The sequence below is a fragment of the Accipiter gentilis genome, chromosome 6 (assembly GCF_929443795.1).
Source record: "Accipiter gentilis chromosome 6, bAccGen1.1, whole genome shotgun sequence".
In the NCBI taxonomy this organism is placed as follows: Eukaryota; Metazoa; Chordata; class Aves; order Accipitriformes; family Accipitridae; genus Astur; species Astur gentilis.
The window spans coordinates 44,638,586-44,926,943 of NC_064885.1; the positions used below are offsets into that span (position 1 = coordinate 44,638,586).

At 41.5% G+C, this 288,358-nt stretch overlaps 5 protein-coding genes and 2 long non-coding RNA genes across 10 annotated transcripts; 4 read left to right on the forward strand and 3 right to left on the reverse strand.

Moving 5' to 3' along the window:
- Positions 1 to 332: 332 nt before the first annotated feature.
- Positions 333 to 99,783, reverse strand: LOC126039361 (uncharacterized). The gene is made up of 14 exons (XR_007506302.1): positions 99,552 to 99,783; positions 81,469 to 81,610; positions 80,620 to 80,851; positions 78,675 to 78,895; positions 76,172 to 76,409; positions 60,214 to 60,313; positions 35,968 to 36,143; positions 34,743 to 34,884; positions 12,915 to 13,102; positions 10,556 to 10,721; positions 9,854 to 10,007; positions 9,114 to 9,287; positions 5,551 to 6,773; positions 333 to 2,470 (listed from the first exon to the last, which is right to left on the reverse strand). It is a non-coding gene; the product is annotated as an uncharacterized LOC126039361 (long non-coding RNA).
- LOC126039362 (uncharacterized) lies at positions 19,669 to 22,256 on the forward strand. Its single transcript, XR_007506303.1, has 3 exons — positions 19,669 to 20,248; positions 21,100 to 21,318; positions 21,931 to 22,256. It is a non-coding gene; the product is annotated as an uncharacterized LOC126039362 (long non-coding RNA).
- A 135-nt stretch (positions 99,784 to 99,918) lies between the features above and the next one.
- PFN2 (profilin 2) lies at positions 99,919 to 105,821 on the forward strand. Of its 2 annotated transcripts, none has more exons than XM_049802442.1 (3): positions 99,919 to 100,282; positions 101,801 to 101,993; positions 104,076 to 105,821. In XM_049802442.1, exons 1-3 carry the CDS (start codon positions 100,151 to 100,153, stop codon positions 104,171 to 104,173), a joined length of 423 nt encoding a protein of 140 aa, XP_049658399.1. In that variant the 5' UTR covers positions 99,919 to 100,150; the 3' UTR covers positions 104,174 to 105,821. The 2 variants fall into 2 exon arrangements, with proteins under 2 accessions (XP_049658399.1, XP_049658398.1); XM_049802441.1 differs by having other exon boundaries at positions 99,921 to 100,282; positions 103,749 to 105,821.
- A 4,301-nt stretch (positions 105,822 to 110,122) lies between these two features.
- RNF13 (ring finger protein 13) lies at positions 110,123 to 157,049 on the reverse strand. Of its 2 annotated transcripts, XM_049802340.1 has the most exons (11): positions 156,948 to 157,036; positions 151,962 to 152,087; positions 148,990 to 149,117; positions 145,957 to 146,037; positions 140,630 to 140,755; positions 135,628 to 135,715; positions 133,668 to 133,758; positions 132,186 to 132,291; positions 126,766 to 126,859; positions 113,344 to 113,424; positions 110,123 to 111,606 (listed from the first exon to the last, which is right to left on the reverse strand). In XM_049802340.1, exons 3-11 carry the CDS (start codon positions 149,101 to 149,103, stop codon positions 111,242 to 111,244), a joined length of 1,146 nt encoding a protein of 381 aa, XP_049658297.1. In that variant the 5' UTR covers positions 149,104 to 149,117; positions 151,962 to 152,087; positions 156,948 to 157,036; the 3' UTR covers positions 110,123 to 111,241. The 2 variants fall into 2 exon arrangements, with proteins under 2 accessions (XP_049658297.1, XP_049658296.1); XM_049802339.1 differs by lacking the exon at positions 151,962 to 152,087 and having other exon boundaries at positions 156,948 to 157,049.
- Positions 157,050 to 157,301: 252 nt separating this feature from the next.
- COMMD2 (COMM domain containing 2) lies at positions 157,302 to 167,232 on the forward strand. 2 transcript variants are annotated; one of them, XM_049802766.1, is made up of 6 exons: positions 157,302 to 157,627; positions 159,472 to 159,626; positions 164,152 to 164,229; positions 164,851 to 164,933; positions 166,272 to 166,445; positions 166,946 to 167,232. In XM_049802766.1, exons 2-6 carry the CDS (start codon positions 159,578 to 159,580, stop codon positions 167,141 to 167,143), a joined length of 582 nt encoding a protein of 193 aa, XP_049658723.1. In that variant the 5' UTR covers positions 157,302 to 157,627; positions 159,472 to 159,577; the 3' UTR covers positions 167,144 to 167,232. The 2 variants fall into 2 exon arrangements, with proteins under 2 accessions (XP_049658723.1, XP_049658722.1); XM_049802765.1 differs by lacking the exons at positions 157,302 to 157,627; positions 159,472 to 159,626 and adding an exon at positions 163,864 to 163,983.
- Positions 167,233 to 179,225: 11,993 nt separating this feature from the next.
- WWTR1 (WW domain containing transcription regulator 1) lies at positions 179,226 to 259,487 on the forward strand. The gene is made up of 6 exons (XM_049803751.1): positions 179,226 to 179,899; positions 222,387 to 222,523; positions 242,813 to 243,012; positions 253,860 to 253,993; positions 254,544 to 254,656; positions 255,727 to 259,487. The coding sequence occupies exons 1-6, from the start codon at positions 179,493 to 179,495 to the stop codon at positions 255,909 to 255,911; spliced, it is 1,176 nt and encodes a 391-aa protein (XP_049659708.1). The 5' UTR covers positions 179,226 to 179,492; the 3' UTR covers positions 255,912 to 259,487.
- Positions 259,488 to 263,372: 3,885 nt separating this feature from the next.
- TM4SF4 (transmembrane 4 L six family member 4) lies at positions 263,373 to 269,505 on the reverse strand. Its single transcript, XM_049803752.1, has 5 exons — positions 269,097 to 269,505; positions 268,741 to 268,830; positions 266,442 to 266,575; positions 263,881 to 264,070; positions 263,373 to 263,589 (listed from the first exon to the last, which is right to left on the reverse strand). Exons 1-5 carry the CDS (start codon positions 269,268 to 269,270, stop codon positions 263,572 to 263,574), a joined length of 606 nt encoding a protein of 201 aa, XP_049659709.1. The 5' UTR covers positions 269,271 to 269,505; the 3' UTR covers positions 263,373 to 263,571.
- Positions 269,506 to 288,358: the final 18,853 nt, after the last annotated feature.

Here is a 288,358-nt window from a genome sequence, read left to right on the forward strand (position 1 = left end):
CCATTTATATCAACAGAACTTACCTTACATTAATGGTTGCAAAAAGTAAATATTAATGTGCTGAGAACATGGAAAAAATATGGTTTCTGGCTTGCCAAATCTTTGTCACTGAGCATATTTTTTCTTAGTGGTTGCCTTGCTGTAGTAAACAAAATTAAGGGCTAGGCCATTTTATTAGTAGCAATTCTGTGTTGATGTATAAGAAAATTAATTGTTGTCCTTCCTTTTCAAAACAGGAAGTTGCTGTTTTGCTGTAGTATGACATACAAAGCCATAAAAAAAGAAACAAACAAATTTTGGTTAGGAAAAACAAATATGTTTATTGATACTACAAAAAAAAGTAGTTCTGTGATCTAAAAGCGCAGTTCTTATATAGTTGTTTAGTTAGTGACAGAATTAGAAACAACAGTATGGCTTCCTTATTTGTGGATAAATTTACTGAACAGTGCAACTATCACATGGAAATAAGTCTTGAAGTTGTATTGCTCTCTACTGAAAAAGTAAGTTGGGTAACTGAAATTAATACTAGCAGGCATACATGAAATGCAGGAATCAAGCTTGAAATCCTTGTTCAAGCAGAATTTCCATCAAAATCTGATTTGGAACTAGGTGTCAGCAAGCATTTAGCAAGTTTTAGCAATGTCTCAAAAATAACATGTAATAAGAATTGCTGGAACTGCAGTGAGGATAATGGATTCTTATTGCCTTTCCCATACTGCGGCATTGTGCTATGGTTTGGTTTTGGCAGCAGATGACGCAGAGATTAAATATCTCTCTGGGCGCTGCCTGAAGTCGCAGCCATCAAATTGTTATGACTGGTTCTTTTAATACTCTTCCAAATACTAGAAAAGGTGTCAGATGCATTTGTATTAAAAATGAACATGGTTTGGAAAATTAATAGAAAATATATAGGTGAATCCCTCTCTAACTGAATTGCAAGATTTCCTTTTACTTCAACATTGTGGTCACAAACCTGTAAAGATAATATGCATTCATTTGAGAATGAGCCACCCTAATAAAATGAGATAGCTGGCAATTATTAATTGCCATATTACCCAATATCTCCAATTTCTCCCTGAATTAGTAAGTCTTACACTTGTCTATTCACCTCTCTTTTTTTCACCTTTTCTCCCTTCCTCTTTGGAGACAATGAAAATTTCAACTCACATATGCGTGGTTCCCCTGAGAATGGTTCTAAAATGCTTTTGGAGTTATTCTACCACTTGAATAACCCTATTCTGGGTCAACACAAATTTGGCCTGTATTTTTCATTTGTTTCCTTTTTCAGTTTTTATATAATATTTGAAAATGGGAAAAAAAAATCATCTCCTCTACTTAAGTAGTAGACAAGGTTTGATTATTGAAGACCAGGAGTGATGTAGATTTCCCTCCTTAGACAATAGTATTTGGTTGTACTGGCCGATACTTGCACTCTGCAGATAACTCACTTCAACAGCACACAGTAATGTACGTTATGACTAATTCAGCTTGTAAGCAGTTTTATTGTGGCCTCTCCAGTATCGGAGGCTTTGGCTTTTTTTTAGCATTAAGTCATACATAATTTTTAGATGATATAGTCATACAAAAATAAGATCAGTTGAAGGAAAAGGGAAAAGTTTATTTCTGAATTTCCTAGTCTTTCAGCATTAGCACCTCCAGTTTGCGTTATGATGACCATATAACAGCCATTCAGTTTCTTACTTTTTTCCCCTTAGTGAGGTGCTTGGAAGATTGCATATCTTACTATGAATTAGGCACTGTCTAGATCAAAGATCCTCCTTTTTTTTAAGTTTTACGACATATCTCCATCTAATTATCTTGGAGCTGATTTTTTTGTCTCCTCATCTGGTGCCACTAACAAAGGGCAGAGAGGGTAAGTGAGATCAATATTGTTCTCTGTTACAGAATTGCAGGTTGCACAATGCTATACAGTGGATCAAGCAAAATTCTGAAAGAAGGTCTGCAGCAGTCCTCCAGATCTCAAACACCTTGATGGGAAAGTTTGCCTGCAAGTCGCATGGCCCTTACCCGATAGTCCTTCCTATTTAGAGATGCTAACTGAATGCTGGTAAGTGTAAACCAATGCAAAACAAGATGAGCACAAAATGTGAACTATAAATGGAAGTTTTCTGAAGGAAGGGATGTCGGCTATGAGAAAATGTTACTGTCAGAGTGTGGGTGGCCCTTGTGCTGTTTCAGCTTGGAGGCTCGCCTTGCCAGCAATGACAGGGAGATGGTGGGCATGCTCCTCCTCTCTTCTACCTTGGCTGAGGGTGACTATGGCAAGCAGTTCCCTTCAGTGAAAGACGCACAGGGCGTAATTCTTCGTCTGATGGCTATATTGTGCTTCAGTGAAACAGAGTTTCTTCCTGGGTTTCTTCCTAGGGGCAACTGTCCAGTCATAGTCTGCTCCGGTTGAAAGATTATCATATCATCAAGGTCTTGATGAGTACACATAGGTCAGAACAAACTGGAGGAGACAAAGATGATGGTGGAAGTATGATGCTGAAATACAGAACAACAGTGCAGTGGAACTGTATTTTTATTCTATGTAGACCAATATCACGGTTAACCTGTGTAAATATTTCGGTATTTACTCATGTGGTAAAAGACTTCTATAATAGTAAGTAAATATATAGTATGACAGATTTAGCATGTGGGAAAGTTCATGGTGAGTTCTGTAAGAATATGAAGGTTAAGCAATATCAATGTACGTGCAAGTAAGCAGAAAGGGGGTTCAGATTTTTTTAAAGTTAAAATGTGCATGCAGGCATGCTGTTCAAATTAGCATGACAGTATACACATAATAATTTATCTGAAATGACTCTTTTCAAGAATGCTGACATATTCAAATATCTTAGTCTACAGCTTGACACCTAAGAAAATACCCACTTTTCTTCCAGTGTACTTTACAGAACCAGGCCTTCAACACTATCATACACCCAGTTGTTAAAAGAAATATGCCATGTCTTCTGTATCATGTACTGTCTGTTTCTATAGTGTTCCTTCTATGAATGGTATGCAGAGACATTTCAGCTGCTGTTGAAATGTTAATTAACAGGTGGATTTTAGGGGAATTTCCTGGAAGTTCTACAAGGCTTATAAATAATATCTCCCAATTTTTTTCAGGTAATACAACTGAAACCTAAATTGCAAATGATTCACTCAAAGCTGCAGACCAAGTCAGCACCCAAAGTAAAATTAAAATTTAGGACTTCTTGATCTCCTGCCTTCTACTGTGAACACTAAACAGCTCGTTGTGTAAACCATCTTGAGCATATATGTGCCTTGTATAATATATGTTGCACTAGTCTGTTGTTTCTGCATCTGTATTTTTGCAGATGCATTGACACTACATTGGATATGGGAGGAAAAGTGATTTTTGAGTGTTAAATTACTAAAGGATTTTTGAGCTAGACTTCTTGGAGTGTTCTCAGACAAGAAGGGAAACAAGGTTCTGCTCATAACAGAGGTGATGCAGAGCAGAAACTTGGAAAGTGGGAGATAAAGTTGTGCAAGAAGGGAGATGCTTTCAGTTCCCTCCCACATTTTCTGTTTATATCTTTCTCTATCGCATTTGCTTTCTTATTCCTGCTTCCCCCTTTGCATGTGCGGCAGCAGGATGAAATTTGCTAGGTTCACGGTGTAAGATTCCCCACGGAGTCAGTGCTGCTGACTTGCATGGAGCTGCAGTGGCTTCCCAGAGCTGGTGGTCTAGTGCTTGGTCATCAAAGTTCTCAAGCACAGCACTTTGAGGACTGCAAGCCAAAGTCTTCTGTCTTCCTAGCAGATTGCTAGATATTTTACATAAGAATGTGCATTTAGGTCACATCAGCATAACTGAAAACAGTAGTTAGATCTGGGATTTTGCTTTTGCCAGTATTCACAAAGACAAGCTATGGGACGTGAAATAAAGTCAGTAATAGGAACCTGACAGGGACTTGCGTTATGTATAAAGAAACCCCAAGTGACAAGCTTGTATGACTTTACCCTGTAGAATGTGTAACGTGTATTACTTCCTTCCATGACTCATATACAGTTGCACGTAGATAGGAACCCTGTAACCCTGTTTTCGCTTCGTAAATCATTAGACTTAATACCTTTCAGCCTCGTCTTGCTGAAATACTAAAATGAAAAGCCACACCCGCACAGTCCCCACGGGCCCTCATTCCAGCCTGGACAAATTCCTCTCTGCAGTATTTACTGGCACTAGCCCACCCAACTGTAAAAGAAAAAGCTTTATGACAGAGTGTTGATGGTAGGATCATGACTGCAGGACAATTCTTCTTCCTTTATTTTGAAGTTATATTTATAGGAAATAACGTGGTAAATTAAGCCATTCGGGGATCTACAAATACAGAGCAGAAAAGGCTGGGTAACATATAGCATAGTAACGTTCTGGTCTGTAAGGAATCTATCTAGATAGTATGCTAATTCAAATAAAACCAAAAAGTTTTAATGATTAAAGCGCTCAGAATATGATACCACATCTGGGTGGGTTCAGGGGGCAGAGATGGGCATTCTACAGTTTTTTCCCAGATGACACAGAACCTGAATTACAGGCTCACATCACAGCTCTGATAATAAGTAAACTTGAAAGCACTTCTCCGCAGTTTCCTCCATGCTGTGTTGCAAAGTAAAAGTATCAGAACAGCTTGGAAGGCACAGAAGTTAGAGTTTTATGAGCTTATTTTCACAGGTTATAAAACAAGAAGAAAAGAGTAATTCAGCAATGTTTTTCTTCATAAATTTTGTGAGTATTAGTTTTTTAAAAATTTACAATAGTGCATTGTATAGGTGCTTAGAAGAAAACAACAGAAGCAAAGAAATTTGATGTCAAGTTTGCTTCCAAATTCAGTAAATATTATGCAAGAAGAACCTTGTTCTTAATTGCACTGGTATCTATCTATCTGGAACAATTGCACTATCAAGTGGAAGTAATACAGAAATTGTGTGCAGTCTGACTCTGTAAAAATTAACTTCTGGTAAAACAGAGGACCTGAGAAGTACCCGGTGGGTATCCATGAAAATTATTGGATTTGCATATCGGTTGCTTCGATTTCCTATATTTACATTTTCCACCACAATTTTTTTAACCATATGCCAACTACCCACCAAAGATTTGATTACCCACCCTAAAAAAGGCCCAAGAAAGGAAATGTCATAAAAACATCATGGCTGCATATTCTTATTTTATTCTTCTCAGTGGCTTCCTGAAGCTTAAAAGGACTACCAAAACCCAGACTTCTCTATGTAGAATCATCTCTGCATAAATGCGATCCTTGTCTTGAATTTGCATGAGCTTTTGAAGACTGAATTTCAGTCCTTAAAATGCCATGATAGTCTAAGCTAAGTAACAACAGTCCTTATTCAAGCAAAGCCACCCTTCAAACAAGGTATATTCTTTGTGCTTGAAGGATTCCTGTTGCAATAAGCCACAATCTGAATCATTATCACTGGAAAAAATGTGCAGAGCTGCCACTCAGAGATACTGAGGCTGAAGCAATGGCCCTTAAGAAATTCAACAAGAACAAATGCAAAATCCTGTACCTGGAAGGGAAGAAGCCCACCGGCGGTGCAGGCTGGGGACCAACTGCGTGGGGAGAAGCTCCGCTGGAAAGGCCCTGGAGTCTGGTGGACAGCAAGCTGGATGCGAGCCCCCTGCCTGCCCTGGCAGCAAGGGTGCCAGCAGCATCCTGGGCTAGGTTAGCAGCAGCACAGCAGTTGGTCAAGGGAAGTGATTATCCCTCTCTGCTCAGCATTCCTTTTGGCCTCCCCCAGTACAGAAAAGACACCCATAAACTGGAGTGAGTTCAGCAGAAGGCCACCAAGATGGTCATGGGGCTGGAGCACTCGCACTGTGGGGAGAGGCTGAGGGACCTGGAGAAGAGAAAGTTTCAAGGGGACCTAATGACAGCCCTCCAGGACAGACAAGGAGGTTATTGAGAAGATGGCACCAGGTTCTTCAGTGTTGTGTGGTAGGAAGGTGGGACACAACAGGCATAGGCTGAAACAACATCGATTCAGACTGGGTATGAGGGGAAACTTTCAGCTTAGGACAGTCAGAGCAGTAGAGCAGGTGGCCCGTTTGCAGTCACCGCCTGTCCACGTTCTCAAGACCAACCTGGATGAAGACCCGCGTGCCCCCTTCTGACCCCGTAGCTGGCCCTACTTTGAGTAGCAGGTTAGACTAGACACCTCCCAAAGTCCCTTCCAACTGGGGTTATCCTGTGATCCTAGAACAGAGATATCTCTCTCTCTCTCAGGGGAGGTTTGTGCTACGTTCTCCTCACTCTTGTCTGCAGACAGCGATAGCCTTTTGTCAGCACGCCTCAACCCAGGGCCTTACTTTGTGCCACTGCAGTCAGCCAGGTTTTTTCCGTTTCCTATGTCCCTAGGTACAAATCAGAAAAATAATGCCAGGCATTTCTTTGTCTCTAGTGGCTGTGGTGGTGGCAGGAGCAACGGTGGTGGTGGTAATGTCACGCAGAACAAACTGGAGTCTGTGGCTCCTCATAGGTCTGTGAGCCAGAGAAATGCCTTGTATCATGGCTGTGTTGGCTACATGTTCCTCCAAGGGTCAAGAACTGCAAAAATCTGTCATAGCAATGTCACTGCAGGCCTTAACACTTGGTTGGACTCACGGTTCTTCAGGAGGACAGTGAGGGAAGGGAGGGGTAGACCTGTGGAAGGAACTACATGGTGAAAGAGCACACATCGTGGGCTTTTTTCTGCAGCTGCTGAAGTCCTCTTTTTAGTCGTAACAGAGTTTCCTGGAAAAAAAGTGTGAAAAGTGAAGAAGATTTAATGCCTAGTTCTTCGATGCCCTAGTCTGTTGAAACATAGTGAATGGCAATAAGAAGTGGTTTTGGCATTCCTGTGTGGTGGATTACGAATGGCACCAGGAATAAGGAAATGTGTTCTAATCCTTGTATGGATGCTAATTCATTCAATGATATCAAGCAAATTTCTTCATCTCATTACATCACAGTTACTCCATTTTCGAAATAAGGTTGATGAATATCCAACGTTGTTAATTGTCTTGAGATCTGCTGTTATAAAATAACAACAGCGTAGGCAGATTCAGGATGACAAATGACCCACCTGTAGTTTCATGATCCTGGCCTATGGCAAAAGCTGTATGTTGTCATGATAGTTTATTCAATAGTCTGTAGCAGTTGCCAAGTAAGCACTGTAGATTATGAAATAACTAATACCCAGAATTAAAAACTGTGGAAAGATTTATCAAGTTCACCACAAGACCTCTCTAAAGACTTCCTCAATTTCTTGTTTGGAGAGCATCTTAAAGTCATCACTATTTTTATGTTGCTAATTCCCAGAGCCCTATTCAAGTTTTATGCATCGAAAAGAATAATTGTGTTATCCAAGTAAGTCTTCAGAAACTGACTTCTTCATTTGTCTGTTACTCAATATGTATGGTCATTTTGTGCATGTTAGGATCTGGCCATAAATACAAAAAACTGATTATCATGTATTCATCACTGTCTTATCTAGGTACTATCTAGCTTAGCTTTTCACTAGCACTTACAAAACACAATTCCCTAAAAGCTTTTTCTCATGACATGAGAATGTTCATGAATAAGGCTTATTCATAGGAGCAAGATTTACAGGGCTGGGTCCAAAGGTAGCAAGTAAATTGAATTTCTGTAACTTTTGAAAAAAAGAAGTAGGAAACTATCTCTAAGCATGGAGAATAGGTCCTGAACATATAATCAGTGGCAGTCTCTATGAAGGCAATCCTTCGGCAATGAAACATGACCCAAATGGGTGTCAGAGGCATGTCTGCTATTCACCAACATTAATTTCACCTCTCACACGTGGCGTGCTTAAGGAGAGTCCAATGTTTTTGTATTAAATTGGAGGAGAATGGATGCATTCCTTGTTCTAGGATCAAGACCATCCAAGCCTTTAAGACATTGTCCAGTGGCTTTGCATTCCAATAAACATGACAACTCAGTCCTGACAGTGCCGATGTTACAGCCCCTCTTGCCTGTTGCCTACTCTTGCCTCCGACAGACACATGCATATGTTGGCCTTACAGTGTGCTTGCAGCAGAAAAATTTCTCCGTTAGCTATTACAGTGTGGCTGTCCATACAGGTACACACAGCAGAGTCCGCTGCTGGGGACAAGCTCCACGCCAACATCAGCTTGCCAGTTTGCTGCCCGTCAGAGCTGGGTACACCCTGGCCAGACTCAGAGCTAGGTGCAGGGCTGTTTCTACTCTAGGCAGATTATATTGCAGCAAGCTTGCTTACAGAGAGAAAAGGTGTGCTAGATGGAGTCTGATCCTTTGGATATTGCCAAAGTGAATAAAATTGAAAGGTATGCTTTACCCTTACCAATTCTGAGCAATTCCTATCCTTAATGTAAACCTCTGTATGATACAACACTTGTTTCCTTAACCCCGGACATGTCTTTATAACCATAACTTTGTTTTGCACACATATGTATGCCTCTAAAATTGTCTAGTTCTGTCTAAGAAACATATGAAACCCATCAGAATTATATTCATTTTGGGGACATGTAGTTATACCTTGGACCAGACCAAACTTATAAGCCTTAGGGATATATAGTGTAGCTTTCATCCAAGGCCTGATTTTATTTTCAGTTCCGTTGATGGCTAAAATTTCTTCAGAAAGGGGATTGTGTATTTATAAGGATAACAGTAATATTCAGAATGACATCAGTAAGGGTTATAAAAATAATCAAAAGAGTTTAGTTAAGGAATTAATACATTACCACACAGAATAACAAATGAGAAGTGGGAAAATATGATTCCTCTGTGGAGATTTTGCATAGCTGCCTGCCACTATTCTGCTTTCCTCTCCCTTGCTGATCATCAGGGCTGGATACGAGATCGAATACATCACTTTAAAGTGGCCCACCAGATGGGAAAACACCATGCAAATGTGGTCACTAAGATCTTGCAATCCCTCATAAATATGGTATGGTTTTACTAAGGAGCATGAATGACTACGGTAAAACTATAGTAAAGACCAGGGACTTAAGTTTTTTTGGAGGTATATACTGTGAGCTCGGCTGTTTCATGCTATGGAAAAAACAATGTGCTTGTTCTCCACTGCATTCTTACCTTGAGATTGCTTGTGTGTGTTTGTTCCTTCCAGTTTGTTCTTCCAAGTGGTGCAGACAAGCCCTCATTCCCATCCTCCTGGAGCAGGAACAATGCGTCGTCACGTCTTGTGGTGACTTTGTAATGTGGAGAAACTGGCATGGGGATGAGCTCACACTTGTTCTGTTTTCTGACCTGAAGGAATGTAAACCTATTGACCTCATATATATGCAGACATTGGCAGGTGCTCTTATTCACACCACTTTGTAATTCAACAGTATACTTAGCTCTTACACTGCATCATGCAATGCAGAAATTAACAGCAAGTGGTCTTACGAGATGCCACCATTGCATCAAGAATAAAAGCAAGCTCCTCAGGTGGGCTAACTCTGACATGAGAGGTGGCCCAAAGGTGGATCAGAGTCCCTCATTCCCTGGGCAGGCCCATGAGAAGGGACCAAGAAAAGAAAACTTGCCTACCATGTTAGTTACTGCAGAGGACAACTCAGAAGAAAAAGTGTTATGGGCAAGGGAGTCTCTAGTGACTACCACCTGAATCCAGGTGAGCTGTGGGAAAATCCTCTTGAACGTCCAAGATGCCAGTTACCTGCCTCCATAGCTGCCTCTGTGCAGCCATGGGAGCCCCTGTGGAAGGTGCCCTATGAATTTCCTTTGGAATGCATTCATTCCTGGTGTGAATTCCACATGGAAGGCTGCAGTCAGCAGCCTCACGAGTGTGCAAACTGCATGTGCTGTCTTACCTGAAACCAGCCTTCTCCATGCTCTACTGCAGCTCAGGTTGGCCCCAGAGGCAAATTTGTGGCATCCTAGTTGAACAGGGGTTGCTCCTGAAGAAGATGACATAGCCCTTTGTTCTGTTTGGGCAGGGAGTAGTTTTCTGAAGAGGATCCATCTCTGAGAAACACATGGAAGGAACAAGCTGTCCATACAAAATAATTGCTATCACTGTCTAGGACAGTGAGAAGTCAGTATTAACCTCTAATCATATATCCTCATTTTCTCCTATAAAACTGGGTGCTCAGGCAGCATAAACTGGACTTGAAAGGTAGAATTTACTTGACTGTAGCTTGTCTAACTCTAGCTGTCTACAGCATAGGTAGTTGAGAGAAGGGTGCTGAGGTTCCTGTTGTGCTCAAAGGATACCTTCAACAGCATTTAGGGTAGGGGCATTTAGGTGTAGACTCCTTGGTAGCAATCACTTATACTATGTAAGAGTATTATGATCCCTGACTAATCCTATTAATTAATATAATTAATTATATTAATTCTAATGTGCAGAGAGAGCTTCCACCAAGAATGTGCCAGAGCGAGCTCCCTGCTACTGGTGCACAGGGGATGTTCCAGGATTGGGTAAAGCAGGGGAGGCACACAGGAAAGTCAGTTTTGTTGCACCACCTTCTGCATGAGTGAACAGTGGTGAAATGCCATTTGTCTGAGCTGACCTTGCAGAAGGGCTGTGTGCTCCCAGCTGGGGTTGAGCTTGGGTGGAACAGTCTGCCTCAGTATGGGTTGTTACAGCTTGATGATCCTTTTCCAGTTGAAACAATATCTTATTCTGGATTTTCTTTATATCAGTTTCCTTCCTCCGGTGAGGCTGGGTAAAAAGCTCTACAAGCAAATAAATAAATAGAATTATAATATGTACACATTGTGCTTATAAATTATTTATTAGTATTACTTCAGCTACAATAAATAGAATAATCTCTTACAGAAAAATAAAATACATAAAATTGTATGGTATAACTACAGGGAATGAAAAGCTGTTTCTGTTCCAGCAACAGAGTTTCTCTATTTCCATAAGAATCCACTTACTAACCCAGTTGGGTCCTTGCTGACTAGAGAAGTCTAGGGAGTGGAGAGGAGCAGAGATAATTAAATGTTTAAGGAGAAGCTCAGATGAGGATAATTTAGAAAGCAAGCAGCATAATAAAAGACCTGTTCATTACGACTACAGGTTATTATCTCATCCCAAACCAATCTCTCAACCCAAACAATTTTATTTTCAAATGCCTTTGAAACAATGAGAAAACATTATAAGGTACATCCATTTGCATGCTATGGATTCATGAAAGATACTTCTGTATCTTTACAGGATATGTTTGTGCTACGCTATAAATTGTCTAGCTTTACTTTGATTTCGGAAGCTGTAACAAGATGGCTCATAGTTCAAATCTGTATTAGGCTGTAGTAGTGAGCAAAAACATACAACTGTTCCTGCGTTTGATATTTTAAGCACTTTTTAGTGATGTTGAATATCCAGACAAACCAACATTAAAGCTACTGTGAAAAATCATCAATGATAATACGGCCAGAGACAATTATAAACATGTAAAATAAACAAAACTGGCATTTTCTAAATATGCCCCTGAGGTCCGATCATTTGCTCTGCATCACATGCATTTCAAAGGATTCATAGATGTGCTATGAAGAGTAAATTCATATATATAGCAAAGTTAAAAAATAGGTCGTAGTTACATGCAAAAATAACACTTCTCCTTTAAGAATGAATAGCTAAGAGTCATTATACCATGTCGTATGTCCCCATGAGCCGAGTTACTGACTTCAGTGAGGATAGCTGTGGGAGCAGAGGGATGTGAAATCGGGTCCAATTTTTGTTTGCTTACTCTAGCATAGATCCTCCTTAGAAAAGCAAGAAAAAGGCTCTTTATTCCTGCAAAACTTGTGGCATTATCCTCTGTAACCTCCATGAGGGTGGGGAGTTAGTACCAGAACCTTTGCAGAGCTGCTCCCAGGAGTCAGTGCAAACCCGGGCACTCCTTAACGCAGCACTGAGTGGTGCTGACCCCCCCAAAATGCAAAGGGTCATTACTGCGGGAATAAACCCTCTTTCTTAGAAAGAGAGTTGTAGAATTTAGGGGGGAAATTAAAAGGTTTGGTCATGTTCCCATTGAAGCTGCTTGAAATGCCTAAGACTGAATTATCTAGGGAGTATGACAAAAGTCTGACAAAACATGGCAGTTTTAATTAATAGCCTCTGTTCAGCTGTCAGAATCCAAGAGGTCTGCTGACAAGACAGAGAGATGACAGATCAGCCTCTACTAACATCCTGTGTCAATGCCTTTGAGGTAGTAAATATATGTTTAAAAACATAGACTTAGTCACCTGCACAAATCTTGAAGCCTTTCACAGATTCCCAGATGCCCAGATTTGTATCTCAATTACAGATTTCCTTGAACGAGACACTCAATTTAACTCCCTAAAACAAGTCAAACCTGACACAAAATTAATTATTGAACAAAAAGGTATCATCATGACTATCTATGAATAAAAAGAAGGGGGGGGGGGGTTCACCACTGGAAATACAAAATTCACAGTTGTAAGGTCTAATGTGTGTGTGTGAGTTAACAAATAAGTGATTTCAGAATTGCTAAAATGACCAATTAACATGGTTTTGGGTGCTGTTGTTTTGTTTTGCAGTGACAGAGATTTCCGCAGGAGAAAAATGTGGAATCCCAGCCTAAAATCTCACATCGCAGAGGCAATGTCTTCAGCTTCATGTCGTGCCAGGACTGGCCGCCTGCTAGGGAACGTCATTGAAATGCTTGCAGCTGCCAGTGAAAGCACATCAGCCCCTTTCACTAACTGCAGGTATGACAACAGGGATTTCTACGTGGTCTTTTCTGACGGTGAGTGCTCAGCTGCTCAGCAGAGCTCCCTTTTATAAGAAACCACACTATTTCTTGTGAGACACATGCAGTGTCATGTACAAGATAACGATTACATCTGACCAGACTAAACCTCGCAGCGTTAGCATTATCTCAAAGTTAGTAGTTGAATTACCGTGGGTATGTTCCTGCTTCCTAATGGAGCGGTGCGCAGCAGAGCAGCACCCCAGAGCAGCGTCGGGTCACAGGGGGAGCTCAGAGCTGTTGGTGCCTCTCAGGGCATCCTCACTGCAACTGCCTTCTTGCTTTGGAGGAGGTTCTTGTTTGGAGAAGGTCCCCTCAATGTTGGAACCCCTAAAAGAGCTTTTCTTTGTGGGAGAAAGGAGATCTGTGAAAATCCTCAGGCCAGCCTGGGGGATCTCTCATTTCAGGAAGAAGCCGTAGAGCCTTTGGGAAACAGCCTATGCTTGTCTTCTGCAGGCTGTGGAGGAAAGTTTATCTGTCTCCTGACTGTGTACTGAGTGATGTGTACTAACTGTGTTTGTGGGTAAACACAGCAGAGAGTGCCCTTAAAGGAGGTAAGGGCAGCACAGCAGGCTGAGGGAGCAGAGCTGAGCTTTAGCTCACAGCTGAAAAGGTCTGGTCTCCGCTGCTCGCGCACAAGGACGGTGACCACATGTGACTTGCATCACAGCTGAGTATTTAGCCAGTGGGAAGCACGCTCTTGGCAGCAAAGAGAAAGCAAGAAAGTGAAAAGTGACAGAAACAGGCCTTCAGGTTAGTACTTCAGTCTCCATATCATCCCTGCAAGTGAATTCATATACCCTCAGCTTATCAATTTTCTTTCATTTGCATAGCTGTGTTGAGATCCACAGGGTAATACAGGGTCTCCCTGTGCAAACACCTGCCCTGCATGAACACCTCTTCTGTGGCTGCTGGGAGATTTTGGAGGCTGTGAGCCTATGGCAAAAATAGGTGTGTCTGGTTTCCCTAGTCATCATGTTTAGTATTACACATGCCATGATGATGAAGCACTGTAAATCATGAGTCTGCTGGCATTCACTGATAAACCGGTCATGCAAAAGGCTCTTTGGAGTAGGAATTCAGCAGAAGGCATTTTACATCTGTCAGAAATAATTCAAGGGTGTGGAGTGACTCATTGGGAACTGCATGAATAATCAAGACTTCATTTTCAGTAAGACAAAGCCATGAACTTTTGCCTGGCACATCAGCAGGGAACATGTTCCCCATGCTAGGGATTGTGTGCTGGGGACTGATGCTAGCAAAAATACCAGAAGGAGGGATTTTTTCAATGAAAACAGGCTGGCCACTTTTAAAGTGCAGTTTTGTGTATGCCAATAAATATAGCATGGATATAACACTGCAAAGCTCAGAGTAGAAAATAAAACTGGGAAAGCAGGCAAGCCTTGCACTGGTGTGTGGTCAGAAGAGTTTCTGCTGTAATCAGACAAGTGATATCACATCTCAAGGTGTGTCAGCTTCCTTAACCAAAACAGTATTGCAGGGAACCAACAAAAGAAATCCACTGCCTCAAAGCAGGCATGGGTTGGGATCAGTCCCAGAGAAAAGCCCTTTCCCACCACCAGGCCATTCTTCCTTTGGGAAGGCTTGCAGAGCACCTCCCCTGCAGCAGGACTGCAAACCTTCACGTAGACAACAACAGGGGCTTCTCTGCCTGAAGAGCCCCCGACTCCTCTGTGTGTCTCCATCTCTCTTCCCAGGCATCTCTCCTAAATGAAGCTCTTTTGCAAAGGGCCCGAAGTGAATCTGTCAGCAACGTCTTATTTACCATCAACAAGTTCTCAACATATATACCTTAACCTGTCACAACCCTCATATCTAATGGTCAGCAGGACCTGCACATGCAGAAAGGTGACTGGAAGGAAATAAGAGTAAATCAGTGAGACATCTTTCCCACCAAGAGCCCAGGGACACCTTCTCTACCACACAAATTTAACAAACTCTTCTTGAAATATCACTTAGATTTATTTTCCCCAGAACAGGTTTTTTTTAATTTTAATTTTAATTATCATCAGGTAACATGTTAGATAAACAGCTAATAAGTCTAATTAATGGACAGAATGAACAGTTTTAAGAAGCAGCTGTTGCCAGGTAAACCTTAAAAATAAAGGATTAAGCTAAAAATCAAGGCATAAAATTTGTGACTACAACAGAAAAATAGTAAATTAATTCAGACTAAGCTGAGTGTTTTAATATTAGTCAAAGACTCAGATCTTTCCCTTGCCCCGGTAAGAAGCAGAGAGATTGGCGTTTCAAAGGAGTGATAGATTAACTATTATTTCCTTTGGTCTTGGCCAAGGCTAGAAAGTTGCCAACCCCTGCTGGTTCCCACTTGCTGTATGGAAATGAGGAGCTTGTGTTTTTTCTAGATTGCAAATCAAGCAACAATAGGAGTTATGCTGATCTGAGGTTTTGATTTGCTGCACCATGTAAGAAGAATGACGAGAAGGGGGAAGGTGGGATCATTTTTTGGCTGGCCTGTGCCAAGGTCCAGTGTCAAGGTTAACCCTCCGGGGTCAGGTGCTGTGCCCCCCAGATTGATCCATTAGAGCTACCAGGTACTGCCTCCCCTGGAAGACAGAGCTCCCTCTGCCACAGAAACTCTGAGAGCTGGAAATATCAACAGCACTTGGGAAGTGGAGACTTGATAAAAGTAAGCGGTGACAGGAAAAGCTTTATAAACTGAGAAAAGGCTGGGAGAAAGCTTGCAAGTTCTGGTCACAGAACTGACAACAGACAAAAATGCATCAAGAGATGGACATTAGCTGGTGTTACATGTGTAGTAAGGCCCAGAGGTTGTCACTACAGATCATGTATTTCCAGCACTTATTTTCTTTCTGTAAGTTGTAAAATACTTCCCAAAAGTACCGGTTAGACAACAGGATAATCTACCCTTGATCTGTTCTTGCAAGGACAGGGCTAAATTCATTATGACCACAACTTACCAGCACTTCAGAGCACTACTTGATCCCACATGAATAAGACAGACAGGGAATGTGAGCTCTGAGAGCAGAAGTCCATGAAGAAGGCATGTCTTGGAGCAAGGCGAGGAATGCTGAGGCATGTGCTGGAAGGTGTGGCAGGTATGTGTGAGCTGTTAATGACTGTGCTGAAGAAATCCTGGTGATACAAAGGTGAAGGAGTCCAAGAACTGGAGCACAACCCATGCTTATTGGTATCAACTGAAGGACTGATCTGCAGCTGTAGCTGCCGGTGCAGGTTCCTGGCATGGAAATGCTGTTCAGCAGCAGCAATTCTGAATCTCACACACTAGCAAAAGATATGGGCCTGCCTTATTATTATCTTAATTTGCAAAGACTTTATAATGCTTTGCACACCTACCCTGCCTTTCATTTGAGACTTCACTGGACAGGGCACTTCACAGCTGTTCCCACCCTCCTCTTCACAAGGCCTCTCTGAAGCTGACCTCCTTGTCATCCACTTACAAGCAAGGAAAGGCAGCAAAATTAGGGGTTTAATTTACTCTGATGGAAAGTGGATAAAACTGAGAAATCTGACAGATGAAATGTGGCAAAAACACTGTCTAGCATTCAAAAAGCTGAAATACAAAAAGCTTAAGTTCTGCAACTTGAAATGTACGGAGTCTGTCAGATTGTGAGTCAAAGCCATCGCAGGATCTGAACCCACCTTTTCAGCCCTGCAACCGAGTTGCAAGTCTCTCTTTCCTCATTTTATGTGCTTCAGCTGTGGCATGCCAAAGGGACCTACACAATCCATACATGAATGCTGCTCTGCCTGCCCATATTGCCTCGCTGCAAAGAGTGACCGAAGTATGGGTGGTCAACATCGCACCAAAACTGCTTCCCCCCAGAAGTTTGGTGCCATTCACCTTATTTGCTTAATTGGCTTTCACAGTCCCCCTGGGTGGTCCCAGGGCACTGCGAAGGGCTGTAGCACACTCCTGGGAACAGTCACAGCATGGCGGTGGACACGCTGGCTGCAGTCAGTGCTTCACACCTGGGAACAAGGTATGCCTTGCCTGGGAAATGAACCATAGGCGTAAGTGGTCTTTCCTAATGCCTGGCAGTTGTCCCACCCAGGTGTCACCTGCTTCTCCTGCAGCCAGAAGGAGGGACAGGGATCATGCAGCTGGCAGGTGAGTGGCTGTGGGCTTGGCCCCCCATCGGACCAGCAGTACACGATCAGGCTTGCTACCAACAAACACTCCCAGGTATTCCAGGCAGGAGACACACCACGTCCATCTCATCTAGATTTTTGAGATTTTCCATCCCAAAGACTTGGCTAGATGAGTGTTGTTTGGGGTTTTTTTTTGTCTTTCTGTGTGGTAACTTATGATGTTTACTACCAGACAGGATTTTTGGTTCCTTAAGAAAGGCAGCGAGTCTCAGCTACTGAAAGCAGACATCTTCAGTTGGTTGCACTGGGTGTCTGCTGACTTTGGGCCTTGTTCTTTTATCTGTCTTGTCACTGACCCAGGTCTGCCGATGTGGAAGGATTGAATATACAGTGCCAACAGCCTCCTGGGGATGTATTTCCTCCTGCAGTACCCAGAGTCACTGTAAGTGCCTGCCCTGTACTGCACAGTGTGGTGGGAAATGGGGACTTCAGGAGGAAGGGGAAGCACATGCTGTACTTTGTTCTGGGATAATGCAACGAGGGCTTTTTGTTGGAAACATGAGGTATGTGCCAAATGTTATCATTGCCATTCAAAATAAAGGGCTGCTCTGGTACAGTCATCTATGGTTTAATGTCTGGTTATTGTGAAAGCTAAGAAATGCCATCCTGTCCACAATAAGAGGCCATCTCTGAATCATATCCTTCAGCAGATGTGCCAGGAGGAATGCAAAGGAGCTTCTCATCACTATATATGTCAGTAATAAAGTTTCCTGGGAATACGTGAGGGGTCTAGAGGCTCATGGTATTTGTCTCATGAGTTCTTTTGTTTGCATGGGTTGATCCTTGGAAAGCTGCAGTAACTCACTAGGAGGAGAGCGTGTTAGTCATTCCTTTACCGGTGCTTTGCATATTCCTACCCAAGAGGAAAATGGATGTCATCACAGTAGTTGTCTGCCACATCCCTGGCTTTTCTGAGCTGAACAGATTTGTGTCAGCTGAGAATAGTAAAGCTGACCTTCTATGTGGACAGTGCAGTAACACTGCAATTAAACTCAAATTCTTTAAATGTATGCACTTGGGGGTATTCTCTTGGTAAAAGCTAGTACATCCTGTGCTACTGATTTCTTCCAGGTTGACTCATATTTAAATCTAATTGTTGCAAGAGAAGCAGAACAAACCTAGTCAGCCAAAATGGTTATAGGAGGAAGAGAGAAATCAATTTAGGAAATATGAATCACTTGAACTTCACAAAATTCCTGAATGGGGAAGCTGGGGCTCAAAGATAATATAAAAAATCTGTTCAGTACTGGAAACAAGCCAAGTCCTGTGGCTCCTAAGTGGGTGCCTAACCACAAGACTTCCCGTCTTCATCTAACTAAAGATGCTTGCTCATCATTCTTGAAAAAGATGCTACTCTAACCTTTTTTGTTCACATAACAGTGAAAATAACTTAGTTTTTGTCCTGGTTTCGGCTGGGAGAGAGTTAATTTTCTTTCCAGTAGCTGCTATAGTGTTATGTTTTGGATTTAGGATAAGAAGAATGTTGGTGACACAGTGATGTTTTCAGCTGTAGCTAAGTAGTGTTTGTACTAAGTCAAGGACTTTTCAGCTTCTGATGACCAGCCAGCAAGAAGGCAGGAGGGGCACAAGAATTTGGGAGGGGACGCAGCCAGGACAGCTGACCCAAACTGGCCAAAGGGATATTCCTAGTATACACAGTGATTACAAAATCACCTGCTTTGGTGAAAAGGGGGATGATAGTGACTGGTTTAAAATTGGCTACTTGGCCTGGCCAAACAGCTTTATCCACTGCAGAGATCATAAAGATTTTTATCACAGTGGGATTAAGGCATTGATTTACATCTGACAGTAAATTAAACTGGGTAATGCTGTAACCATCTCCAGTTTCCTGCCTTGACTCTCTTCGATGTCGCTAACCCTGGAGGGAAAATGCTGAACAGGACTTCTAGCAGCTCCTGACTCAGCGCAGCTTACAGCCCAGTGCATTAAAGATTACTAGCACTTATTTCCATATATTGCAATGGTAAGAGTTGACTATGATGAAATGCATAAGACCCTAGCAAAACTGACAACAGGGCAATACAACAGCAAATTATATTTAATGTATATAACTGCAAAGTGATGTAACTAGAAAAAACTATAGCTTCACCTATAAAAAATGAGCTGACCATCACTAGGCAGGAGTGAGGCCTCAAGCTTGTGCTAGTTAGTGTGAAAACATCAGCTCACTGCTCTGCAGTGGTCAAAAAAACCCAACGGATTTAACACTGGCAATTATTAGGGGACCAAAAAGGAACCAAAACAAAAGACATAATTAATGGTAGGATACAAATCCAGGCTTCAGACACACATTGAGCACCGTTGGCAGTTCTGGTTGCTTCATCCCCAACAGACACATTAGAACTGGAAAAGATTCAGAGAAAGGCAACATGCTAGAAGCCATCGAGCAGGGTGGATAAAGGTGCCTACAAAGAGCAAAGGATTATAAGAGCCAGGTTGAAAGCAAATCAGAGGAGGTCATTCCTCATATAGCAGCACTAGCCCTGCAGAACATTTTGCAAAGGGCACTTGCAAAAACATGCAAAAATTTCTCAGGGACTCAAGGGGAAAATGGACAAGTACGTGAAATAGAGCCAGTGGGAATTAACAAAGAGACCACAACCAGCTCATAAAATCCCCTGAACTGAAAATATTAAAGGCTGGGAAATTAGCAGGGAGAAAATAGCAGGTATGTTTCAATTTTCTTTCTGTTTTGTAGGTATCTGCTTGCAGCTGTGTTGGAAGAGAGGACACTGGACTAACAGGGCCCTTGGTCTGATGCAGTATGGTCTGTGTTACATCGTACACCAGACTATAGAGTGTGGCTTTGCAGAGGCTGCTGTGTGTCCTACTCGTCTGTTCTTGCTTTAGGACCAGCAACCTCCAAGATAGTGATGTAGAAAGCAGCCTGTGGTCATAAGAGCTTTGGACGTGCAGTTGAATCCACCACTGCACATGAATCATCATCTGACTGCACCATGCTAGATTTACTAAGGAACTGAATACCGTCCTTCACAAGAGTCAGAATGAACAGCCCTGCCTCTGCCTGCACATCTTCAGCACAGGGAATTGGCCAGCAGCAACCCTGAATCCCATTTACCAGCTTCACGCTCTGTAATTATAGAGAAGCCAGGAAAGAAAAACAAGACTGATCTCTAGCACCCAGTGAGGATCAGGCAGCAAAAAATGTCTGTGGGTTGGGTTCAAAGTATGCATGAAGAAAGAAGCAGCATGTTAGAGTGATCCAGCTCTTCACCAAGTGGCCTTGCTGTTACTGTTAGCTACAGTTGTTACCCCAAGACTAAACCTGTAAGTACATAGCCATTGAAACATACCCAGTCTTCAGGCCTCCTGCCTGCAAAAATGTAGCTAAGACTCCGTGAAGAGCATGATAAATCTCTGACATGCAGCTGAAGGTTCAGGGAGTCTGCCCTTTCCACTATGGCTTTCGTCTTTCTAATTCTTTTTTGTGTTGCCATTCCCCTTCTGGTAATTGTTGCTCCTTGCTGAAAAGTCTGGACAAGAGTTTCAAAACACTTCTCTGAAAGAGGGATGTGGTGTTGGTTGTGGATATTTAGAGCCACTGCTCCAAGTGATCACTGACGCTCACGGATGTTAGAGTCTGTGTAAACAAGCAGGGAGACAGATCTGCTTTCATACGCTGGCTCTAACGTCGTGGGTCTCTAGTCTCAGGAATAGCATCAGAAGAGACATCCTGCTGAACAGTGTCCTTATTTAAGCAGTGACTGCCTTACCATGCTGGGTTCACGCCTGCACCTTCACTGGATATTACTGTGTTCTGGTATTCTGTGTATTTTTCATTATAGTTTCGCTAAGTTATAACTAGAGATTCAGCTGTCCTCTAATGGCACAGATTTTAGCCGATGACAGAGTCACACAGTGACTGTTCTCCTGCCTGGTGCAATGTGCACAAAGCTCTGCTGAAAGCTTCTGTGGTGTGCAACGGAAATACCAGATATTTCAATTCGTAATTGTCTCTGCATATTATCTTGGAAATTCACTGACTGGTGTTCAGGCATGAAATGAAGCGATTGTTTGGAAGGTGTCAGGAAAATCCCCACATTTCAGGTGCGAGTTGTCTTTGTGAGTTTTGTCTAGCAAAGAGGCAATGTGGTTCAATGGACTTTTTCTCCCTGCAGCCTGAGGTGATACTGGCATCCCTTCAAACCGTAAGAAGCAAGATAGCTGGGCCATGAACACCTCCGAGCTGTGAGTGCAACCTGTGTAACACAAACCAGCACAGCTCCACACCCATCCAAAACTGGCCCTGATATGCTGCAATAGCCTATGGCTTTTCCAGGTGCAAGGACTGCCCTGACTGAAGATCAGAGGACTTGTGACAATCCTTCATCTCTCTGGTACATGTTACTCTTCTCTCTAAAACCTACCTTTATTCTTATTCCCACCTTATTATTATTTGAATAGATATAATGGTTTTTTCCCTTCCATCTATATTTCTTTCCTAAGTTATCTCAATTGTAATCCTGTAATTGCTCTAAAACAACTCTAAAACCTCTTTAAAAGTTTGCTACCAAAAAGTTTTGCTTACAGTGTATTTTAAATTGTATTCCTAAGGACTTCTTTTACAAGTGTTAAAAAAAGAAAAAAATAAATCTGAAAGCTGACCAAATTCTGCACTTTTTGTGTGCAAGGCAATAGACTGGTATAGGCTAAATGCCAGGCAAGCTCAGCCATCACTCCCGAGTAGCGCAGCTTGTCTTCATTTTGGTGGGAGCTGAACCTCTCGCATCTCCTCTGCGCTGCGGGGAGGTGGTGGGGCTGGGGGTGCAGTGGGGAACTGTGGCACAGGGGCTGTGAGGCAGACGGGCCCATGGCTCTGAGTGACAGGGCGAGCAGGCAGCACTGTCTTGCACAGGTTTCCAGCCGTCCTCAACCACAGTTTCTCATTAAAGCCCTGGGATACCAAAGTAATTTGCCAAAACGGCTCATGAGGCTTTTGTCCTTCGCAGGCGGTATCCTCATCCAGCTGTTCCTCTGCCGGGAACTGGTGCTGGTAGTAGTGCAAGCATCCATAGTAATCCTCCGCTGAGCTTTTTACCCAGGCCTGGCTGTCCCCAGTTTCCTTGGAAAATGGCTTTGAACTTACTGTGCTGTGCTAGCTTCCAGAGGTGCCACCCAGGTATGTTCCCCATCCCTCTTCTGCTCCCAGAGAGCTCACAGCATCCCACAGCGTGAGCCAAAGTCCAAAGACAAAATGGGGATGACACCAAGAGGGGAGCGATACAGAGAAACATTCAGAGACAGGGGGTTCAAGAAGAAGGGGAAAAGCTGGGAGGTGAGGAGGACCTTTGGCATGGAAACATTCCACCAGTGCCACAGTGAAGAAAGCAGCAGCAGGACCTGGCACCTGCCTGGGGGGGGGGCGTGGGGAGGCTGCGGCAGGCCAGGCTATAAGCCTAGGCCGATGGCGAGGCGGCTGGTGCTGAAATGGGTAGGTGCTGTGCACAAGGCAAACCTGCCTCGTACAGGGCGATGCCAGGAGCTTCTTGTGAGGCAGTTGGCATCACCGCTGTCTGACCAGAGGAGCCACAGTGGAGGCAGCATCTCCTCAGCGTCTCCAGCACGGCCAGCAGGACTGAGTGCCGAGAGCAATTACTGATCAAACAGTAACAAAGAGGAAGAAAACATGACTGACTACCATGAACATTAAGAAATTTTATCTAGCTGTTCAGAGAGCCACCAGCTTAATTCAAAAAGGCACAGAGTTTATTTCTAGACCTATTGTACTTCCATGTCATAATATATAACAATTATGTACTGATTTTAGGCATAGCTGTTAATTTTAAGTCACGCTGAAGCCACCCACACGTGGTTAATGGTGGGGTGAGAGAGTTGGGCGCTCGCTCCCAGAGGAGAAGCAGGCTCAGGGCCTGGAGCCAGGCTCAGCGTTATCTCAGCTGTCACCGTGAACTCTTCAACCCTCACAAACATTAAACAGCTTCACATTTGTCCCTCCTGCCACGGACTTTCTCTTTCAAAAATCCTGGCAGCGTAAGGGCCACAGCCAAGCTGGAAGCTGGCTCCTGTGGGCTGAGCCCTGCTTGCCACCTCACTGCCCAGCTGCTGCTGACAAATGCCGGGATGTCACTGCTCCTCCACATCCCCCCAGTGCTTGCTGGCCTCTCTGGCCAGGCGGTGGGCTTGGCAGAGCCGAGCAGGTCCCAGCCCTCTCCGCAGGCCAGACTCCAGGCTGGTGGTACATAACAAGGCGGTCTGGAGCAGGACGGGGTTCTGCTCCGCCTGAAGCACCAAGCTTTACCAGAAGGCTGGAGAGGGCTCCTGCTGTCCAGCCCTACCTCCTGGAGACACGGCTGAGCTGCAGAGCGAGTGTACTGCCGGAGTGGGGACAGTCTTCTGGATCCTCCCAACACTCAGGCACAGCTGGGGGGCCAGGGGCCACTTAAGCCATGTTCCTGGCTCACAGGCGGGTGCCTTTGGTGGAGAGAGAGAGACCCTGTCCAGAGAAAGAAAGTGCATGTCTTCAGGTGCCCCACAGGGTCTTACAGTCGGGGCATTACTCACGAGGGGGTAACTTTGGTGACGAGGCTGCATCCACCCAGCCCCGTCAGCAGGTGCCCACCATCCCCAGGGAGCTCCAGGCTGGTGGCACGGGGCAGCGCTCATGCAGGCAGGGGCTGCCACCGGACTTCAGCAGATATTGAGTGTGTTTGCAAAAGGATTAAGCAAAATAAGCTGTTGGGTTTCTCCATCCCCCCCATTCATGGGGCCTAGTCACTTCTTCATCTTTCTCAATGTGGTATTTAAAGGCCTGTATTTTAAGCCCACTAGTCCCCTCAGTAGTGCATTACAGGCTGGCTAAACATTATGTGGTTGTCTGCAATGCCACAAGGACCTGAGCTGCACTCTCCTCCACTACAAAGCCCCTGTACAATGCTGCTTTTGGTAGTGTGTATGGAGCAGGCACAGCTATTGGCGTCTGGTGTCTGCTCAGCTTTACTTTGAGGTATTTAAACTTAGCAAACTGGCTTTTTTTAGGTCCACATGCATAGATCAGGTGGTCACCTGTGGCAATATGTTTATTCACAGGTTCTAGCTGCTTTCAGGGAACAGCCTTCTCTAAACATAATTAGGGCTATTTAAGTTGCTGCTCACAATTACCTCTCGGTTCACACAAAACACCACATACTCCCCCATTGAGCAATAACTCCTGGAGATACAAGGGTGAAAAGCCACAGGCAACTTGCTGTTGAGTGCCTCAAAGATTTTTATGATCCTGCTGTAAATGGATGTTTACTTTGAATAGCTGCACACCTAGTATACTCTGCCATTATATTAGTTTCCAAACTAGCAGATTTACCTGGCAGTTCAACAGTTGTTAATATCCTTTAACCTCCTTTGCCTTTGCCCATATTAAGTAGGTGGTAGATAGATGAAGAAAAGCCTGCTGAGGGATAGATGTGCATTTAACTGGTGACACAGCACGTCCTTTCAGCTCTGGTAAGTAAGCCCAGGTGGAAGACTAGGACAGCTTCTAGGAGAGGAGGAATGGGAAAGCCTTGGCACAAAGAGGAGGGGTGATGCCTGAAAGATTGGACAACATCAACAGAGGACAGTTTTCAAGTCATGATGACCACATTCCTTTCCTTGGCGCCTCTCCTCGCCCAAGATTACAGTGCTCCTTCTGCCTCTCCTCCTTGCCCTCTCCTCCCCTCTTTCTCCTCCATTGTGCCATTTCTTGCCTTCTTTCTTTGCCCCTTGGCATTCACAGTGGCCTCCAGACTCCATCCATGGTGGCAGCTGCTCCCTCTCCCATGGCTGCCTAGCCCCGCTCATTCCCACTGTGCCCCTCGTGCACACCACCGGCCCTCCCTCCACCTGCCTGGCTTGTTCCTCCTTCGCAGTGGGCCTGGGGCTTGCTGGGATAAAAGGTTGGGGTCCTTCAAAAGGCAACTTCTCGGTACCAAGAGGATGGAGAGTAGACACAAGAATTCACCTCTCCAGGGACATGACTGCTTGCTTTGAATAAAAAAAAAAAAAAGACATCTTCAGATCTGGGGGATTTGCTTAGTGCCTTCTTGTCACCAGACCATTTGGTTTTGCCGAGAAGAACATGTCATCATTTTGGAATGAAGAATCTGCCATGAGAATTTCAGCCAAAGAAGTTTTTGTAGGTCCAGAAGGAATGTGCGATTCATCAACACATGTAATAACACAGGTAAGAACTTCCCTGAGAAACTCTGTAGTAGGATTTTAGGAGTGATGCAAGAATCAGGAGCTTACACATCTTTGGTAGAAACTTTGCATTCCCTTCACATACGTCATCGCTACCTGACCCACCCAGAAATTTGGGTGTCCAGGGAGCAGAGAACCAGTGCCAGCGTGTTAGATCGCACCGTGGAGACCTGCAGCAACCACATTACTCCAACTAGTGCCGTTCCTGCATTCATCTAGCACTGTCACAAATACAATTACTCTAAGACTAACAGGGAAATAACAAACATGAAAGACACAAAAGCTGCTTATAAACAGCTTCCCTCTCTTCCTAAAAATGTTATTAACTATTTCATAATGTAACATTAAGCTGGAAACTCAGTGCCAGTTTCCAGCCCTACAGATGCCACTGAAAAAACAAAGGAAGCTTTCCAAGCAGAAAAAGGGGCCACAAAAAAGTACGAGCCGTGCAGAAACATTCCTTGTACTTCATGTCCCCTCCTGCTCCGGTAGCAATGGTACAAATATGCACTCCAGTCTGCTAAGGCAAAATGCAGACCTTTTCCCTCTTCGTTCTGCCTTTGAGAGGACTGCTCTGAGAGCAACCAGACTGTCCTTTTACCAGCTCCACACTAAAATTTATACACTTCTGAGATCTATTAATAACATTTTTCTGAAACATCACAGGCTAAGTCCTCAAGGAGGATGAAGCTGAGCTGACTCTAAGCAGAATTACAGACAGAGCTATTTACCAGGGTCTTTTCTAACAGGCTGTACCAAACAAATAAAATCCTGTTGACCTTTTTCGCCATGTTACCTGCACGATTTATGTTTCATCGCTTTCCTTCCCAATAACCAGTCTCATCTGCTACCCAGCCATTGCAAACCAGTGCACAACAGAGAGATTTGAAGAACCATACTGCACAGAATTTTTCTGTATGTTGTTGACTTTACCATGCCAGCTGCATGGTGAGGAGAGAGACTACATTAGAGCTCTTAATTGTTTTTCACGGGTATCCCTTGCCCTGCATACCTGCTGTGCAGCAGGAGGGAGGCAGCCCGGCACACTGCTGGCTGCAGGTGTGTGGCTCCGACTGCTCCCACAGGGACTCAGGCTTTGGGACTGGGATGGCTTGGATCCTGTTGCCGTTGCTGCAGCGTTAAAGGGTGCACTGACACGCGGGTTGCACAAATATGACTTGACACAAAAAGAGACATGGGAAGGTTAACTCTGACAGTTTCCTAGTGTTTCACTGGTGTCTGGACTCCCCACTTTTTTTTTCTGCAAGTTGCCTGCATGTGGTTTCAGTGGAGAAGCTCTTCAGCTTTTGTCCTTCCACCAGCCCTAAATAAGTTCATTTCTGGGATTCCAAGAAGGCCATCATACTAAATGGATTATAAAACTTACTTGCTCTTTAGGCTCAGCAGGAACAACGCTGCCCCTAGCTCATGCTAGTTTGAGCGACGTTATGCTGAGTCTATGCAAGTGGCGGTGAGCAGAACTTGGCCCCAGACTTGGCCCCAGCGGGTGCTGAGCTATCAAGTCATCTGGAATGAGTCTCATTTTCAGAGCAGTGCAATTTTCTCCACAACGATGTTATCTTTGTTCCTCGCTTTCTGGCAGCAGAGCTGCTCACACATGCTATTAGCAGATGGCAGAAGACGTACATGGAATTTGCTCTCAGAACATTTCTTCCATTCTTCCTCCCAGAGTGAAGAAGTGCAAATTCAAGCTAAAAGCATGTACTAACTACAGCCCTTTTCCGAACAGGGATACAGATAGTTGAAAGCAGGCCCCAGTAGAAACCTCTCAAATATTTCAGTCTCTCTGCCATAGTTTAACTACTTAGCACATACCCTCTAGTCAGAAATGCAGGGAGTGCATTTCTGTAAAGCCATACTCCTCAGTGCCCTTATGTCAGCTCCTTTTCAGGATCAGCTGTTAACAAGCAGCAGGCATTGCAGGAAGGCAGAAAACTTCCACGCAGTCTGTCCAGTAAGTTGAGGCATCCATCTGTGGCCCACAGCAAACTGCCATAGGCTTGGCAGAGCTTGGTGCACTTGGTGTAGACCAAAATGAACACATAAATTTAAGGATCAGGCAAGCAAATTGCCAGAACATGCATGAATTCGGGAGCACGGATGCGTGCACATTGTTCAGCCTCCAAAAGGAGGAGGCACGAGCCTGATGAACTCCACATCATCCCGTATTTGTGCTGCTATAAGCTGAAACTAAACTGGCCTTCCAGTGGAGCTGCTGTCAGAGGGAGTCTAGGAGCTGTTGTTGTAACCATGTGCTTGAGCACTTTCCTGAATCGCCACTTTTGATCTGGATGTCTTGTCTAGGAAAAGAAATGGCTTTTTGAAAATATCTTTTTATTCAGGGTTCTTCTTATATTTGTAACATATGATTCTTTTCTGCCTGCCTAAGCTGAGACAAATCCTGCTCAGAGTTGCTCCTGAACTGAAGGAAAACAAACGGATGAAAGACGACCACTTTGAGACCACCTCAGCCTTCAGACCATAGATGAGCACTTATTTTTCATCTGTTTTGTTTTGTTCCCAAAGGACAATTTTATTCCAAGTTCATGAGCTCGTGCTGAAAAACAACAGAACATTTCCAAAGTCCCAAAATTCTGTGGAAACATGAGTCTAACACTTTGGGTCCAAAGTTAAACTTGGCATGTTGACCCCACGTAGCACCAAGTGGAACAATCTCATGTCAACAAGAAAGGTGCAATAGTTCCAGCCTTTCAGGGTAGTTGTGCTCAGATACCCGCTCCACAGTTCACCGTGTCCCTGCCCACCTGCCACCATGGACTCCTGCTTCCCATGGAGGCACCATTCACAGCCAAGAACTGCCTCCTGGAGGTGGGGGCCTCAGCCTACAGCCAAACTCCTTTTGCCCACTGACTCGCTAGTTAGATAGAGCTCATCATCGGCAAGCAGGGATCTAATTAAGCCTCTGCCCGAAGGGCCTCAAGCCCCACACCTTGCTCACTCCAGCTATGCCTCAGTGCTAAAGTGAGCGGCTGTGCAGCATGCAGCCCCCGGCTGGAGGTGCTCCACTGAGCACCACAGCATCGCTGGGAACGGCACTGCCACTGGGGCTCGGCGTCAGGGGCAAAGCCACCAGCAGCCCTGTGGCAGCGCCGGGGGTCTTGCTCCTTGCTGCGTCTGGCCCTGTGGACAGCTTTATTATCTGTGCAAAGTGAACAGTGTGCACCGCAGCGATGGTGTCTCCTCCTCTGGGGCATGCAGACCAACCCTGCCCAGAAGACCTTGGCCCTCCCAGCCACAGGAGAAATGGGATCCTGGGTTTTCCCATGCCCTGGCTGAGCGCTGCCAAGTACCAGGTAAACAAACTGCAGCACACCCGCTGTCTTGCCCTGGGAACTTCGAGGGTCTTCACCCAGCAGAGAGATGCAGAGAAGAGCCAGGAGCACGAGTCCCAGGGGGAAGAGGGCTGGGCGATGCAGGGTGTGCCGTGGCAGAGCCATACACCCTGGTGTGTGCTGACTGCCGCAGGAGCCGCGCCAGCGGACACTACAATCACGGGGCACCTTCACCTTTGATTTGGAATTTAGACACCTATCTGCAGTTCCAGGTGCCGATGCCATGCGTTGGAGTATCAGCCCACTCATCCTTAGTAAACCATGGTTAAAATCCTCAAAGAGAAAGATTTCAACTGTAAATCAGATACATGCTGCAGACCACAGTGGGACACAGTCAAAACATGTCTTCAAAGGACTTCTCAGGCAGAACAGGCTATGATGCCCCACGGATACTGGAGGTTACCGCTATTTCGTAACGCAAGACTGAAAGACTGGAGTACTCAAAAATTCTGATTGCTACCTGCCTGGATTTAGAGTTTCAATTTTCAAGCCACTATTTCAAATGTGAAATCCGATTTTTTTTCCCCACAAAGATACTTGATCAAATAATTAAAAGCTGTTTCAGTTTTACAATTATCACATTGATGCTCTTGTCTTTCTACCCTCGCTCAGAGAATTTGTTCCTTTTGTTAGATAATGCAGACAGAAAGGGTACTGACTACTTGCTCTTGTTCACGAAAGTCTTTAAGTTCCAAGATTATTTAAAATAATTTTCTTCCATGCAAATGTACTTCCTATTGCACACTGTGCTCTCTCATCAAAGATGGAAATACAATTCCCCAGTTTCAAGAAGTCTTCAAGTTTTCAGGTGTTGCTGTTTTCACACCATACGAAGGCCCCTCTCTCTGTGCACCCATGCAATTCTGCTGGCAGTTCAGAGCAGAGGGGCAGCACGTAAAATGCTGCTTTGTGTCACTGCCAATACTAAACTATTGAAGGCATACTTTTATGTGCACCTGGTTATACCTTCCACTGAAAAGAGTGCATGGTAGAGGCACTTTTGTGCCAAGCATGGAATTATCTCCTTAAAAAACTATTTTCCCTAAAGCCTAATAGAGATTGCAGCCCTAGATAACTCACTTGCTTTGTTCCAGTGTCAGAAGCATGCAGTGGAAAGAGCTGAAACTCTGCAGAGAGGGCACGGCCAGACACTGGAGTGAACACTGGTGGCCAGACAGCCAAGTGATCTCCTGTGTGCAAGGCAACCAAGGGCAGAAGGAAAGAAAAGGCACTGGGGGAAAAACGGATTTTTGTTATATTTTTGTTGTACTTGGGGAAAAAAAAGAATTTGTCATCTGGCTAAGAAAGCTAAGTATGATGTATTCTACAGTTCCTACCTAACTCCATGAAACAGCTTATCTCGAGTGCTGTTGATACCTCAGATCTCTCATATTTACTTGTTTTTGAAGCTTAAAGCCAAAAACCTACTTTGAGTTGGCTACATTTATTTGCCCTACATTTATTTGCCCTTTCCTTCCCTTGAAGCAAACATAACCAGTAAAATTCCCTGTCATATTTCTCTCCTTCCTGAAGTTTCTCTTCTCATTTGCCCTTCTCCATACAATCAGACCCCTTTTCACACATGAGCGATCCTAGAAAATCATTGCGGGAACCACGTGAACCAGTTCAGTGAACATCAGGTAATTGTGCCTTAGAGGCCTTTTTGAAGGTCAAATATTTCTGGGTAATTTTTCCAGCTACTTTCCTTGTTAAATGAGAGCCCACTGAAACCAGGAAAAGAACAAGGTGGCTTTGTAAAAGTCTCTTAACTCACTGGCTCCATGAATCTACCTGCCCCACATCCCTGCATGATTTCCTTCTACATTTTCTTTCCAAGATGCCCATCTTCACAGGTCACCTGCTTGTGCAAAATTTGTATTACTCACTGTTGCCCTGAGAATGGCTGAGATTTTCAAATACACTCCTCAGCAGATTCTTACACTACTAAGTCACTTCCGAGGTTTTGGGAAAAAAGGCTTACTTTATGTTTGCACCACGGTATAAGAAACAATCGAAACAATCTGACACACAGAGACAGACAGACACACACGGACAAACAGGAGTGCTTGTGAACCTGGCCATCTGTGGTTGCTTTCTGTGTGATTTTTCCTATGTTGAGTGTTATAGGTGAGTTCACACTGCAGCTTTTCCTTTCAGGCATTGTAAATTTGGGTATTACTGCTAACAAATCAATAAAATTTGTGATAATAAATAAGAAACTGAAACATCAATTTAAATGAATTGACACAAGATGGTCACATAATCCCAACTGTCATACAAAACTAGACAAAGAACATCAAACAAAATTAAAGAAACTTTATGTTCTTTAAAATGTGCAATTTCAACTAAAGTAGTAAATAAATTTGTTTTATGCTAAGAATGGAAGCACAGAGGGACTTTTCTAGACAAAATTTCTATTTTAGGAGAGATTTTAATTTAATATACCGGACTTGTTTTCTGAAAAACAACTTGTAATCGAGAACAGAACAATGCCACTTAGGCTGTAAATTCATTAAAGCAAAGGCTTTTTTAAATTGCAAAACCTAGCACAACAAGGCCCTGGTTTGTCCTCTTAGGAATGCAATACCAATAAATAACAATGCAGTGAGTTCCCAACCCCAAATTCTTTACTGTTGCTCCAGACACTACGAAGGTTATGCAGAGTTTGCACTGCACAGGATTCCTTTCCTGCACACAACTGTGAATGTGCACAAAGTATTTCCAGACTCTGGACAACAATCATTACACAAACCCAAATATGACAGCAGTCACGGTCAGATATGCATGTAGAGATGCACGTGAATGGGCAGGTATATGCTGAAATGGGCTCATTTTAATTAAGGAAAACATGAAAACTGACAAATATATTTCAGAAAGTAATTTTAATGTAATGCAAGTGCATTTACTGCTAAACCTCAGTACATCTACATAGGGGAGCACTTTGGCTGCTGCAAGTCACCCGAGAAGAGCCGAGCCCTGTGTGCTGCACCAGAAGCACTCGCTGAGAGCTGAGCTCCACTTTCCACTGCGCACTGGACCCTAATTGGGCACAAATCCTTTTTCCCCTGCGGACTCCACTCCCATGGGCACGAGTTCTGGGGAATGTGGGACCATCCACCCCATTGTCCTCGCTGCTCCTCCAGAAAGCAACAGGTGAGCCCCTCACCTCTCCTGTGCCTGCTGCCATGGGGGGGTCCGTGTCCTCCTCAGGAGGAAAGCCTTGCCCCAGTCAGCCCCAGCGACTGCTTCCGACTCACTGTCCCCGACGTGGTGGTCTGCTCCAGCCAGAGAGTTAAGACTGTTTAAAATACACAAATGCCAGAAAAACTCCGTACCCCATTTAAAGATTTAGCTCAAACTCCTATGCTATTCTGCTCTGTAGAAGAAGGAGAGCTTTTGGAAAAATTAATGAAAAAGAGTTTGCCAAATGTCCTTGCAAGCTAGTAAAGAAAAGGAAAGCAGTCACTGCCTTAGCGCAGCACATCTGGATTAGGCCCAGGCTCTGGATTAGGCTAAGCGATGCTGGGCTCTTGGGGCCCTCATTGATGGCTCACACAAAAGCCCTTCTAAAGCTTTATCCTACAGGAATGCAGTGTCCAGCAAGGACTGATAGGGATCGGGGTGATGAAGTCCCTGCAGGCATGTGCTTCCAGGGAACAATGGCAGTTAACTGCATGCTGGGAAAAAGTCCCTCATCAGTACAGCAAGGGCAGCGCATGGCAAGGCGACAGATACTGTTGGCTTAGAGAGAGAAAAGGAAAGAGTAGATAGAAGGCTGGAAGAAATCTGCTCTTCAGTGGCAACGTGCTATTGCCCGAGAATTAAACTACTCGTTTCACCATGTTTTCTTTGGGGATGCTGCTGAGGGACCTCTGAAGAACATTGACAGCTCTCCTGTGAAGCTTCACCAGGCTTTCTGCATACTTCAGATGACTAATGCTGGCTACATATCCATGTGGCTAAGTGCTGAACAAAAGTTACTTGTTGCCATCCGAACCTATTGTTGCTGCTCTTCCTTGGTGCAGAGTCCTTAAGACATCTTATCAGCTGTACTGGGCAAAGGAGTCATCTGCCACACCTGGGTTTATCCAGATCTGGATAAAACTCATTGGTTTTCAGGGTATTCAGATGCTTGCCAGACCTATTTGTTGCTTTTGGGATAGCTGTCATAGGCAAAATGACTGGAAAAGTTCAAGGATAGCCTTTGGGGGCACATACTAAATAAAAGCAAATCAAGATAAAGTGTAGCAGTGCACTGCTCCTTCCTCCTCTTGCCTATGGCCTTGGACTATTGAGATCTGTCCATTATTTCTAGAGCTTCCATGAAAAGTAACTTTTGCAAACTGTCATTATTGCACAAGGATCTGCACCTCTACTGGGAAAATGCTGCACAAATCAAGATGATGAAAGTGACTCCTCTGTATTGAGCTCTTCTAGAGAACAGAAACTGCCTCAGGCTTTAGACGCTGTCGAAGACACAGGGACATGAAATTTGTCTGAGGTTCATCCAGCCCAACAGTGTCTCCAATAGCTGTCACTATCAGCTCCTCAGGGGAAGGCAGCCGAGGTACTTGGGGCGGACTGTATCACTTGAACCACATTCTTGCAGACTATTTCAAAGATTTCCAGTAGAGGCATCAGACCTCAAAACCACTTCCAATATTCTGGAAAGTATTCGCTGTTCCCAACATTTTGCAGACCATAAAGGAACAGAATAATTACACAAATGCAGTTCCCAAGAGCTTGTTTGGTAAAAAAGCTTGACATTAATCAGTAGATCAATGGATTACCTCTGAAGCCTTTTAAAAGGCTCAGCTATATCTGCCAACTTCCCTTTCTCAGCCATCAGTGTTGACTTACACAGTGAGATCCACATTGCAGTTAGCTGAGCAGTGCCAGTTTCACATTCTTTGAGAACTCTTGAGCTGAAAAATCCTAGTTCTGGAGGTTCGTTATTCAGCTTACTGATTTGCTGCTCCTTGGCTGACAGCTGGAGACAGGTCCTCTTGCTCAGCGTGTGAAGCGTGGTCCTCCTGAGAGGAGGTCCTTCTCAAGTGTCCCCACAGCAGGCGCAGACACTGGGATTTGTGGCATTTCGGACCTGTGCCTCTCCCTGCGCTGCTTTTGCACCACAGCCATCAGCTGGGCTGCTCAGCGGCACACACAGCTAAGCTGCTCCCTGGACATGTGCTGGTTACAGCAGTGAGCATCAGCTCAAAGACAATTTCTGAGAAACCCCATTTAAGACATTTAAGGAACATGACTTAATTAGGTAACTTTCATAGACACAAAAATTTGCATAATGCTATGGATACCAACATATGGTCGACCCAACTTGCCCCACGCAATAGTCACAGTAAGACATGCTGCTGCTGCACAAAACCTACCAGCCAGGAAGCTGTGCACTTTGCGTGGGCTGAGAAGATCCCTGGGTGCCAAAATAGATGGTGGATGAGCTAGAACTGCTGGCCTCCATAAAGGGGCTGCAGGTGAGAGAGCCTGAGACAGAATGAGATGTTTTCAGGGTGTTTTTGTCAACAGGTGGGTTCTAAGGAAAGGGACCGGGTGCTCCTGGGCTGGGGGCCTGTTGAAGATACTTAGCTGTTGGTAGTAGGAGGGCAGCTCAAGGAACGCTAACTGGACCCTTCTTGTTTGTCATTGACATTGGGCTTGCCACACACTGCTGCAGCCAACTTACCTTCTCCCCTCGCTTTTGCTGCCAGGCTCTGGCAGAAGCACAGGCAAAACGGATGCGTGCAGGCTGCACAGCATCTCTTGCAGCTGCAGAAGAATCACCAGCCCTCTCCTGCAGTGAGTGGGATGGGAAAACCCTGGCTGAGCTAGGTTTGTGTGAGATGGAGCATCCCCTGAGTGACAGTAACACATGCCGCAGTGCACTTGCTAGCTGTGAATAGTGCCCTAATAGGTATGGCTACAAGCTACGGGCAGAAGAAATCACCCAGCCATGCACTGCATACTGCTCAGTGTCACTCACAGCATTATCCTGCACTTGTACCATTCCACAGAAATACATGTTCTTTAAGAAATAAGAAAAAGCGTGTTAATTCTAATTATTTCTAATATTCTAACCGTCCATCACATGCACGCACCCACGGTTTTTTCCACTGAAGTGCAAACACAACATCTTTTAATCAGTCCTTTCTGCATGGTTAAAAAACTGCTGTCTGACATACCGTACTCTCTTCCCTTCACGCCTGCTCTGACTTCTTGATGCAAGTCAACATCCACTCCAATGGCATTTATCTTGTACTTGTGTTTGGAATGAAATATTTCATAACATGCACATGGAGATCTAATTTGAGTCAATATGAAATTCTATAATTAGAAAAAAACACAGATCAAACCATTTCAGTATTCTCAGACTACAAACATGTTCTTTGTCCCCATTAATAGCAGTCTAAAACTATAAAATATATGGTATAACATCTGCAATGTTTATATAACATATATACAGCATTTGTTGAAGACATACTGTCCTTTGAAATCAGCTACATTTAATAACTTCTGGTTACTGTGTGCATTTGCAAACTGTAGTAAATCATAAGATTTGAAGAATGCTGGGAATAAAACAACATCTGTGAGTATCAGTGCAACCTATAAGATCATGGCATCTAGACACTGGATCTCAGCTTGTATCCCTCCCTCCCACCCACGAAATATATTTATTTTGTACGTTACTTAGCGGTTTGGGGTTGAAACGCAGCCCAAGCTGGAAGAGGCCCAGTGGCATCTCTCCCAGGCTGTATGGGAGACAAACAAGCACCCTTGGGGCAACCCAGGGGCTGGCATGGTTTTGGCAGGCAGGACACGAGTCTGTATTTAGCAGGGATGGACCTCTCCCTTTCCTTCTCCCTCTAATGACAACCCTGAACTGGCACTGTCTGGCAAGCATGTGTTCCCTGTATAAGTATGATATCTTTAATGAATGATATGTTGATTTCTTATGCTGGGGTGGATGCCAGGAGTTCTTTTTAATATCAGTAATGTTTCATTCATGATTTCAGCTGCTCCTGCATGGAAGGAGCACAAAGGAACAGGCTGCCTGAAGACACAGGGCTCCTGCGGGGAGAGCAGCAGCAGACCCCCCAGAATTACTGCTGACCAGAGAACCTGGCTCAGAGTCGAGAGAGAGAGTATTAATTAGGATTAAAGGGAAGTAACTGGCTTAGTATAATATGACAGCTGTGCCAAAGCAAATGCCACATTTTCTAGCTGCAATCCTTACTGTCAGATCTCTGTGTTATATTTTGGGTATTGGCCAAATCATACTGGCTACAGAATATTCTCCATTACTGTAAGTCACTGCAGAGGGGCAGAATTGTCTATATTTAGGCCACCAAGTCCCCCATGTTAATCTTTATTCCTTCTTTGTTTTAATACTCCGCTTTCTATTTTTACCTTGCATATTCTGCAGCAGGTCTGGACGCTTGAAGAAGGCAGGCCGTCCTTTCCCCAGAAGAATTAATGGCCATGCCTGAAGTTTGTTTTCCATTTACTTCTTTCTGCCTTTCTTCATGTGTGGGTTTTCTTATAATGCAGACTATAAAAAATACTCCAACCAGAAAGCAGCAGACCTGAAACAGAAAGCAAATAATAAATCAAACAGCAGTAGCAGAAAAGAAGGCAGGGGTAACATTTATAGTGCAATTTTGCCTAGAATTTCAGTTGCATCTGTCCTTGTTTAAGATTATGAAAGTACATTTGAAAAAGAAAACAAAGGATTTGTGGGTGACAGATGCAAATCATAACAGCACAGTTGCCAGACTGAGACAGGAGCAATACTCGCTGCATACCTCTGTCCTTCATCAGCCAGGTTCTCAGCCGTATTCACAGTCAATGGTACCACATTCAGCCAGGAAAACAGCTCACTCAGTAAAAAGGGTGGTAAAACTTGGCACTGCATAAATAAGACCGTCATATACTTCTCATTGTAAGCCAATGTTTATTCTGAACATCTGATCTCTACATTATTTGAAACATGGGCTAATGGGAAAATTGGTATTTTCCAAAAATACGACCTTCAAAAGCAGTGGTTTGTATTATTCATCAATCTGAACAAAAGTCCACAGGACCACCTCAAGGTGCTTTCCTTCTGACAGGACTGAGCCTGGCTGGCTGGCTCCTCCTCTAAACAATGAAGCAGCTTAGGTGCATTTGGGGATGGATCATGGCTGCCGCAGAGCACGTGGTGCTTCGCTCCTGCTCTTCATGTTGCTGCTAACCACTCCTGCCCTGGGCCTGACCATTCACTCTGCCTCCTCCAGTTCTCCTCAGAAGGAACCTGATCTGGGCAGAACATTTTTCATTTCCTCCAGCTCTCCTGGTTTGTGAACTCAAACACAGCAGTGACATGCATGCTGCTCTCCCCTGCCACACTTGTGAGCGGCACCAGGAAGATTCCCTTCTGTGTGTCCTGATCCCTTTCTGCTTTCCACTGGGAAAGGGAAAGTAAGGAAATAGGTGAATTCAGAGGAAGAACAGCTGTGAGAGTGGTGCTGGAGCCATCTCCTCTCCCAGACAGCGCAACGGTCTGGATTGTTCCCCCACCTTCCCTAGTGCTGTGCTGGGATGCTCCTCCAACAGCATCTTGTGGGCAGGTTTGCACTGAAGACCTGGAGCAGGCAGCTGCTGCCCATGGGGAGCTGTCTGCCCTGCAGGGACATCCAGTATGGAGTGGTATTTTGTATACTGTCTTCCCTCACCATCTCTTGTCTTCCCAGCTGTTGCTGCCGGATGCACACTGCAGGAAAGGAAAGCCAGCAGAGCACTGCGGAGGGAAAATGCCTAGGAGATTCAGGCCTTGCCAGCTGTGATCAGTAGTTGCAGAGCCCTTTCCCTGCAGGACACGCTTTGGAGCAAACTTTGCGTGGTTTCAAGTAATACAGATCAAAGTGGATTCCCCACTAAAGAGGAATCCACTAGCCAACAGTGATGCTTTCCTCAAAGCAGGACAGGTATGAAGAGGAGCATAGACAAGGAGAAGGGAGGAGAAGGGAAGAAGTATCTTTGGAAAAAAGCTCCAGGGCTGCTGGTGATATGAAATGCACAACCTCAAACCTGGTCAGTGCACAAATAAACGGCACTCTGGAAAGACAAAAAAAAAAAAAAAAAAAAAAATGGGGAGAGAGAAAAGGTTAAGAACCATCTCTGAGCAGTGGTGGAGCCATCCAACCCCTACCAGTAAGTGCCAGCAGCAGCAGGTAGGTAACTCATGTTCTCAGACATCTCAATAGACAAGAAATGAAAAAAAAAAGATCAGAAAAAAATAAGGGAACAAGGCATTTTCCTGGGAGCAAGGAGCAGCAGCATAGCAGGCTTAAGACAACAGAACAGAGAATTTCTCTTTCCTTGCAAAGGTGTTTGCAGGTCCTGAATGTTTTTAACTTCCAGGGGGTTTGCTGGTTGTTGGTGCTCACAGCATGACAGCAACAACAGGTCAATTTGTGCTCCTTGTTCGTGGTCATTGAACTCAACCCTTTACAAAAGTTCTCCTGTATAAAATCCAGCAGGGTGCTGTGGGTGTAAGCTCTTCCTTCTCAGCACTGAAGGGACGTGGGTCCTCCCTGCCTGGCTGTGTCTATAGATAGATTCAGATCGACCTCTGTCATCTGCCTGCACAAGTCACGCATTCCCTCTGAGGATTTATTTAGACACCTGGCACTCCCTCCAGACAGAAGTGAATTACTGCACAGGGCACGCACAGTGGGACAGAAGTAGCAGACACCGAGATGCCCGAGTCCTTTTCAGCCGCCTCGCTCCCTGAGCTTCAGCCGAGAGCGTAGGTGCCTTGACTTGACTCAGGGCTGAGCAGATCATCTGCAGGGGACGTGCAGAGTGGCTCCAGTGCCCATCAGTACCAGACAAAACAAGGCAGTGAGGAGACGTAGTGACATGCAGGACGGAAGGGGGATAGTACGGGGAGGGTGGGGAGAGAAATTATTTCAGAGCTGGAGCTAATTTTGTAGAATCTGGCTGTTAAACAAAGAACCGCAGTGTTTTTAAAATTCTGCTTATTGAATTAAGTCACTCTCCTGCCAACTGGATTACTTCAGCTGGCTGAACAATATGACACCTCTGTTTAGAAAAGAATTTGCTAACATGACCAACTCAGTATGACGGCATACCTAACCATCCCCTTCGCTGCACTCTCAGGGAAAACCAGGCACTACAGCTGAAAACAAAGCCCTTTTATGGGAAACTTCTATAAAATTCAGAAAAGACTTGAAATCAAAATTAAAAGAAAACTCAAATAATTTCTATTTTGAAGCCTAATAGAATAATGGATTGGTCTAGCACTTTTTATACATTTGCATTAATGTATAAAATGTGTACTCTTTTGCATTAAAATTTAAAAAGAAGAAATAATTTTATTATTACATATTAACAGGTGCTTTTGGAGCATGAGGTTTCTCCTTGGCTTCTGAGAATGTTTATAGAAACACTCAGAATCAGGCTCTGAAGTCAGGTAAGTAGCCTCCCTTCGCCCTCTGTGTTAGCGAGTATTGTGTTGCCAGCATGGCTGGATGTTTGTGTTATTCGTATAGCAGCAGCACTCACAGGGCTGAACTGGGATCAGGTCTTTATGGTGCTGGCTGTGATTTTTGTACCCTCAGAAGCAGTCCTTGACCCAAACAAGTCTGCTTAGAAGGGAAGTTTGTGTTTTATATAAGGGAGCAGACGCAGAAGATTATCCATGCTACCTAAGTGAGATTGCTGGAAAGCTTTTTTTGGATGCCAAAGCAGTGGATTAACCTGAAGATACATGTCTGCTAAAAGGAAACAGATAGCTACTAAACTTCACCTTTTCTTAACTTCTTTACTGTTAGAGTTTAATTACCGTGCAGTCTGAACACCTGATATAAGTCACTCTAGCAAAAATCCCCTGCAGACACGCTTCAGCTCTCCTTATAGCCTAGAGTTGTGACAGCGGGACAAATGCAAACACACCGAGTTTTGGAAAGTTATGGGCACCCTCTGGCTTCTTCTATGGTATCTCCAAGACATCATGATTTTTACCTCCAAGACAGCTCTATCAGTCTCTGAGGGCCTTTTCATTCCTCTGAAAGCCAGTCCTGCCTTCTTGCCCACTGCTTTCTTGCTCAGAAATAAAAGCAGGTGTTTTACCCCCAGCTGATACTTTAAGTGTTAAAACACTTGGATGTCACAGGACAGTATTAAAACCAAACCAACATAGCTAGAAAGCGCTGGAATCCTTTGGGACAGATATCCTAACAGCATTTCTTGGGATGCCATCTGTGTGAGAGGCCACTCTTCTGGAGCATTCTTTGGTGACTTTTTTTGTATCTCAGATTCATTGATGGAAATCATCAAAACTTCATTAGATCAAACCATAATATTTTGCTTTGCTCACAGACAGACAGATCATAGACTTTGGCCCCAAGTTGTACCAGTCATTGGTTCTTAAACTAAAACTAAGTATTCAATTGGCATAAAGACTAGCACAGACATATTTAGAGGAGGTCATCATTTTAGCTTAAAGTTATTCTCAGTGAGCATAATCTAATAATCCTGAGACAGCTCCATATTAACTCAGGGCAAGATTTGATGGGGATTTTGAACCACCTTAGTGAAATCAATTTACAAAACATGTCTTTAGTTAAACCAGTTCAACTTTGCACAGTTCTTTAAATAACAAACATTTTTATGGCTAGTGTTCATCTGAAAATAGGCCTGGTGCCACGCAGCATGCTTTACTTGCCCCTTTTCTTTCTGACATTTGCTCAAAGTGCGAGATGGAGCAACAGAGACGCTGTCCTTAACTTCCTTTCACTCCTGGAAAGCTAGATCCCTGAATTCCCCCCAGACGCCACTTTGGTTGCTTGCCTCAGGCACAAAGGAAAGCAGAGCTAAGAACAGAGTCTTCCTGTACGGCTGGCCCAAGGACCCGCAGAATCCACCATATGCCCAGCTGAATGGAGAGAGCAGAGAGGCTTTGGGGACCCTGCGGCTCCATGGTTCCCGTGCTCCTGTGCTGCCAGCCCTTTGTGACCCTGCAGCTGTCACCCTTCTCCTGGAGATGGGGACCCTTCCCAGGAACTGCCCCAGTCCTCCAGGGCCGACGGCACCTTTCCCCCCTTTCCTGCGCAGAGGACGAGCTGCGCCTTTCAGCAGCACGCAGTGCATCGGGACAGCAGCTGTACAACCAGCTGTTTGTTCAAAGGCCACTCACAGGCTTCAACATATTAGGGAGCAGGCCGTGCATGAGGACACCAGTCCTTGGGCTCCTGCAGAGTGTCTAAGACACCAGCCACATTTAGTCGCCACTTCAGGAGGAGATGCAGGCATCCTCTCACTTGTGCTGCAGCTTTAATGCAAAGGAAACCCAGGTATAGAGACACGCCAGCAAGACTAAGGGGCGCACGCATGCGGCCAAAGGCTACGCCAACACTGCAGCAAACACTGGACTGCTGGGGAGTCCGGCTGGATAATGCCTTAACGTCGTCCTCCTGCACCATGAAACCTGGAGCCTTTGGCTGTCGGTTCGTTACTCATTGTAATGTGCTGGTCACAGGGTACACCAGTGAGCTGCGCACCTTCTTTAATACTGTAATTTGAACATATCTGCTTTTTCACTTCATACAGACAACTGTTGTTTCAGTGTCCCCTCAGGACATTATGTTCTCCAGAGAAAAGGCTCAGGGACAAAGAGCATCTTTTGAAGGCTTTCATTACTTCTGTGCCATATTTCTCATATCTGATAAGCCTATCTGTGAAATTCCAAGAAAGCCAAGAGGCTATCTCCTCTTACACAAATAACTTAGGCTAACATTACTTTGATACAAACCTTCTGTGATACATTTCTGTAAGGAAAGAACTACTTAAGTACTACCCTTGAGGAAATGCTATCATAATGTTTCACATCTGTCTCATTTTGACTCTAATGAAGACTATTTTTTGTACCACCTCTGCCCTTATATCATTACAGCATGTTTTTCCTTTCAGTAAGCAGTCATAACTCTATTTACTAGTTACTGCAGTTACCGCTTCGAATGCATTTCTCTTTGGCATCAGCAAAACACCAAGGATATTCTGCGTGAAAGAAACGTTTATGTGATTTTGCCAAACAGTACAAAAGGCATTTTGTGGATTTTTGGATTTGCCTAAGTATTTCTTGATAATACTCCAGAGTATACGAGAAATTAACAACTGTACCTTGGAAACTGTACTAGCCCTTGCAGGCTGGACCCTAGGTCAAGGCCCGTAGCCTTAGGCTGTCAGTCAGCCACACTGACCCTGAAGTGAACCATATTCCCACTGCCACAGAACATTAATTCTGACTTATCCATGAGAATGAACAATTTTCCAATGACAGAATGGACTGAAATTGGTAATCTTGGACACGCAGGCTCTAACTAGGTGAGAGTCGAGTCCTGTTAAGTCTTGCAAACATGAATGAAAGAAGCAGCTGTTCTTCCTACATATGAAAGGCCCATAATGGAGGCTGTGACCAAACAGGCTGGCTTGGTCTACAGTGTTTGCAATCAGTACCAAAAAGGCTCCTGCAAGAGCAGATCTCGTCTGCCGCACCATGGACCTCCCAGCGGGGCTGGGGCACACCTTCGGCCTCTTACATGCTTTTTTCCACAGGCAGAGTCAATCCGGTGCATCAACCTGGTGTGGAAGGGACCCAAGCACATGGTCTCTCTAGGCTCATACCCTGGTGCAGCTTTGCCTTTGGGGCTCACAGGCATGTGTAACTGAGCCTGGCGTGTCAGAGCATCACTGCTGCACCTGCAGCCACTGACCTCACACGCAGTCTGCCAGCAGGACGCTGCACGCCATGCTGGTGGCTGCGACAGGGACAGCCTTTGCAGGGTTGTGTAGCATAGAGTAGAACCAGTGACAGGTTTCTTTGTGTATTGCATTTGCTAGCTGTTGTGGTCCTTACCCTTTTTTTTTTTAACATGCAGATGGAACTGCACGTTAAAGGGCAAAAGAGAAAAAACTCTATGGCGTTGCCAGAAAATATCTATACTTTTCTACAAAACATGTATTAGACCAGTCTAGGCTAAGCTTATCATAAGTCTTAGATCTCTGCATGTTGCTCATTCCAATGCAGAATCTAGGACTAACCACAGTAGAGAGAGAAATAGCTGAGGACACAAAACACAAGAAGAATTTTAAGCATTCACCACTAAAATACAGTATATATTAAAAATCCTGTCAGTGTTTACTGCTAAAGTCAAGAGCATCCCTGGATTTAGGCTTTGTTCTATATTTCATGCTGAGTTCAACAATAAATATTCAATCACAAAAACTTAGTTTGAAAGTTCAGAAATTCTTAAGGCCCCTCAAAAAGAGTTTAAAATGACTCCCTAAAGCAAAGAGCCTTTCACAACATTTAGAACGCATTGAGGTTATTATTGCAAATCAGGGACTCACAGCGTAACTGCAAAGCCTGTTGCACAGAGTACTGCCTTTTAAGAAGTGGTTTAGGAAAGAATGAATCCATTAAGAAACCTAGGTCGAGGGTTTGATGTAGAGCCATCCCTGGCTATTCTCACCCACTGCGGGCCAAGCCCAGCACAGACCAAGCTTTAGCGCACAGGAGCCACAGCTTCTCTGGCTCCTGGCAGGACTTCACCATCAAAAAGACGCAGGGCTCAGACTCACCCAGAAAGACTTTATGTGGCAACATCCAGGAGGACTAGAAACCGCTCCAGCTGTGGGGAGGGCTGGTCTGCTTCTGAAGCACTTCCCAAACCCCTGTTTACAGCTCGGCTGCAATCACTCCCCATAAACCCCAGACGGGGGAAATGGTTGAGTTCAGCAGTTCATGCAGTACTGTCGTCATCAGCTCTGCTCATTAATTAGCACTCCCAAGCCCGAGAACGCAGTTGTGCTTTACTTCCAGGTGGGCCACAGACAGCGGTCACCGCTGCGGGTGGGATGCGGGCACCGTGGCTGGCTCTGCTCTCTGGGACCCTGCAGGGGCAGGCACAGCCCTCCAGGACAGGTCTCTGTGTGTAGATGAAAAGCCTTTCACAAAGGGATCATTCACAAATTGGCCTTCTCTCCTGTTTCGTTTATTTATAAAACAGAACAAAAGTCTGAAATGCTGGGGAACAGGTGAAGGAACAAGTTTGGAGTTTTTTTCTTCCCCTTGTTTAAGAAGTATTTAAGGAATGTTAAGTCTGCCTTGATTTGCTAGAGGTCTCTTGGGGCCTGCAAGGATGTTACTTGTCCCATCACTTCCTCAGTAATTGTGCAGACTTTCAGGACCAGAATTTCTCATCTAGAACACAAACCAGCAAAACCCCACACTTTCCTGCAGTAGTTAAATCTGTTCTTCTTTATTTATCAATGCAATATCCCTCAGAATCAAAAAGCCTAACTCCTTCCTCTCCTCCCTGCAAAGTTCATGCGACACCAGTAAATGTTCACGACCAGTGACTTGGCCTGGCAGCTGCATCACTAACCACCCGCATCGCTGACCGCCCTCCAAGGGGCCCAGTGAAGCCAGCCATGAAGGGTTGAAAAGTGAGTCTTTTAGAAACGTTGTCTGTCAGAAAGGTGAGTAAATCTGCCTCACAGGTTTGCAAAACCCCTGAAAATGCAAGTGCAGGTTGCCAACTGAAGACAGAAGATATGAAACACATTTAACCTATTCAAAGTGAGGAATAAAATAAATGTATTCCAATAAGGAATACTTGCATTTAAAAAAATTGATACATATATTAACAGTCTGAAAGGCTGTCTCTCCAGAATGTACCGCTTCTAACTTGTTGGCTGGTGTAACCACTAACACCTGAGACAGCAAACAACAGCTAATCCTTACACTGTTTAGTGCTAATGACTGAACCAAGATAACTGGAGTCCCTGGCAAGCTTCCCATTTAATTCAATTAACTCCAACCAGGCCTGTGGTGATTGCACCAGTCAGCATAAGAGAAAGCCAGAAGCCAGATCCCTGGATTCAGATGTTAAAACCCAACGAAGTCTGCACCATAACTTTTTGGTATAGTTACCAGCAGTCTACCCTGCTGTTACTGAGCAACCCAGCATCCTCAACAGTTTCTACAAAATAGTGTGGAAAACCATAACTTTTTTCTGAAAATGCTCATCTTTTTGCTGAGAAAATGGAAGCAACTTATTTATTCTGAAACGCTCCGTTATGTCAGTTTAAGCAAACGTTACGCTGCACCTCCTGACTCGTACACTGTGTTAGAGCTGCAGAGCCTCCATGAATATCATGTTTCCCCTAATGCAATGCAGATGTCTTGATGGCCAATCTGCTCAAGCACCCTGGGAGCTGCTGACCTCTCCCTGGGGACCCTGACACTTGGGGAGATTTAGGTTCCTGGGGTATTAGCTGAAAAATGCAGCTTAACAGGGAAAAGACTTCAAGTGGAAATTGACTTTGAAGCCAATTCAACAGACTGAACACTATTGAGTCTGGGAATGTCAAAATGTTTCACTTAAATACAAGACATTCCTGACTCTTGTTTAGAGTTTTATTCCCACAAAAAATAAAAATAAAAAAAAAAGTCTTTGTTTTTAAGATGAAACCAAACAGAAACTATATAAATTTCTCATCAGATACTTGATTTCATTTATCTCTAATTTCATTTCAAGGTAATTTCTTTAGAACACAAACAACAGAAAATCTAAACAGTGTCCAACATACAGTTACAGAACTGCACAGGTATAATACCAGGCCTCTCCTCCCCAAACTCACAAACCATCTGATTCTGCTAACACCACTAGCTGCTTTTTGCAAACAACTGTGAGAGGAGGAGGAAGTCTGCTGCTGCTGCTGCTTGTACAGATGTGGCTCTCTAGCACATTTGGGTAGCAGCGCCAGAACCAGAAGAACTTGAGACCAAATCTGAGGAACGTGCGAACCCAACAACACTGGTGCAGACCTTTGCGAACCTCTGCAAACCCTGTCAGAAAGCACCTAAGGCTATTCAGCTGGTGGGATGACTTGACTGGTGGGACATTCTTGACTGTGCTGTGTGACTGGAGGATGCCTTGTGCTGCACACGGACTTCTGTTACAATAGGCTGATCTACACACAAGAAAGGAAATTAGCAGCCCTGTGGATCTGAACGACGCAAGAAAATACATATGCTTGCCTACAGTAAGCAAGTTACCTTCTTAACACCGGGCTAGCACGAATCAAGTTCACAGTGCAGCTGTATTAGAAAAAAAATATCCTGTTAATACAGACAGTCCCAACGATGGATAGTGAACCCACCAGGTCACTTCCAACATGCAGTATATTTAGCAAGCTGAGACTGTGGGGCACGGCATACCATCGTTCTGCAGATGGAAAATCCTGCCCTTGGCGGGGCTCATCAGGTTACACTCTGTGGCTGCATAGGGGCTGAACTCGGGGGCTGCTTTCGGCAGCCCCCCCTACTGGAGCGGCACCTCCACGACCGGAGGCCATACAGGAGCACAGCCCAAGGCTGTCAGCTCCTCTCACAGAAATCTCATTATACAGTATACTTTTAATACTTAAATGAAAACACTGTGATGTTTTTTGTCAAAGCATTCACCATTCGTTGACAACTAAACTGTCAGTTCAAGCTTAGAGAAACGTTAGGAAGGGTTTTGGTTTGGTAACTCAGAATTCTGATAAACATGAAAAATAAATTAACCACGAAAAATTAAGCTGCAAGAACAATTGGTATACCCCTTCAGTTGATACAATTATCAGGTCTGTGTGACAGTAAAAAAAATACTTTCCAAATATTTTCCTTTTACTTTTGAACAATCTTCTACTGTAAACCCCAACAGGCTGCAACATAATTTGCCCACTCACATTATTTAGTTAAGAAGTTTTGAAATAGAAAGAGATTTGCATAGATGTTTCCTCAGTGGTGCTTTTGAGGTGTTATGTCTGGGCTAACCGGTAAAATCCCTAGAAGTCTGTATGCTGCCAACATAAATAGAAAGTATATTTAAGGATAGGGGATTATCCATTCCTTGACAGGGCTATGCTACATACCACTAGCTGTCATACATAGTCTGCTGTCAGTTCCTAGCAGCGATTTTGTTTGAAGTTCAGTCCAGCACAAATAATGCTCAGATTGGCTTTTCTCCTGGAAAACAAAGTCTTCAGACCTTCAAAAGGAGCTGTAAGGATTCAAATGTGACCACCATCTTGGATGTATCTCAGAAACAGCATGAGCCAGTGGAGATTTTTGAAGCTTCAGAAAGTCTTGTTTTCTTTGTGGAAAACCTGTTATGGCACGCCTGTCATCTTCTGTGTGTGCATCCTCCAGGATGGCTGAGAGTACAACAGGGAAGCCAAACCCAGGGTTATCAGTTACCATGACACTGTGTTCCTACCTGCAAATTCACTGGAGAATAACAATTCTCTGCAAATAAAGCTCAGGTGCTCTATGTCAGCAACCAGCCTTTTTAGTTAGAAAACCTATGCTGTGGGTTCAGCTCATTAACATTAAATAAATGTTTAAATAAGTCTCTACATTCTGTGGACGTTTTTCCCATCCCATGGCTCCGATGAATGGAGATGCTGAGCACTCCTGGCAGGGATGCTGGGGACTTGTCTTCCATGCACTCCTATTTACATATTCAGTATCTTCCAGAAAAGAATAAACCTCCCTGCTGTGCTCTAAAACCTGAACGTGTCCAGGTGTTTTCTAGAGGTCCCAGGTTACCCTGCCAGGCACCACTCTTATGCTAATTTAAGATCCATGAGGGATAACACAGGGGAGAGTACAGCCATACAGAAATACCTGCAAGCAGATGCGATGCCATGAAGCACAGTTACAGTTGAAATTCCCACCCTTAGCAGTGCTGATGGTTCCTTGGCAGGCTGTGCTTGTGTGCTGCTGTGGCCGTGCTGCAATCCAGAGCAGGGCTGCATGGAGCAAAGCCTGTTAACACCCAGAAGAGCACCAGGCTGTGCTGGGACCATGCCAGCAGCAGGACTGGGACAGAGCTGAACCCGCTGCTGTCCTTTGCTCTGACACCCTCCATCCTGGCGTGTCCCAAGGGACACACCGTGGAGAGCCACAGGTGGCTGCTGCCTGAGAGACACTTCTGTCCTTCTCACTGCTCACAGGTACAGGGCCAGAGCAGCACATGTCTAAGGCATCCTAAAATTACCAGCCTCCCCATTTCATATTTGTGAGTTAGTGAGCTCTAATACAACTGTGTTAAGCAAACCTTTATCTTTTGCCAAACAGGGGATTGACCAAGGCGAAATCATGCCTGACCAGGGCTGGTGCCTGCGTGGGTCATGGTGGGGCAGCAGTGGAGTGGTGGCAGGGCGGCAGTGGGGCAGCAGCAGGATGGCAGTAAAAAAAAAACCAGCGTAAAAAACCCAGGGCCTTTTAAAGCATTTCCAAATGCTGTCCTGATACTCCTGCTGGGTGTCAGGTTATAGGAACTAGACAATCCACTTGAAGCAGCTGCAAAGCCATGTCTAAAACTGCATCACCTGCTTCACAGAAAGAGCTGACAATAGTATTAGCATGAAACTAAAATTAGAGGCTTAATTGAGCTCTACAGTCACTGAAATTGATGACAGTTCAGCAGTTCACATCCCCGATTTTTCTTGACTGAAATAATCAGAAAATCAGCTCCCATTCATGCTTCTCCCTGCTCCACAAGGAAAAGCCCTGGTAGCCTAGCACACCTTGTACATGGGGAGCCTGTCTGACCTCTGCCAGAGCTCTTGCCAATCCCAGGAGTCACTGTGGCAAGAACAGACCTGGAAAGACATTGTGTGTCCACAAATCAGCATAGTTTTACAAAAATAGGATGCTATATTCAATGCCAGGGCATAGGAACCATCATTAACCATCACCAGTGCATGAATAAATAAAAGACACAGTACATTAGAAATGGACAAATAAAAACACATGCAGGATAATGACAGAAGATGAGGAGAGAGATGACAGAAACAGAAGGAGAGAGGTCAGGCTGTCAGTTAAACACTGAATCTCCACTGCACTGGAGTTAAGAGGGATGTCATTAGTGCTGAGTGTGCCTTATCATTTGAAATGGAAAGAGCTATTTGTTCATATACATGGGCCATTCAAAAATAAGAATTCAGGAATCAGAGATAAGGACCAGGACGCACAGCCGTGAGCACACACACTAGTTGTGTACTGGAAGAGCCTCATCAGCTGTCCTGCTGCCAAGGCTGAGATGGGATTCCCACTCCCAAGTCCTCTGCTCTGCAGAACAGCTAGCTCAGTGCTACACATTATTCCTCAAGCAGCAACTTGGTTCATGTGCTAGCTCTAGAAGTGACTTCCTTTTCTTGCCTTAATATTTCCGGGATGCAGTTCTGGTCCACTGGAGTTGAGTGAAAACTGAAGAAAAATTTCAGATTTCTGTAGTTCTTGGATAATTTCATGCAATTAATTCTTCATGTGATAACAAAGAGTTAACTAATATATAGTCTGAAAGACAATGAGACTAGATTTACATTAGTATTACTGTCAAGACTACTTCCTTCCCAAGAAGTGGGTCATGCCTAGATCTAAACAAGTTTCCCATTTCGTTGCCACCACTTTCTCATGTGGTGTCCACAGCTGCAGGGAAAGAGAGTAGCACGGACCTGATTGTGAGATGCAATTGCATGGTGTCACTTGGTCCTACATACAAGTAAGTCTGGAAGAGATGTCAGGCTTGTGCTGCTGCTGCTTCTCGCAAAACAGGGAGATGAAAGCACAAGTCCAGGTAGATGATGTCAGTTGGTCTTCCCTTATCCACCAACACTGTAACCCCATTGTAAAAGGCCACCAAATTTGTCAGGCACGATTTGCCTTTAGTGAAGCCATGTTGGCTGTCACCAGTCACCTCCTTATTTTCCATATGCCCTAGCATAACTTCCAGAAGAATCCACTCCATGATCTTGCTAGGCACAGAGGTGAGACTGACTGGCCTGTAGTTCCCCAGGTCTTCCTTTTTTTCCCTTTTCATTATTAATTCTCCCAATTCTGCTGTGACCCATGTGAAAGGAAGGGGCATGGTAAAATACCTGTTCTTCACCTCAACTGTGATAAAGACCTGGGCATGACTGGGCCCCTCCGGTGCTGCTCCTGATACTATGAGCAGCTGTGTAATTCAGTGCAGTCACCACACAGCTCACTGCAGCTGGTCGGTTGTCTCTTCTCCTCCCTTCTTCCTACACTTGCTGCAGGCACAAAATGTTCCCAGGCTCCCACAGTCATCCCCTGGGGTATGCCAAGTCCATATGTTGCTGTCCCCTTTCACATGCGTTTCCAAAGAGCCAAAAAATTTACTCCTTGGAGATACATTGCTTTATGCACAGTCCATCCAGCAGAATGAAGAAACCTAGCCAAGATGGTCACAAAAACATGTCGTTGCTTAGTACAACTTCATGTGACATTCAGAGATATTAAGTATATTATTTTGGGGTAAAGTAATATAACCAGCCCTGTTTCCAACATAACATTCCTAACTTTTTGTTGAGTAAAATCTTTTTATACTCTTTTGCTTTAAAATTCTGTTTGCCAGGAATAGAAATGTCCTTATATATTATACTACAGACATCTGTTCGTTCCACCATTTTTATCAGCATTTAGGGCTATGATCAGAGGACTCTGACTTTACTCTAAAAAATCACCTGTGCATATAACAAGCAATCAGGTATCTGTATTAAAAGTCCACAGTTTATGGCTGTCCTTGGCTACCCTGAGTAGCTAATGCTATCAGAGATGTCTGCTCTGTCCCGGCATCCAGAGGGGAACATGACATTTCACTGTAACTGCTGACAGGCAGACTGGTGCAGGGGCCTGTAACTCTCCCAGTGCCCTACTTCCCTGCTATGGGCTGTGTGGGTGTCCTGGTTTTGGCTGGGAGAGAGTTAATTTTCTTTCTTGTAGCTGCTATAGTGTTATGTTTTGGATTTAGGATGAGAAGAATGTTGATAACACTGATGTTTTCAGTTGTAGCTAAGCAGTGTTAGTACTAAGTCAAGGATTTTTCAGCCTCTGATGCCCAGCCAGCAAGAAGGCTGGAGGGGCACGAGAAGTTGAGAGCAGGGCCAAAGGGATATTCCATACCATGTTAAGTCATGCCCAGTATATAAACTGGGGGGAGTTGGCCTTGGGGGGAGAACTGCTGCTCGGGACCTCACTGGGCATTGGTTGGCAAGTGGTGAGCAACTGCATTGTGCATCACTTGTTTTGTATATTCCAATTCTTTTATTATTATTATTTCCTTTCTGTCCTATTAAACTGTTCTTATCTCAACACACGAGTTTTACTTTTTCCCGATTCCCTCCCCCATCCCACAGGGTGGGGGAGAGTGAGTGGTTGCGTGGTGCTTAGTTGCTGGCTGGGGTTAAACCACGACAGTGGTCTGTCAGCCTCTGAGCCCACCTCTTCAGATGATGTCTCTCTCCCTGAGGAGAGCATCATCAAGTGGACTGAAGCTTAAAAAAAAAAGCTGGCTGCAGAATATAGACCACTGATCAGCATGTATTTTAAATGCCAGACTTTTTTTTGACTAACATTCCCAACTGATGGGTAAGTCATGTTTTAAGGTAAGATCACATTCATCAGTGTCACAAACAATCGCTGCTTTAAACGTCACCAAAATATTTCCCTTCATTAAGTATCATCTGCAGAGTCCCCACATGCAGGAAGATGTCCGACACAACTCTCTAGGACGCCAAGGCATAACCAGTGTAAAGAACTGTGCTTTGAATGAAAGCTTAGACTTTGGGCTGGAAACGTCTTCTCCTGAACAGCAGCAATTGCAGCTCACGTCACAACATTCTTGACAACAACAGCTGAAGATCCCTATTTCAAAAGTGACTGAACATTATAATGCAAAGCTAAATGCTCATATTCATGGCTGTGACAGCCTTGTGGGGCTCATCTCCCTTCCCGTCTCTTAATGTGTATGAATTATACTCCCAAATACTTACTTTTCTATCAACAATATGCACAACATCTTTCCAAAGGCAAAGTGGAAATCCCTGCAAGTATTTCTGGTGCTGCTTCCAGCCAGAAATAACAGTAATCTGATCCACAAGTGAATTCCATTTCTGTTGCTGAATTCCTTTGTACAAATATCTTTGCTTTGAAAAGGTTTGGCAACAGCAAGGCACAGGCTAATTTTACTTATAAGGTGTGAATCAAGGAAGATTTGCAAGTTTCTGAATCACAGAAAGGAAGCGTCTGTGGCCTCTCTTACCACTTCTGCTCCCCAAAAATATCACAGTTCAGCTGTTTTAGATACAACTTCAGACCTACTTGCTGCAGCCCTGCAGATCCTCACCTCCCATCACCCTCACACTCCTCCCAAGCACAGCAACATGGCCAAATCCAGAGTCTTGTCTCAGGACCTGGGAAACTTCCAGCCTTACTCAAACTCTGTCGTTAATGGGCTGCATTATCATGGGCAAAATTTAGTCTGCAGTGTTAGAGAGTTGAGTAAATAATAATTTGGGAGAAACCAGCAGACGCTTTGCAAGAGAAACAGGCGACCAAGGACAGGACAAGCTACTCTCCACACTACACAGCACCAAAAGCCCTAGGAAGCTCAGGGACTAAGCTACAAACACTGCTGCAGCAGCAGCAAACTTCCAAGGACTGAGCAGTGCCTAGGGCCTGACCCAGCCACAATGTAAACGAAGGCCTATGATCAATTAACACCTTTTGTGCTCCTTTGCTGCTGAGAGTGCTCCCATCCAAGGCCAGGTTGTTCTGTGGATGGGGACAGCTCTGCCACACTGGCTGCAGCAGCCTTGGGGAACACGTACAGCCATTTGGCTCCGCTTCCTCCAGTCCCAAAGTTTCCGCAACTTCCGAGATGCCGTTCACGGCCATGTTTAGTCAGCAGCTCAGCTGCAGGGGTCACTGGCAAAACCCAAAACAACGTGAGTTTTTTTCTGTCCAAGCTATGCGGTTGGCCAGCCTGCTTCTGCGGTCCCCAGGAAACAGGCACTGCCACCCCACGCAGTTCACCAGGGTGCTGGGGCCAGAGCTGCTGCGAGCACTCCCCTAACATTTTATATCTTCATTCACTGCTTATGATAGGCTTGATCGCCTCCAGCCCTGCAGGGACAACGCCAAGGACTGGAAGGCTTTGACATGTCTTTCCAGTACCACCACCACTCATTGCTCTCCAGCCTCTAACAGACCATTTCACTGCCCTGCCCCAGTTTATGGGTGAACACCACTATATCTTCGTTCTTAAAACAGGTTCCAAGGGTTTACAGATGACAGGCATGGTATAAAAATTCAACAGCATTGTTTGCAGGAGCGGAGGGTGCTCCATCTCCCAGCAGTCTATGGGGTCTGGCCATTGAATATATGGGTGAACTCTCCCATAAAAATCAGTGTCGGGCATGCTTAATCTTGCTTAATTATTTTTGTACACTGCCGCTCTGCAGCATGACGGTTTGTCTTCTGCACAGCTCCATGGTAGATCACAGCCATTTGTCAAACCAAATTGTTCCCTGACAGTCTGCAGAGACACATATTTGCCATCTGCAATCTATTCCTCGGTTTCTGGCACATATTTTCAGTGCTTTCTTTTGAAATCTGTTTCAGATTTCCATGGGCTTCTTCATAACCTCTACTAGCAAAGCCTCACACAGTTTAACTGTTGACAGCTGTGTCATGAGAAGTATTCTACGTTTCTTTTGTTGTTCCTCTTACTGCATACATATGAGTTGCTACGTTAAGGGCTGCTTGGCTGTGTAACACGTACCAGGATATGGAAAGCAGACAGTGACTTCTGAGAGTGGGTTATTGGGGGAGGTTAATTGTTTGTTACAGTTTTAGATAGTTGCAGCTCCATATACATTAAAACACTGAGAAGTAAAAGGCATGTGAGCAAACAGGTGTGAAGCTCTGAAATTACAGATTATTGATAAGCAAGTACAGAGTTAGTTAGTATAATGACGGTATGTAACGTGCTCAGACAGCTATGTGTCATGTCACAAAGGAAAATCCAACGCTAGTAACACATCCGTCAGAGTTAGGAAAAGTTGCATTTTCCTGCTCAAGCTCTGAGTACCAGCAGGGTCTGTCTCTCTGACAAAGGCACCTGCCACATGCTGTGGCACCCTGGCTATGAACAAGCCAGCAGGCAGGCTCGTTATTAGGGATAGGCTGAGCAAGGCTACAGGACCTCTGTTCACACCTAACTGTAGCGCAGAGAGAAGAAAGGGGCCACAGCCGTATTTACAGCCCAGAAGCAAGAGAGCCTGGTACAGGCAGCATCTGTGCCTCTCTGACCTAAAGCCTGACTATGCCATGACTTGTATTGTCCCTGATGGGCCCTGTATCCACAAGAAGTCTCACTCCAAAGCAGTCAGACAAATACCTAGATACAAACCCCTCCATAATTATAGCAAAGGCCAGCATTACTAAAACATTCAGGTCCTGGCCTCTGTGACTCTTGGGACATTCAAGATCCTCTACCCAGACATTTCACTCAGTGCAGTGTCACGTGAGAAATACTAGGCTGGACAGAAATGAATCTCTCCTTCTCCTTTCGAGGAGTTTGCATTTCAGTTTCATGGTAAAGATAAGTCCAGTAAAAAAAAATAAAAATAATCCCTGATTACTTTTTTTTCCAGGCAGAAAAGGACTGTAAATATCTGCAGAAGATGTGGTATCTGAGAGCATATCTAGGAGACGTTAGGTTGTGGTAATACTATGAAAGATGGAAAATGCTGGGGACTAGACTACTCTCTCTTTTCTGCCAGGCTGAACTCAAATCTGAAACATCTGTTCACATAACTTGAGATGAGGTCCCACAGTCAAGTAACATAAGCACAAACTCTTCCTAACATCAGTGCAGAACAACTATCAGTTAAGGTTTTTGTGGAAATCTAAGAATCCAGACACTGTTCTCCTCAAGTACAGAATAACAATGTGTTTTCACCACCAGCAAATCACTTGCAGAGAAAAATTAGCACTTCTTGCAAGTATTCTAAATCCTGAAATATTTGGTTTTTTCTATAACTAAACTGTACGCATTGTCCTTTAGGAGCTATTCAAACTGGCCAGTAATAGTTGTATTAAGATACAACTCAGGCCAGCACAATTGGCACTTGAATGCTCTTAATTCAGCCTGTTACAAAGATAAAGGTCAGCGGAAAATAATCAGTTTTGAACATGCACTACCACTATTAAAAGCATAATCCAAAGGGCAGAGAGTAAATTTTAGCTGAAAGTATTGAGGACAGAGTTTACTTGCAGAATTCACACCCAGACCTTGGTTCGGGGCTCACATCCCTCACTGCATCCCCAAGCTTGGTAGAAGAGGGATCTACATTTTGTGCAGGGCTCAATTCTCATATAAATGCCTCTGTATACTTACACAAGTGTGTCTAGCTACGCAAGATACATTAAGTTCAGTAATAGTGCAGTGGCAAATCAAGCAAAAAGCCACAGAACTGTGTGCTATCTAGACCTTTTCCCTGCTTCTGCAGCTCTAAAGCAAGTGTTGCCTGCAGCCCTCCAAGAAATCTCTGCATTCAACACATTTTGGAGACTGAACCCCATCCTGTCAAGGAAATGGACTAGAAAGTGGGGTCAGTTTCTGGTTCTGCTCCTGTTTCTACATGTGCATGTAAAAGTCACTTAGTTTCCATGCTGCTGTTCTCAAAGCCTTTGTCTGCCTTGCCTGTTTAGTGATGGCTAAGTAGGGACTGTCCCCAGCTATGTACCTGCACAGGATCCAAGGCAGGAAACTGTATTTGGAGAGCTCTAAAAGACACAGGAAGAAGAAAAAAAAAAACAAAAAACAAACCACCCACCCCCCACCCCCCCAAAAAAAAAGAAAAAAAGAGTAATACATGGTGTCCAGTAGATTCTTGGGGGCGGGGGGAGGGAGGGAGGCCATTCTAGTTATTTTTGCCTTCTCTTCGTACAACAGTAGATGGAGCTCTCCTTTCACCAGCTTCAGGAGTCCATTAATGCCTGCAGTATTACAAATTCGAGCACTGTAATTATTCTGTCAGCACCTGCTAGGGCTGCTACATGTGACATAGCTGTGGTGGTTACAAAGGAGGGATCTCGGGCTCCACGGCTGCCTGCCTGACATCATTCAGCAGCATGAAATTCTCTGAAACTTCTAAATTACAGAAATTTTTGATTAACCACAGTATTGCCTTTCCTTCCAGTTAGGCATTGTGTAATATTCTTCCTTTTTTTTGTACATTGTTACCAGGATTACACGCAATTCAGCACAGTTTGAGAAATGAGAAAGCATGTTTTATTTCTCTTGGAAAATAAGGAATGACATATTTTGCTTGCCACGTTTAGAGAGAATGTATATAAAAATTGTATCATATCCACGAGCACTGAAAACTACATTATCCAGAGGATTTTACAGGAACTAAAGGTCAAGGGATCTGCAGCCAATTTCTCAACCACTGCTTGCAGATCTAACACCTGCAATCTGTATTTAACAGTGGGACAGTGGAGGAGGGATGAGGGGGGAACACCAGCATTTACTTGCATCTCTGCAAGCTGGCAAAAGTGATAAATGCATTATGTTGATTCCCTCCCTACATCTTCGTGTGCTACTGCAAATGACTTCAGTAAGGCCCTGCACAGACACAGGCAGCCTTCCTGGTGTCATGCACCACAGGACCAGAACTACAGGCTGCAGTTTCCTCAAGACATGTCAGCCAGATCTTCAACAACAGCTGACAATTTCAATATTTCAGAGAAGTGAGAGCAAAATTAGGCTGCTCTCTCTTGTTTTTTGTTTGGGTTTTTTTGGGGGTGGTGGGGGGTGGTTGGCTTGATAATACACTATGCACCATCCTGTTACATTCTGCTGCCCATTCAAGTGCAGGCTTGACTTTAAACAAGAGCAATCACATGCTGCTGACTGCCAAGTAAGGCTATCTTCAAAGCCAGTGTACAACTTGTTATTCTCTGGAAGCATGTACTGCTATATAAGCAATATATAAAATGTATTTTTACTTTTTTTAGATTCTCTGAAGAAAGATTTTATGTTATGAAAGCAGGAAGACTGACAATATTGTAGAGCTACACGAGATGCTGGAGATGATATTTGCCAGCAAGGTAATTCAATATACATCTATTCTGGCATTCAATAATTAAAGGGAGGCCCCCAGCAGTGAATTGCTGGGTGATTATCTCACAGCAGCAGCTATCCTCAGCCACCAGAGAAGTGCCAGCACCTGCAGACAGGCACTGGCAACTGCGCACCACATCCTCACAGTCAGGCACTGAAACGCAAGCGGGCAGTACTTTTAGCAGAACTGATTTTTCATTTCTCTGAATAGAAGTTAACAGAAAAGGGAGATTAGACACCCATATCTGAAGATGGTGGTTTTCTACTGATTAGCCTAGTAGTGACTCTCTGGATTTAAGACCTTATCCTGCCTCTGATTCTGCATAGATATAATCGTCTGTTCAGACAGGATCCGTACTTCAGCCCTAACAGAGCAAAAATCTAGGCAAAGACTTTGGCATTTGGTCTTTAATGACTAGAAGCCAACAGCTGACAAATTAAATACTTCAGAGAAGTGAAAATTAAACAGTCCTGCAGTCACGAGTGTTGGCATATGGAAAGCTGCCACTGAGCTAATAATAGAAGTGTCTACCGCAGCAGAGAGGGAGGTCCCAGCATCCTAGAGCAAGCCATACATCTGGGCACTGGGAATACAGCCATTAGGCAATGTATGTTTAAGTAGCACATACTTGCTACCTTCCTGCCAGCTATTCATCTTTTGCAACCACAGGCTGAAGGCAGCAGTCCACAAGCAATAATGTGGCACTGGGGACAAAAATCAGATTGGGCTCTGTCCACCAGGCTCCCATTTTAGCAGATAAGTTTCCTGTAGCCACAGGAATGCAGGAGGGTCTAACACTGCCTGGTTAGATACAACTACTTTACTTAATTCACCAAGAAAATGGACAAATGGTTCATTTGTCACACACCTGCATGTGCATATTCTGGACACCAGCCACTTTCTCTGGTTACTTCAGTTATCTATGAAGAACATAAAACCACCTGGGGACAGTCTTCCTTGCTCACTCCAGACTGACCACTGCATAATTTTCTTGCATGCAGTGGAACCACGCTACTGAGAAACAGGAGGAGAACCAGGGTCATTACGCAGAAGATGAACAAAGCATGCAGATATTACTCACAACCAGACATGGAAAATGATTTACAGAGAGGTGGTTATGAAGCTAATCAGTAGTGCTTGCATAAGGTATTCACCCATTAATGAATGACAGAGGAAAGTGAATCAGGACAGTGGAACTGCAGACAGACCTCAGCCAGGCTACTTACCTTCAGTTGTCTACAAAAAACAACCCAAGCAGAGACAGGAAGACCAAAGTATGTGATATGCTATAGTAGCCAGCAGCGAGATCATGTATATATTCTACTGCCCTAGGAGGAGAAGCACACTCACATGAAACATGCATCACCCACACATGCATAGCAGTCTTGGAGATGACAGACAAGGTTGATTCACAGCACCCTTCCTAAACAGTATCCTACACTCTGTAATGCAGATAGCTGACAAGAGATAATGGGCACTAAAGAGCAGAAGTGAGATAAAGCACTAAAGAGAAGAGGGAGATAAAGTGCTGAAGAGGAGATATGCATGAGTGCATGCACACACAAGAGGAACAAGCTCTAATATAAAGTACAGGCAGGCTCTGCTAGCTTCAGCACTGAATCACCGCTGCTCTTCCTGAAGTATCTGGCCCATGTGCTTTAAGAGACTTCCAAGTGGTACCAAGCTGTAGAAAGCTTTTGGCTGCATCACTACTAAGCAAGCTGGATAAGGCGCAAACAGAGTGAAGACAGAGCAACTCTACTGATGTTAAGGTCCCATCAGTCTTGGGAAGAGCAGCTCCTGGTGGCTGATTGTGGCAGCGAGAAGCTTCTGCTCCCAAGAAAGCAAAAGGAAAGGAAACTCCAAGAAGTCAGAGCTGTTCAGATCAGAAGCCAAGAGACTGTCTGACAGTTCTGTGTCTTTTCTAGCTGCTTCCAGCAAACATAGCTGCTGTCTTCCACATGTGTAAGGCCTCCACAAGCAGAATTTAGTTGACAATTTAATCCTTACAGAGATTTCACCTATCAGTACTGCATCATCTATCAGTAGAATAAGGCTTTTATATCATGTCTGATTGGGAACAAGAGCTTCAAAAAGCTCAGAGCTGCATCAGGTGAGTTTATCACTAGCCTTTTGCTAACATCCCTTTGAGCTTGCCAGAGCAGGAGGTTTGACTCCTGCAGAACTGACTACAGGAGACACACCTGGGATAGATTTCTTCAGGGCTCGCCAGGTTCCTTAACCCATGAGGAGGAAGGGATGGCTCCTTCTCCTTGCTTGATGTATGGGCTACTGCAGCCAGGCCTGTCACCAGCCAGGAATGACAGGGAATGCTTCTGAAGGCCTACTCTTTCCTCAGCACAGCATGCTGACCACGGCCACAAAAACATTTTTGGCACCAAGGATGGTGTCCTGGCCTTCTCTATGTACTGCCCCCACATTTCCCTTCCCTTTGGTCCTTTTACACCCTCCTCTTCTGCCGCCACCTTTGGTCTCTGTGCTCTCCTGCCCCTGCTTTGGCTTGAGCAGCATGCGGTACAGCAAAACATGAAGAGCAGGAGACAGGCAGAGGGAGTACCAGGCAGGCTCATGCCCTCTTACTGCCTTCATGCCACTCCTGGGAAGGTGACACTTGACCATGCATAGCAATGGTGTTGATACCACACAGGGCAGCAGCTCATAAGTTAAAATAGCAGCAACACTGACAGTACTCACAGGTCTCAGAAAAGAAAGGTGATGTGGAATTGGCTTGTTCATCTTTTCCATGACAGGAAACATTTCAACCCCCATTACCAGCACAAACATTGTCTGCTTCAATCATTCTTTGCAACTCTCAATACTCTGCATCAGGACCACACAAGTAAGGAAAAGCACAGTATTCCTTTTGCTTTCTATGGAAAGAGCTCAAAACGCAATAAAACCCAACCTCTCTGTGTTGTTCTTTGCATGCTCCAAGGCGTTCAGCTGCTCACCATTTATCGTGTTACAGTCTACGGATGTACCAACCTTCTAAGTAAAGCAAGCTGGTCACCCAGCAGTCAGCTGCTGCAGTGACTGCAGGACAGGCAGTCTGTCCAGGGGCCAGAAGCTCATGGGCCAGCAGAGGCTGCCAGTGACAGTGCCAAGAGGAGCTGTCAGCCAGCCTGCCTCAGTAAAACAAAAATCTTCCGTTTTCTATCCAAATCCATTAACAGCAGAGTAAAGAGGCAAGAAGGAGAAAGGGTAACCAGCTCTCACAAGTACATATACAGCACTGCCTTAAGCTACCATTTTTCAATTACTTTTCTGCTTTATGGCCCTTAGCACAAGAGGAAAAATGGAGGTGAGATGCAGAAAGCAATCAGTTTCTCTTTCAGCTTCTCATACATTCACACCAAACCAGAGCTTGGATCAGGGAGACCTCCAGGAAGTATGGGAAAACATGTTCAAAGCTTTGTGAAAAATTCTTTTTACAGGACACAGGTCATTTTGGAAATTAAGAACAAGGGGCACTAAAGAGTAACAACTTTTTGAAAGGTACCCTCATCAAAAAATTCCTATAGCATTTCAGATACCCAAAATAAAAGTTTATGACTTCATAATGTTAATCAGGAATACCTTAAAGAAGCCTTACTGGAAGTCACAAGTGAATCCTAAGGACTTTGATCTAAGCTGGAATCTGGCTGTTTCAAATCTTGCTGCAGAAAGGTTCACAGTCCTGAAAATAACAGAAAGGACACAGTGATGAAGTACATGGAAGAATAAGATCCATTGGGGGGATGGGAGGTAGGGAGCAGGGAGTGGAAAATCTGATTTCATAAAACCAGGACAGGATACGATGTTAGCCTTGTCTTAAGTGGTTCTGAGCTGCAAAGTCCCTCCGCTTTTTCCTCTGAGGCGGGCTGCCCACACTGCACTTTGGCCTGCCCTGAAGCACTGTTGACCACAAACCCTGAGAGGGAGGCAAGGTGGACTTCCCCAGTGCTGCCCGAAATCCCCCACCTGCTGCCTCTCAGGAGCCGTGGAGCATGTACAACAGCAGCGCAGCTTTCCTCACCCTTCTAAATTCTCTTGGGGAAAAAATAAAATAAATCAACCAATCAATCTTCTGACCCCAAGTTACACCAGACTCCCAAAGGCTACCACGCTGACCCCAGAGGCCAGGTCTGCGCAGCAGCCTGCCAGCGCCCCGAGGGCCAGGCCACGGGCCTGCTCCCTTCCCAGCGCCTGACCCAGCACAGCACTGCCCTGCTGGCACAGGGGGCGCAGCCCGGCCCCCAGCCCGCACAGAGCCTTCCGCCTGCTCCGTCCCCAGGACTGGGGCCGTGGCTGGGCGTACCTGCAGCCCTTTGCCCTGGTGCCGGTTCTGCACGGCCATTGAGACAGGGACCCTTGGGGAGATGGCTCCCCACCATCGTGCTTGGCTGAGCCCAATCCCCCAACAGCATGAGACCGTCCCCAGTGCACGCTCCCAGGCGTCTGCTCCATGGGCTCAGTTACGAGGAACAAACGCGAACAAGGGGCCTGCTGTAGCAGCAGGGCCATCGCACCAGCCTCAGCTCCCCGAGGGGTCCGACGTTCTGGACTGAGACAGGCCTGGGAGGAAGCAGGGCAGCTTGGATGAACAGGAGGAGGGTCTCGCCTCCAACACGTCCTGCACCATCGCTGCAGCACTTGTCTCCATGACGTGCCCAGAGGCATCACAGGTCACGTCGAGGGAAGGCCGCTGGTGTGCTCAGGCCACCTCCCCCAGGTGCAGCCCACAGCTCTCAGTGGCTCCACAGCAGATCCCAGTGTGGCACGGAGGCAGAACAGCCTTTTGGCTCGCTGCAGTCTTGCCGCATTTGGAGGTGCCTGCAGGCACCGAAAGCCAGAGGGGAGGCTAGAGAGGCTCCAGACATACCAGCCACTGGCCCCGAGGCCAGGCACTTGAGTGCAGATAGCTGGGACACGCTTGGACCAGACCATGCGGGCACCCTCTCACCAGGGGACACCACACGGCCCCCACGCTACCAGGCCAACACATGCTGACGCACCCCATGCCCAAGGCAAGGGAATGGCTTCCCAAAGCCCATGCAGGCACCAAGAAATGCGTAGAGCAGTCCAGGACTGTGCAAAAACACAGCGAGCCAAGCTGGCCAAACTCTCCAAAGCCTGTGCCCAGCTTTGGGGTTCTGCAGCAACCCAATGAGCGCTGGTGTCAGCTCCTCACCTTCCCAGGCCTTCCAGATGAAAGGCCAGGAGGGGACAGACAGCTGAGACAGAGAGCACCTTGCCAGCACCAGGACCCACACATGCAGACCTCCTCTAGAGATCTCTCCCTCAAGCCATACTGCCTGTTACCACAGGCGCGAGCCAGCAGGACCCCAGTGGTGCAAGCACAGTCAGTGGCCTGCTCATCTCCCCCACAGCTGAGCGGGTCATGCTCCAGCTTAAAAAGTCTGTGTTAAGGACTGAAATATCCCATTTTTTCTGGGTGCGTGATGCACACTAAGTCCTAGATGCTATTGGAAATACTAAGCAGCAAAGGCCATTTCCCTCCCCACAAAGAGCTTGAACTTGCTTTTTTGCCTTAGCTTTTGGTTCATTTGTCTGTACTCTAAATTTAGACAGTGAATTAGCTAGATTTTTTTAATGATCGAATTCTTTGTATTTCTCATTAAAAGCTGCCTCAATCAGCATTGTCTTTAGTGACATGGCTTTTGGGGTGTTACATACCTGTGTTTGGCTGAATTGCTATAGGTTGCCTCTCTACTGCAAGTGAGGGTTTGCCAGGGGAAAACAGCATTTGCAGTAACAAGCTGTCCTTAAGCCCCAACAGCACGAACTATAGTTTACTATAACATACCAGCTATTCCAGATTTCTTTCTAACCTACATTATATACCGCATGGAGGTTTTAGCAGCTGTTAATTTTACTTCACACAGAATGTTATTTTCTTTCACGCATCAAACACCAGCTTGCACAATAACCCAGCAGTCCCATAATTGGGCTCCTGATCCTAGAGGTTAAAGTGAGGTCTCCAACCCCGGTCCCAGGGTGTCACAAGTATCAGATATATATGTGTATGAATGTGGCGCACAATTACCCCCAAAGCTGGTATATGCCTGTGCAGCTTGATAAAAACTTGGTCATCAAACATGAAAGCAGGAGAACATATAGGCAAAAATCTAATTTCAAATCACAGTAAATGCGTGTTAGTTTTACATATACTAGTTATATGCATGGGCCTTGAAAAAACACTTGTACAGAATAAAGCAGCGAAGAGGTCCCACGGTTTTCCTTACCGCCCAAAGACAGCATCAAGCAGCAGCTCTGGTGATTTACTTTCCCGAGCTTTAGATTAGTACGTAAGGAGATGAGAGACAACCACAACAGATAACTCACTGCCTGCCTCTTCTCCTCTCTGTACTCTGGCCCTCTCTCAACTGAGCAGTTCCTTTTTCTTTTCTCCTGACTTCATGTTACTGCCAGTCCTGGTTTTTCTCCCAGATGGCAAACATTCATCTCCTGGCTGCATTCACTTGCAAGAAGAAACAAGCCTTCTGCCTTGCTCTGCACAGTATTAAAATGAATGACATGAGACCAAACTTCACTCTTAACCATAACTGCATCTAATCCGCTAAAAAGCCGAGGGACCAAGCTTGCAGGACAAACTACTCTCAGAAGTCTGTCCTGCGGGTGAAATGCAGAGCACCAGTTTTAACAGTATTTTACATGGTAGACAGAGGCCACTCATTCAGTGTACTAGAAGTAAATGAACACAGAACCAGCATTAGCAGCTGGTCACTTCCAGGATGGGAGAGATTTATCCTGTAGCACTAAATATTAAAGTCTTTACATAGTGTGCCACTTGCTCAATAAAACTGAGATCAGAACCAAGATCAGAAAAGACACTGGCACACATGTAGAGTTGATAAAGAAAACCCAATAAAAAGACAGAGATACAAAGACATCTAACTCCCATCACAAGAACTAGACCAAGGATGGAGGCTAGGAAGTGCTCTGTTCAGTGTACGTGCCCAGTCATCACTACGTTCCTTCCTTTGAGGGGTTCTCACCTGGGTAAGCAACACCCACCTAAGTGAAAGTTGGGAGCTCTCTTATAAGAGGCAATGGCAAAAGCCAGCAAAAGAGCATGCAAGTCTAAAGCCATGAGTCTAAAGTTATTTGAAGACAGAAGCATACACAGAAAAAGCCTCTGGTTTAAAACATGGGTTATAAAAGCCAAACAGTTGTGCCCAGTACTGTGATCAAATGCCATCCTTATTCCATCAGAGTTTAAAATAGGTTGAGTAACAAGGCAAACAACTGTAAAAATACCAAGCTTCTGCCAACAGACACACAGCAGGCAGCAGCATCGCACTGTTTCACTTCACTTCCAACGACTGCAGTGTTCGTAGAAGGAAAGTCTCCATTATGATTCAGAAACACACTGAGCTGCCAGACAAGAACTTCATCAGTAAACTACATGCTGCAAAAAGATCCACAGACCACAATGTTAAACCAACCCGGCCCTAGCGTTACATGCAGCGCATGCATGCACAGCATGGCTAGCTTCAAGAGCACCCTTAGCTGCCAGTACACAGGCAGGAGCCCCCTTATTTCATTTACTCAATCTGCAAGGCAAAAACTGGGTACAAGTTCACAATCCATGATCTTCCCAGATCGTCTGAACTCCCTCTGTCAAGTCCAGGTAGTTCTCCTATTTTAGCTATTGACTGCACAGGCTTTGTTAGTGCTGTAGGCTGAGGCTTTGTAATAAGCCCCGGGAGTTCGGTACATTCTGTTCAGAGTGCCAAAGGCACTGAATAACCGCTTACATTTACATTTGCCTAAACATAGCCTAAACATACTGCAAGCAAATAGCAGGAATAGGTTTAGCATTCAAGAGCACAATTAAAAGCAAAAAACATCCATCAATAACTTGGTACTTTTCCAGAACGACCAGAAAAAGCCAATATGAATCAGAATCATTGAAATGGTATTTTTGTACGGCAGAAAAAAACAAAGAATATAAAGTTTGAGGTGTTTGCCAAGAACTTCAGAACCTATTTTTAACCAGTCAGTATGTTTTATGAGCTTATCTGTAGATAAGATAAGCTGCTAAATACTGTTTCTGGGGTTTAGACTTTTTGCTACAGAAATATGCAATCTCTGTTGCTGCCTGAGCCTGACTGCTTTTCTCTGCAGCAGCAGAGAGATTGCAGAGTGGTAGCCAGCCTTACAGCAGAACTGCTGCATTATGAATCAGATCATGCTCACCAGTAAAAGGCAGGCTGTAGTGTTTAGGGTGGGCTACAGAGAGCCAAGAGACTTGGGGTGCTATTCTTGGCGTCACCAATGATTCACAGCATGACCTTGTGAAAGTGACTTAATCATTGCATACATCAGTTTCTCAGCCTCTTCATGTTAAACATCAGTAGTACTGCAAAACACCCCAGAGGCTGCTCGCTTTAAGAAGAAAGGAAAAAAAAGAATTAGACTATCTGAAAAAGAAAGGAAATAGTGTGGCGCATCTGGGTGCAGTCACATTTCTGATTTCAAAGGCAGTTTGGACTGTGTTTGGAACAAAGGCTCTAACCTAAGTAATAAAAGAGAAATTAAGTATTAAAAAAGGAACAGCATCCCCTTACAATTATTTTGTCCCTCTGGGTGTTTGATGAGGCAGACATACTATAATTGAACACCTGTGAGGTGTCTGGATGCTGAGGAAGTAGATGCCTTCGATATACCTGACTAGATTCATCCTCACAGCATCCCTGTGTGAGGGAAGTAGGATGCCAAGCGCTATTTGGTATGGAGATGGTTATAGAAGAATACTCACGTAGTTAAAGATAGCCCTTGTCACTGGATCTGGTGATATATGCCAGTGATTTTTTAAAGAAACTCCGCCTGGTAACAGCACAGGATACAACCTACCAGTGGCGGCGAGAAATTCCCACTCACAACTGATGTCACACCACGCCCCAGGCAGCAGCTCAGGGAGCACACCGGTGCTGACACAGCCCTTGCCAACAGGCGTATCAGCCAGCCCGTGGCACGGTATGATGTCAGCTGAAGTGTCTCATCAACAGGAGTTTCACTGAAACTGGGTTTCAGCCATGCCAGACAGCATGTCATTTGATCCAGCATGCCCCATATCAGCCTGCGGTAATCTGTGCTATAGACACACAACAGCTTCTGGAAGGAAGCTCCAGATGTGTGCTGAAACCTGAAATGTCCTTAGTTCATGCAAGTCTTCAGTGGATAACTGCGGCAGAGGTTTCCTTAGCACAGCTGCAGGAGCAGAGGGGCCTGCTACAATGGTCAAGCCTCTTCCATCCCAAACACCAGCAACAGGGACCTGCAGTCCCACTCATTCCCAGTTTCTGTCCAGTTGCACAGGATAGCTTTGGCTGCTGCCCAAAGCCAAAATCCAGCTCTGTGTGACCTCAGGGAGCCATCAGTTCCGCTGGTGCACCATGGCAGGATTTCATTCCTCTATAACAGCAGGCTCTGATGTGCACAGCTTACTCCAAAACATCCATGCTTCATTATCAGAATACACCACAGACCAAACCTGGAAACTGTTTGTTTGCTGCCCCCCCTCCCCCGCCCAGGGCTGACTCAGGTGAGAAACATCTACTCTTCTCTCCTAGACACACCATGTGCTCTGCTGGCCACTGTCCACCCACATGCCAGAGCCTGGGACTCAGAGAGAAAGGTTGAGAAGGCAGACAGGAGAAGAGGAGATGATTAGAAGACAAACCGGTAAGTAAAAAATAGAATTGGAGCATAAAAGAAGGTAGAAAATGGCAGGGAACACAAGTACAAAACCTCTGTAAAAGTAGAGGTTGCACAGAACTGCGAAGGGACTACTACATAGTCTGTGGAAGAATGAGAAAGTTAAAAGAAAAAGGCTACATACACCATGAGCATCAGAAACCTTCATGTTTACTCTCTTGAGACTTCCACAGCAGCAAATACAAGCAGCAAAGGCCCAGAAATCACCAGAAGAAAATTCTGCTGCAGCTGGGGTAGGCAAGGCAGGGAGGCAGCACTGAGCCCAGGAAAAGGCTCTGCATCAGCATCCCTCAAAGCGCACCAGGCTCTGTGGGAATACTGTCTGAAATGCAAGCCTCAGCCTTTACTGCAAGAAATGGGAGTCTCCACAGAGGAGAAACGAGTCTTAATCTGCTGTGTTCTGGGGGCTTTGGTTCTTTTTTGACTACATTCATGAATACATTATCATCAGATACATATGTCTGTGCCAAAGCCCTTTTCCAAAATACTGGCAGCAGAAAACACGACCACTGTCTGATTACCACATATGATTTCAAAGCTCAGACAGATCCTAGATTGCATCCTACAGACTGAATTCACAGCTCCACCTCAACATGCCACCTCATGGTTTACTGGGACAAGCATCTCCTCTTTCAGCATACCACACAATCTCACACTTATTGTTTTCACTCCTTTACTTCTAGGTTAGCTGTACCTTTGCCGAACAGAAATACTGTGATTCCCAAGAAAGGAATTGTGACAAATCACTTCAGACAGTGACAGCAGCTCGGTGACTGCTAATACAGGGTACAAGTGAGGCTTCTGGACAGGGACTGTCACTCCCATTTTTAAGACAGGAAAATGAGCCCCTCCTGAAGGCAAGGACGCAAAATGGCACTTCCTAAGTGACCAGCAGATCAGCTGCTTTTGAATGCTAATAATCACTTGTTTCGCTCTGCCTTTACCATGTTAAACCCATGGGAACGCAAGAGCACAAGCCATTGGCTTTCTCCCACTCTTTGTTCTGTAACAGTCACAGGTCTTCTCACCTCACCCCTTGCTTAGTCACCAAACACCCTTTTATTGGACATCCTCTCTGACAAATCAATTACGTGCTTAATTCAGATAAACTCAGGGCAATTACTGTACCTACACCCAGCTCAGTCCTCTGCTGCTTCTCCAGAGGGCTTTGTGTGCTTCCTACACTGTTTTTTCCCCCCCGACCTGTATCAGTAGAGCAAACAGAAAACAGCATGCCTGATCAAAGCATCGTTTCAGTGGAGCAGCAATCATGAGTTACAGCAGTCCCATCACCACAGTATTTCTTCATTGCCAAAAAACCCATTTATAAAGTCCCAGAGCTGCACAGATTATACAAAACCTAATGTAAAGAAAACCACTTGTGGCACTGGATTGGTGCACCTGATGGCATCCCCATTCCTGGCAGAGGTCAGGGACACATCAGTGTGGGTCTTGGAGCCAGCCTGCCTGAAGAAGTCAGCGTGCAGTCAGCTACAGCATGAACCTACAGCAGAGAAATTCCTCGCACAGATATCCTCAGCGTGCACTGGGTGCAAGGCAGCTTACCCCACTGTCAGACACTGTCCACATGAAAACTTAGGATAGCTTGTGAACTCCATGTTCATCTTCTGGCATCCTGCACCTGAAGTTCTCACTGTGGAGATAGTCTGAGGATCCTGGCTGTGCTTGCAGAGCTGGCAGAAAGAGATTAGAAAAAAAGAGCACCCCAAAACAAACCAAAAAACACACCATAAGTAAACTCCATCCCCCTAACCCTGCTAAACCTTTCTGCTGTCCCCATATCCATGCCTCACAATGCAACATGGCCTCCACACAGCTGAACTAGCTCCTGTCTTCCTGCGCTCTTCTCCAGTTGCCTGCCCCACCACTGTGCTAACACAGACATGGCAGTCATCAAGTCATCAAAAGGTAATACATCTGGGACTCCACCAGGCCCTCGTAACAAAATGACTTCCCAGAATAGAGCTATGCTTGCTAAAGCCTTGTCAAGATCAATGAGAAAGGGAGAGATTGAAACAAGAACTCAAACCCTTCTGATTTACACTACCTAATTCTGGCCACCACACGCAAACCCCATCTTAGTTTTGCTACTTATCCCATTTAGAGAAGCCTCCTTGACAAGCACACACTGCGGTTTTTCCAAACCCATAGTGACCTCAGCTGTTTGTGAGACAGGAGTTCTCTACCCACAGACGGCTCAAATGTATTCCAACCTCTCCACCACAGCCAGAAGCAGGAATTTTTTCCTAGGATTTCCTAAATCTTTTAATCTTCTACCTCTGAAATCTGTAATTCTACTTTTTAAAGTCCATATTCATGAAGGGAGATTGAAGTGACCAAACTGCTGGTACCAGGGAGAAAAGAAATCCTATTTTTCATTCTTCAGCTGCAGTTCATGACATCTCATTTCACAGTCACCAGCCAGGAAAAGACTTACATAAGAGTTAATACAGAGATTGAAGTGACTTACAGAGCATTCCACTAAAAGAAAAACACAACGCAAAACACCGAGAAGGAACTGTATTTGTGTACATGCTCTTGCTGGGGAACAGAGTAGCAGTTGGGACTGGTGTGATCTCCAGATTTGGTGATATTAAACATCACTTAATACCAGAGAGACATGGACATACCAGAGAGTCCAATGAAGGACCATGAGGATGATGAAGGGATAGAAGCACATGACATACAGGGAGAGGCTGAGAGAGCTGGAAGCATGCAGGCTTGAGAAGAGAAGACTTGGGGGGGGATTTTATCAGTGTGTAAGCACTGATGGGGGGAGTAAAGAGGACAGAGCCAGACTCTTCTCAGTGGTGTCCAGTGACAGAACAACAGGTGACAGGCACAAACTGAAATACAGGAAGATCTGTTCAGGCACAACAGAAAATTTTTTTCCTGTAAGGCTGGTCAAACACTAGGGTAGGTTGCCAGGGAGGCTACACAGTCTCCATGCTCAGGAGATATTCAACACATCTGACAGCACTCTGCACAACCTGCTCTTGTTGCCTCTGCTTTGAAGAGAAGAGTTGGACTAGATGATCTCCAGAGGTCCCTTACAACCTCAGCTGTCCTTCAATTCTGTGAGAAACAGGAAGAATGCGATTTGTTTAGTCTAGAAAGAGAAAGCTGAGGGTGGGCATAACAGATCCTTTTGAAGACAGCAATCCCTGCTGCTTCTTCCTAGTACAGATTAAGTAGTAACAGGCTAGTTTGGGGGAAAGAAGATGTAGGCTGAGCTTCTACAGGTAGGAGTATCCAAGTGCTGGAACAGACCATGGAATGCCATCAGCAGCAGATTTAAAGAGGAAAATGGGTGAACAGCCATCAGGATGGCCTGGGTATTACTAATCTTGCTTCAGAGGGAAGTTGACTTCCTATCATATTTCAGTCATTTAAAAAAAGACATCTACCCCCGGCCCCCTCCAGTCTTCTGCTCCCCCACAACCCCAGACTGCTGTGCTCTAACTTTTTTGTATCTGTAGCATGTGAAAAGCTCTGAAATGGCTTTGTAAAGGCTCGGAAGAACAATGTATCTGTTTAGAAATACTATTCCAGTTGCATTGGTAGATTTCATTATTTCAGAGCTAGAAAAGCTGATTTTTAAAAAAAGTGAAATTCAGAACCTTCTGAAAGCTGGAAACTCACATTTTCCCAATTTATACTCTACAGTCAATGAAGACACAACTTAATCCAGTCTATGAATTCCTAAAAAAATTCTTGGGAGTTTTCAAAAATTCATTTTCAGTTCATTTAGTTAAAACTAGAATCTACAGAAGCATCACTTTGCTATATGCTGTTCAATTATGTGTGGATTATTATAACCTGAGGCAAGCTGTGGTCATCCAAATCATACCTACTAGCTTCTCGCTCTTCAGCACTTAAGATAGTACCTTCCTGTCCGGTTCCACAAAACTGTGCAGATCACTGAACAGAAGCGACAAACCCTCCCATTTGCCACGTGTTTCTGCAAATCAGCCTGTGGGAAGGCTGGCTGCAACAATACTCCTTCCGCATTTGAGCGATACTCGGCCAATAGTCACCAGACTTGGATCACAGGTAGGGGCTGGAGGACGAGCACAGATGTTGCTCACTAGCTTGCCGCCTTCTCTCCAGTCAGCTGGAGAGATCCTACCCGGCATAAGCAGGTTGTGGCATAACATGTATACGGTTAAGGAAAAAGAGAGTCACGGTGAAGCCCTAGTGCATGCTGCCAGATATGCCACCTAAGTAAATGGTAAGCTCTGCCTCCTCTGTCAAGCTCAGACCACTGCCACCTGTGATTTAAGCCCAGCCCTAGATAGCACTAACAGTGAAACAAGTCTCTGCTGCAACCATAACAGGAATCACAGAAAGAGCATAGAAATATTTCCCCAATCTTGTAAGTAAAACACTGTCATGCTTAAAGGCTGCAGTGGCAAACACAGGATAAACATCTAGTAACATGTACCAACAGCCAGTTCACTGACATCTCTGACATGTCACCACTGTTGATACCATTACTGCAGGCTCTCGCACACCTGGTGATTAAGAGCACAAAGGCTTACTTTCATAATTTCCATAGTGTAACAGAAATGCATTACTGTTAGGTACAATCACTTTCTCATTTCATTTGAGAGACCAAGCAGAAACGTTCTGACCCCAAAGATTTGTTTCCTGGCCTCAGTTTCATACAGTAAAAGAAGTGAAAGCAACATTCTCGAAAACCTTAGGTGCAAGCAATTTCTTTTTTGAAGCAAGAGTTCGGGCCCCATTCTCTGCTGAACTAGAGCTCCTCTACTTCTCCTCAGATTTCAGTCCCTGCTTCAATCCTTCCCGTTGCCTCAGGATGAGAAAAGACTACAAAGCTTCCCTAAGTAATCAGCTGAGGATTCCTTTGTAGATGAGACCACCAGCAGTGTCTAGTCACTCTCTGCTCTCCTCCTGGCACATAGAGAGCTCAGGAAAGTGCTGACCATGAACACGTTCAGAGCCCTGCTGCTCCACAGAGCTGTCAGTCCATGCTGACACACAGGAAAGCTCAGTTCAGCCAGGAGCAGACAGTGGCTTCAGTAAAGTTGCCTCTACCATTTGGATGATAGAGCAGAGAATGGGTGGCTATTTAGCCTAGACATCTTCAGGGAGTCCTTGCTCAGGTGGAGCCACCACAGCAAGAAGCTGGTAGTGGGCAAGAAGAAAGATCTGTGGACCCTGGTTCTCAAAGAAGGAAGAGGTACACAGACAGATGGAGAGCTGCGGGAGCCAGAAGGTGTAGTCATTCTGTCTTATCATCAGCAGGCCACAAGCCAAAATGACAATGCTCCTTAAAATGACAGAAAATAAAAATATCCATTAAATTGTGTAACTGGGGAGGAGAAAGCCACCATGACCGCGTTCCTGCCAGCAAACTAGCTGGTTTGAGTCTTTCAGCATGCACTGGTCCTTAGCAGCAAAAAACATCACAACATTTCTTTTGCCATCCCCTGGGAAAAAAAAAAAAAAAAAAAAAAATATCTTTATTCTGTAGGAGGTTTTGCAGTCTTAAAGAAAGGTCAATGGAAGAGACAGGTAAGAAAAGAAATCTGATCTCAAGACTCTGATGAATTTAACTTGCTAGTATAAATGTGCATACTCCACATCTAAGAAGAAATCAAATACCCTAAAAACGCCCCAAATGCAGCCTGAGAACAAAATTGTTACCTAGCCAAATACTAACTTCATTCCAACTAATGCCTGCATTTTTCAGTTAAATTGCAAGTGGTGAATTTGCTTTCAAAAGCTTAGAGCTCTCAAACTCTGAAGTACACTAGCAAAAAATAGTCAGTTTAATTATCTAGAAGCCAAAGCTAGCTAAGTAGGTGGTGCAAAGGGACCACCTACTTGAAGCCCTTCCCTGACACACACTATTCACAGGACACACCTTTGTGTGCTTTTTAATGTTTTTTAAGCGTTCCTTTTTAGTCTACGCCTGTCTTAACAAATTTATCTTCAATATTGGAAGTGGTGTTTCTGATAACACCACTTCTACTGTTGTACTGAAGCCATAGAGAAATTCAGATTAACATCGTGTTGAATGTATTACAAACACTCAGCCTCACCTTGTCCTTTAGAAGGCACCTGACAAGCGACATTAACATTGCTATATGCTCCATCACCTCTGTTTTGCATGAAAGCTGGAATGCTCCATGGACAGTATGGGATGCAATAGGGCAGCAATCACTGGGGAAGGAGCTTAAATTAATATGCAAGCTTGTGTCTGGCTAGCTGGTTGGAGATCCATTTGGGCAAGGTTTTTTGAAAAACAGCAGATATACCCATGGCTACAAATAGAAAACCAGCTTTTGCAGGTAGCAGCTTTTAGGGAACTGGCAATGAGACACAGCCTGTTTCAGTGGCTGACACCTGCTTGTAAATGACTGAAAGGCATGGCCAGATGATATAGCTATTGCAAGAGGAGACCGATCATCCCGGCCTAGTTCTCAGTCAGCAAGCAAATGGACAATGCCCAAACATCTTCTCCCATACCTGCTTGCATTTTTCTTCTGCCTCCTGCTTTGCATTTGTCCAGCATCCATTCCAACAGGCCTAGTCTTTGAGGGAGATCCCACAGCCTCCGGAAACACAGATAACCACCAAAGATCACCACCGTCAGTCTCACTGGCAGGCTGAACATCAGGGCAGCCAGCTGACAAAGTCAGCAGGAGTCTAATTTACTTCCTTGAACTGTGCTTGAAATGGGCAAAGAGCATACACGCAGGGACCTCACAGGTCCTGCCAGTGGGACCATGACTCCCGCTGGGTTGGCGCAGGGCAACAGGAGCATCTCAGGAGCAAGGTGTTTTTGGAAAGCCCTGCGGCAACACAGCAGCACAATAAAGTCTGCTCCACCTAGCAGCAAAGTGGAGCCAAAGCTCATACCTAACATGTGCTTGCTTTCCATTTATACTAAGGTCTTGGGCAATGAAGAGTAAGAAGCCTCAAACAGGCATAATATGACTTCTCTTTACACTACAAACTTTAATCCTTCCTATAAGGCAATAAAAAGTCTGCTACTGTCATCTTGTTTTGTTGTTGCTTACATGCCATCATAAATGTGGAAACCACAGAATTATACATAATATTGTTAGCATTTTTTCAACCAAATCAACTTTTTAAGCAGAGAGCGACTCACATACAAAGCAAACATCCCCCTCCCCCCCTCCCCCCCCATGAATAATGTAAATAATGTATTGGATTTCTTTGCCATTGTAAGATCCTTTACTTTCACCCAGCAGACCAGTAAATTGGGTCTGAAACCACTCAGAGGTAGAAAATAAACAGATGAAGCCAACTAAAAACAAGCTACCCTTTTCTGTTTAAAAGATATGTTGTTTCCAATAATGCAGCTAACAATTGCTATCCTGTCTGTAAGCAAGAACTATCCTCAAGTCTCACCAAGAGCAGCCTGGTGAATCAGGATGTTTCTTGGTTGTGCAAACTGACTCATACTTGAGAGCAAGCAGAGATCTTTAATACCTGTTTCATGGTAGAAATAAAGCAAGTCCTCACCAGGCTTCATTTCATGTTATGGGCCAAAATCCACACTTTAACATTAGCAGGTGAAACTTGTGCCAGCCTGGGAGGAACACTACAATCACACAGCTGAGCCCCAAGGCTCACCTCACTGCTTCTATCCACCTCCCTCTGCCAGCGCAGCACCAACAGTGAAGCAGGACAGCACCCCTTCTGAGGCAGAATAGCAGCACTGAGGCTTTCTACATACCGAGAGGTTAAACAACACTACATAGGTTGGTGTAATGTGTACATATTCACTTCTGTTACAACCCACATTGTCTGAAGACCCAAGTTGTTGCTGAGATGCAGGTTCAAATGAACTCAAAGCAAAAATAAGTTAAAAAATAAAAATCAGTCACTGCTTTACAATTCAAATTCATGTGAAGAAACCAACCTGTGAATGCAAAATTAGATCAGCCCAGATTCACAACCAGATTTTGTATATAAACAGATCAAGCTTGTTCAATCTTGGATTTGTCCCATTTTCGGTATTTTTCTAGTTTTGCCATGTTCTTCCTAAACTGTGGACCCAGGAGTACAATATTTTAGCTGTATTACAATCACACGTGTACTGTGGCATTCGCCTTGTATTTTCTGTTATCTCTCCCTGTACGTACCAGGATACATACTTGCAGACACAGCATTTGGGATAATTCTACCTACTGTCAAGGCTTCACATCACAACTGCTTCCAGGAGTTCATAGCATTGCCAGACTACAACTGTTCTACCTGTATTTTCCATGCCAAAAGTCTGTCTCAGATTGAAGTCTTTGGATTTGCAAAAATCAAATTGGGTGTTTTCAACAACAAGAAGAGGGAACAATATAGTACTTCAGGCATAAAAACATTAACAACTGCAACCTCAGAGGGTCTGACAGGCAGGCAAGAGAGGAACTGGTAGGCCACAGATAAACAAAACAGCTTAACTACTGTACTGCTTAACTACTGTACTTCATACACAATGCAACTTCTTCCCCAAGGAATTATGTCAAAACAAGGTTAAATATTTCACTGGGACTAATACTTTAATTTAATTTATTTTTATAAATCAATCTGCATAATGTAAACTGGCATCCTTCACATTTCAATTTTGCTTACAGTAATAAAACTAACTCTGCAAATCATCCCCAGCTAGATGTTATTTTTATATCTAAGAGCACTGAGTGATAGAAGCTTGGCAGTACAGATCTGACTAAGAGAGAGAAAAATTGTTCTACTTCCCAAACATACCAGAACACGACCATGCTCCATAGCCTGATTTTAAAGCAGTAGGATGAAAATGACTCAGCCTACGTTAAAATTAGAGGTATGACAAGATCGAGACTGCAAGATAAGTACTGAATTAAAGGCATTTTCACTTGAGCTAAAGTAGCTTTTTTGTTAATGCCTGGTAAAGGAAACACTGGATAGCTAGCAACTTCAAAAGTCTGCGAAATAGGCAAACCTACAAGGTGTTTTAAGGAGCTGCGAGTGCCACCTGCCATCATCGCCAGTGCAGGAAAGCTAGAGGTGACAGAGCATGGGAACCGTATGGGGCAGGGACAGTGCTGTGGGTCCCGCTCCCTGCAACGCTGCAGACAGGCACCCCCAGCCTCAAGCTGCTGGCATGGGAGGATGAGGCGAGGACAGGACAAAAACAGACAGTGGTTGCACCATGCCACACACGTGCTTGTTGGCAGCAGCGTCCCAGCAGAAAGGGTTCCTGCCAAAAGCCTCTACAGCCACCTTTGGCTCCTCCAGCCTCCCATTTACCAGGGTCCTCATGGTAGTTTCCCCAAGCCCACCTCTTCCCCCCAGCACCTGCTCCCCCAGTGCAGCAAGGAGATGCTGCAGACAGGCAACCGCTTACCTCCCCACTCCCTGCAGCACTCCAGCAACAACCTGAAATGTGTGGCACCACCACTCACCAACAAAAGCTTTTCTCAAATCAAATACTGACACAACTTACACAGCTGTAAGTCATTTAGCTCACAGTAACCCTGACAAGTTTTTTTTGTATCTTCTATTGCTTCTCTTTGTGCTCAGAGACAGAAGCATAGTGTTTCTAGAGCCTTTTGTAATGAACACTTACTCAACAGTGCCCCATGTACATATACATTTTTAAATATATATAAAAATATAAATGCCTCCAACATTTTGAATGCTAGATGAAAAAACTGTTAACTGGAAGAGTTCACTAGGCCAAATGACCAAACCGAGATATTCCCATTCCTATTCCCCTCCTTCCAGATACAATACTCACAGCCAGGAGGAATGTGTCACAGCTCAGTGTTTCTGCCTGCTGCTTCCCCAGGGTTCTCCTTTCTCTGACAGGAAATCCTCCAGCTGGCCCTGTTTTGTTCTGTAGTGCATTTTAAATTCAGCTTCTTTGCATCAATTGAATTCAGGTGCATGCAGGCGTTTGGTACCTGCACGTGGGTGGTGCTCCTGGTGAGATTTCCTTACTTTCTTCATTGCCTAGGCTTCCATCTAACAAATCCCTAATGAGGAAATTAGAAGCAAAAAAAGAAAAGACTAATTATTTCAACTATTTTCTGCCTTTCTGCAATATATACACGCACACATTCTTTAAAGAAATGTGAGAAACCAACTGCCACCTAACGATTCTGCCTCTCCCAATGTGGATTAACCAAGTCCTGCCTAAGTTCATGTTGAATGGTTTGCACAAATAACTGTTGTTGTTTTCTCCTTAATAGGAGGACACAGAAGACAATACTGCCATAAATTACTATTCCATCCATATGGTCAGTGCTGGCTGCCTCCCTATGTCTCTAGTACAAGCCCAGGGGGTCACTGAGCTGTACTCTGGAGGTCAGGATGACAGGCACAGCCTGGGTGACCAGCTTTTTAGGCACAGGTCATTTTTACTAACCCAGTACTGAATGGTTGTGGTGCATAAGCGAGGATGAGGCTATCAGCATTTTAATGCTAACAATTTAAAAAAAATCAGCAAGACTAAATCACAAAGAATCTGTTAGTGACTGAACAACACAGAGTCTTGTTCATCTGGACTGATGTGCATGAAATAAAGGTATCACTACAAAAATAATTTGCACCAGCCACTTGTGAACTGTCTTCCAGTCTGAATATGCTCTGCTTCAACAATGAGGGCAGTTCATCACCATCACTTCTCACACTGTGTGGCACATTATGACAACGGGGGGATCTAGCTTTGCTCCGTCTGGGGCACTGGAATTTTTTATTTCCCCAAACCTTTATGCTAGAAGCAAAATTATTTACAAGTTGGTGTCATAAAATACCATGGGCAAAATTTTACCCTGGACATTAATTCTGTGGAGACCAAAGCAAATGCATATTGTCTTTCTAAAGTTTTCTTGGGGAATGGTCATGCCCATAATAGGCACTAGGCTCTCAGAGATAAGGGGATGTAGTATGTGAAACCAGGTGTTATGCCATATACCATGGCCTGGGGTGTGTGTAGAAGGGGACATGTGGGTTTGATGCCACTACTGATGTGCAGTTCAGTATCACTTAAAATGTCTGAGCCTTGTGTAACATGAGAAGGGGGCAGATCTTCTCGTAAAATGCTTGGCTGAAAGCATTGCCCACAGGAAAAATAATGGGCTAGAATTTGATAGATTGAGAGACAAAAGGAGTTTTCAGAAAGGAGGAAATTCTCCATTCCTTGGCTGGCTACTGTGTGCCCATTTTTCTGCAGGAAAGTGCTTTTTGTGTTTGATAAGGGAACATTTTATGTATTGGTTTCTATCCATCATCTGCTGGGGATCAAACTCCGTCATTAGTCCTTGCGCTGAGCAATACTTTGCTTTACTGAAATGCATACGTTTGTGCAGTAAAGTACTGTGATGTTTAAAAAACGTACATGGGATACCACCACTGTAACACCCCAGTGTTTGAAAGGGGTGCTCTCCCCATGGCTTGGGAGGGAAATTAGAGACCCGACAGTAATGGAGTGTGCAGAGCTGTAACAAGTTCTGGCACCATGAGGTGTGAGATGGCCTAGAGCCACCAGCCCTGCCAGCACCCGGGCACTCCTGCTGCCATCTGCACCCAGAATTTCTGATTTAGTGGAGTGATATAAAACATACTGAAAACGCAATACAAACGTGAGTTAGCAATTGCAATACACAGTTCAGTTCCCACGCCAGTGTGATTCCCATTACCAATGTCCATAATACACTCACCGCCACAGCACTGGGCGTCCCTGGTCACCAGGAACAGATATGTGGGTTGACGCCAGCTCAAGCCTGTTGCTCTCTTTGAAATTCCTCTGCTAGTAGTTTAGATTTTTACCTTAGGCTGGGCTGAGCCCACCCTGGTCTGGCTAGCTCAGGGAGACATTTATACCCCCAGGTGATCTGCTCAGCTGTTGATAGCTGTTTATCTAAAACACAGGCCATCCCCTGGTCCCATTCACAATGAGATGAAGTCAGCTTCTTTGCATTACTCTCTGAGCGTCCCATCACCCTTGTCCATCTCCAGGGAGCACTCTCCCCTGTGGCATTTATTCAGAAAGCCACCCTCCACCCCGCAGGATTGACTTGGTCACACGCTTTCCAGAAAACCTTTTTTATCTGTTGTATTGACCTGTTGAAGTGGGAGGCTACAAGTCAGGAACGACCTGCAGGGTGCGTGGCGTGGCCTCCCCCAAAGGGATGCTTGTGTAAATCCCAGGTGTGATTTTGTGGCAAAGCTTTACACCCTGACCCCTCGTCCTCCAGAAGGCTAAAGGAGACTGTATTCTTGGCAGTCCCCGTACCCACCTCCTCTGCAGTAGCATGGCGGTGCGACTCTCCCCTCGGTCACGCAGAGCCCAGTCAGAGCTATGTGACGCCACAGAAGGACTGGTGGGTCACCCAGGAGCTTCTGACCCTCCCATCTCCTGCGCCCAGCCCTTCCACCGCCTCTGCTGCGAAGAGCGCAGGGGTCTGCACCTCACCGCTTCAGCCCCCCAGCAAGGCAATGGCAGTTCCTCCAGAAAAGTCTCAGGGAGAAAGAAAATGCAGCTCAATTACTTCATGTGACCTACTCGCACACAGTGAATTTTGAGGGCCAAAGCCCTTTGGGTTCTGCTCATTCAGCCAGTCCTTGCTTTCACAAGGCCGTGCGGGGACTGCAAGAAAGCATGGATTATGCGTGTTTATAAGATATAAGAAAACCAAACCCTAGGAGGCCGGCTGCTGGTATAGCTGGAGGGGGTGAATCACTCTTCTTTCAGAAGCAGTATCCTTAGCCTGGAGCTAAAAGAAGCAAAATAGGGAGTAAGGTAAGGCACTTGCTAGGAAGAATATCCTTGGTTGGGGTTTTTTTGTGGGTTTTTTTGATGCTTGAGAGCTATTACCACTAAATAGCAGAACCTGTGACAATACAGAGAATATAATTGTTTTCTGCTGAAAATACGGAGCAGCATTTTGACCAAACAAGAATGGACGTGTTGGGTTGTTTTAATTCCTGGCATAGCTGGGCATGTCTTATCTCCAGCTTGAAAAAATGGAAATACCTAATGAAGACAGCCAGTTGTCTTGTTAGGTAACTACACACAACTTTCACCACAGGATAGGAATTGTTGGCAAGATGTGGCATCAGTACAGAGAAACAGTATTGCCAGCTGAATAGATCTGTCACATTTCTTTCTGCAACTGTTGTGTCTACTACTACTACAAATAGCACAGCTGAGTGATAAAACTTAAAAAATGTGAAAAAATATTTTCTCTATTTCAAGTCTGTTTGCCTTGTGAATCTGACAGCATTTTGTTTTGCCAAAGTCATGTTTCAGACCCACAGGGCCGGCACTCCTCTGACCTTTACACCCATACTTGTCATTAACAGCAGCAGAGTTTAAACAGACTTTGCAGCAACTCATACGGGACAGAGAAGGCAGTCTTGTTAGGGATCTTTTAACTAGAACGAAATAGGAATAAGATAACCTTATGCAAGAATATTGTCCTTAAAACACTGGAATGTGCTCTTTAATGTCTGCTGGCTAAGGCCTGGCCCTACAGAGATTGAAAGAATTTCACATTGCCAGAACCTTCCTTCCACGAATAGTCACACTGATTTCATGCACTTCTTTAGGATCAGGTCTTAGATGACACTATTTTTAACTACATGAAGAACAAGCAAGTCTAAAACACCTTCACCCTCCAGCTGAGTCTCCATATATTTTAAAGCCATTCTAATATGCACATAATTAATGTGTATATTACTCAGCAAAGAGTAAACAGCAAGTGCTGCAGTAAGTCTCATATCACTAATTTCATTACTGTACAGAAATATGCTACTGTAAATTAACTAGTACGTTATGGTGTGTTATAAATAATTAAAACTAAAACTGCAATTGACAAAATGAATGAAGCAAGAACATTCTGTAACCCAGTGCTCTTCTTACCCTACTTAATAATTTCCTAAGTTGAATAAAACACTAAATCTGAGTCTGTTTAAGCACAGGAAGGAATTCGTTAGTATAATTTATTAATTTGGAAAGCACCTTGGTCGCAAAAAAATAACACATTTTAAAACCTACACACAAGCCACTCTTAGATAAAACATCAATCCGCATGCGATACAAAATAAACCAGTCCTTTATCATCTTTCACAGGGCTCTGAAGTAAAGCCAAAGGGAGCATGTCACAGAAGTGGTGACCCATCCAGGACAAAGCTCTGCTGCTGACTGTGGGACACCAAGACCTAAGAAAGCACCCATCCTACCTGATCTTAGAGGACAAGGGGAAGTGATGGCCTTCTCCAGTCATCCCAGTTGACACCACTTGATGCTCAAGGAGGTGAGTAGGAACTGTGTGTCTTATCAGCCAGGCTCTTCCACAGCAATATCTGCTTTGCAGCACTGCAGGCAAGACTGATAGCTGAGTGCAGGGCACAGAGTCAGGAAAAACAGGTTCTGCTTTGGCATGTGGATTTAGAGCAATTCAGCTTTTGAGACCTAGAGATGAGAAGAGACAGACAGGTGAACAGCATATGAGTAATATCACTGTATCTTTTAGAGGCGTTTTTAAAGCAGACCAAAGACGCTTTTATGCAACTTCTTAGAACTCTACGTGCTCCATTACTTCAATCAATAGCAAGTGTCAAATTGTTTTTGCAGAGGTTTTCTGATTTTTTTTAATTTTTATTCTTTAGTTTCACTGAAATAGCAGGTCTCTTTCTTTAGATAGCATAAAAGAGGCTGACAAAACCTGCTGCTTCATTATCTCCAGGTGAATTCCGTATTCTGCTCCTTCACTCCTCTCAGCTGTCTTCTCTGAAGTACCACAGAGCTTTCCACCTGCCTTTTTTTTTTTTAATTTGTTGGTATTTATTTACAAGACAAAAAGCTTTATCAATTAATCTAGTGTTTATGCTATCTGAGCTAGCCCTGACCTTCATCGGAATGGAGAAAAATCCCTACTGACAAGGTAGGGCCAGACCCTGCACCGCTTCCTTGCAGTGCAGCAGTGTGGAGGCGAGTGTCAGTGCCCAAAGCAGCAGGTGGGATGCTGAGGGATGGTGTCCCCAGGATGAACCTTCAGGGAGAATTCCCTGTGCAGGGAGGGCTCTGACCCTGTTTCTGTAGCCTCCAACGCAGGGGTTCCTACATCTCTGGAGTCCACGATGGCATGAAAGGGTCCTTATTGGTGCTGGCTCACGTGGGTCCACAGGCATCCTTGGGCTGGTGGCTGGATGGTAGGCTGTACCCACCTCCCTGTCAGTGAGAAAGGGGAGAGGTGGAAGGGAAAAGCTGTAAGTATCTGCATGACCTTGACTTGTGCCGTTACACTGAAGCAGATGGAAATCATAACGGACAACAATACTCTTGCTTCACAGTGTAAGGCGGCTTCCACCCAGCAGAGTGGAGGCACGAAGAGCAGGTAAAAATGGCCCAGGGGAAAAGCTCATTTGAAACTGCCCTCTGACAGTGGGAAAAAGGATCCTCCACCCATCTGTTACTGCCCACACTCACTATGGCACCCTTACACAAAGGCTAAGGAGAGGACCCGACAGCCTGTTCTGGTACAAGACACCCCACAGGCTACCCCAGGGAGTCTCTGGACCATATGAGGAGATTCGTCAGGCACTGGGCGATTCTGGGAGAGAACGGGATGCTCCCGCAGGGATGTACTTCCCTAGGAGATCTTACTTCTGGACAAAGGCTTGTAGCTGAGAGCAGAAACCTGTAACACCATCCTTCCATGGATGAGGATGCTGGTGGGTTTGCACTAGGTATAAGCAAGGGCGTTTTTTAATTCTCACTTTTTTATAATAATGACGGATTAATCCTGTCCTTGCTAATCCACTGGGACAGAACAGCTGACATAAGACCCCTCCAAGCTGCAATGGGTGCTCACAGCTGCATGAGCCAGAGATTGTTAAGCACACGGTTAACTCCCACAGACCGACTGTGTCCTTTTTTTATAACCATTTCTTTAGGCAAGTCTCTCCTGGTATTTTAAAAATTCATTTTAATCAATTTAAAATTAATAAAGAAACAGCGAAATCCTTAGGGCCTGAAAGCTCCAATCTCTGCCACGCTGGAAGTGATGAGTCAGCTCCAGCTCGGCCTGCCATGGAGCCTGCTGAGGGACGCCTCCGAAGCGCTGCTGCTGCGCTGAATTAGGTCACTCGGTTTGCTATTTACAGAGAGGCAACCGTCTCCGCGATTGGGTGTTCCCTTCTTTCTGATGTGAAAGAGCTGCTGTACTCTGACGGCACAACCGCCAGCGACACCTCACCGTCGCCGCAGATGCCGTGGCTCTGTCCTGGGCATTTACCAGGCGGGAGTACGGCTGAGCCTCTCCGAGAGGAGGGAAAGGACTGCAGCCATCCACAACAGGACATGGCAACACGTGGGGTCCCGTCCTGCTCCCGCAGTGCCGCGCGGTGTCCCCGCAGGGGGACTCCAGGCTCCTGCCCTGGTTACTAACCCGTGCTCTGCTTGGGCCAGAAATGGAAACCAGCAACCCTGAGAGCCAGTCCTCTGCTCACGCCTCCGCCCAGAGCTGAGACTCACACCCAGGCCCAGCTCCGCTCACTTCACAAGAGAACGCGCGCTCCCTCGGCGCCCGAGCAGAGCTGCAATGCTCCCTCGCTAATCACCCGGGTCTAATTGCTCTGCCACGGCCCTAACAGGCAGCTCCTACGGCAGCTCTCCAGGGAATTAACATTAAGCCTCCGTTCTGTATGCTAAGGCAGCACATGAGGAAAAGCAGTTCCCACCTCGCGTGCCCAGAGCATGTGAGCCGCGCAGGCCGGTCACCTGCATGTCTGTGGGCTGCAGTAGCGCTTGGATGCCAGCACCCCGGCAGGGCCAGCCTGGGGCAGGAGCGGGCCCGACGGCAGCAGGAGGCTGGCGTCCATGGGCTGTAGGCAAGGAGGAACGCTCTGCCCTGTTCCCCAGGCCCGGTGCCAGGGGACGGGGGAGGCTGAGGAGCTCTTCCAGTGCTCTTGCCGCACGGAAGGTCCCAGTCTGTAGCAGGAGAGCAGGAACAGGACTAAGGGAAGGGGAGAAGCCCTCGTAGCCTGCCCACAACTTCCCTGCGTTCGGTCCTCTCTGCCTGCCGACCAGGCTCGGCCCTCCCCAGCACACCCCTTCTTGGGCACCCTAAGGAAGGGCACAGGGATCCCTGACACCGAGGGCCATTCCCTAAAGGCACACGACACGACTGCTGTTCCACTGGGCTGGGAGGAGGAGGACAGGAAAGCTACGCGCCAGCCCTTTCAGGAGCGGCCAGGCTCTGCTGGAAGCAGAAAGGCTGCCCATCGGCTGGCAGCTATGCTGAAAAACAGATCTGAATCACCACCGGCTTACAGCACTTATCTGAAAACATCGGTGACCCGCTTTGGAAAACACAAGCATATAGTGGCCCGTGACAGCCAGCACCACCTCTGCATCCCTGCCCAGCTCCACTCTGGCATGGAAAGAACTGGCCAGACAGGAAGGCAGAGAAGTCGGCTCAACTCCCCTTGCCCCGGCAGCCATCCAAACTCTCCTTTCATGCTGCTCTGTTTCGTTCCTGGGTGCGGTTCGCCTAATGTCAGTTATTCCTCCCCCGTGCTGGAGCACCAAGAGAATCAGGCACAGCGAGGGTCTCCCCTTGGCAAGAGAGGAACACACAGTGCTCAGCTGGGCCGTACAGCGGGGAACAAAACAGTCAAAAAGAACTCCTCGCGCTTTCTCAAAAGCAGTTTCACCTCCCCTACAAGCAGTGGCTCCAAATAACAAGATGCCTTGAGTAATTAACTGAATGTTCCTTGGATAGAGCTTGTAATAGGAGCTTATACATATTAAACAAGAAAGATCTACTGTCTATAACTTGTTCTTTACTAACAAACAAAAGGTTTGGACCAAATCCATTTTAGAGCAAACTTTACAAGGCCCTTATGCTGAAATTATTCAATAGAAAGAACTGAACTGAGTCCAGGGCATTTGTGAGGGTCTGACCACAGAAAGCAAAGTTTGTGGTCAGTTTGCTTGGTTTTTTGTGTTTTTTTTTTAAAGAAAATCAAATACTCTCTCCTTTTTGGCATTAACATGACAGAGCTATAAAGATTTAGCAGTAGCACTGCATTAGCCTCCAAGAAACACACAAAACAACTGCTCCCTTAGCTAGATCAGTTGCTAGAGCAAGTGTTACAGTTGCCATTATTATCAGAGCTGAAAGTGGAAAGGAATTCCTCATTAATGCACTGAAGGACAAATGATTTTCTCCACAAGGGCCTGTGTAGTGCTAGGTGTGGGGACTGCAGTGTCTTACATATGCTTGCCCAACATAGCCTGCTGTTCCATTGGGAGAAGTAACACTTTGGTAGTAAAGTGAAATAATTCTACTCTATGAATTGCTATTTTTCACTTGCAACAAGAACCAAAAGCCTATGTCCTACAGTCAAGATAAGGTAATCACAGCAACATGGAGCTCTTCCAGGTAGAAACACAACAGCTACTCAGCATCACCATTACTATGTAAGACTCAGATGCTCCAATGTATTTGGAATATATTGCAATAGCAGGCAGTTAATACTGCCATGTGGTTTGTGAAAAATGGCATGTAAAGGAAATATGGGGAAAATGTTGTAATTATTTAAATGGGTTTGTTTTGATACCACCAGAAAAAAAACCTGCCTGAGTAAATGCAGTATCTAGACCTTTATCTTTACAAATGGCCTTTAAAGAATAAAAGCTGCTGCTCTCCTGTGCCTCTGCCCTGAATCTGGTATTAAATTCACATGGGAGCAGGCAAAAGCAGCCATGTCATGTAGCAGCAAGAGGCACCAGGAAAGCCTTGCGAGGCTGGCAGAGCTCACCAACTCCCGTGCCCCAAACAACCCAGCCCAAGAAAACCCAAAGGGGACCCCCCCAACTGCATGAGGCCTGACGAGATGACTGCTACAATCCTGCCATTCAGTAGGCTAGCCGAACACACCTAGTTTGGCCAGTAAACTGTTAAAAGCAGCTGCATTCTTCTACTAAGGAAAGAAAGCTTTGATGAGGCAACCGTTCCCAGCTGTTGGTAACTGGCTCAGTACAAAAGGTCAGGTTGGGAGTTATCCACAACACAGGGTTTTCCATATTTCTGGCAGACTGTCTCATGCCAGCTATTCTGGAAACCAGCTCAAGCACAAGTGGTATATGACCTGGGGAGACACAGAGACACATCGCCTGCCACAGAGAGAACAGCAATCAGAGGGTGGAGGACTCGGCTCACTTTTGAGCCCAATTCCTGCTCTGGTAATCGTCCTCTTCCTCACAACAGCCTTCAGAAGGGTCCAGACACTTCAGGGACCCAGAGCTCTAACATTCCTGCTTACCAGCTGCCTAAACTCACAAATGTCTGCGTTTCTGAAATTACAGTCTCCAGAGACCCAGAAAAAGATCTTCTGAATATACTGGGAAGCACATCAGTCTTAACACTGCAGAGCAGCCTAGTGTCTATTTTGTGCCTAAGCCTCTTCTATTCAAGAAGTGGTTTTGTCTCTTCCAGAGATAAGCGATGTGACAAAATTACTTCCTGCTCACCTATTAATATTCAGCTGTGATAGAGAAAAAAGATTTTGGCTTGTGCCCTCATTTGCTCATTGAAGAAAAATAAAGATGAACCAAAATGGTTGAACATGTTTCTTTTTTTAAATTAATAAGTGGGGTTTTTTTAATGATAGAAATTGAAGCTCTGCTTCACCAGAAGGCTGCAGGGTGACTAAGACCCAGCACAATGGTAAATGATAGAATAAACCTGTAAAGTTTGTGTGTGAGATTTCAAAAAGCTTTCCTTGAATGTCACAGACTGAGCATCACAGGCATTCCCGAGATAAGTAACAGAATTATTTAAAGAAACAAACAAAGCTTTCCTTACCTATCAAAAAGAAGGTGAGAAGATAATTTCTTGTGCATTCTTTGCAGGTCATGTCTAACTGCATACTGCAAACAATTGCATGCCTGGCTGAGGACTCCCATGTACTCTACCTGTCCTATTCACATACACTTACTGGTCAAAGCAAAGTCTCTGAAAATTTAGGCCTGTAAGAAGATTGAAATTCAAGGTCAGATTTTGTAGTGAAGCAACAAAAAAATACTCAGTGCTTTAATGACAAAAAATTTGTTATAAGCATCATCATTTTAGCTCCCAACTTCTGTTTTTTTCCTATTACTGAGATTAGGTCAGGGTGAAATAGAAACATCAAAGCACTGTTGTAATCAAAGAACAGTTGTTTTGCTTTCTTTTCTTGGCTAATTAACATAGCTTGCTAGGAGGAAAAAAAACCCACCCTATTAATACTCAAAGAGGAGCAACCTCAGCTTTAGGTCATAAGCTGCTTTCTATGGTTTGGGTTGCCACAGTTACTACGGACCTAATTCTGTTGAACCAGGAATGATTCGGAGATTGGGAGTGATATCATCATAAGGAACAGGACACGATCCAATTCAGGCCCTGGGTGGTATGGAACATGTCTCTGTTCGCCCTTCCACTTTTCATTCACAGTGCGGTCGTCCTGCCAGACTGCCAACACAACGAAAGGAAAGAACTCCATACAATTTTTTTGAAGCAGTATTCGTAGAGCGTGTTGTCCTTAAGCTTCTGAGGAATCCAACCCAAAAAGCATCTGCTACAGAAGGTAAATAAAACATTACAAGAATCAGATTTTAATAATAATTATCAGGAAGGCAGGGCTTCCCTCCCAGAGTATGACAACACATACTGCTCCAGACTCACTCCATTCAAGGTTGTAGTATTACTTTGGGTTTACATCAGTAGAGACAGGAGCATGATTGCTGCTTCCTTGCTTGATTTCATTAGCCTGATCCCTGCAAGTAGTAAGGATCATTCTGAGTAGTTAAGTGATTTATTTTCATTTCCCTCTGTGGCCAGTTTGAATTTATGATATTGCACATTCAGTAGTGCAATAGCAGAAAGTAGTCTTTAAAGGTGAAAAACCCTAAAGAGAACTTCATTAATTACATAGGAATATTTCCCCAGCATGCTGCAGAAGAAAAAGATGGATTTCTCCCCCAATCAACTTTTACATTTCAAATATCCATAACTGTAGATTTAGTCTCTTGCACAAAAGGATGAATACGGATAAAGAAGAAATGGTGTAGCCTAGCTCTTCCAAGCACAATGGATGTGTCTGCGTTAAGTCTCAGTTTGACCTATCGCTCCCCAGCAACTGTTTGTGCTCAAGCAAGGGCAGCGTCCTAAGAAGGAACAAGGAGGTGATTTTAACTCTGCTTGTGGCATTGGCATGAACAACACTGGAACTTTTTCTGCGGTTTTGTATGTCCACATTTAAAGGGGACACTAAAAAATCAGCCATGCAGACAAGAGCATGCTTGCCATGAATTTCTTAAAGCAAGGGCACAAACCACACCTTGGGCAGTAATTAAATGCAGAACAGCAAAGCAAGGGACAACGTACACCTATATAAATATGGTCTTGCTGTCATATCCTGTATAAACTAATCAGTCCCTAGCCACCACAGATTCCTTTGTTCTGCACTCCTTGAACCTGCTTAGTTTACTTGCCAAGATGTTATCCAGACTTCAGGGGTTACAGTTATTTATCTGAACATTTAAATCTAGTCTACAATCTAACCTCCACATTTACGAAGGGGAAACTTTTCCGAATCTTTAGGTCAGAGGAAGCTTTGTGGGTAAATCTTATACCCATCTTTGAAAACAGCATACGCACCTTCTTTTCCACTTGCAAGGAAAAGGTAAGCTGTCCAGCCAGATTAATTGGTATATGGGACAATGAAATAAAGAGCATCTAAAAAAGAAATAGAAGTTGGTTTATGCACTGCGCAGATTTTACGACACATGCTTCTGTAGATATGCTTTCTATATAACAATGGTGGTGCCAAAGGACAGCTTACCAGCTACACCTACCCATTTAATGAAACAGTGTCTGCACGCACAACAGCAGAGGAGCTGCCAAATACAATTGAATGCTCCAGCACGCTTTGATCCTTAGTAACTTTATGATCTACTTTTGTAAAATTAAATTGTAAAGAAATAATGACATTTAACCTTTTTATGCCCTGTATCAGTGAAGCCACCAGGAATTCTAATTTTTCATTGCTCTCCAGATGCATTTGAGGAATTGAGTATCAGTGTATTCATTCCTACTACTTACTTCTGTCTTCAAAGGGTGGCAAACTACCAGCACTAATGAAATTTTACACTCTGAATGCAACTGGTGACTACCTCCTAAGAACAAATTCTTAAAAGATACTGAAGCACCAAAATTCCATTGATTCATATGGAAATTATGACTCTGAATACACTTAATCTGGTCCCAAGTAGCAATTAAAATTTTGCCAGGCCAACTACGAAACACCCTTCTAAAACTACTTTCTTCAGCAGGGTCTTTTTCTGAAAGCTGCTTGTGCTGTTTCCCCACTCAGTATGGCCAATACTGTAATCAGATTGCCACATGCAAACCCCATCGTCTACAACACTGCATGTACTCTTCCGTACATAATATCGTTCCTTAACAGCTTTGTAGTATAGGACTCTTCCAGAAATATAAGATTTTGCTCACACTAGCAATACAGCATTCTGTGAAGTTTTCTACAAAGGTTTTTCCTTCTGTGGTATGCACGGAGTCCCTCAGTCCTGCCAACAGAAGGTGAAAGACACTGAAGGATTAGACCTCAAGAAGGTGACGGGAGTGAGATGCAATACACGATCTTCTTCTTTATCACCTCCAGTGTTCTGAGCACAGCATGCCTTGTGATTTTTTTCCCATGTATACATCTCCTGGTTTCCTATATTAAACCATTTAATAATATAGCAGAGGGGCTGTGAATAGGAACTGATTACATATTTGCTACTTCAGGGTCTGGACAATGGTTCTGACTGAACCAGTCTCTTGCTGATAAGAGCCCAGGCACCCATCTACTTCCAGTTATTTCTGTGGAAGGCAGAGCTGGTCTTAAATTTCTGATATGTGCTGTGCAGCCTGTGAGACATGGCGCTTGCTAAATGAAAAGTATTAAACGCTATGGTTTCAAAGCTGTTTTTCATTTGTTTCTATTTGTTCAATATTTTCAAGGGTAACACATGGAGCAAAAAAAATGAAGTGACTGCTAACAGATGATTCTGAATTGTTGGCTTTGGTAGCCTGAAGTGAAAATGCAAATGCATTATTGGATGAGCAGAGCAAACAGAAGGCATGGTCACCCCCACCCCATCCTGAAATATAAACAGGAACTTTGTTCAGAAAATGGCATTACCTTTATTCAGCACAGCTTAGTTATTAGCTTAAACATGCAGCACATTTTCAGCATATCTAACTTACAGCAACTTCTCCCATGAGCCTGAGAATACATTAAAGGGTGTTAGTAAGAGCGATTATAAAGCACCTACTAGATCAAGGAGATTCTGCTGCAATATTTTAATTTTCATTCAAATTAAATTTAAATTATAATTTACACCACCCTGCTAACAAAAGGGGAAAAGGGCACTGTAAGTGTAGCAGGCAGCACACATATCTTAATTTATTTTTCCCTATTTTTAACTTGTGGTTAAACTTAATAGACTTCTAAGTGCAAGTAGATTAAAGCTCCATCTAGTGCCAGGGTCTTGGAAGTTACTGAAAGATTTGCAGTCCAAAAATAGCAAACCCGCTCACAAAACCATCAAGCAGCAGCAAGCCTAGCATCTCAAAGCTGTCACACACACAGACGACAAGAAGCCTGTTGGAGTTACTTGCAGTGTATAAGGGCTTAATTTTAAAGTTTCTGTATCTTGGACCAACCAGAGAACACGGCACTACCTGGATAGGGACAAAGTGCTCGAAATACACACCTGCAACAGCGAGGGGAGTGCCAGCCTGCGGAGCCATGTGTGTACCCAGCACCTCTCCTCAGCAGTGCTCCGTGATCACCGCCGCAGCACTTTGCACTACTCTTCCTTTTTGTACCCAGGGAGCCGGGGCGCAGGCGGGGAGGGACGGAAGGCATGCGCCCTCCTCCCAAAAGCCAGTTGCTGGGAGCTTGGGCACTCTCAAAAGTGAAGCAGAAAATTTCTAACTTCTCGGGAAAAGAAGGGATTTGAATCATGGGCTTCCCGTTTCTTGCCAAGCGCTCCCAAAGGGCTGCGTGGAAAGGGCGATGGCACCCAGACTGCCCCCAGAACCAGATGCCCCTTCCTTTTACTGGGGGACCCTGGCACTGGTGTTCACGAGCCATTCCCGACGAGCATCCTCCAGATCATGCTCTCTCATGTTTCTCCAAGAAACCAAGCTGGAGGACAGCCGCCTCCTGCTGTCGGTGCTGCGGGGCAGGCATCCCGCACCTCGGCCCCCCAGGCTTTCCCCGCAGCAGCTGCCTGCGGCTCCGAGAGCCGGGGACCTCGCAGCAGGCTCTGTGCCCGCACAGAGGGGTCTGGTCACCTAAAGCTTAGCCAGAAGCAAAGCAGGTTTCAGGGCGATTTCAGGACTGAAACTTTGAATGTAAGCACTTGAATTCCATTTTTTGGATCTATGCCCCAGCTACATTCTCTTTTCTTTCAGCAGAAAATACTTCACGACACCAGATGCCATGCTTGAAGCAGTGTGTCAATAAGACCGCTGTTTTAATTCTGGAAAGGAACTTACTGTAGCGGTATTTAATAGTAGTTGTGCTGCGGCAAGAAAAAGTATTCCTGATTAAAACTGAAGATGCCTGAAGAGTGGATTAAGTTTTCAAAATATAATTTAAAATATGGTTAAGCTACTTGGGACATTTATGTATTTATTTATTTTTACACCCTTCAGAAAAAACTACCTTACAACTACCTGGAAATCAATCAATCAGTACTTTTTCACATACTTCAGAAGATGTTTGTACACACCAGGCTGCTACTCTGAAAGGACAGAGCACGGGGAAGGGCTGTGAGGGAGGGGAAGGGGAGGAGGAAGGAGAGAGGATGGCAGAACAGCTCAACTGATCTTTGCTAAACTCAAAGCACTATTTTGCATGCTGTAAGGTGAGCATGGCTATACTACGGTTATAAACTTAACTCCTTTTGTGGTATTTCTTTTCCTGTTACAGCATATAGTTTCTAAAATAGCAAAGATAGAATAAAAAATATTTAGTTACTTAAAAACAAACCTTTTTTTTTTTTTCTTATAAAGGTTTTTTTTATCTTAGTCTTTAACAATCATTTGAAAGGGATAATTATCGTCTCACACTACTGAATAACAGAAGCTACCACCAAAGCTAGTGCAGTTACAATGCCCGAAGCGTGGAGAGAGAAGCACAATCTTATTTTTCACCACAAACTATTCTTAAAAAAAAAAAATAAAAAAAAATTATTGGAACGACAGAAAAATATGTAAAGAAGAAGGAGAAACAGCTGTGTCCGAAAGAAAGGCATTATAAACAGATAAAGTGGAAAAGTGTATAAACCAGTGTTGAGGAGACGTGCCATTTGCTCTGCTGCAGCCATTATTTGGCTGATGACCAACCCCAGGTCCATGCCAACAGTAGGTTTTGAGAAACAAGCGTGCCCTTGCCTAAATGCTGTCTCCAAGCTGTTCAATTTCCTTCCAATCAAAGAGCACGTATTCCAATCCACTCAACTAACCCATATCTAAAAACAGGTTATAGATGGTTTTGAAAGGCTGATGCCCTTGCTCCAATATGTGGCTTGACCACCTGCCAGCAGTTTATCATTATCTTCTCCACAGACATCTACCAATGACAACACAAGAAAATGGGTGTCTATTAAAACAAACACACAAAAAAGTCTAGCTGGTGTTAATGTTCCCTTCCTCTGTTTTTCTGCATTATTTTTTTTTTGCGATGGCAACTGCTAAAACCGTCCATCTCTAGCTCTGTAACCAAAACCATGCTATATGTCACAACTCCCTTATGCACACTATTCTAACCTAATAACGAGGACAAGGTTTGTATAGCAGAGGACAGTTATTCTGATTGTTCAGTCAAAGCAGTAACATGTTAGACCTTTTTTTTTTTTTTTTTTTTTAAATGTACTGAAGTTGTGTATTTTCATTTAAGAAAAGTGGTCCTCACTCTGCATTTTACATTTGAGTTTCAAAGAAAACTGAAATAGGAGGAATCCTTTCACTCTTCTAAATAAATGTAATACACCCAAGTTATACCTCTTTAAAAAGCAGTTTGCCAATTTGGCGTTTATCTTCACCCGGAGTACAGCACAAGTCCACTCCCAGTTGCTGTAAAGATTGATAATATAAGCGCAGCACCTGCTTCAGAACAGCATATAATCAGAGATTGAGACGCCTGCTTCCATGGGCACTTACTACGTAGGCAACATTAAACCAGCGATGCCGGGGGACACAATCCATCGACGAGACCGGTATACAACCAAAACCACGACCTCCTGAAGCCATCTACCACGTCTCTGCGGATGCCAGCTTACCGCAATGCTGAAGGAGACCTGCCTCAGCTCCACGGCCCTCTGCATCGCTTCTTCCCCGTAATGTTTTAAGCGTGTTTACTTTTCATAATGAAGAGCTGTTTGGTCAAGATACGGTATTACTTGTCTCCTTCAGTGAGGTATTTAAAAAGAAGAGATAATGTTCTAAATGAAATCACATCATTTTTAGGCTGTTTTCCCCTTTACCCACTTCTACTGTTCCCTGTTCCTCCCATTTTTAGATTCTTAATGTTTCCTTTCATCCATATCAGAGTGGCTGCTCTACAGTTCAGCAATATTAGGCTTTCAGACTGAGTACACCTTTTCTAAGCACGTAATTCATGTATTTTAAAACTTTTCTTTGATCTTCTTTTGTGATTATGTAGAGAAATTTGAGCAGAATAATTTTCATATACTTTGTTTCTCAAAAACGTGTGTTTATTTGACTAGATGCAATTGAGAGAAAAGCACTACAGCTATGGCAGAAATAATTCTCTGGGTGCTGAAGCTAAGTACTTCAACTATCAAGAATTTACACAAAAATATTCTAAATATTAAATATACATATACTGGCTCTTCTTTGGTGAGCTGACAGCAGCCAGGTTGACTGCTTCTCACAGCTAGAATCAAGTACTTAGTGGCTAGAGAGAAATTTGATACCAAATTAAAAAAAGAATTACAAAAAAAAGAAAAATGTTTAGCCATTTCTGCTTCATTCAAAAAACAATATATATCTGTAATTTTACAGAGCACTATAAGGTTAGAACTGCATAATTTCTCTGGGAAAATATTGCTTTTTGTACTTCAGAATTATTATTAAATGCTTTTGCAGACAGTGAATGTTTTGGTTAGAAATTATGTAAATTTATGTATCTGTGATCCAAAAATCCCCTGGACTTTTAACAAATAACAAGCACCAACAGCCAAACTACTTGTGATCAGAGGATGAAATATCACCCAGATAAACATATTTAGAGATTTACTGTCAGTGAAAGACAGCTTAGTGAAGGAAATAACGTACTGAACAAAGCTTCAGCATTCCCTGGCTAAACCACGTGGTAGACTGAATAAGCAGCAGAAAGCCATGCAAAAACCATCAGCCAAAGAAACCATGAGCTAGAAAAACATACCTGTCAGTTCAGTTGCCAGAAATGACCATGCACAGGCAGCCAAGAACTGGACACCAACTACAACACATACATGGAGTGCCAGGAGGATGCTGCTGACCTTGGGGTCCTGTTCAGCAGGAAAGGATTCTGGTGTTACCGCAGCACACCCGCAATGCAATATGACATCAGGAAAAGTTTGGGGTTTTTTTCTTAATGCGTGTTAGCACAGTGCAAAAATGCAGATCAGCTAGTAAAAAGGTAAAACTATATACCAGTCAACTTTGACAAAGAACCACCCCCCCAACCCCCCCAAAAAAAAAACCCAAACAGATGAAGCCTGGGAAAAGTTAAATGTTGTTCTTTTTTATCTATCATAATTTCTCAGTGCAGTCAGTGAAGTTTGCACAGAAATCAGAGGTATAGACTTCATGCAGTAATAAGACTGTTAGCTACTCTTGTTTAACCACACTGCACAAATACCCGTAAAAAATGACTGTGTTGAGAGCCCATGCTTGTTCTGCTCTATATTCCACCTTTCTGCTTTCTCTCCCTCTAACTTTGTGCTTCTCCAACTCCCTTACTGCATTTCTTAGCCTTAGTTTTCGCTTTTCAGATTAACTTCTATACAACCTTTCACCCACCGAACTAATCAGTTAACAAAGGCATGTAATGAGTTGCCACTGAGCTTGAATAAAATAAATACAAGAGCTTGGATTGAAGATGCTACCACCTTCCCTCCACTGTGTCAAGCTATCTTACAAACTTACTGAATTTCACAGTACACACCCTTGTTTCATAACTGAAAAGTTAACAGAGGGCTACCTATTTGGGTTCTGTTTGCTTTAGCAAAACAAAATACTGCAGGATCTAACTACACAGAGGAGCCTGACTGTTTGATAAATCTGAATACACAGAAAGCTGGGTCATATAGGCCTAATTCTGCACATCTTGCTCATATCAGGACTGCCACTGAAGACGCTATTATGAACCAGACACTACCTGTCCAAGTAAGAATTTACATATAACACACTTTAATTTCTAGGATTAAAGTTTATTTTTTGTTGGCCACCAGCAAGATCAAGAACTTACCTTAAAAATCCAAAAGCTGAGAAAAGTTCCATGACTTCAGACATCTTTTTTAGTGCTTTGGCCCGTCTATAAATCAGATCCACAAAGAACCATCGTCCTTCCTCAGATTTAAAGCATTTCTGGAAGTCACCGAAACGGAAGCAATCTCATACCCTTACCATCTGACACAGCAATACCCCTAAGCTTGCATCTGATTTTAAAAGTTACCTTTTAGGTTTGTTATGTTTGAATTTGATGGTTTAATAAAGGATAAGGAAGGGAAATTCTTAACTGCTTACCTAATTAATCCTCAGAAAGACAAAGGTTTTGCTGAGCTATCTACACTGGTAAAACCATACTAGGCAAACCTCCCTGATGGAGACGAAATTCTCATCCACTCGTGGAGTTAAACCACCTTTCCAAACAATGCAAGATACACCCGAAAAGCACCTTTTTTTCAGAACTTTCTGGATGGTTTCCAAGAGCTGTCATGCAGGGCTCTTTTGTAGAACAACCAAAACTATGCTAGCACCAGACAGGACCTTTTTCATGCACAGGGGTAGCTATGCAATAAAACTTTGCATTGGGGTCTTAACCTAATGGCTCTTGCATTTTGTATCACCATATTTTTTAAAGCTAGCTTCAAGTTTTCAGCTCATTAATATGTCATTTTTACAATTTATTCCTAGCTAACACTCATCCCAGCCTTCGGTGGCTTCCTCGTTTTTCAGCCAAAGTCACTTCAGTAGCTGTGGAAGGACCCTGCAAAGCCCATTTTCTAGTCATCACCAGGAGGCTGCGAGACAGACTGCTCCCTGCTTCTTGGCTTTTAATCAGCCGAAGTGAACCTGCTAACTTGCAAGACTTCTAAATCAGTTTTACCCTCTGCACTTCCGAAAGCACTTGTGGTAAAGAGAAAGACTGCCACAGAAAATCCAATGTGGTCTGGAGAGGAAGCCCCCAGAGCAGCACCGCAAACCGACATCAGCAGTGGTGACGCTGGAGACGAACGATGCATCCGGCGAGCTTTGGCTCTGCAAAGTTTAATTTTCACAAAGAAGCTGAGCTGTGTTCTGTTGATGGTCACTTGCCCTGGCTGTCTACACATAAATGCTGGTCAAAGTTATCTCCAAATGGGCCAATTCGGTGAAAACCAGGAAGAAACCAGGACATCATGAGAAACCTTACCGTTGGCTGCCCAACCATTTTGAGCACAGCAGCAGCTCTAGCAGTTACAAAGGCCTGACAGAAAACGGCAAGTTATTTTACTAACGAAATATACATGCTCCCTCAAGTTTTTGGCCAATTTCAACTTTTATGTTACTAATATAAAAGCAGTCAAGTTTCTCACAAAGCTATAAATAGTACACTCTGGCTAAGCACAGTTGGTACTTTAAAATTCTTTCAAATTATTATTTTTCTTAGATGTGATCCAACATAAACTTTAGACAAAGTTCTGAACCAAAGCAAAAAAGACTAGTAATTGTTACAAGCTGCATAAAAAAGCCAAACTGTGGCTGTAGTATGCAAATACCTTCCAGAAAGAACAACCACCAGGCAGAATACAGAAAAGAGACTAAAATACAAGAAGCCACGATTTAGCAACTATTTATCATACATGTATAGCTTATGTTCAGACAGCACCATTTCATACATCAGTCCAGGTACTGATGTTAAAATGACCCACTACATCTATTAATTTTAACAGCAACATTTTTGCTTGTATATAAATCCTTCATTTAACAAACGTCTCAGATTCCAGTTGTGACTTGTAACAAAAAAATAAAACTGGAACTCCTCTCTCGTACAGTCTTTAACACACAGAGCACATCCTCGTTTTCTTAAATCACTCAAAGGTCCTGTTGCAGTAGCGCCTATACAAACAGCATTACAATCATCGTATGACATAGAAGGCGACCAAATGAGGCACTTAATAGTGAAAACAGAATTGAAGGATTATGATATTTAGAAAAAAGCACTGGTGACTGCTGAATCTGCAAATTATACAAGCTACCTCGTAGTTTCATAACATTAAATAACAGTAACCCAATTTGGACTTCACTTTCTAAATACATTACTGGAGTTACTTCACAAATAACACGACTAAAAGCTGAGCCACCGAGCAGGTGGCAAATCTTCTACTCTTGTCCATCCATTTATGTTCAGGAGATCCCAGACTTCTGTGCGGTTATTTCCAATTTAGATCATTAAAAGCAGACAACTGTAGTCCCCGTATTGCTAACACAACCTGCTCATGAAAAATAGCACTCACACTACTGATCACCTGGTTTATGCAGCTAGTCAAAAAAGGTGATATTCCCCACAAAGCAGTGGTAATACCAGACCCACTCCTCATTCTTTGACACCCAGTTGAAACGTTTGGTTCATCAAAGAGGCGAAGCACTGAACCCACCGCACATGTAACTTGGAAGGCTCCGGAATCCCAGGGACCGCCACGCAGTGCCTCGCCCAGCGGTTCGGCAGCTGCTAAAGCAGCAGCGTTTGCCTCCAGACGCGGCCCAGCTCCTAGCTGGCCGTGACCGTGGGGTCTCTGCCTCCCGTGAAACAGGACCAGACATCAGGTTGTGAGGGCCCAGAAACGCATGTTTGGTCCTCGGGTAAAAGGGATGGACAGACGCGTGGAAGGGCACATGCAAGAAGGCGAGATACCTCCAGGCAAGAGGTGGCGTAGCCTTTGGCAAAGGCCCTGGAAACCCATGGGTTCTTGCGCAAGATACCTCCACGCTTGCACCAAGCGGCCTGCTATCCATGCGAAGCCCACCTCTCGTTAATCAAAGGGTAATGACACTAGCAAACGGGAAGCTCCTAAATTCCCAAAGCCTGCCCCTGGGTGCAGGGTGATAAGATGTCCACCTCTATATTTATTAAATCCACTTATTACAGTGAAACAATTTGGAATCATTACTGCAGCTTGCAAAAACAATAAAAAAAATCCAAACCCCACATTGACAAAAACCAAATGCATTTTGGTTGAACTCTAAAAATAATGGACCCATCAGCCTCCTGTTCGTTTAAGATGGATGCATTCCATTCTTTGCAAGTAATAAAGCGGGGCCTCCTACAGACGAGCACTGAAAAGAGTAGCGGCCCTCAACGGCAACTTCAGACAGAATAGAACTTTTTTTCCTTCCCATGGAAGGAATCTGCGGAGGGAGGACGATGAAGGCAATCCAAACTTCACAAAAAGCTTTAGCTATTTAAAAAGCCGAAAGCAAATTTAAAGCCTGTAACTCATTGGTAGATACAATGACACAAGGACTTTTTTGGTATACATGGATGGCCAGAAAAGGATAAAGCCAAGTTCTGGTGCTGTCCAAATTCAGAGAGGGAAAGGCGCTGTGAAAATAAAATAGAGAAAATACTTACGGAATTAAGCTAAGAGATGCAAATAAGCTCTTATTTAAGTATCTAGTAATCTAAGAAATCTCTGTTAGTATCTAAACACCACTCAATCCTGTGACAACTGAACTTGGTTCTAAAAGGAGTAAGAACACCCTGAAGTATGCTGTAGGGATATTCATTAGAAATACCTGGTGAATATTCTTCCTGGGGGATATAACGTCAGGAAAAGACAGATTCAACTATTGTATACTATGCCTTGGCATATTCTGGTATAAGATCTAACTTCCTGAATTAAAGCTTCAAAGTTCATTACATGGACAACCACTTCACGTCCCACCTGTCTCCATTTCCCAGAGAATCACAACAGATGCCAAGCAAGGCAAAACCACCCTGCTCAAATGGAAGGTGACCCCCCGCCCTCCCAGTTTCAATGTTAAGCAAGACCGAGCCATTGCTCTAGAGCATGCCCTGAAAGCTGCTGGCAAACATTCCTGCACCGTGTAGTAGAACAGTCTTCCGAGCAGTGATCCTGCCCAGGGCCCAATACCAATGCACCAAAATACCAGTATCGGACCTGCACATCTTGTAAAGGAACATGGAACCTAAATTATTGCAACAGAAACCTGGTGGAACCTGGAGGAATGGAACCTGAAATCGCCACTTGCAAAACCATGCAGAGGTAAAATGTAAGAGACGCTAGCCTGTGGGACGGCGAGCCCACCAGCTCAACACAAGATCAGCGGTTTGACACAGAGATCCTCTTACTGCATTGGCGGGACATCGGTTTGCTTCACCGAGGGACGGAGGGCAGCAGAGTATGGCCAACTACCAGCAGTGTTACCGACAGCGCCTTCCCGAAGGATACTCACAGCTGCCGAGTTCCACAAAAGAAGACACGTAACGTATAGAAATAAAACACAAATGCAACCGGCTGAGCTAAGTAGCGTTGCCTCCAAGAGAGGGACTGGGGGGAGCGGAGCCTCTATGCAGAGCCCTTCGGCCGGAGCAGCGGAGCAGGCCTCCGGGGCATCCTCAGGAGAAGACTGTGCTCTGCTCCAGCCGGCTAAAACTAGGAACCTGCCTGACCGACCCTGACACCCACAGGGTTTACCCACGCCGCGACCACGGCTCCAGAAGGGGAGAAGGGGGCAACTTCTGGGACGCGAGGGCAACCTTCGACTTCTCCAGCCGAGGGCCCGACGGCAGAAGGCGGCACGGCAGCCGGTACTCACCCAGCCCCGGCCGCTGCGGGCGGAGGCCTCAGGTGCTCGGCGGCCGCCGCGGGGCCCGGGGCGGCGGGTCAGGCGGCGGCCGGGCTCCGCCGCGCCTCTTCCCTCAGGCGGCTGCGAGCCGGCGCACGCAGCGCTCCGCTCCGCTCCGCTCTCCTCTCCTCTCCCTCTCGGGCCGGGCCGGGGCGCAGCAGCCCCGGGCCCCGCCGCACCTGCCTGCCGAGGGCTGGGCGGGACCGCCACCGGGAGCGGGACCCCGCCGCCGCCTCTCGGCTCGGCTCCTCCCGGCGGAAGGCGTCCGCGGCCCCGCCGCTCCCCGCCTCGGCCGCGCGGAGCCGGGCGGCGCGGGGGGCGGCGCCGGGCCGCGCCCCTCCTCCCCTCCGCCCCTCGGCGCCGGCAGCGCGGAGGGCTGGGCTGGGCCGCGCCGCGCCGCTCGCTGCAGCGCTCGGCTCCGCTCCGCCGTCGAGGAGGGAGAGGCGAGAGAGAGCGAGGAGAGGAGAGGAGAGGAGAGGGACGGGACCGCCTCGCCCAGCCCCGCCGCCCGCCGCCCGGCCCGCGCCTCGCCGCCCGCCCCGCTCGCCCCCACCGCCGCCCGCGCGAAGATGGCCGGCTGGCAGAGCTACGTGGACAACCTGATGTGCGATGGCTGCTGCCAGGAGGCCGCCATTGTGGGCTACTGCGACGCCAAGTACGTCTGGGCAGCCACGGCCGGCGGCATCTTCCAGAGCATCACGGTGAGGGCGGCGGCGGCGGCGGCGGCGGCGGGGCGGGAGCCGGGGGAGGGAGGGCGAGCCCGCCCGCGGCGCCGGCCCGGCCCCGCGGGAGCGAGGCGGCGGCGCCCGGGGTACGGGGGCACCTTGCGGGGCGGCGGGGGAGGGCGGCGGCGGGGGAGCGAGCCCGAGGGGCCGGGCCGGCCGCGCCGCCTTTTTGTCTGCGGCTGCCGGCGGGAGAGGGGCCCCTTCCCGGGGGCGGGGGCCGGGGGCCGGGGCTGCGGCCCGATGCGGCGCGGGGCCGCCGGTGCCGCCGCGCGGGGGCCGGGGGAGCCGGCGGGGCGGCGGGAGAGGAGAGGAGAGAAGAGGCCGCGCGGGGCGTGCGCGGCGGGGCTTGCGTAGGGCCGCCCGCGCCCGGGCCCGGCGCTGCGGCGAGGCTTACGTGCGCGGCGTAGGAGGCGTTCGTGAATGCCCACCTCGCCGCCGGCTCCATGTTTTTCACCGCCAAGATGGCGCACTGCCATTGATTCCTCCTTCCCCTCCCCCCCCCCCCCCCACACACACCCCGGCCCGTCCTTCTCCCCCGCCGGCCCCGCTCCCGCCGCCCGCCGGTGCGGGCCCCGCGCCGCCGTTACATAAGGGCCGCACTGGGCCGGCGGCGCGCTGCAGCGCGGCCTGCCCCGGCCGACCCGCCGGCCAGCGCCGCGCCGTGCCGCGCCCCGCCCCGGGTGCGGCGGGGCCCGGTGCCGGGGCTGGGGCCGAGCGGGGCCCGTGGCGCCGGCCGCCGCGCGGGGCCGGGGCGGCCGGGCCCGCCGTGACGCTGCACTTTGAGGCCGCCGCGGCGCGGCCGGGCCCGCGCCCCCCCCCCCACCCCCCCGCCTCCTCCCCGCCCGCCCCCCTCGCCGCCGCCCGACCCCCGCGGCCGCGCTCGCCGCTCGCCGGGCCCTTGCGCTCTACCCTCGGGCGGGGATGAATGGCGGCGCGCCCGCCCGCCCTCCGCCACACAGCCGAGGCCCGCCACTGCGGCGCGGGCGGGCGCGGTGCCGCGCCGTGCCGCGCCGCCGCAGAGGGCGGCCGGGCCGCCGGGAGCTGCCCCGGGCCGTGCGGGGGCCGGCGCAGCTGCTGGGCCGGGGCCGGGGCCGGGCTCGTCCCCCGCGGGCGCGGGCGGTACCCGAGCCGGCCCTTGGCGCTGGCAGGGCCTCGGGCTTCGCGCAGGTGGCGTCCGAGCCGGCGCCTCCTGGCAGGCGGGCGCAGCCCGTGCCCGGCCGGCCCCGGGGGTGCCGAGGCTCCCCGAGGGAGAGCCGGGGTGCGAGGAGGGCCGCGGGGAAGCGTGGCGAGGCTGCGGTGCGGCGGGCTGCGGTGTCGAGAAAGCGGTGCGGTAGAAGCTGTGGCTAACAAAGCCCTGCGTTCTGGAGCGGTTCCTGGTGGGAGCAAGGGGACACCTGCCGCCTCGTCCTCTCGGCGCGAGACGGGGACGCTTTCTGAATAGGAGTGGAACGCGAAAATGCCGCCGCACTAACTCTGGGCTTTTTTCTTTGACAGCCAGTAGAAATAGATATGATTGTAGGAAAAGACCGAGAGGGTTTCTTCACCAATGGTCTGACCCTTGGTGCGAAGAAGTGCTCTGTGATCAGAGATAGCCTGTATGTCGATGGCGACTGCACAATGGACATCAGGACAAAGAGTCAAGGTGGTGAGCCGACATACAATGTTGCTGTAGGCAGAGCTGGCCGAGGTAAGCGTGATTTTCTTCGCTTTCAGATCCCTGAATTATGAATGCGGCTCTAAGCATAGACTCCAGCTATTAAGAAAACCAGGCCCCGGTATTTAACGGTTCGTTTCAGGAAGTGACGTAAGGGGGGGTGGATGGCAGCAGTCTGCCTGACAAACTGGGTTTCTGCCTAGGAAACGCACTTGTCCCTGTTCCCACCTGTGATCGCAGCTGGGCCCTGGGCTCTGAAATGGTTAAACAGATCTCTGGCAGGCAGGAAAGAGCAGACCACGCACGGCTTGAAGTAAGCTTACCCAGTATACGACAACTTGGTATCTAAAGCTTACGGTAGGGTTCTGTTAATGATTGGTAGTGAAACTGGCTTTTCGTTGTAAACTTCTCGTCGGAAAGCTTATTCTGTAAAGATGTGAATTCCTTGTATGAGCTACTCCTGCTTGCCTTTTAACAAGTTCTACACTAACTCTTCTTCCACTTCCTATTGAGCGCTCTGAAGTCTCTCTTCAGGCAAAAAAGCCTGTCCAATTTGGTATCATGGAGAAACCTGTTTTATGCTAGTACGCCTACTCCTTGTGCTCCTCATTTAACTTATAGTAAAACATACTACAGGGAAGGCACTAGGGTTGGATATAGAAAACTTGCCTCAAAATACTGGCTACGAGTAGCATGCCTTGTGTTGAAAAATCATCTGGCCTAGCATCTTCTTGGCTGGCCATAGAGCAAATGGGTGAGCAGTGGACTTTTGCTTGTAAGTATAAAACCAAAACTAGAGCAAAATTTGCCTATAGGATAAAGCTGGGTGGCAATGATAGAAGGAAGAATGTTTGCAGCGCTGAAGTGAAACAAGCGGAGTTCTGACTTGGCTGCAGATTGTGAAATGCCAACAAGAACTGTCTGTCTGAAGCTTCTTGTGAGCAAATTGCTAGGGAGATGTACAATCACCTGTAGGCAGGATGACTGCAGTATTTCCAGTTACAGTATTCCTAGCTTGGGAAACAATTGCTGTGCTTGTGGAAGCACAGTGCTTATTGTGTCTGTGTACCTGCTGGTGACATCTGCTGGCAACTCACAAGTGGTGTTTACTGGTGGAAGAGCCTTGGGATGTTCTTGTTCGCAAGACAATTGGGACACTTCACCAAAATCGTGGGATTAGAGAGGGCGTCGGCATTAAAATCTTCCCTGCGTTTTGTCTTACGCAAAAAGCATGTCTTACAGTTGTGTTGTTGCATGAGAAGTCATAGCCCAAGTCGGACTCCATGGGGTTTTTTGCTAGTATCAAGGCAGTCACTCTGGTTCTTACACCAGTAGTGACCACTACAGATAAGAATACAAGAATATTACCTCTTCTGCTCTTCAGAGTCATAGTTCTTCTACATACACTACTACTTTTGTCCCTGACAACACTTTTTTTTTTTTTTCCCCCCCTTTGTTTTTTTTAAGATGCAGCCAGGGTTTCCTTGCTGGGTGATGACGGATGGTGCTGATCGTGGAGAGGCACTGTGATGCTTTTTTGAGATAGTTGGTGGCATTTTTCTTAGCAGTGAACTCTTATGACTTGCATAGTTATGTAATATCCCTGAGGATAACTCGTGCCTTCTCCCAGCTCTGTCTACATCTGTATTTTTGCAAAACTCTTGTTAAACTAGCTTAATACCCAAATACTAAATCTTGAATTTGAGTGTGTTTATTGCACTGCCTAAAACTTGCATTATTTCCTTGTCTAACACACTCTTTTTAAAACTTTTTTCTTTTCTCTTTCAGTCTTGGTCTTTGTAATGGGCAAAGAAGGGGTCCATGGAGGCGGATTGAATAAGAAGGCATACTCAATGGCAAAATACTTGAGAGACTCTGGGTTCTAGTTGCTAGGCAGACTGTTAAGTATTAGGGGAAGATTGCTATTAAACTTTCCTGGCGGTGAGCTTTAAACCTTACATTCTGGAAACTTTATTAGCAATGCAGGGTGATGGGGTATGAACCTGTGTCTCCTTTGTATCCCTTTGTTGGTGGGGAAAGGTGTTGGTTTGGTTTTTGTTTTTTTTTTTTTCTTTAATTCTGTTCATTTCTGTTTTGTTTCCTTGTGTACTCCAGCATTGGTTATAGTCATGGGAAAGGAAGGTGTCCATGGAGGGACACTCAACAAGAAAGCATATGAACTGGCTTTATACCTGAGGAGGTCTGACGTCTAAGCAGCCTCTCCCCATCCAACTAGCAACTGTCTTCACCACCACCCAGTTGTGTTCAGTGCTACCAGACTGTAGATGGTAGTTTTGTGTTTTTTATTTACCCCATTCCCTAATGTCATAATTCCAGTTACCCTTTGTTCATTTATATGTTAACCACTGTATGTAACCAAGTCCCATATCTGGCACCATTACTGCACCACAAAGATGATATGCATGATACCTTGAAAAATTCTTGGGAGGGGAATATGCCAAGTGTAGGCTTTGCTTTGTCTTAGCAATTAGTGTGATATTGACAACTAAAACAACTTAAATACTAAACAAGGTGCCGATTGTACAATCTAATTTGATCAATGCCTCTTCAGCACTTTGAGCAATGACACAGCTCACTAGTCTTCCTTTCATAGAGCATGGTTGGGAGGAAAAAAGTGCATGCATATCTCTACTTCTGTCCCGTTTTGTTTTTTTTTAAATCCACATTTGTTTGCTTACACCCATTTTTATAGTGCCTGGTTTAACCAATTTGCCACTCAAAAGCTATTAATGTTACATTAGTTTTGTCGTTGCACTTCACTGTAGGCTTAAGTCTTTTTTTTTTTTCTTCACGATGTCTGAAGCTTGTACTGCTTAACAAGTGCAATCACAAAACTATGAAAGGGTACAGATGCACTTCCTCCCATGACCTTAAAAACCACCATCCTGAACAAATCCCCAGACATTCCATCATTGCAATAGCTCGGGCACTTTTTTTTTTTTTTTGCCAGCTCCTGTTCTGTAGTTGAATTGTAAAAGGCTGCCATTATGGACATTAGATATCCCAACATAACCATCTGGAGTGTGTCTGGTTTCAGTTTTTCATAGGACCAATTTTAATTTGCAGCTTGGGGGTTGTGGGGGTTTTTTTGTTGTTTTTGTTTTTTAATATGAAACTGCAATGTCATTGTGGAAAACTGCCACCTTCAGCTATACTGGGAGCTCTGACTGACTCCAGTCCTTCTGCCAGATTACTTACTGGTAAAGAGTGTTGCTGCTCTGAAGCCACTGTTTGGATGAAGGTCGGTAGTTTGAATGCTAAACTGTCAAAATGATGCCATTTCAAATTTAAAATCTTCATTTGGCCTGTCACACCCTTGCTGCAGAAATTATGGAGTGAACTGCCTTGTGCACTAGTCATCTGAAATGTCTGTAACCAAACTCTCAGTTCAGGCACGGTACTAACTTGTATGTCCATTTAAAGAGAACTGCAGAACTCTGTATACAAAAGAATAAATGGGAGATGGTATTGGTTGGAATAACTGACTTGGCTGTCTTGTGATGAATTTTTTAATATGTATTCTGTGCCATACTATTGTTAAAAAAAAAAAAATGAACTGTTGCTATTGTGAGATGGATTTTAACTGACTACAAGGGTTTCTTTCGAATGGCACTACTTTAGGGACATTCTAGTATTTGCTTCTATTGTTGGGCCTTGTGGATAATGTACAGATTTAAACAAATTCTTGTTGCTGATTTGTCCATTTCTTTCCCTGCACTTTGTTACATCTGGGATACAGTCTAACTCATCTGATTTAATATGCATTTCAAAAAATGCCATAACTATTAAAAACACCTTGTTTACAGACAGATGAAATAAATTTATTCCAACCAAACGAAATCAGACTGTTTGTAATTTTTTTTTTTTTCCCCCTGACAGGAATCCTCTGAGGCCCTTCTGCATTGCATGGCTGGCTACACTAGTAGTAGCTAGAATTGCGGTTGTAAGTTCTGTAAGACAGCTGTAGTACAGCAATACAACTGTAGTCAAAGGCCAGGCAGTCTTTGGGGGGGTAGATCTCCTTAAATTAAGAGATGATTTCTTGGCACTTAACTGCACATTTATCCAACTCCATGGCGAGGGGGTTCTCTTGCCATGTGAATGCCTAATAGGCAATCCCTGGAACAGAAGCTAGAGGAGACCTTTGCTGCACAATCTGTTCACTCTAGGGTATGGGGTGGTCTAGTCAACCCACTGCAGGGTAAGAACATGCTCTGCTCAAATAGGGAAGGGAGAGATTTAAGGTCTGTTACCCCAAAAGAATTCCACCTGGCTTCTGGTACTTCTACTACCAAAGTACTCTGAAAACATGGGCCCTGCAAACAAAGGTGATTGGGAACTGGGGGGATGGGGAAAGAAAGAAAAGTCCAAGTCAGAGGAGGTTAATCTTTAGCTAAGGCTATGCTTTTCTTGGTCCTGACAATGCCAGTTATGTGCTGCTTGGGCATTAACATTAAAATGCCTTTGTTCTCTCCTCTCTTCCTCTACATCTTAATCTTCAGTGTAAGCTTGTACCCGCTCTGCTCCAGGTCTAACTTAAAACTTTTACATACAAAGTGTTTATCTTCTCCTCCGACTACTTGAGTTGCTTAGTGTCTGTACTGTATCCTGCAGCTCATGGTGCTAAAGTTAGAACAGACTTGAACAAGCCCATAGCACTAAGCAAGTCTACATTTAGTAGTAACTAGTACAGAGTGCAAACCTCTCACTTCCCCCATAAAATTATGTTAGTGTGTGGATCTGTGTTTTGCTCTGTATCTAAACTTTGTCTAAACCCAATTTAAAATTGCATTTACATTCTGAATGGAGGATTTTTTTTGGGGGGGGGGGGGGGGCGGGGCAGTGGTGTCCATCCCTGGAGCTTTTCTGTAATAAGGCCATAGCCAGAATTCACTGTAATTGCAGCTCAGGAATAGCCATTAGCAGTACACACCAAGTACTCTTCATCCTATTCCTTATTTATTTTAATGTCATTCCTTTCTGATCAATTCCCCTCTCATGAGCAGGTGTCTGTATGTATGTCACCTGTATACTTTTTCTTGGCAAGAATTGGGTGTTGCTCAAATTACTTTTTCAAATGCATTTATTTTTGAATTTCCACAGCAGAATGGTGTCTGTGCACCTCATTTGCTAGTGTCTACCTCAGATACCTTTCTTGAATTACCTGGACTCTCAACAAATTTTACATTTAACTCCCATTTCCAGATAAATAAACAATTTAAATACAAAGGGTTATTTTCCATGCTAAAGGTTTGAACACTAAATTGTGACCTAGGTCAGAAATTTGCGGTTTTTTCCTTGCAAAAAGTTGTTAGAAGAGATACAGTGAAACACTCTTAGACATTAAAAAGTTCCACATGAAAAAAAAGCTCTCAGATGGCTCATACGCTTTAGAAGTATTGCATCTTTTCTTACATCAGCAGTTCCCAACCATAAGGAAGCCAAGCTCCTGCCCCACTCTGCCACCCCCCCACCCCCCACTTTTGTTTTTCTTTTGTGGCATATATGTTCTTATTCAAGGCTTGGGTAGAACAGAACTGACATTAGAACAGAACTTGCATGAGTGTTTTAAAAAACAGGTGAGGATAAAGGAGTAGGAAAGAGGTGCAAACTAAGAGCAATACAGAACAGGCAGAATTGCTTCAAAGGGTGGATTTTTAAGGGTAGTTCTCAAGTTGTTCAGCCTCCCCAAACTTGGGAATATCATTCACTATTGACTGAATTGCTTCACTGTCTGAAGGCTCACTTCTATCCCCAATTACTTACACCTCTTAGATTGCATGGCACATGCTGGAAGATGATGAGGGCTGCATTTATGTGCAGAGTATCAGGGCTTTACAAGTTTTTAATGCTGACTTCCAGGCCATTCTAATCAGTCCCTTACTTTCTCTGAAATACATTTCTGAAGTTAATTGTCAGTGTGCTTAGTTTCTGCACCATAATAATTCACAGACAGATTTTAATTATACCAGCCATTATTACTTAGACTTTCAGAGGGTCTTACTTTTATAATGAACATGTTATTTAGAATTGTTAGAATTCAGTAGAAACATTTAACTATCCTGAACTGCTGACACCATTGCATTTTTAGACATTACCCAATCTTTAATATTCATTATATTATTTTGCATGTAGGTACACATTATTACCATTTGATTCAAACCCTGGCCCTGGAACTCCCCCAACATTATGCACTGTCAAGGGGGGATAAGCAGAGTTGTTTGTTTTTCTATTTAAAACTTCTCCATTCCTTGATTACTGACCTGTCAAGGAAAACACTTGTCAGACCCATCACTTTCTTCCGGTTGCTTTTTTACTGGATTATTCCAGCCCTCGAGCCCCCCTCCAACAAATGGAAGCTTAGTTTCCCCATTGAGGGCAAGTTTTAATTCCTGTCCTCTTTTGGCTCCTTTTTTTGAGTAGTTTGTTCTCATTAAGCAATGAAAGGTTTGGTGCAAGCTTGTTTTGCAAGGAGCTATTCGTACTGGTCATACAAATAATATTTTGATAACTGCCAATGATGCCTGAGCTGTTTTATGCAGAGGGATGATATGTCAGAGGTCCCATGAAATACTTTTAACTTCAGACACTAGTTACAACTACTTATTAGAAGAAATTTTTTTCAACTAGGCAATCAAGTATGAACCGCTTTAAAGCACGAACATCCTGTTCTCGAAGACAGGCAGAGACTGAAGTTAGATCAATAGACTTCACATGAGCAAAAAAACCCCGGGAGTCAGCTGTTCATGGTGTATGGTGAGAAAATGGTGCTACTTCATGTGGATAATGTACTAGGTCATAGCCCAAAGAAAAATCCGTATTTTAGCTTTTCCTGTGGGTTTGGAGAGGCCATACCTTTGGAGACAGAAGATTGATCCAGCAAGTTTTAATGAAGTATGCAAGTTCTACTTAGAAATGCTAAGAGACACTTAACCTTCCAAAGTATTTCTAATAATAAAGTGCTATTCCTGCTTTAATCTTCATTTTCATTCTCACTGGCAACAGCAACTGACAAACTGTATCTGTGCCACAAGGGACGTATAGCAAGGGGAGTATCGCTACGATGTTTACTACCAAGGCCTGCTGAAATAAAATTTACATTAATACCATCAGGAAATTTAGAAAATGGAACAGGATTTTTTTTTTAAATGTACAGTGTATTTGTGACGGAAACAGAATACTCTTTGCTCCACACACTTCCTCTGTATAGCACGGAGGATAGCAGGTGAGAAATTGGTAAGAGTGTAATTTTACTTTTTCCCATTGCAGCAAATACTACAACCAGAGTTACATATGGCATAGGTTATAAAATTTACTTCAGTTCATGGTTCTGGATCTCCTCAGGTTTTGGGGTGCCTGAAATACAGTTATGAATAAACACACTCAAAACATACGAACAGCAGGAACCTATTTTAAGAAACATCTTTCAGTTTAGTAAATTTTCAGAAATCAGTTTTCACATTTAGACTTAGACATAAGCAAGCTGAAGTGGAATTTTACATGGTGAAAAAATAGTAATACATTATTTGTTGTAAACGCCATGGATTGCTGGTGGCAGTGGAGATGAAGGTGAATCATTCTTTCATTGTTATCCTTTTACCATGCCTCATTCTGCAAAATAAACTTTCTCTGCTCTTAGCCAGTCCCAGAGAATTGATTTCCATTGCCAGATTGAGGCAAGGAGGGTGTAGCTGCATTGTGTATTAGGTGAGAAATAACAAAAATGGAAACACCTCACCTGTCATCACCTCAGTCCGGGATTTGGTGTTTTCTGACTTCCAGAACACAGGCTCACAGACTGCAGCTCTAAAGGTGTTGGCAGGTAGGCAGGAAATATTAATAGCACTCTGGTCCTCCTTCCCTCTCCCCCATACAAATTACAGGTACAGACCCAGACTGATTCCAACTTCTCAAACTAAAAGTGAACAAAAATTAAGGTTTTCTATGTAACTTAGTTCTCCTGCATATAGTACTGACGAGTGCAGCACTTTGTACTGTGGTACACAGCACAACGTAGGTTAATGTTTACCAAGGGATCTTGACAGTTGCATGTCCTGGATATTTAAAAATACTTTAACCTTAGTAATAAATGTAGAATAGTACACAATGAAGGTAAGTAATGCAAAAGTTCAATAAATTCCTTTTGATACTTAAAGTGGAAAACATGTTTATTAACATACTTTCAAGCTTTCCTTATTCAAGGCCATATAAAAAAAATCTCTGCATTTTGAGTATACGTATGTTTTTACTTTCTACATAGTTACAGAGGTATTATATAGCATTTTTTTCATGATACACTGGTAAGTACTGAGTTCTGTTAAACAGTTATAAGCACTTGTTTTCAAATTCGGTACTTGAAAAGAACAATTTTTTATATACATAGTTTAGCAGACTAATGCAGCATAAAATGCTCTTTAGTAAGAGGTATACGAGTTGAGGATCAATAGAATACTTACCTAAAATTATTTTTCTATGTGGAACAAAACCTCTGTTTTGATCACACGCTCCCCTCGCCCCAACTCCCCCATCATCGCTGGAAACCAGACTACCTCGTAGTAGCAAGTAGGGATAATTAATGTGTTTATGGTGGATCTTACCTTGTGAATTGCTCAAAACTAAACATATGTTCTAAGTTTCCTTATCCTAGGAATTGCTTAGTGGAACTGCTTAAACTCAGATACCGTGGCAAACTCCAAAGGATTATTTGGAATTGCTGCTTTGAGATAAAAGTGGAATTTCTTCTGCTTTGTTCTGATAACCAGCTTATAGAATATTGATCTGTTCTACATTTTTCTTTCAGTAGTGGTGACAGTTTTTAGGAAAACTCTATACACACATGCAAATACATTTTTTGTTGGGCTTGAGGGGTAACACATACCATACATGTAATAAATATTGCTATCAGTATGACCCAGTTGTAGCTACAAAATGGAAAAAAAATTACTTCCAGGTAAATCCCATTTCAGCAAGATACATTTAGAGTCTGTGTGATGTTTCTATTGATATAAACTATTAACATTATTCATTAGCATTGTGAAGTCCAGTTAAACTGTTCATTTTGAGAAGACAGAACGTGTGACAGTACCTGAATCAAAAATAAATCTATCTGTAAAGATTTAACCATAGTACTACTACATGAACTGCTGCTCCTATTGAAGAAACCAAATAGATTACAGATTAAAATATATTCCCTACATAAAGGTTTGTAAAGTATAGCCTTAAGAACTCTTTTGTTCATATACTATTCAGCATTAGTAGTCTCAAACAGTATTTGCCACTCTGTACTCCCTTTCATCATTGGGCTGTAGTTGAACCACTACACTTTCTTCGTTTATTCCATTTTCTGCATCACTGCTATCAATATTGTCATTGTCATCTTCCTCATATTCTGAGGACTCGGTCATGTTCTGATGGGAATGTGATTCTGACAAAGCCCCGAATGACTGAGTACTAACTGAGGCTAACGGTCTAAGCAAAGGAGTATTTTCAGATACTTCATTCTCTTCTTGACTACTGTCTGTTTCAGAGTCAGAGTCCCCCTGAGAAGGGACTACTTTCTGCTTACATACAGGACATGTTTTTTTTGTTTTTGTCAGCCACGGGTCCACACACTTGCAGTGATATGCTGTTAGAAAACAAAATACAAGTATATCATTATCTAAGTGAAAAGTTTAAGAAAACCTGCTAAACTGTATTTATGTTTAGTAACACAGGCAAATTTTACAATTTCACTCATACAGAGAACATCAGTCAGAAGTCTGTTGGCCATGTAGACTGTCCGTCCTTATGTACAAAACACCTAAGAGTTAGGATCTTGGATATATGCAATAAATACCTATTTCCTCTATGAATTAATCTGAGAGCAGTCCTGCAATGGGCCACATTTGACAAAATAAATTTAAAAGCTTCTTGAGGAATTATACCCATCTTGCAGCAGACACGCCCACTACCATTATCCTCATAATGCCTCTAACCTCCAATTTGTATCAAAGCACCTTGTTATTTAATAAAATTACTGCATGATTCTGCAGATTTTAAAGTAGGTCTACAAATGGCACTGCAAATATGCTGGCCTTGTTTAAAAAGATGTGTTTGAAAGTGTCTGTGTAATGGTATTAAAAACTTAGCTCTGCTTATTAGCAGAGACTTCTATCTGGCAAAGAGCTAAGTATTTACAAGGGCAAGCATGTTGTGTTTAGTACCTGTTCAAGCACGTTAGTAGCATGTTCTTCATGAGAACTGACGGTGGTGTTTTGGGGTTTGTTGTTGTTTTTTTACTTGTCAGCAATCTTTGATATTGGTGATCAAGTTTAGTTAACTTTGCAGTCCCTAGCTGGGACAGATGCTATGGATCTGTTCTTTCTCTTCTGAAAACTCTTTGTTTGTCAGCCCATTTTGAAATTGTTTATGACTGAGGGTCTACAAAGCTCAGTGTCATCTGCTGTGTTCACTGTGGACATGAGACTGTAACATCAGTTGCCTCTTTTCTTATATCGTGATGTGGTATTTGCTGTTGCAGTGCCTGGTCAAAGCAGGAATTTAATGAGAAAAAGCTAGGTAAAACTGCACCCAGCTAAAATGTCTGTAATATAGTTAATGGACTGGGAGGTAGAGTCTCAAGCTAGGAAGGATGAATCCTATCTTTCTTGATAGATTTTACACAGCTTTTATAAAAAAAATGTTTCAATTTAGAGAGGCTCTTGGGCCTAGGCCTCTTCCAGATTTCTAGATATAAGCTCTTAAAATGCTTCTTGTACTTGCATGCAGTTAAGAGCAGTCTTGTCTTGTGGACAGGTATATATGTGACTACTAGATAAACCTTTTACAGTGGGCAGTATTTGAGAAAGACTGTTCAGACAGTGCACAACTTGTCACAGTAAAAATATTCCACTAATTTTTTGCACTGAGAACACTGACTTCCAAGTATAGTCAAGGCAGTGGTCTATATAGCTTCAGGCTCCGGGACAGACTATATCCCTTCATCTCTCTATGTCACTAATAGCTGAATTACATTTTATGGTTTAATTGTCTTGGAGAAAGCAAAAGCCTTTTTTTGTGTTTTAAAACGTAAAAACTAACTCTGGAATGTGTTTCCCTATTAAATACCAAGATTAAGGGGACAGCATCAGATTTTCTTTCATGTGGACACCCAAATTAAAATGCAAAGTGGGAATGTTAGCCTTTTTGCTTTTAAAAAGAGAAAAAAGTTTGCTCTTGTCTCAATTTGTATATACGCTCCTGCATATTAGCAAAAATAAATTTTTATAAATCAATCAATAAACATATTCACTGTGGGGTTTAGACATGGTGTTTTAGAGAGCTGTTTTAATACAAATACCAAACCTAAAATACGGCTGCTTACCATGAGAACATGGAAGGATTCTGAGCTTGTCTCCATCCTCATATTCATCCAGACAAATGGCACATACATCATATTCATCTCCTGCAGCACATAATTGAGAATCAGTTTAACTTTAAAAGATTTGCAACAGACCTTCTCAAACACACACATACAGGTTCTCTTGGTTAGTTTCACAGGTTGAAGAAACTATTACTCTTTCTTGTCCATGCAAGGGGCAGGTTCTCTGAAGCTATATAGTTGACTGCTATGTTTCTCTCATGAGGACTACAGCTTATCCACTTTCCCTTCAGGTTAATAAAAATGTGTTAGACTGTGTGAAGTGCTGTCTCTGTAATATTCTATCATTCTTATTAAAAGATAAAAGGATTTAAAATACAGGATTCATGATTATGTAGGTATTAATAAGTTATTGAGAAAACTTAGGCAGAAAAATAGCAACAAAGACAACTGGGTAAAAAAGCAGATTAATAATCAAGAATGATAGTCTAGTCACAGGAGGAAGTTTATGTTATTTTGTAATTCAAACCTCACAAATAAGATATACATTACTGACAGTATTGACATTATGTACACTGTTGTGATACATTATATGACCAAAATATAAACACTTTTTAGAAGTCAATGTATTCTTCTTTCACATGGTCATCAATCCAAATGGTTCTTTCCAATTTCCTGGAAGATGCTGGCCCTCTAAAGTTTGCAGTTAAACCAGCAGCTTATGTCCTTCCTGTGGTTTAACCCCAGCTGGCAGCTCAGCCCCACACAGCCGCTCACTCACTCCCCTCCAGTGGGATGGGGGAGAGAATCAGAAGGGTAAAAGTAAGAAAACTTGTGGGTTGAGATAAAGACAGTTTAATACGTAAAGCAAAAGCCTCGCTTGCAAGCAAAGCAAAACAAGGCATTCACATTCACTCACCACTTCCCATGGGCAGGCAGGTATTCAGCCATCCCCAGGAAAGCAGAGCTCCATCACATGTAACAGTGACTTGGCAAGACAAACACCATCACTCTGAACGTCCCCCCTTGCTCCTTCGTCCCCCAGCTTTTATTGCTGGGCACGACATTGCTGGGATGCCTCTCCGGTTAGTTGGGGCACCTGTCCTGGCTGACCCCCCTCCCAGTTCCTTGTGCAGCCCCAGCTGCTGGCTGGCAGGGCAGGGCGAGGAGCAGAACAGCACTTGGTGCTGTGCGAGCACTGCTCAGCCATAACTAACACATCCCCGTGTTACCAACACTGTTTCCAGCAAACCCGAAAGGTAGCCCCATACCAGCTACTATGAAGAAAATTAACTCTATGCCAACCAAAACCAGTACAGTCCTTTTCACAGATGAAGTTACTGTAAAGTTGTAAAATACCACAATTTTCAGTGTTGACTTTTTCCTCCTAACCTATGCGTCATTGAATATTTATATACAACATTTATATAGACTTCTTGTCCTGTCACTAGACACCACTGGGAAGAGCGTGCCTCCATTTTTTGCACCCTGCCTTAGCTATTTATACGCATTGGAGAGATCCCTGAGCCTTCTCTTCCCCACGCTGAACAGTCCCAGCTCTCTCACCCTCTCCTCATAGGAAATATGCTCCAGTCCACTAATCTTCATGTTCTCTCACTGGACTCTCTCCAGTAGCTCCATGTCTCTGTGTCCAGTTCTGGGCTTCCCAGTACAGGAGAGAGCTGACATTATTCTTATTCCATCTTTTGTTTCCTTAGCTTCAGAAACTTAAGTCCAACAGCCTTCAGCCTTACCAACATCTAGTACAACTGCTGGAGCTAGAAAGCTTCAGGAAATTCAGCAGAACTTATTCTACAAACGTGTATATTCACAATGTGCATGCATGTGTGTTTCTCAAGATAGCTAAAGGCACTTGCTCTTTAGCCTCATTTTTCAAAGGTGGCACGATATCCTGAATAACAACAATTCTTGCAGATCTCTTAGTTTCATACATATGTAATGCTTTTCATGGTTATACAGCAGGTATTTTTGTTGGCAAAGGGGTGGAGAAACCAGTGAAGAGAACAGCCTAGAGATGTTGGCAAAAGACGAAACAGTAGAAAGCAGAACAAAGCAGTGAGAGAACAAATACAAATCCATGGTATGTTTCTTAAATTTAAACCACCTCCCTCAACGCATATGCATTCGAAGACATCTCTCCCTCTGGGTGAAGACAGAAAGTCTTGAACCTTTGGGTGCCTTCCTTGCCCATGTGAATCTAGGATTCTCCTCTGTGAAGCATATACAAGCTCAACAGAAGGGGGAGAGAGAAGGACCCTTCCCAGAGTGGCCCACAACTTAAGTTAGGTCACATAATGAATGATAAGCTATGTAAATAAAGAGAAAACAGGATCAAATATAGCATGGCCCTAGTAAATGTAGACAATGCCTTTGCAAACTGATTTCTAGAAATATGACATCTTATCTATGTGCACTTTGGTATAATATTCAGTGAAGTTCTATGTGTGAAAATGATTGCTCCTTGTCAGTAAGATTAGCAAGGATTAGTAGATGGACCTGAATAAATGGAAGTTGCTACTGGTGGTATTGGAAGAAGTTCATTAGGCTGAAGGAGAGTTAATTGGTATTGTCTTTTTACAACACTGCTTTGGAATAATACTGATACAAAAACAAGGAGTGTATCAATTACACATATACAAGATGATTAAGTAGGCATCATCAGGAAGGTAACTGGGATAGCACAGAAAAATCTGTAAATCTGGAATAATGGTACATGAATGAAATTCAATACTATAGCATGCAAGTGCATCCATTTAGGGATTATGTCCTTGCGGATTTTTAGCTGAGATTTCATCAGTTATAAAAAAAAATTGAGAAGAAACAGAGTATACTGACCACTACAGTGTTCCTAATGTGATACAACTGGGAAAAATAAAAATGCAACAGTAGGAAGCATCAAGAGTAGTCTTCCCAGAAGCAGTAAGTACTGTTCAGTAGTCTGTATCATGGCCACCCGTATCTTCAAAAGATTCATTCAAACAGAAACAAAGTATATTATGAGCACATAACAGAGAAACTATCATGCAAGAAAAAAAAATAGCCTGATAATTTTAATCTAACAATCTGAAGGCTGAAAGGAGATTTAGCTTTCTCTATAAACACCACAAAGGAGCAATACCATGGACAGAGAGAAGTGGGGCAGGGTGGTGGGGCAGAGAAAAAATAGCTGTCATCTGACCAGGAATCATTAGGTTGGAAGTGAAAAGAAAGCTTGACCACTGGAGCAGTGAGATTCTGAACTAGCCTTTCAGGACCATCAGAAGGTCATCACGGTAAAGGGCCAAACCTACCCCTTTCTCCCAAACTAGTTTTAGGTCAAGGCTTTAGATACATGACACAGGAAATCCCTAAGAGAATAGCATCTGGAAGGAGATGGAAACAGACATCTTAATCCTAGAAGACATTGGAGGAAACTGAACCTAGATCCCCCAATTCCTGTCTAAGGCTGTCAATTACTAGGCTCTATTATTAAAGGTGAGTAGTGCAAAGTACATCTTTAAGAAAAAGAAAAAAAGTAGCTCCATTTCATTTTGTAATAAGCCATATTTCATTATATGCCTTGTGAATACTTAACCTGGTCAAGCCCTGAGAGGTACTTAAGCAGTGAAATGGTCCCTGTCACTGCTTGGGTCCCTTGCTTTGACATGAGCTGGGTTGAGTATTTGCTCAGCTCTGTCAAGGCTGGAAAAGTTCTGGCCATGTGCACAAAGCCACTGTATCTGCAAAAGTTAGTGAACTCTTCTTTCATACACCTCTTGCAACTTGGACACATACAGTGCTGCTACTCACTATTTCCAGATGGTACTTCTCCTATTATGCCATTAGCACTTTATTTAGACAGCTGAAACTTACTGTCTTAACACTGTCCAGTACTGCAACATCTCTTCACAAGCAGCTGCTTGCTAGGGCTGCACACTCTCCTGACCACACAGCATTCCTTAGATGCCCAAAACTACAGTGTACCAGAAAAAAATAATTAGTCTGGCCCAGCCTACCTCTCCCCCTATTAAGTCCTCCCCATCACACGGCTAGAAGCACATGTGCCAGCAGACTAAACTGCAAGCTTTCCTATCACTTGACTAACACATGTTTGGTTAAGGGACTGGGTAGTTACAGGGTCAACTGATCCAATGCGTATTTGTACATCCTATCATAAGAGCAGTCATGTGCTCAACATGCGGTGCTAGAGTGCCTGCATCCTGGTTATACAATTTATGATAAGGAAAGGCAACAATGATAGTGCCTCAGGAAAAAAAGACTATATGGCCCACCTTGCCCAAAGGATGGACACCCCAGATACAGCCTGCAATATCCTGGGCGTGGTCGCAAAGAACTATGTCACTCTCTCTGCATATTTTGGCTAAGTATGTGTAATAGCACTCCTAACCCACTAAGTCTGCCTGTTCCCAACCTGTACTGTCTTCACAGCTGCTTCTTAATTTTCCCGTGCTCAGCAGTTTACATTTTCACCATATTCAGGGCTAGGTAAGATCCTAGGTTTTACCATACAGCAGAGGAGCTAGGGAAGTAAGGAGATGTAGATCCCCATCAGAAAGGGTATGTGCAGAGAAGGTTCACTTGTATATCAAAATACAAGCGGGGAAAAAAGCATACAGCAAGGCAGAGACCCCTCTAAGAGAAATGAAGCCCCTGTGATCTTGTCACCTCAAGGTAAAAGAAAGAAGGGTTGAGACAGCGTATCTTGTTCCCAGTGCTCCTCAGGGCAGCTTTCCCCATCTCCTTCCAACCTCTTCCAGCTCCTTCTAAATTCCACCTAACCTGAGCCCCATCCATCCCACAAGTGTTAGCTCATCAGCCATCCTCACAACTCAATTCTCCACTCCTGTTCCCCACAGTGTCAACTTAATCCTCTCCCAGTAAACTTCTACCAAGTCTTTTCTGAACTGCCCACTGCACTAAAACTTCCTTGCTGCACATCACTGAGATTTGACATTGGAGATGTCAGATTTAAGTCCATAAGACTGACAAGTGCTAGAGCTAGAGTTAACAGCCACAAAAATCTCTCACTTAGTTCACCTTTCAACACACACATCACACACAGTAACTTGTGACACAACACTTTTTAGCACAAATTTAGTTTGGGGTTTTTTTCCCCACAGCAATTCCCATGTTACTTCCCAAAGCACTGTCCAGATTACATACATGAGACTGAGATCAACGGGGGACAAATCAGAGGCACAGTTCACACTCAAGCTTGTTCAAAAGAGTTAATACACAAGTTGTCAAAGTGTTGTTTTGGGGCTAAGGTGGAAATAATGGGGCAGATTTCAATAATGTGTAGCTATAGCAGGCCCACATTTGGGTCATGAGCTTATCCTATGTTATCAAGAAACTTGCAAATGAAGGAAGCAGGCAGATTTTGCATTAGTCAGGGATGTCATTTCAACACAAAAGCTCAAGCAGTAGCAGAGCTTTCCCTTTACTGTAATGAAACTACATGGCAGGAGAGAATTTCTGGAAACTCAGCTCAAAATTTCTTTTGATACCATGCTGCTAAACCCAATGGTTTTCTACAGATGGCAAAAGTAGCTACATTGGGTATTTAGAGTCAGTTTTCAAAGAAAAACTTAGTTTTCATATGCAACTCAGCATGGTTGTTCTGTATCTGTTTAGCACATGTAAGGAGACTAAGTACATCACAGTAGGAAAATTGAGAGCTGTGCACCAGCAACAGAAGAGCTGAGCTTTCCAGGGAAGCTGCAGAAAGCTAACAGAAATAACACTGGTGACTCATCAGTGAGGTAGAGGCACAAAAGATTAATCGCTATCATCAGCTCAGATTTCAAGTATTACATGAAAGTCAGTTTTCGGGGAAAGAGAATCAGCAAAACGAAGTTGTTCAGTGACAGAAAAGAGGCAAAGATGTACTTTTTTTTTGTTTATATGTTCAGAATAAGATCATTAATAAAGCACAAATGCTAAAAATTCAATACAAAGTTCTAAAAAGGAACTTGACCAGGATTTTTCATTAACTGTGTAACAATACACTTTGCTGAGAAAAAAAACCCCAACTTTGTAGATGTTAAAAAAAAATCTTAAGCATTTTTAATTCCAAAACGCAGAAACCTGCCAGACAAATAAATGCAGTATAACAGCTTCTCCCTTTTAGTCTGTAAACAATCTTTAACTCGCATGATTAGTCTTGATCATGTTTGAATACTTCCTCATTAAGAAAAAAAAAATCATAAAAAACAAACTGAAGAATTACAGTAGTAGCCTAATACGATTCCTACATTCATATAGAAATAACTGTAGCTTCAACTTTTAAATAAGGACACGGCTTATATTCCACATTACCAGAATAGAAGGCAAGTGCTCCTCTGCCTTGATTCAGGATTTTTGCAAGCCTTCTTTTTTAGATGTTAATAAAAGTTAGCTAATAACTGAGGCAGCTCATTAACAATAGGGCTGTTTAATTTATCTGAATTTGTGGTTAGCTGCATTATTGGCAGGTACCTTTTGCATCATTCCCATGTCAAAATGTCATTGACTATGTATAAAAAAAATCAAAATCATACATGATTGATTTTTGTAGTGCAGGGAATTATTTTACTATAGAATCCTGTATTGTTGTGCACAGAATTCTCTGAAGTCTACAGCAACTAACATTCTGTAGACTTAAAAATTTTCAGTATAAAGCATGTTCATGGAAATAGTTCTATTCTGGGCTTTTCTAAAGGTGCTGTCAATTTTTTTAAAAATACATACAACACCTGGTGTTGTTTATCTAGAATCTCTGTTCTACAGGATGGAAAATATGGAAGAGGATCTTACACAGGATCATGACTGTCATGTGTTGCTGTTCTGCTAAAACGATATTTTTTTTTTTTTCCTTAAGGACTTCAATATTTCAGAAGTACTACACAAAAAAATTGAAACTTGACATCTATTAGAGATGAAAACAGAAGAAACATACAGCATGTGAAGGGCTATCCACTGTGGTACTAACTATATATTTGGAAGGTAGTAAGGGAAGGCTACTTGCATACAATTCTTTTCTTGCCTCATTCACAAGGCTTGCTTTTGTATTCCCTGTGCAACCTAAACTCCCCAAATAAGGAAAGGAATGCAAGATGAGCCCTCTCATTTTTCCAAAATATTGGTTACACTTATTTCTCATATTTTATGGTGACCATGACAGAATTTCTAGCGAATCTATCTTTTACCTGTGCCTAACACTTCCACTTTAAAATAAAAAAAAAACAGAGCAAGAACTTCTAAACTTCCTCCCTTCCAAAGGTATAAAACCAACAAAATATTTTAAATAGTACTCAATTATATAGCAGATACGAAACCAAGGCACATAAGATATCCTTAGGTGAGTTCTTCATGTTATTGAAAGGATTTCTCTATTTGTGGATGTAAGATAGATGCTAAAAACTATCCACACCTATGTAATAATGGACTGACCTCTAATGCAGTAAGGTCTTGTGTTACCTACTACCTGACTTCTGCATTATTATAGATCACACAAAATAAACCAGCCAGCCAGCAGTATGGGTATAATTAACAAAGACACAGCAAATTGTTTAAATTACAGGTTTGCTAAAGCTAGTGGTTTGACAGGGAAAAAAGGAGGGAGGCAAGAGTGCAGAGAAAGTGAAGGAGCACACAATGTGCTTCACTATCAGCAAAGGTAAACTACAGGGATTAGTACCTATGTATGAATTACACTGCTTTCATTACAATTTTTTTTAAAAACCATAAAGGCAATAAAAGGAAGATTAATGAAAAAAAAAAGTATCATAATGTTGCAATGCTCTATCAATACTAAGTACTCAATTTCCACAAGAGCACTGCAAAGTAAATATTCTCAATCCTACTTTATAGGGATGGAAAAGAAAGCAGACAGAGATTGTAATTATTTTATCTTGGCATACAGTAAATCAGAGTAGAAGTTGCAACTCAGGATCTCCTAGTTCATAGGTCTATTCTCCAAGTAACAGAAGTCCATGATTAAAACCAAATTCTCACGTTTCCCAAAAGGTAAATTCCAAGGGCTTCTGTGGTAGCACAGAAAGTCTGTGAAGTGTGATTAATGTTATTTTTCTTAATACATATTATTCAACATAAAGGCAAAGCTGATGACCACCACTGGAAAATAACATTGCTGTAATTTGGCATTTCAGAAAATAAGCACAGTGGGCATGAGGACCACTTATAAACAGTTTTCCTGATAGTTACTATACAACAACAAGAGAAGATAAAGGAAAAGCAGGAGAAAGAAAAAAGCCTCATGGGCAGGCAGGAAAAGTCAGAGATATTACATGGAGTTCACCACTGCCAGACCTGCATCACCGAAGTACGAGTTTTCGTCTAAAGTAACACAGTGAAGTATTTCAGCTATAGCTTTCCTAAAAAAATCACTTCCTCTTTTGCCATGATGTTCCTTCTCTCCATTGTTTCTATTAGTCAAACCATGTTCATGGATCATTTATAATCAGCACATTGTTATGTTCAACGCAAATGAACGTCAACCGTTAGTCAGTATTGTCAAGGGCATCGTATCTCAGAAAAAAAAACACCTTCAAATAATACAGCTATCTTTTTTCCCCCACCAGTCATTCAACATGTGTAAGAAAGTCCTAAAAAATGATAGCACACTTTTCTTGACTAGGCTGATCTCACTAAGGCACCCCCTGGCAAATGAAGAACAGCACATTCAGAGAAAAAAAAAAAAAACGGAGTGGTAAAGCATCACATCCACTCCTCGGCCAGGCAAATACTGATGAAGTTTTCTCAGTAAGGCCAGTGCTAAAGTTGTCAAACACGGAGGCCACAGGTGTACCTGACCTCATACTGGCTAACTGCAAGAAAGGTATTCCTCTGACTCTTGCCAAGGCTGCGTATCCCAGGCTGCCTCCCCCAGCTTCACAGCCCCATCCTTCACTGCGCAGTAATCTGCAACAAGCCCTCAGCCCAGCTGCTTCACCTGCACCCACTGCATCCGCCCACTGCAGTCCATCTGCTGCATTTCTCCAACAGGTCATCGCACAAATTAATTAACACTATTACCCAGATTCTTGCTCTCATTGTGGCTTGGGGAAGGAAGGCAAGCCCATGCAGCAGCCGGGACCAGAAACGCCAGCCCTCCTCAGTGCTGAGACCTGTATGATTTCTCTTGGAATCCTGGAGCCTCTTTGACTAGTCTCCTAGTTAGCTTCGCCTCCTTGACTACGTGACCCTCAAAGAACAGAAGATTTAATTTTTAAAAGGGACACTTTGCAGACAACTTTTTCTCAAATACCCATTACTGTATTTTAGAAGCTGGCTCAGAACCACCAAAAATCAGGGGGAAAAAAGGAAGTATCTTGCTTATATAAACTGTGTATGAAAGTCTTTAGTAAGAAAAGTTATCTTCTAACTACTTGGCACATATAAATAAATAAAAAAATATTTTCAGAAACACAGAATTACCCATCCACATATATGTGTACTTTTGAACAATGAAAAATGCAGAAAATAAAACTGCCAAGACTTCGGTAGACCTTATGTCTTGTTTTCTCTGTTAGACCCTAACTGTACTGTGCAGTCAAGCAGATGGGTCAGTAATGAACAGTAATTAGATCAGTTACAATCCCATTTGCAGGGTAAAAAAATCAGTTTAGGAATACCTAGTAAAACACAGAACTGCACTTACTCTGGAGTAGATTTTTAAAAGGCATTGAGATACATCTATTTCCCACTATTGCTCAATCGTATCTTTATATGCAGATTGATACACAAGTACACAAAAATTCAATACTTAAAAATATGTATTTGCTTAAAAAATATGTACTCTTACAGCTTATTCTTTGTCACATATGTTGGGGCTTTTTTCCACATGTACATAAAGCATTTAAAAGCTAACTGTCTAAAGTTAAGCTCTTCTTTCATAAACACCTAATCAAACAGCTCCATTTTTAGAAGTCTTTTGGATGTAGCAACTCCCAAATTCTGTATTCTTTATCAGGTATCTAACCACTCATTTAGGATCCTAACTTTTGATGCTCAATATAGAAAAAAATTGCTTTGTTAATTTTTAAGTTCTTAATAATATGCCCACACATCTCTTTCTTTTGTAGCATTCTATCTTCACTAAATTTATGGTATTTTCTTTCCTACAGAGTGAGAGGTTACAGTGTAATTTCATTGCAGTTAAGATCTAAAATCTTTTCAGTCTTGGCTGAGATCCCATTTTAGTGTAAAGTCAAGCTAGCTTGCAAATAATATTATATATTACCAAAAATAAATTCTACAATATATACCAATTCACAAAATTTCTAACCTGTATTTTTTCTAAGCTATTATTTTCAGAATTTTCACATTTGCTAATGATCAAATTACAGGCACATGAAATGGATGTCTTTTTTGCTGTGTTCACTTTTGTTATAAAGACATCGTACAAAAGGTATCAACTCCCACTAACTTTTGTATGACCAAAATGTAATCCATTTTGTAAGGAACCACAACAAAACAACTCCCCCAATACTCTTGGTGTAGAAACCAGATTTTAATATAGTGTACGTTGCATTCTGGGGAATTATTCAAAGGCGAGGCTTGTTGATTAGGACTTTGCAAAGATAGTCAATGCCACATCTTTTGTTACTGCATTCTTTACTCATTACAGAAATGCTAAGAGCCTGATCTAAAGCCTACTGAAATTAGTAAAAAATTCCCATGTATTACAGTGGTATTTGACTCAAATCCTATTTAGAGATGACTCATGTATTTTCTGTGTCAACAACTCTTTAGGAATGTCAAGAGTGCAACAACCCCTACAGAAGAATCATCTTCATTACATCATTATTCGCCTATCAACCAATTAAATTCTAGAAATCCACTAAAGCCAGCTTTCCCTTAAAAAACCTTTTACAGAGCAGTGAAACCATTTATTAGGCAGTGATTCATGATACAAAAAGCAGTGCAAGAAAGAGAAGAACCAGTATCTATGGTGTCTTAGCTTCAGTATTTGACTAACATTTCAATCTGTTTTCATACAAACAGATTTTTAAGAATACACTGGAGACAAAAGAAAATCCAGCACTCCTAAAACCAGCATTATAGTCCACAGGAGTTACTTTCACCCATCCTTCCAAAGGCAAAAGGTAAGATCATTTGGATATATCATCAAGACTGAAGTGAATGGATTTTGCAATAATGTCTTGAGAAATCCTATCTTTCACAAAGAAGCATGAAGCAATATATATTTTTTATTGTAATTGCCAAAGGTAACATACTGCAAGCACTGGGTCAAATTTTGTCCTTTTAGTAAAAGGACTTAAAGTAAGTGTTTAATTTCATAGCAGTAGAGCCAAAGTGATCGTTTGCTTAAAGAAACTGAAATCCTAGTTGAAAAAAAAAGCTTTTTCTTTTTTTAAGCCACTGAATGCAGTGAATACCTGGATATTTACAGCCAGGTTTACTTTAAAATGACTGGCTGAGCTCCAAACAATTCATATTGTGTAATATTCAGCAAAAGCAAAGAGGAAGGAGAATAACGAAAACAAAAGAGATATTTTCATACACTGGCTACTTAGTCATGTAATTCTGAGAGAGTTATTACAGATGCACACAAAAAAATGAAAAAGACATTAACTGACTTCATTGAAGCAACTTCTTCCTTGCAAATTTCTCTTTAAAGTACAACATAATTTACTTTGTATTTTTATTTTAATTAGGTTGCACAGGGAATCAGTAAGAGGAAACAAAGTTAATATTAGCTTCATTGGCTTAAGATAATTTTTTAGACTTAATTTTAAATCTGTAACGATAGGTCATTACAGCAAGGTTCAGTCAACCCTGCAGAGGAAAACACTTTTAAAAATTTTTTTTCTTTCCATGAGGCTGACTAACATTGCATAAATACTATATCCGCTCAAACTGAACATCTGCTTTGCACAAAGTGAGAGCAATGTCATTAATAATGCAGGTTGGCTTTATCAAGGGCAAAGAACAGTAAGCGATTCTATCCTTGAATCCAGGCATATCCCCTAACATGGTCTTTGTGCCTCAGCAGATACATTCTCTAGACACGCGTCATGTAGTAGTAATCAATCATTTCAATTAAGTACTTTTTCCACCTTTTCTTCTCCTACCTTGCAATAGCTCATATGAACAAACAATCAGATGGTAAAATGGTAACCCATTTAAAAAAACCCAAAATGGCGTAGAAAAGTAGCAGAGTATTTTCTACTTTAGAAGAGTAGACTACAATAGAGAAGGACTTAAGGCAGGACTTTATTTCATTGAATAAAGTAACTTACTACAGCTTTATTTCTCATCTTATCATTAGATCTTGCATAAAATGAATCACTACAAAGAATCACAACAGCAAGTATTTTCATATTAAATTTGAGTCACTCTTGCCCTCACAGAATTATTGTGATTGAATGAAAGGACCACTCCTCTGGAAAAGCAGATAAATTATACCCACAAGACAGTTTTGTTTTTATAGTCTCTACAATTTCAGGCAACTTACATGCCACTAGTATTTATCAGTTTCCAGACAAATAATCATAGAATCACAGAATGGTTTGGGTTGGAAGGGACCTTAAAGATCACCTAGTTCCAACCTCCCTGCCCTGGGCAGGGACACCTTCCACTAGACCAGGTTGCTCAGAGCCCCATCAGACCTGGCCTTGAACACTTCCAGGGATGGGGCAGACACAACCTCTCTGGGCAACCTGTTCCAGTGCCTCACCACCTTCACTGTAAAAAATTTCCTCCTTATATCTACTCTGAATCTACCCTCTCTTAGTTTAAAACCATTACCCCTTGTCCTATTGCAACAGGCCCTACTAAAAAGTCTCTTTCCATCTTTCTTATAAGCCCCCTTTATATATTGAAAGGCCGCAAGAAGGTCTCCCTGGAGCCTTCTCTCCTCCAGGCTGAACAACACCAACTCCCTCAGCCTGTCCTCAGAGCAGAGGTGTTCCAGCCCTCGGATCATCTTCGTGGCCTCCTCTGGACCTACTCCAGCAGGTCCATGTCTTCCTTGTACTGAGGACTCCCAGCTGGATGCAGTACTCCAGGTGGGACTTCCAAATAATGGAAATGATGTATCACAGTGACTGACTGCTGCGGTCACTGTTAATGACAGCGCAACAAAGGCAGTTTTGCGGAATTTCTGTACTGATTTTGTAGTTTATTAAGCAACATTTTAATTCCCAGCCACAGTCTGCATATGGCATCTGTTCTGCTTCCATTAAAGAAATGTTAGAACACCTCTATTTCAGTGAGAACAGGATCAAGTCAAACTTTTTGTGTGTTTTCACTCCAAACTCTATCTATTTCAAAAGCACCCAAAACTGTCTCCAAAACTAAAACCAGTCTCAATTTAGAGGTCTTTTGGTGTTAAAAACAATGGGGTCTAATTAGTTCAACAAAAAATGATCCACTTGCCTTTCTTAAATTTATGTACAGGAAGTTTCTTAAGCTGATCCTTCCTAAGCCGATTCCTTCTTGCTCTGTGTCTGTCTTGCACGAATTTTGTGATCTGGAAACAGACATAAGTAAGACAATGTGAACAGTAAATTAAAACAATAAAAGAGCAATAAAACTTTCAATTTATGAGTCTTCACAGTAAGTTAGTCAAATGGGAACCCCCAGCTCAAACTGAATCGCCTCTTCCTTTGCCTGGACTCAAGGATGAAGCCACACAAGTCTAAAGGATGTTCTCGATGATCACACTTGAAACTTAAAATACACAAGCTTTTTTAGAAAGAGAAAAAAAACAAACTGTCCATACTATATAAAATAATGGCCATTGCTGCAATCCTCTACTGAGGCCCATGCACAGTAGGATGGCACATTTCAGAACAAAAACACAACTCATCAAGTTTGACTGATTTTTGCTTGCAGTTTTAGATCATTACAGCTCTTTTTGAGGATTATTCCCATGTTCATCAGAACTGTTTTCATAGTATCTGGATGTAGTTTGGGGAGGAGTAAAGGGGTTACTTCAAGCCCTAGTTACTTGCTGTCTTCAAGATTCTGTTTTCATTTTCTTAATAGTCCTTAATGCTATTTCCATTCAGTTTCTAATTCTAGCACCTGTGATAGAACATTCTTTTCAAATACAATGACAGACAAACAAAAAGGGCTCAACCAAAGTATACACACTAACAAGTTTTTTGAAATTTGCAGAGGTGCTCTATACCTACCTACACTGTGGATAAGATAAACATTGAGATAATATTAATATTATAACAGCATTAATATCTCTCACTTTAGGAATCCCTGAAAGGCATCGATATATTTCAGATTATTTTTTTAAAAGTATGAATATATGTATATTATGGACAAATATTAATAGGACCATTTGAAACTGTAATTGGTTTTGACAAAATAAGATTTATTTATCCTGCATCACACCTGGCCTCAATTTTTAAGCATATTTGGATCTAAACTGTTAGTTCAGACTCTTTCTACCCCAGCTAAACTACGAGCTGTATGCATAAACTGCAGATTTTCTGCTGTAATTCATATACTTGGTCACAATCAGAGAGTCCCACATACATTTCTTCGTTAAAAACAAGATTTCCTGGAAGAAGCAGGGCCAAAACCACAAATTATAGAGGACCAAATCCAATCTGGAACCTCCCTGGGATCAAGTTCACCACACCAATTAATTGTCCAGTGCTCTCATCTATCAAGATCTCTCTCTTAAGGCCTCTCTACTCTCAAGGGAAACGTCTCCTAAGTTAGTACCACTGGCAAAGTTACTTAGTGTGTACTCAACTCCTGCGTCCAGGTCACTGATAGAAACATTGAAAAGAACTGGTCATGAAGTTGAATCCTAGTGAACACCACTAATGACTGGCTGCCAGCCAGATGTTACCCCATTTACTACAACTCTGAGCCTAATCTTTCAGCCAATTTTTCACCCATCTTATTGTGTACGTGTCTAGCTCTATAGTGGATAGTTTGTCCAGAAGGATACTGTAAAAGTCAGTATCAAAAGCTTTGCTTAAAAACACAATCAAACAAACAACAAAAAAATTCAAAACAAAACAAAACATAACTCAAAAACAAAGAAACCCAAAACCCCACAACATCACACATCTACTGCCTTCCCTTTATCCACTAGGTGGGTAACCTTGTTACAAAAGGATATTAAGTTAGTAAGGACTGAATTTCCCTTCGTGAACCCATGACAGCTTTGACTGATGACCACATCATCTTTCAAGTGCTTCTCAGGAACTCCCAGAATAATTTTCTCCATAATTTTACCAGGCAATGAAGTGAGACTGACAAACCTGTAATTACCAGGGTCGGTCTTTTTCATCTTCTTGAAAAAAGGACAAATAACATTTGCTAGCTTCCAGTCAATGGGAACCTCTCCAAATTCCCCAAGATTGTTGACAAATAACCGAGAGAGGTCTCACAGTAACATCAGCCATCTCCTTCAGTACCCTGGGATGAACCCCATCAGGCCCTACAGACTTATGTGCATTGAGTTGCAGCAGCAAATCCTGTAAAGTTCAAAGTCACCTGGGACCTTATCACTTCCCCAGTCACGGTCCATAAGCCCAGGGCTCTGGCGGTCCCAGGGCCCATCACTGGTGTTAAAAAAAGACAACAACATCCACTTTATTAGCTTTTCCTCTAATCCTTACCCAGAGGCTCTCAGCCATTTCATCCCCAACTGCAAGCCCTGTACAGTCCAACCCCTCCTTTACAGGCAGTGCTACCCCTCCGCCTCGCCTGTCCTGCCTATCTCACCCAAAAAGCCTGTAATCATCCATCACAACGCTCCAATCACAGGACTCTTCCCACTAAGTCTCACTTATGCCAATGATGATGTAGCTCTGGGAGTGAGCTAAAGCTTCTAGTTCCTTTTGTTTATTTGTCACACTGCTTATGTTAGCATAAACACATTTCAGACACGTGCTGGTGTACTCGGTATGTCATGGAGCAGAGTGAAAGCCCTCACCAGCACACCATCCATCCATCCTCCCCATAGTTTTAGCGAGCCTGATCTTATCCTGTTCCCCCCTCGAACCTGTACTACACTCTGGAAAATGCTTTCAAATACCTCTCCGCTTTTTTTTCCTCTCACAGTTTAACATGAGCTGTGTAGATGGATTTTGGCATTTCCAACATTATGTAACCTCTTTCCTAAACCCTTCGAACATCTGTCCAAATACATAGTATAGGTAACCCCAACTTGCAGACATACAATAGAACTTTCTCCTGGTTCCTGTCTGGTTTTCCTCTACAACTCAATGACATGGAAAGAACCATTCATTTTAGCACTGACTAGCTATTGACACTAACAGAAGCGAAATTCAGGTCTCTCAAAGACTTTGCTTTTATAAATGGGACATATTTGGAAAAATAAATTCTTAATCATAGTTTACAGACATGCCCTTTTTTACATTTCCTCCCACTGCATAAGCAAGGAAACTGGAGGCGAATTTAAATGCCTTAAGTTTTCCTCACCAAATGTTTATTTCCCCTCCTCCCAGCTAATCCTGCCTAGCATCTGTTTATTCCTTTTGGATTGTACAGATGGTTCTTCCCTATATATTTTATTTGGAGTCTGGAACTTTCAAATTCACATATTAAGTAAAAAACTGTTTTAATTCAGAGCATCAGCATGCTGATACAAAAAGATCCAGCTCTTAAAAGGCAAATTTAAAAGAATCAGTATCTACAAAAGACAGTATATTTAGATTGGATATAATGAAGAAAGTTTTTATGATGCTGGTAGCAAGACAATGGAACAGGTTGCCAAGTGAAGGTGTGGATGCCTCATTATTGGAAGTGTTCAAGGTCAGGTTGGACAGGGCTTTCAGCAACCTGGTCTAGCGAAAGACGTCCCTGCTGATGGCAGTGGGGGGGGTGGACAAGATGATTTTTAAAGGTCCCTTCTGACCCAAACCACTCTGTGATTCTATGGCTGCTGCTGAGAAAACTCACTTATGCCCTAAAGACAAACACTTTACAAATTTGTTTAGCTCAGCTGAACTGGTGAAAAACTCTGAAGCAAGATACGAAGAAATATCCTGAGAGTAAAAACCACCTCTTTTGTTGCCAGATTTCCACAGTAGTGGTCGTGATAAAAGTCAAGCTCACACTCATGATTACAGTTTTCGTATGTCCCCCCTCCTTCATTAGTCTTCTCTTCAACAGTGTCCTAGTTTTGGCTGGGATAAAGTTAATTGTCTTCCTAGTAGCTGATATAGTGCTATGTTTTGGGTTCAGTACGAGAAGAATCTTGATAACACACTGATGGTTTCAGTTGTGGCTAAGTAGTGTCAGCGAGCAATCATGTTGTGCATCACTTGTATATTCCAATCCTTTTATTATTACTATTGTCATTTTACTAGTGTTATTATTATTTTATTCTTTTCTGTTCTATTAAACTTTTTATCTCAACCCACAAGTTTTACTCCCCCCCCCCCCCCCCCCCCCCCGATTCTCTCCTGCATCCCACTCAGGGCAGGGGGAGTGAGCGAGCAGCTGCATGGTGCTTAGTTGCTGGCTGGGGTTAAACCATGACAACTGGTAACCTTCTAAATCATTCTTTTATTAAAAGAGACCCCCTAACTATTCTTATTGCCTTTCTCTTCATTCACCAATTAGTACCTTTCTAAAAAATGACAGATCAGTGCTTCACACCATATTTTGACAGGGTGCAAAGCCAGTACTTATGACTTGCAAAATGATACTACTTTCATAGCCGCCGCCTTCACTCTATTTCTTAGATAACCAATGTTTTGCTTGAATTTTCAACTTAGGTGCACTATAAGCAGATTATTAGTGAAGCTCAAGTTGGAATACTGATGATCTCGGAACAACAGATGTTCACAGAATATTATCTCTGGTGACCACTCTCCTTTAGAAATACCATCTCTCCTTACCTCAAACTGCTGACCTTCAGGATACAAAGATAAGGATATACGTTCACCTAATTAACTGAAACAAAGTCCTCTATGATCAAGGTTATCACCATGAAGTCAGACAAAGCATTGGTGAATTTTACATCACCTCAAGTTGATCGCTTCTGCTTTGTTTTCAGACAGCTGCTGCAATTTGGATTGTGCCAAGCATGCCCAGGATTTATGCTAAAGCCCACTTCACACTAAAGTGTTCTGAAATACATAACTTGCAGTGCAAAAACCAGTAACACAGAAAGAACTATTTTAAGAAAATGTTATAGAACAGTTGATGCATTACTTGATTTTTAACAAAAGATAAAATAATAAATTGGTCAGAGACCAGCAGAGACTCCAAAAAGTGGGATGTCAGTATTCTGAAATAATATATAGCTATACTATTTTTTCTTTATAGGAGACGTGCCCAACTGAGAACCTCTATAGGTAATGTATATGCTCTAAGATATATGCTATATGCTGTAACAGGTTCTGAGCTTGCTGACCGATTACTATACCTGCAGTAAAAAAATGGTGGGACATGCACTGTGTAACAGTGGAACTAATGTTTATTAAGTAGTACAAGTTTGGTGAGGTGGGACATACTGTCAGTGTTTGAGAGCACAAGGACAGGTCATTCTTTATGGGGCAACAAAGAAAGCACTTGTGTGGTAGAAGAGTAGCAGTGGGGACAATTCTTTCTAAGTAGTTATATGCCAGACAGAACATCCTAAGGGCTCCTGATATCCCTTTGCCAAAATCCTGTACCTGTGTATTGTACTGAGAAAATAAAAGATTACAGGTAAGCATGGTATAGATATGTACAGTACACAAAGCTTTCGCTGTTCCTTTACAATACCCCTTCATTTAACTTCAGTAAGTGACAGTTCTGCAATGATTTGTTTGAAAGAAAAAAAAAACTTATTAAAAGAAGGAACTTACCATAAATATGACGATGAGAATAAGACAGATCCCTACTATTATTAAGAAAGGGATTAAGTAGTACTCCAAAGGAAGACTGAACTCTGGGATTAACACAACATGGCCACTGTGGGGAGAAAAAGATAACACTTTCTAATAGGTTAGAATTTAATGAACAATGAATTAAATAATAAATACAATGAAAAAAACCCATTAAAATAAAAGGTCATCACTAGACACACTAAAGGAATATCTACCTGTGCACAACAACATAGAAAATTCAGCTGATATCCACATAACATGAAGTCAATTAAATAAAAGGATAAAGCAATGTTTCTTAGAACATTTTTTGAGTTAAAACTACTTACTGACTTAAATCATAAATAAATCTAAAGCAACCAGGAAAACAACATCATAGCTGCTTTGATAGCAGAATGAGAAAAATATAACACAACAATCAAAGATAGTGCAAAATCATTCTTATTTACTAAAGCATTTTGGATTATACGGGAGGTTTAGTTTCAAATCATGAAGCATGGTAAAGTGCACCCTTTGTCCTCTACAGAATCAATAAATTACAGTACAACAACCAAAAATCTTCCTAGAGAACCTGATATGGATGCTGGCAACTGGATATCTGAATACTAGTATTTATTGATACTTAAGGAAGTAAAATTGCACTATTATTCTGTTGGCACAAGCAGTCAGAAACACCTGAGAAGGCACAATGTAGAAAAACATTATTAGTTCTATAACCACTACTCATGTGGTGTCACACTTGACTTATCAAGTAATTTCATCAGCAAGGTGTCTACTTAAGAATGACACAATCTTGTTCTTCTGATTAATTTAGTGAAAGGACGTCAGAGAGACCTGAAGAAGCAAGATCGTTAGGGTAGTAATAGGAAACACACCTCCTTCTCCATCCTATTCAAGGTATGTATTTTAACTATCTTGTCCTTGCAATGCTTTTGTTTTTAAAGTTTTAAACTTAAATGCGGAACAGAAGCAGTGCAAATCTAATCACATATCCTGTCAGAATCATCTTAAATGCATCCTGCAGATTCACCTAGCACAGGAAGTTCTCTGACTTGTTCTAGAACTATCAATAAAGGATTAATTATTTTTGTTGAAGACCAGCAACCAGCACCTGACTTCAATGAGAACTGACATATATTGTAAAAAGAACACATCCTTATACCTGAAATACACATACTCTCACAAACACTTCTGTGATTCCTAGATCATTAGCTAAACTCATACGTTTAACACTGTATGAAAATTAAAGGAGTAACATTTCATAAATATATGGTAACCCTCTTGCAGGAAGGCAATTTATATTCATTTTTAAAATGCTTTCTGCCCATTGCTCTCAGGCACAAGGTTTCACCTGGAATACCTATAGCCTCTGTCATCACAACATCCTATCTTAAATCTGTAAATATTAAAAAGAGGCAATGACTTGATGCAAGGAATAACACAGCTGCATATATGGTAACTTACCCCTTTTCATAAGTAAACTCTTCTTTAAGAGAATTGGCTGATGTCTCACCAATAAAGACAGAAGGAATGTCAATCTTCTTTAAAATCTCAACTGTATAAAAAGAGCAGGAAAATAAAACTATTACTATGCAGATACTCTGTGGGCATTCGTAAGACATAAGACTTAACATTATGAGAATATCACAACATGAAGACATATTTAAACATAATGAAATATAGACTGACGCACATGCACGCTACACCCTTTACAACATATTAAGAAGTGGTATTATTTTTTCTACTGAATATCTAAGGACTTGATTGCAGGTACAGAAATCAAAATTCTTAATGGAATATTTAAAGGGAGCATAAAACCAAAATATTCTGACAAACAAAGAGGCATCATCAGAATAAGTTTAACCAGAATATCATTCTTACTCAGAGACTTGATAAAGTCACACAGCTCCATTGATTTCCAGAATTTCTGGCAACTTATATGATTTGGTGAACTTGTACTGTAAATTTTAATTAATCTTTCTTCCCTTTTTTTCACCCTAAACATAAATGAACACCCTGGAAAGAGCTGTGGCTAGAAAAGGTCAAAAAGAAGAAAGAGAATAAGTATATCCCACATCCTTATTTCAGTCTCAAGAAACTTGATGGAACTGTCTCCCCCTTCTCCGATTACTACTAAAGGCAATAATAAGCTTAGAAGATGCAGCACAAATGAAAAATTATTGAAAAGATAAATTCCATATTCTAGAAAACCTTCTCCTTGGCTTCATTTTATATTGATTTGCACCTCTGACTTACACTTCACATTAAAGGGTCAAAGTATCCTGAGTTTAGTCAATACGAAAGCATTCAGGTTCCCCAAGGCAAAAGCGTACATGGCTTAACGTCACCTCACACTATGCAAGTCTGCATTTTTTGTGAACTTGTTCTACATTTTGATTTCTCAGTGAAACCTGAAAAGAAGATTCGCACAGGTCGGGAATTCATTAAAACCACTTTCACATAGCTTTCTGGGCTACTCAGAGGCCATTTAGTTTGTTGAAAATTCATTTCCTAGTTTACTTAATGGTATTTCCACTTGGGAGGACTTTTTTTGTTCTCATTTATGTTCTTGTTCCATATTGAGCAAGCTCAAAAACTGGACAAAATAAAGAAATTTTACAAAAGAAGTCATAACAGCAGTATAGACAAAAAAACATACCATAAAACAAAACCAACATTATGACTAAATTACAAGATGTTCTGAACATATTGACCCCATGAAAGGTTAAAATTGGAAGAGCTAGCATCAAAATCAATCAGAAAATGGTGCACTGGTCTCTAAACATGCTTTTTTCCAACTGAAAAACTGAAAATATGTACATACAGTATGTATTCATATGAAATTAGAATCCATTTGTCCAAAGGAACAGAAAAATGTACACAACAGTGCAACAACAAAACCGAACCACTAACAAATACTAAAAAGTCATATTTTAAAGTTTGATTTCCTTTCAAAAAGAGGTTTTTTTACTTTTCCTATATTTCTACTTAATTAACAACACATCAGCTATTTTCCTCATCAGTCATGTAACTATCTCATAAATTTAACCATCTAACCCAGAACAACTGAACTAAAATTTAAAGGAAAAACAAAAGAAACAGAGAGAACTTACAAACCTAATGACACAAATAATACACAAGTATACATGTATGTTCTTACATGAACATCTCCCATTTAAAAATGTTAAAAGCAGGAGGATTTCTGGTTGGGGTGGGGTTTCTTCTGGGTTTTTTTTGGTGGTGGTGGTTTTTTCTGTTGTTTTGGTTTCTTTGGTGTTTTTTGTTTTGTTTCGGTGGGGTTTTTTTGTTTGGGATTTTTTTATGTGAGAGTACATCATAATACTTTATACTAATTTTAATACTGTACACTTTAGTGGGTGAAATGATTTTCAAACAGGAGAGAAGAAGTGATACCTGTACTTACTGTCGTTGGATCCCATGCTTATGAGGTCATCAGAATCAACATTGTGAACTATAGCTGCCTTGTATCCAGCTCTCTGTGCATTTAAAACCTGCAAGCCATACAAAATACTTATTAGAAAGACTACTGCTTCAAAATACACTAACCTGTCTGTCCTCTCTAAGACAAGGTACCCTTTCAGGAAGCTGATAGATATTAGCACAACAACATTTGCACTTGTTTATAAAACAAGTGTCACCTTTCAAAATAAAATCATACAATTACTCTTACACTCATGTAATTATGTTATTTTTCCAGAAAAATAATTTAATATTGTCTGCAGACAAACAGTTTTTACACATATTAAAAACAGGATTAAAAATTTCGATAGGTGTATAAAAATAATATTTAATCATAATTGAAAATAAAGGCACTAACTTACTTTGGTAAACTAGACATTACCACTTGATAGCTTACAATGTTACATCAGTACTATCTTTTCTGTGTCTTTAGAGATGTGGAAATACCTTACTTGACAGCTCAAGTATCAGTAGCTTTCTTATGGAAAAGTACAAAACTATAAATGTATTGTGTACCAGTTACCTTTCTGATATATACTGACTTTTTTGTCAATACAAGCAAAGTCTAAGGTCCACGTAAATGGCACTTGCTGCAGTGACCTTCACTAATGTAAACATAACTAAGCTACAACTATTCATCTTAGATATTGCTTCTAATGCATCCACAACAGTACAAAAACTCATTACAAGATGCAAAAAGCACTACAGAACCTTGAGGAACATTTGGGTTTCAACCTGCATTCAACTCCTGTTTAAAACTACATAATAAGCTTGGCTATAGCTGGATAGACTTGCTCTGAACTGAGCTAGTATGGGACATGATGATAGCTTTTATTTCCACTTAGATGCATGTAATTAAGAAGACTGTAATGCAAATACATATTTACGTAACGGGCAAACAACCAACCATTAAGTACAACCAAAAAAGAGATCACAGCTTTAAATACCTTTGAGACTGGAAAACAGTTGTAGCATTTGGATATTATGGCATCACAACAGCTTTATTAATCAGTCAACAAATACCACCTATAGCACCACCCTTGCAAACAAACATACATACAAACCTTATGGAACCCTGTCCCACACTAATTCACCATGAAATCACCACCATTTCTCTTTTACAGCAGACTATCAGCACCAGATCTGAAAAACCTAGGGGAAATACTGGTGCTCTTTTTCAAGACCTCTACCTTCAAAGTTAGGAGAGGGGAAAATATATGTGTATATATACACATACACACATATTTATATACACACACACTCCCCATTTCTCTTCTTAAGAAACAAACAATAATGAGGAACACGAGTTGTAAAGCTGGAAAAATTCCTCTGATTTTTCTAAAAAAAGGTTCTCTAGGTTAAGCTTGAAATATGAAGCCTTCTTGCATGCTGCACAACAGCAAAAATAGGCAAAAAAGAAAAGAAAAGCCTATGAATTTTAAATAAAACTGTCAAAAGTAAGACAAGGAAAGGATTAAAAGCATTGAACATCTACATATCTGAGCTTGTGACACAGAATGGCAGTCAGTAATAGAGTCATCATAGACAACATGCATCACAAATCACCAGGTGTTGAAACTGAAGAAAGGGATACAGAAGTTCATTGGGCGATCTGAGCTTTAAAGCTCCCTGGTTATCACAGGTTCTTAATCTTCATATCCACATAAATGTGCTATGGTAATCAGTGACAGTTGCTATGTAATATTAATTTTTTTGTTTGCTTGTTTTATTTCTTTAACATCATGTCCCGAATAGTGTTTATTAACTGTCCATTATACATTGAAATACGTCTTTCAGGACAGGTAGTAAATAATTTATATTAGTTAAGGAAATGTTTTCATTCCCTACACACTTTTGCCACTTACATATAATAGACTCTTAGTTTAATCATTTTATTAAAAAATTATAGTATTTGTGTAAAAACATACATAAATATGCTTACAGGATATTCAGCTGACACAGGGTTACTCAAGTAAAGAGTGACACGAACACAACCATCACAGCCGGGCACCTTCTGCACAAGCTACCACGAACAAGCACAAGGCTAAATGACACCATCTAGCTGCAAAAAGCAGTAGCGGTTGCCTGTTCAATTATACTGTGAAGTTGCAAGGTCACCCTCACTACCCAGGGTCCCAAAGACAAAAACATTAATTGTGCACCAAAACTGAAGCATTAACCCAGTTTTAAGATACATCTAAGCAGGATGGTACAACTTCAGGAAGTGCTTTCTTGTTGCATAGTAGCTTTCCACTACAAGAAAAAGACAATCAACTCTTTATTCAACAGCTACATGACTCAGAGCACCTTCAATTCAGATTCTCTCCCCATACTCCTAACAACTATATTCTAAGCAGCAGAACAATGTTATTGGAAAACACAGATAACTTGAGAAATCCCTATGTTAAAAAAAACAAACAAAAAACCCAAACAGTTTTAGGTGTAAACATAAATGCATGGTTGGGAATTTGGCCAGTATTATCTCACTACAGAAAACATCCATAGTGCATACATAAAATGATGTAAAGTTTAATTATGTATTTGCTGGCTTTTGTGCCTTAAGAGACAGTTTTAATATAGCGAGGTATCATTTACTTAAATTACATATAATCCCAGACCATTCTAATAAGTTTTTCCATTGTAGCACAATTTTACATGATGCTTATTTTGCCGAACAGACCTTTTATGTTGGCAGAAAACACATGATGCTTCCTACATGTCGTCAACAACGTATTTCAGAGTCACTGATAAACAGACCCTAAATGCAGGCTTGAGAAGTAAGTTTTGTAATTATGCAGGAATTGAAAGCACAGCACCACCCTCTCTTGACGAGTCCCTTCCCACACTAGTCACCAACACAGACAGCAGTAAAAATCAGTTGTAACAAGTGAGAAGACATTCCAAAAGCTCCGAACTGCTTCTACTTGCTCCCGGTTTTTACCCTTCTCCTGCTGTGACATTTTTTTCTGTAAAAAATCACTAGATGCTATGAGAGAGATGGAAGGGAAGAAGAGACTGTTTCTGGCCTAGTAAAGATTCATACACAATAAAACCAAGAAACAGCAATGCATCTGTATTTGCAGTTTTCAATGTAAAACAGGAAGAGATGGGACTTTCAAATAAACTCAAGTTTTTGTTAAAATCTACATCCTGTCAAGTAGCTGGTATGTAATATAACTCACATCTCAGTGCACATGCCACTCCCTGCCAGAAACTTCAGGGCAAAATGCTGTAGTATGTAGGAAATTATGTAACACAATATTGCAATAATATTAACAACATAATATAAAAGTGAATTCACTGGCCAGCAAGTACACAGATATGCACGCTCACCTTGGAACTTCTGATCCACTTTCTACCTTGCCCTTTGTCTAATAAAAAAATGTATGGGAATCCACTTTTCTGTGGCTATTACATGAAATATAAAACATAACCAAAAAATGCTTACAGAGCTAGCGTAACTTAATCCTTAAAGAACTGACCATGGGAATACCTCAATGATAATGTACAAATCTTCCATTTTCTGCAAGGAACACTCATGGACTGTGTGTGGCAAACCAAGATGTGCAAAATTAAAATACACGAGTTCACATTTACTAAGTTGATAGCTATGTGGAAAAGCAATTCTGCATGTCTCTCCATGTTTGACTCTTGCCTTCAGCTATGCGGCTTTCCAAAGCTTCTCAGAATCTCAGAATTCTGTGACCAGCAACAGAGATGTGATTCTTCTGGTTTAGCACCCAGAGTAAAAAAGCTGAAGGCTCAGCCACAATGCCAACTTCTTCAACAAAACAAGTTGTTTTCAGTGAACAAGCATTTGACATATTTCTGATTAAAAATGTATTCCACTAGAAAAATTCTGACCTGTTCCTTTAACAGTGACTTCAGCAGTAATAACATCCCATCAATTTAGGGGCAGCAATTAGACAGCCAAAAAGGACATGAAAAAGACAAGTGTCATTTCCCTTTCTTTTTCCCACTAAGCCATATACACACATGGTGACAGGATTCACAGTACAAAATATATGACATTACTGATTTTGATGTGAAGGTAGATTATTACATGAGCAGTAAGGCTGCCTCTACAGCTGGAATCTACAGTCTGGGAAGAATTTACATGTTTAACCACAATACCACATAACTGAATATACCAGATAGCAGCAAGTACAGTTGGATCTCCTTTTGGTTCATGAAAGTCAACAACAAATTTAAGAGCCCTGTTTTCCTTAAGACATCCTTTGCTGCCCCATATATCAGGGTCATTTTCAAGAAAACCATATATTCTAGCCAAACACAAAAAGTTTTGTATTTTTAAAATAACACAGAGAATACTCCACTTAAGCTACAGGTCAAAATTTTTACAAGTACTTCATAATATAACATCTCGCTGTTAGACCCTTTTAAAAAACATTCCACTTGTGCCTGTTTCTACCCAGCAGTGAACTGTGCCCTCTCCCTATCAACCAACTGTGACACAACCATTGTTTATGGGGTCCCAGTGTGAGCCACAAGATGATCCAGCTATTAAAAACAAAAAACAAATCAGGAAAGCGGCTTCCAGATTTTGGGTGCTCTTATGTTATCTCCATTCCCTAATCTCCCCTACGATCCCTGGCAGCAAAGAGTCTAACTGGCAAGAAAAGCTGATATTGCTACTGAATGCTTTCTATTATAAAACTGCGGCATCCATCACCCTTATTTGCCATGTAAGCTGTGTCACAAACAGGTAATATTAAATTAAATCATATTACAATACTGCTTCATCTTCCTGTAGACAATAAAACTCTCCCTTCCCTTTGCATCAGTATTTATCCTGCTGTTAGCTATAGATATTCTTCCAAAACACCAGTAAATTCTTTAAGACTTTGAAACAGAAAGTAGGGGGGGAATTAAAAACAAAACAAAACAAACAAAAAACAACCAAAAAAACCACCATAAGTTCTTACCTTGGTATCAAAGTTACACTCCAGCCTTCGAATTAACACAATAAAAACACTGGTCGAGTTGTCTTTGAATGGAGGTGGGGCTATAGGCTCACATGCATTCTCTGGTTTTGAATTTATTAGGAACCCCTAGAAAACAGAAACAGGAACTTCATTTCTTTTTCCTTATACTTGTCTGCCAAGCCTTTTGTTAAGACAGAAAATTGTATGCTTTCAATACAATAGCTAAACAAATTCTTATTATCAACTCAGTCCCATATCATAGCAAGATTTCTGCTACATCCCTGACTATTTTGATTCATCAGAATCTTTATATCGCTAAAGAATTAGAAAGTTAGAAAGAAAATATAGTTTTTCCAACTACCTCATCTGAAGTTCATAACTCAGACTTTCCAGTATAATTCAGCATAGAGAGGACTGCATATACTACATGAATATTGTGGAACTATTATCCTAAGACATATGGAGACTAATCAAGAAAACTGAAGTTTAGTAGCCTAAGAAGGGGAAACCAAAGAAAGTTAGCTGTGTGAAATCAACACTGAACTAGCATACAAAATAGCTGGTTTACTATGGTAAGCAAAGACTATAGGTCATCAAATCTGCTACAGTTGAAAGAGTCACAGAAGTAGGAAATTCTGGCAATACCAATCTTGAAGCAATCTCTGGATTGTTTTTAGGTGACCGAGTTAGTACCCCACCACTGAAAATGTTTGGAGTAGAAACTCTCCTAACCTCATGCTTTTAACATCTGCTGAAAAATTCTCCAGCTTCTCTTGGAAGAAACCTGCTTACCTGAATACTGAATGCACTGACACTAGTCCGGTTGTATACTTACAATGCTGTGACTTCAGGGTTGCCTGCTCCCTAGAACTTTCTTCCCTACTACTGTAAATGCTCTGTAAACACTGCTGACAGAAATTTACACAAGACAAATGCCAAAAGAATATCACACATACTGCGCAATAGTATTTGTTCTAGCTCCAAGAAGAGCAGACCTTCCCTTTTTCCTTTACTAGAATATGCTTGCTTCCTTGGTCACATCTCTAAATCACCTGAAAATGAGCTTCTTTATTAATTAGATTAATATTAATTTGTTAGTTAATTAATAATTAGATTGATATTAATTAGATTCCCTTCTGTCAGTCTCTTCACAAGAGATTTTGATTACCAAGATACAGAAAAGTCTGGACTGTACACCTAGGAGGTTTTGTCTACCTTTCACTTGAAATACACCTCTTCAGAAAAATTACTTTTTGTAAGGTGTTCATGCAATAAGGTCACAGTGTGATAGAGGCTTTTGGATCCTAATGCAATGGAGTATCATTTGACATCAGACTATTCCTACAAGATCCACACTTGTTTAAATCAGTTTTAAAGCCACAGCAAATTATCACATGGATAAAGAGCAGTGAATTGCCAGAAAATAAGAATATAAGTAATTTGGTTTATGCAAATACAGATCATGAGAGGCTGCACTGCTGCGGGCTCACAAAATTATTGCTACAGTTCTAGATAGATCCTCAAGAGCTTTAAATTCAGTTTTCACCGACAGCTTTAGAGATATAGATGTCATCACCTTTGTAGAAACAATAATTATTATATATAACTATATTAATATATAATATATACATATACACTGTTTAAATATATATCAGTTTAAATATATAAAATACATATAAGTTTATATATATACAGTTTATATATATAAATTGTCAGTTAAAATGTACTTTTTATATATAATCTTACATTTTATCCATAAATATGTATTATTCATAAAGTTTAACCTACAACAGAGAAAAGCAATTTTGTTTTGAGGAATAGGGTTTTGTAATGATAATATTCCTTTTGGCAGAGAAGCTGCACCAGCAATCTGTTCTTTGCCAAGTTTGTGGTGACAGGCACAACATTACAGAGCCTGTAACAATTAAAAGCAATATCCACTGAAAATTCTACACTGATTTGCTGGCAGCCAAATTTAGGTCCCTAAGGTTCCCGATTTGCTTAGCAAATGCTACTTATGTTACGCAGTTTCACACAAAGCATTTACTCTTTGAGTGGTACATCCAGAACCAAGTACATTCTACAGAGAAGTTTTACACAAATCACACAACATCATCTTACAGTTCAAGAAATGCATACGTAGAAACCAAAACCTAACTATGACTAGACTGGATTTTTCTTAATGCTACCATATGTTCTTAAAGATCTTTAATTGAGGACCTGTTCTTCTAAGAACACAGGCACAAATGACTGACCACTTTAACTAGAACATACAAGCCCAAAAAAAAAGGCACCTACATTTATGCTTTGGCACAAATTATTGTAGAATCTGACAGACTGTGTCTTACAAGTTGCATATTAATAAATCTTAATCATAAGCACTGAAAAAATTATACTATTTTCATCCTATTTCAACCAATATCATAGCGTTTTTTTAAGTAATAAAATCTTAATGCAAACAAGGAAAAAAGTTTTAGTATTATATTCAGGATTAAAACTCATTATTATTCTACACAGGTGATGATGACATCTACCTTAGTTAAGACACAGAGCTGTCCAACAGTTAGAATGGTTAGAATCAAAGCTCCTTATATCTATTTTTGATGTATTAAATTGGCTCACTACTTGGGCAAATCACTTAATCACCCTCTGTTTCTCAATATAGTCAGTAAACAACTATACAGCTCTAACACCACTTCTCCCCATGATAAAACCCACTGGGCATGGAAATGAAGTCTTCTTGAAGTTTCATTTGCAGAAAAATTCTTAGTGTTACACAAATTCTTACAGTAATTTATTCCCCTTTGGGATCAAAAGGACACTATGCAATCAAAGAGAGATCCAACCTTGTACCTTCACATCAGCTTCATTTTTTGTGCAGTGTTTATTCACAAGCATTGCAACATCAATGATGATGCAGAGCCAGATTTTGGGACCATACAGGCTACAGTCAGAATGAATAGGAAAGCAGCTCTCTGACCCCATGTGCTTGCTATTCATGGTCTCCATAGGTGCGTAAATGACAGCAATTCCCGTTCACCGGAACTTGGAAGGTAGTCTGCCTAAATGTGTTTACAGCTTAGAATTCTTATACAAAATAAAAAATACCTACATCTCAGTCATAAATACTTACTCATGCACTGTTCAAAGTGACAGCCAGACAAACAAGCTACTGCCACAAGACTGACTCCACGTAGCCACTTCCACAATAAATGAAGTAAGGAGATCTGAACTTCACACAAGTAGTAAACTGGACAGCTAAACTAAATTGCTTTTCTTGTAGATTAGTGTTTCAAGCACAGGAAAGGAACAGAAAATAAGATTTATCTGAAATGAACAAACTTACTGACACTGACTGCAAGAATGTGATCCTAGAGAAAGTAAATGGTTCATGTCAGTGCATAGGCATCTTATGTCAGGCAAAGAGAAAAATGCAGCATGCCCACTGTTCTTGAATTCAACACAGCACACCAGCATTTGACAACAAGCATCAGCTACATAATCTCAGCAACAAACTTACCTCAGAGGATGCAAAGACTTTAACCGAACTGGACATTCATCTAGCTTTTAAATACTTTTCTAAGCAGCAGGACTGTGACACCAGTTTGCAGCGTTAACGTCACCATGTATTATTTATTTTTAAATAATTTATTTTCTATCTCCTCTATCTTATTTTACACAGATAGAAGTGGGTTTGGCTTTACACCAGTTTCTGACTACTGCCACCGGAAAGTATGGACGGCTGCTACCTTCGCAGAAATCAGAAAGAGTAGAACATGCCCTCTCATTGTTGTCTACGGAAGCTGTATTTATTTAATCTTCTTAGTATTTTCCCATTTCACCTTGAACATAATTTCCCTTCTATTAATTTCATTCAGTCCATCTACACATCTTACTACATTCCAAGCATATTAACCACACCAGACACACGGAAAAGAAATTGTCCCACTGCATAAAGCATGCTTGCTGCTGTATTTCAGAAGACATCACGTCTTCAGAATTTCTAATCTAGTGCAAAATAATGATCAAGTCCTATATGTATTCCCATGGTTATAGCCATCTTTGACATTTTTTGCACATTAACCACTCTGCATAATATGTCAATATGATTTTTCCCTTTCCAGTTCCATTAACATTTGCAAATCCTTACACCTTACTTCTGTCTTCTCTAATACTAGGTGCATTTTACAATTTAATACAATTTAATATTTACGTGCTTTTTAGTTCTTATATATCAAACTGGATTAACAAAATTTAAAAAAAGTCACATGTACTTTTTCTGCTAATTCAATATATTATCACTTACTAGTGCCTTCTGTTAACAATCCTATGTCCAGTTTTCAATTCATGTCACAGCATTCCTATCCCAATACAATTGTATTTGGAGTATAAGACCCTGTGACAGACAACTAACAAAAATGTTTATATGTGCTGTCTACATCTTCCCCACTTAATGACACAGAGTAAAATAAAATAGCATTAGTGCAACACATGCCTGAGAGGAGCACTGGGAGAATGAGGAACTTCTCATCTGCTATGGGGTGCAGAATGCAACTGAAAGGAGGCTGTGTAAGGAAAGGGTGCACAATCAACCACATGCTACATAGCCACTAGCTTTGTGGCACAACACACAGGGGTTAAGGCAGAACTGCAGCCCTTGAGCTTCTCCATTCAGTTCCTTAAGAAATGCAAAGAGGGAAGCAAACCGACAACAGTTCTTGTACTTTCCCAAGAAAATGAGCTACAATTCCTTTACACAACATTCTTAATGTGGGCCACATGCAAGGAAGATAACCTCTCTTGCCTTTCCACACTTTACAGTGTGAAAGGGCTCACCAATATACAACCTTACAGAGAGAATAAATCCTCCAGGTTTTTTTGGTTGTTTTTTTTTAAATAAATCAAGACAAATTCAATCTGGCATCCACTGATACCAGTGCAAGGTAACTGACATCATGTATCAGTATTGCCACCAACTTCAGAAAAAACAATGGTCTACCAAACTTACTTGGATTCCCATCATTCAGCTATTTTAAATTTATTTATTTATTAAAAATGTTCAGCAAATTGTCTCTTACATACAAAATGTCAGATTACCAAAATTCTCTTTTAGGAGAGGAATCTCCTATTCACAGACAACAGTTCTTATCAGACCCTTTGTACATTTGTTTTGCTTGAGAAGTAGATTAATCAGTTCTGTATTTATTTTTCCTCAATACTATATTCATTTAACTTTTCTCTTTTTTAGCTTACAGAAGAAGTGTTCAGCAGATATGGTCCTCTACATATATTCAGGATATATACTTTTTCTTTTTTTTTTTTTTTACCTTCAAGCCTTCTGCTGGCAGTCTGTAGCCAAATCTAGCAGGTAGATCATCAAAGGTCTGGGTTCCATTTTCAAGGTTATACTAAGAGAAATAAATTTTAAAGAAAATTCAGGTTTGCAACAAGACAGAAAGAGACAAGTGTAAATAAACAACACTGCACATTTTTTTTAGATTAAAATATTTATCAGACATAGGACCTCTTGTGACTGTCAATGAAACCACAAAATTGCTTCTTCCACTTGTCTTCCACACACATCAACATCATTCTTATCTAGTTGTCAGAACAAGAAAGTAATAAATAGGTCTTTCATTAAATTATCTGTATGTTAAATTTTTCTTTCTACTGTCTACAATTCAAATACCATCATATATTCAGATGAGAAAACTACAAACAACCCAAAAAAGCAAAAATGTGAAGAGCTGGGCTTTTTGGGTGTGGGGCTTTTTTGGAGTTGTTCTTGCTGTTTTGCTTTGAATTCAGTTGCATACGGGGAAGAACAGCTTTTAACAGGTGGTTTATTGTAGGCACAGAATAGCCTCCATATATTACCCCTTCTCAATTCCTTGCTAGGTGTTCAGGTTAGTAGCTGAAAACTCTCTCAACAGTTTTGTTTTATACCAACTATAAACTTTCATTTCAAAACAGAGGAATACTGTAAAGACCTTAAAACTGTGGAAGCTTTTTTTCCCCTTTCCTTGTTCATGTTTTGTAGCTTTATAATATGCCTAACCAATGCAAAATCCATACAATAAAAAGTACAAATTGTATGTATGCTAAAATTCTTTCCATTAAAAGTAAAAAAAGTTAGTCTCCTGCTGAAGTTGTGAATTATACAATAACTGACTTGAATGCACATCAGTTGGTAAGTTTTATTAGTTTAGTGACTGGGAAATATTTATCTATTCACTATTATCATCCAATTGTCATACAGAACAGTGAAGTAAGGATTGTGTTTATTTCAGAGGGACAAGATATTTCCTAAGAGCCAGACTTGGACAGGGGAACTCAAACCATAGTTCAAAGAAAAACACTACCATCATTTATCTTGACTCTTTCACAGGAGCAACATTTCAAAGAAGCCCCCGCTCCACAGACCTTAACAAAATTGAGGGGAAAGAGCTAGGAACAGAGGCAAATTTCAAGGAAGCGTTTTTGTTCTGTATAATCAATCTGCTCCATAAAACTTCTCCCTCCTGGTCTTCCATCCTTCCATCATGTAGCACAGCTCTGCACCAGTACACTGTCTTCCTCCATACTCACTATTCATTCAGCTACCTTCTTCAAAACATCCTTCCTGAGCCTGTGCTACAGTAAGTTTTCCCCTGAATCACTGAGCAAGCCCCAACTTAAGCTAGGAGTCAGACACAAACATGTTTATTTTTATCCCTTATTTAAAAAAATAACCAATCACGCTTCATATACACATAACAGTACTTTATACAAACATACTCCTTCATTTGAGGGTGCAACTACATGAGAACACAGAAGCATAAAAATACACCTAAATCAGTAGGGAAAAGAAGAATTTCTTTTGTTGGCGAACCCAAAACTTCAGCCTGGATTTTGCTCCCCAAATGGGCAATCAATAAACCATGAAATCTCTCAAGATTATAAGATATCTGTATGCCTTCAATTCCATGTGACAGTGCGCAAACATTCCCTCTTCTTCAGAGTATCTCACAAGCATTCAACTGGCTCCTTTTCACAGCAAAGTTTTAGTTAAGTGTCTAGTTCACCTCTTCATTTCCTACTTCAAAGACATTCTCATAATAGATCTGTAACTTCCAAATATCCAAGAATAAAAGACATTTCATTTTTTAGATTGAATTATTTTAGAATACTGCATACAGAAGCTCAAATAGAAAAAATTAAACTGAACTTCCAAAATGCCTTTTTTTTTTTTTTTTTTTTTGGAGGGTGGGGGGGTGTTATTTTGGTTTTTTTTAATATCTTTCCTAAGGAAGGAAGCAGCAAGAATTAAATTATTTTTTTTTTATGAAAAGAGGAAACACGGGCATGGTGAGAGTGGAAAGGGGGGAGGGGAAAGCAGGTTTACAGTAGAAAGCCAGTTTAAAATTTTACAATAGAATGGTGATAATAAAGCAATTATCTATCTGTATTACTTGTTTCTTAGAATTTTTATCTACAGCAAATAGTAACAGTAACAACCCAAAGATCCAAATAACATAACTCAGTATTCCTCAACCCCACATTACCACAAAGTTTAAAATATTTTTATTTTAACATTTAGCTTCACGGGTTTTTCAGTCTGTTCTCCTAAATTAAATGATATATTATCAACTCTCCTGGATATGACTGTAACTAGCAGAGTATATATAGACTACAGTACTTAGGTTTAATTATGTCAGTGGCTTAAGTTCTATCCTACAAAAACACATATAACTTCCTCCATAAAACTACACGATATATAAAATTGGTAATAAATAGCCCAGCAACAACTTTTACCGCTGACCCTATGTTCATTACACTGTTTATCACTCTGATCATTTAAAAATCCTACACACCCCAAAAATACTATTCTTAATGATAGCAGAGGTTATCAGCTATTCAAAAAATATTATCTGGGTGTAACGTACACAAAAACTTTACTGACAAGGCCTCCAGCACACACAAGTTACACTAGCCATAGAAGATTATTTTACTTTATTTATATACAGTTACCCTACAAAACGGCATCCATCACCAACACTTAAATTGCTGTCTAAACCAAATAATTATGGAGTTCTTTTAAGAGGGTTATAACATGCAATAGGATATCTGGTCAGATTGGAACTTGTTAAATGACTAAGGGAATTAAGTGCTTTCACTGCCACAGTATCTGAGCACACACCATCTGTAAGCTCATTTGAAAATGTACAATTTATTTTTTTATTGAACTAAAGTGTTAAGGCAATTCCATTCCAAGCAACCTGCTATAACATTTATTGTACTGATTCATTAATAGAATAGCTTAAAAGAAGATTCAGTTTTATAGAGATTTCATCTATGTAGAAAAATATTCTTATACTTACTGCTAAAATATCTGCCTCCACAGGTAAAAGATTCAGGAAAGCAAATAACTGAACAGTCAAAATAGTGTATATCTGAGTAGCAGACAACATCAGCATTCCTATTGACAACAGCATATTTTATGTAATATCTGCAAAAAAAAAAAAAAAAAAGAGTCAAGGCATATAGCAAATATTTTCCTCGGTCATTTTACTGGGCTCTATTGGTCAGTTAAAACTTTTCTTCTAAATTAAGTACGCAAAATGTTATCCTACCTTTACTTTTGAGAAACAAGTAATCTTTAATTTATATGATTATTTTAGAGATAGAAGTCCCCTTTGCTAAGAACATGTAACCTCCATGAGAATACAGGCATAAACCACAAAAATTATAATAGCACTTTAAAAAGCTTTAGGCAACACATAGCAATGCAAGCAGTATACAGGAATAAACACTTCCATGATATTAATCATCCTTAGACATTCTCAATTTTAACCTTCCCTTCTTCTAGCATAAATCCAAATCGGCAAAATTCCTCATGTACCTGGAGGAATTCCACTAAAAACATTTATTCTAAATATACACTTGCAAAACCAGTGTGATACCAACAGGTAACAAAAACAAACTAGTTCTATCAACTTCACTAAAATTCACAAATGCTCAAATGTGACTTATGGTCTGGACAGCAGATGTAGTCTCCTGTAAAGTGTGTGCATTCCTGAGACCTTTAAAAAAAAGAACACAAGTACTCTGTAAAGTATTTCACAAGCTCATCACATTAAAAGGAAGTTAATTCCGCTTTGTTAATAAATCTTCATCAAAACCAGCAGCAAAAACCAACACCTTGTGTCCAGAAATAAAGGGACATGTTTTCTAACAGAAACTGTTGAAAGAAAAAGAAAGAAAAAGAAAGAAAAAGAAAGAAAAAGAAAGAAAAAGAAAGAAAAAGAAAGAAAAAGAAAGAAAAAGAAAGAAAAAGAAAGAAAAAGAAAGAAAAAGAAGAAAAAGAAAGAAAAAGAAAGAAAAAGAAAGAAAAAGAAAGAAAAAGAAAGAAAAAGAAAGAAAAAGAAAGAAAAAGAAAGAAAAGAAAGAAAAAGAAAGAAAAAGAAAGAAAAATAAAGAAAAAGAAAGAAAAAGAAAGAAAAAGAAAGAAAAAGAAAGAAAAAGAAAGAAAAAGAAAGAAAAAGAAAGAAAAAGAAAGAAAAAGAAAGAAAAAGAAAGAAAAAGAAAGAAAAAGAAAGAAAAAGAAAGAAAAAGAAAGAAAAAGAAAGAAAAAGAAAAGAAAAAGAAAGAAAAAGAAAGAAAAAGAAAGAAAAAGAAAGAAAAAGAAAGAAAAAGAAAGAAAAAGAAAGAAAAGAAAGAAAAAGAAAGAAAAAGAAAGAAAAAGAAAGAAAAAGAAAGAAAAAGAAAGAAAAAGAAAGAAAAAGAAAGAAAAAAGAAAGAAAAAGAAAAAGAAAAGAAGAAAAGAAAGAAAAAGAAAGAAAGAAAAAGAAAGAAAAAGAAAGAAAAAGAAAGAAAAAGAAAGAAAAAGAAAGAAAAAGAAAGAAAAAAGAAAGAAAAGAAAGAAAAAGAAAGAAAAAGAAAGAAAAGAAAAGAAAAAGAAAGAAAAAGAAAGAAAAAGAAAGAAAAGAAAGAAAAAGAAAGAAAAAGAAAAGAAAAAGAAAGAAAAAGAAAGAAAAAGAAAGAAAAAGAAAGAAAAAAGAAAGAAAAAGAAAGAAAAAGAAAGAAAAAGAAAGAAAAAGAAAGAAAAAGAAAGAAAGAAGAAAAGAAAGAAAGAAAGAAAAAGAAAGAAAAAGAAAGAAAAATAAAGAAAAAGAAAGAAAAAGAAAGAAAAAGAAAGAAAAAGAAAGAAAAAGAAAGAAAAAGAAAGAAAAAGAAAGAAAAAGAAAGAAAAAGAAAGAAAAAGAAAGAAAAAGAAAGAAAAAGAAAGAAAAAGAAAGAAAAAGAAAGAAAAAGAAAGAAAAAGAAAGAAAAAGAAAGAAAAAGAAAGAAAAAGAAAGAAAAAGAAAGAAAAAGAAAGAAAAAGAAAGAAAAAGAAAGAAAAAGAAAGAAAAAGAAAGGGGTTAGGAGAAAGCAAAACAAATATTTTTATATTTTTCCTTTGCCACACAAAGAGGGTTTGGGTTTTTTTTTCAATGTATTAAAACCACGAATTTACGGCCTGAATGCCCTCCTTGTATGAGCAATGATACCTGCACCCTTAACTGAAGTCATTGGAAGTATCACATTACCCTCAAAAAAAAACACCAACAAAAAACAACCCAAACAAAACAAACATTTGCATGAACAGAATTTTGAACTCGCTCTCAAATTTAACACCTGCATCAACTGCAATGGTAATAGATTTCATTCCGTAATCTCTCATACCAAAAATTGGCCAATTTTACAATCATACGTATCTTGAAGCCACAAGATTTGTCCATCAAATACAACATGGATGTTAAAGATACAATGTTTAAATTCTGAACATTTCAATTCTTTCCAGCAAAGATGAATGCTAACACTTAAGATAATAATAATACATAGCACTACTCAGCTTAGAAACTCAGTATTCTTTGAAACAGGTTACAGATTACTTTCCACTTATCTCTTCCAAATAATCATTTTTCTGGCACCAATAAGAGTCCCGATCTAGACAACAAACACGATTCATGGTGAAATGCCATTTCCATGACTGATATAAAGGCTATTCCTTAGGACCACAGAATTTATTGAATGTCTGTGAAAGACCAACTTCCTCCACACTTATTATAGGGCTCTCAAATTTATGTTCTCACAATTCACGTACATATAAACAGCATGGTGCAAATCTGCAACATTTGCTAAATATCATGTTTAATGTAGTAAGAAATGGTGTCTCTGCAAAGCTTTAGCCTAAAATGCTCAATACCATGTGCCCACGGGCATTTAATCTAATGCAGGTCTGTCAGATTCTAATACAAACAAGAGGCGATTACCTAATACACACTCATATGTAGGTAAAAAAATCTACTACCTAAATTGCAAAATCAAGCATCCAAGAACTTGGGTTAGGCAAGGGAGAGGAAGAAGTTTCAGCCTTCCACGTAACTGACTTATGTCTTTTAGCGCATGCAACTCTCATACTGAATGAAGCAAGGTTCTGTAAGGGAAAAATATGAGAATATGATTTATTAAACTATATAGCCATTTCTACACAAAAGGTCAAATGGATAAACTGAAGTTGCACAAGGAGCCATAAAAGCAGCATTTCCTCATCTTGGAGTCCTTGAATTTCCACATAAACTGTACCTTTTAATACTTTTCCTCCCTTAGAAGTTTCCTAATGTTTTTAAAGGGGTTTAAATTCCTGTATATATACTTCCCACAGCTTGCAGTATATGGGAGTTTGAGATTTAGCCTTAATTTGTGCTGTTGAGAAATGCAGTCTGAACTGGAGGAATAGTTAGCTGACAAAGGGATAGAGATTTCTGGAGAGGAAAGATGTGGAGCTGGATAAGAATCCTGGCCAGATGCCCATCTATCCGTCTTCTCCCACCTCTCACGAGCTACACATAGAGGTTTGTCCTGTCTGATGTTCCCAAAATACAGGCTGGATTACTGCCATGCCTCTCTCCCCTAGCCCTGCCTCTATAAAAATTAAACCAGTATTTGTCTTCTCTACCTCTTTACTGACTTTACTCTTTCACTTTCTCTTTCCCAGTTGTTATATTCTATCAAATTTATTTTATTAAAACAGAACTCAACATCAATGTACAATTTCACCACAGTGCTAGTATAACATGTTCTGCATCAATACTCTGAGTGACAAAAATGCACTTAATCTATATGAGCATACTATAAGCCTTTATAAGCACACTGACATTGGAGATGTTTTCTAAATTTGCATTTTAAAAGAAAGCATTTAAACTATCTAATAACCTAGACCATTTAATAGCAGCACTTCCATCTACAGAACCTGAGAGACAACAACTATCATTCATTTCTGCGTGTCATGCTCTTACAATCTGACTGTACTACTCAAGTTTGGTGGGACAGCTACAAGGACACAAGCTTAAAAGGGAAAGACTCAGTGGGATTCTGCATTATGATCCACCTGGACAACAGACTCTTCATCTGCTGGACACGGCCTTAAAAAAAAAAGTGACAGAGAACTCTTTCACACAGAAAGTTTATGCCAAATGAAACTACTGAGTGAGGTAATACATTTTAGTGCCTAAACAAATACCTTCTTGTTTTTCTTTGAAAAGGACCATCTTAACAACAAAAACTCTTTAGAGCAAGGAGTACTAATGGAGAATTTCCCTAAGTCTCCCACAACAGCCTAACTTACTAACTTGGGATACAGTAAAAGAGGAGTGTAGAGCCTGATCATCATTAATTCCCAGAAAATCTCTGGCATCAGGAATAGCCCCATGACAATGGTGCTAGTCACTGTTAGTGAGAAGCAGCCAGGAAGAACCTCCCCCTGAGCTCTTACTTCTAAATGCCTTTCACTGCAAAAACACAACCTAGTGCTGAAGATCAGGACCTCTGTCCTCCACTAACAAGTTACATCTGACAATTTCTTTTTGTACTGTTGCTACAGTCATAATCCAGTCTTAAGACAGACAGTGATTAGCTGCCTACAGAGGAACTTCAGATTCCGCTTAGGCTTAGCTACAACATGATTATATGCAGGCAATCTCTTAAGAACGCAGAAGTACAAAATATCTTATTCCCCTTATAAAAACTCACACCTAAATGCGGTCAAGCTAAAAAAAAATCCAACATTCAAAATTCCAACACATTCAACAAAAAAACATGTGATCCAATACACCAGCTACTTCAGAGTACAAACCAAGCAACAATTAAGTGCTACATCCAGCATGAAATCTAACCACTTTCACTGCTGAATTTAAAAGAATTGCTTGGTCCATAGACAGATGACTAAGTCTCTCTAGTAATTCTTCTAGTCTCACAGTAAGAAATTACTTGAAATTACTTAAAATTAAAATAGCGGCAAAACAACAGCAAATACACTGGATCCAATATTATTATAACAGTTAAAATAATTCAGGGACAAGTTTTAAAAGTAGATGGTACATGCTTGATAACAGCATTATCAGAACACCTCTATCTCCTCTAACTTCTTTTATTGGAGTAATTAAAAGTACTTCACAAACAATTAAACTCAATTAGGTCATCCAAACTGTTTGTATGATTGTTGAAAACCTCTAGATTTAGGCCTCTTATTTAAATGGTTCCATGTGGATTTGTCTTCATCTGACTGTAGATACTTCATTCTGAAAATTGTAACTTTGTTGACTTAGGAAGTCACAGCCAAGACTACTACATTCTCTTTCAGAATCAAGAAACACCTAAGAATTTCTGTCCTCCTGTCCTATACTTCGTAGGTTTTTAAAGCAGAAAGCATTGTCCCATGATCTGAGGTCCTCAGCATTAATTAAAGCAAAGACTGGAAAGTTAGGTTTGATTTAAACTGACACTAACATGAAGATAATTAAAATTCATTATTACTAATGGGAGGAAAAAAGCTCTTATTTTCAAAAATAGTTCTCATGATTATGACGATCATTCTGACATATGATGCTTTGCGAAACTTTCAACTGGTTAGCGGAACAGAAGTTACAGTCACAGGAACCCGTAATGAATTACGAAATTCATTAATTTTTATTTCTAAACTCCTATTTACCAGTTTCTCTCATCAGCCTGCCCTAACAAAGAGAATGTCGGTGAAACCATAAGGATAAACAACCATTGTTCAAAAAATACTATCATTTTTACCACAGCAGAAGCAACAATACACTTGAAGCTATCACAGTACTTTAACCAATACAATAAATCAGCGCATACCTTACAACATGGAGAAACCATTAAAACAGTACTGAGCAAGGTTCGAAAATACCAGAATTAAAGTTGTCCTTGCAGAGAACATGCACGTACAGTGCAGTCTTCTCTGTCAAACAGTTACATACATACAGATTCTTCTGGGCCCAAGAACTACTGCCTCAAATGCAAGCAAAAAAGCCTTACAATTCCTGAAATTCCATGGCTCATTTGTAGACCACACTCTTAATTGAACGAGGCAGCTTATGGCAGACAAACATAGGTGTATGTAATTAAAGACTATACTGTAAACCACACAAAAAGAAGTTAAACTTGACTCTGCATTAAATCTTCAGCACTTTACCCCTGATTTTCCAGTATGTATAGGCAAAGGTCTCCTTAAGTAACTTTGGGTGTTGTGAGAGTCTTTTTTTTTTTTGCCCTTCCCACTCTGCATCCTAGAACTCACAAAACAAACTAAGCCTGAGCAGCTACATCCCTCCATGACAGGACTGAACAGGATCACCAGGTCAGAACTGAAGAGGTGAAAATGTGGGGTGTGCTGCAGGGCGTGCTGTATCACAGCATATCTACAAGTAGCAAGACAACCATGAAGTAAACACAGTAACTTGGAATACGTCACACAACGTACTGCCCATGAAGATAAGGCAGCAGTAGAATTTTTGTACGTACAATAGAAAATACTTTCCTAATTACAGTTTTGAAGGAAGAGGACAGCAAAATGTCCATTCTCACTTGAAGATAAGGATGGCTAAATAAGCTCGATACAAGAACTGACAATACACAACAGATATATCTATCTGCTGTACTGGACAACAAGAACGCCTTGCCGACCTTTTAACATATTAACAGTATTGTTTGTATTAATAATAAGGTGTTACAAAACACACAGTGTTTTTAACACAATACACTGACTCCCAGACCAGAATAGGCAACCTGAGTGGAAAACATTCTTCAGGATAGACCTGCACGCCATCAAAAATACCAGTTTCATACCTGCCACCATGAACAAGCCTTGGGCACACATTTAAGACTTATGTCATGAAAAAATTACATGGCTTGGGACACAGATAAGAATATTCAGGTTTTGGCAACTCTCCACAAACCAAGCTCCACAAAGTAGATACAAGTACCAAATTTCCAGACGTCTGTATCTCAATCAACTCAAAATGTATTTCACAGCAGAAGACAACACAAAGCAATTCCTTGCCCACATGGTTATGCTCATACTTCAACTCTCCCCAGAAAACAGCTGTTTCCCCTCCCATTGGTGGAAAAAAAAACCCTAACCTGCACATCTGTATTAAAACAAACTTAAATTCTATTTTAGTGCCAAAAAGGATCACAATGCTCACAGCAATCACAAGTCACATGAGCATACAGAAACTTTGTCCTGCCACAGACTCAGTGACAACATTCTAAATATATTGGTAGATTGGGCTGCACCTTCCAAAACCACCCAAGCAGTGGATGAACAAAAGTTACACAAATATCAATAATTTTCACACATATCCCCAAAAGCCCCAGTGTCTCTGGCTTTTTGCATTTTGATGCCATCGTATCATTACTGACCCGAATCTCCATATAAGATCTATCCGCTGAACTGAAAACTAATGCACGCAAAGGAGGTTCAGCGTTCCGATCTGCTAAGGCGCAGGAACGATTCCTCTCGGTTTGTTTTCCTCTTTTTATTAGCAATCTGGCCGTCAGCCAGCCAGCCTCCATGCTACTCATGATCTTCCGAGCACAGCCAGCGCCTCAGCGCACAGCCAGCCTCCGAGGAACCACGCAGCAGGCAGAGCTGTACAAGGCCAGAGCGAGGATTTAGCTTCCATCGCTCTCGAAGCGATGCCCGGCGAGCCCTCTACCCACCGACCGAGGCGGATCTCCGCACAGACCGCAGCGACGGCCCGCGGGAAAGGCAAGCCCCAGGGCCAGCGACGCTGGCAGCCGGGCACACCGCGGCGGGGCCCGAGCCGCGGGGCCGCGGCCGGCCCCGCCTCGCCGCTCGAAGGGCGGAGGCGAATAAGCGCTGCGCAATGGAGCGACAGGCCCGCTAATTCCTTAACCACCGCGAAGCCAGGGCGGCCAGCAGCAGGGAAGAGGCCCAAGGGGACCCGGCGACCGCGTCCCCCGCCCCGGTGGCCCTCACCTGCGGGCCCGGCTCAGGGCCCGGCGCGGGGAGCCGAGGGCCGCGCCTAGGCCGACTCCATGGCGCTCTCCGCCCGCTCAGAGGCCACGGCGGAAGTCCCGCCCCGCCACGGCGCAGCAAGAGGCTTCGGCTCGGGGCAGGCTATTGCTCGCCGGGGCTGCCACTCAGCCGCCGGCGCGTGACGCGGGGCGGGCTTAGCAGGCGAGCGGGCGGCACCAAGCTCTGCAGTCGGCCCCGCCCGCGGGGTGAGGGGAGGCCCCGCCTCTACCGCGCCCTTGCGCCTGGGCAGGGGGTGGGGCGGGGCGGGGCGGGCTAGCTGCGGCCGCCTCACCCTCCGCCGCCGACACCGCCCACTTGGGCTGAGGCGGTTGAGGCTGAGGTGGCGGTGGCTCCGCCGCCGCCGCCGCCGCCGCCGCCGCCCCCCTCCCGCACCGGCCACCCGCGCCGGCGGTAGCCGGCGGCCTCCTGGGGGAAGGCGAGGGGAGCAGACGTGTCCGCTTGTCACCGCTCTCCGATACTGGCGGCCCGGCCCGGCCCGGCCCGGCGCGGCGCGGCGCGGCCTCCTCAGCGCCTCAAGTGCGGCGGGAGCGTGTCTCGGCCAGGGTTTGCCGTCGCCTCCGAACTGGCGGTTAGCGTGGGGGACAGCAGAGCGGTCCCGCGAAGGGAGCCTGGGGAAGCAGGTAACGGAGACAAGCGTCGGCGCCTCCCGCTGCAGACGCCTCCCTGGCGCCGGGCCGCCCCCTCGCCGCCTTCACCTCGGCTCGCAGCCCGCCGGCTCCTGTGGGAGCTGGAGGCGTGGCCTACGCGTTCACCGGCCACCGCCTCCCGCCCGCCCGCGCCACGCCCCCGGGTGGCAGCGGCGGCGGCAGCTGGCGCCGGGGGCCGCGGGGGACGGCGCGGGAGCCGGGGGGGCTTCAGAAGAGGACGGCGGGCTTCAGCAGTGCGTGGGAGGCGGGGGGCCCTCCGCTGACTGTAGCCCAGCTCTGTGTTTAAAAAAAACCAAAACAGAAGGAAAGAACGCGCTTGAGAAATGTCAGCTAAGCACAAAAAGTGAGCGGGGCGAGGTAGCGACGCGGGGGTCGGCCTCTTTTCTCAAGTAACAAGCGATAGGACGAGAGGAAACGGCCTCCATTTGCGCCAGGGGAGGTTTAGGTTGGACATCAGGAAAGATTTCTTCGCCGAAAGGGCTGTCAAGCACCGGAACGGGCTGCGCAGGGAAGCGGTGGAGTCACCATCCCCGGAGGGATTTAAAAGACGTGTAGATGTGGCGCTTAGGGACGCGGTTTGGTGGTGGACCCGGCAGGGCCAGGTTAACGGTTGGACTCGGTGATCCTAAAGGTCTTTTCCAACCTAAACGATCCTATGATAATTAACGTACTTGCTATGTTATGCCAGTTACCGCTTTTGTATCCTTCAGGGGTTGACAATATCTCATACACACGAGAACAGTGAGTGAACGTCCTTTTCCTTCAATGTGTGGTATGCTTAGCTTTAACAGAATAATATTTATGGAAAAAAACATGCAGCCTTTCTCTAAAGTTCACTTCTATACACATTTGTGTCTTCCCTTAATTACTCTTTTCCTTCATGCTTACAATAACATTTTCTCTGGGCAAGATACAGGATGTTCTGTCCACACAGAAGGGATATGTAGACTAGAATTACGACTGCCTGACCAGCCACTTGGAAACAGTATGAATTTTTATCCTTTGACCAGATTCACAACAGGTAAAGGAACTTAATTGTACTCGAAACGTTTTGCCTTTGCCAAACTGGCTGCTAAGTTTCAAAGCTGGTACAGTGGGGAGTAAATAGCAAGTGAACAGGCATTTCTCAGGTCAATTTTGTTTCACTGGGAAGCAAGGATGTAAAAACCACTGTGATTTTTAAATGATTTCTTCCTACAAAATATGAAATGCAGGAGTACTTAATGAATTTATAAATTCTTCATTGCTGTAATACTTGACTGCATGTAAATCTGGTGGACTTTTACCTTACATACTGGTTTGGCAGCTTCTGTCAACATTTGGATCTGCGCGGCTCTTTGTAATTTTCTGTGATAGCAGTAGCAATGTCTTGGGAGATGTAGTGACTGATGAAAAAGGAAGGGAACTCACGAAAACATTGTGGGATTTTAAAAGCACATATTATGGTTTCTAGCTTATGACACCAGTCTCCCTTATCAGGAGAGGATGAGCGGAAAAGTTCATCTCAATAATGGGAGATAATATCTGGATTTTTTCCCCAGTTTCATTGTGAGATAATGGGAAGCATTTCCAGAAGGTATGTATCTCTCTAACAGCTATGTCCGTTATTATTTTGAGGCCAGCTGGGGAGCTAATGTCCTTTACACAAATTAGTGGAGATAGCCTTTGCATATACCTTTTTTCTTTCTGGGAATGTTAAAGTATTCCACAACTTGGTCAATTTTCTGAACTCGTCCTTGGGCTATTTTAAAATGGTCCTAACACAGGGTGTTCTTGTGTTCACACAGTACGTCTTTTTTCTGCCTGGCATACCATAGGATTCCTGAGTGGACTGGATGCCTGCTAAGGAAAGGGCTTCACGAAGATGGATCACACCAGTTTTGTGGCAGTGGAGAACATCACAGTTTCACAGCTGGATTGTACATGCCTACTATTGAGCAAATCCTTCTAGAAATTTGCACATTCCAGTTAGGTAGATAATATCTTCGTATTACCTGTTGGTTCATTTTATGTTTCCAATCTTCAACTTTGCCTCATTATTCTTCTTGCCATGTATACTGTGTATTTCTCTGCACTATCCTACTGATGCTCTTATGGCACAAAGGAAACAAGCTGCCATTCTGACCCAATTACCAAGATTCCTAGAGTAGTAGTTAGGAATTAGTATTGTACGTATAGATATTCAGGGGTTTTTTTCCTCCTTTTTTCATGCTTGTTATCGCCTCCCTCTTATTTCTTTTTTACCTTCTCCCATCGTTTTTATACTTGCTTTTCAAGCATAAGATTTGTATTCCCTTTTCTCACTTCTAAACTTACTTTCTAATCACCTTTAGTTTATGATTTCACAGTCTGTTATTGTACTATGTTCTTAAAATATGCACGCACATATACGCACATATTTCTTCACAATAAACCAAAGGTTTTCAGATTTCTGGCTTAAAGAAATTATCCAAACATAATGGAGATACTTTTATATGAAAAAGATTAAAAGTATAAGATAAGCTGTCCCATTTAGTATTCACTTCTCTGCCATTTTCTGGAGGAAAAAAATCCTTCAAAGTTTTTCATTATATAATGTATATGTTCTTTAGAAACATATACAAGTAAAAGTTGTATCTTTCTCAAAATTCCATTTAGCTAATGCATTAACTCTTGTAAGGCTAATTGGTCAATTAGCCTGCTGAGAGGAGACAGTGCATATCTGTAATTCTACCAGAGTACGTATATGTGTTAGGAATTTCTAGAGCTGAAAGATGTATTATCCTAAACAGCAAAGCCAAACTGTTGGCCAAGAGCAGAGTAGCCAGAATTAATCTATTTTCTTGGAGTCACTTGATCTTAAATATGAGTAGAAGAAGATGGCAGTTGCCTGCAAAAAAATTGATGTTGATCCACCGAACTTAAATATTTGTCGAGAGATGCCTTACATATCTTGGTAAACAAATATAACGGAGATCCTAATGGATGTAATCTTTATCCTACTCCCATGAAAGAATTGGTCTTTGTAAAAACTTATTTTGATAGTTTGTCAACTAATTAGAGATCCCACCCTCTTTCAAATACTAGCTCCATTCCTCCAAAGTTGCTTGCATTTGATTGTGGCTGCAAATGAGAGGAGAGGTTGAAACCTTTCTGAGAATTCCTAGGAAAAATATTCTGTGAACCTCTGTTTTGTTTACAGTAGGTTTAAAGGGAGTGTCTTCTTCTAGAACATCTAGCTTTACTTGCCACTGAACTGGAGACAGCAGGAAAATGTGTGATTTATTGTATGCTTTCAGAACACAGCTCCCTGGCTCTCTTTCAAAACACAAAAATCCACGAGTCTTCTGTAATTCAGAGATGATCTGTCAGCATAAAGTGTCCTTCAGACCAGAAATCACAAAATAAATGGAGAGTAAAAAATGATGCATCGGTAACTGCAAGGAATAGTAATCGTAAACAAAACGGACCATGTTAACAGAAGTGCTAAAAATACATTTTATTTGAACAAGGAAGGGAGTTATGTTCCATAATTACTTTCTCTTTAGTAAATTGTAATATATTCTATGGCAGGGTTTAAACGCAGTATGGAAAACAGGAGAGGATGTCTTGAAATGAGAATTTCCAATGCAGTGAGAGTACTGCCGTGCTCATTGAACATAACCTTAGCTAAGTCACCCAGGTCTCTGCACTTGTAAACTTTCTAGTTCAAGTCCTAGAAATGGTCTAACTATAGTAGCATAGAGTATCATATTGGTTAATTTATTCTGCAGTATACATAAGTGTCTCCTTGCTTTGTATTCCCTTCTGTTAAGTGGGGATCATTATTATTTCTTACATCAGAGTTACAATATTTTAAGATCTTTTGTGCTCTTCAGATGAAAAGTGTTATGAAGGCAGAGTATAATCTTTTAGGGGCCGAAGCTGGATAAAAGAGCAGCCATAGGCAGGACACTGAAAATTGCTAAGGTAAATCAAATCATCAGCTGAGGAGACAGAGGTCCTGAGCGGGAGTTAAAACTGGCAAAGGACAGACGGAATTCAGATGAATGACTGAAATCAGGAAGATTTGGGTGAAGAATCAGCAAATGAGAAGGGAAGTTAGTTTCTGAACTGGTTTGGAGGGGTTTTTTTTTTGATTCAGCTTCTGGTTATACCAACCAGAAACAGGCTGAGTGCAAAATAAAGACACCTGAATTATTGTTTAGCAGCACCAGTGAACAGTCTGTCCTGAGTGGAGTAGAGGGTAGATTTAGATTAGATGTAAGGAAGAAGTTCTTCACTGTGAGGGTGGTGAGGCACTGGAACAGGTTGCCCAGAGAAGTTGTGGCTGCCCCATCCGTGGAAGTGTTCAAGGCCAGGTTGGACGGGGCTTTGAGCAACCTGGTCTAGTGGAAGGTGTTCCTGCCCATGGCAGGGAGGTTGGAACTAAGTGATCTTTAACGTCTCTTCCAACCCAAACCGTTCTGTGAGTCTGTGAGTAATACTTCCCCAAGTCCAGGTAGATGTGCCAAGTAGAGAATACAAAAATCTACCTTGTAGCTTGGAAAAAATACGGCAGGACTGTCTGTGGAATCCACAGGTCAGATGCATAGAAGGACTTGGCAAATAAATTATTTGGATGAGTTGATGAGGAACTTTGCTACTTTGGATGTGAACATCTGCTGGAAGGTCATGCTTGAAAGCCAAAACTAGGAACAAAAATCTGCAATCCTAATATACCACCAAAAGTTGTTTTCATTTGAGTGGATGGCTAAGAAATTACATTCCCTTCACGCTGATTCACAGTCGTTATCTCTACTTCCTCCATTACGATTTTAAGAAGTAATGTGAAGCTATTGTTTAAGATCTCCGAAGAACAAGTGCTGAAGTCCTACATATGGTATCTCAGAGTCTCTATCTGGGCTTGTAACACTGGACTGGCTCCTGGAAAGCACTCGAACTAAATAAGGAAAAGGTTAGGAATGAATCCATAACGTATTTTAGTATCTTGCATAGTAAAAGGTCTTGGTCCTGAGATCTATTGACCATCATTAACCAGAGCACTTAACAGGGTGGGTGAAAGTTTAAAACAGGGTGGGGTGGAGGGAGAGTGGAAATAATGGACAAACTTACCAAGAACAGATTAATTTAGCTTGATAGCCGCTCACAAGGAAGCCATGGCGTTAAGGCTACTCTCCTGGAGAGTAAGAACCCCCACCCCACTGGCCTTGCAGGAACTTGCTCTATACCTATTTCCCAGCCACAAAGTGGCAAAAATTTCCTGTAGATATAGCTATGGTAATTTATTAGTTTATAAATTGAAGATACAGTTATACTGGAATGTAACTGTTGGCAGGTGTGACATTTCACCCAGATGTGTGGGACAGCTGGAAACGGTTCTTGACTGCCGGTCTCGTGGAAGAGCATAGCATTACTGAGGAAAGGCCAGTCCTTCAGTCTGGTAACAAAATGCAGTCAAGTATTTTTCCGCTCACATTTTCCAAAGGCTATTCTGTTCTAAAACAGACCCTTCAAAAGCTGACCAGCCTTTTCTCTTTGAGGAAATGAACTACCTCCTAAAAGAGAAAAAAGTTCTATGAGAAGTTACGCATTGTTTTAGTAATTCAGAACCTTGTTATCTTTTTTTTTTTTTGCTTTATTTAACATGGTAGGAATACACGTTTTCAGAAAGTCATTTTAGGCAGATGGGAACGTTGGTGCCATCTCCGGGTGACTGTAGCCCAGAAACGCCGTTGTGTACGGCCGGTGGGACGCGGCAGTGTCACCAGTGTCATCTTTTTCCTTTAAATTTGGCCGATGCAGCACAGTGCCCCCCCGTGGGATCTCGGCGTTAGCGCGGGCTGTACGCGCAAAATGGCTTTGAATCGCCTACGTCAGGTCGGGTAAGGGAATTACCTCGCTAAAACGAGGGTTTCGGCGCAGGTGTGTGAAACGGGAGAACGGTTCCACCGCAGTAACGAAGACCTCGGGGGGACCTCGTCGTTCCGGCCGCTGCCCGTTCGCGTGCTGGGCAGCCGGCAACGCTCCCGCCGCGCCCGCGCCCTCTCTCCCCCGCGGCTCCCCAGGCTGGTTCCGTCCGCCTTCCCCTCACGGCAGCGCCGCCGCCTCCGCGCAGCCCGGGGCCGGGGAAGCCCCGGCCCCGCCCGCCTCTCCTCACGCCGGCGAGGGGCTGCCGAGGGGGCGGGCGCTGCTCCTCCCGCCCCGCCCCGCCCCGCCGTGGCCGCCGCTTCCCGGGCGCCGAGCCGCGGCCCCTTCCTGGGCGGGCGGCGGCGGCGCGGGGATGCTGCTGGTGCTGTCGGAGGAGCAGAAGGCGCACCTGGGCTGCCTACCGCGGGTGGGCGCCGCAGGTCCGGCAGCGTCCGCCTCCGGCCGCCCCGGAGCCGGCTGGGGGGGGGGGGGGAGGCGGTGGCTGGGGGGGGGGGGGGGGAGGCGGTGGTTGGGGGGGCGCAGCCCGCCCGGCGGGGCTGGGCGGCCGGCGGCGCGGCCTGCAGCGGAGTGGCCTCTTCTCGTTTCAGCCGTCGGCGAGCTGGGGCGCCTGGCGGTGGAGCTGCTGCGGCGGGGCGCGGCGGCGCGGGCCTGCGAGGCGGCCGCCAGTAAGAGCCGGGCCGGGGCGGGGGGCTGTCACCGGGAGGAGGGGGCCGGGGACGGGGCGGGGGGCTGTCACCGGGAGGAGGGGGCCGGGGACGGGGCGGGGGGCTGTCACCGGGAGGAGGGGGCCGGGGCCGGCCGCGGCGACTCCGCAGCGGGGGCGGGAGAGCGGGAAAGGCGGTGGCTGCCGGAGGGGAGGGGAGCGGCCGCGGGCAGCCGGGCCCGGCGGGACCCCGGGCACGCACCGCCCGGTCGTGCTCGGTGCCCGGGGAGGGGACGGGGGGGGTGACCGCAGGCCCTTCTCTGCCGGGAGGGAGTCTGCGGGCTGGCCCGTTGCCTGCCCGCGCATTCGGGGCGCAGTTGCGGTACGTGAGCGTGCGGTTTTCTCTGCGTGGGGCCGAAAGAGGTGGGTTTGGGTTGTTCTGGGGTTCCGGTTGGTTTGTTCGTTGCGGGGGGGGGGGGGCGGGGAGTAACGCGCTGCCTGAAGGGTGCGCAACCTTCTGCTTTTCTTTTTGGCTTTTCGGTGACTATTTTGCAAGGTAGCTGTGGATAAATTTCCAGTTGTGCATATCGTGGCTGCGGCAGCTTCATAAGGAAGTAAAAGGTACCTTGTGCTTTCTTTGAAGGAAAACTTAACGTTGGTGTGGACACCATTCAGCGTGGGGTGGAAGGACTAACCTACCTTCTTACGGAAAGCTCCAAGCTTATGGTAAGGATACCTTTGTGTAATGAATGCAGGGACACGCTCAAGAGATGTCTTCTGAACACTTACAGCTCTGAAAATGCTGATGAACGGGGAAAATGTAGTTCAAAATTCTGATGACATGTATTCTTTTAATTTGAAAAAAGTTTACTCTGTTCTCTTACTGAAACACTGCATCTGCGTGGATCACTGGAATTTGTATTGAGTGTCTGAAGCTAAAACTCGACAATGTTTTAGTGGCGTATAGCAAGAACGTGCAGTAATGTAGTCCATACAGAGAAGCACGCTTCAGGATTAAGCTCTATCTAAATAACAAAACTTGAGTGACGGTGATGTTGTTCAGCTGCTGTGCAGGATGTGTGCTGTACTAACCCACGGTTAAGCGTTCCATGTGTTTGTCTGATACAGTAGGTTTGAGACCCTTTTCAGCTCCTGACATCAGAAGTTTGGGTGAATGTGAGCAGATACTAAAATTAAAAAAAATACATAGTTGGATAATAACTCCTTCCATTGGAAAGACTTTTTACTGTTGATACAGTAGAAGAGTTGAACAACGAAGACATGGAGAAGGGATAGAGAGACACGTAATTTAAACTCAAGTAGGCATTGTTCTGAAGAGCAGGTGGGGAAGGGATTGAAATACTGCAGAATCTTCCCTTGAAGTAAGGTGACTTGACTGACAGATAAATTATAGTGTATTATGGTAGAATATAGTTGATCACAGAATGTGTTTATGGTACAAATGCATTGTAAAGGTATGACACTTTCTATTGAGTAAATAACTGCTTCCACAAGGATGAGCCAAGTTTCTTCAGCACAGAGGCATTGACCTGTGGGAATCGGCTTCTTGGGGCCACTCTGAGGTACTGTAACATGAGCCTTAAAAGTTGTACCTGGTGCTCACTTACATGTGCAGACATTTGGATCATTTCAGAGTATTATGATTTATAATTCAAGTATCAGTACTGTGTTAACATACTGTTGATAAACTGATGATCGAAATACGTACTTCCTCATGACAAAGCTGAGATGCTTTTTTGTGCTGCTTTTTGTTCTCTGTGGAGGCTTAAATGTGAGGATGTTGAACGTTTTTCTTTTTAAAAAAAAAATAATCTAAAACTGCTCTTGAGGCTGATGCAAATCAGCTGTAATACATCAACATGTGTAAATCACGTAAAACCAGGATAATTTGTTTTGTCCTAGCTGTAGAATTGTCCTCGCACATCCCTGCAGGAAAATTGCTGCACCACACCATACGTAATGTTTACTTATCGTTTTACTTGTTTCTCAACAAATAACGGTTATTACATAGTTCCGTATTAAGGCCTAAATTGTTATTTCTAGATTTCTGAGATAGACTTCCAAGATTCCATTCATGTTCTGGGATTCTCAGATGAATTGAACAAATTACTGCTCCAGCTATACCTCGATAACAGGAAGGAGATAAGAAGCATTCTCGGCGAGCTGGCACCAAAGCTTCCCAGCTACCACAATCTTGAATGGAGACTGGATGTGCAGGTAAATTCTCTTATGTTTTCAGTATTCTGTGTTTTACTTTATGTTTTTTTTTTTAACATCATAAACAACTACTAAACAATGAATTTATATTCTTTCAAAGTAATTGAGGGAACAGTTTTTCCTGTATTTAAAACTGACATAATTTTGTTATTGCATCAAAGATAGCTAGTTATGAGATGAATAGGATATGTAATGATGTTGCTTTCTGAAAATTGAATTCATAGCTCCATTTTTTAGCATATACTAAATACATTTGTTCTTAGTTATCACCTAATTTTCAGAAATAGTATGAAAGCATTGATCAAGGTGGATTAGTGTTGCCTAATGATAAACCTAAATAATAGATTGTGTGTCTTTAATGTGGATGAAAAGGATTTTTAAACAGTCTTCCAAGTGGGTCCTGCAAACCTGTTGTGAATTGTAAATATGGAAGTTGATAACCATCTTTTGTCTGTTTGTCTGTTTCCCTATTCCCATTTCATCTAAACTCCCTCATGCAGCTTGCAAGCAGAAGCCTGAGACAACAGATTAAGCCTGCTGTGACTATGAAGCTACATCTTAATCAGAACGAAGATCAAATTGCCCAAGTGTTGCAAACCGACCCTTCTACACTCCTCCACCTAATTCATCAACTGGAACAAGCGTTGGGGGAAATGAAAACAAACCATTGCAGGAGAATAGTGCGCAACATGAAATAGTATCGATTTGTGGCTGTTGTCTTACTAAGCAGTTTGTGAAGCAACTAAAAACAATGTTCACAAATAAATACACTTTGAGGAAAAATAAACATCTGGATCAGATGAAACGCTTTCCTGTGCCAGGATCTTGAGCCACTAATTATAGGCTGAATGTCCTCTGGTGCTACCTTTACACACCTGCCTGATATGAGATAGGTAATTGGTTTTTGCTTTACTTGCAGATGTAGAAATTCAGCATGCTATGCGGAAAATTTCTTTACCCCTAACTTAGTATAGTTCTACTTGAAGAGCTTTCCTACATTAAGGAGAGCTGTCTTAATATTACATGAAGCTGCACATTTATTTTTACATTTATCAAGTAGGTTTTTTCCCTTGATTTTGCTTCTGTTTTGAAATTAAAAAAACAAAACACTAGACTGGTAGAAATGATATTTCACAGGAATGTTTCTTCCATCTAGCTCCATGTACGTGTAAGAGTACGTGTGGGACTACTGCCCTCTTCCTCCAAAGGATTCAGTCAGCTCAGAGGCTGGGTGTTAACGCTGCTTTGCTACCCTTCTATAATGCAAGAAAGGACAATCAAGCTAATGCTCCCATTTTAATGAACCTCTCTATAACCCCTGTGCGGCAGTCACACGCTTTCTGCAAGGAGCGGTTACCACAGAAAACCCAGTTAGCATACTGATTATATGTAAAGGTGATCTGAAAAATCACAAAAGTAAAACCACGGGCTGGGAGGCAGATCAAGAATATTGTTAACTTCTGCTAAATCTGACCTTCACGTTGTGATGCAACAATCTTTGTTCCCCCGTTTGGATAGTTTGCTCATAAAAGAAAGACTAGCAAAGTATTGCAACATAAATGATGCTTTTCCATTTTTAAGAAACATGTCTTAACAAAGTTTACGTCAAAAGTCACTTTTCAATTGTATTCTAATGCAATACTTTGTAGGTTTTGTGACTGGTTAAATAGTTTTACTAATTAATGTTTTACTGTCACTAGCAAGGGTGCATCATAAATCCCTTAAAGTATATTGGAGAGGACAAATAGGCAATAGAGAACCTTAACATACAGATTCTGGCAATAACTGTATTTACTGTCTTCCATAGCAACGCCATCAATCTGTATCAGCTGGGTTCCTGCATTGACAAATGCATTGCGTTTTCTTACTGTGTTGAATTTTTGTACCTTTGAGAGGTACTATTTCAGCTGAAACCTGCATGGCAGAAGTTCTTTAATCAGTAACACTACCACTTTAAAAAAGTCAGTTTTCTAGAATATGGAGTTGCTTATTCTCGAATTGCTTTATATAGTGCGGCTGTGGTGTGAACAAACTTAATTTCTTCTCCCATACGTGAATCAGCAGTGTGTTTGATTTACCATCCATCTGTGGTTGACTTTTTCATAAAATCATAGACTTTCCTTCACATGTAGTATGTGGTAATTAAATGTTATCAAATGTTACTACTTGGGATTTCTTATTAGTGGGGTTTTTATGTAATTGGCCTACCTTTTCAGGTGAAATACAAGAACAGCCTATATGTAGGCCAGCGTTTTCTCTTTATTCCATCTCTCGCCGCTATAGCCATAGTTTAGAACTCGTGGCAGCAAAATAGAAGTTTTAGATACAAGTCCTAGAAGCTTTTTGTGTCTCATCTTGCTACTGCCCTGTGGATCTGAACATGCTTACCTTTCTGTTTCTTACACTTTTAAAAAAAAGAAGATATCTGCTGTGGAGCTAGTTGGCATCATGGTAAATGCTGGCAGTTTACATGGGTGTCATGTCCTGAAGCATGTGCTAGAAGAGAAGGGGAGGGTTTCCCTCGGTGATCGTGAGTATAACAGTTCAAAACACAGATTTTGTGAATGCAGAATGTCACTAGAAGGCGTGCATGTTTTGGTTTTTTGGAAGCTTATTACAATAGTGTACCAGTAAAAACTGCAACACTGAATGGTCTTGTTTCCTCTAACAAAAAATTACCTGACCTGAACTGAGGGTGGTCAAGGTCAAATTTTGAAGCTGGTTGAAATGTAGAGAAACTCAAATTCTGGCAGTGATCCATTAACAGACTGCAGAAGAAAAGTGAGGAGAAAAGGTCCTTTACACCAAGCACATTGCCTTTGAGTTGTACCTTTTGGTTTGTTCTGGGGAGGGAATTACTGAGCCTGGAAAAGCAGCTTTTCGGCAGCTAGGGGGTTTAGCTTCGTTATTAGAGAGATTTGCCCTTGTGGGGCTTTGGAACAGGTCTTTCTACAGCTCTGCAGGTTCCCCCTTCCCCTGTCTTCACAGCACACACAGCAGCTACCACGGGCTTTGCAGCTGCAACGATGGAAATGCTGATGTGCGGACAGAGAGCAGAATTGTATCTAAAACGTGACAATTAGTGCAAAGGCACGGTAAATGACACTGCTGTTGATGTAATCACACCAATTTGAGTTACCAGTGTCAGAATGGCGGTTCTTGTATAGCTGCTGGTTTGCAGGGCAGTTGAAGGTGGGGAGTGAAAAAGCATCTACTTCAGTAACCCAGGGATAGTGGTAAAATAAGAATTCACTCAATCTGGATTTTTCAGTTTTAATGTAAGCTCTATCCAAAACTGAAGATGACATAGAAAGCTGTATTCAAAATAATTTGTTTCCTCTCATGAGTTTGCAGTTGCTTTATAGAAACCCTTGAACAAGACATGGAGAGTACACAGCATTATTCACAAGCTATTTAAAAAAAAAAAAAAAAGTAACGTTGCTACTTTTAACACATTTTATTTTTAATAGGCTTTTTAAAATTTGCCCTGGTATCTTAGCCCCTAAAAGTAAAGTTAAATTTGAGGCCATTTCTCCACTATTTGTTTGCAAGCCTGGAAGAACTGATTTGATTTTTATAACAGAAGAAAGTGACTTTCAACTTACCTCTTAAAAAGGTAACTAACTTTTTTTCAAGGTGACTAATCAAATCCAATTTGTAGACAGTGCAGTATTTTAATCTTGAAGCAATTTACAAACATCAGTTAAGTTCTGAATAATCTGTGAGGAAGTTGAGTGTTACTATGGTTTCATCTGTAGGAATCTTATTAAGCATGGAACATAATGTCTTACCCTCAGTGTAGAACTTCTGCGTGGTTTACTGCAAATTTAACTTTGTTTTGCAGAACTGCCCTTCCTGTGTATGTCAAGTAACTTTTGGTTTTTATGAAGTAAGCAACTTGTGAATGGCTCCCTGGCACTTTTTGATAGACCACTGAATTCAGGCAAACTTCATGTCAGTGCAGAGTCCGAGTGCACAGTAGAACTAAAAATCCAACTAGTTTAAGCATAAACCAGATTATTTTCTTAAAAGCAGAGTTAGGCTCAGCTATATGCTTCTCAACAGGTTTGTATCCCAGTTTATTTTTTCCTGGTCTAAACAGCAGAGGGCAGAAAGTTTGTTTTTTATAATCTACAAAGAAGTTTTGCTATACAATCATTTTCAGTGTTTGTCTTCCGATAAGAATTGTTAGCTTGGAATGTATTTCACCTTATATTTTCCAAATTTGTGATCAATTTTAAACTGAAAACAGTAAAACTTCCAGTTTTCAACCCCTGTAAAACATTGTTTCTTGAATCTGCTAATTAATTTGCTAACCCACTTAGCAAAGAACATAATATAACCCAATTCTTAAAACTTAGGATGATGTAATTTGTTTGGTGTTGTAAAATGTTTATATTCTTTTAAGCATTGAGTAACCTCAAGAAGCAATGCTTTTCTTGCTCCTGGCTGTTTTTTGTTTTATTTTGTTTTAAATCTTTTTGAATGAACTCGGTATGATCCCTGTCCATTTTGTAAAAGCTATCGTTTAAGTTTCTGATAAAAGTTTTAATCAATTCCCTGTCTCTGAAGCATTATTTAGACTCTCTTACAAGCTTTATTTTCTTGTACTTTTGCTTGTCCTTGCCATGCTTTCTTGCAAGCTTTTAATGTACTAAATACTTTTTCACCTTTTCACTGGCTAATTAATTAGGTGTTCCTTGATTTATATGGGGAAAACTCTTTTCATTTAAACAGCTATGTAGTTAGTTTAGATATACACCTATACAAATAAAACCAGTATCTGAATTTTGGATTAGGCCTACAATTCTCATTTAACAGAAAACCCACTGAACTAAGATTTTTGTCTTAACATTATATTTTGAATTTAATGTTAAATGTATTAGACCTGTTTTAAATTTAGTGCTGTTTACGAAGTGCGTCCATGTATAGACTCAAAGGTATGAATGGTGATTTTGTTTCAGTTCCAGTTTTTGTAAGAATGCCCGTTTCCTATACTGTGACTTTGTAATATTAACAATAGATAGTGTGTAGGAAAGGAAGTCCAAGATTAGGAACAACCTGGCAAAACTCCGTGAGTAGATTTCTGGTGTTTCTTACTTAAGTAAATCAAGGGAAGGAAGTCTCCTGTCACTCCATGCTTGGCTTTGTGGTCAGGGTCAGGTATATTACAGCACAGTCTCTTTTTTTTAAATACTTGTACTGATTTTATTTTCAAGGTAAGTGTGAACTGTGGCGGTTTGATTACTGCAGTTGTATCTTGAAATTTGAAATTTCACTCACCCATCAGATTATTTGTATCAATAGAAAACACTATTACTTCATTTAGGATTCTGGGTTTTGATTTATATGTAATGTGGCAGGTTTTAAACATTACCAGTAGTTCTACTAGAAGATGGACTAGTGAGCAGACTGCTTTTACGTCCATAAAAGTGCATTTTTTACTGCAATTGTGTAATAGAATTTTAGAATACATTTTAGGAAGTACCATGATCATCAACTTTGACTTGCTTATTCTAGATTATTCATGACAACTTATTCTAAACACATAAGGACAGGCAATCCTTCAGTCCATCTGTCAGATTAATGACGTTCATAAGAGGAACACCGCTCTAAATAGTTGCATCCTGATTGTCCCAAAATGTAGATAATAATCAGACTAAGACACAAGCCATAGTGACCAAATATGCTGCAAAACACATTAAATACTTTTTTTTTTTCCTCATCATTAAGTATGTAAGAACCTTCTACTGATCTTACCCTTTTCCTTTCCCTACCTATTGCTCTGTCAAAAGTGGTTTGGTTGGGGTCTGTTGTTCTTGTTGTTGGGTTTTTTTTCAAAAGGAAAACGTAAATAGTTTAAAACTGAGTTTCACTTATGCACTCTATCTTACTCCACAGTGTGCTTGTGTGTGTGTGAGCATTTAAAGTAGTATTCCTAGTGCTCCAACAGATACTTAAAAATAGCAGAAGTGCAGAAATCAGGAAGCTTCTCTACCAGGCCTTTCGAGCATTCAGTGTTCATAGATCTACCGTAAGATAATAGAAAAATTTCTGTCCTGTTAGGTTTGTCTTTACCAGAAGCCCTAAGTAAGCCCTCATTTTAGAGAAATACCTCTGTTGGTACTTACGCTATTACTGAGGCAAAACCTGTTGTAAATATTTTTTGTTCTGAATTTCAGGAATTGGTTAATAATTTTGCATGGGTAGCCTTTAAAATCACCATTGTTTATGCTTTTTTTACATGCAAAAGTATCATCTAATTTCTGGATCTAAGGACTCCAAAGTTTCCCAAATACTTCTCAATTCTTGCTGGGGATTGCCATTGCAGATTTTGCTGACAGAAGTATGAAGTGGAAAGTGTGAACACGCAGGGCAGCCATGTCAGCCTGCAGTCTTGATGAAGCTGGTCTCCTTAAGTTGGCTAACTTTGCACGAACCCTGATGATGCACAAAGTGTTCAGATGTTCCCTTCTGCCAGCTGAGCCCTCCTGGACAGCAGCATCCAGGTAGCAGATGGCTGCAAGCCATCTGAGGGATGAGAGCAGCTGGAGCTGCTCCAAGCAGATCTAAAATAAGACAGTTGGTGCTTTGAGAACCAGGAGTTCAAGCCCCAACAAAGCTAACCTGGGATCTTCTGAGAAACTCTGTTACATAAAAAAGATGAGACTTTGTCATTTGTCTTGATTTTGTAATTATTGGAGGTTGTGGCATTTTCTAAAAAAACTTTCTTCAGTGATCTTTGCTTCTTCATGTGATCTGAATATTGAGGGAATTTCCTCCTAACCGTGGCTAATTTAGGGATGTGTTGTAAAATATCACAAAGAAGTCTAGCGTAGCCTCATAGTAGATGCTATCAAGAACTCGCAAGAAAGCAAGATACATGCCTTTTAGAAATCAGTCAACAAATACCCTGAAAAGGATGCATGCATTTTGAGAACTTCTATGTAGGTTGTTTTTACCACACAAAGTTTCCTTTTTCATCCTCTTTGAATAAGTTCTATAACCATACCTTTTAATTTTTTAATACATTGCTGCACGAGGTCCAATATTTCACATCTTCCTCATGAAAATCATAAAACCAAAACAAGAACGAAAGCAATACTATGTCTTCCACTCTTCCCAGGTATCAACATTAGAAAAGAGAAAATGCAGTTTTCTCTGTCGTGCTACACCTACACTTCATGGTCTCTCAGCTAATGGATGGAGATGTTTGCTTATTTCTTCCCACCTAAAGAATAAAGGCTCTCATTGCTCCGCATACTAGCACCCACTCTTGGGCTTCTCCGTGTGCAGCTAAACAAAAAGGGACATGGAAGAGAAGTACTTCTCCTTCTGCTTCGCTAGCTCTTCTCGCTGTCACTTACGTCCTCGATGGCAGGACCACATCTTACGTGATTGTTTTTTAGACCGGCCAACTTTAACACTTCCTAAAACAACAATTTGCCTCTCACCCCTGCTTGTTCTGCCACCATGGTTAAAAGTTAGTATCAAGGACGACATTCCAGGCAAAAAGAAAACACATGATGAAAACAGGGAATACTGATCATGAATGTTCCTTCTACTTGCTAGGGGAAACAGAGGATCCTACAATTCAAAAACACGCAGAACAAGTCACATAAGCCTTATCTTCTGCAGAGAGGGGAAAAGGTGAAATACACAGTGCGGAGCAACAAGCACAACCAACAACATATGTTGAAGTTGTGTTAAGAAATATAGGAGCTGCCTTTTATTTATTTTTATATATATATACACACTTACTAGGTGACAACTGGTATGTTTTACGCTAATAGCAGGATGTTGGAATAATTAGGCTCTGTTTCAAATTGCCCTGCTGAGCTTGAGCCAATTGTGTGCCCTCTGTATTGGACACAGGAAATTCAAACTGGAAGACTCCCCCAAAATATCAAATCTGATTGTAATTAAAATACTAGCTTTGTTTCCTGGCAAAATCTAAATCAGAAAACCCTCTCTGTGTACATGCAGTTTTTATTAACAGAAAACTGCATCTTACTGTATCTATCTGCAAGTTAAATTACTTATGCTAGAAAAAGTACTTTTCAGGCTGGTATGATTCTCAGCACTGTTCCGCGCTACCCTACTGATAAGGTTTGCAGAGCTATTCCAGAATACTTTTTCTCTGTAGTTACTCCTGTGTATTTTAGTCTTATTAGCTGGGTAATTATTCTGGTATTGTCAGCAGTGGTCACGCAGGAAGCCAGACTGACCTAACTATTCCAGAACAACTCTTGCCAATAAGATCATACTGTATTAAGCAATTTCTTTTTTTTCTTTTGGGAATTCTGGACTTTCATTCTGAAGCACCAGATCAGGTCCCAGTTTATTTTACATTACTATTTTACAACTTACTTATCACACAGAATTTGGCCAAAAATCATCTTCCAAATCTGCCTCGAGTAACTGAAAATCTTAAAGACTAGCTGGTTTTCTGTCCTTTAAACGTTACCACCATTTCCACAAATGTGAATTTGCTTCTTAATTCACTTACGTGCAAAGTCAGCTATATTAGGAAACCTCATTTTTGTCAGCAGTTCAAGCTACCTGAGACAAACTGCCTATGCATTTTGTTCCGCTATCTTCTTGGGAGGCGGCATGCTAACCTCAGTAACAAGCAGCTGTATTGTGGTGACTTCTGACACAGCTTCAGCTGTTTGCAAACTAGACACCACAGCTTTTCCCAAATCGCTGTTGCAGACTGTTTACGTGTAATCTGACTTTGGACTGATGTGGATGAGCAGTGTTGGTGTGTCCCATTCCACTGGCTTTGCTGTAAGGGGAATAACCTCTGAGACACAAACATTGGTGCAATTTTTTGTTAGCACAGCTGTTTCTGAAATGAATGTCTGAGCAGTCATCTACTATAGATGTTCACATAGCTTTCTTGCCAGTAAAATTACATCAACTTATAAAACAACATGAACTAAGCTGACAGAAGTTCTTTTTTTTTTCTTTTTTTTTTTTTTTCCTAGCAGACTGTGTCCACATTAGAGGTTTTGCTGGGTTGGAGATGTTGGCTGGGGAGATATGCTGACACAGCCATTTTTGTGAAACTTTGTAATATAGACCAGGTCTTTGTATTAAATAAACCACATCAGAGTTGGCTACATAGGATATTCTTTTGTGCATTCTGAGGTGCCAACCAAAGTCTAAAAGCTCTTAGCTACCTGAGAAACAAATAGCTGTGAAATGCACACAGATAAAAACCAGAATCTAAAGTATTGACCCCTTTCCTAAAAACCACATTTACTCAAGTATACCTTTCCAGAAGAAGTCTCTTGAAAATTAGATTAATATAGAACTATTAGCAAGAGCATAATATACAAAAAAGTCTATCAAACAATACCCAATTGCCACAAGTACAAGTAAGAATTAATTTCCATGACAAACTATAATTTTTTTAAGTGTAAATGTGTGTGTATGATGAACGTGTATACTTTTGTGTAGTGAAACCTCATGTAATATCTTTACTGCTCCATTGTATCCTTTGTTCTCCATTATTTATTCTGGAGGAATAGAAGCTTTCTTTCTATGTATGAGACTTTTTCACTGAAGTATATGAAAGCAACTAGATGTAGTTAATGACAGCTTAAAGTCTCTTTGCACAGTGCATACCCAAACAGAAGGCAGGAACTGGGCTCGCTCTTTCTGGTCTACACTGTGTAATTGTTATTTGGTTACCCAGAAAGCATGAAATTTTTCCAGAGAATCCTGAATGTTTTATTTTATAGTAGACATCACACATGCATCTTCACTTATGTAGGCTTTCTCAGAAATATTTTAATGCATGTAGGGCTTTGATACAAGGCAGTGATGGATCTAGATTAAAAACTACAATATGTGGTATTGTTTCTTTAAACCATTAGATGCTCATTATCTAAGCGTACATTTGAAAGTGGACTTATTTCTTCTGATCTGTTTGCTTGGCTTTCCACTGATGTATAGACTGAATTTGCTGCTAGAAAATGGATGACAAATAGGGTATACTCAAAGTACTGTGGTTTTATACATCCTTCAGTTGAACAAAAAAAGTCTGTACTATTCAAAAACATTTGAACAGCACACGAAATTGCGGTAAAATAATGTTATTATTTTTTTATAATGTACAATCTTGTAATTAGAAGAAAGAAGTAATGATAAGGAGGCTTTCTATGTCACATTTGTGGTTTGGTTCCTTTATCACTTAATCCAATCTCATTGTGATGGAAGTGTCATTGTCTTCCATGGACTTGAACATGTTGAATCATTTTCTATAAAAGCTGGTGGTCATATCCTATTTTTGTGTCCAAAGAAGGAAGTTACTGTTTTCTAAACAAAGAACAATAACAACAAGAATTTATTCTTACAGTTTTAATCACTTTCAGATTAGAGTAGAAAGATGCTTTAGCCTACACCAAGTGGTACAATAGCAGCTAATTATATTATTCAGTAAAAAGCGCAGCTGAAGAAGACAGTTCTAACTGTAATAAATACTGCTTAAGTTTAGAACAGATGTGCATATGCTTCCTCATGAGATGCCACACTGTCTTATGGAAGTGGTCTAATTATTGTAGATGAGATGTCACCATGATTGAGATTACCAGAGCCTTGCCTTGAATAGGCATGTCATCTGGAAAGGAATGTAACAGGTAGATGGGTGTGTCTTTACTCAAGGATACAGAGGCCTGGAGGAAGCAAAAAAGCCCTTGTAAAGGCTGTACGAAAAATCACTCATGTTCAGATCATTATCTGTAAAATAATCACATGTGCACACACACAATCATCTAATATCCAAAGGGTTTAAGCAAGGAAATTGGGGGGGGGGGGGGGGGGGGGAGTTATGTCATATCTGCATAACCCTGGAGCAGGTGCTGTAATTAGCACAGCTGTCTGAGCTAGTAAAAATGCTAGCAAATGACCCAGTAAGGAAGCAGTAGAAGAATGGTACAAAAGATACCATGGAAAATTCTTAGGGAAGGGAAGCATACACAAGTCTCAGGAGTGCCGCATTTCCTGACCAGAAATATAGCAGATGTGGGGGAGAAAACAAAAAAAACCAACAAAGCCCAAGGAGATCTGCCTAGTCAATGGAAACATGAACAGGAAATGTAAGGAAAAATAAATGACACCGAATATTTGTTAAAGCAAGGAAATCAGGAAATGCACTGTTCCATAGAGCTAGCTGATCCTAATCTGGAGTTCATGTACAGGCTTAAGCCGTGAATCGCAGAATCTTAATTACCAATATTAAATGTAATACCGATCAAGGGACAAAGATTGTCCAAGAGTCAGGTCCAAGTTCTAAGCTGGAGAAGCCAAGTGAAGTTCAGAATAGTTCATGCTTCTTAAGAAATAAGTAAGTTCAGAAAAAAATTACTTACCTAAGACTTCTCTAATGTAGATTCTGATTACTGAGGAGGACGTGTTCTTCTCAATCAGCATAGCCTGAAGTCTGTCCAAAAGGCAGAAATAAAATAAAGAAATGCATTACTAAAATAAAGTGTGTGTTTGTATAGCCAATGTGTGATATCTCTGTGTGCGTAGTCATAAAAGCACTGTATGCTTCCTATTGTAAAAAACAACATTGAAGTTGGAAAGTGAACAATATTATTTTTTATAGATGCAGCTACAGAATTTAAGAAAATTCTGGTCACACCACCATTCAAAAGTTGTTCCAGGTGCACCAGAAAATGAGACAAGATGCATCACATTTACTTTATAGAAAGTCTCAGGAATGCATTTTGATGACAGCTCTGGCTTCTCGTACAGACTAAGCGGAGGACAGGTGACTGTGAACGGGCGGTCAGGACAGATGCCCAAAGCATCACAGCTACGTTTGAAATACCACCTACGGATAGTGAGTCGGAAAGATTCGTGAAGCAACTCTGCACTGAACTCGTACCTGTCAGCAAAGGGCTAAACCTTACCTAAACTGCAACAAAGGAATGCTTCCTTCCTTTTTTCCCCATTGCCACAGCATCACTAAATTATGCTACGAAGCTTGTACGTGAACTGATTTACGTATCATTTTGCTTCCAGAAATTAGCGTCACCCATGAACTTCCTCAATAACGGTTCTAAAGCAAAGCTAATTAGGTTGACAGAAATTCGGCTGCATCAGGAGAGAAAGCGCTCCACGTTCCCTTGAAGGCTAAAGCCACGCTTGTAACTGCCTTACGTGACAGGAAGGCGCAGCTGCTCCGCCTGCTGCGGGCCCCGGGGCGACGGCCGGGCCGGGCCGGGCCGGGCCGGGCCGGGCCAGCCGCTCCCGCCAACGAGCCGGCCCGGCCCCCCGCGGGCCGCCTGAGGCCCTCCGCAGCGCGCCCCGGCCCGGGCCGGCAGCGAGCGCGGCCGCGGCCGCCGCGCTCGCCCGGAACGCCCCGCCCGGCCTCCATGGCGCCGCCTTCCCCCGGCCTCCGCTAACTCCGTGCGGGACGGGGGCAGCGGCGGCCCGAGGACAGACCCTCTTGCCAGGGCTCGGAGGGACACCCCGGCGGTCCCCTGCCCCGATCCCGGCGGGCTCGGAGGGACACCCCGGCGGTCCCCTGCCCCGATCCCGGCGGGCTCGGAGGGACGCTCGGGCGGGCCGGGCCGGGCCTGACCCGTGGCCCCGCCGCCCTGAGGGTCCCCCTGCTAGGCGGGGAAGCCGCCCCCGCCCCACAGCGACTCCGAGTACCCAAAGTTTCCGTGGCAGTTGCATAACTGCGGGCGAGGCGGAGGCGGGGGCGGGCCGGGCCGCCGCGGGGCGGGCGGGCGGGGCCGGCGCTGCCCTCGTCCCGCCGCTGCCCGGCGCGGCCCGGCCCGGGGGAGGGCGCCGCGCTGCCCGGGGGCTGACCCGCCCGCCCCTCCGCCGGCCGCCCGGGACACCGACACTGCCGACGGGGTCGCAGAGGCACTTCCCCGCGCCGCCCGCCCGCTCCGGCAGAGCGGCGCTGGTCCCGGAGAGCCGCCCGCTCGGCTCCGAAAGGCGCGTTCTCGGCGGCGGCCTGCAGCGGCGCCGGCCCCGGCCACTGCCTGCCCGCGCCCGCCGTCGGGGCCGACGGGTGTGAAAATGAACCCCGCTCCCGCGCCTCCGCCGCCGGGGCAGCAGGTGATCCACGTCACGCAGGACCTGGACACGGAGCTGGAGGCGCTTTTCAACGCGGTGATGAACCCGAAGCCCAGCTCCTGGAGGAAGAAGATCCTGCCCGAGTCCTTCTTCAAGGAGCCCGACTCGGGCTCGCACTCGCGGCAGTCGAGCACGGACTCGGGCGGCCCCCCGCCGCGGCCCGCCGCCACCGCCGCCGCCGCCGCGCAGCACGTCCGCTCCCACTCCTCGCCCGCCTCGCTGGTGGGCTCGGGCGCGGCGCCGCAGCACGCGCACCTCCGCCAGCGCTCCTACGACGTGACGGACGAGCTGCCGCTGCCGCCCGGCTGGGAGATGGCGCTCACGCACACGGGACAGCGGTACTTCCTCAAGTGAGTGGGGCGGCGGGCGGCTGCGGGGGCGCTGGCGGGGAGCTCCTGCGCCCGGCGGTGGCTGCAGACCCGGGGCGGGCGCGGAGTCCCGGGCTAGAGGGCGGTTGCCGCGGCCCGGTCCGCACCGGGGGAGGGTTGTCGGCCAAGTTTCACGGCGGCCAGCCGGGGCTGGCGCAGAGGAGCGCGACGGGGGGTCGCCAGGCCGGCCGACGCGGCGGCGGCGGGAGGGCCGGGGTGGGGGGGGGGGTCATCGCCGTGAGGTGAGGGCGGCGGGGTGGGGTGGGGCATCGCCGTGAGGTGAGGGCGGCGGGGGGGGTGGGGGTGATCGCCGTGAGGTGAGGGCGGCGGGGTGGGGTGGGGGGCATCGCCGTGAGGTGAGGGCGGCGGGGTAGGGTGGGGGGCATCGCCGTGAGGTGAGGGCGGCGGGGTGGGGTGGGGGGCATCGCCGTGAGGTGAGGGCGGCGGGGTGGGGGGGGGGGGGCATCGCCGTGAGGTGAGGGCGGCGGGGTGGGGTGGGGGGGCATCGCCGTGAGGTGAGGGCGGCGGGGGGGTGGGGGGGGGCATCGCCGTGAGGTGAGGGCGGCGGGGGGTGGGGGGTGGGGGGGCATCGCCGTGAGGTGAGGGCGGCGGGGTGGGGGGGGTGGGGGGTGTCATCGCCGTGAGGTGAGGGTGGGGGGGGGGGTCGGGTCATCGCCGTGAGGTGAGGGCGGCGGGGGTGGGGGGGGGGGGGTCATCGCCGTGAGGTGAGGGCGGCGGGGTGGGGTGGGGTGGGGGGCATCGCCGTGAGGTGAGGGCGGCGGGGGGCGCCGAGACCTTCCAAGGCTGAGGTGGGTGCGAGGAAACTCCTTCCCGCGAGGAAGACGGTCGAGGTGAAGCGAGCCGTCGGGCGCGGGCTGGAGGGCTGCTTCCAGAGCAGGGGGGAAGCCCTGCCTGTAAAACTGTCGGTTCCGTATTTCTTTCCTGCTTCGTCTCACGTCCAAGATTCAGGAACTAATTTATGTTTTTTAAGAAGTTTAATAGCAGTTGTTCCAGGGAGTTTTCCAGAATGTGGGAACAGTACACTGTGTGTCTGTGACCTGTTGGAGGTAAACCAGGCTGTGGATGGGGGAACTACATAACCTGGGCTCTCAGGTCTCCAGTCCAGGCTTTTAACTGCGAAACCACTGTGTTCATTTCATGGGTGGCTTTTCACAAACGGAATGCACTGCTGTGGTACAAGTGGTGTGTATTATATTTATAGTATCCATATCTTTAGGGACACGGGAGGAGGCTTCCTTATTTTAGTCATAGATTTTGAGAAGTGTGGTAACATAACTGCCTGTCCCTGCTGGCCAGTAATTTTTGGCCAGAGAATTTTATTTATGACATTTGGAATTTGATTCAAAGCAGTTTAATAGGCCTGAAAATATGTAATAATTGTTATATGTGGTAAGACAACAGTGCCTTATTTTGGTAGATTCTGTTATCTCTGGTCCAGATTCATTGCAGATAAAGCGGCACTATTAACCCAATAAATATGCAGTGACAAAATGTTTACTAATGAAATAAAACACTTACTGATGAAGCATCTACCTAAGGATACTGAGGGAGTTAAACTGTCAGGGCATCATTTACTCATTTACTATGGCCCTTTCAGTCAGAAGAGTAGTTCATACTCAACCGTGTGTGTGTATTCAGCCATCATAAATGGCATATAGACGATGCATGATGGGACTGGCAAAGATAGAGCATATTTACTGTTTGGAAAACTGATTAAATGCATAATTTACATGATTCTGTAACAATTTCTTTGCCTTGTGGCTTTGGAATATCCAAAGGGTTACTCAAAAGCCCAGTCTTCAAATTACTCTGCACAGAGTTTATGTTTTTGCCTCTTGTCATACTCTGAGTTACTAGCAAAGCACAAAAATACATTTTGTTTCTATCTGCCATTCTGTATGTTACTGTATATGGTTTATAATACTGGGTGGACATGTACCAAGGTCCAAATTAGGAGTTTTTCATTAATCTGGTTTATCACCTGAATGAGAAGATCTTGTTGTTCTGTGCTTTGCATGTATTTTTCTCGATAGAGCAGCACAGAGAAACAGCAGCTGACTCATAAGAGCACTGTAACAGATCATTTGTAAATAAATATTTTATATAAATTCTTGCTAGGGCTTGGCTAGCAGGTGTTTTTGGATACCTCTGGCTAAAAATTACATAACATAATCTTTGTCTGCCAGTCGTTTTTTTACTAATATCAAAATGACCTCATGTGGTTTCACCTTCCTGTCACGCATTTCTGACGTAGAGACAGAGTTTTCCAAGCTGGTGGATTCTTGTTGCTTAGGCCAAAAATGCAAGTCTGTTATTTAAAAAAAAAAAAAAAGCTATGGATAAACCCCCAAAGTATCTTTCATTTTTTCCAAATCGTGTCAACAGTAATACTCTCATTAATGACATCCTTTTTCATATATAAAACAAAAATTTCATTGTGTGTGTAATTTATTACCTAGTTTTGTTTCCCCAGTTTTTTTTATCCAACAGGACTTTTCTCATTCCTACAAAAATTAATTGGAATAATGTATTTATAATGTATTTCTTTATACCTCAATGCTGTTGGGATTAATACTTGGCTATAAAATAATCACATATGAATTCTAATACTTGGCAAGTGGTGTAATGTTTTTCAGGTGAAAATTGAATTTTCTGCAGAGATCTAAGATTGTTTATGGAAAGCAACATTTAGAACTATGTGCAATAATATGTAGGGTTCAATTGGATTATGTACTTGAAAATCCTATTGGGTCAAACCAGGCATACAAGGTTACATTTTCCTATATTCAAGGCCTGTCTGTCAAAAAATTTGCCATTTCTTCCCAGTTTAATGATAAAGATTTGTTTACAATCATTAGCAAAAGAAAATTGAGAAGAAAATTAAGAGCAAATAGCCAAATTAGGTCCTGTTAAAGCCTTTATTATCTGTTGAAGTTTAGAATGTAATTTGTTGTATTTAAACATATTTTCAAGAATTATTAAACAAAAGTAGTGATGGGACTTTCAGTGAACAGTGAGCTAACCTTCTTGACCGGGAACCAGCTATAACTTGAAGCAGTCACACTCCTGCATGTCAGTTCCTGCAGAAATTTTCTGGCTGTGACTGGAAGAAACATAAGTAGCCTGGGGACCACTCCACCCTGTAATTAAATACCAAACCACAGAAGTGGGGGATGGAAAACAGGCTAATGAACACACACTTCCAGCAATGTTATCTAAAGCATTTCTCTCTGTGTGCATGTGTGGAAAAAAATTTAAGTGTGAATTATTTCTGATAAAAAAGGGTTTCTGGAAAGACAGGCAAACTGCCTTGCATAGCTCTTATGTTGTTAAATGGGAATATCAGTTGCATATCGATCCACATGCTGAGCTGTGTACACATACTCTGTAAAAAGAATTTTTCAAGTATTACTTTCCATCAATTTGTTTTTAGGTTGTACAGCCTTGTATTTCAAATGAAGACTAAGATTTTAATGTTTTCTCAGTGTGTGTACATTGCTTCTTAGTCAGACTCTGATTTCATTTCAGAAGGTAAACAGAATATAGAGAACACAGCGTTTGCACTGAACAGATTTGTGAAACTGTTATCTTTATCACAGTGTTTTTCTAAAAAGTTACAGTGAAAGTTTGCCATACCAGGACGTATTTGCCAGTAAATCCTGCTGAAGGGGAAAGAAGGCTAATTACTTTCAATAATTTATTTACTTGACATGTTCAGATTTTTTCCTACTGGTTTCTGTTGGTGGAGGAGCTTGATTTAACACGATCAGTTTTACATTACTGAGCATGTTCAGCAGCACAACAGGAGAAGTAAAGTAAATACTATTAACTTCTTTCTGAAAATGACAAAACAAGTAATATTAAGACAGTTGAAGTGCTCAAATGATTTCCAAACATAGCCTTTCCTTGAAAACCGTTTGTGTTAATTCTGTAGGGGTTTTTATTATTTTATATTGATTTTGTGCTTGGTGCTGTACAGTATTCATAACAGAGGTACTTTTCGGCCTCAGGACTGTAGTTACACAACTAGAAATGGAGGAAGAGATGGACAATGCATGAGACAGTTACTCTGTTAAGTTCTGATAAAAATGGGGAAAACACCAGCACCTTTGAACGACACTTGCAGTATTGTTCCACAGTTATGACCACAATTACTCATGGACATGAGTAAGGTGGGGCTTACATCGATGTAGCTTTGGTCCTTGTAGAGAAATGGAAAGCAAGAGGCCACGCATCCTGGCTGGTTTTGGTGTCATGCATTAGGAAGAGACATTTACAAAAGGTTGCGGCTTTTGGAGCATTTAATCCCCGCTTCAGGGGATTTGTTTTGTTCCCCATCTCCAGTGGTTATGTGGGACTTTGTGTGCCTGAACTCCTCTTCTTGCCAGCGTTCCTTTATTAAAAATGAGTTATGGCGTGAAAGACAGTGTCAAGATGTATTGCTACTAATGACTTTTATCTGGAATGAATGCATGTATTTACTATTTTACAGTTCCTAACAGACAGGAAAGCTGTGATACAATACCAAAGTTTAACTGATGGAAACTCAACTGTAGATCACCTTTGTAACTCATTTTAGAGGTGCTTAGAAAGTTCTGTACACATCAAAAATTTGCAAGCTGTGATTGACAGCATTGGAGGTCTACCTGATTGCTCCTTTGACTGGAGTCTGTAGTTCAAATGCTGTTTCAACGATGATGTTATAAATCCAGAGAACTTCCTTAACTTTTGTGCAAATGAGAATTGTTTTCTACCTTCCTGGGATCAACATGGTGTATGGAGTAATTTCAGCCTCCTGATCCTGAGATTGGGCCAGATCTCATTTTGACAGAACTTGAGTGATTGGGCTTTGGCTAAGGGACCTCTAATGCAATCAAATAGAGAGGATCAGCACATGAACTCTTCAGGCATAGGCAGTTAGGTCATTTAATTCCTACACATTAAAATAATGAAATAACAAAACTAGGAAGAATCATTTTAGGATTAGAAATAAATTGTTATATTCTCTTGGTTTAATGATCTCTGGCACTATGTACAAGCAAGGAAAACAATGGAATTTCAAAGTTGTCTCTCAAAACAGAGTTATTTTAGCTTGCTAGTTAGTTTAATGCAAATATTAGGCCTTGATAGGATTTTTGCCCAACTGAGGACAGAATAAGAATTTCAAAAATTGACCCTATACATTGTTTAGGAATAACTGTTTTATTTCAGTACAAAATAGTGTCTAAATTTCTGGTAAGGGAGAGTTAGAGAGATAAATTTGAGCATGCTCCCAAAATTAAGTAAAAACAATAGTATCAGGAACCACCAGAGTATTTAATATTAAAGTTTTATTAAAGAACTGTGGATATTGAAAGTTACTATTGCGACATACTAATAAAAGGCATATACACTAGTCCATATTCTTGCTGTTACATACTTTGTAGGCTGTTCTGCTTCATTAGAATTGCATGCCTATGACTGCAGTCAGAACTTGCATTTCAGTCATCACAGCTTTAAAAGTTTCTCAATTTAATACCTATGTACAGAATGCAGCCATATTTCAGATACATCTGTATGAGCTTAATTTTATTACTGTACTTGCAAATATATTAAATAATAAACACTGACAAACCATAACAGTAATTATTTCATAATAATCTGCATACAAAGTTAATTTTATTTTTTTAATATTACATGAAGGAAATGCTGTTTCCTGATAGTTTTTAGGTACCTTTTTGATTTATAATAATGTTTTCTTATCAATATGTTCCACTAAATCATGGGTAAATTCTCATGATTGTATTCAGCTTGATATAAACATGTAACTTGATAGGAATGTTCAGACAGAGCAAACAGTGAAGTTCATGTGATCACTTGAAAGCCTACACTGATTTTTTTTTTGTTTCTGAAGATGTTTGTTAATTTCAAATTTTAGATGGCTCTCTTACAAGTACATTTAAACAGGGTATATATATTGCCTAAGACAATTCTGTATGATTAGCTGTTAAGTACAACAGTACTAACATGGAATTTTTCATTTATTTAGTTTTATTTATTTTGTTGATTTGAAAAGTTTAATAGATTAACTTCCATATTCAGTGGTACATTAGTAGTGAATTGAACTAAAAACAGACCTGCAATGGTCTCCACAGGGGGAAAACAAAAGTTTGACCATAGTAATTTAATTTCTTTGTGCTTCTGTCAATGCAAAGGAGTATATGGAAGTAAAATGCTGAGAAATAAAGGACAATTAAAATGGTATGCAAAATGAGTGAACAATAAATGTGATCAGATCATTATGCACAAACTGCAAGCTTGGATAGGTTTCACTACTGTAGGTTACAAATTTGATAGCGAAACAGGTGTAATTCTTTCTCTTACAGTGAATTGTCTGGCTGAACTATTTCATGGGTTAAAATTTGCGTTTTGCATAATCTTTGAAGTTCAGTTGCTTTTAATTGAGTACACTTGCTAGCATTTTTCGGGAGAAGTGGGGCAGAACCATTTATTTTTTTCTGGTGATCAAGCCAAGAATTCACATCGTGTGTGTGAAAAAGTTTTTCTTCCCATTGATGATTATAAATATTTGGAATAGATTACTTCAAAATCAGAGTGATTCATTGGACCTGGATAAACAAATAAGTTCTTTTGATATAAATTTATAAAGCCTAGCTGAAAAGAAAAATTGAGCTAATTCCTATATTGACATTGGAGTCCCTCTTAAAAACTTAAAAGACCACCAAGGATTTATGAGCTACTTTTTTCCCCTCTGAATTTGGCAGTAGGAATGGCTACAGAGTTTCCCATGAAAGCTAATAATTATTTGTTTTCTGGTCCAAGACCATGTCTTTTCATGATCAATAGACTGTTTTCTCAGGATCTAAAATCATGTCACCTGTGGTGCTTAATAAAATTTGATGGTTAATGTAGTGTTTAATAAAATCTGAGGATGAAAGCAGATCTGGAATAAAATTGTGTTGAGGACACATTCAATTTACAGGATGTGATCCAATTCCCTCTTTTGTCAGGTTTTTTGAGTTAGGATACAAGCTATGTTTTTGACTTGGTTGCAAAGTGTCAGTGAAGAAATCTTTAAGCACGACTACGCTGACCCTGGAAGTGTTACCAAGAAGGGTTTCCTTTGAGGGAAATATTTAAGACAGTTAATTGTAAAGGGCTGTCTAGACACAAAAGTGGCACTAAATTAAGGTGTATGCAGTTCCAAATGATTTAAGGAAACTGATGACAACCCTGCTATACACACTAGTTTGTTGATACAAAATGGGATATGTTGTACTGATGCATACTTTTAAGCTAATAAATGAATAATTTGCATGCAGAGGATTGCATTGGTTTAATTACATTTGTCTTAAATTACTCCTTTAGTCTTAGTGTTAAACCCAAAGTCCAGGAATATTTGTGCATTAATGGGTGAGAACTGTCTGGCATTCATCTTGTGATATAAGCTGAAAATACAATTGCTTTATGCATTAATCATTAGAAAAGAATATAAATTATAATATTTTTAGAAAGATGTGTATAGAATAGATACAGGTGTTAATTAAGAATGCTACCATGAAAACTTTTTTCTGGAACCATCTGAAAGGCTATTGGCTTTACTAATGGTTTGGGTTGCTCAAAGAAAGAAAAATGAGCAGTAGGTTTATTTTTATAATTTTCGTGAGCTGCTATAGTCAACATCTAAATATGGTCTGCCTGACCATCTTTACTCCATAATTGGTAAATAGATGACAGTATCCACAGCCATTTACTTCCTAAGTTGATGAATGTGTCCAACTTTGAGCAGATTTGACAACGTAGAATCTGTAAAGTCTGTCTTTTCCAGCTTTTTACTGTTCACTCCTTCAAATCATGTTGGAAGAGTCGGTGGTTAGGCTTTGACTTGTTTCCTGTTTGGATGCTTTGGATGAAGTTGAAAATTGGTTTTACCCATAAGTCTGTCTCTTTGATTAAGGAGGTTATTGCAGGACAAGAGCTTCTTTGTAACAGCATATTTGGTGCTCTGAGGCGTAGCGTGACTAGCAGATACAAATTGCATGGAAGCAATTAAATCCAAAGGAAATGTCATGTGGGCTGAATTTCAACATACAAGCTTGTGGCATTTTCCCTCTTCGTTTTAGAGAGAGGGAGAGAGGTGGGCATGATGTGGGGTGGAGGTGGGTGCGGTTTTGTTGTTGTTGTTGTTTGGGGATTTATTTTTTTTTTTACATGGATTAAATCAAAGTCCAGACCTAGCATGAATGCTAATGCTGGTGACTGTTGTATGAACTTCAAGAATGTGAAACTTGGGAACACTGTACCGTACTGCAGTATTCCCCACCTATGACTATTTTTAAGGCAGATGTGACTGAAGCTACAGTGAAGAGACAGATACAGGCTTTCTTAGAGAACTGAACAGAATGTATTGTGTTAAAACTGAACTAATTGCTTGGAGTGTCACCACAAATTACTACAATCTAAGGGGAGGTGTGAAAGAAGAGTTAGCTGTCTTGCATTTCCTCATGGCTAATAGATTCATGTAGGCAGTTACAGCATAAGCGTAGCAATAGTAGAGTTACAAGTCCAGACAGAGCTTTTCCTGCAGTAACTTCTTTGTCTGCCCATGCCCTATATGACATCTGCTGGTCCCTCGCTATTTTCTTGGTCAGAATGCTCCTTTTTGTTCATTGGTATTGATCTGTCCCTAATCCTTTTGGGGTTCAATACTCTTGACAGTCTTTCAGGTTTGTGAATAGAAGGACACTTCCATGGTACATTTGAGTTTTTCCCTGTACCACAAGTAATCCTTTTTTTCTACCTGCAATCAATTTAACCTAGTGTACCTGCTGATGGTGTTTTTACTAAATGTTCTATGTTCCTATTTTTCAGTGACTGATTGGTGAGCAATGGTGTAAGCATCACAAAATGAAATAACAGTCTTCTGTCAAGAAGTTCTTAAAGGTTGCATTAAAGTGTATTGTGTTTCCGAAATCAAAAATTGTATTTGAACTGTGAGATTTCTGTTTATGTGCGATTCTTAAAGGCCACTAGCAGTCTTAAATTCTGTGTGGTGTTTTTTTTAAAGAAGTTCTTAAAACTTCTTGACTGACATGTTTTCTTAGGCTTCACCTTCACTGCAAAGCCCCTACGTACAGCAGGATCAGAGAAGAAGGAAGTAGCAGTCATTGGGAAGCTGACCTAGGTTGAAGGAAACAGTGGTGCAGTTCCTGTTGTGCTGCAGTGTGTGACTCTTAGGAAATCACGTAATCTCTTTGTGCCTTCATTTGTGGTGTGTAAAGCTAGAAGAATATCTTTTCCCACTTTCTGGTAGCTCATGTGAAATAGCATATTAAAGATTGAGGCACTAGCACAAAACTCAGAAGTATCTATAGTGATATTGATAATGCAGGGCATGTGCATTAAGAACTGATCAGCATCTGTTCTTGTCAATGAAAAATTTCTGTGTATTGAAGCAGATAGTGTGCAGTAATAAACACTAAATTTTTGCTCAGTGGAAGTTGTTTCTTACAATGTAAGCTTACATCCTTTGCAGTGTTGCCATTCTAAGTGGATACAAAGCTTGCGTTTCCATAGGGCACCTCAGACATTAACCACCAGGATGTCATAGTGCAATTTTTGGTGATTCTTGACCATTCTACCAGCAGCAGGAGTTCAAAATCCCTGGAGATGACTGCTGATTGCTTTTTAATATGCTTCTCCTGTGGGCATGTTTACAAAAACTAACTATAGTTTGTACAAACTACAGCAACACCCCAAACACACTTGGAGGTAGAACAGAATTTTTCATAGGAGCAGACTTGACAAACGTAAGAGGAAGGCACCTTGCCCAACTGGAGTTTATTAGATTCACAGACTTTATTTTCCAAGGTCTCTTTACCTGATAAATCATTTGGGGGATGTGGGTTTGGAGTCTTCTTTTTTAAAAAGGAAGGAAGAAGAACAACAAAACCTAAGCAGCGTTTGCCTAAGCAGCATTTTGTACACATTCAGTTGGAAATGTGAATGTTGTTTTCAGAATTTTCTCAAAAAAACAATATTTTTAAAAGCTTCAGGAGTAAAAAAGTAATTACCATTTGAGAAAGGCTTTGGATTGTCCCCTTAGCTGGACAGTTTGGACAAAAGTAGCTTTTCCAATATTAACAACCGTTCTGTGTGATTTCTTTTAGAGCCATATAGGGAGCTGCATTGTGTGGATATGCTTCTCTGCAGCCTCTTGCTGGTGCCATTATTCACCTAGGTTAGATAGCTGGGGACTGAAACAAAGCAGGCTTTGCATCAGTAAATGAGTGCAGCCTGCACTGTGTGGTCATCACTGTACAGCTTTGTGGGGAATGTAGTAAAAGGTCAACATTTTTGAGCTTACAAGAGCAGAATTTAGTGTGGGAGTTCTTCACAAAAGGGTTTTTTTTTTCACATTTGGTTTTGACACTACATTTTCCTAGGCATGTTTGTCATTTTACTCATTCTACTGTATATATTTAAACAGAAATATAAGTGCTTTTGCCTTGAGAAGTTAGAAAAAAATTTTTTTTGCAAATATATACAGCTTCATTGCATAGTCACGTGCCAAAAATGAGGATTTGATGTGAAGTTAATGTGAAAATTGTGCACCAGATTTAATGTTGAATAAAAGTGTGTATATGCAATCTATGACTCCTCTACCTGACATGGCAGCCTTGCTAGCAGGAGGGATATAGTGATGTCAGTGATTCTTACCATCCCTTCATACTGCACAGGATATACTTAGTATAGCTTTTTGACAGCCATTCCTTTAATGATGACTTTTGTGGTCATGGGATGATCTTTTCATGGATGCTGCCATCACTGTCTCAGCCCTGACATCACCCAAATGGTAGATTATAATTTTAGACAAAACTTTTCCTGCAGTAACTTGTTTGTCTGCCCATGCCTTATATGACATCTGCTGGTCCCTCGCTATTTTCTTGGTCAGAATGCTCCTTTTTGTTCATTGGGTATTGATCTGTCCCTAATCCTTTTGGGGTTCAATACTCTTGACAGTCTTTCAGGTTTGTGAATAGAAGGACACTTCCATGGTATTTGACTTTTATGGGTTTTCTTATTCCTCAGGTTTCCGGTGGATTTTTTTCAGAGATGGAACACATAAACACAGCAAATATACACAAACACAAGTATACAAGTAACAAATGTATAGTTTCTTCTTTGGCGTATTTCTCTTTGTGAGAACAGCAGTCTTATTTTAGGATATGCAAAGTACTTGATATGATGGAATGGTTATAATTTAGTTATTTTAGGCTACTGAAAAGGGACTTTCAAAAAACACTTGGTTGTTTTCTTGAATTTATTAAATAAGTAAATGGCATGTTAAGTACACCATTGGAAAACATGCTCTAATTGATTCTACCTGGTTTTGCTTTAAACAGAATTAATTATTTTGAACTTCTTATGAAGGTAAGATAAAACATAAAGAAAGAATAAAAATAGAAAGAAAAGGAGCTAAAACATGTGTAGAAGTTTTCCTTTTCAGGTTCCAGAGCAAATACCAGTCTAGCGCTGATAGAAGTAGTGTAGGGACCATGGACCCCTGCCAGCAACATCTTGAAACAGTAGTACAGGAATGTAGAGGGGTCTATAGCTGACCGTGGACTTGGAGCATGTGACACCTTGGAAGGGCACCTGCAGGTTATGGGGCCAATCATCATGCTGCTTTTGGGTGAAGAAAACTTTAAAATTCTCAAAATATAGGCTGCTGTATTACTTTAATGAAAACTAATAAGAAGCAGAATGTTTCAGTAGCTAGTTAGTCTGAGTAACTTGAATCGCTGGCCCCAAGATTAATTGTCCACCTTGTGACCATGTACGTGTCTTTCCCATTCATATTCTGTAAGGGCTAAGGGCTTCTTAACTGAGATTTCTCTGACTGGGAAGACAACTGCTATTGAAACAAAAATAATTAAAATTGAAAAGGTGTGTAAATATTGCATCTTTAAAATTAGCACAGTATTATCAGAAATTACATCGTACAGCTGTGTGTTCTCCTGGTTTGTTTTGGGTTTTTTTTTCAGGGACGGGGGCATCCACTAGGCACTGAAGGCAGTGCTAGGACGAGAAGAAATTAAAGCTGAGTTTACTCTAATGAGATGGAAAGTATTATCCAACTCCAAGTGAGTAGTTGGGGCCTTATAGCTTCTCCCCTGTTGTGGTTTAACCCCAGCCGGCAACTAAGCCCCACGCAGCCGCTCACTCACTTGCCCTGCGTCAGCATGAGGGAGAGAATCGGAAGGGTAAAAGTGAGAAAACTCGTGGGTTGAGATAAAGGCAGTTTAAAAGGTAAAGCAAAAGCTGCGCATGCAAGCAAAGTGAAACAAGGAATTAATTCACCACTTCCCACGGGCAGGCAGGTGTTCAGCCATCTCCAGGAAAGCAGGGCTCCATCATGTGTAATGGTAGGAAGACAAACACAATCACTCTGAACATCTCCTCCTTCCTTCTTCTCCCCCCCCCCCCCCCTTTATAGGCTGAGCATGACGTCGTATGGTCTGGAATATCCCTTGGGTCAGTTGGGGTCAGCTGTCCTGGCTGTGTCCCCTCCTGACTTCTTGTGCCCCCCCCAGCCTGCTCGCTGGTGGGGTGGGGTGAGAAGCAGAAAAGGCCTTGGCTCTGTGTAAGCGCTGCTCAGCAGTAACAAAAGCATCCCTGTATTATCAACACTTTTTAGCACAAAAACAAAGCATAGCCCCATAGCAGCTGCTATGAAGAAAATTAATTCTATCCCAGCCAAAACCAGCACACCCCCCTAAAAAAAGTTCAGACCAGAAGTTTGCAAAAATGTTGAGTTTTTTCACATAAGCAAATTACAGGAGAGTTTTGTCAACCTTGTTTGTTAGTGACAATATTAAAAAAAACCCTTGTGTTCTTGAAAATGGGAAATCTGAGTCATTGACACTAACAGGTTTGCAAAAAATTTTTTGCCATGGGACTGTTTCATGTAATTTCAGTTTATGGTGACTATTTTGTAGAAGCATAGGATGTAGCAGGAATCCAGTCCAGTTGCCTTCTGTTAAAGACAACTCCTTCATATAATCCACTTTACATTTCATAAAAACTTCTTAAGTTTTTTTGATCCTGCTCTTCCTCTTAACACAGTTGCAGAAACTTCTCTGATAGGCAGAAATCTTGTTTTAATATCCCGCCCTTTTACAGTGTAATGAGTGTTATGTGTGTATAATGAGAATATTACAATAGAAATATAAATTTGTAGGCTTCTATACCCATTTGTCTAGTGTAATTTACTGTGCAGTAAGTTCACAAATAACTTTGCAGTTCTGGTCCATAAACTGTAAAGAAGAGGTAGCTCTTGCTATTAACCATGCTAATAGTCACCCAAATCTATGGAGAAACATTATTTTAAGCAGTCATCTGCAGTGACTGAGTGATTCATATTATTAGGTTTAGTTTCTTTCCATGGTAGACTTGCTCTGAGGACAGAGGGATGATCTAACTTTGATTCCTTAAATTCTGTTTAATTATATCAACAGCTAGATCTGCCATCTCTTGTGAATTACTTGACAGAAACAGGCTTGCCATGGTGTTCCATTGCCAAACGTTTGGGTGAAGTTCCTTGCTACTGTGGCAGGTCACCTTTTTGTGTTGCCACATGGAAATATATGAACAGTCTGTGGCACCAGATGTGGTTTCAGGTGCTATATGTTATAGAAAGCAGCTCTTGCATGATCTGGGGTTGTGCTAGGTAAAAGGAGTAATCCTCCTCATGTCTGATGGTCCGCTTTTTAAAAAAACACCTCAGATTTGAGAGGTTATTATAGTTACTACATTGTATATTACACTAGATTATTATATGGAGGCTCTTGTGTTGATTTTCTTGTCAAATAATTGCCAAAACTTAGGCATTGCAATTGATTCCAATATTTGGTGCAGTATATTTATAGTCAAATACTTCTCAAAACATCCATTAAATTTTGAGGTTTTGACATGCTGGTTTTTAGCAATTATTACAGATCTCTCTTGTAACAGAGTAGCACATTAAAAGGTGAAAGAAAAGCATAAGATTTAACTGCATCCCCATTTGTTTTACATGCAGACACAGGAGTACTGTCATTTTCCAGTTTGTACTACTTTTCCTGTAGATACAGACATAGGTTTGCATTTATTTGAGTAGTTTTGGGGTACTGTCTCGTTTGCTTTACTAAAACCATGCCTTTTGCTGAGGATATTGTCTCATGAACACTTCCTTTTTCTGTCAGGATGGCCTCTACTAGAACAATATTTTCAGTCGTCTTTTTTATCTTGGAGAAACAAATGTCTGATTCATTTTTCTAGAAAAAACAGGAAGCTATAAAGAAGACAGACTGAAAAAGAAATGTATACTATTACTTACAGTTTAATTTGTAAAGGTATAAAGCAAACTGGAAGTACCTCTTTGTTAGATACTGAGGAGGTATTACAGTTTTACTGTTTTCCTCATATTATCTAAACCTTATGTGAAGAACAACTTAAGATGAGCTTGTTAAAAAACAAAACCAAAGAACTACCTACACATATGAAAACCTCAAATTAAAGCAGCTTCAGCACAGCAGCATGTACTTTGAAAGCATCCAGTCTGTGCACCTTTGTGAGCTATGTTATCTGTCACGATGTTCAGTACTACTGCTGCACTATGGCTGGTACAGATTCTGACTATAAAACAACAAATGGGGAAATTTGAGCTGAAAGTTCTTTCTGGACTGTATGAGTTTGAGATTTTTTTGAAATGGGATTACATGATTAATGGATAAAATGTTCCAGTTAATTTTAGTAGACTGAAAAAACCCTGCATATTAATAATCACATTACTAAGCATGGCTCTTTTTGCTATAGAAATAATTAATCCTAAAGGCAAATTCTTCTCAGATATGCATACAGATCTGTTACTCTGGCCTTCCTGTATGGTGGAAATATCCACCGACATCTTGCATCTTTAAAAAGCAGAATGACTGCGTGCTGAAAGGAAAGTGGAATATTAAAAAGCACGTGCCACAGTAACCACTGCAGTAGGATGATGGTTCTAAGTATATGCAATCCTAAGCAATAACTGAGTGATGAGGTGTTGATACTTTGGTGTATCACTGGTACTAGTTTTGTACTTACCTTGCTGTGCATAACCTGGTCCTCCACTCTGGTACCTTTGTTACTATTCTTTTTCCCTGTTGGTGAAAAAGTATCCCCTTAACACAAGCATTGTTAGAACTTAAAGATTAGGCCTTCATGTTTTAATACCCATGACGGTGGAAAGAAGCTTAGAAATCTAACAGGAATGCATCCTAAGGAAAAGAAAAGTCAAGTTAAAAAACTTATTCTCATGCTTTCGCCCTCTGACAGATACGAGATGAACTCCCTAAAAACTGTAATGAAACAGGTGTATTGAAAATATGTGAAGTTCAGTTTTCACTTCTGCAGGTAGACAAAACACTCTGTAGTAAGATTATCTTGACTGTATTTAAAGAGCGCTTGCATAATGCAGACCATCAGAAATTAAGCTGACCCTGTATAGCTGAAGTCTCTGCCTTTGAGGTAGTGTTGAGAGAAACTGTAGATTTGTATCCAAATGTGGAGTGGTGCCACTTGGTTCACAGCCTTTGCAGATTCATTGCACAAAACAATTCAAATGTATTTGATAGTTTGTAACGGCCAACAACCTGCTTGACTGGCTCCAGCTCAACTCACTGGGGCATCTTGATCCCAAGCTCCAAAATTGCTTTTAGGCTTTTGATTGCAGAGCACAAATTTTCTCATAACGAATAAATTTGTCTATTTTGAAGTGGTGGTTTTTTCTTGATGACTGCACTAGGAACAGCAGGGAAGAAAAAGAAGTCAACTAAAATTCCTCTTGGGGCCATACGGAAAGAAATATCACTGCAAAAATTCCACGATACAGACGTGACATTTGTCCTGACTTTATTGTGCATGTCAGTGTTGCAGCTTGCCTTTTTAGATAGCATTTTAGATGCTGGCAGAAGGGAAATGTTTTCTAGTCAATCAGTGTCCAGCCTTTTTACAAAAAAGTAAAGTTGCAAAAGCTGCTTTTCGTGTTTTACCTTGGGGTCTTTGAGACAAAGCTATGCCAGTCTTTAAAATTTTCATCAATACACGAAATTTTATTTAAACCACAGCTTAAAAAAAAAAGTTAACTGCTGAGAGATTGCAGTTTACAAATGACTCACTCCTTTGAGTCATTTGAATGAGTATTCGTTTGATAGTGTAGTTCCAGATGGGATGTGCAAGAGTCTTGACCTGCCAGATCATCTCTGCTAGACCGAAATGCATCGTGCAAAGTCTTCCCTTATACTGATTTTTCATTTTTAAGTTGAAATGAAATAAACGTTTTTAAAATCCTGGGAAGTTCACCTCAGTGTAAAGCAGTTAAATACAGGTATTTCAAAATAAAGATAAAAAGCTTACCAATTTGGTTTAATTCTAAGACAATTTGGATTTTACAGGGCAATGTTTTGTTAAAGAAGAAATACACAATGCAAACCATATGTAGGTTTGTTAAATTGTACGGCAAATTGCTTTGAAAGGAAGATCATATGCGTGAGTTTTATTCCAAGAGGGCTTTTATGAAAAAAGTGCCTGTGTGTTTTAACGCAATCTGCATGCGCAAAGTAGGCAATAGAAGTACCATTTTTCACTATTTGATATGAAGAGTTTTGTCTTCAATTCATGTGTTTGGAATTTAAAAAATTGTAATGAAGATTAATAGCAAACATTTTAAATAAGCATAAGAAGTTGACGACAAGACTGTCTTTTAATATATTTTGTAATGGGTTGTTAGTCCAATGCAAAAAAAATCGTAGTATATTTTAGCATATTGGTTTCTAGTGGTTGAAACAGGACTGAGAGCTAGCTGATCAGTGTTCCATTCCAGTCCATCACTGCATGATGATTGAATACAACATTTGGTCTGTATTTCCACACTTTTTTGTTCTTGGCAAGTCAGGAAATTTTAATACTAACTGTGGTCTGGAGCTGGTTGAATGTGGCTGAGTCCCAGAGGTATTTAATTGGAAAGTGCTAGGTGAATGGAATATTATTTATCATTGTAACAGACTTACAGGGTCTTTATAGAATTGTCAGTGAAATTGGTGGATATGATCCATTATTTTTACTTTGTAATTTTGAGAGTCATCTTTAACAGATCCATTTATTTGTATCACATCATGGTGAGATCAAAATAGTAGCTTTTTTTGTTGACATGACATTTGTAATTGCTGTAATGACTAGACTATGTTTTAGTCTTTAATCTGTTAGTATTATTAAGCTAATTCTAATTCCACTTAATGCTTACCTGCTTAAAATAATCTAAAGCAAGATGATGATCACTTTAAACATAAGCAAGGCATACATACTTGTTCTTCAGTTCACACAGCTAGTTTGGCCTTCCTTTTCTGTATGAGGTCAAACCTCAGGTATCAGGGCTAATTATGCCATTAAAAGGACTACAAATTTAAATCCAGGGTTGATAAATTACATGATCACATGCATGTCGAGCCCAGGTTCTTTTGGCTCTTGAATAATACCATTGTTACTAAAAATCTTCAGAATATTTTTCTTGAGGTTGGAAAAAAGTGGAACTGCTAAGATAGAAGTAATTTCTTTTTCTATGTCAGTGAGAAAGATTTATCCATGAAGAATATTTAGTTTAAATGCCTTAAGAGGGAGTGAGTGAAAGATGATCCCTTTTCAAAGACATCTACCCACATTAAACAATTACTGCTTGTGGCCTGTACTCTTTACTTACAGAGTATTTGAATAGTTTACTGCTTCTTACTTGGCCCTGCAGTCAGTGGATGTTTTGCCATTCACTTCAGTAGAAATAAGACAGGGGAGTTCAGTAAAATAGCCATGTCTAGATTACATCTTTAATGAAAATATTAAGCATTTGTTTAATGTGTTAATAAGAGTTGGTGGTTTTGGCTCTCACTAAGCAACTGACTGAAATCAGTTGGAGTGTTGGATTAAAGTCCACAATATTTGGCACCTGAGAGAAAACAGCTGATCCCTATCTGGAGGGATTTTTGCTTTGTAGAAAGATGAGAGAGAAGTGTAAGTATTCATTAGAAATTGTTCATATAGCTGCTCACAGACAGACAAAAGTAAACCAGTGCTATATAATATAGGGGTTAACTAATTGATTTCCATAACGGCTGGAGAATACTCTCCAACTCTTGCTGTGGGGATGTTTTTTTTTGTTGCAGGGGTTTGGCCCAGCTCCTCCCCTCCTCCCCCAGTTCCTTTCTGCTGATGCCAGGTGGGACTGTGGAACTGGGTTTAGTTTTGATGAATTGAACAGGCATGTTAGTATGTATGACAGAGTCTTGTTTTAGGCACATCACAGTTGCTAAAAAGAAAGGGACCTCTATTGTACAAGATACAGAGAGAACATCATGTGTTATGACAACTACGTGCTTTAGGAACATCTGTGAAAATCACTTGTTCTGGGAATAACCACCACTATTTCTCTGACCACAGAGTTGTAACTGCATGGTTGGACTGAAATCAAAGTGTATTTCTTTCTGCCAAAGACATCGTTCTCTTGCTGGGGTTTTGTAGTTGGATGCCTCTTCCAGAATTAGTTCTTGAAGCTGACGCACCTCAGCAAGGCGTACGGAAGGTCCCATCCACTTAGGCAGTGCTTCATGCTCTGTGGATTTAGCAAGCTAACTGCCTGCTGTGAAACACAGCAGTAAATGAGTTTTGCAGTCATGACTATGCAGAACTCATTGAAGTTTAATATTCCTTGCTGCAAGGAGTAGTGAACAGCTCTTGGTGATCTCCAGCTGATTACACTGTGAAGATGCTTGCTGGCCTTTTAAACCTTTTTTACAAACTGGATGGCTCGCAACTCACAACTTCAGAAATAGAAGCCAGACATGCATTCTACATGAAAAAAAGATCAGGGTAAGTTGAAACTTATATATAGCTTGCAATGAATTTAGTGCCTGAACAATTACAACTTCTCAGCCCATCTTCCCCCCCCCTTTGTCATTCATGTTTGTAGTAACCAGACCTGTTAACTTGTTTTTCTGTGAAACTTCGTGCTGCTTTATTAGATCCAGTTTTTACTGCCCTGCGCAACCTTTATTTTGACAGCTAAAGCTGTCTTTAGTTATGCTCTTGCATATTATTTCCCTGGCTTGTTGACTCATTCACTACACAGGATTAAAAGTTCACAGTTAATAAACAGCTAGGTGCTTTACTTCATCTCCTTTCATGTGTTCTCCTACCTTACTTACTGCACACTGCTGAACTTGTTCCAAAGACAGAAATACTATCTTCTTATTGGAGTTTCTCTGGTGCCCTTTGGTGAGCTGTGCCAGTCCTATGGATAGCCTTGTAAACTTTCCTGATGTGTTCAGTCCTTTTCCTAGTTATGAGAGATTACCTATGAAACAGTGATTGGATCTGTAGTTTTCCTCCAGATTTGAGGTTCCAAATGTGTCTCTAGTAAAATGAAAAAGGAATTCATAATCTGGCTGTCTGATTTGTGGGCACAGTCAGGCAAATGTATACTTAAAAATTCCAAATTTAAGATAACATTTAATTGTGGGTGACAAAACTGTCTTGTAAATTACAGCCACAAAATAGTGTTTTATTTTTCAGCTGAGTCTTTCAAAGCCAAGCTCTGTAACTGGGTGACCTGCAGAATGTTAATTAAGTCTAGGGGCTCTCAGCAGAAGCTGTTACGTGTAACATTCATTTCGCATTGAATGAGAAGAAAAGTCTGGCTTTTTTTTTTTTCTCCATATGTTCAGCTTTGGTAGAAAAACATGGACTTGTCTGTTTTTGAAGAAGATGTCTGTAAGAAATGACTTGGAGTGCAATATTGTGGGATTTTGTCTATTTGTGTGTAGTATGTTGATACTTTTAGAATATCATTGCAGTGTTTCCAGAGAGCATACAGAAAAGCTTGGGGAGGAACAATAATCATGTGGAAATACTAAGTTGTTATTTGTCTCAGGTCATATATTGACCTTCATGTCTTAGAGTACGGAAGGTCCAGAGAAGATCGATGGCTTCACACTAGCCCTGGGTCAGTAGTTTGTGGTAGCAGAAGGCAATTAGTTGCCATGAGGGAAAAAAACAGCAATTCTTATTTCTTTCCTGTGCTTGTCTGTTTTTATTTATATGCTTTATGTCAACAAATCGGTACATAAGATTGTATTATATGATGCAGTCTAAGGGGAATTAGTGTAAGTACTGACACTGACTTCAATGGGAATAACACAGCAATAATATCCTTGGTAGTGGAAGACACTGTGACATTGGAAAGTAAAAATATAGAGCATGTACAGTCAGTTGAACCCAGTAGATGAGTGAGACGAGCATATTTTAAAAGTGTAGAAAATAATTTCCCCCCTCCTCTTTGGTGGTTCAATTGGCAGTGGCCTCCCGGCTGCCCCTCAAGTGATTTATATTCTGCCTCTCCTTCAGCTGTTACTCAGTTCCTTCCCTGGTAGGAGCAGAGAGCTACTCTTCTGTTAGGTCTTCATTCCTGCTACTGGTTTTACTAATGGAGATAAGGGACTGAGAAGCAGCCAGACATTGAAGTGGCCTCCTGCTCCTCTTGGTCTGGTATGACCCCTGATGCAGGCACTGGTTGATGAGACAAGGAAACAGCTCCATTTGATTCCTTTCCCTGGCTTCTTTATATGCAAGAACAATGACAACTACACAACCCCTATCTGTGTCAAGGACAGTAATGTCAGTCCCCTCTGACTTCATCAGTGTTGTAGTCATACCTTTAGGGGCACATATCTGATGTGTATCTCAGGTCACAATTCAGTTGCACCCAAAGAAAAAGTCTCTGTGTATTTGTTTTGGCTGATAGAAGCTGAACTGAAAATAAAAATACAGGATGATTGCTCTTACCTCTCAGTCAGGTGATAACCTGATTACTTTCATTATTGTAAATATGAAAGTGCCAACATATGGTTAAAGTTTACCAGGTAAATTTTGAAATAGGACTGCTTTATTCCTCTTCTGAACACAGTATGCCAATAAAACATGACAAATCTTCATTAAGATGACAGAGCTCCTTGCAGGTCATATCTGCAATTGCATTCTCCTGCTTTCTTTTGCCTCCTAGTAGTTTATTTTTGGTCAAGGTTCATTTTCATTTACTATTTCATTGAATTTGGATGCTACAAATTCTTTGCCTGTTTTTTTAAAGACCATAAAGGATTTTAAGGCTTTGAACTCAATAAAATACAGTCTTACCAAAAATATTTACAATGTGAAGTTGTAAAGGAGGGCAACAACGGTGGTGAAAGGAGCAGAGGACATGACTTTGGAGGAGCTGCTAAGGTACTATGTTTGTGCAGCTTGGAGAAGACTGAGGGGTGGCCTCACTGCTCTCTACAGCTTCCTCATGGGGGGAGCAGAGAGGGAGTTGCTGATCTCTTCTCCCTGGTGTCTGGTGATAGGATGCAAGGGGATGGCTTAAAGCTGTGTCAGGGGAAGTTCAGATTGGATATTAAGAAAAAGTTGTCCTGTGAGAGGGTGGTAAAACACTGGAACAAGCTCCCCAGGGTAAAGGTCATGGCACTAAGCTGGTTGTTGTTCAAGAAGCATTTGGACAACTCTCAGATACCTGGTTTAACTTTTAGGTTGTCCTGTGTGGAGTCAGGAGTTGGACTTGATGATCCTTGTGGGTCCCTTCCAACTCAGGATATTGCATGTTTCTATGAAATAATTCTGCATCTATTTAAGAAGAAGTCCAACTGAAATACAGGGAGACTATTTTCCAGGTAAGAAGCTGGTCTAAAATACTTCATTCCTACTAGATTTTAAAGATTGGATTTTAGATACCAGATGTTAAATGGTTTATTAGGAAATTTTAGTATTCTGTGACACTGCCTTTTTAATGTTTTTCCAGTCAATATTAGCATTTTTCATAGCTATGCTACAGCATTCTAATATTAAAAAAATAGTCACACCTTTTCTGAGGATAGCAAGCCTCTTTCTCTTTTCCCCGCCCCAAAATTATATTTGTTACCCAGGTTTAATGTATAGGTTAAACATTACCTGATCAGTCACTCTCTTTTCCATTACTAAATAAATAGGCTTAGGGCCTGCATCTAAACTGCTAATAATGTAGTTAATATGTGCTGCTTCAATATCATAGCATTATTCCTTTTAAATACAGCACAGTATATTCCTATGAAATATACATAACTTCTCATACTTGTACAAGTAATTCTCAAAAAAGTGTGCACTTGTAATTCTAATGGAATTGTGCTCTCCATTGTAAATCGGTGAGATGCACCTACACTGTTAAATGTGTATTTTTATACGTTATTCTCAGCTTAAGGGAAGTCTTGCTTGTCCACCTTTGTACTTAGATTTTAAAAAAGACAGATTTCCTTTCAAGTAGACTACATTTGATCGAAATATTACTGCAGTGTCAGAATTGACAGCAATTCCTTATGTTCAGCTAAATCTTATTTGAAATTCTGGCCTCGTTTAAAATTCTCAAATTACGTACAGAGAGCACCAGTGCAAACTGTCACCCTTCCTCAGCTGAGGTCAACTGTCAGCTACCAGACATTGTTTCTTTATTTTGGAAAGGTTTTGTTTGGGCAAAGGCTTGGTCTTCTAACCAGATCCTGCTTTTCATCTGTTTTTCATGGCAGACGATCACATTTCCCAACCATTTGCAAACAGTGACTGTCTGGCAGGATTTCCTGGATACACAGTAGTTTGAGATTGTAAAAGGCCAACTTTCTGAACTCTAGCGATTAGTATGGTTATTTGTACTGCCTTTTCTTCCATGGGAACTAATCAGTTCATCATATGGAAGGCAGAAATAAGGTCCAAGAAAAATTCATCTGCTAGCTAATCACCTCCACCATGAATCATAAAGAAAAAAAACAAAACAATCGAAATAGGACATCTCTCAACCTTTGTGTACTAAAACTTGCTGAAGAGCTGGAACCAATATTTTGGGAGTCAAAATTTTGTAAGAAACTCCTGAAAAAGTTATTTATAACCTGATCACATTTTTGTCTAGTAGAGTGAAGTACTGAGGACCTCACAGCACAAAACCCATGAGTAAAAGTGGTGTAAGCAGAAGGCAGTGGATAACCAATGCCAACTGTGAAAAGAACCATTTCTTTATTAAACTTTTTTTTTTTATATTCTGAGCTCTGACCTTCAAAATTGAAAGCAAGGGGGTAATAAAAACATGTAAACACACAGATGCTACAAGAAATTCAATCAGTCTTAATTTGTTTGCTGTGAGTCAATTCACTGGAAGAAGTGGTGGGATTTTTCTCATGTGTATATGTCATGTAAGAAATTGAACCCTTTGAAATTTTCCCATGTTCTGAGGGAACCCCCTAAATGGGTAATATGGAATAGCAGAGAAGATGTTGATGAGAGACAGGGTTTTGTCATTATTTTAATAGAATCCATCAGATGTTTCTTCAGGTCCTGAAAGTGAGGGTATTTTCTGAGTATCAGGAGTCCTAATGGATTTCTTCGTAATCTTACAGGGAAGAGGAAAGAGCTATGCTCCATTTTCCTTGGCATACATCAGTTGATGTTGGTTGATTGCTTTCCTTTTCTTCACCTTATGAGAACTTAGGAAGAGAGCAATGTTCTGTTCAGCCTTCTGTCTGTTAAAAACATGTTTATCCTGAACTGTCTTTTGTCTTTACTGTATTCTCAGTAGTGATAGAAATGGTCCAAATAGAGGAAATAAGACGAAGTTCTGATCCATTCCAGTTCACAGGTGTCTCAGTATTAGTTTAAAAGAAGCAGATTTTCTCTCACTGAATTTATTCTATGGAGGAAATGTAAAAGGCATCCTGATACCCTCTTTCTCTGCCCATATTGTCCGGAGTCTAACTTTTTTCCACTGTATGAATGAGATCTAAAAGTTTGGGGGTTGTTGGGTTGGGGGGGAGGGGGGGCAAGGTGGTTAGTTGGTTGTTTTTTAAATATGTATGGATCCTCCACCCCTCTGGCTATGATTGTCTGCAAGAATGTCATCTGTGTGTAGTTACCACTGACTAGCAGGCTAGTTAGTACAGACCCTGGTGTTGGGAGGGCAGGGTTCTCAAACCTTGCCAAAATGCTTGGGCAGTACAACTCTTTCAAGTAACCACATGTCCACATCCTTATGTACATATATTACACGTTATAAAAGAAATTTAGAAGTGTTTATTTAACTTCAGACACACAGGTTTGAAAGAATGCTTCTTACTCTACACCATATAACACTGAAAGGAGAGCAGGGACCGAAAAACGGAGTTTGGTGATTAGATTACCAGCATGAAGCACAGATTCTTTCTTATCCCTCTAAGCAATTTCATGCTTCTTGGACAAGCATCACCCCCAATGAAATCAATAGAAGATTTGCTTCCACAAGCAGCAGGCAATCTTGTAACGCAACTATGAGCTGCCCTTTTTTCAGTGTCTGCTTCTTTCATTCCATAAATCTGCAAAACAAAAGTGTGATGCATTGCATCACTGGCAAGCTGATGAAACTTCAGCACTTATAGTTAACAGTCACAAAGTTGTTCCTGACAATTTTCAGTAATAAAAAAAATTTTCTAAAATACCGAGAGATTTGGGGAACTTGAAATTTAAAATAAGCTTAGCTACCTCACAGCCACTATTGTGGTAGATAAATAGACATCTAAAGTAATTTTATTCACCTGAATAAAAATATACATAAAAATACAATTATAATTTAAAAAATATATATCTGTGATATAGTGAATTAAGTTGGTTGCCTAAATATTATTTTTAATTGCTTATGTTTTAACTAAATCAGAGGAGAAAATGCTTTTGCCAAAGTAATTTTGGCAAACTAGTTAAAGTCTTATTGACGAGGTATAAATCTTGGTTTGAACAATTAGGGGGTTTGGGCTTTGAGGAAAAACAAAAAAATGTATTTTAGGGTCTAGTTTGGTTCTGCATGTCTGTTGTGCTGTAGCCACAGGCCTTCCTATTAAAATATAAAGATTGCTGCCTGTAAAGTTCAGAGAGCAGAAGCTATTTTGACTTTTTTTGGAGCTTAATAAATGTACTGACCTGAAAGCTGAGGTTGTGAGAATGATCTTTGAATGAGAGTTGCAGTACCAGGAACTGCTTTGCACAAATGTGTGTATTTTGAGCCAGAGTGCTCAGTTTCCAGTGAAGGAGAATCATCTGTTTGGGAAATATATTCTTCAAGCCAATTCATGTTATCGTTTGGAAACTCTGACCAAGCAGAACTGGAAAAAGAGAGCTTGTCATAGGAAAAAGTTAGAACAACTGCTGTGCATTTGTGGAAAGAAATTCTAGAGACTGTGGTAACACCGTTTTGTTGTCTTTTTAAGAAAAGCTGGTCCCTCTATGGTATCAAAACCAGCAGGCAGACAGGATTGCAGATGTGCCTGCTTTTGGAGTAGAAAATAAATTATTTCTGCAACAAAAACCTTTTACAAAAGTATGCTTGAATATATTGCAATTATCTGAAGCTCTTGACAGTTATTCTTCAAATTACAAAGAGTAAACAGTACATGACAGTTAGTTAAATAGCACAAATAGCAGAGTGTTACTGGTATTATGGTATGAGTTCAACCCTATTAATTCTCTGACCAAAAGAGCACCAGTACTAGAAAAAAATCTTTCTTTTTTTTTTTTTTTTTATGCACATGCAAAATGAACAATGCTCTGGCAACATTAATGGTGATTTTCTGACAGCCTCGGAAAGCAAAATGTGAAATAATATCTAGACTGCAGAAGAGAATTCTGGGACCAAATTCTGCAGTGTCATACATTTCTCTGCCTCTGGCCAATGCACTGGGATACAACTTTAAAGGAGAATTTTTCTATAACTTCATAGGGATTTTATGTCCTGTTTTGTTCTGGGTTGTTTGTCTGTCCCATTATCTGTTCTTGCCTGGGGAAGATTTTTATTATTTCCCTATAAGGGGATTCTGCATAGTTGAAAGGGGGTTTCTTGTTTGTTTGTTTATTTATTTTTACTGGAATGCAGAGTATGTTAAAATAATAACAGCTTGTCTAGAAATGCCAGCTTGATAGTAAAAGAACATTTATTAGATTGGGCTGCTTCTCCATTTCTTGTTACAACACAGCACCATTTTATATTTCATGTATGTAAACCATGATTGTTCATAAATATGGTCACTTTTGACATGGCTTTTTTATTGGTGAATAGAGGCATTCACAACAAAACCTGATTATAGCCCTTTAGTTCAAGTGGAGGACAGTTAATTGTTTTTTATTCTATAACATATTAAATAATTTCTGTAACTTCATGAACCTGAAAGTCTCATGTATCTCTCTCAAAGGAATATTTTGTCTTCAGATTTTTCCATTTTTTCCCCTAAAATAAGATAAACATGATTTTAGTAGAATCACTAATATGTCTCTAAATACGAGTGCTACAGGCACTCATCAAGTAAACAACTGCATTAATGTCATTGTATATTGTATACATTAAAAAATCCTGTAAGAATGTTCTATGTAACAGTTTCATTCAGTTCCTTATTTTCTTCCTTTCAAGAGTTGGGATTTCATCCAAATTCTAAAGGTTAAGTTGTCAATAGAACTCAAAGGGTGTTTTGTTTCCCTTTGTATAACTAGTTTAATGTTTTTTAAGTCCTCAGTGTATACCAACAATGGAATCAGTCAATTACAGGGAAGCTTAGCAGGACATTCTTGAAGTTTTCTTCACAGTAGCAAATAATGCTGAAACTAATTCAGGAAAAGAGCAACTCTTTTCACTGAAGAAGTTATTTTAATTAGTACTTAGCATAAAATAATAAATATTCAAATACTTATGTAATGTTCCAGCTTCAAGATTAGAAATTATGATGAACATGCAGTAGGAGAATGAAGTCCATGGTTCAATCAGTTTAATAATTACATTGTGTCTCCTTGTTAAAACTTCATGAAATTTTCATGAAACATTATTGATGTCTGAAAAAGCAAGTACCATGAATTTTATTAGCTAAACCTGCAGGTTGAAATACTGTAGACTGTCCCTTGAACTTACTACAGTAATGAATAGTTGAACTATTGAATGTTAGTTATTAATTGCTGTACTTTCAAAGGAGAATTGATAGATGCTGGTTTTATGTGTTTGTGTGCTTTTAGTGATATAATAAATGATAAAATCTTACTCTTTCCAACTGTTGAACTGTATGCAGCTTTAAGCTCTTCAACCTAATAGTTTTTTTCTCTTCATATGTACATACCATGCGCATGATCTTTTGCAAAATATTATTAACATTTTGGCTTTGAATAAGGCAAACTTTTTTGCTTTCCTGATTAACAGTCAATAATGTCAGCAGATAATTAAAATGCTGAAGCTAGAAAATAATACTTAACAGCTGTTCTGACTGCCTACCACCAGTTGTTTCGAGGATATCAATAGGGGCCACCCGGAGTGCTTTGCGGCAGCTGTAGATGTGGACTAGCTACACTAGCTTACTCTTAAGTGCCAGTGAGTTCAAAGTGCTCCCTGAAATTACTGGATACTTCTAAATATGTTGTACTCCTGATCTGTAAAATGGGGACATTGGTGCAAAACTGAATGGAAATCTCTAAAGTTGCACTGTGATGATTTACTCATCTTTTAAACACAGTTTATTATATCTGCATGCTAGATAAAGAAAAAATAGCACATCAGTAACTGAGTCTTTGAATAGTCAAATGCGCTTAGTAAGTAAAGCAGGCACACTCTGGAAAAATAGTGTGTGATTATATAATTAACAGTGGTATCAGAGTGCACAACCATGAGAGGACCAAAAGAAGCTAACACTGAGTATGTTATTCCGGTTCATTGTATTAAACTTTTCACATTCCTTTTTTTGTGTGTAATGTAAACATAAGCTAAAAGAAAAGACTAAGACAACTGCAAACCTAATGCAGTTGATGCTTTGTCTGCACAGTCTGGCATGTAAACTGTCTATGCCAATAAAGATTTTTCTCCAAACATGTTCTGTGTGGGCTCATGCCAGAGTGAAGCTCATTGTCTTTAACAAGATGTGATGCAGGTCATAATTTAACTTGGTCCCATTTCCACTTAAGTTTGCATTTAACAGAGCTGTAAACAAGTGACAAGCCATAAAAATTGGACTATCCTACTGAAATTACTGCATGATCTTCAAGCTTTACATTAAGAGAAGTGACTGTCTCTTACATGTTTGGAAGGTAGTTCCCACATTGTGGGGACTGTTGCATTTACTTAATGAGTTACCGTTATCAAATGCACAGGTGGGTGCATGATGTTAGGACATGGTGCTGTCATTTCTGTAAAGCCTTTTCATGTTGTGATGAGAGGCAGAACTTGGTTCTTGAAATTTTCCAGTCTGTGGTGAGAGAAAGGGAAAAGAAGCGGGGCGAAGGAAGAGGAATCGCAACTGCATGCTACAGACAGAACAGTGTATTCTCATACAGTTATTGAACCATGTCCTGCCCTTCTTTTGTGCATATAATGGCCATGGAGAAGATAGAATATCTGCAAAGAAATATAAAACATTTGTATATATAAATTACAATATATCCAATATATATTTCTCTAGTGGAAGGTGCCCCTGCCCGGGGTGGGGTGTGGGTGGGCTGGAACTAGGTGATCTTTAAGGTCCCTTCCAACCCAAACCATTCTGTGATTCTATGATCTTTTGAAACTAAAGCTACTTGAAGTTGAGAATTAATTAACCCACTAGTATTAATAATTAAGAGTTTTTAATGGAGGAGTCTTACAAAGAAGCATTCACAAATTCTCTTTTAAAATCCAAGGGAGCACATAGCAAATGTAGTTTTCTTACTAGAGACAATCTAAAATGTTTCTCACTTTTTTTAATGAACAATAAATTCCTCCCCCTTTCAGGATTAGAAAGATGACAGCAATAACTGAAGGGCATCCCCAAGTTGCAGAACCAACAGGTGTTGGTATAAGGTGACCTTGGTAAGACATGACGCAGGGACAGTGCTGAGGGTGATAGGCTGCGTATGGTCTGGTGAGGAAGACTTTTGCTAGTTGTTGTGGCACTCCCCATCCAGTCCTCCCACTGGTTCCAACAGCTGACATAAGCTGCTGTAAAGTATTGCTTAATTATAGAATTTCCTTGATCCTCTACATCCCCTTCAGAGATTCCTGGCCCCACCCTTGATCAAACTAACCACCTTAAGGCAAGGAATTCATGGTGGTATCACAGCGGCACTGCTGTTTCTGTGATCCTTAGGGAGCTGTTGGTGTTTCCCTAGTGAACAGTGGGTTTGGAGGTCTCTAAACATGTCAATAGATGTAACTGCTGTTGGTAAGCATTTAAAAATACTCATTTGTGAGTTAATTTTTTACCCAAACCAGTATTTTTATTTTTCTGTACATGGTGGGTCTCACCCTTCAATTGAAGTTTCCTGGGAACAGACACTAGGCAAGGAAGTAATTTTGAAGTGTGTGAGGGAAATAAGATCAAAGGTTTTCTTAAAGAAAAAAGGATATTTTTATTTGCACAGTAATTTTTTTCATCCTAATTGTTACACAGGACTAGGTACTTGTGCACCTTTTTTTCCACTTACCTTAGAGGGGTAAAATAATACTTCTGAAGATCACTTCATGTGATTTTGGGGGGATGAATTGGAATCTTGTGACTTGCTATTTTTTTTAATAAATTAAACTGTGCTAAGTAGATTTAATTTCTTTAGATTCGAGTCATGGTTTTTGAATTCTCTGTTTAATGACAAAGAATATTGGTTCTATGGTTTTCTTTCATGCTTATTCACTTGCATGATGTCAAAGATCCAGTATAGTGAAGGACCTTCATGGCCCTTATCCTGTTTTTTTAGCACAATATAGACACAAATTCCTTTACTTTCTGTGGGAATTGGACACATGCACGTAGGGTAATTGTTTATTTGCATTCAATTCATATCTTAAGGTTTGCTCACCTGTGACTGCAAGACATAAAGGTCATTTCAGAAGGAATAATAGAGCTAAGATTTTTAAGTTGGTGATACTAGACTTTTACAGTTGAACAAGATTCTGTGAGGTTAGTGAAGCAGTTCTCAAGAAATATGTTTTAAAAAATCATAACTTCACAGTCCAGTTGAGTTCACTTGGCATTTGAAAATCTTAAAGTACTATGCATTTTAACTGGTATAATGGGTAGATTAGCTTTTCAAATGTTGATTCCATCTACATTACCATGAAAAATCAGAGAGTTAATTTCAGTACCTTTACACTTTCTCTTTTAATGCTATATAACTCCACTTAGCAAGGAATAACTGTGACATGAAAAAATGGCAAGGCTTAAAATAAATTTAACTTGAAGTGAACTGCAGGTGGAAAAATAGCTTTTACAGTATCTTTAACAATGCCATATTTAGAAAAAAGGCTATAAAATTTATACTGCATGAAGCCTGGAAGAAGCATTTTTTTGAAATATTCAACATTTAGTAAAACCCAGGGAGTAGAAAGAAGATTTCTTGTAAATAGCTTCTATGTCAAAACTGTTCTGGAGCTAGAAACATATTTATGTATCTGATGTCTCTAGTAGTAAGCAAAAACCAAACCAGACTCTTCCAAACTAATTATCTGTGAACGACCAGAATCAACTGTTCCCCAACTCTCTCAAATATAACAAAGACTGTGAAAAGCTAGCCAGAGTTTATAGTCCAAGAAAAAGGATCTTTGTTCTGGCCCCTGAGAATAGAAGATGTATGCTGCCTTTTTTTTCCCCAACTTTTCTGAAATAATTTAGCAAGAAGCTGAGATTTTTAGTTGTTTATTTCTGCTTCTTAGTAAGGGTATTTCCTTTCTCTGCAATCTGCAGCACAGCTCACCAAACTCACATCTGTTTGGCTGTTTCACTTTTAGTAGATAGGCTCTTTAAAACAATCTAAATGCCATCTAAAGCTGATTTTGTGCAGTTGTGAAGTCAAACCCTAGTGAAAGGGACTAGAGTGTGAAATAAGTTTAAAAGTAGAGCAAAGGAGATAATATTTAAAAATTTTGAGGGAGCTCACAAGGCAAAGCCATAGAGGATGTTTCTTCCAATGGAAAGAGTTGCAAAAAAAAACCAACCCAACCCCAAAACCTAGTGCCTTGTCTGCTTGAGACAAATTTTTTGAAGAGAGAGAGAGATCAAGCCAAAGCTAGATGAGCCAAAGGACAGGGGGAGGGGGATTAGATGATAAAGTACTGTGAAATTGGCTGCGTCAAGTACATTGACAATTCTAAAATGAGAAGTCAGTTTGAATGGAACCTGGAATAACAGAAAACCAGTGAACCATTTGCAGATGGGACTGATGTGGTAAAAGTTACTGTTGTATAAAAGGTACTGGGAAAGATGAAAGCAAGCTACTCTATTTTAATACTCTCTTGTAGGAGAAGAAATAAGCGACTGTCTCAGTGGTGAGTTCACTGTCTGCCCTCAGGCAGTTAAGTTTTTTTTAGAGATGCATGAATGTACCAGGGCTGATGGCTTACGGTAAACAATTGGTATTTATCATTTGGTGCAAACAAAGTTATGGCTAGTAGGCACCACCATAATTAATAAGTATGCTAACATTCTCAGTTATGTATGCAGGATGAAGTCTTTTTTTGCTCTTGATATTCACTATTTTTTTCTTAATGTGAATGTACCGTATGAATTTTTTCCCAGACCAATAGTTGTTGAATATTTGAATTAGACCGAAGTTTTAAAATAAATTTAACTTAGAAAATGATTGGAAAGCAGTCAATCTTGATTCTTTTTTTCACAGAAATAGATTTATGTGCATTCAGGAGCACAAACAAACGCACTTCTGTTTAGCAATTGCCCTTTGTGGTGTGAGGTTGGTCCTCTAAATGCCTTTTGGGCAGGGAGTGAGTGCCTAAATATCTGAGGTGCACAGTATCCTGAACAGGCCCCGCTTGTCTTGTGAAGGAAACGATGACAGTAATTAGCAATAGTACAGGTTCTTTTCACCTCTGCCATAAGTCACCTTATTGGATTATAAAAGACAGTTGCTGAGAAATAGGTGAGGGGACTTTGCGTGTTTAAAGGTAAGCAAATGCAGCTGCTTGATCAAACAGTTACCTCCTTATTCAGGGTTCTTTTTAACCCACTTAATTTTGTGAATCTGGATTATAGTGCAGTCCCAGAAAACTGTAGCATAACTGAAGGCGGGGGACAGCAAACTGCACTGGGAGTGCAGAGATGAATGTCCAGGGTCAGTGGGCTCTTGTGTCAGACTAGCTGTTGGGAGGGAAGTTGCATGCAGGTCGCTGCTGCAGGCCTTATCTCTGGAAAGCTGACATTTTATCTAGCCCAATGTGACAGTCCATGAGGAAATGTGTGAAGAGTTCCCGCCTTGAGGAATCACTCCTAACTTTTTTACCAACCCTTAAGTTGTCCTAAATTGATCCAATATATTAATTATTTTTATTAGGTTTGGTTTTAATCTGCATCACTTTGCTGATTTGAGTTGCTGTCCATAGCCTAAACCAGTTGTACCAACTGATCTAAGGAGGTAGCAGAGGATCGGAATGAGCAAGGTGCAGAACTGACTGCGACATTGTGTTTGGCCTCACAAAGTATACTGCTGTCCTGGTTTCAGCTGGGATAGAGTTAATTTTCTTCTTAGTAGCTGGTACAGTGTGTTTTGGATTTAGTGTGAGAATAGTGTTGATAACACACTGATGTTTTAGTTGTTGCTGAGTAATGCTTATCCTAAGTTAAGGATTTTTCAGTTTCCCATGCTCTGCCAGCAAGCAGGTGTACAAGGAGCTGGGAGGGAGCATGGCCAGGACAGCTGACCCGAACTGGCCAAAGGGATATTCCATAACATTGGACATCATGCTCAGTATATAAACTTGGGAGAGTTGGCCGGGAGGCACAGATTGCTGCTTGGGCATTGGTTAGTGGGTGGTGAGCTATTATTATTGTTAGTATTATATTTAATTTTACTTCAGGTATTAAATCATTCTTATCTCAACCCACAAGTTACTACTACTTTTTTTCAGTTCTCCTCCCCATCCCGCTGGGTGCAGGGGAAGTGAGTGAGCGGCTGCGTGGTGCCTAGTTGCTGGCTGGGGTTAAACCATGACAACTGCAAACAGGTGATTACTTTGAACTCTGCTGAACCTTTTATTGTTTTGAAGGGCTGAATGCTTAGCACCCTTGTGGGTTAGGCCCCTACACAGAGGAAGGCTTTAATGAAAATGAACATGAATGTTTCTTTGTTATTTCCACTAGTTGTCTTCAGGCTACACTGGGGCCATGCTGAACTGGTGGTCACTGTGAAAGCAGGCTGCTCGCGTCAGTTGTGATCTCAAGAATCCTGGGCCAGCTGACTTGTGATACTAATGGTTGCTTTCATCAGGATCAGGGAGAGGGCCAAAACTACTAGTTCCTACTCAGGGGAGAAAACCCACCTTGACTTGTGAGAGGTGAGAATGTGGCCACTGGCAGGGCAGGAGGGGGAAGCTGTTCCTGTAGTTACTGGGAGCATCTCTGGTTTGTGTCAATAGATTGTTTTATACCAGCATGTTTTAAAGTAAGTTTCTAAGGCACTAAAACCTTATACAATTTCTCTCTTGCTGCTAGATCCTGCATGATAACAGTGACTGAAATACTGTGTGGCTTGGCTCTGGCTGTAGTTTTACCAGAAATTGCACTGCAGTACCATAAGGCAGCTCACATAATAGACTAGGATGTTGTGGCCCCAAGGTAATTTTCTTAAATTTAAAAAACTTTCCATCTGTATAAAAGTATATCTGCCACATCACGCAGTGTCAAAGCACTGTGAGTGGACTTTTACTTGAGACAAGTTTCCTTTTTGTCCCTTTTTTTGTTTACAAGGAACAGAGGGACAGAGAGAAAAAGTTGGGCAACGATTTGGCTCTGCTTGCAGAGATGTAAACAGATTTCCCAATGTTTAGCCATGGTGGTGTAGCCGGAAGCGGATGACTGGATGTGCTCCAAGGCAGTGTGAGCTGTGGCCCTGTTTTGGAGCAGTTAATGAGTCAGAACATGAGGGCTGTTCGTGCTGATGAGTCATCAGCTTCCCACTTGCCCTGAAGCAGCTTTACTTTCATGTGGCTCAGCCGCAAAATCCACTCTCTCAGTCTGTATGACAAAGCCCTGATAAAGGACCCGGTACAAGTACTACAGTGTTAGCCAAACTTTTAAGTTTGTGTTATTTCAGGTGAGAGCACACTTACGGAATAATGTATTTCAAGTCAGTTCTTTCTCTTCAATTCCCCTTAAACCTTTTTAGATGAGTAGATTTGAATTTCCTAATACAAGGAAAAAAAAATATGGTCTGAAAATAGAACCCACTGAGATACATCTGTTGGAGTTAGTACAAGCAGAAAGAGAATTGGTATACTTCATGCTGCTGCTTGCTAATTTAAACTAACTGAGCTGTCTTGGCAAGGCTGCAGTGGAAGTCAGGGATTAGAGCCTAGTAGTTAAAAAATGCAGTACACAGCAGTAGCACAGATTCTGAGGAACATTGGCATTTCGAAGTGGGAAGCAGACACCCAAACAGGAAGCATTTAACAAAAGCCTAAGATCCAACAGGTGGAACAGAATCAAAAAGTCCTGGTAAAATACTGAGTTGTTTAGATTTGAGCTTTGATTTCATTTTTCTCTGATGAGGGGCCACCATTAGGATACAATTTACCACTTACTGAGCTTGTGCACCATAGAACTTTATGGGTGTGAATGCCATGATTTGGGCTGCTTAGGGGGCGGCATTTATAATAAATAGCATGTTCTGTGTCATGTTTGACAGATACTTGGTATATCTCATTTGATTTGTAAATATTTAAGTTTCACTGATTTCAGTGGGAGCACTGAAACTTCTCATTTGCCTAAGAACCTCCATCAGTCTCATCTGTGATGCAGAAATAGAAGATAAAATGAATGTCTCTTCTTTACTACCCTTCTTATTTATGAAGACCTTGTTGAGAAATGGCCTGCTGTCACACTAGGATTTATAATAAGAAGAAATGCAAAGATTGCTTCTGAAAAACTTGAAAGTGAGAATTTGAATATGTATTTTGGGGCTACTTTCTCATGTGTTTGAATATTCCTCAAATAAGAATTTTATGAAAACAAGTCTTAAAAGTTCGTTACATTTCTACATAGCAGTTCTCTCTACTTCATAGCGGAGCTTCAATATTATAGGTTAGGCAAGATCTCTTTAAAGTTTGGGGCTCCTCCTCTTTGTATACATACACATGTGATGGAGGCACTTACCTTCAAAGTTTATAGCAAAGAACTGTTTCACTAATTCTCTCCCAAAGTTTTAGGCTGTCTCTTTGGATAATGTGTGTAGATGATAAACAGAAAATGTCATACAATAAATGAGGTAATAATAGCTAGATAATAATAGTAGAATATAATAATAATAAAAAATGAATAATTAAGAGATTTAGAACACTCATAAAATTAGTCTTTTTCAGAATTGTTCTGACATTGAGTTTTAGCTTCATCTTTGGTTGAGCAATCAGTATAGTTATACTTGAAAGTGTGTTTAAATGTGATCGGCACTTTTTATTGATACAGATTTTTAAACAAAAATCGTGTTATTGTTCCAGCTCTTATTTTCCTCTCCCCCTGCCTTTTAGGGGAAAAGGAAAGTAAAAATTACAAGGGAAACTGAAAAATATTATTTACATAACTTTGGAGCTATTTTATGAAAAACTTTTGAAAACTAAAATGTTATTATCATTTGCAGAAAATTATGCAAAAATTAAAAGCATAAACTAACAATTATAGAAAAATACTTTTTTCTTAAGGGAGGTGCAGACTTACAGAAACAGAATATAGCTCTTAGGACTGACTGACTGAAAGAGGGTTTTGTGATATTTATTAATTTAGACAGATTTATTGTAAGAGGTGATCCTTCTATATAGATGCTGCTACACCAGAATTAAGTGTGTAAAGTGTTTTATAACAATATGATTCCATTGATAAAGCAGGTAAATCTAGCATACAAGTCAGTGCCTTAGGGGACACTTAGACCAGAGGTTTAACACAGTGGAATTGAAATGCTTAATCTTTGTCCAGTACCAGTGTAAAGCTCAGATGTTGGGGGAAGTAAAAATGTTACTGTCTTCCAAGCGGGTCACCCATGTGGTACAGTTTAGCAATGAAGGCAAAATTTCTAGCCTATGTTACTTGCCTTTGCCTGAAGCTTTGTTTGCTGTCTCATTGTTGTAAGGCTATGTAATGTATGCCAAGAAAAAAATCCTTCTGGGATTAATAGTTCTGGAAATAATAGAACAAGGAACAGATGGGTTGATACAATCCCAGATAAGGATATTTAGGGGTTCTCTCCGTAGTCTTATTCTTTCTTGTGTACAGATACACATTTCATAGCTGAAGAAATGGTTTTCATTACAATGAAATTTCACACATGTGAAAAAAATTATTTTTTTCCAGGGTTGAAATAAACAGTGGTAAAAGGGTATGGTTTCACAACCAGAAATGCTGCTTTTCTGCCACTAAGGCTCTGAATTGCGTCTCCCTTCCTCATGCAACCATACAGCTGGTTGGATGAGCATCCAGCAAAACCAGAATCGGCAAAACAGAAATTAGTATTAGCCGTAAGAGTTTGCTTAGCCCAGTCTGGCAGACTGCATGACTGCGGGATCACTAGTGTCAGCCCAAGAAAAGGGATGAGAACACAGGGCTGGGAACATGGGACTTCCCCTCTCAGCAGCAGCATGGACTTGGGTTGTCCTCAGCCAGTCATGAAATCACAGTTCAGTCTGACTTACTCTAACATTGGCCTGTATCGTACTTTTTAAAAAAAAAAACAACAAAAAACAGTCCTATGGAAAGTCCAGACCTAAATACTACTCTTACACCTGCTCATTGTGACTGAGTCTGATCTGGCTACTCAACACAGTGTGCGTTGCTGAACGTTTGCAACAGGGTTATGGATGGGATCCACCTGTCATTTGGTGATTGTAGACTGGTAACTGTGTTTGAATTGATGTTAATGATGACGGCCCTGAATTTTAGGACAGTATTCTGCATTTTAGTGTTTGAAATCCACCTGTAATGTTTAATGTTTCACGCATTGGCCTTTAAGAAAAAGGAGGGTGTTCTGAGTTGAATTTTGTCAGTTCTGATACCCAGGAGGCTCTAAGGATCTAAAAAAGGCTAATTTCTGTCACTGCTACATTTTCTGTTATTCTCTTGTATAAATAAAAAGATAGTGGGCCAAAATCTGTTATCCCAGTATAAATCCAATGCATTTCAAGTGGAATGAACTGGTACCTGTTTCTCCAAGGGTTTCACATAACCTTTTCTATACCTGTGTATAAATAAAGGGGGGGGGGGGGGGGGGGCAGAATTTACATGAACAGTGGAAATCGGGGTGGGGGGAGGCTCCTCTGGCCTGAAACCAAGCCCTTTATTTTAGAATCTTGGTCTGATAGTAGGGATTTGTTAGGGTTTCAGTTCTACTATCTTAAGTTGTTAAATTAGCATTGTCTAATGTTTAACAGCCTTTCCTTTAATAACTGGATAAAACCAAACTAGTTTAGTGGTCATAGTAATAAATTCTAGTAACAACCAGCCATTTCTTGATCTTGAATCATAATATCAATGCCATATTTGAGGCTTCTGTTTCAGACACTCTGTCTGCATGTTTTTTAATGAAGAAGATATGTTTGTGCACTGCCAGGATGGCACCAGGAAGGGTAAGTAAGGCCACTTGTGGATCATGGCTATGGCTGCTGAGAAGTTACCATGTTTACACAGAAAATTCCTGTGTTTTGTTTTGTTTTAAATGCAGCTGAATTTTTTTAGATCTATGATCCTTACGGGTTTTGATCAATTTTTCAGTTGTTCTGTGAGTTAAGAAGTGTTGCTAAATGGTTGTCATTGCCTTGCTCCTCACATGTGTAATTAAAGTACAGATTGTTTTCTCTATAAAAAGGATAAAAGATATTTTGAACAAAAGAGTGTTAGTTTTCAGCTACAGTTTCATGGCTGGTTGCTTTGCCTAGCAATTTGCAGAACGTTTTTATCTTTTCTTGTAAGGACTTCCTATGTGAGAAGAGGCTTTATGAATTTATTTAAACTTGATAGCGTATTTTTAATTTGCAACTCTTATTTCAACTGAAAAAGGAGAAAATCTGCAAGGCAATAAAGATACATCCTAGAAAGATATTAACTTAGAAATTACTTCCTTGTTTATTGATTCTAGATTATGTGCTGCTTCATGTTTTGTGCTGGCTTAATGCTGGCTGCCTTGGATTAATGCTGACTGCCTCACTATGTCAATAACTAAGAAAAGACACATACTTCAGGGAAAGCAAATGTCAGAGCTCTTCCTCGTAATCCTTTGTAGGCAGGGCATTTTAAGTGGGCATATTTTAAAACAACAAGAAAGGGATGGAGAATTGTTTCATGGTACAATGTGGAAAAAAGCTCCTTTACAGAACTACAGCTCGTTTCATCCTAATTTGGTGATGAGAAACCAAGTGTTTCAACAGGAAGTGTTATGCCAAACGTGTTTCTAAAAGAGTAACTATTGCTTGACTCTCTGGTTTTTAAAGTATATTGAGGATAATCTTAACATAGCACTGTTCTTAGAAAGTTTTTTTTCAAAGTCATTATTTGGACAGGATTTTGCTGAGCTAACAATGTTTACTGTCAGCACGATATAAACTAACTAATGACTTCTGTTACCTAAATCCTATATGATTCAAAATTTTTTACAGTTTCAATAAAGTAAACCAAATGACCCTGTATTAAAAGACAAAAAAAAATTCATAGTTGTTGTAACAGACTGCCAACTGCAACCAAGCATTCCTGCTATTATGCTGCTTCCTAAATATCTGCAATGTTGTGAATCTGTGCAAAATTAAAAGGATATGACCCACTTTCCATTGGCATCTGTAGCAAAACTTCTGTTGAATTCAGTGCTTCAGAAGCCACAAATGAGGAGCAGCCACCCTCTGCCACCTTGGGCAGCCCCTGCCATTCCCTCCCCTGCCCGCTCCTCTCAGCCCTTGTTCACCTGGCTACTTGTCTGCCAGCCTGGTCTGTTGCAACTAGCAATGTATCAATATAAAATACTCATCCTGGGCCACCCATGTCAGCAACAACTGCCCTGTGACATGGCTACCACCGATGTTCTGTCTGCTGTGACACAAGCCAATGACACCGCCAGGCTAGTTCTGGGAGCTGGTGGCTGCCTGTTGTGACATAGCCATGATGTCACCAGGGCTGGTGCCTGGAGATAGTGCTGCATCACTGTGACATGGTAATTATCTTCCACCATTCAGGCAAGAAGACACAATTAAAAATAAATATAAATAAATAAATTAAATAACAGCTGGCAATACTGGGGTGGGAAATTAGATAGCTGTAGCAACAATTTAAAGAACAGGACCTCAGCAAAAGTTAGAAAATAACTAAAACTGGCAAGTCCTACCCGCTGCCCAATTTTAAAGATTTGTGTGGTACTTCCTGCTGAGATTTGTGGGTTTGAAGATAGTTCTGGAAGAAAAAATGCTTGTCCTGTTGACTAAAGGTAGTATTTCACACCTTTGGAATTAAAGCCATGTCTAGTGCCAAACCTTGCACCCGTGAGTGGCTGACAGTGCTGAGCATGGTTCAGCATGAACTGCAAAACTCGCATCTTTCTTTCCCCGAAGCAAACTAAAGATTTTGCCAGGGACTGTCTTGTGCTACACACTTCAGTTGAACACTAGAGTGAAATGCATGAATTAGCTTCCATCTGCTTCGTTCACTGCAGGCTGTTACATCCAGCCTTTTTAATTGACAGGACCAGAGGCAATGGGCACGAACTGGAAGAGAGGAGGTTCCCTCTGAACATCAGAAAACACTCTTTTACTGTGAGGGTGACCAAGGACTGTACTGGGTAGACTTGTTCTCTTTTCCCAAATAGTTAAAATGGAGGGATCCTCAAAATCTTATGAACTCACATGACTCTGCATGTTTTCATAGTTCTCACCTGAATCAAAAAATTAACATACTTTGTTGTCTTTCAATGCCCATGAAATATGAGAATCTTACTGCTGAAAGGAACTTTGATACCAGAACAGAATTTTTGAAGTTGACCGTTTTGGTATTCTCGTGTGTCTTTGTTAAGAGCACTTCCTGTTATTGCTCATTTTATGTAATTGGCAGTTCTAGTTGAAGGTTTTGGACTTGTAGTTAGAGTGAGGAATATGTTCAAACAAGTTACAGATAGCTTAATACAGCTGACTTCATAAATACTTTAACTTGTGCTTCAAGTTTTCCTAACAGGAATTTGTGCTTTCAGTTTTTAGAGATGAACGTTACAGGAAAAAAAAGTCTGATTTAATTTTAACCTTTTTGCTTAAATTTTACAGTCTTTATATGTAAAAAAAAATGCTTTGAAGTCAGAAATGTGTTTTGATACAAGCTTCATCAAGGCAGTATTTATTTTATCACTAAAGCTCGTGCTTAAAAACATGTTTCGCACTCTTTGGGGAAAAATCTTTTCTATTATATGTTGGTATTCCAAAATTCATAGCTTTGATTAAGTGTAGCTTCTTTATTTGAATTACAATGCCAGAGAAACAAAACAATGGAACTTTAAATAAAAAAGCTTTTCATCTCATTTAGGCACAATTAGGACTTAACAGAAAACATTCCCAAATTTATTGCTGTAGCAGCATCTTCCATTCAGAATGCCATTCCTTAATTTTGGAAAAAGATCATTTAACTGAACTGGATACAAGAATTCATATACTTGGAAAGTAAGAGTAAAAGAAGAAAAGCTAAAATATAGTAAAGGTTTACAATGAGGGGAGAATAAAGCGTTTTAATGCTTGGGAGAAGCAATGGTGGGTGGTTTCACTGTGAATGATAACAAATATTCTAGAAGCTATGAAGAAAAGAAGTGACTCAACAGCTTAGAGGCTGAGTTTTAGACAAGCATCGAAGTGAAAGTTTGATCTTCAGTTACAGTTTTGGAACTGTACATTAAATGTAAAGTATTAGGAAATGAAAATGGCTATGGACTAAATACAAACAGTGTCACTTTTTTCCGTTCTTTAAAAAATGGTTCAGGTTGTTCTTTTTTTTTTCCTGCTTGTAATTCACATTATTTTTTGTAATATCAGAGACTTACTGTAAAGAGTTTGGACGTCGTAACATCACAATAGACAGAAACTTGCTTGTAAAATAATACTGGTGATCAGCTGAGTCTGAAGATGTGGAGTGGTCACAGCAGTAATGGCAATGCTAGTAATGTAGGTGAAAGTAGCAATGATGAGCCTGAGACTTAGTTCAGTAAAGATGATGTTAGACTGTGCTTTTCTGACAGGTGTATTGGAAGGGGTTTCCAGACACAGAATATTTAAATTTTTATCCTTCTTTACACGTTCTTCTGAAAGACTTGCCTCTTTCAAAGTTTTCTAACAAAAACCATAGAGGAAAACCCATCCCAAGTCCAGCCAATAATCAGTAGCCTGGTCAGTGAGTTGGGTGAAAGCTGGGCATGGAACCAGGCAGTCCCTAGAAAGATACCAGATTATTGATTGCTTTAAGATAGTTCCTTTGTCTTTTCTTGTTTCAGATAGGATTACATGCTGATCCTTGAAATCCTTGTCCTGCTAAGTTTCTTCCAAAACCAATGCATTTCAGTGAAAACCTTCAGTTGCAACAAAACCACAGTTCCTTCTCTGCTGTATTCTGTGGCAAAAAATATTTGAGAACACATTCTATAGTTATCTCACTGTAAAATCTCATGGGGATTTATGCACTACTCCATTGTTTTCAGAGTAATATAGGTAAGTGAGGGTTTACGTACTAGCGTGGTAGATACGTTGTTGACCTACATTGACTACATTGCAATAAAAACTGTTAATGCCTTTACAGAAAAATTGGCGATTACACATGAGTCATGAGGACATAATCTGTCCCTTTTGGTAATGAGCATATACTCTGATATTCTTGGAGACATACAGACAGACTAGTTTTCATGGTGTGGTAAGGAGCAAAGCAGTGGAATTTGGCAAGACAAACACTTGTCTTTTCAAAAATGGCCATACATTGCTGAATGAAGAATGGGCATATGTTTGAATATGTAGAAAAAGATTGGTAGGACAAGAGTAAACAACTTTTGGACAATTAAATAATCTGGAAGATGAGTGTGTATTACAGATTTTCAATATTGTAATAGAATCCACCAATTGTTCAAGTAAAAGTAATTATTCAACAGTAGTGCATAAAAAGTTAGAATGGCGGGGCAGATGATCAGAAGAAAAAATAAATGACGAGATAATAGGTAATTTCAAGTGGGCTAGGGTGAGATAAGAAGGGTAGAAAAACGTGGGATAGGAAAAGCAAATACGACTTCCATGACATTATGCCTAACCATGTATATAATATACTTGGGTATTTTGTGTTAAGCTTGTGTTTTATCTTTTCTTTCTCAGTCACATAGAAAAAATAACAACATGGCAAGATCCTCGAAAAACTATGAACCAACCACTGAATCACATGAGCCACCATCCTGCAGCTACTTCCACACCAATACCACAGAGGTCTATGGCAATGTCTCAGCCAAATCTTGGTGAGTACTGGATGTCATCTTTGTGGTGAAAATACAAAAGAGAGAGGAGAGCCACCTTGTACTAATTTGTTTGCCAAAGTAATTTTTGCTTCAAGAAGGGTAGCTCTGATTCTGCTGTCAGGCCTAACAGTATGTTCTCCACTTCCTTTTCTTATTTTTCCCTCTGTAGAGTTGGCAACAAGTGAATTGGTACTGTTTGAGCTGAAGTTGTAACATCTCATGCATTTTATTTTAGAGCCTCTGTGACAAATTTTTGATGTAGTATTGAACATAGAAAAATAAGCTCTTGCTCTGCTTTTTTATTCAGAGGTGATGTAAAGCCTCTACAAGCCCACCATATAATTTTCAAAGCTTACTGTGCAAAGTGCTGTTAGATTATCTGTCTGCAGTCTTTCCTGTGTTTCTTCAGGTCAGAGGTTGTAGCTGGTTTGCTTGTTTGTTTGTTTCCAGTGGTGGGGTTTTTTTGCATAGTTAGGTTCTGCACTGGAAGCTATTTGCAAAATACTAAAAAGGCTGTTTTGCAGTATGAATTATCTAAAGACTTTCTATAAATGGTGTGGTGTCATTGCTGTTCCTGTTTAGCACTTCAAGGTTAAATTTAAACATCAACTTACATTCCTCTGATTTTGCCAGATATGAGCCTTAGTGAAAATAAAGCCATGAAAACTCTGAAAATTTTAAAGAAAATACGTAAATGGAAGAAAACATTTTCATGCATATTTGAGAATTACAAATAATCCCTAATATTTCACTTCTGCAGCTTTAACTTTTCTACTCCTCAAGGAAATGAGTAACAGATAGGTCAGCTTACAGGCTCAAGATCACAAAACTATGTCAAGTAGGTAGTTTTAAAAACACAGACCAGATTCTTGTTCAGATTAACTTTTGGTAAGTTGGTCTCATGATTTCATGATTATTCATTTGCAGTGTGGTTGATCAGGGCTGTCTCTTCACGTACCAAGGAAATAGAAAATGTTTGGCTGCCAATGGTCACCAATAGCAGTAATTGCAATAAACATATTACTTTTGTCTTAAGTTTATAATAAACACCTAGGCTGTCCCCTGAAGTAACTAACTTCAGTTCTTTCTTCTACCTTTGTCTCAACAGCTGTCCTGCTTGCATATATTCAGTAAAAAGTGTTGGTTATGTTATGTGATTCAGCGGACAGTAGCAAATTGTATCATGAGAGTGGATATCTGAAGAAGAAACCTAAGTAAAATCTGAAAGGTTAGGGTGTACTGCAGTGTGTCACACTTCATGGTAAAACTAACAGTTGTTCTGCGCATGTTACTTCAAACCGCAGCTGCATTTAGGTCAATCTGTTTATAGCAATTCTGAAATGGCCAAGATGTAGGAGTAGGACAGTGGGGTTTTTTGTTCATACCAACTCCTCAGCTTATGTTGACATCTGTTATATTCTCTCTAATTAAAAAACAAAGGAGGTACCATAAATCAGGACAGTGTACAGCAAGCTTTTTCCTCCGGTTTGTCCGTGAAAGTGAATCAAAGCCAAATCCTGTACTGAAATACTTGTATACTGAATTTTAGGGAAGGGTCTTCCTCAGGATACAAAGGATTAGAAATAAAAGCATACACCTAAGTGACAGTCTGTTCTTGAAGGTACTTCAGGTCCTCAACAGGGGCATTTCCACAGACTTCAAAATCTGTCACATCAAATACAGACTATATTTCATTCAGTATCCATCACATTTATAGATGAGGTTCCACTTTTGGTAGGTATTTGTACAGTGCTTGGCATAGTGCTTCATATCTGTGACTGAAATTCCTAAACATTAGCCCACTAGAAATACTATGTAAAAATTTCCACAGTGTTCATATTTATTTAATCGAGAAAATATTTTGTCAATATGTTTTGGTGAACTTTTTCTCATTCTGGTGGCTTTCAAAAGGCTTGCTGTGACACTTTGGAAGCAAGCAAATCTGTTTGCACAGCGGAGTAGCACTTTCAGCACTGTATTATTAAATTCAGCATCACAGTCCCTGATTTTCCAATCCACCTGTTTGAACATACCAAGTGTGACACTATTTTCTTTAAAAATATATTTTAAAAGATTTAATCTAGAAACACAGAAATTACAAGATTGCAATAATCTGAACAGAATACAGTAGCCTCTGAATACTTCATGTGACAGTTTAAAATACATGTGAGTGTAGTTTCCAGTACTAAAGTAGAATGTCTCTATTTTGAAATGATCTTGGCCAAAAGGAGGGGCCCTTCTGCTCTTTTGTGATGCTAACCGTGTTACTGCTAAACCTGCTTTCTTGGGTCTGCTGAGACATTGAAGTGAGCAATTTGTTGGTCTGGCAGTCAGACCTCTAAGCCAGAAGTGATTGTGCCAACATCTTACAGACATCAGAGGAGAAATGGAAACTGGATACCAAGTTAAGCCACTCTTTTGGCCATAATTTTGTAACTTTTTAGCAAATGAAGTCTATGCATCTGTCTTTTGCCTTAGCGATTTTTGGTACTGTAGGAATTAAAAGAAGTTTTTCTTTTGAAGATGAGCCACTTAAAAGAAAAGGATTTAAGTATTCCAGGTCTGCATACTGGTCTGCACTTCCAATTGCTAACACATGTGTTTTCCTTGCTTTGCTTCTTCTGAAGAGATGGAAAATACAGTCTGTTCTGTACAGTTTGTTGCTTTGGTTTATAAACTCCTTTCAGCGATATTTGCTGGAAAGTGTACAAAGGCACTTATAAACATTCTATCAAAATCACAGAGTGTGACTAAGTGATACCAAATCATAGTATGCCTATGCTTGAGACATAGAGAAACATAGTGAAGGTTGATTGAAATTAGTAGACACACCTTAAAAAATCTGCTGTATTTTTCTACCTTTTTTCTTACTGTGGTTTTATTTTGTCTATGATCTACACATACTGGTTTTCTTATAACTTCAGCGGTGTTAGTTTTGTCACTAACATTTAAAGCATTGCTTTTTAAATGTTACATAACAAAGGCATCTGAAGGTATTTCTTCCTTTGATGCATATTGTTAAATTAACAGAAAACTAATACATGCTAGGCAGGTTTCTATGCTCGTTTACACACCACCACTAAATTCAGTGAAGTTTCATGAATGAAAAGGGAAATTTATCCCAGAGATTGAAAGCATATTGTTGCAGGTTAGCATACATTCAGACTTGTCAGTCTGCTTTTTCTAAATATTTTACCTTTGTTCTTCTTCTAAGACAGTTTGTAGATGGGTATGCTAAGGAAAGGACAACATCAACAGGAATCTTTTAACTATATGTTTTGTTGTTGGAATGCAACAGGGAAAATGATCAGCCTCTGACTGAAGACAGACAGAATCACTGTATTTTTTGTGTCTTCATAAGTACTTCATAAAACCCATTTACTTTGGTGCTGAATCTGCACGTGTATTAGTTTTCTGCCCATTCTGAAACATAGTCTTTTTCAGCTGCTTGATAACGTATCACCTATCTATTGCCAGTCAACTTGGTTACTGTGGTAGAATCAAAGACCATATGTGGAAGGAGGGGTATTTGTGCACCCTTATTTTAGGCATCTAACCTAGGTCCGTGAATTAGAAGATGGAGCTCCATGGACTTCCTGTGAATGAAAGGAAGGAGGGAGCATTTGCATTGCGCCTAAGCTAATGATTAAACTACTGCCTGACTTAAATGACTAAATTGTTCTCTGGAAGTGCCTAAGTCCAAGCTAGGGAAGCTATTCTGCCTTAATGGCAGTCACTGGTGTAAGAAGATTCTGAGGTTATGTGTAGCAAGATTTAGGGGAAAAAAATTAGATCCTTGTAAGAGTTTCTTTGTATCAATTTTTAATTAAATGCTGCTTGTTATGTAGTCTTTCTCTATGCTACATTATGCAACACTCAAAACCATTGTTATTTTCATCCTGCTTCCTTCGAACTGTTTTAAAGAGATTTTTTTCGTGATTGTACTCTTCATCCAGTTGGTGAGCACAATCTGGTCTTCATTTAAATGTTTTTCAAGTTTAACAGTTTGCAACTTATTTTTATATAAAATAATAAAACCCTCTGATAGTATTTATGTTTTCTATATAAATTAGCTTGAATTTATATGCATGAGTTCCTATAAAATCTCGTACAAAAAGAACAGAGTCTATCTGCAAAAAAACTCAGAAGACCTTCTGGGTAAAGTGGCATACATCATGGTTCAGTCGGTTGTAGAATTTAGGCCCTACAACAAATACCAGTTGCAGACTGCAAGGCACAGTTATTTGAGGTCCTGCATGAGTGACTAAGCTGCGCCTTAAGTAGTCCCGGAGTTTGGTGGTTTGAGTGTTTTGGGCACTCTGTGACTTCGTAAAAAGCCTTTGAGTTTATTTGGGTGTGGATAGGGACTTTCAATTTATCTAACTAGAAACTGTGATTAAAATGTGTGTTTGGTCTAACTAAACTCACCGAAATCCAACCAGGCTGGATGTCCCTGATGCTCCCTAGTCCCTGGCTACCACTGTCATCTTTGCCTCTCTTCACAGTGGACAGTCCAGCATCAGCAATAACAGAAATGCATACCTGGTTTACCACTTTGCATTTTCCACTTCTGGTACACAAGAGAACTTGTGTGACTCATCAGACTTTGCATAGAGACAGGATTGATGGGTGGAAAGGCTTTTAAAAGCTGCAGTCATGTATGAGCTGGCTGTCAGGGAAGAAGTGACAAGGGGTGAAGCAAAGAGACAAGCAGAGCTGTGTTTGTATAGATCCCTTATGCATTAGAGCTGAGCCATCTTCTCTTACCATATCTGTTTCTTCCCTCATAATCTATTATTTTCCATGTAAGTTTGGTCAAGATGATCTTTCAAGGTCCCTTGCAACCTGGGCTGTCCTATGATGATGATTGATAACTTGGTAACTTCATAACTTTTAAATTATTATCTTAGTGCATAGTGTCTATTGGCCCAGCTAATCCTGCCTTCAGAACATAATACCTCATAACTATATGTTCTCTCAGGTTCTGTCAAAATGAATTCATTAATACGTGTATTTGAGGGAAAAAAAATCATAAAGATGCTTAATATTCTAATTCCTGAGGTTTCCAGTGTTCCCATACTCTGTCTGTATCTGGGTGTCATGGTTGAACCCCAGCCAGCAGCTCAGCCCCACGCAGCCGCTCACTCCCCCCCAGTGGGATGGGGGACAGAATCGGAAGGGTAAAAGCAAGAAAACTCATGGGTTGAGATAAAGGCAGTTTAATAGGTAAAGCAAAAGCCGTGAGCACAAGAAAAGCAAAACAAGGAATTAATTCACCACTTCCCATGGGCAGGCAGGTGTTCAGCCATCTACGGGAAAGCAGGGCTCCATCACACTAAGTAACGGTGACTTACAAAGACAAACACGATCACTCCTAACATCCCCCCTTCCTCCTTCTTCCCCCACCTTTGTAGGCTGAGCATGATGTCTTATGGTCTGGAATATCCCTTGGGTCAGTTGGGGTCAGCTGTCCCGGCTGTGTCCCCTCCCAACTTCTTGTGCCCCCCCCAGCCTGCTCGCTGGTGGGGTGAGGTGAGAAGCAGAAGAGGCCTTGGCTCTGTGTAAGCACTGCTCAGCAGTAGCTAACACACCCCTGTGTTATCAACACTGTTTTCAGCACAAATCCAAAACATAGCCCCATAGCAGCTACTATGAAGAAAATGAACTCTCTCCCAGCCAAACCTAGCACATTGGGGCAGATTGTTTTATCTCTGTACTGCTTGTTTTTTATCAGTTAGCTGCTAGTGGTATCCTCAGAGGGGTATTATAAGAAACTGTGAACGCATTCAGGTGTAATGAATTGAGGGACAGCTGCTAGAAGGTAAGTAATAATGTTATGAGCTTGCAAAAGTAAGGATGCCTATTTTGAAGTAAGGAAAGAAGCTGGATGAGGTTTTCCACATGGCTGAGGGTTGGGGCCTTGCAAAATGTAAGGTTGTAGCCATCAGAGTAATTCAGGTGGGAAGGGGCATTGGGAGAACTCTAACCCAACCTCCTGCTCAAAGCAGTCAGCTATGAGATCAGACCAGGTGCTCAGGACTTTATGCTATCAGGTCTTGAAAACTTTTGTGACAGATCAGAGGGTCCTGGTGGAATTCTCATGCTTTCATCAAGTAGGAGGCTGGCACCATAAAGACAGTGGGTGTTGTATTGTCAACACTGGGTGGTGGAGTTTCAGAATGTGTAATACACGCTTAAGAATACACACTTTCTGGCAGGGAGAGAGAGGTGCTACATATACTTTTGTTTGCACTTGACACCTGCACCTTCACCTGATCAGATTGTATGTAAGTAATAGAGTATAAGAAAAATAAAACATCATGACACATCTTTGGTAGGAGCTAGTAATACTTATCTTCGTTTTATAAATCAAGCAGATCAGGCGTAAAACAGTAGAAAGCCTAAAGTTAATTTGTTTAGGGTCAGTGTATGTACTGATCCTGAGAGTTCAACCATATTAACTTACTGTGTCAAACTCCAGATGAAGAACTATTTGATTTTTTTTTTTTCCCCTACTGAAAAAGAGAAAGCTCCTTACCTTAGAAGCTTCCTGCATCAAGATCCACCAGCAGGCATGACCCAAGTGATACAAGCAAGATAGTTTTAACTATTAAATAGACTGGTTCTCTAAGGGGAAAGATATTACATATTACACAGTAGAAATTAACATGAAGAGCCTCTTACACTGATAACTGTTTGCATTGTAGAATTTTTTCCGTGAATCTAAAAAGTTTAGCTTTCAGCTGTATTGCTAATGGTAATTTAATTGGGTCTGGATACAACTGGGAGTTATGCCATTTTGCCTCTGCTTTCATTTTTTTTAATCAGCCAGGAAATCCAAGCAATAAAACAACACAATAATCCTGTCTAAGAGCAATAAACACATGAACCAAAGTTTCCACATCCTGCCATGATAAAAGAGGTATAGCTACTATTGTTTTCAGGATGATAAAATGCAGTTTTGGTTACCATGTTAAAGTGAGTCTCTGGAGATAAGAACACAGATCCCAAAGTGTTTAAAAACAGGCGGTATATATTTTAGTGATAACTAGCATACATGAAATGGTCTAGGTCTTGCAAGGCTTGGTTTGCATTGGCTGGAAATTTGGCTACAAATATGTAACATTGAGAGGAAGGTGTTTTTCCCTCAGTGTAGCCCATACCCTCGCACCACCTGCACAGTGGAAAGGCTTCCTGTTCCAGGTCATTTTTAATTACTGGATATCCTGAAAGAAGCGGACACAATTCATTTGTGGTCAATGTGAATAATTTTGGCACCTGCTTCTGCTTGATGAAATAATACTTACAGGAGAGCTGAAAGCACTGTAGAGGACTTGCACATTCTGTAGGAATGAGAGTTTTATGACACAGCTCTGGAAAACAACAAAGAATGGGGGGTGGTTTTTGTTATTTGCAATTAAAACCTCTAAGAAGTAATTTATCAGGCAGATTTCAAATGGAGTAATTTTATTTATGTTTTAAGGACACTGGCTAATGTTCCAGAGACTAATAGGAGTTAACTTCAGTATTGGGTAAATTAAATCTAGATAGCTCAAAGGACACACACCTTTAAACCAGCAACTGACTATCTAGTAAATCTGAAATGTTAATGGTTGATGTGTTCAAAAGAGATGTTGGTATTGTTTCAAAATCTAGTAATTTTTAATTTTAACACAAAGAAGTTCCTGTTGGTGTCAGCATTTCCCTTCAAGATTAGTAATCCAAACATGTGCCAGGGCAAAAGTGGAGTGTCATTTTCAAGGTGAATGAAATGCAAAAGCTGAAGATTGCATGAAACAAAAGTAAAAATAATTTAATAAATATTTTAAATAATAATGGTCATCAGTTATTGGTCATTAGAATTAAAGCTGTCTCTCCAGTCAAGCAGCCCCCACCGTTATTTGCTGTTACTGATTTATTGCTAAAAGTGCTTACAGAGTAAATCTCTAATCTTTTCAATAACTTCCTGCTAAATCATAGCTTTGATGCTGCACCTGCAGGTTGTTCATTTGGGTATTTTTTAAGCTTGAATCATTGAAGACGGGAAAGATGAGTTAAATGTGAATATCACAGAATTTAACATAACAGTTGAAACTGTTGAGAAATTTCTGTATGGCTATTTTCAGCCCAGAAATCTGAATAAAAGAGTCTCTGTGCGCTGGGATAGTACAACTTTTTGGTTTAATACTTTACAGATTTTTGGAACAAAATGCACCAGAACTGAAAAGCAGCATTTTTTGCTGACCTTGTTGGAAGGCTAATGCTGTTTCTGGGAAATAAGTGAAACAAGCAGTTCTTTGTTGGCAGAAGCAGAGAGAGAAAAGGATGGGAGCCTAGTTTTTTTTCTTCACAATGTCGTGACTAAGTCAAAACTGTAATATGGTTGGGTTCGTTCTTTTTTTTTTTTTTTTTTTTTTTAACCTCTATAGACATTTGTTTTTCATCAGACTGTGTTGCGTGACACCTGACACTGGCCAGTTCATATGAATTAGGCGCTGGACTGCCTATAAACAGAGTAAAGAAAAAGATCCACAGTTGCATCCAGGCACTTCTGACACTAAAATAATAAAAGTTGGTACAATCAGTTCAACGCATATGTCAGAAACAATTTACATTTGCGTGTTTTGTCTTCTGCAACTTGCGGAATCTCTTGCCCACAAAATAATCCTTGCTTAGTATATATCCAGCAAAGTCATCAACAGAAAGGTCTTCTACAATGTCAGAAAACCTAATTCACTAGAATATCATTAATTTAAAAGCAAACAAAAGTAATAAAAGATTTTTTTCAGTTTTTCATCTAACTGGAAAAATAAAATTACATAGGTCTAACTTGAGATGTGAACTAAATAGTTGTAATTCCATGGACTGCAATGAAACTGTGGGCATATAGTCCATCCAGGTTTGGAACTTAACTCCACATTTTTACTCACTTTCATTTGAGCTGGAAAATTGTGTAATGGCTGCTTATTGAAGAGACTTACTTCATTTTGCAAAATAAATTTGTTTTTCCCCAAGAGAACTGAATTCAAGGCCGCCCTGAGTCTGTCTGCTAGAATGGTGAATACTTTTCCCTTGCTATGTTATATCCAATCTCCTTTACTATAGAGTGGTAGATTTGAGTTTTTTATATTTTTCCTTTGTTTGCAGAACCTTAGAAATGTTACACTGGGAGTGCCAAACCCTGCCTAGTGAATTTAAGCTTATTGAAGATGAGTTGATTTTCCTTAGTTACCTTTGACCTCTCAAAAACAGTCCAGAGGTCCTAAGGCTCCCCAGACCACAGGCTGAAAAGAATTGTTAAAGTGTCACTGATTTATTAGATGAGTGTCATTGTACTGAAATCAGTATTCATATTGGGTAGTCAAGTTGGAGCATGAACTGCAGGTTTTTCTTTTTTAACCCAAACTCCATTATGTTCCTCATAGCAGTCAAATCCAAATTCAGAATTCAAATATAAATAATAGTAGCCATTAATAAAACTGCATAAATAGCCCAATGAAGGTGCCATATGATTATATCATAAGGAACAGAGATTTGTAGAATGTCATTGTATTGTTAAGTTGCTTGCTGGAGTTGACACAAGAATTTCCTTTGACTTCAGTGGGCTCATTCAAATCTTTAGTGACAGAGTTACCAGCTATATTAAAAAACAGTGTTACTGAACTGTTCAGTACAGGAGTTCAGCTCTGGTTCAGTTGACTAGTTCCAGGAAAAGCAGTTAGGTAGAAAACTTATCTCAAACTAAGCCTTGTATATAGCACAGGGGTAATTTTTTGATTGTTGGGTTCTTTTCATTCCAACTAGTGTATTTAAAGATTCACTATTAATTGAAATCTAGACAAAATCAGACATATCAAACATGCTTCAAATATTCCAGGTGCTATATTTTTTTGTTTTCCCCATGCATTCCCATTGTAGCTCTACCGTTAAGAAAAGCAATTTACTGTTTATTCCAACTTTTTTTTTCTTGTTGTTTGAAGAACTCACACAGTGGAAAATGCAAAAGCAGTGAGAAGTCTTGGTCCTGTAATAACTATATCATACTTTTCCATGCTTCTTTTGAGGAGACTGGAGTTCTACCTGGATGATGGGTTTTGCCCAAATAGATAGCATTGCAGGATAAAACCTACCTGATGTTACATATAATGTTGTGCACAGAAAATACAGAGGGGGAGGGGGATAGAGAAAGAAGAGGGAGATCATTTTAAGTGATCATAAGTGTTGGCATAATTATATGGGAGACACATGCGACTACAGATTTTAATGGTGTTGATTCTGTAAAGAAAATGTCTAGGAAGATGCAGGTAATTACCTGTAAAAGCAGACTTCATTATCAATATATAAACTAGAGGTTGATAATAGCAAGAATTGGATACTCTATTGAGACTTTTGGAATTGCCCTGTGTAGGGTGGTGTTTTAATTTGTACAGACTTGTAAACTTCAGTGTCATTTTTGCAAGCATAGAATAGGTAAAAATATGTAATGACTTTCAATGAAAAACAGGTCACAAAGAAAGGTTTCCAGCAAATCTGAACCTTGGTTTTAACTTCTTTTGTGGAAGGTCCAGTCATATTAATTGTATCATTCCAAGACTACATACATTGGAAAGTTCAATATTTTTTGAGACAGTGAAAGGAAATAATTTTATTTTCTGTCATGAAATGTGGAAAGCATACACATGACTGATATGAGCAGATACTTTGCCTTTGCAATGTGTAAAGATGCTATCTATAATAAGATTGGTATGGGATGAAGTTATTTTTCATATGTAGCAAAACACAAATCACTCGCTAGTGTATTTTGGTTTATTCCCAGAGGTACCTTGCCATAGACTCCCCATGCAGTCAGAAAGTTTGAGACATTAGGAAACACCTGCAATCTCCTCTCCAGCGGTAAAGCCAGCTCAGCGGAGCTACAGTATGTCCATTTGCATCTAGATATGGTTTCCTTTTTCTACTCAGACTTGAATTCAGGTAGAGCTTAAGGATTTTTTTAATACTCCTTTTGAATTACTAGTTTCCAGCATCCTGACTGAAAGGTACTAAAGAGTACATCGGATCAGTACTGCATCTGAACAGAAAGTATTTTACAGAAGCATTTAGTTTACTATGCAAGTGCTATGCACTCACCCTGCATTTGTACTGGGCTTGGCTGGGATGGACTTAATTTCATAGCAGCCCCTGTGGTGCTGTCTTTGGATTTGTGACTAAAACAGTGTTGACAACACACCAGCCTTACAGCTACGCCTCAGCAGAGCTTGCAGAGTGTTGCGGCTTTCTGTTTTTTCCCACTGTTTCCCCTCCACACTGCAAGTAGGCTGGGGGTTTGCAAGAAATTGGGAGGTGATGCTGCCAAGACAGCTGATCTGAATTGCCTAAGGGGATATTCTATACCATATGATGCCATGCTCAGCTATAGAAGGTCAAGGAAAGGAGGAGGAAGGGGAGACATTCATGGTTACAGCATCCCAAGTAACCCTTAAATGTGCTAAGTACCTGCTTTCCAGGAAGCAGCTAAACATCTGCCTGCTGATGGGAAGTCGTGAATAAATTCTTTATTTCACTTTGCTTGTGTGTGGAGCTTTGCCTGATTTCTTAAACTGTCTTTATCTCAGCCAACAAGTTTTTCTTGCTTTTGCTCTTCCAATTCTCTCCCCCATCCTGCTGGCAGGGGCAGGAACTGAGTGACTGCCTGCATGGAGGCTTAGTTGCTGGCTGCTGGGGGGCCTGATCCGCCACAGCAGGACAACTGCAGTTTTAAAAAACTGGATGGACTTACTGCATGATTGCACTATGTTGAACCACCTATGCCCAGTAAGCTCGAAATTGTTGGATTTGCTTTGTGTACTCACATACACTGTACAGCACGTGCAGATTTCTGCCAAACATCTCAAAAGCCTTGTAGCCAGCTATCTTCCTAGTGGAATCGTTCACTTCACCAAGAAGTCCCTTTTCCCTATCTGTCAGAACTCTAATGTCAAATGCTTTTAGTTGCAGTTTGTGCAGCACTACTGCATTAGGTTTTCTGAAGCATCATTCAGTAGCTTTAACTGCTCTGCTAAACTGCAGGATTTCTGGGCCAGTAGTTTGTTTAGGAGGATTACAAGTGCTGTGGGTTTCACAATAGCACTGCCAGTGCCTGTCTCTGTACCTCTGGCTTTGTGTGTAACATCGCCGCATTTCCTTTCTGTGCATCATTTGTCTCAAGTATTCCACTGCCACTAGGTTTGCAGGGAACATGGAAAGATCATTCATCATTGGTAGACTTTATGTTCTTTGACCTGGACATTTCTTTAGGTCTTCTGATTTTCTCAGGTCAGAATTTCTCAGAGATAATGGCTATTGATGTAGGAAGCTGCAGTTTTCGGTATAAGGTTGTCTGCATTCTGGTAGTATAGTCATCTTTCTTTATCTTGAGAGCATTATGCAGAGAATCCCAAATCTGGAATTGTATGAAGATCTAGCCCAGATCTGATAATGATCCTTTCAAAGCTGGTGCTAATACACTTCCACAAAATGAAGTGGGTGCCTCTGCACTGCAGTCTGTGGGTTCCAGGAGACTTGACCTGGGGATCAGATGACAACTACATGCCTCTGGAGAAGTCATGCTGGATGACACACTGGCATCCCTGTGCTATACTCTCCACAACACCTGATTTTGGAAGCATGTAGCAAAGATGGTTTAGATATCCTGCATGCTTTCCACAAGGTCCAGAAGGATTTATTGGTGTGGGCTTTGCACCACCTACAGGTAATAAAGCTGCCTTGAGACCCAAACTGGCCCTGGGTATAGCACAGGACTAATCCATGCCTGTTCGATGCAGCTGGTACTGATCTGTGTAAATAGTAAAACTAATCTGCACTCTGTGCAAACCATATTGTTAATACTTTGAAAATTTACTGCATTTCACTCCTGGCTTATCTGGAGGATATCAATGCTGCATGCTATTCTTAACACCATAAACAGGAAGAACTTTTGTCTTGGGTAAATCAGCAGCCCATACAGTGTCTTTGGATAGCTTAATATGAGAAGTACTGGACTTGCTTGTGCAATTGCTGACTTCTTCACTGAAAATGAGTGATACCCACAATTGCTACATTTATACAGAACTATGAGATGCCCAAGGGTATCTCTGGTACCAGAAATTTTAAAGTGGTTCTGTTCCTCACAGTCTTTTGACTGTTGTGTACTACCTGGAAATTTTCACCACTATCTTCCTGTGGTTACCAGGCTATGTTCTCAGTCAGCCTTTTTCTTAATTCACAGCTCCTTCAGCTGGAGCTGGTATGCTTGTTCAGCACTACTGGCTGTTATTGTTTTCTTCATTTTCCTGGGTGTTTCAGTTAGATTTTCCCTGGTACTTGAAGACATTTTGCTATCAATTGTATTGTTTTCTTGAGAGCCACAGTCATGCTTTCTCTGAATGTTTTCTGTCTTGAATCAGGGACTCTTCATGTATGTAAGATTACCCATAAGTTACTGTCTCTGTAGTGTATCTACTACACCTGTATTACTTTAGGGGATTATTCCCAGTAATACTGTCCCATTCATTTTTTTATGCTTTTCCCAGTGAGATAATAAAATCTTTCCACGGATTTCTCATCTTCATCCTCTGTGGTCAGTTCTGTATACAAAGTGAGATTTTTATATTGCTAATTCTGTGTTTGCAGAGTATTGTCTAGCACAGCTGTAGCAGCGGTGCTCTTCTGCAGGTAATAGCTCTTTGAACTTTTTTCTTGTATTCTGCCTCCTTGGGAGTACATTCTGCACCCCTCTCTTGTCCTGTAAAATGTATTGCTTACTGCAGTGCCCCAGTCACAGGCAACAAGCATGTGTGCATGTTCATGCACAACCTCAGGCTCAAGAATTTCTATCAGTGTGAGGCCAGTGAGTCAGCTGGTTTCCTCCACAAAGAGGAGGATGACAGGGAACTGAGCAAGCAGAGTGTCCTGGTTTCAGCTGGGAGAGAGTTAATTTTCTTTTCTAGTAGCTACTATGGTGTTATGTTTTGGATGTAGGATGAGAAGAATGTTGATAACACACTGATGTTTTCAGTTGTGGCTAAGTAGTGTTTTTACTAAGTCAAGGATTTTTCAGCTTCTCATGCGCAGCCAGCAAGAAGGCTGGAGGAGCACAAGAAGTTGAGAGGGGCCATAGCCAGGGCAGCTGACCCCAACTGACCAAAAGGGATGTTCCGTACATGTGACATCATGCCCAGTATATAAACTGGGGGAAGTTGGCCTGGGGGGAATCGCTGCTCGGGAACTAACTGGGCATCGGTTGGTGAGTGGTGAGCAATTGCATTGAGCATCACTTGTTTTCTATATTCCAATTCTTTTATTATTATCATTATCATTATTATTATTGTTATTATTTCTTCCTTTCTGTCCTATTAAATAGTATTTCAACCCATGAGATTTACTGTTTTTCTGATTCTTTCTCCCATCCCACTGAGTCGGGGGCAGCGAGCAAGTGGCTGCGTGGTGCTTAGTTGCTGGCTGGGGTTTAACCATGACACAGGGAAACATGACACATATAAAGGATTTATCTGCTGCCTATGGGTATTTGCTAGTGCACAAACTGTGTGGAGTTTTTTAGTGCCCAAATCACCAAATACGGGCCAAGAACTGTGCTGAGGAAAGTGGCAGTGGCTGCAAGGTGGCTATTGACTGAGGGGAAAAGGAGCAAGCACTTAATCTTCTGTGCACAACATGTCTTTGGCTTCATGGTTTATCCTGTGGGGCTGTTTCAAACTGGAGATGATATCCTGCATTTCATATGACGCAGGCTTCAGGTTGTGAAAGGCACCAGGAAGGTGAGGGGCAGTGCTTTTCAAAAGTCTGGAGGACCATTTGGACAGGCTGTTTTGCAGAGGACACGTTCCACATGCCATCATGTGTGAACTGCTGGTATGGGAAAGCCCTAAAACTTAACACATTAACTGAAGACTTGTTCATATTAATTTCAGTGCCTTTCAGTGGAACCAGTGCAAAACAGTACTTGCAAATCTGCCATGATTTAATTACTCTTCAGCTAGTTCCCAGAGTCAGCTGTTTCATTACTGTACATGTAACATTTTGACCCTTAGGATATATTTTTAGAGCAGCTGAATGCAGCAGTTGTTGTGGGAAGTGCTGCAGAATGCCCCAGGTTTTGGTTTCATTTTGCTTTCTAAAATAGATATTAAAAAAGAATCACTTAACAGTCTTTGTGTTTTATACTATTTTCATTTCCAGTTAATATTCGTTTAGAGCTAGGTTAGACTAACTTAATGTACATTATATGTGTTCATGCACATGCTCACAAACTAGATTTGACTTCACAAAAGTAGACTGCATACGTCCTAAATTTGCTTATGGGACATTATTGTGATTCCACTCAAGAATAATTCAAAGGGAATGATGCTGCTGTGCGGTTGGTAGGATCAAAACCTGGGCCTTAGCACCTGTGTATTTATACACTGGTTTTTATTGACATTAAAAAAAGAAAATGGATTTTATCACCATATCAATTTAACGCTCCATTTTAAGTTAGACTTTATCATAAACATACTCTATCCAGATACCTTGACAAAACTGTCTGTACTTGTTTGAAAGCACAGATACATGATTCCTCTATACTTAATGTTTCTGAGTCTGTCCAGTTCAGGCTGCTGTGAAAGTGGGTGTCTGGTATTCAAACTGAATGGAGAGTTACCTGAATCCCATTTTTTTCTTGAAGCAATGTATGCTGGAGAAAAATGCAGTGTCAGCAGGTTCAAATGACCTTCAGTAAGTTTGTCTCTATGACCCAAATCAATGGTTCTTTAAAAGCCATTCCAATTAGTGGTAGTTTTGAACAGATCTGTTTTTCTGTGGACCTGTGTCCAGAGATTTAGACTGACAAACCTCTGAGGAGAAAGGCACTGCCTGAAAGAGGAGCAGAGCCAAGTAATGCTGGTGGTAGAATAGGCTGAGGATAGCTCCTACCTACTTATTTGCCTTCTGTGAATCTCTTGCACTGAAACTTGTAAAACTTCACCATAGCTATAGCTATATCAAACCCAGATGACGTAAATAACTTTTTTTGGAAGTAAAATGGATTTTTGTTGTTTCTTAGAAATATGATCACATACTTACAGCATACTTGACTTGTAGGAGATTCGGTTTGACATAATTTCTACTCCTGATATCAAGGTGTGGGAATGCTTACTTTACTCATTGTACTGAGTACTCATTGAACTGTAGTTCCTTGATGGTATGTAACAATGGGTAGTATTGCTTGAAAGAAAAGTAATTTACTCCAAGATATAGAGTTCATTGGACCAAAGCATTCTGTCTGTCCCCATGAGAAGAAATGACTTGGAGGGTTATTGGGGACCATAGGTCGGGGAAAAATATTCCTCAGCATTTTCATCTTGTCTTGTTCTTTGCCTTCTTGCATGTATAATTTCAGCTGTGATACAACATAGGTACAGATCAGCTGATGAAGGAGTATTTTATATAGCAAAGGCAACAAACAGTCATGACAAATAGTACTACAAATCATGCCCTAGCCCTGAGTGTATGCCAGACACACTGTACAGTCTATTAATCTTTACTTAACTTCGCCTGGTTCTATCATTTGCATGTGCTGCTTACATGAAAGCAATTTTCTTACAGAGAGCTTACTATATTGTGGTAATCCTTGAGCCAGCCTGGATTCTTACCATGGTGGTTCTATTCACTGAACCATTGACATGCCAAAAATTTAAGCACATGTTTTTGTATATGAGGAGAGTTAAAGTCCTGCCTAAGTGCTTATGGTCCTGGCAATTTAACACCAGATTTACGCTGATATAATTTATATAATTGTACTTATAATATTTCTTACTTATTTAATGTGAATAAGACTAGATTCACTGCATCTTAAAATGTGGGTCCGCATACTGTTTTCCATTGTGAAAGTGGTTTGATGTCTGCACCCAGCTCTCATTCCTACCTTTCCTCTCAGCACTGCAGCTTGCTAACCTTTCGGATTTTTTACCACTGAAAAGTTACTTATTAGTGCTGGCTTTGGTCTGTCTTTCCTGCAACCAGCTTATTCTTCCCACCTGGACTCCTATGTTGGTTGCACATAAACAGTTTCATAGCTACCCAGTTACTTTTGCTGGGAACTGATCTAGTCAGAAAATACCTTCTTTTTATCCCTGGGCAATTTTTAGTTTGCTGTGTGGCCACAAAAACGCTTTTGCCAGCCCAGTAAAGGGGTAGCATGTGGGCAGGAACAAGCAGATGGGTGTGGAAGAGGTGATAAAATGGCAACACTCTGGTTTCATGTGGAAGCATGATGTCATTTGTGTGGATACAGCTGTTTGTGGACCACACATAAACTGAATCCATGAAAAGGTTATATTACTGCAGACCTGCTTTTAACTTGGATTATTTCTTGAGCTGGATTTGCCACTAAAGCTAAAATACCATGCAGCTGCACTCTCAAATGGTTTTATAGTCTTTACATGCTGGGCCTCTGTGATGGTGTATCACCCAGAAGGAAAAATTTGGTTCAGATCCGATGTGAGCACAAGTAAATATTTCTGTCAAACAAAGCAGGGCAAAGTTTATGCTGGCCTAATGCCTGTGTACCTGCGTTACTCCAGCTGCAGAAAGACAAGACAATACCTGATTTGGCAGAAAGCTGGCTAGCATAAAGTCAACCTTTCAAAAAAATTTTAACTTGGAACTGGCAGAGTGAGTTATGTTCAGCACTTTGCATTGTATGGGTATCATACATTTGATCCAGGCTGGAAAATCATCAACCCATTTCTTTCAATGCACACTTCTAACAGTGCTTGTATCCTTTAAGGTCATACGTGTACACAGCGTAAGTATGTTCAGGTCTGAGAAGCATAGAACTGAGTTGAGATTTCAGTTCTCATACGGTAAGAACAATGAGTGAAAGATAAAAAGGAAGATACAAATCTTAGTCCTTTGGACAGAAAAATACTATATCTCTTCTAGAGAGTATTTTAGTATCTGGGGTGTTCTTGTTGAAAGGTGAGAGCTTTGTTAATGATGCTATTGCCCCGTTAGTGAAGGAATCCTTGTGAAAATGTCAATTTTTAAACCAGTACATGGCTACCACTTGTAATCCAGACTGGCTTTAGGTACTGTATGTGTTTTTTACTGGAAATGTGAAAGTGGGAAAGGAGAAGAAGGAACTGTTCACTCTGTGGTTCACTAAAGGTATTAGGTTGCATTGCTGGGAACTGATACGTTTTACTTAAAAATAAAAAGGAGGTACAAGCAGAGGCTATGCAGTTTCCCCTCTTTGCCTCAATTTCCTCCTGTTTCTTCTAAGCCTATTACTGAGGGAAACGAGAGAAAGGGTGGCCAAGTAATACCTGCTGTCAAAGGTGCCAAATTATTATTTTAGCTTTGTGGTATGATTGCCAGAGTGACTGTGGAGCTACAGACTTGCAATTTCTTTTGTAACAGTTCTCTGAATAAAAATGCCCATCCAACAGAGAATTCTGCTCTGATTTATATAGTTTCTGAATTTGGCCAGAAAAGATTATGTTAAGTAGCATTAATAGTCTAAGCAACATTAACTGTCTGAGCAGCAGCCTTCTGTCTGCAAGTGAAAGGGTTTAGCTGGTTTACATAGGTATAAATCAGGTTTGCTTACCCCGCTTCTTACCTGCCATCTATGGAGTTATTACCCAGATGAACCTTTTGAATATCCTACCAAAGGTGGTAAATTAATGGGTCATTTCCAAATCTGAATACCCTAACAGATAAAGTTTCAGTTATTAATCAAATGTGCAAAAGACTATTTTGGTTTTCTTTGTAAGACATTAACTGTACAATATGGTGCTTGCATATCCAGAACACAGGAGAGAGTTACAAATCCCTCTGTTGTCTTAAATCAGGTCTAAAATCGGACACCTTAATCTAATTTATTAGACCTTTTTAATTTGCAAATGAAACCATGAATTGTAAATTCAGCCTTACCTGATTTATGTACCTCCTGAGAGGAGTTATGCCAGGCCTGAACTTGGCATCTTCTTTGGATTGATTTTATACAGCCTTGCATTTAAGAACTCATTAAACTCGATTCTTGTCTGATGTAACTGTTTAAAGCAGCAGTGAATTTAGGCAGTTATTTCAGTACAAGTTGGATAAAGATTTTTGCTGAGTTTGATAATGAAACTGGTATAATGTATTAGTATCTTGCAGTTACACTGTTTTGCTATTGATAGTAATTCTCACACTGTGAACTCAGATAGCTAGCTTATACTGACTGCATCCTGAAACACGGAATGGCTGAGGCCATTTTGAAAAAAAGGCAGTGTTTGTTCAAAAGTGACAAAGACATCTATGAAGAAGAGTTAGCAGTGATTCTCACTACTTTGCTTTTTTATTTATCAGTGTGGTACAGATTCAATTCAATTATTTTTTCCTTGCATTTCACCTGCTTTGAAAAAGTAGGTGAAAGTATGTTGAGGATATTATAGAAAGATGTAGCTTCTGTTAGTTTCTGGTGTCTTTATATGGTGCTGGTTTTGTAACTTCTGACAGTCCAGCTTGTTGCTGGATCTTACCAGATGCACTTTTTTTCTTCAGTTACAGTTCTCAAGCTGCTTTTGATTACTGTAAAGTGTGAGTGCCTGTGAGGGAAGGAGTGCTTAAAACACTTCTGCAAGATATAATATTAACCCTCATTTATAGATGAGTACACAGAGACTCTGACTCATCCATGATAATACAGGAAGGCTACAGCCTGCCAGGGAACAGGACCTACAAAGGTTTGCTTCTTGACTAGAACTGGAACATCTCTCATCTGCGTGTCATTGAAAAAAGTGTCTATCTCCTTCATAGTGGTGGAAAACACACACAGTCCTCATTATTTATGCTGGTAAATATTTTTACAATAATTAACTTAGATCTGTCAATAAAGAAAATGTTAAGATTGAAAACATTTTTACTAATTTACTGCATATTACAGGCACACGTTTGTAGAGGAATTTTCAGTTAAAAAAACTTGCATGTCATTTACTACATATCATTAGGTAAACATTTGAACATAACCAGGATGAATATAAATACTTGCTATAAGTATTCGCATTTTATATACATATGAAATATTAAAAATAATTTATTAAGCAATTACTAGTACCAGATCTTGCCAGATGGAGTAGTTATCTCAGTCATTTGAAATATAGTAATTCTAATAACTCTCTACTGTAAATGAGCAATGTGCCCTACGCCCTCTGTTATCTTAAAGTACAATTCTACTTAAGCAGCCATGATTTCTTTTCTTGCCCACAGTCATGAATCACCAGCACCAAATAACACCCAGCACAGCCATGTCGCAGCAGAGTCGTCCTCCCCAGACTCCACAGCCAGGGCTGTTGAACTTGCCCAGTGCACTGACCACACAACAACAGCAGCAGCAGAAGTTGAGGCTCCAGAGAATCCAGATGGAGAGGGAGCGAATTAGGATGCGTCAGGAGGAGTTACTGCGACAGGTAACGCCAAGGATACTCTTTATTTTGTTCAAGAGCCTATAGTTCAATGCATCCAAATTTTTACCAGGTACAATTAATGGCTCTGTTACTTTTGTCAAGATTAACCATTATTTTAGGTAAGGGTAACCAAAAAGCTAATATGTTTTATTTAAACATTTAAATTTTTTTCTCTAAACTAGCATTGAACAGAACACAAAATGGCCATCTGTCAGGAGTTACAGAGCTGGTGTCTTTCTTACCAGCTATAATAGTAGTTTAAGGACCAAATTCTATTCTGCATCTGTTTATAAATCTGGAGCAACTATCACTGATTAATTCTCAGTTTAACTTGGGTTTGTGTAGTAGACCATGTTCTTGCTTCACTGAAGATAAAGGCAGAACATAGGGAGTTGTTCTTGACTCTGACCTCAACTCTATAATTTGCGCCCTTTGCTTTTGAATTAAAATAAAATCACATTCACATCTTACATGAATACCTCTGATTTGAAGACTTTCCAGAGATGATTCTTTGTGGATGTTTTGTTTATTGTTCTATTTCTTAAGTTTCAGCTCTATATAATGACTCATGTACAAAATAGGTATATAACTTCCTTTACACTGCCTTAAGTCAAAAGTTTTAATAGTTGTGTTTCTTCTGTTATGGACAACTCCACTGGTGGTGATGTGTTTTGCATGGCATATTAATCAGCTTCCTTAGAGAAAATAAATAACGTATTTCTCTCAGGAACAGTGTGAACGAAGTACATTTTATCGAGAATAACACCATTATTGGTGGCCTTGTAAATGCTGCAGTTACAGTTCAAAGTACCTTTAAAAATAGTAGCTTTCACAAAATCACAGACTGGTTGAGGCTGGAAGGGATCTCTGGAGGTCATCGGGTCCAACCCCCCTGTTCAAGCAGGGTCACCCAGAGCTGGTTGCCCAGGACCATGTCCAGGTGGCTTTTGAATACCTCCAAGGATGGAGACTCCACCACCTCCCCAGGCAGCCTGTGCCAGGGCTCAGTCCCTGTCACAGTGAAAAAGTGTTTCCTGATGTTCAGAGGGAACCTCCTGTGCGCCAGCGTGTGCCCATCGCCTCTGGTCCTGTCGCTGGGCACCACTGGGAAGAGCCTGGCTCTGTGTTCTTTGCACCCTACTGGCAGGTGTTTATATCCATTGATGAGATCCCCCTGAGCCTTTTCTTCCCCAGGCTGAACAGCCCCAGCTCTCTCAGCCTCTCCTCATAGGAAAAGCGGAGGGCCCGCATTTTCCCTAGCCTTCCTATTGTCACCTAGGTACTTACAGAACCCCTTCTTGTTGTCTGACTCCCCTGGCCACATTCAATTCCAGCTGGGCTTTAGCTTTCCTAAACTCATCTCTGTGTCCTCAGACAATGTCTCTGTATTCCTCCCAGGTTACCCAACCTTACTTCCATACTCTGTGGAAATAATAATTTTGTGGAATTATTATTTCACGCCTTCAGTCCTTTTGCCTTTGGGATTGTCCCACAATTTGTGGTTATTCTAGGGTAACGTTTGTTTGTACTGTATTTAGAAATACAGTGTGACATTTCTTTGCAGCAGGTAGAAGCATGTTTGTTACTGGGCCAATAATGCCAATTGGCTGAACTTTTCTGATTATTTATTAGAGAACCATAAGTTGCTGTAATGTTTTGAAATGTTAGTAGCTGGTGTTTAATGCAAAAAGAAGCCTAAGAAAAATCCTCACACTTAGATGCCCTCTGAGGAGGAGTAGCAGAGTGTATGTCATAGGTTGACTAGCTGCAAGTAGGTGAGTGATGCATTTTTTCTTCCAAGTCTGGAGGAAAATGACTGAGAGAAAACACATGAGTGATGAAAACAGACTGGAGCATCTCAATGACCTCTGGAAGACTTTGTGGGCAGCAAAGAAAGGGACACATATATCTTTAAAACCTTTAGGTCTAAAATAGAGATCTGGATGATTGGAGCAGATATACCAGAAGGGAGATGTGCTCACAAAGGATTTATCATGTTTTAGAGGCAGCAGTCATGAAAACCACAGATAATGGCCGGCTTTTTGGTTTTCTCTCTGAAGCCTTTGAATGTTGTTTTTGCTAAATAGGCTGTTTGGGGTTTGTTTTTTTAAACATACCATCTCAGTAAAATTAATGGAAGAAAAGGTCTTTAATGTTTCTAATGATTGAGAATGTGAGGTACTCTTTTTCCATGCTTATATTTCAGAACAAATAATTTTTAATTGGATGTTACCAAAACATCACTTTTCAAAAAGTAATAATAGACAATCACTCACCACATTAAATATTATTGTATTGAAAGTGCTTTTTTTTGTTCATATACAGAAAATGCAGTTTTATATGGGTCTTTATAGTAATACAGACTTCTAACAGCAAGAATACGATTGTACTTTTCTTTCCATGTACAAACTATATGTAAGTCAAATTGCTCTCCAGTTACACCTGTGGAACCTTAGTAACTTCATCTTGTGCAGATAAAAAGACGAAAAGTAGCATGAATGTACATACTATCATATAGTAGGCTTTTGTAAAAGAGAGATTGATAACAAAATGAAAATGGATGTCTGACAAGTAGAATCACAAAAACAATACTGTGAGTATTTGTAAAAACATTTTACAACCGTATATTTGCTTCGTTCATATTTTTACTTTTACCTCCATCTAAATATATGTATAAGAACTTAAAAAAAAATTGCTTTAACAAAAGTAAGTAACAAAAATTCATTAATATATTTTGAAACTGTACAGCACCATCTAGCTGCATTTAAAAAAAAAAAAAAGGCATTACAATTACGTGCTTTCGTAGTTCCTGCAGCAACGCTTGGCTATCTTTGCATGTGATTATTCCTATTGTCTTTGGTGAATATATGTACATGCTCGAAATTAAGCAAGTGCTCAGTGCTCTTGCTGAACAGGGGTGAAAGGCAGATATGATTCCACTAAAGTTTCTGAATTTTTTTACCTGCTCGTGTCAGGGCTGAATTTGACTTTCATGGTTCAGACCTGAGTCTAGAAAGTGTACAGACACCAACGTCTTGTGCCCACATTCCACTACCCTTAATTTTTGGAGTTACATTATGATACATTACCTGCCTATGCAGAACTGTGTTCAAGGTGGTGGTCTCTGCCCTGAGCAGTAATCTCAATCAAGCCTTTTGCATACCTTATCCTTTACTATCAAGAGCTCAGAACATACTAGAGACGGGTGTGGGAAGAGAGTGGGGATATCTGGTATGAGCTTAGTCATAATTGTTATCGTGCTAATAATGTGTTACCTATTTTTACTCTTTGGCTCTGTTCTTCAGGACAAGAGCAAATTAAGCTTCAAAACAGTTGTGCCATTAACATAAGGGCTGGTTTCCCTGCTCTGCTGACTGGGTTTTACTTTGAAACTAATACATGGACAACACTCTGCAGCTGTGCTGTACTTAATCAGGCCTCCAACATACTATGCCTAGTACCACCCTGCACCTATGGTGTTTGTTTGAGTTCCACATTATATAAAGCAGGACAGTATCACTTTGCATTACAAAAGTTTTCAGAACTGGTGTAGCTCTTGAGGAACAACATACTTTCCACCCAAGGAAAGCAAGATGCAAAATCCATCCATCCTAACAGAACTTTGTGAACTTCCTGCCAGTAACCTGAGTGCTCCTGAACCCTGGCAGCTGAGAAGAATGCAACAAATCTCTGGAGTCGTCTGCATTCAAGTACTGTTACTCCTGTCCTGACCCTTCACTGCTGCTTTTGCTTTTCTAGTGTAACCTGTCTGAGGGAAAAATGCTGAGTAAGTGTGCACACTGCTGCTAGCAACTGCGAGGAGGTGCAGAGTTTGAGTGAGAGGGGAGGAATTCTTTTGGTGGGTCACAAACCTCCTTTCAGCCTGGCAGCAGCTGCTGGCTCTCCACAGCCATTCCTGGCTGCAGCTGCTTGGTGGAGCAGCACACACAACCAGAGGAATACACAGTTCTGGAAGCTCACTGCTTAAGGAATTTTTTTCTTTCTTTGTCCTCCTCTTCATTTAGTTGGTAAAGCCTCTAGAACTGCTAACTGATTACATGCGGGAAGGGCAGCATTTCAGAAAACCAGTATGACAGCTTCTATTTAAATGTTTCCTTACTCAGTTTTGTCATTCTGGAAAGAGCTGGTCTGTTTTTCTCGGCTTTCCAAAGGAAAAGGGAGAATCTGCTTGCTACTCAAGAGCTTCTTGGATATGGAAGTAGTTAGAAGTGATATCAGTAAGAAATCTCTGAAAGGGCCCTACAGGGAAGATGTCCCAGCACTTCTCTGTGTGCACAAGTGCCATCTTGCACCTTGTTTAGAAGGGTGCAAACAGTCACAAAAAGGTAACGCTTCTCAGAGGTTCCTTTCTGATCCCCCAATCCTATTCATATATTTGTGCAGAGAAAATTACAAGGGCTCAAACAAGGCTGTAGAAGGAGTGATGTATGGGGTTGCAGAGGAAGATTTATCACTGTTTTGTCCTCGCAGAGTAGAACCTTACTGGCCTCCAACGGCCTGAACAGAAAAATGCCCTGCTGTGCTCCTCCCACTGCACAGACTGGCCCATAGTCGGATTTATTGATGGCGCAGGCAATATCTAGATGTCTCACTTTCCACCCTAAGTACAAGGACTGGCAGAAAAGGAATTGCAGCAACTAGCAATGTAAACTTACTATAAAAATGCTCTCACTCATCTCCCCCAGCTAGAAATGACTGTTTGGCAGCTAAGCATGGAGTTCAGTTCAGTTCTGCCAAGGAGGGTTCCAGGAAATGTGGCAGTGAATTTCTAGATTTGTCTGGCATACAATTAAAAAGGGGTTTACATCAGAATTGTGTTCAGATGCAGTGAATAATTTAACTCACTGCAGTGCTTTGAAGTTTTTAAAGATTTTTGCAAATAACCACTGATGAAGCTTTTTGACATGCCTTTGTGATGTCAGAGTACTGTGGGGATTTTTTAATTTATTTTGTTTTGTTATTTATTTTGAAAATCCCCTTTGGGTTTTTAAAATAGCATATGCTGTAGTGGCAAGCAGATCATTATGGGTGTTTGGTCCTTTTCGAGCTAGCTGCTGTCTGCTGGCCAACAGGAGGCACTCCTGCATTTGAGAGCTAATTTGAATAGCTAAGGCTATGCTTGTCGCTTGCAACTGCAATATTGCCATCCACAGGGCTGCGAGAGGTCTCTGGTATTTTTTGCCAGGCTTTTTAACCTAAAGTAGGAGATTCCTGAATATTCTTAAGAACCTTGTAGTCATGCTTACCATAGAGAACAGGACATAACAGGCTAACACAGAGCTTTTGTGATTGTGTAATTGATCCATTACTATTGAACATTGCTGTATTAATATCAAAGAAGCCAAGAACCAAAGGAGTCTTAACATCTGTAGCAGTACTAAAATTGTAATGTGACTTCTGAACAAATCACCTGCATGAGGCAGCAGCAGACGAGGAGCATACTTAATGTATGGTAGAGCCAGTACTCTGCTTCCCCAGCCTAACTCTGACTGCAGTATGCAGGAGTCTGTTGTTCCATATTATAAAGTACACACTGAGTTAATATTACAGGCAACATGGAATATGTTGAAATAAAGACACAGGAGGTGCCATGCCATTCCCCAAGTGAGACTAAATCAAGTAACCTTACGATAAACGTAGTGTTTCTTGCAACAAATATGAGACAGGAACTGAGATTTTTTAAGTGCCAGTGTGAGTCTTTCTTTAGGGTGCTGGAGGCTTTTCAGCTCACAAATTGTCTTGCTTTGCAAGGCCTGTCTAAATCATGTAGTAGATTAAACTTTCCTGGAATGGATTGTTGGCCCTGTTGCAGTTAGCGGTTAGGAGGGCCAATTACTGTATCTGGGGACGTGATTAATAAACCTGGGTATGAATCTCTACTTGTTGGACCAAGCAGTAGTTGGCACCATGTTTTCCAAAGAGATCACTATCTGAATTCCCTGGTTGCATAGGTCAGCTGCAGGACAGAAAACAGCCAGCATTAAGGTCTGAAAATACATGTGAAATTCACAGTATTTTGTGCAGGAGCAGTAAGTCCAGCACCCTGGAAAGAATGGACATTTTGCAATAATGCTTTCCTATTTGTGGAAGGCACTTCAGTGAAAAACTTTCAAGTTTAACAAAAATCCTTCTCAAATGGCTGACGGTTCATCTTCCTGACCATAGGATAAAACAGTCTGATGCATAGCAGTAATGTAGTCTCTGAGCCCTTGTTCTTACTTTGTTAATAGTCTATTCTGAGCTACTTTTGGAAATTAAATTACTGTGGAAATGGAGAGGAAGTTACAGAAGTTACTGGTGTTTTGGTTTTTTCCCCTTACAATATGGTGTATTTTGGAGGAAGGCAGTGCCTGTGTCTATTCTGTAAAAAGAAGGTATGGTTGCAGCAAGTATAGGGTAATCTGAGGTTACAAGGCCAGTAACAGTGACATTGAAGTAGCACAGGTTTCAGCTTGGCCTGTACAAGTTTGCCCATGGCACTTGCTTGGGCATTTAGCCCACAACAAAACCTGTTCTGTTGTCACTTCGCTCCTGTTAGCTACAATTAGTTGTCCCAAGTACAGTCATAGCTGTTTATTGAAGTGGCACAGACATTGCATTATCAGAAAGTTCTTCTTCTAGTGTAACATGAAACATCTAGAGGTTAGAACTGGACTTGCTAAGCATGCTCAGAGCAGTTATACTGTATATGCAATAAAGAGTTTGCACATTGTGACCAGGGCTGTCAGAACTCAGAAAACCATACTGACCTTGGTAGTTGAGTGGCTTACTCCATGTTAGATAAACCTCACCTTGGAACTTAAGCTGTTCTGGGAGGAGTGTCCTTGAAACACAGCCTGTGTTTCTGTATTAACCTAAATTTAGGTAATATAAGTGCAGTTTTGGTTCATTGTTTTTGCCAGATGGAACAAGCCAGCAGCAGTAGATATAAGAAATTATCTGCTCTTTTCAGTGTGTTTATTTGGCTGGGCATTTTTTGAGTCAGTTTGTAAGAGAAATCAAAAGCCATAAGGAAATTTTTGCCTATTTTCTGTGCAGTTCAGTGTGAGAGGAATAATATTTATTTCACAGAGGGTTAGAGATATGAAACTCCTTTCATGAACAACACTATGTTTTTTGCAATGTACTTTGATTTTATGTGCAACTGCATTTTTTAAGTAGTTGGAGGTTCAGAAATCTCCACTAGTGCTTTGTGTTTTGCTGTTTTGGAAAGTTACCAGAGGAATCATAGACTTAAGGGAGGAGAGGTATGTTTGTGCTTCTGTAGTGAGCTGAAAGGAATAATGCCTGACATGAAGAATGAGAAAAGCCTCATGTTTCTTGTGATCATTTAATTAAACATGTTTCATAAAGAGATTTATCTCTGTCTCTGTTTAAAAACAATTCCATGGAATTGTACAGATTTTTCAGTGTTGTTTGGAGACCTTTCCTCAGTTTCCACATATGCATCTTTTGTCTTAAATACAGTACTTCTACAATGGCTGTGGAAAGCAGTGGAGTGATTACAAGTCTTTGAAAGTAATAGAATTTACTAGTCTCAAATAAGCTGTCTTTGGCAGTATAGTGAGAACAATTATGTAAAATTATTTACTCAGATAGAAATTTAGGCTGTCAATATGTCATTACCTGTTATGGAAACAGAAAACACTAGAAAATCATCCCTGCTAGGCATCTGGCATTTTTAATTAAAAGTTTCAGAATTCTTGCTGTGAATCCACCTACGAATTGTCAACAAATACACCCTTAAATAATGGCCTTTCTTCTCTGCAGGTGCATGACTTTTCCTCGATAGATTTTCTTTGGCACTGCTCTGTGGTAAAACAGTTGTTTGTTAGCTTGTCACTCTGGTTAATCATTGTTATTATCAACTTTTCAGTTCTAATATTTTTCTGGACAGCATATTTGTAGTTTAGTTTTTCTCTTTCATGAGCAGGGAGCTTGGCAAGCTCTCCCCTACCCACCCAACACACATATACACAGTCCCCAACAAGTTGAGACACTGATTTGTACTATATGATCCATTGAGAAGTTGCTGGATACAGAAAAGTTTTTCCACCACCTCCTACAGGCAAGATATTTTCAGGCTTATGTTTGATACAGTGCAGTAGTATTGAGCAATACAATCGGATTTCAATCTGATAATTGAAAAAAAAGGGCATGACAGCTGGCAAGAAATTATGAAGAAGATTGTCCAAAACAGGCAAAATCTTGTTCAGAAAGATGTATGTATGCACACAGTCATTCTTTGATTCATAGAGTCGCAGGATAGTTGAGGTTGGAAGGGACTTCTAGAGATTGGCTAGTCCAACTCCCCGGCCCAAAGCAAGATCAGTTACAGCAGGTTGCTCAGGGCTGCATCCAGTCAGGTTTTGAGTATCTCCAAGGATGGAAACTCTGCAACCTCTCTGGTAAACCTGTTCCAATATTCAATCACCCTTACAATAAAAAAGGGTGGTACTGGGGCAGTATTTTCAGTGCAGTGTCTCACCTTGCCTCAGTAGCAAATGGAAATCATTTACATCAAATTAGGACTTAGTCACAATATTCTGAAAGAGGCAAATACTTGGATCTTGAGCAGGGTGTTCTCAGTTATTTTATTTTTAGTAACAGCATTTGATTTTCAGAAATTATAGCGACCAGAATGGTAACCAACTTGTATTTTACATCTTGGCAACCTAGGAGAAAGCCTTCTTTTTTCTTTTTTCTTTTTTTTTTTTTTTTTGCCTTTTTTTTCCTGTTCTGATCTTACCTTTGTTAATGTAGAAGAATGTCCAGTGAGATTTGAAAATGCACTGCTCAAGTATCAAAAACATGAACTTCATTGCTGGATTGGACTTCAACAAAAAAAAAATCCTAGCTAAGTATATCCTGCCTCATGTTATCTGTCTTCCTTTTCTTCTCTCTTCCTTTCTCTTTCTGTATTTCTTTCTTTCTGGGTGTCTTTCTAGTATTAGCCTTGCTTGTGTTGCTGCAGTTGCTATTCTTATATTGAAAAAAATACTTTCAGTATCTTCATGTAGACAGTTAAAAAAGCCAGTCTGCCCATTTGCTGAGGTTTGTACATTTTCACAGACTCCAGCTGATTTAATTATGAAAAACATCACCATTAGAATTGTCACTTGACAAATGAAATGAGATACATAAGCTATCATACATAAGCTATTAAGAATCTTCAGACCATTTATTCTTAACACTTACTAAATAATGACACCCTCTAATGTAAGTTATTATTTATCAGTGAATATATTGATAATTTGATTATAAAGGAAACATTGCATCAATGGGCAGCAATATATGTTAATTCCCAATGAATAATTGTTACATTATTCATGAAGAGACCAGACCAGTCCTCCTCAATGAAGAAATCAATTGAAAACATAGTAAAACATCATATTCTAGCCTGAAAAACATTTTAGTCTTTTCTGTACTTGGGAGAATGAATGACTGACTCAGTGGAGAAAAGTTTTCTACTAGAATGTAAATTAAATGCTTCCTTTGCTTGTTTCATTTAAAAAAAAATAGTAAGGCTGAGTAAACTAGGTAAAAAACAGATACAGCTGTATTATTTTAAGGTCTTTGGATATTTGTCTGGAACATCCCCGTGAAGTCAAACAACCTTTGTATAGACCTCTGTACCACTAGATGTCATGGTTGTTTCACAGAGATAATGCTAGAAGAATTTACCTTTCAGGAAGAGTTCCGAAACAAGTTTCCTTTGGCTCTTAATTGCTCATTTGTCATCCTAAAAACAGTGTATATGAGACAGGTCGTTAGGCAGATGCTTATTATCAGGCAGAGGGTTCATTCTAAAGATTATTGGGTCAAAGTGTTGGTTCCAGTGGTTTTCTTCTAATGTGTTAAGTACTTTATGCTTGCAAGTGATGTTCTTCTGCTTTGGTATATAGCCAATTATATCATCTAGTAGCAACTCACATAGTTTCAGTGCCTGATTTTGCTCTCTTTTGCACCAGTTTAAACTAAGAGCAATTCCGCTTAAGGTAAGCTGTTAGAAACAGATATATATGTGGGAGATTGTACGTCTGTATGTTTTAAACTGCTTTATTATTGCTACTCCAGCTCTCAGAAAATTTGGCCTCCCTGAACAGTAAACTGAAATTGTAATTTGAGTGTTACACAGCTCTAGTATGCATGTGAAACTCCTCAACTGGAGTTAGCTGTCCCATGAAGTGTGGACAGGCTGTCAATAATCAGCTGTAATGTGCAGGCCTATCAGTGTTTTATGATGAGGTGACACACAAGGTGTCCAAAGTTACAACATAGGTAATTGGATTTTGTAGGGATTATCCCTGTGGCCAGCAAGGCTGTAGAGGTGCCGTCATTCTGCAGGTAGTTGTGCTTGTTAAGGTTTGGCTTTCCCCTGGTTGTCTGCCCCTCACTAGAGGTTGCCAATCGGACAGCTCTGCCAGTAAAGGCATCATTACGAGCATTTCGTGATCTGCATCACACAAAGAGTGTGAGGCTGGTTTAAGCAGGCAAACAGGCTCTCTGATTTAGTGTGAAACTGGTTAGAAAATGCTCAAACACGTCTGCCTGGTGGCTGAGCTGTGGGACTGGCTTCCAGCTGTGCTGGTAACTGAAAGATAGATTCTGCAGTGTTTTAAGCCAGCACAGGTGGGTATGAAAGACTCTGTCTGCATACATTATGATTTTCTTCACAGGATTGTAAACAAATAATTATCAGTTACATTGTTTAGAATTACTTTCCTAAATAAGAAGATGTTTATATATTACATGTTTGCTTGTTGCAAGACTGCTGTACTTCCGAGCTGTTGGAATAACCCTTCCCTTATATTTACTTGCCTTTTCAGGAAGCTGCTCTATGCAGACAACTTCCCATGGACTCAGAAAACATGGTCCCAGTTCAGACAGCTGTGAATACACCTGCCATGACACAAGACATGAGGCCTATTACAAATAATGGATCTGATCCTTTCTTGAACAGGCAAGTTCATGTCCTCTTCACTAGGCAATTGGTTCTGATGCCTTCTCTACACTTTTAAAGCTGTCTCTCTAAAGTAGTTTCCTATATCATCTTCTTTTGTACTTACTGTGAAGAGCGGGTACGGCTGAGTGGCTGGCCTGAAACCTTTCAGTTTATACTTCGAGAAGGAATCTTAGAAAAATCAAACAGATGGTAACAGGTGTTTTTAATTGTACTGTAGGTGTATGTAGAAGACTCTTAAGTAGAATAGGTACATTACCTAAGTATAAATACACTCAGGTTTTTTAGGCTATCAGAACTGTTTTTGTCTAGAGACTTATATATATATGTGTGTGCTTCAAAATTTAAGAGTGGCCTCACTTCAGTTGCTTTATATTTGGGCTGATGTGACACGACCACATTAGTGGCCAACAGTTGAGAATGAGTCTTAATGACTCAGTATTTAACTTTAATATCTAACCTACTGTGCTGTGTTTTTTCAAACACCATGATCAGGGACTATGTCTACCAGAACATCTTTACTGAGTCTTTTTCATGTTTCAATTTACAGTGGGCCATACCATTCCAGGGAACAGAGTACAGACAGTGGCTTGGGATTAGGATGCTACAGTATACCAACGACACCTGAAGATTTCCTCAGTAACGTAGATGAGATGGATACAGGTAGAATACTCTGATATAGCTTAAAGTATAATGATTTTAATAACTTTGTGTTACAGCCAGTAATGTTTTACACTTGCATAACTGAATGATAATCTCTCGCTTTCCTATGCAAGAGAACAGACAGAGACTGTGGGGGAAAATGCCTAAAAGGTACTTAGTGCCTAGAAGTTTCTCAGCTTTAACTTAGGTCCCAATCCTACCCTTTTGCCTTAGACTGATACTAAACAAAATAAGTAAAAGTCAGAAAATACAAGCCATAGTTTGTATTTTCATACCATAGTCCAAGGTAGGAGGAGTAAAAATCTGGTCTTGGGTTACATTCTTGGTACAAATCACTGTGTTTTCTAACTCTGGGAAATCAGTCTCATTAGTAAGTCTCTTACAATGGCAAAGTTGGATTTGCCTTCAGACAATGTATTAGCTAGTTTAGGTTTTGGTATGTATTTATTTTTATATCGGTGTTCTCATGGTATTTAAAATGCTGAAATTACTAGGAAATCAACAAGTTTTTTTTCAGATAGTGAAATTCTCAGCACTTCCTCACCTAAACTTACTTCTGAAGTCATCAGAAGTTCTAGGTGATGCAAAGACTGAAAGGTTTGTCTGTTAAAGATTTTCATGCTTGTCATTATTAATTTATGAAAAAAGTGATATAATATTGCAGAGCTAAATTGCTGTAAAACACTTTTTTCAGTTATGCCCCGCAGACAGCATTGTGCAGAGAGGAGGTTAGAGAGTTTATGTAAGAGTCAATTGCATTGCTCCCTGTGGAGACTAGTGAACGTCGGAACTATCATGCTTCCCAAGTGAAGGTCAGAGGCTGATTACTTTGAACACTGCTGGAAAGGGCCTTTTGTGCTTTTGAGAGCAAAGCAAGGATATGAAATTAACTCTTACAAGAATATGCATTCTGCAAGCAAATATGGTTTTGAGGTAACATTTGTAGAGGATAGGAATGATCACAAGTGCTTATGGGAAAGGGGGAGTCTAATTTTTATATGAATTGTGTTGTTTTAAATGACCCACAAGAATAGTTTGGTATTTCAAAAGTTCTTCTTTACTTTTCCTAGGAGAAACTATTGCACAGACAACAATGAACATAAATCCACAACAAACGCGTTTCCCTGATTTCCTCGACTGTCTTCCAGGAACAAATGTTGATCTTGGGACTCTAGAGTCAGAAGACTTGATCCCTATTCTCAACGATGTGGAGTCAGTACTCACCAAAAATGAGCCCTTCCTTACCTGGCTGTAATCATTCAGTGCTGATTGGGCCTACAACGCAATTCAACATTTCTTTTTCCTCTTGAGATAGAGGTAGAATATCTGAAAATCCTCAAGAGATACAACCTACCGCCTTAATGACTTTTGTTACATGATCTTTATGGTCAGTTTAATCTCCACCTGGATTTAATTGACACTAATTTAAATATAAAATACATATATATATATATAAAAATACATATATGCATATATATTTCTTCTTCTTTAAAAAAAAGCACACTACTTTACACATCTTTTCAGACCAGGCAGAAATGTTTCACTTCAAGGACAGAAAGTGGGTGGTGTTTGTGCACATACCTGACTGATCTCCTAGGTATTGATTAACATCACAAACCCTTCATGAATCACAAAAGCTAACTACTAGGTCAGTTGGTTCAAAAAACAGTGCACAGCATCAGACCAAGAGAGCCATTTTATTGCTATGTTTATGACAATAGTACCAGAAGCTTTTTTTATCAACTTAAGCTTTAAAAATCTTTCTTTTGTTCTTAGTAACTAACTGTGCTGTATGGAATACAGATTAAATCTGATCCATATCAGCCATAATACTTCTCATTATATATTTGTAAAGGCACAAACAGTACTATTGCAGTTTCTTTTTTTCAGTATATTACTGTATAGTTTTCGGAAAATAAATACTTCCAATCTGAAAGTACCAGAATTGTTTAGCAACGTTTTTATGCTACAATATTGTTGCAAAATTAACCAGACTGGTACTGACTGCTGCCTTTTAAAAACAAGGCAATGTATTATAAACAAGCATTTTTTAAAAAGATCTTAAGATTTTGATGTTTATTATATTAAGCACTACAATTTTGTAACTTAACACATGAACAAACTTTTTTATATATATAAAATCTGTGGCAAATACCTTAAATGCAAAAACATGCTTTTAAAATCAGGTCTGGAAAATGTGGCACAACTTGTTAATGTCATATGTAGTGGGAAAAAACCCTTGCTCATACTGTTTTCAGTAATGTTTTTAACTGACAATGTCAAAATACATGTAGTTGTATACATGAAGAAAGATGGTAACTTTATCAGGGCAATGCTAAAGCAGTACAGTAACTGGTCTGGTAAAGTTGCTTAGTTCTTAAGTCTTTCACTTATTGTAATTGGTGTACAGGACACAAGGCATGTTCTGTGTATTTCTACCTATTGTATATCCTACAAATACTTCTTTATCAGAGGTTTGGGACTGAGAAGGCATCAAGGACATTAAGCTCGCAGTTCCCCTGAAATGCAAATGAAGTCCTAAAATTTTTAAATATCTTGAAATTATATTATTTATAATCTATGAATTTAAGCTTTTTATGTTGAAAAATATGTCTTTTTATGAAAAGCATTAAAACTTTTCTCTAATCTTTATCCAGGCTATGTAGAGAGAGGAAGAGATGTAGCACTCGGTGTAAATGTGTGTTTGCCAGGTCTAATAACACTTTACAAGATCTTACTGATGCACCAGAGTATTGATCACTAAAGACTTTTTTCCAAATGGTTGGGTGAAGGTAGGTGAAAAGGTCAGAGATAGAGTGATGGGAATATGGAGTAGGTTTGGAAGACAAATGATTATGTAAGAAATGTAGATCCTTGCTGGTGGGGTGGCTGCAGATAGGGATACACAGAAAACAAATCACCAGCGTTCAGTGAAAAACATAACAGAAGAACTTGATACAATAAACTACCTTGTCAGTGATGAACTGCTGGGTGTACATGATATCAGAAGATGGAAAATAAAAAGCACACACACCAAAATTTTGAAAAAAGAGATGGAAAGCAAAGACGTACAGTCAGTAAGTTTTATTACATAGGGAAAAGTAGCTCTTTTTATGTTGGTAGTTTTGTTTGGTTTTTTTAATAGAAAATGAGATGCGACAGCAGAGTTGTGTCTGCACAGAATTTCATTGCTGAATGGGCATTGTGTTTCTTTTATTCTTTTGGAGGGGTTATTTGTTGTTTTGTTGGGGTTTTTTTTAATTATTTTTGACATAGCAGAAATTTCTTTTCAACAAGCAGGGGACCGGGCAGGGCTGACCAATATTACTCTAATTATGATTAATCTCTCTCTTAAGGAGTTCTTCAGGTTGTCAGCCTAAATGAAAAACAGATGGTCCTAAGGCTTTGTTCTTTAGTGACATGACTGACTTTGGTAAAAGAATTGGAGATTTTTTGGCATCTGGTTGTGATGCCAACTTGTAAGGCCAACTCGTCAGCACTGCATGATTGGCCTAACAAACTGAAAACCATTGGTGCTAGAGAGCCATTTACAATAGCTGCAGATCTGAGCTCTAGTATCATCCAGTTGTTATTGCTCATCATTAGATTATGTTAGAAAATGCAGCGTGTTCATTTGCTACTAAGTCTGTACTATTGTAAATTCAAGTTTTGTCATAATAAAAGATACTCCAAGCAGGTCAGGTTCACAGCTGGTGTAAATTAGCTAACCTGTGTTGACTTCTGTTTAGCTACACTAATTTTCATCAGCTGAAGGCCACACTACTTACAGTGAAAACTGATGCAGTTTTCTGGTAGTCAAATAAGATGTTTGTCAGAGTTGCAAAGCTACAAACTTGATTCCTCTTTCATTGGTGTTTCAGGTGGTTAAGTGTCTTGGTTCAAAGACCTTAAAGAGGTAAAAAAATCAGAAACTGTGTTTCCATATTACTTCCATAATAAACCAGCAGCAGATTTGGAACAAGAGGGTGCTATGTGAAATGAAACTTCCAGCATAAAGCAACTGCCAGAATCTTAGGTCAGATCTTTACTCAGCCATGAACCAAATCACAGTTAAGTTAAAAGTGATTCTTCACACTGTAAGCTTTTCATTTTTGTAATGGAGAGGATGTATCAGAGGAAGCGAAACAAGAACAAAATCGATTTTTTAAAGTTCTCGTTTTTAAAAAAATGCTGGCTTTAAACAGGCTTATGGCAGAACTTTTAAGTATTCAAAGCATATGTAATTCTTATGAAACTAAATTTATTGTTGACTGTTTCACCGTACTATTTCAGGTTTTGAACATTTGCTTTACTAAATGTACACTGTCTACTTGTAGTATAAATACAATAAATGTGCCAGCTGGACAGTTTTACTATTGACCATCACTGAGGGTGGCATACATAAGTCTTGGTGATACAGAAGTAATGGGACATTGTTAATTACAGTTTGTATTCTGGTAATACTGTTAGAATGTAACTTGGGGGGTGGATTGGGTTTGACTTTTTGACAAATGCTGTTCAGGGGGTGGGAAGGATTTAAATGTCTATTTTAAATACAGAAAAATATGGGTGTTCAGATAAACTTGTTTCCTAATATACTACATCCATGCACATCCTAGTACTTTAACTTTTTTATTTACTTTTTTCATTTTGTTATATGACGTGTGAGCATTTGTTTTTAATTTTGAGTACCTTGCAACAGATTGTATGTATCAAAAGTAATCAGATCAAACTGTTGTATCCAGGGTTTGATTCTGTTTGTTTGTTGGGGGGTTTTTTTATTTCTTTGATCTTGTACATGAAAAACAAATATAAATGAACTGAAAGGTTTTGGATGCATATTGCTTTATTAAATTGTTTCTTTTTTTTTCTTTGGAGGATTTTAGTATGTGCTTCCCAGGGAACTGTGTAACACTGCTTGGAATAAAGGTACAGACATACTATTCTGTGCAAAAGGCATACATTTTTAATTAAATGATTAGCACTTAGCAAATGAAATGAGTTCTTTTACCATTATGTTTTCAGTTTATTAGTAGTTGTTACGGCTGTTAGTGGTGGTTACACTCGTAATGGTTACAACATGCTCCCCAGTGCCACCGTTACTTGTTTCTTTTAGTGGCACATAATTCACTAACACAGATGTTTTGTTACGATTTGTTTAATACTGCTGTGTCTCAGCAGAAGAGTTAGCACCAGGTCCATTTGCTGGCCCATTATATCTTTCTCTATTACAACAATGTATGATCAGTCTCTCTCCTTGATTTTACTGGATGCTTTGCTCAGTAAAAACACACAGAGCAATCTCCAGTTACTGCAGAACTGACACAGAAATGTGTGATTCCCTTGAAATGAAATGCTAGGGGAGAGCCTCAGATGTTAACTATAACTGCATAGATTTAGGAACACTGTTGTTGGCACTTTAAAATGCTACATCAGCTGAGCTGCTGGTTCCAGTTCATTTGTGCTTGTTCAGTACACCCCAAGGCTAAGGTACAAATGCAGTTCAGATCACAGGATGAAATGTGTGTGCCTTGTCTCGGTATCTACTATGTATTAACTGATGTTAGAAAACCACTGTGTAGTTGGGCATCTTAGAAGCATTGACTCATGAAGCACCCGTTGTTTTTGGGTTTAGGTATTGTAGCTTCCTGTCTGTTATTTCTTATCCCAAGTCTCCCACAAGGATGTATGTATTCTGTTTATTAATATATTAAAATTGTACACTATGCAGCTACCCGTCCCTTTGTGGAATGCTAATGAGAAACATTCCATGTTCCCAAAGGCTTCATATAAATAAGACATGCGAGATGAGGTGCAGGACAGCTGCTAACCACAGATGAAATAATAGATGCAAGATGGTTGCATCAGTGGGTGGTGATATAAAGGGTACTCTCAAATTCCCTAGCAATGCCATAGAACAGGTGGGAGAGACAGCTGTTTCTAAAGAGGTTTTTTTATAATTTCTTTTATCATCTTGCACAATGTATCACTGAGGCCACTTTGCTTTTATTAATGTAACTCTTAGTACCTTAATCTAGCTATTTAACATTTTTGCATATGGCTCACCAGCTTTTAGTGCTTCTGAATGCTTTTAAGTTCTTTGGTTACCTCTAGTGTCGATACAAAGTACATGAAATACATTTTCTGAAAGCACAGGCCACAGAATCATTATTTCAGGAGGAAGACTTGTGGGAAGAGATGTGGCAAATACATTGATGAACTAGAAGCCTCGAGACATCCAGTCTGGCAAGCTGGTTTGTAAAATTTGTTTTAGGAATTTCTTAAGAAGCATACCAGTTGATCTGGATCCCTCAAACTTCTCCAGTCCTTCTTATTTCCTCCTTGATTTCTTTGGGAAATAGGTTTTAAATTTTAAAAGACTAGTTCTTTCTAAAAAAGTACTTTTGCCTTTCCTATCTCTTTTGCCCTTCCTGTCTGTTTAATAGCACTGTGCCCAACACAGCTAAATTGAACTTCTGCAAAAACATGAATAAACAGCATTTGCACTCATGTATAGATTGGAAGCTTTAGGAAGAGCAGTTACGAGCTACTCAACTCGACTGAATAGAAATTTTAACCTGTGTTGAAGCCACAAGTCGAGTGTTCAGCTTCTGGAAAGTTGTAGGAGAAGCTTGCAGGAGCACAACATGAATACTGAGTTGTGAAAGAACATCAGTTATGATGAAAGAGTGAAACTTTTTTGTTTTGTCAGACATGAGGATCAAAACATGATAGGGGTTTCCAAGTATGTAAAAGTTTGCTGTGAAGAGCAAGACTTTTCATAAGCCCACCAGGGAGAGAATAGCTTTGTACCAGGGGTGTGCATGATTACATATTAAGAAAGTCTTTCTAACTTTCAGAACAGTTAGCAGCGTTATAAAATACTGAAGATGCCGGATCTCTGAACTTAGAGATTTTTAAGAACAGGTTACACAGATGTCTTACAAATGTTTTAAGTGTTGTTTGCTCTGCCTTTGCTTACAAAGGTAGGCTCCAGAGATGCCTCCCAGACCTGTTTATCTGTGACTCTAAGTCACCACATCACCGTTCTTAGGCAAGAGATCACCATTGGGTAGTTAGTGCCATGAACAGGGGGTTTAAAATCCCTTTTACTTCACAAGTAGAAACAGATTTGGTTACTTACTGTTAATATTTATATTAACATTATATACATTTATATTAACATTATATACTGTGTATAAGTATATAAACTTATACAGGCTGCACAGTTTCTGTACAAGAGAGATTCAAGACAAGGATTACGAGTATAGGACATATTTCAGCATGTAAATAGATATGTATGTTGAAGTATTAATTTTCTCATCACGTAGCTGGATTTAAATAGGGTATGTCCCTCTCCTTTTCATGGGTACCAATTTTATATTTTGTCAGAGATGTGGAAAATTATTTGATTTTCTAGAAATGAAGCTTCATTTACCATTTGTTTGGAGCCAGTGTTTGAAGATGATGTTCTGTATGAGAAATTGGCTTGCTCTCTAACAAGGCAAGACCTGTGGAATTCACAGTAGGGACCAATCAGGTTGTGGTTCGTCTTTGTAGCTAATGAACTTTGCTGTTAGAATAAATGGCTAGGGCAGCGTGCCTGTACCTGGAACACTGGTGCTCTGTCCCTCCCATCTCAGAGTGTAATGGGGAAAGTTGAAAAAAACTTCCAATAAAGGTGAAACATCTTCTGTATGAAGAATAGCTAAATATACTAATGTTCTTCAGGCTAAAAAAAGAGAGCTGAGAGGAGATATGGGAGAACCTATGAAATTAGGTATCATGGGGAAGAGAGGGTAGGACTGGCTGTGTACTCTTCCTTGCAGGCAAGAACTAGGAGGCATCAAACAAAAGGAACAGGTGGCAGGGTCAGAACAAAGGATGTTCTTCCCACAACATGGAGTTAGACTATGGAAGGGATATTGTGATCCAAGAAACAACTGGACAGCTTCATGGAGAAGGAGTCCCTCAAGAAGAGGTCAATGCAGAGATGGAACCTTTGTCTCAGGAGGTCCCTGGAGTACAAAGAATTGTAGGCTGGGAAAGTCTCTCTGTAAGTCTCCCGTATTATACTCTCTGTTTTCAGTGTCATCTTCTACAGCCATACAGCCATACTGTGTTGTTACATTCCCTCTGGTGAGAGTGACTGGAGGAAAATTGATTATGGATTAGTTAAGAAGGCAAATCCCCACCATGCTGTGAAATGGCTGTGAATTGCCCTTTCTCACTGAATTCCTGGTGTGAAGCAGGGTATCGTGGTGTCCAAGATAACTCATAACACCTCAGACTAGAGATCCACAGTACTCTCTTCTTTTGCCTATTACTTTGACCCTACGCTTACCTGCACAGCAGTGCTGCTGAATACAGCCATCTGTCAGACAGAGTCAAGAAAAGAGACCTCACCATGAGATTCACGAATCTCTTTTGTAACAGAGACCCTCTTTATAGAGAGCATTTTAATCAGAGCAGGTCTGGAAGAGAAAAGTCCTCGCTTTTCCATGTAACATAAGGGTACTCAACAAAAGTTAGACTTGCAATGTTTCCATCTGATAAACCTCAAAGGAAAGTACACACAACTGCATTACAGCTGAGCTTGTACCAGAGTATTTGGTGATCCCCAGTTGGAAAGCTGACTCAGGAGAGAAAATACTTTGCCTGAGAATACCCTTTTTAAATGGAAGCTGTTTTACAAAAATAAATATGAATGTGAGAGTTGAATTTCACTTATTTTATTCCACAATGAGGGGTTTCAGGAAGGCTAGAAAGGGAGTCAGGGCTTTGTAACATTAGTGGGGGGGAGTGCCCTTCATTCTCACCTTCTTAGCGAGAGACGATGCATCTGAGGGCTGCTTTATGGAACATAAAAGGGAGCATCCCAAGGTAAGGAGGGTTGTCTGCAATATTCATATTCTTTAGACAGTTCCATCTCCCTGAAAGAAGAAGTACATGGAGGTAATTTAGTCACTACTATTCCTGTGACTTTTAAAGGTTTTTATTATTTCCCAGTGGCTATTGCAAGCTGTCAGATAAACACCATAGATATGGACTGAGATCATATCTTCAGCACCTGGCAACACTGTAGGGTTTCAGCTGTACTTTAGAAATTATGATCATGGTGTTGAACAAAGGCTAGTTTAGTTTTTCAGATTGTCAGTTAGTCAGGTGTATATATAACTATTATCAGTACACAAAATAATGAAAGAAAAACATCAGTTGCTCACCCCACAACATCCGCAACATTGGCAGTCCCCACAGATTGTTCCCAACAGGCCATTCACCACCTGAATGCCACAGAGCACTATCTGGATCCCACTCATGACGAGCAGCAAGGAGAAGAGGGTTAGGTTCCAGGGGACTATGTTTTCGGGTGACTGACAGGCATTCCACAATGTGTGGTTAGCGAGGTAATTCCTGAGGGTGGGAACAAAACAGTTATGAAGACGACGATGTTAGCTCACAGAGAGGAAGTCTGTCACAGCCGACAAGTTGTCGCTGTTGTGATACGGCTGAGGTTCTGTTAGCTTCAGTGCTGCAAGAAAGAATTTCCATTATCACACTGGTGCTAGATATCTGGAACATGATTTTGTTTCAGTTTCTACATCAATTGAAGCAATTGATTTGAAAAGACAAGGCATCAGAAGAGAACAATCAGAGATGAGTATGTGTTTGATACAATTGAACAGATTCTGGTATTTTGGGAAGAGGAGGTCTTAGCCAAGCATGTGCCAAATGCATGTTCATCTGTGCCAATGTCTTTTGTCAAAGGCATCTTTGCTACTGATATTGCGGTTCTCTGCCGGGTGAAGCAGAGCTGACATCTGGCGGTGTGTAATAGAATCATAGAATCATAGAATCATAGAACAGTTTGGGTTGGAAGGGACCTTAAAGACCATCTAGTTCCAAGCCCCCTGGAATGGGCAGGGACACCTTCCACTAGACCAGGTTGCTCAGAGCCCCGTCCAACCTGGCCTTGAACACTGCCAGGGATGGGGCAGCCACAGCCTCTCTGGGCAACCTGTTCCAGTGCCTCACCACCCTCACAGGGAAGAACTTCTTCCTTACATCTAATCTAAATCTACCCTCTTTCAGTTTAAAGCCATTACCCCTTGTCCTATCACTACATGCCCTTGTAAAGTCCCTCCCCATCTTTCCTGTAGGTCCCCTTTAGGTACTGGAAGGCCGCTATAAGGTCTCCCCAGAGCCTTCTCTTCTCCAGGCTGAACAGCCCCAAGGCTCTCAGCCTGTCTTCATAGGAGAGGTGCTCCAGCCCTCTGATCATCTTTGTGGCCCTCCTCTGGACTCACTCCAACAGGTCCATGTCCTTCTCATGTTGGGGGCCCCAGAGCTGAATGCAGTACTGCAGGTGGGGTCTCACGGGAGCAGAGCAGAGGGGGATAATCCCCTCCCTCCACCTGCTAGTCACACTTCTTTTGATGCAGCCCAGGATGCGGTTGGCTTTCTAGGCTGCAAACGCACATTGCTGGGTCATGTTCATAATACACTCACAAAGCATACCCCTACAGATACGGGACTCACAAGGTCTCCTCGGGAGTGTGGCACCTTCTATAACTCCTCCGTGGCAGAGACCCCAGGCTTTTACTTGATTACAGTATTAGATTTTTGTGGTTGCACATGCATACGTGTATATGTGTGTGTGTACATTGTAATAAGAACAAAACAGGGGAATTATCAAAACAGTATGATAAAAGATGAATAAACTCAGTTTTCCTTACAAAACATCAAATTCTACCAGACCAGTTACCTCTTGCCCACTGAGCAGGAAAGAACCTTTGCTGTTCTAGATGCCTCATCTAAAGAACAGCAGTATTAGATAAAAGTATTTCCTGTAATTTTTACCTTCACATTTTGATTTAATTGTGGACAGCTTAACCACTTACTACATTTCCTCTGCATATACTTAATGCTGGTTTGTTTCCTGTGTTCCTTGACTGTAACCAGAATTATGTTTGAAACAGAGCATATTTTTCCAAAGATTCCCAGAATTAGACCAAAGCAGTTGGTTTCCAGGCCTCACTGGCCCATGAACAAATGATGTGTAACATACAACATTATACATCTTTTTTTCTTTTTTTTTTTTTTTTCTTTTCAACCTGATCTATAATTTTGTGGTGTATTATGCAAGAAATGCTGTGTAGGTCACTCTTGACTGAGGAAGACTGCATTTAAGATCCTCAGGTGATGAGGGGTTTACTGCACCCATTGTCGATCTGTTCTGATCACACCTGCTCTCCTTGGTAACTAACACATTGCGCCCTGTTTTCAGTTGAACCTTTGCTGACTTCAGCCCTGAGCAATTGGTCCTTCACACCAACTCACTGAAAATGATAAATATACATGACAGCAAACATGTTTGAGTTGCAGTGTGGGGATCAGATAACTTCCAAATTCCATAACCAAGATAAAATGACACATAGATACTAATTATCTGAATACCATCAAATGTCAATATAAGATGTCATGCTATTCATCTAGGTGAAATTTATCCCTGTATACTGCTTATCATCCCAAGAATAACCTAGAAGGCTGTGTGTTTCTCTTTATTGGCTCCTTTGAAACTCAGTAGCTTTGATTGTACTTGCTATTCTTTACATCCGTGCTCTTGAACCTTATTTAGTATTGCTGTGCATTGCTGGCTCCTTTAAGACCTTCTGTGTTTTATACAAACAGTATAATTCCCATTTTTATACAATGGATTTGGAAGTTAAATCATATCACAAACTTAAAACATGTATAAGTTTTTTTTCTGATTGTCTTGTCTTACCCATCCTGGAAAGGATAGGTCCACTCTGTTCCATTGTAACATTTAGGGCCTCTGTTTAGGGCTACTGCTGACAAAACAAAGCAGTATCCAGCTCCCAGAACTCCAACTGCAGCAAATATTATAGAAGAAAACATCTGATGAAGAGAAAAATAATGTTATTTTTGTTCTCATTCAAACAATGAAATGTACCCTATTAATGCAAATGTACATTCCCTAAATTCAGCTCTTAACAGTCAAAATAGTCAGCTCCTGAACAGCTAAAATATATTAGTTTGCAATTACATAATAAATGTATAACACATGCCTGCACTGGTGTTTAAAAGCTTTAAAAGAATGAGCACAAGAGGGGTGGATGCTGACACAGTAGATGGCACTCCTCCCCTTTAGACAGTATTTATCCAATAGCCCTCGTTGTTCAGGGTCCTGTGTTTCACTGAAGTGGATGTCTTTCTCAAGAGATTACAAGCAAGACTGAAGCCTTTGACCACTCCAGGCATTAAAAAAAAAATAAATCTACAGTACCCATTACAAGTTAGCCTTGATATCTTGGTCATATTTGGACCAAGTAATTATGTTTTTCCTTCCTGAGTCTTCCCTTCAGGATTCATGTTCATATGCTTTATCTTCTCACAGATATTTGTCATCATTAGCTCCAATAGTGCAATTGGAGTGGATTGGAAAGGATGTCTTTATTTTTCTGGCTTTCCATTACAGCATTTTCATATATACTAATATGTAAGTAAATAATGCAAAAACTAATGCCCTGCTTGAATTCTGAAGCACTTGTAGCCGTAATAGTTTCTAAGTAGAGGTAGTATATTTTATCGGATCAAAGTGGTATAGGTAGAGGAAAAACAGAAACGTACTTTCAGGTCTGTGAGCTTTTATTCAAACCACATCACAAGACTCTTGCCTTGAGGGTAGACATGCATTTTTATGTTGATATATCTGATGGGGCTAACTTAAACGTTAATATTTATGTAGTAGATATAATAATGGTGTTTCTGCTAACATACAAGAACAAATCCAGTTCTCAGTCATGCTGTGGTAAGGCCACCAGGACTCTTCTAGTACGGTGTACTTAGTACTTGTGACTATTAATATTCCCAGTCTTTCAGTCAGCTGCGCTCTAACGTGAGTTGCCAACAAGGTACCACGCTGCAGAACATAGGTTGCTTTCTGGGCAGCACCGTGCGTACACGGTTTAGCTTACCCATGCCAGTGAGTGCTCACAGCTGGTTTGTCCCCACGTCCCCCCACCGTGTAGAACCATGTGCTCAGTTCAGCTGCATTGCAGAGGTGTGAGTGGCAGCCTGGCAGCACAGCATCAGTAGTTTGGTAGTTGCTGAGTTATACATGGTCTTCAAAGCTAAACTAAGATATGTTCACTGCTAACAGAAAATTGATAATACAATATGGTGGAGAGAAATATGTGGCTCCATTTCCCCCTCCTCAAAGTTCCACCTGGTTTGTTGGGATTGCATGAAGACAGCATCAAAGACGGGACTTAGGGAAGGCTCTTTGTTAACATCACAGTCATGATTCATTTCCTATTTGTTTTTTCCTTTTTTTTCAATTGAAAACATGTTCCCTTATAAAAAAGTGTAATGATCTACTAGGGCCAAACAACTTATTTCAAAAGCACAGACTTTCCTAGTTGAAGTATATTTATTTTTTCTCTAATCTCATTTTTAAACTAAAATGCTTGAAATGTTTACTAGTGTCTGACGGTATCCATTTGAAACTTTTCACTTGTGATGTGAAATGAAGCTATAAATTCAAAGTGGAGCCTGGTCTCCCTGGCTTTAAGCAGGAGGTGGGATTAGGTGACCTCCTGAGGTCTCTTTCAACCTGAAATTTCCTCTGAACCTAATGAGACACTTGCAGGCCATAGCATGGGTCTGCAATGAGCTGGGAATGAAGTGCCCAACTGTCAGAGTAATTTTAAAAACTGCCAACAAAAAATGGCTAAAGAGACAACTGTTGTGCTCTGCAAAACAAAGTGCAGATCTTTCAGAAATTAGTTTTAATTGTGATACCAACTGTAAGTATCTTGTGATGGCAAAACACAACGAGGCAGTACAGTTGGGGTACCTGTGGCACAACATCAAAGGCATAATACAATTTTTACAGCCTGCTATTTCTACTTTCCAGCACTCAGACAAATGGCAGGGCTTTGTGTCCTATGCTCTGGACCCCATCTGTCTAGTTTCTCAATGACTGTGAGCAGAAGATAACGTATATATCATATCAGTAACAATTTAGCTTTTACTTTTTTGCCATGTTTCCTCTCACTTACCGCAAACCTCTTTCCACAGCTCTCATTACCACAGCATCCACAGCAATCATTATTCTTAAGGCCCAAAAATACCAAGGCAGGAAAGATCATCTACCAATAACAGAAATAAAGGTTGAATTGGGATTAATTCTAGTTACATTTGCTTTTAAATATAAAAGTTCTATGTCTTTTTTTTTTATCACTAAATCAAGTTACTTATTGATGGATGATTTGTAACTTATTTGTTTATCAAAGAAGTATTTGCAGTGTTGGAACCTGCATTTGAGGTGCTGAGGAAATTCAACAATGCAAAGTCATGGCATGGGGGGTGGGGGGATACGGGGGAAAGGTGGGAATGTCTGAATTTATATACTCACCAATACACCAGATCCCAAGATCCCTCCAAAGTACCAAACCTCATTTGTAATGTGTACGTTGTTTTCAACCACTTCTCCTCCAGGGAAAAACAACAAAATGTTAGCGAGAGTACATAGCACAGCCAGAGGGATAAGAGTGGTTCCCAGGCACTTAGCACAACCTCCCGTGCACATGTTTTTTTAAAGAAATGGCAAACACAATTAAAGGCAGAGGAAAAATCTGGCAGACGTTCTCAGAGCTGTTTTATAAAAGATGCTTCTTGGTGTACAATCCAGTTTCTGCTGTGCCTTTAGAGGAGCCAAGCCTGTAGAATGCTCCCTTAGAGATGTTGCTGCAGAGGATCAGAAAGGCACTGTGCTGGTTATTTATACGTTCTTGCAGGCATGATGTCAATTTTCTGAACGTCTGTAAATGAAATTATGTTCAGTGCAGCCTCTCATTTTACTGTAACCACCAGTAACCTCTGTTAATATTTTACTAATGTGGATGAGACACTTCAATATCTGGGCTCAGGTCATGGGTAGATGTCCTTAGTTCAGGATCATCGTTTTTACAATATATGGTCCTTCTTCACAGTACAAAATACTTTGTAAAGACTGACATGAAAACACATAGCGAATCAGCTGATGTTAATAACAGCTGTGTGCAATGGAAAAGTTCTAGTAAATTTTCTTCTCTTTGGGTAAGTTGAGTTAATCGTTTGTTATTTTGAAGCACTTGGACAACAGATTTGCAATAGGTAATGAATTATTATGGAGGCAGTGCTTTGCAGCTGGTATCTCTGAATAAGGGCTAATGATCAAAAAAAGTTGCAGTGAATTTTCTCCTTATGTTGTGTCATTTTGTGTTCTCTAAGGATAATGTGTTCCCTCAAAGCCCAGCTTTTCATCTGCACTCAGACAAAATTTCCACTTAAAATTAGGCTGCATGTGGCAGACTCCTGAGCTCAAACAGAGCCTCACTGGCTTAGCATGCAAGCACGTCTTTTAAAGCAGGTTCTGCAGCTCTTTAACAGATACTGGATACCTTCTCTTTCATATTTAGACTTAGTATATTGTCCTGTAGAACTTGTGGTAGGATGATTTTCACACCAATCTTAATTCCTAGCAAATAGCGATAGATGCAATTCCGTTGCCATCCCTGTGTGGACATGTGAATTCCATGTATTTTGAGATGAACAACAGTTTCCACTTTGCTCAGAGGGTAAAGCTCAGGAAATTTTCATTCACATTTGAAATAAGCATCATTTAAAGATTTTTGAGGCTTTGTTTTGATCCATATAGTGGATCTCTGCTGAATCTTCAAAGACAGGCAGCCCAGAAACATCTAAAATTTTACCCTGTACAACCACAAAATCCCATGAAGTACATGATACCAAACTGTCCAAAGCTGTCTGGAACTGTCCAAAGCTATGGCTTCAGGTTAAGTGGCAATGCTAAATAAGCTGGGTTTTGCAGCCAGCAATCTTATAGAAATGACACAGCTGAAAGAAACCCAAGTCACTCTTCATCTAGACTAATTCCCTGATCTGGTTCGTCACAAGCCGCACTGACAATTGTGTGGATACAAGCCAGGAGAGCAGGGACCGGGATATCTTGAGCCATCACTGATGCTGAAGGAATGTATTTGGAACCAGAGCCTGGCCTGTCAACTTCAGGCTTCTTTGCAGAAACAGAAGGATACAAAGCAGTTTTATCAGACTGGAGAGCCAGACCTCATGTTTTTAGGCAAATACCTTTTCAAGGTGACAGTAGTAATACTAGAAATCCTAGTTAATTATATATGCAATGCTTGTAGTTGTGAGGTGCAATTGGAAAGGTTGTCAACTTGCGCGAGGGCTCTCAAATGCCTTTTTTTCCCGAAGGTGCCAATAGGATTGAACACACACAGGTACTGTCTCTGGCAGGTAGCGTGTTTGGGGTTCTGCTGTAAAATATGCATCAGACTTAAAGAAAAATAGTGGCACTGGGTACACTCTTACTGTTTTCAGTAGCTGAATTCTGTCTAACTTCAGGCAGAAAGGATCACAGTCTTCGTTTTTTGATTAAAAGATGAAACTATGAAACCTATTTTCACGTCACACTTAAGACTAGATTTTTGAGCTTCGTGTTTACTTCAGGGAGCCTGCACTCAGACTAAGAAAATTATCACAGTATGACTTAATCTTCACAGGTAAAAAATCAGCTCACTTATTTACTATGCACTCACCTTGCCTTGAGTGGAGCAATTTCTGCAAAGAAATCTTACTTTTCCAAAGTGTTCTTCTCTAGATACTAGGAACCAACTGGGCAAATGCTAAAGGCTCTCAGGTTCTTTGATGGGTTAATTGACAATCACATCTTTCTGATATGTCTATTATTGCTTTAATTAAAATAAGTATTTGCATATATCAAGGGAAGTAGGAAACACTCATTGACAGTTTTTATTATTGAGAATTTTTGGAACTCCCAATACCAGTCACTAAAACAGCTTTTAATGGCTTGGAGAGTAAAAATGGTGCTTCATTTACAGAAGGATCACTAAGGAAAAATATGTGTGATTCACATCAGCTCCATAACTGTGGCACCAGAAATTCCCATGGCACTGGGAAACTAAGAACTTATTTAAACAACTCCCCTTCCCTTAAGAGTATCAGAAGTCCCTGGGATGATGCTAGAGAGTCTATCTACTCTTTAGTTGACCATTTCTCTGGCAGACTAGTCCGTGTAGATGACTTGCCAGAGATCAGAAACCTACAGATGTTTCCTACTGGACTGTGCCATGTGTTTCTCCATATTTGGCATTAAAGAGTAGATTTCATATTTATTTTGTGATTTCCGGAAACTGTGCTACATGGTGCAAGACTGTTTGCGGGAAAGATTGAATGAGAAATGCTCTGATTTTTAATAGCCCTCTTCACTGAAACATTAAGTCATATGATGAAGATGAATCAAAATCTGAATGTATCTTCCATGGCTTGTACTTTGAAATTATGGCATATGCCACATTTTAGCATAACACACACATTTTTTTATTTAAAAGAAGAATGTTTCATATCATATATACTTAAGCCCATTCAATAAAGGATGGCAAGAAATGATTGTCACCACTGCCAAAATAATCATATGCATTCTTTTGTGTATTAAGAAGACCAGAGGATGGTTCCTTTTTGAGGATCACTCCTAGGAGCAAACATGTCTGTAATGCTGAGTGGATTTCTCAGCAGAAAATTTCAGATTTTCTGAGAAAATCTAGTTTACTTTGTAAAAAGAGTTTTATTCAGGTATTTAGTAAGACACATTTTGAGTGGCTCCTCAAGTCTGCATATAATGCAATGCAAATGAAGTCCACAGGTTCTTGGTATGAAAAGCAGATCCAGCAGAATAGCCTGGACAGTGACAGTGGCTGTTCCCAGTGGGGTGGCAGATCCTGATCAAGCACAGTGCATTCAGTGCTATTGGCACAGGCAGTTTTAGGAGGAGTCCGTAACTGATGATTCATTGAACAGTTTCTGGGAGTTGTGCTGTGTTTGTTTTTCTCATTGTGTCATTGTGATTCCTCTCTTAGCCATTTTGCTAGAAGTCCTGGAGGCTGTGAACAACCTAAGCAGTTTGGTATACAGTTGGAAAGCACGGCCCTTCACGTCCCACCCTGCTCAGGGAGACCAATTACCTCTGTCAGGCTCTGGGAGCTGCCTGCTGCTGGCCACGTGCTGCTTCGGCCCGTGTCGTGTCTAACCTGGGAGCTGGGTGTACCTGTCCTTCTCACCCAACAGACACTGTTGGAGGCATTGCCCCTGATTGCCAGCTGGGACCCTAAAGGAGAGAGGAGCATCTGGTCCCATCTGCCTAAAAGCAACGTGTGCATGACCACCAAGGAGAGAGTTTTCAAAGGCTCGCGCTCATAAATTTAACATTTCATCCCAAGAAGGACAGCTATTATGCAACAGAAAAGCAGACAGAAGTGCTGACTAACAGCACAGTCTACATGTGTTCAGTCGGATGTCAGAGTTAGGCCGATGTAAGCAGTTTTCATGGCTTTCTATTGCTTCTGTGGCAAATATTCAGAACTTGAGAACTCTCCATACTTCACCTGATATGTTAAATAGACTTTCATGGCATTCCCAGTGGGTAGAAAGCATCTGTAATCTGGCTCCCAGTTATAGCACAGTGACTCAGTAATAGGCATAGGGAAAATATTTGCTGTAGCTGGAACATAAATTTTACTTTTTTTTTTTTTCCCCTTCTCTATCAGTCTAGAATGTGGCTTTTATGCAGTTGTGAATCCTGGCTTGCAGTAAGGAGAGAAGGTTTAAATCGTATTGCATCCAGCACCCTGCCATCCTGATTTACTGCAAGTGGCTCAAAGGCAGATGCTTCTACCAGGCTCTTGCCAGACTTTCAAGCTGAGCTTCACAATAGTGCTCTTTCCCTCTTACTCCACTCGCCAACAGTGTCAGTACCACAGAAGGTTAGCCAGACTCCTCCATTCAACTATATTCTTATTTATGCATGGCCTTTTCAAACTACTGCCAACCTTTATGTGAGGGTTTAAGTTACACTTACTTGTCAGCAGCATTGGCATAAGGGGAAGTGGCATCCAGCCTGAGCTGGAAAGCAAAAATCAGGTTGACTTGAGACTTTTTCCAGGGAAAAACTGAGTGATGTGCACACTCGGTTTCTCTCAGAGGAGTTCTTCCCTTCTGTTCTAGCCCACATTTTCCAACTCTGGCCATCTCTCTGGGAAGAGGCCCAGTGAGCCCATTGTCAAGCATTAGGCACAACTGCTTGTCCTGGAATAAATACTCCCTTGTAGAGACTTTGAGGGTTGGTACCTGGGGCGGAGCTGATCTTTTAATGTTGTGTCATCCTGTCCTGTTCAACATTGTTTTCCTAGCAATTGTGGAGTCACGATGGAAGGCACTCCTTTCTGATGTGCTAGGAGAGGGTGTTTCCTCCTCTCCTCACCTCCTAAATTATGCAGAGGCCATGCTGTGCAGAGAAAGGTGAAATGACATATTTTCCTATGGAAAAATAATAGGAATGGAAGGCTACTCAGATAGTTTTGGTAGTTTCAGGAGGATGTAAGTGGTGATGATACCTTATCAATTCTTTGCCTGGCTTCTTAAAACACAGACAGGCAATGATCTGCAAACTATGTGGAGACTGAGAAATGAGAGGAACAGAAAATTTGATAGATATAAAGGATAAATATAAATACAGCTGCATGCCCTGTGGCCATATATAAACCTGCAGAGTGCATGGTAGCTGGTAGCTGTAAATGAGAAAGGTCAATAATCGGAAGCAGTGATCCTGAAACAGAACCAGATGTAGTATAGATGGTAACCTGAAAAGTAGAGTAAAGTGTGTGGATGCAGCACACATTAGTTAACCATCCTTTTCTCAGTACCTGGGCTAGCCCCTTGAGATACCGCCAGTACTATTTTTATACTTATCACAATAAGTTCCATTTTTTTGTTGCCATGGATTTCTTGCTAATCTTGATAATCAGATTTTGATTTTGTTCGGATAGATGGATGTGGCTTAACATGTATTTTGATGTATCTGTTCATTTTTAATTGTAGATCGGTGTGTCTTGATTGGTTCTTGTGTCAATGACTGAACTCATTAGACAGTTATGACCCAAGTTCTTGCTATTGTGATTTGTGTAGCAACTTCCATATTCTAAACATAGTTTGGATATCTGGAGCTTCATGAGTTTCTGTGAGAAGTACTGATCCTGCCTCCAATTAAGCCAGGGAGGATTTTGCTATGAATTTATGGGTAGGATTGGATTTACAGTAGCATAGCTGAAACCAGGTCTGTTCAAGCCTCTGCTGCTGCAGGTAAATTTGTGTGTATGTGTGTTTATATATATCACATATATAGTGGCACGCTGATCTCAAGCAAGAAATACAGAAGGAATTTCCTGTGTAAAATCACTCTGAACACACATAACACAGTGTTGTATTTCTTTTTGTGTTGTGCCATTCCATTGAGGACTGGAGAGAGGCTGGTAAACTGTGGACAAAGTTTCTTTTCTTTGAAGAGAGACCAAAGAAGAATGAGCTGAAAAATGCCTCCCTTCATATTAACCTAATCTTCATTGCAGTGAAGGATCACATTAGTAGAATCTCTCCTTTGGAGAACACAGGGAAGCCCCCCACCTCTGATACCAGTGTAGAATGAACCCAGGTAGACATGCAGAGGGGACAGACCCCACTCCTCTTTGCTAGTGATTCAGACGAGCCACTCCTTCTTTGTGAAATGCATGGATATGGGAATGCATATTGGTGAGATGCTTAAAGAGTGGCTGCGTAAGTGGGGCTGTGTATGTGCAGAGTAAAAGCCATCATCACACCCTTATCCACAGCTTTGACACAGGAGAAATTCATTCCCTTTTCCATTCACAGACTTCTCAAACCTGGGGGCTAGCTGTGTGGTGAGGCATGTGAAAGCAGAGAAGGGGAAAAGGTCTAAGAGGAAACTAGATATCGTGGGCTTCCCTCTGATGCTGTTTTCCTACCCCAGCCCCAGCTGCCAGACTTCCCCCGGGCTCGGAGGATAGACTGGGAACATGCACAGTTTCCCTAGTATCTTGTTTGACCTTTGCTCTCTTCCTGACATTTCTGTTCAGATAAGAGCTTGTGGCAGGTGTAGCTTGGCCTAGGTGGTATTTTAAGTTGCAAATTGATACTGTTGTGAACACAGAAAAGCAAGGTACGTTAATGAAGAGTATTTAAGAGAAGTGGGCTAGAAGGCACGTTAGAACGAAAACAAGCCTGAGTTCATGCCCTGTGTGGGCAGTTCTGCTGTCAATAAGTCAGGATTTAGATACTATTTCAGCTTCCAAGAAAGATCAAATTAATTAGGTCACAGACTATCTGCTGTAGGTAGATAATTGCCAGCTTAGAGTGGGAGACCCCTCTGCCTCTTTTGTGACTGGAAATAGGTCAGATGAAGAAGCCTGAAGTTTAATGTCCTATTGCAAGTGAAGTTTTTATTCCGTGACATCACTCTGACATCTGATAGCCCAGTCCTTTCTTATTGGGGAAAAATACTTGAAAAGAAGTTTCAATTTCCACTGGTGTCAGACATGTCTCAGTCGGCGGCTAAGCGGTAGGCTGAGGCGGAGAGAGAGGCTCCCGACGCGCGGGAAACCTGAGGGGGAGCAGAGACCCTTCCAGAGCCGGCAGCTCTCGCGAGAGGTGCTGACGTGATGTGGGCGTTACCAGGGGCAACCGCGGGAGATTAAACGGCTCTGAGGCGCGCGAGCGGCCCGCCCTGCGGCGGGCAAACGAAGGGGCGTGGCGTGGCATTTTGGGCGGCCGTTCGCGAAGGGAGGGCGCAGCCCCCTTCCCAGCTCGAGAAGGCGACTCAGCCGACTCAGCCGGCGGGGCATCGTCCTCTCGGCAGACCCAGGTATGGTTGCCACTCGGGTGAAAGCCATTGCCAGGAAAAATGTGGCGACCCAGACAGAGCTCCCAAGCAAAAGTGCGGCTGTCCGGGTCTCCGGCTGCAGGGAGTGCCTGAGCCTGTCGCTGGTACCAGAGGGCAGCAGAGACAAGTCCTGTGCGTGGTGTTGATCGTCCTGGGTGGATGATCTGCTCAGCCAGGTGGCAGAGCTGAAGGAGGAAGTGGGAAGGTTGAGGAGTATCAGGGAGTGTGAGGGGGAGATAGATTGGTGGACCCACACCCTACCATCCCTGAGACAGAGGCAGCAGATGGAGGCTCCGCGAGAAGCGGAGGTTCCCCTGCCCCCTTGCCACCAGGCAGGAGGGGACCTAAGAGATGGAGGGGAATGGATACAGGTCCCTGCTTGGGGAGGCAGGTGAATCCCCTCCCGGTCTCCCTCACCTTCCCAGTTGCCCCTACACAACAGGTATGGGGCTCTGGAACTTAAGGGCCAGGCCAGTGAAGGTCAGGGTGTAGGTGAAGGCCTGTCCAGGGGTCTGCCTAGGCTGAGTCAGTCAGCCCCATGCATTCTCACAGCCTCTGTTGAGAGAAAAAGGAGGGCAATTGTCGTAGGCCATTCCCTTCTGAGGGGGACAGAGGGCCCGGTATGCAGTCCTGACCCATCCCACAGGGGAGTCTGCTGCCTCCCTGGGGCCCGGGTAAAAGATATTACTAGGAAGCTCCCTGTTCCGGTTCCGACCTCTGATTATTACCCATTGCTGGTTGTGCAGGTTGGCGGTGATGAGATTGTGGAGAGAAATCCAAACGCAATCAAAAGGGACTTCAGGGCACTGGGGAGATTAGTGGAAGGACCAGGAGCACAGGTAGTGTTTTCCTCAATCCCTTCAGTGGCAGGGAAATACACTGAAAAGAACGGGAAAACACACCTGATTAACACGTGGTTCAGAGGCTGGTGCCATTGGTGGAATTTTGGTTTTTTTGGTCATGGGGAGGTTTACATGACACCAGGCTTGCTGCCAACAGATGGAGTCCAGCTATCTCAAAGGGGGAAAAGGATCCTTGCTCGTGAGTTGGCAGGGCTTATAGAGAGGGCTTTAAACTAGATTCAAAGGGAGAAGGGGATACAACTAGGCTCACCAGAGATGAGCCTGGGGGTGGCATGCCATTGTTGGGGGTGGAATTGATAGCCCAGCTCAAATGCATCTATGCCAATGCACACAGCATGGGCGATAAACAGGAGGAGCTGGAAGCCATGGTGCAGCACGATAGATATGACTTAGTCGCCATCATGGAAACATGGTGGGACAACTCCCATGACTGGAGTGCTGCAATGGATGGCTATAAGCTCTTCAGAAGGGATAGGCAAGGAAGGAGAGGTGGTGGGGTGGCTTTCTATGTTAGGGAGGATTTGGACTGTACAGAGCTCCATGACTGTGATAATAAGGTTGAGTGCTTATGGGTAAGGAAGAGAGGGAAGGCCAACAAGGCAGATATCATGGTGGAAGTCTGTTATAGACCGCCCGACCAAGTTAGAGACAGATGAAACATTCTACAAGTGGCTGGTAGTAGTCTCACAATTCTGTGCCCTTGTTCTCATGGGGGACTTCAACTTTCTGGACGTCTGCTGGAAATACAACACAGCAGAGAGCAAGCAGTCTAGGATGTTCCTGGAGTCTGTGGAAGATAACTTCCTGACACAGCTGGTAGGTGAGCCTACCAGGGGAGGAGCCTCACTAGACCTACTGTTTACAAACAGGGAAGGACTGGTGAGAGATGGTTGGAGGCCATCTTGGGCTTAGCAACCATGAAATGATAGAATTCTTGATTCTTGGTGAGGTAAGGAAGGAGGTCAGCAAAACCACTATTATGGACTTCCAGAGGGCAAACTTTGCCCTGTTCAGGACACTGGTTGAGAGAGTCCCTTGGGAGACAGTCCTGAAAGGCAAAGGCGTCCAGAAAGGCTGGACATTCTTCAAGAAGGAAGTCTTAAAGGCTCAGGACCAGGCTATTCCCATGTGCCACAAGATGAACTGCTGGGGAAGACAACCAGCCTGGCTGAACTGGGAGCTTTTGCTGGGACTCAAAAAAAAAAAAAAAAAAAAAGAAAAAGAAAAAAAAGAGAGAGTTTACCATCTTTGGAAGAAAGGGCAGGCAACTTGGCAAGAGTACAGGGATGTTGTTGGGTCAGGCAGAGAGGAAATTTGAAAGGCAAAAGCTCGGCTAGAACTCAATGTGGCCACTGTTCTAAGAGACAACAAAAAAAGTTTTTACAAATATGTTAACAATAAAAGGAGAACTAAGCAGAATGTCTATCCTTTATTGGATGCAGAGGGAAGCATTGCCACCAAAGACAAGGAAAAGGCTGAGGTACTTAATGCCTTCTTTGCCTCAGTCTTTAATAGTGTGACCAGTTATCCCCAGGGTACTCAGCTCCCTGAGCTGGAAGACAGGGACTGAGAGCAGAATATACCCCCCATAATCCAGGAGGAAATAGTTAATGACCTGCTACACTGCCTGGACACTCACAAGTCTATGGGACCAGATGGGATCCATCCGAGAGTACTGAGGGAACTGGCAGAGGAGCTTGCCAAGCCACTCTCCATCATTTATCAGCAGCCCTCATCAACAGGGGAGGTCCCAGATGACTGGAGGCTTGCCAGTGTGACTCCCATTTATAAGAAGGGTCGGAGAGAGGATCCAGGGAACTACAGGCCTGTCAGCCTGACCTCGGTACCAGGGAAGATTATGGAGCGGTTCATCTTGAGTGCACTCACACAGCATGTTCAGAATAACCAGGGGATCAGGCCCAGCCAGCATGGGTTCATGAAAGGCAGGTCCTGCTTGACCAACCTGATCTTCTATGACCAGGTGACCCACCTAGTGGATGAGGGCAAGGCTGTGGATGTTGTCTACCTGGACTTTAATAAGGCCTCTGACACTGTCTCTCACGGCATACTCCTTGAGAAGCTGGTGGCTCATGGCTTAGACAAGTGTACTCTTCGCTGTGTAAAAAAAATGGCTGGATGGTCAAGGCCAGAGGGTTGTGGTGAATGGAGTTGAATCCAATTGGCAACCGGTCACAAGTGGTGTTCCCTAGGGCTCAGTATTGGGGCCAGTTCTGTTTAATATGTTTATCAATGATCTGGACGAGGGGATTGAGTGCACCCTCAGTAAGTTTGCAGATGACACCAAGCTGGGAGGGAGGGTCGATCTCCTTGAGGGTAGGAAGGCTCTACAGAGGGATCTGGACAGGCTGGATCAATGGGCTGAGGCCAATTGTATGAGGTTCAACAAGGCCGAGTGCTGGGTCCTGCACTTCAGTCACAACAACCCCATGCAGTGCTATGGGCTTGGGGAAGAGTGGCTGGAAAGCTGCCTGGCAGGGAAAGACCTGGGGGTGCTGGTTGACAGCTGGCTGAATATGAGCCAGCAGTGTGCCTAGGTGGCCAAGAAGGCCAATGGCATCCTGGCCTGTATCAGAAATCATGTGGCCAGCAGGAGCAGTGAAGTGATTGTTCCCCTGTACTCGGCACTGGTGAGGCCGCACCTCGAGTCCTGTGTTCAGTTTTGGGCGCCTCACTGCAGGAAAGACATTGAGGTGCTGGAGCGTGTCCAGAGAAGGGCAATGAAGTTGGTGAGGGGCCTGAGCACAAGTATGATGAGGAGCAGCTGAGGGAGCTGGGGTTGTTTAGCCTGGAGAAAAGGAGGCTGAGGGGAGACCTTATCGCTCTCTGCAACCACCTGAAAGGAGGTTGTAGCGAGGTGGGTACTGGTCTCTTCTATCAAGTAACTAGTGGTAGGACGAGAGGAAATGGCCTCAAGTTGCGCCAGGGGAGGTTTAGGTTGGATATTAGGAAAAATTTCTTTACTGAGAGGGTTGTCAGGCATTGGAACAGGCTGCCCAGGGAAGTGGTGGTGTCACCATCCCTGGAGGTTTTAAAAAAAAATGTGTAGACAAGGCACTTCAGGACATGGTTTAGTGGGCATGGTTGACAGTTGGACTTGAGGACCTTAAAGGTCTTTTTCAACCTAAACGATTCTATGATTCTATATGTTTAAGTTACTGACATTTTCATTTAAAGTGAAATTACACAGAAATTTATTTTACTAATTGGACTTTTACATCTTTACTGTAACTCAACTTTATACTTCTTTGCTGTTTTACTGTTCTGTAGTCATGTTCTGTTACTTTCCATTTTACCCACCTCCACTGCCCGTTCACCAACTTGCCCACAAATGCCCTTTTCTATGTGGAGCATCTTCCGTTCAGGCTTTAATAATCCCATTCCTTCATTCTCCCCAAGGCATGCTCTAACCATGGGGCCAAAAGTAACTGTCAACCGGTAGCAAATAAGCATGTGGCCCCTAAGTGATCTCTGATGCTTCTCTGATTTATATTACTTTTAAGTAAGTAAAAGTTATGTAACTATGTGTATGTAATGCCTCTTTTTACTACTGTCCGATTTGTTGAGGCTTGTGATATTTATTTTTGTTCCTTTGCAGAAAAGGTGTTTTGTTACATATTAATCAAAATTGCTTTTTTGTAAACCACAGTGCCTGCAGCAGAAAACAAAGGAACTTCAATACTGCTGCGGGCCACCTACACACCACAGAAATACTTTTAATATGTAATACTGAGAACTAAAATTCCACCTGAGGTATTTTCCAAAATGGGAGAACAAAGGGACTGTTTCCTTTAGGGTTACCTGTTAATTATTTCTGTGTGGTGTTGTATGGACTTTATAGTTTTGCTATGATTTTTTGTCAAGTCCCACAAATTAAAAAGATCAGAATTATTTACAGAGGTTATGCAGAGCTTAGTTATGTATTCTTCCTGTCACTGTGAGTGCTGAAGTGCACAACTGTCTACAAAGGCACTGTCATTCTCTTGCTGAGTATAATTTATGTTTTCTTCTTCCTCTTGACCTTACAGAAGTAGGCAAACAGGCAAGATGCTTGGGAAACCATGCCAGTTTCTTCAAGTTTGAGGAACAGATGAATCCACCTCATGTTTTTACCAGATGTTTTTGTTCTTTCAGTGGATGAACTGGTTCTCCTGCCTTGCAGGGGAAGCATCACTGGATGCTATCCACCACTCTTGGGTTTCTGTAACTTGTTTCTGAGTGACCATTTGTCACTCACTTGTCATATGTCTTCAGAGCCCAGTAGTGTTCAGCCTGACTCAGTATGTTTCTGAAGAATGCAGGGATACACAGTGTGCCTCCATGTGTATTATCCCTGCCAAAAGCAGCATTTTTCATGCTTTGCTCTGCTTCTAGTTTCTTTTTCTAGCAGTCAGTGCACCTGATGTTTCACAAGAAAATTTCACCTGTAAGTAACATTTGTACAAGTTCTGTAAAGCTTTGAAAACATGAGAAATTGAAATTACTGTTGCTTGAGTGAAATCTTGGGTACAACTTGAAGGACAGTTCCCACCAGGTTCAGTGAGGGCAGGTTTTAATCCTTGTGTTGTTGTTTCTGACAGTTTTTGTTATGTCTGTCTTTCTAAATTATTGTGCTTCTGTGCCTTCTGCAACAACAAACATCTTTAAACTAAGAAGTTTTCACAATTTATGTCTGTGAACCTGGGATTTCCTTCTTTGCATCTGTAAGCACTCAGATCCTTATTATCTGGTCATGTAGTGGCTGGACAATTTTGCTTTTTTTTTTTTCCTCTCCCACTCTCCTTTCAAAGGCACTTTCAGACTGCTCAGATTTTGATCAACCTCTCAGGTGCAAATACCTGAAAGAACTGCTATGGCTGCTGCAGTGCTGCTGTGGCTGCAACTGCTGCTCTCAGCATCACTGAACCTGTCAGTGCTGGTGTAGGTGGAGATTGCTTCTGTCTTTACTGGGATGCAAACATCAAGTGTGTGCACGGTCCTAAAGGAGGGTACGTTCCAGAGATAAAGCCTGGGCGTTCTTATCCCTTGCTAGATACCAGTGCAATTGAGAGGAGAATCCTCCTGTGAATTCATTAACTCTTCTTATCTAGGAACAAACTATGGCCTAAGTGGCCCCAAACGTAAAGCAGGAATAATGCTACAAATTTATATGGAGTTGCTTCGGTTTTACCCTGGAAAAGAATACCAGTCTCTCGTCTTTCTTTGTAGACTTGAAGGTGATGGGAGCAAAGGAGAACTAGCTCTTCATTTCTGCCACTTGTTGTATGCTAGCTCTTCAACACCATGTGGGCTCTGGTGGCAGTGAGGAGATGTGAGCTGCACTTCAGTCAAACCGAGTATATCTCTCCAGTTACATCCCTGCTGCCTGGCTTCGTATCCTCCATTTGTGTTTTCCAGGTGAACTGTTCACATGCTCCACAGAAATGACACGATTGTAGCCCATTGGATCTTTTGCTTCTCCCACCCATTTGTCTTTAGGGCAGCCACATCCTCTACAGAAATCTTTGCTCTAAAATCCCTTATGTGAAAATGGTTCATGTGTCACAGACGAAAATCATGGACCCTGGTCTGCAGGAAAGAACTCCTATGGTGTCAGAGATGTTAATCTTATGTTATGATATTGATACTTGGAATATCAGGATGGTATAGGTAGATTCAGTTTTACTTTGAGATCACCTGTCCAAAGTGAGGGCACTTCTCTTTATGGATCATAAATTGTGTAGGGAGGCAGACTGAAGAAAGACAGGAAGGCTGTCTTTTCTGTGAAAGTGGAACTGGATGTTTCCTTTTTCCAACTTGATGTTGGATCAAATTGGAAAGACCGTTACGGTTTTGAATTCATTCAAATTTAAGAATTGCCATGGATCGTATCTTCCAAGCTGTATGTCTCATGTACTTAGATGCAATTCTGTACAGCTTTTGATTGACAACAAGAATGCTATTATGTACTGCATTCATTTTAAGCAATTTGCTGTGAGACTGGGATGCTTAATATCTCATGTTTATCTTACTCATAACTACAAGCATGCTTCCAGCTGGCTAGTCCAACTCCCATGCTGATTTCACTGGGGACATCTGTTAAGAATGGGGTCAGAGTCCATGTTTACACTTCATTTCCTCTTCAGTTGTTTGTTTAACTATCCTCTGCTTGAATTCTTTTCAAAAGAGAGATTTTTATGACTGAATAGTATTTTCTTCCACACAGAGCTCCTCTGATAGCAAGAATCAAGAAGTTCTAAAGGAAGCAGCCAGCTGGGATTTTAGCTTTGGGATGCCTAGAACTCACAAATGTGACTCATTCTTTGTTTTTCCAGAATAAATAAAACATTTAATTTTTAGTTATACATTAAGGATCTAGTTACATACTTTGTATGTAGCCATGGTTCCCACTGACTTCTGCGCGAAGCCTTGTTGGAGAAGAAATGCAGAGTTGAATTGTCTTATCAAAATCTTTCTTCATCCACAATTAAGGCAGTGCATTATTTTGCCCAACGTGCCTCAAATTGCTGGTGGCTTCACTTTGCAGTCTCTGTTACTTTCTGTTGTCAGCATTAGGCTCCACAGGCTCTTGGAGCGCTCATCCTTGTGGGCAATATGTGACTAGATGTTAGTGGCCTTACCTGCAGTGGACTTATGCCCTAATCACTGCTGTAGTGAAGAATCTGAGCAGTTTGCCTTTGCACTGTTGTAGTTGTTCATTGGTTTCTCAGTTAACAAATAAATTAAAAAATGAGGCAGATCATGCAATGGTAAGTCTAATTTCTCACCAATTCTGTGAAAGTTTGTATTCTTTTTATGAACCAGTTGAAAATGTATAAAATTTCGGGTGTGTTGTGAATTGTATGTTGTTTGTTGACAGCCCCATGCTATCCAAAGAAAAGCCTGTGGAGGCAAGGACATGATGTGCTATTGCTGTTACCAGACAGTTACTACTTTTTTTTTAGCTTGGATTTCTTGGCTGGAGTTTTGGAGGGAGGACCCGACACCCCTCCACACCTTCTCCCAACCTCTTTGCCCCTTCAGTTCTTCCTTCTCTGTTGCAGCTTTTAGAAGCTTACCCTGTTCCTGTTTCCAGAGCACTCACATGAGGAGTGGTACATTTTTCATATTCCTCTCTCACCCTCCACAAAATCACCTTGAATCATGAAATTTGTATTAGGTACAGCAACAAATCAGTTGCTCTGTAAACAGACATCCAGATGGTCTAAGGCATATGAACTGTTTTGTAGTACATACTGTTTGTGGCTGGTAACTATTGATTTGTTGTTATCAAATTTGCCAGGTTAGGAGTAGAATTATATTGCTGGTAACAGCATCCATATTAAACTTCAAATGATCCTTGGCACTGAAAATCTTGTTTCTGGGTATGCTCTGTCCCTCCTTATAGCATAGTTCTTGTCATTGTCACTATGCAGTATCTGTTTAGACAGGAATCTGTTCCTGAATTGTTACTAAGCAAAAGAATATTCTAGCTGTTCCTTCATTTAGTTACACCTTTTTTCTTTTTTTTTTTTTTCAGGTGGTTTGTCCCAGCTTGAAACTGAATTAGCTGTTACTCCTTCATTGAAAGTCCATATGGTTTTCAGGTAGAGTGTAACAGTATCCTATCAAGAGCAGAGCTGGAATATGTTAACTATTTTGCGGATTTGTCTTTTATTATACTCTATCCTTTAAAGTTTCTTTTATTTCCAAAGATTTGACATGGACCATTTCATTTTGTCATACTGAAAACATTCATGATACATTTTTCTGAAAGAATGTGACAGTCTGGATTTCAGAAGTGAAAACAAATTTAAAACTTGAATTCTAAATCAGATCTTTTTGTTTCAAAACAAGCAAGATAAGTCTTTATTGATTTTTTTTCAGGAATGAGTTAAATTCAGTTTTATAGATGGACCTTCACTTGCGTGCTCAAAGTTGACACAAATCGTGAATTGCTTTTCACAGCTTCAGTTTAAACTGTATCATGAAGTATTAAAAAACATGGCACAAAACTGTGCTGATGCATTTCTTCCTAAAGCATGGAATATACAAGAAGTGAAGAGCAGCTGTATTTTTCCTATTGTGTCACTGAAATGATACCAACTACATTTAATGAGAGGAGAAATGGTTTTACCGTAAATAGGTTAATTAATGGAGGTTTTGCAGCAGCCTCTGTTATATCAGTTTTATTTCCATGGCAACTCTTTCTGCTTCCTGGATAACTTCCTTTCAGTAAATGTAAGACAGAAGTGAGTAGAAGAAGATAGGCCTTTCTGTGTAGTAATAAGTGGGCAACTACAATAAATTTCCATATCATAAACAGATAAATATAGGCACTTAACCTTGTTGTGTAGGCAATGTAATGTTACAGGTTGCTGAGAACGAAATGTCAGCGAAAACAAATAGGTAATTGAGAGTGAGAGCCTATTGATAGTGCTAGTTCATCCATGCTAAAAGCACATACAGGATCTCAGCTGTAGGAAACATAATGCATTGCTTTTTTTGTTTTCTTTCTTTCTGCTGTGAAATTTTATTGTGTTTACTAGTGTGACTAGAGCTAGGTAACTGTTAATCTATTCTGTAAAAACCCCTATTGCTCCTGTTTCTGCTTCAAATTTCAAGTCAGCTACCATGCAATTAGAAGGCCCAGAGAGAAGTTTACCAGGACACCATTTATTTCAGAGATATATCATGTATGAGTTTAGGGTTTGGTTTTGCTTTGTTTTTGTGAAGGCGTAGAGGTAATCCAGTTTGAATGCATAAGACTGAGCTGTTCCATAAAACTGTAAGAACTGCAAGCTCAGGGTTGGTTACAATTTTTAATTTTTTTTTCCAAGCAGCAAAATAAAATTCTGATCTTTTCACATATGCCTTTCCTCTCAAAACTATAATCTAGCATGTCGTGCAATAATTTATGTGCTTAGACTTGATTTGTTAAACTTTTTTTGTAAATGGTTAAAACTGCGGTCAGAGTTGACTCACCTTGAGTAGATCAGTTATCGCTTGTGTTAATATTTAATGGTATGGTACCAGGCTGTAACCTGTTACTTTCAGAACACTCCCATGTTGTTTTGAGAGATAACGTATCTCCTGCCTTTATACCACATATCTGGGATAGAGCGTGCTGTGTGGCCTCAAAGGCCCGGTGCTTCTGTTGCATTAGTCTTTGTTTAAAGGTTCTGATGGATTTTAACAGTGCAAATGTTAAGATTCTGAGATCCTAATTCTGGTCTTGCTCATAGTGATTAGAAAAAAGTTAAAAATAAATTAGATCAGGAAAAAAATAGAAATAAATCAGAAATCATTCTAGTTAGTTATCTGTATCTCGTGAAAAATACGCTGACCCTTTTGCAGCTGGCCTGAGGTCGAGGGACTGTAGCAGCCCTTAAGTTTGATATTTCACTTTTTTCTGTCTTTTAAGCTGTCTTTTTCCTACATCTCCTTCTGTCACCAGTGCCTGAGATCAGCTGTGCCTCTGAGATGGGCTGCATTCTGCTGCTCCCACCCCCCACCCCCCCCCCCATCACTGCTCTGCCCACCTGCCACTTCCTTGGCCATCACCCACCTCCGTGCTTGCTCAACACACCACAGTCTTTCTGTGAGCCATGGTGGAAATGTGTACCTTGTGTTCTCATGATGCTCCCTCTACCCCTCTGCTGTTCTGAATGTCCCTGCATGCTGTGCAGCGTGCCCGGGGTAGAAACCCGTGAGCAAGACCCTTTGCCTGCCCCCACCTCCCTGCCCAGCCGGTAGGCAATCACAGAGGAAATAAGGCCAAGGCAGGCCTTTTCCTTTCTTCTTGCCAAAGGAATGGCAGTGGGTGTACAGCATGGTGGCTGGCTACCCTGAAAGTGGGTCTCCCCAAAATGCTGCGTGATGTTCCCAGCCCTGGGAAGGGACAGCCTCAAGCCATGGTTTGGATGGGTCATACCTCAGCTTGGGCTCCATTGTCAGGTGTGCTCATGGTTAAAATATGTATCAGCACTGAGTTTAACAAAATTTGTGTGAGATACAGGTTAGTAGCAGGATACTGCTTTGGAAGCCGGCAAAAACTTACTGCTGTGGGGTCTCCTGCCTTGGTTTGCCTAATGTAGAGGTGTCTTTTTGTTTTAATTTTTTTGAGGTATCTCTCTGTTTCTGTTTTCCCTTTTGGACTACTAGCAGCCTGGGGTGATTTTGGGAACCAAGGATGGACTTACATATGTGGTACTAAGTGTTTCTTTTAGTAGTTTCAAGTTCAATGTGTGTGAATTGATTTTATTGCTCCATGTTTGTTAACTTGTTAGTGGCTGATCCTTACATCATTTAGAGCAGCTGGGAATAACTATTTTCAAATTTAACCAGGTATCTTACTCTTCTTTGGGGGAAACTAAGATTTTATTTTTTTTTAAATGGTGAATATATTTCAAAACCTCAGTAAACCTTATAGCTTGATTGTAGCAAAATAGGTTCTTTTAGATCATCACCAGTATGTGTCATAATAGCATGCCAGGTTGTGCTTAATTGACCTGACAGGGGATTCTCCTCAGGTCCTCTGACTGTCATTACTGTATGACCTCTTGCAAATGCTTCAGCTGCTGCCACACCCTTGCATTTTTGAGTAAAAGTGTTGTATACTCTTGCAATATAATTATCTATAATAACTCAAAGCTACCTGACCTGCTACATGAAGTGTCATCTTAATACAATGAGGTCTTTATACCCAGCTTCATCTTTGTTTTCTGCTGTTTTTACTGACTTACCAGTCTCTTTAATTTGAGTGTAGAGGTCATCCTGTAAATTTGACAACAGCATTGAAATGTGCTAAGCCATTTTATATGTGCATGTCCATGGGATAAAATTGCCATTTCTCCAGAATTCAAGAGCAGAAGGAGCTCTGGTTGCATAGCTGGTTCATCTTTTGCTCACGTGCTCAGAGCCATGCTCATGCTCGCAGGTAGAACCAGGTGCTCCCAGGCACAGCAGATCTGCACTTTGACT

What these genes read in the sequence shown, in the direction of transcription:
- RNF13 (XM_049802339.1), bottom strand. Translation starts at nt 149,103, where the DNA reads ATGCTGTTGTCAATAGGAATGCTGATGTTGTCTGCTACTCAGATATAC. An exon ending in AGTGTAACTTTGATACCAAG is followed by an intron (nt 135,716 to 140,629) that starts GTAAGAACTTAT and finishes TATGGCTTGCAG; the next exon opens with GTTTTAAATGCACAGAGAGC. An exon ending in AATCCTTCCATGTTCTCATG is followed by an intron (nt 111,607 to 113,343) that starts GTAAGCAGCCGT and finishes GTTTTCTAACAG; the next exon opens with CATATCACTGCAAGTGTGTG.
- PFN2 (XM_049802442.1), top strand. Translation starts at nt 100,151, where the DNA reads ATGGCCGGCTGGCAGAGCTACGTGGACAACCTGATGTGCGATGGCTGC. An exon ending in GCATCTTCCAGAGCATCACG is followed by an intron (nt 100,283 to 101,800) that starts GTGAGGGCGGCG and finishes TTTCTTTGACAG; the next exon opens with CCAGTAGAAATAGATATGAT. An exon ending in TGTAGGCAGAGCTGGCCGAG is followed by an intron (nt 101,994 to 104,075) that starts GTAAGCGTGATT and finishes TGTGTACTCCAG; the next exon opens with CATTGGTTATAGTCATGGGA.
- WWTR1 (XM_049803751.1), top strand. Translation starts at nt 179,493, where the DNA reads ATGAACCCCGCTCCCGCGCCTCCGCCGCCGGGGCAGCAGGTGATCCAC. An exon ending in TCTGATCCTTTCTTGAACAG is followed by an intron (nt 253,994 to 254,543) that starts GCAAGTTCATGT and finishes TTCAATTTACAG; the next exon opens with TGGGCCATACCATTCCAGGG. An exon ending in CGTAGATGAGATGGATACAG is followed by an intron (nt 254,657 to 255,726) that starts GTAGAATACTCT and finishes TACTTTTCCTAG; the next exon opens with GAGAAACTATTGCACAGACA.
- COMMD2 (XM_049802765.1), top strand. Translation starts at nt 163,917, where the DNA reads ATGCTGCTGGTGCTGTCGGAGGAGCAGAAGGCGCACCTGGGCTGCCTA. An exon ending in ACCGCGGGTGGGCGCCGCAG is followed by an intron (nt 163,984 to 164,151) that starts GTCCGGCAGCGT and finishes TTCTCGTTTCAG; the next exon opens with CCGTCGGCGAGCTGGGGCGC. An exon ending in CGGAAAGCTCCAAGCTTATG is followed by an intron (nt 164,934 to 166,271) that starts GTAAGGATACCT and finishes TGTTATTTCTAG; the next exon opens with ATTTCTGAGATAGACTTCCA.
- TM4SF4 (XM_049803752.1), bottom strand. Translation starts at nt 269,270, where the DNA reads ATGTGCACGGGAGGTTGTGCTAAGTGCCTGGGAACCACTCTTATCCCT. An exon ending in TCTTGGGATCTGGTGTATTG is followed by an intron (nt 268,831 to 269,096) that starts GTGAGTATATAA and finishes TGTTATTGGTAG; the next exon opens with ATGATCTTTCCTGCCTTGGT. An exon ending in GCTGTGGAAAGAGGTTTGCG is followed by an intron (nt 266,576 to 268,740) that starts GTAAGTGAGAGG and finishes TCTCTTCATCAG; the next exon opens with ATGTTTTCTTCTATAATATT.